We start from the raw sequence: 250,933 nt of genomic DNA, 5'->3' as shown, positions 1-250,933 counted from the left end.
ACTGGTAGGGCATTTTACGTCATCCTACACTCCCGAGAAGTGGGCGTGTCTAAATTAGCTCCCTTAAAATGCTCCTACTGAGGCGCCTTAGTGATTCTGAGTGATGATCTGACCGAATAACGAGGGAGTGTCCGACACCTCCTCAGCGCTGAAGCAGAGATGGGGACTCGACTCGGACTCGTTTCAAATGACTCAGACTCGACTCGTGACTCGCAAAAAATGACTCGTAGACAACAAAAGTCAGCAACATTAGTTACGTGTGATAATTATATATATATATGATCCGACATCATTCTGATTGTGTCATTTTCTGCTCTCTAATAATAATAATAATAATAATATTAACGCTCCGGCCGTCTTAACCCACAACACACACAATGTGTAAATGTTCCAGCCAGCTTCCGGCGTAGTGATGAAGCGCTCCCTACTCCCTCCTTTGGATTAGATTCTCACTTACAAGACGGTCTGACACACAATCAGCATTCCAGTTCATCCCAAATGTGTTCAATCTGGGCTCTGTTCAGGCTCATGAGCATGTGACACTGTCCACAATCAAGCAAGCTTCATCCTTTGCACCAGTTTGCGATGTGTGTGAACACCTGAACTTAATAATTAAGAGTGGCGTCCACGTACTTGTGGCCGTATCGTGCACTTTGTTACCCTGCAGCATTTCGAACTCTAAATAAATGCAGAAGCGAGTTTCAGAGAGCAAAGGCTGCTGGGAAATCCAGGGCAGAAAATAGTCTCACCACTTAAAGAGCGCGCCAGGAATAGAGCCGCATCTGCCGCGAGGAGAATAAAACTCCCGAATTCTGCCTCTGTAATCACGCTGCGCTCGCGTCCACATCCAGATCCGCCTGTCGCCACTTCTTAACCCCTAACGACCTTCTCGGGTCAGAGTCGGACACTCCAGCAGCCGTCAGCAACCGTCTCGGACTCGGGTCTCTTGCGCGGAGCCCTGACCTCAGCTTTGTATGACACTTTCGGGAGGAATTAGAACGTCAACCGTGAACCAACGTTATTAACGAATATCGGTGCAGAATCCTTACAGACACACTCGTGAAGGCTGTTGATTTAAAGCTTGCTTGAATGTAGACAGTGGGTCTGTCTGAAAACCTGGTGATCCGCCCTGCTCCCGACTACCTACCTGATCAGCGCTACTTACACCAATTACATCACCGCAGATTTAGCTTACTAAGCTAACACAGTTAGCCTCAGGCCGTTCAACCCGACGCTAGCACGCCAGCTAACGCCTCCCTCCATGTACCAAAAATGCTTAAACTGTTCCTGACGCCGACACTTATATAATTACACCTTTTACAAATTAAACATCAATGATAATTTATTTACTTATTTATCTGAAAAGAAAAGTCAAGTCACGAGTCAATATAATAAACACAAAACATAATGCAAGTGTAGCGTAGAAATTACTTTCCTCCTCATTGTGTAAATGAATGTAATTTCTGTAACAAGAAGGTTCCAGTTAAAAGCTTCAACTGATACGTTTTGTTTTCATTACAGAACAAAAGCGCTCGATAAATCACGGCACAGCGGCCAAAATCCCAAACACAGCAAAATCATAACCGCTGCTTACCTGAGCTTCTGTTCTTCCAGATGGCACATTATGAAAGCCTTCCCAGACTGTTGAAGGTTGCTGTAGCCATATTTATGCCCATGGTCCTAATGTCCCAACATATTTGCTCATCAGTGTAGATCGAAGACTTGGACTCCAGACCCCATTATCAGAAAAGTTGGGACGTTTGGGATGAATTGGAACTGGAGGAGGTCTGAACCATCCAATTACTTCTGAAAAATCCAGCTCCTCCGCCTCCAACCCTCCTTCGGGTAGCAGGTAGCAAAACCCAGAGGGCGCCCCCTAGTGTCTGCAGCAGACGAAATCGGCCACTAGTCTGCTGGGTGGGAAATGACGGGACTAAAATGATATAAAAGTGGGCGGGGTCTTTGATGCTGGGTACAGAAGTGGAGGAACGTGAACATCAGAGCGTGACTCTCCATGCGCAAGACCGACCTCATGCGCCGATCCATTAAAGTACGGGCGTGCATCGGACGGAGGGCGTGTCAGGAGAATACACCCTCCTCATACACCATCGGGGTCTCCAGCAAAAGAAGAGGAACTGGCTACGACTAAAGCTCAGTAACAGAAAGCTGCAGCTGGAAGCCGGAGGTGGTTCAGACGAGTATGTGGTTTAGGAACACGGTACGATTCGGAGTGTGTACACGGCCCTTCTAATTACACCCAGTGCTCACAGCTGCGTGGAAAAAAGCACATGAGGGTTCCGACTGTAAACGGACGTTGGCATCAATTCTTGTGAAAAAAAAAGCCTGCCCAGTAGAAGCTGGTACTGTAACGGGGTGGTAACGGGGTGGTAACGGGGCATCACACCAGCAGAAACAGGACCAGAACCCAAGTGCAAGATGTTTTAATCAAGGTAGAACGACACTGAGGGTAAAAAGCCACTGATGACGAGGGGCTAAAGAATGCTAACACTGCACACCAGCGGAGATCTGGACTGGCAAAGGAGCTGGAAAATGAGATAAACCAGGATATATAGAAAAACTTCCACCTGGAGCGAATTAACTTGACACGCCGATCATCTGCGCTTCCGTGCCCCCTCTGCTGACCAAAACTGGTGATGCAAAAGGACATGACTTTCCGGGAATGAGCAATCAGTACCACCTACCCCACCAACCGGCGTACCCTGTGTATAAAGTAAATTTACAGGTGAGGGAATCTGCGTCTGCTCTCCCGGGGCGGTGCTATCGTGATGGCCAAGATGCATCGACACCGGGGTGAGTTCCTAGAAGACTAAAGAATGTTGACATTGCACACCAGTGGAGATCTGGACTGGCAAAGGAGCTGGTCAAGTCGTGATATATAGTAAAACGTCCACCTGGAGCGAATTAACTTGAGACATCAATCATCTGCGCCTCCGTGCCCCCTCTGTCGGCCAAAACTGGTGACGCAGAAGGACATGTTACAGGTATTGGCGCATGAGGAACCAGGTGCATTAATGCCCATGAATTTGGACGGGTTATAACCTTCATATCTGGTCCTACAGGGTGCCCATCGGGGCAAAACAGACCCGAAGGGACCTGCAGGGGCTCTGATCTCCTAAAACGAATTACCTCCAGGTCCGTTGCCTCCATTCCTCCATCTATCCTCCCTCTCTCTCTCTCTCTCTCTCTCTCTCTCTCGTTGTAACGCAGTGGGTGGGAATTGAGTGCCAGGGGGGCTGGTCTGTTTGGGATTTGGTAGAAATGCCCTCTTCACGTGGTGCTGGGCTGCTGGTGCTCGAGACAATGAAGAAACATTGACGCTCAAACGCACCAGAGGAGTCCATCACATCATCACATCTGCACATCTTCACATCTGCACATCTGCACATCTTCACATCTGCACATCATCACATCTGCACGGTCGGTTCACAGGTGAGTGGGTTCATTTACTTTATTTACACTCCAAACGAAGAGATCAGGGCATCAGTCAGTGTGTTTATGCTCTCAGATTCTGATTTATTAAATATATAATCAAATATTAATTAATAAATAATTCATGATTTTAATATTTGATTCAGAATTTTCACTTTTGATCTGCTCGCTCTTTTCTAAACCAAACCTCCGTTAGTCTGATTAAAGTCTCTAATTTGCAACACCTTGGCGTTCCTGCGATCTGTGGTCAGGGCGTCGTGTTTATCGTCTCGGCAGGGGGGGGGTTTGGCTCTGGACAGGGCGTGTTTAGGTGTGTCCCGGCATCCTGGAGAAGCTCATTCCAAAACACAGATTTTATTCGAGGACTGTAATCGAGTAATCACAGAGCGGCTGATTCAAAGAGCGGCGGAGCGGAGAGGATGCCGACCTCGCCAGAGCAGGATTGGTACTGATCCAGGGCTCTAGTCCCAAATAATACGTTTTAATTAACGATGAACAGGCAAAAGTTAGAGAAAAATACCAGGAGGGAAGAGATCATGGTGAAGCAAGGGAAATAAACAGATCAGAGTTGTTTAGGACATGAAGAGCAACCACAAGAGGGAATAAAGAGGAGAAATGAGGAGAAAACAAGTTGTAAAAGAGAAAGAAATAATGTGGATGGAAGAAAAAGTAAAAGAAACGATGTGAGATTAAAGGAAAGGGAGAAAAAGCCCAACGTTCAGGCGGCAAACAAAAAGAAATTAATTATCAAGGGTGAGCGAATAGAGGTAATAGAGCAAGAAGGTCCTGGGTTCGATCCCCAGGTGGAGAGGTCTGGGTCCTTTCTGTGTGGAGTTTGCATGTTCTCCATGTGTCTGTGTGGGTTTCCTCCGGGCGCTCCGGAGCGCCCCCCTCCACGACCCTGATTAGGAACTGGGGAACCAGGAACACTTGGAGAAAGAAAAGGATAAACAGAGAGACTAAAGACATGAGAGAAAGAGAGAAAAAAAGCAAAACAAGGTAATAAGAGAAAGAGGATGGGAACAAGGTGGGAAACAAGGGTGGTTCTTTGGGTTGTGACCCTTGGGTGGGTTGCGAGCAAAAAAAAATGGGTCACAGAAAAAATACTAACTAACTAATAACTAATTTTAACAGGCACATCAACACAAAATGAACTTGTACACCAACGTCCTCTTGTGGAGGCTTTACAGTACGTAGTGTAAACCACAGTGGGACCAGATTGCCACTGTTTTTATTAATGAAGTATATTTACATTTGTAAGTAAAATGTATTTATATAGCACTTTTCACAGATAAGGATCACAAAGTGCTTTACATAAACATTGCAATACAAAATATATTCATTCATCTACATAATAAAACACAACATAAAATAAATTAAACAATAATAATAAAAAGTAAAAATAAAAAATAAAAAAAATAGAATACATTAAAAAATAAAAATAAAAGAAAAGAAATAATTCATTCAACATTATACAAATGCCTGCTTGAAAAGATAAGTCTTTAGTTGTTTTTTAAAAGAATCTACAGAATCTGCAGATCTTAAAAAGTTGGGTAGTGCATTCCATAACTTTGGAGTGTTGACCTCAAACGCACGATCCCCACTTTAAGCGGGGACAGACAGCAAGTTCAGCTTGCTAGACCTAAGAGAGCGCCCCGATATATATGGGTGGAGTAGCTCTGATATATACATCGGAGCCTGATCATGCAATGCTCTATAGGTAAAAGTCAAAATTTTAAACTGGATCCTATACTGCACAGGAAGCCAGTGTAGAGATCTTAACAGTGGGGTTGTGTGACACTGTCTATTTGAGCTCGTAAGTAATCTAGCAGCGGCATTCTGTAATGTCTGCAACCGATCACAAGCAGACATACTAAGAGCAGAAAACAGGGCATTGCAGTAGTCAATACGAGATGAAATAAAAGCATGTATAATCATCTCTAGGTCAGTATTTGAAAGTATAGATCTCAATTTGCTTATATTTCTTAAATGAAAAAAACAAGATCTAGTCAGCTGTTTAACATGTGTGTCAAATAACAAAGACTGATTAAAAACAACAACCAGATTTCTTAAATCTGAATGGACAGCAGAAAAGAGAGATCCAAGACAATTTTCAATCAAGAGGGTCACCTTATCAGGGGCAATAATCATGACCTCAGTCTTTTCTGCATTGAGCTGTAGAAAATTATTTGCTGTCCAGTCCCTAATAGCACCCACACAGTTCAAGAGTCTACTTATATTATGCAACTCATTAAGTTTAAATGAAAAATATAATTGGATATCATCAGCAAATAAGTGATAAGCAATATCAAAACTATTAATAATCTGTCCCAGAGGCAACATATACAAAGAAAATAACAGTGGATTTGATGATCCACAGTATCAAACGCAGAGCTAAGGTCAAGCAAAACCAAAACAGAACATTCACCTGCATCAGAAGACATTAACAAATCATTGGAAACCCTCAAAAGAGCGGTCTCTGTTGAGTGTCCCTTTCGAAATCCTGACTGATACTTATCAAAAATATTATATTTCTCCAGAAAAGCAGTGAGCTGGTTAGCTACCACTTTCTCTAAAATGTTTGATAAAAATGGGAGTTTAGATATAGGTCTAAAATTTTTAAGCTCTGCAGGATCTAAATTGGGTTTCTTCATTAATGGCTGAACAATAGCATGTTTAAAATAAGAAGGTACACACCCTGTTGCCAGTGAAGAATTGATTATATTTAACAATGCAGGGCCTATACTTGGTAAAACTCTTAAAAATAATGAAAAAGGCATCACATCTAAGGTGCTTGTTGATGGCTTTAATTTCCCAGCAACATCCAACAACTTATCTAAATCGATAGGTTGGAAAGAATCCAAAGCAGTAAACAGACCTGGAGGACCAATATTAGACAGATACGACCTCATCTGAATATTAGATCTAATAGCCATTACCCTATCAACAAAAAAAGAAAGAAATCTGTTGCAATCCTCAACAGACACACATGACAATGTTGTAACTGGTGGCAAAACAATGGTATTAATTGTATCAAACAAAATCTTAGAATTTCTCTTGGATGATAAAATTAGATTTGCAAAATAAGCAGAACGAGCATCTTTTACTAAATCATTAAAAGAAAGACGAAGATCTTTTAAGTAAAGGCGGTGTACTTCCAACCCAGTAGACTTCCATAATCGTTCATAACTTCGGCACTTCCGTCTTAAGGAGCGGACCTCATCAGTCATCCACGGAACACTGTTATGGATGGCTCTAGACCTGGCTTTTACCGGAGCTACTTTATCCAGTATTGAAGAACAATGTTTATTAAAAGACTGCATTAAAAACTCAGCATTACTGCAATCTATCTCGGAAATCACAACCATAATGAGTTAAAAATTGATCAATCGATTTCTAAGTTATAATGCGAGAATGTGTCATTGTTTTAGGACAAAAATGTTCAACATTTCCAGACAGGTTAAAAAAGACACATTTATGATCACTAATCAAAAGATCTTCACACCAGATATGATCAATATCTAACCCCAGAGAGAAAACAAGGTCTAAAGTATGACCACCTAAATGAGTGGGACCTGAAACAAACTGTTTAAAATGAAGAGACTCTGTAATATTAATAAATTCTGTAGCTACGCAATCTGAGGCATCAACAATATGCAGATTAAAATCTCCAACCAGTAGAACATTGTTCAGCTTAATAACAGAGGTTAAAAAATCAGTAAACTCAGATAAAAACTCACCAGCTGGACCAGGAGGTCGATATATTAAAGCACAGTAAAATGGCTTTAGCCCTCCAACTTTTATGAATTGCAGTTCAAAAGTAGTAAACTCTTCAATATTTACTAACTGACAATTATATTGATTTTTCCAAAACACAGCAAGACCTCCACCGCGACCAGACTCCCAATAAAAGAACAGTCCAGCGGGCAAAGTTCATTTAGGTGAACGAAATCCATATTTCGTTGCCAGGTTTCAGTTACAAACAAAAAGGCCAAATTGGTCCTAATAAACAAGTCATTTAAGACGTGAGCCTTATTCCCCACTGAGCGTGCATTAATTAAGCACATTTTCACAGGGGGAGCCAAAGAGGTTTCATTAGCTGAGGGAATCGGTCGAAGAGTATTGAAGTCCACTCCACGTTTTCTATCCCGCTCCGCATGTAGTGTTGCGTTGGAGCGCACAGCTGGCCAGATAGATGGAATCGCGCTGGGACTGGAGTCGGACTGGAAGTAAACAAACTTTCTCCGGGAGCTCCTATGAATGTAGCAGCGCCGGCGTAAAAGTCCAAGTTGTTTTATTACTGATAAACACGATAGAGTAGTGTAGTTGTTGAGTTTCCTCAGTTGATTGTCAGAATACCTTAACATCGTGCGCGTGTGGAGACCAGCTGTAGCTGCTACTCGTGGAAGCGGTGCACAGGACCAGACCAGAAAATTGAAGTCCAGGTAAAAAGTTCCTATTGTGAAACGCAGCGCCCGCATCTTTTAAAATGACCCAACACACTTCATAGTCACCTATCAACAGGAGCGGTAGTGATTACAGGAGTGTATATAAAGATGAAAATGAAAGGAAAACTCGATAAAAATACAAAGAATACAGTAAAATACGGTAAAATACGGTAATGGTAGCGGCAGCCAAAAGCGCCAGCGTCCACCGTCACCATGACAATTCCAGTTTGTGTTGCCTGGGTCACGGTACAAATTATGGACAAAATGTGGATCGCTTAAAAAAAGAGGTAATTTAGAGGTAGCTACTTGTCCTGTGGTTCAGTGGAGTCCTGGAGTTTTAGAGACTAATCTGTTCCGTTCGAGCCGATATAAATATTCTGGCTTTCATCCTGCAGCTACGATGTCGGTCCTCTTGGCGGCGCTGCTGCAGCTGGCGGCCCTTCAGCTGTCCTCCGCTCTCCCCTTCCAGCAGAGAGGGTTCTGGGATTTCGGGGAGGACATCGACGTCAGGGATCTGATGATGACGATGATGAAGGATCAGGAGGAAGGCTCGGCGTTCGAGGACGTTTATCCTCCGGAGACGCCCACGTGCCCGTTCGGGTGCACCTGTCACCAGAAGGTGGTGCAGTGCTCGGATCTCGGTCAGTGTTCCTACTCAACTTCGCGAATAATCGTCAGCGTGAGGTTTTATTATTGCTAGCAGTGTATCGTTACTTATTTTTATAGTTTTGGGAAGATAATTGATGTCTGAAGTGTCCTGACGGGAGTAAATAAGTGATGTTGAGCATCAAACTTATTAAAGCTTAGATTTAATAAAAAAAAACTGTAAATACGTACAAATATTATTATTTTTGGATGGTTCTGTTTATATTATCGACTTGTTTAGCTAAAACATGTCATTTAACTGGGCGACACTGTTTATTATAAGAAAGAAGTGATACGTAGCACATAGTAGTGATGTAGAACAGAGACTCTCAACTTCTTCATAAAGGTCCATGAGTTTATTTGATGGTACCATTTATTCATTAAGTGCTGACATTATACACTATATGTCCAAAAGTATCCGGACACCTTACAAAGACCGCGAGGGACACCCTGGTTTACAGCAGGGTTAAAGGTCCGGCACAGGGAACAGTCATACAGGAGAGAGGGGACAAAACCTTCCCCAAACTGTTGATAAATATTTGTAGGCATGTGATTCATTTTACATCATTGATTTTATACATCTGATAGTATTAATGTGTATTAGGAATATCTGAACATAATAAATAGGAGGGGTGTCCCAATATTTTTGGCTATATAATAATAATAATAATAGTAAAATATAATTTATACTACTACTAATAATAATAATTATAAATACTTAATAATTATATAAAAAACTTGAATTATTATTATATTTGTTTATTATTATTATTATATTTATTATTATTATATTTATTATTATTATTTTATTTATTACTATTATTATATTTATTACTATTATTATATTTATTATTATTATAATTACTACATTTCTTTATTATTATATTATTCATTAATATTATTATTATTATAATATTTTTATTATATTTCTTTATTATTATTATAATAGATTTTCTATTATATTTCTTTATTATATTACTATTATATTTATTATTATTATGGATTTTTTTTATTATATTTCTTTATTATTATTTTATTTATTACATTTATATATTAATCATTAATATTATTATTAATATTATTATAGATTATTTATTATCTTTCTTTATTATTATTATTATTATTGTTATTATTATTATTATTATTATTATTGCGTAATTAGATCCAGAGTTGTTTGGTGCAGCAGTTTGTTGTACTAGCCCACCACCACTGAGTTCTGGGTTCGAGCCTTGGCGGTGCTATCTACCGGCTGGCAAAGTCTTGGGGAAAGGGGGGTAGCCGAAAACCTGCAGAGGATTTGCACCCTGTCCTGTGTTTCCCGGTGAAACCAGGATAAAATAGTTGATGAAAACGTAACCCTGAGGACTGAGGTGCAGACCGAATTCCGTAATAATTCTCTTTTATGTGCTTTCCGGCAGCCAGGGGAGGAAATGGCACGAAGGGCGTGGCTTACACCAAAAGCACAGGCGAGTTTTAAATGCCTGTGGGATGAACACACGACAGATCGGAAGGTTTTTGGCCGCCACATCAAGGGTCAAGTGGTGACAGAGGGGTTAACATCCAGACGCCACACACAGGCGTTTAACCTCAGCGACCAGATGCTGTACAGTGTGTGTGTGTGTGTGTGTGTGTGTGTGTGTGTGTTCAGACACCTGAGCAGACGCTTATTTTATTACAGATGTCACTGTTTATGGTCTTATTACACACCACGGGGTGTGCCGTAAACACCGCCGTCCGTTTCATCATCAACCAGCAGCTCCAGAAATAGCTGCTGGAAAGGTTGGGAGCGCGCGTCCGTTTCTGATGTGCAGATGTTTACGGTTCGCAGCGTCTCTCTCTCTCTGGGTTTCAGCTCTGCTACGTGGAGCTCCGTTCGCCCGGCTTGGTCGTAATTATATAGAGCGCTCGGTGGGTGAAGCTAGCTCACACCAGCACACACACACACACACACACACACACACTCGGTAATTTACCCAAATCTTTCCCAAATTACTGCCTTCCAAAAAGTTTACAAGTGAAATAAAACAGGATGTTTTCTGAACCCGGTCCACCCAGTCGGCTTTATTAGACTTTATTTCCAGATGGGTTCGGACTGCGTTTACGGGATTCCACTGACCGACGTCTTTCGGTTTCGCCCCGCAGGTCTGATTTACGTGCCGCCCAACATTCCGCCCGACACCCTGCTGCTTGACCTGCAGTGCAACGGCATCACCGAGATCCGCGAGGGAGATTTTAAAGGCCTCACCAACCTCTACGTGAGATGCTTTCCTAAATTCCACACGTACAGACTGGTGCCAAAGAGGCAGAGACTCTTATTTAGTACAGACACCTATACCAGACGTCTGGGAATGAACACCAAGATCAAGATTAAGACTCTTAGTACAGACACCAAGACAAGGACTCAACAGACAGCTAGAGCAACACTTGGACTCCCAAACCAAGACACCAAGACCTGAACTAAGGCTCTTAGCACAGCCATCTAAACCAAAAGTCTGAGAATGAACATCCAGACCAAGAATTGGACTTTTAGTACAGACAGCAATACCAAGGATAAGTCTCGGACAAGAGTCATAATTTGGGCTTCCAAACCAAGACATGAAATAAGACCCTTAGTACAGACACCCAGACCAAGAGTAAGACTCTTACTACAAACACAAAGACAGGGACTAGAACATCACTAAGAGTCTTAGTTTGGACTCCCAAACCAAAACACCAAGACATGAACTGAGTCTTAGGACACCAAGACCAAGAAGATGACTTTCAGGACAGACACCAAGACCTACACTGAGACTCTTAGTACAGGCACCAATATAAGGACTCATCAGACAGCTAGAACAACACTGAGATTTTTAGCTTGGGCTTCCAAACCAAAAACGCCAAGACCTGAACTGACAGTCTTGGCGTACAGACACCAAGACCAAGAAGATGACTTTTTGGACAGACACCAAGACAAGGACTCTGTCAGCAGACAGCTATAACAACACTAAGAGTCTTAGTGTGGACTCTGAAACCAGGACACCAAGATAAGGACTCAACAGACAGCTAGAACAACACTGGGATTTTTAGTTTGGACTCCAAAACCAAGACACCAAAACCTTGATTGAGACTCTTAGTACAGAGTCAACAATGACAGCAACAATTGGATTTCCAAACCAAGGCACCAAGACCTGGACTGAGGCTCTTAATACAGACACCAAGGCCAAGAATAAGACCCTTAGTACAGACACCCAGACCAAAGATAAGACTCTTACAACTGACACCAAGACAAGGACTTACCAGACAGCTAGAACAACACTAAGAGTCTTAGTTTGGACTTTTGAACTGAGACTTGTAGTACAGACACCAAGACCTAGAAAAAGACTCTTAGTACAGACACTCAGACAAGGACTCAAAAGACAGCTAGAACAACACTTGGATTCTAGGTTTGGACTCCCAAACTAAAACACCAAGACCTGAACCGAGGCTCTTAGTACAGACTCCCAGACCAAGAATAAGACTCTTAGTATAGACACTAAGACAATGAATCAGAATCTTAGTTTGGACTCCCAAACCAAGACTCCAAGACCTGGACTTAGGCTCTTAGTACAGACACCCAGACTCCGAGTAAGACTCTGATCAGGACTCTGAGTAATTAAATTCATGTCAGCAACCCAAACCAAGACTCTGAGGGACGAGACCCAGACTAAACCTCTGATTTATCGGTGGCTAAAGTTGTAAAGTTGTGTGTGTGACTGTGTGTGTGTGTGTGTGTGTGTGTGTGTGTGTGTGTGTGTGTGTGCCCGCTCTCGTTCCAGGCTCTGATTTTGAGGAGTAACCTGATAACCCGTGTAAACCCTCGCGCGTTCCTCCCTCTGAAGCGGCTGCAGAAGCTTTACATCTCGCACAACTTACTCACCTCTGTTCCTCGCAACCTGCCGCCGTCCCTCGTGGAGATGCGTATCCACGACAACCGCATCCGCAGGGTGGCCGCGGGGACCTTCAACGGCCTGGGTAACATGCACGTCATCGGTGAGATATGACCAATTCCCAAAAAAAAAAGACACATAACGTGATGGAAAGTAGCTGTACAGTACACGTGTGTGTTGTAATGTTAATGTAATGATCGTCACCCTTTAAATGAGCCTTATACTGTATATATACACCCCTGAATCAGAAAAAGTTGGGACAGTATGTAATATGTTTTCTGGCCCTGGTTGGACCTTTTAAGCTCAGTCTGAATCATTATAATGAGTTGTGTTTTAAAAGGCCGTTCCTGAAACGTAATTTTAGCCTCCAGTCCTGATGAGTGTTTTGGGTCACGGACTGTTGGAACACCCAAAATGACGTCGAGTTTTAACCTCCCGACTATCTATCTATCTATCTATCTATCTATCTATCTATCTATCTATCTATCTATCTATCTATCTATCTATCTATCTATCTATCTATCTATCTATAATCTATCTATCTATCTATCTATCTATCTATCTATCTATCTATCTATCTATCTATAATCTATCTATCTATCTATCTATCTATCTATCTATCTATCTATCTATCTATCTATCTATCTATCTATCTATAATATATCTATCTATCTATCTATCTATCTATAAATCTATCTATAATCTATCTATCTATCTATCTATCTATCTATCTATCTATCTATCTATCTATCTATAATCTATCTATCTATCTATCTATCTATCTATCTATCTATCTATCTATCTATCTATCTATCTATCTATCTATAATCTATCTATCTATCTATCTATCTATCTATCTATCTATCTATAATCTATCTATCTATCTATCTATCTATCTATCTATCTATCTATCTATCTATCTATAATCTATCTATCTATCTATCTATCTATCTATCTATCTATCTATCTATCTATCTATCTATCTATAATCTATCTATCTATCTTATCTATCTATCTATCTATCTATCTATCTATCTATCTATCTATCTATCTATCTATCTATCATCTATCTGTTTGTATGTCTATCTCTCTATATGTCTGTCTGTCTATCCGTCTGTCTTTCTGTTTGTCTGTCTGTGTCTGTCTGTCTGTCTGTCTATCATCTATCTGTCTACCTATCTATCTATCTGTCTGTCTGTCTGTCTGTCGGTCTGTATATCTGTCTGTGTCTATCTATCTATCTGTCTGTCTGTCTATCTATCATCCATCTGTCTGTCTATCTATCTGTCTGTCTGTCTGTCTGTCTGTCTGTCTGTCTGTCGGTTTGTATATCTGTTTGTGTCTATCTATCTATCTATCTATCTATCTATCTATCTATCTATCTATCTATCTATCTATCTATCTATCTATCTATCCATCTGTCTGTCTATCATCTATCTGTCTGTCTGTCTGTCCGTCCGTCCGTCTGTCTATCTGTCTGTCTGTCTGTCTGTATATCTGTCTGTGTCTATCTATCTATCTGTCTGTCTATCATCTATCTGTCTATCTATCTGTCTTTCTGTCTATCTGTCTGTCTGTCTGTCTGTCTGTCTGTCTGTATATCTGTCTGTGTCTATCTATCTGTCTGTCTGTCTGTCTGTCTGTCTGTCATCTATCTGTCTGTCTGTTAGTCTGTATATCTGTCTGTGTCTGTCTGTCTGTCTGTCTGTCTGTCTGTGCCTATTTGTCTATCTATCTATCTATCTATCTATCTATCTATCTATCTATCTATCTATCTATCTATCTATCTATCTATCTATCTATCTATATGCCTGTCTGTCTATCTGTCTGTCTGTCTGCCTGTCTATTAATCTGTTTGTCTGTCAGTCTTGCAGCTTACGTGGTCCTTTTAAAGCACTGAGGGTGTGTTTGTATTCTGTGTGTGTGTGTGTGTGTAGAAATGGGCCGTAATCCCATCCACAACAGCGGATTTGAACCCGGAGCCTTTACGGGACTCAAACTGAACTACCTACGAATCTCTGAGGCGAGACTGACCGGTGTACCCAAAGGTAATCACAGACTTCTAATGAACACTGCGTGACTCTCCGTGCGTGATCCGGATCTCCGAATGAACCTGTCTGGTACTGCACACGTGTCAGAGGTCAGGAGTAGAGGTAAAATACCATTAGGGAATTGGATATGACTAGATTGGGAGGATAACCGAGTGGAAAACAGTGTAGGATCGCTGAAGTGTTTTGGCAGGTCAGTGGCATCTTGGATCGCATCCCACAGTGCGGGTTTGTGCTGGTTTTCAATCACACATGGCACAGCGCGGGCATCAACTTATACTGGGCACCGATCTAAAAATAACAGAGCAAGCGTGCACTTACAGATCCGAATAAACAACCAAGTCAAGGATAAAGTCAAGGTTTCTGCTACACTGTACAGCCAAAAGTATCCGGACGCCTGATCGTGAGCTGGTCGGACGTCCAGTTTAAAAAACAGAGAGAACGCTCGAACTGGCTGGGCGCTGATTGATCAGTCGGTGTTCCGGTTCATCCCAGAGCTGTTAAGTGGGGCTGAGGTCAAAGCTCTGTGCAAAGGTCCTTCCCTAAACTGTTGCTGCACAGTTTCTTCAGATCATTGATTTTTTACACCTGTTAGCAATCGCTGTGGGATGTGAGTGGTGGGTGATTCACACGGAGCATAGCGTGACCCTCTGTACACGATACGGCTCTGTGCTGGCCTGAGAGATGAATGCGCTGGTGTTTGGTGTTTTCAGATTTACCTGCAAGTCTTCATGAGCTTCATCTGGACCATAATGAGATTCAGGCCATCGAGCTGGAGGACCTGAGCCGGTACAAGCAGCTCCACAGGTCAGCGTGGACCACACACACACACACACACACACACACCACACACCACACACACACCACCATCACACCCTCATATTGTACCGGCACCACACAGGTCTGATGTCCCCTTTTTTTGGTGTCTGATTTTCTCCTTTTTTGGGGTCTGATGCCCTCATTTTGGGGGTCTGATGCCCTCCTTCCATTTTTGGGATCTGATGCTCTTCTTCCTTTTTTGGGGTCTGATGTCCTCCTTTTAGGGGTATGATGCCCTCCTTGCTTTTTTGGGGTCTGATGTTCTCCTTTCAGGGATCTGATGCCCTCCTTGCTTTTTTGGGGTCTGATGCCCTCCTTTTTTGGGGTCTGATGTCCTTCTTTTAGGGGTCTGATGCCCTCCTTCCTTTTTTGGGGTCTGATTTCTTCCTTTTGGGGTCTGATGCCCTCCTTCCTTTTTTGGGGGGTCTGATGCCCTCCTTCCTTTCTTTTTTGGGGTCTGGTGCTCTACTTTATGGGGTATAATGCACTTCTTGTTTGGGCTCTGATGCCCTCCTATCTTTTTTGGGGTCTGATGTTCTTCTTGTTGTGATCTGATGCCCTCCTTCCATTTTTGGGGTCTGATGTTCTCCTTTTCGGGGTATGATGCCCTCCTTTTTGAGGTTATGGAGGTGGCCACCCAACACCACACACACCACCATCATACACTCATACTGTACCAACACCACACACACTAGGTGTGGTCATTTACTGCCCTCTTGTGGCGAAACACTGAACTGCACTAACTCTCCCCTCTGTGTGATTAGACTGGGTTTGGGATTTAATCACATCCTCCACATCGAGCGCGGTGCCCTCTCATACCTGCCCAACCTGAGGGAGCTTCACCTGGACCACAACCGGCTCTCCGCCGTGCCCTCCGGCCTCGCCAACATGAAGTACCTACAGGTGAGTGTCATCGTGTCGGGTGTGACCGAGAGCTATCGACCGTCCTGACCGCGTGCTTCTTCCTCATACAGGTGGTCTATCTACACTCCAATAACATCACCTCAGTGGGGGTGAACGACTTCTGCCCGGTGGGTTTTGGCATGAAGAAGGTCTTCTACAACGGCATCAGTCTGTTCGGGAACCCCATTGAATTCTGGGAGATTCAACCGGCCACGTTCCGCTGCGTCAGCGACCACATGGCCGTCCAGCTAGGCAACCATAAGAAATAAACACGAGTGAACACACACATACACACACACACACACACACACACACACACATACACACACACACATAACTCTACACTAAACAGCCATAAGTATAGGGACACCCCTTGTAATATGTGTAATATCATTATTTTATATTAATGCCGTCCAGCTCGGCAACCATAAGAAATAAACGCAGAGCGAACACACACACACACACATACACACACATATAACTCCACACTAAACAGCCATAAGTATATGGACACCCCTTGTAATATGTGTAATATCATTATTTTATATTAATAATTAATGCTTTTATTTCATATTAGCTCACAGTGACTGGAGGAAACGTCAAGGCTTCCTCATTTTCCGTCTCTTCAGTGTTATTCCAGCTTCATTAAACCTTCTACACTAATTTAGGTGAGACCGAGCGCTTAAATAATAACGATAATAATATTAGGACCGTGGGCTGGATGTACAAAGGTGTTTTAAGTTGTTAAAGCTGTAGCTTATCATGCACATTGAAAAGTGGTGAAAGTAAAAAGTTAGAAAAAGAAGTGATTTTAGGTGAAATCACGGCTGATGGGACGAGTGAAAGTTGTAAAGAACTCAATTAACGAATCGTGAAAAGTAACGTTTATTTCTTTTGCTCTTATTTTTGTGTTCGCATGATCAAAATGAACAAGTTTAAAAATCATTTCTTCTTTTATTTTTGATCTTCTGAGCTGATGGATCAGATCAGGATGAAGCTTCATTATTTCCTGAATATTATTTTCCTTTAAAATGTTCTTGTACAGTCGACCCTTGACTTACGAATGTAATTGGTTCTGAAGTTCTGTTCTTAAGTCAAAATGTTCATTAGTTAAACCTATTTTTCCCATAAGAAATAATGTAAACAGAATTAATCTGTGCCAGACCTCCCAAACCCCCCCTTACCCCTAACCTCTCTGTCTTAAATGCTCTTTTTTGTTATAAATACACGTATATTTTCCCTTAATCTTAAATTATAGAATAGATAATACTGTAATAAACATTAATAAACAATAATACACAGTAGTACTGTGTATTCACATTTCAGTACAGTACGTGTGCTGTACCATACACCATAATACATTTCCTTCTTTTATATAAAATGTATCTACCAGAAACAACAATAACTTTCATATTTCTCTATTATTCAGTAGTGTTGTATTTTGTAGGTGTAATTGCACGAAAGAAAGAATACTTTACTCAGCCAAATTCCTTCTTCTCTCTTACTCACTGTCCCCTACTGGCAGGAGTAATTATACAACAACAAATTGTAATAGATTTGTTCATTTTCTCACCATTGCGCTTCCTCTGCACCTTTTTTGAGGCCATTTTAATATTGAATTTTACAAAATATAAAGAAAACACCGGAAAAACACAGTCCGCTGTTCGAATGTTTGCTCACTGTATATATATATATATAGAGAGAGAGAGAGAGACGGTCGGAGTCAGCTTGTTTGTGACGTCACGTGTTTCGCGAATTTTGGTTCGTAATCCGAAATTTGTTCGTACGTCAAGTTGAAAAAGATTGCTCGTAACCCAAAATGTTCATATGGTAAACGGTTCGTAACTCAAGGGTCGACTGTATTATTAATATATATTTTTTTCCGGTATAAATAATTTACTAATAAATATATATTATTCCAGCACTATTAATAAAAGTGGGACGCGTAGGGGTGATGGTTCGTGTATCGATATATGATTAACAGGCCGCTCAGGTGGTGCAGCGGTAAAACACGCTAGCACACTGGAGCTGGGATTTCGAATACATCGTAATACATCGTATCGAATCTCGGCTCTGCCATCCGGCCGGGCTGGGCGGCCGCATGGACAACGATTGGCCTGTTGTTCACAGAGTTGGATGGTGCAACTGGTGCAATTATGACCTCTGCTGGCTGATTGATGGCGTCTGCACAGAGAGAGGAATAATGCTGATCAGGGTGTGGCTCTCCGTACACAAGGCTGATCCGCATATCCGGCTACTGCTCACGTGTTGGAGGGGACTTGTGTCAGTCTCGCTCTCCTCAATCGTGACGGGGGTCAGCACCAGTAGAGAGCAAGCATAACGCAATTGGGTGAAAATTTAATGCGCTAATATCCTCCTATTTCTATCCGGGCTTGGGACCTGCACTAAGAGCGCACTGATAAGTGAAGCTCCCAATGGCTAGGCTGTTTTCATCTGCAACCCTGACCAGAATAAAGCTTGTTGATAAAATGTATAAATAAAGTACACGTATGTAAAGTTTGCTAACAGCTTTAAAGTGTAGCATGTGTTCAGCTTGCTGGCTTCAAGTATCATAAAAGATATCGAGTATTTTAGCTACAGGCAGATATCATTCTCTCTATTCTATTCTCTGTTCTCTCTCTCAATTTCTGTTTTATTTTATTACTTTATTTTATTTTTATTATTATTATTTTGTTTAGTTTGTTTTTTGCATTGTGCCACGTCCTCTCTCTGGTTATATATAGACCTTTGGGCTCTACATTTCTTTATAAAGTGCTAATTTTAACTACAAACAGGATAGATCATGTACTTTCTGTTGAATCTGTATTAAAGATACAAAGTCTATTAGTAGCATTAAAAAGTACTTATAATAAATTTTCTGATATCTGCAGATACTCTGTAAATAAACCAATAAAAAACATTAAAAAAAATGCTTAACTGTCTGGTTCATTTAATGGATTTTTTTAAATCAAAATAATGTGTGAAAGGTGGGATATTTAAATGATTATTACTTTATTCCCGCTAGATGGCTCCCAGCCAACCGAGGAGTTCAGAATCTCGGCGCTGGTGTGCTATCAGAATATCCCGCTGCGCCACCTGGGCGCCAAATCATTTTACTTTTGTGTGCCAACCCACTACTGCTGAGATCTGGGGATCCAGGGTTCGAATCTCAGCTGTGCTATCAGCCAGTCAGGTGTCTGGTATGAGGATTAGATCCGCTGCTGGTGGTGCGTTCGCAAAAGTAGAGACACACTATGCTCCATACGACCCCACATCTCTGTGCCGACATCCAGAGATCACACATCGCAGTGGGAACAAAAGTCAGGAGGAACCCCGTCCTACCATCCTCGTGACACACTCACACAAAGTCGTGGATCAAACCCAGATCCCAAGGACTCCTGTTGCTGTGTGCCACCTATACCACTTTCATACAGGAATCTACGTATATGTCTGAGAAGGGCAGTGATAACCCAAATTCCATCTCTCTGTACGTTCTCATGGGTTCCGTCGTACCTGAATGCCACACCCACAGTCCCCACCCACTCACACGTACAGGTGCTGATGTGATGTCTCTGGTCGGACCTGCTCGTCAGGCTCCTGTCACTTCACTCACTACTCTCACTCATCAGGTTAAAGACCACGATGGACTATAAAGAGCAGGTGAGTTCTTAAAGAATACGCATTTAAATACGGATTTATTTTAAAAAGTGCTAAATATTTATTTTATTTACAAATTAATACGTCAGTACACGAGCGGGTTAGAGAAGAGGCGTTCGATTCGGGTCCTGAGGGCCAAAGATTCGGGTAACGAGGATAACTGGGGTCTGACGCACACTTGTAAGGAGTGTGTAGCGTGTGGCGGTCTTGTAATCTTAATGATTAATAATCTGAATGATCATTAATTATGAGCACGTATTTATTTGTCCAGAAATATACAATCAGCTTTTATTTCTGATTCCTTTGCTGTTAATAATCGAGCCAACTATTTGTAGCTTAGCGGTTAAGGTACTGGACTAGTAATTAAAAGCTCGCTGGTTCAAACTCCACCACTGCCAGGTTGTCACTGTTTGGCCCTTGAGCAAGGCCCTTAACCCTCAATTGCTTAGACAGTATACAGTCACAATTAAATAAAAAATTTAAGGTTAATCTGCACTATGAGGCATCCTAGCAATCCTACGGCAATTCAGTTAGCACTAGTTGCTTAGTCAAGATGTCCAAGATGTGGAAGTGTAAAGCAGCTACAAACACGACTCGGGTCACTGAGTTTGGAAAACTAACAACCAATTCTGTGGACTTGGGGGGGTGGTCGGTGGTGGTAAACCAACAGTACCGGTACACAATTGAAAACTTCCTAAACTGTACTGTCAAAGTTCGCTATATAAATAGGGTTAGTTTGATCCATTAAACCGAGCCATTTAGCAGAAGCCTTTTTCCAAAGCGACTTACATTACAGTTACAGTACACAGTCTGAGCTACTGAGGGTTAAGGGCCTTGCTCAGGGGCCCAACAAGCAGCAACCTGGCAATGGTGGGACTTAAACCAGCGACCTTCTGATTACTAGTCCAGTACCTTAACCGCTAGGCTACAGCTTGCCCCAAATCATATACAGTAGTACGTTTATTTAAAGTGACACAGCACTGTGACAGTATATTGCCTAAGCAATTGAGGGTTAAGGGCCTTGCTCAAGGGCCCAACAGTAGCAATCTGGCCATGGTGGGGCTTAAACCAGGACAGCAGTGTGCCGGAAAACCAACAAATAAGCACCAGTTCTGCCAAATAAAAACAGCTGAAGATTAAAGCATCATGGTGTCATTATGGGAGCTTGTTGATGGCTACTAAAAGCAAAGCTTCCGAGAAGTATTGGGACACCTGACCATTAGCTTTATTAAAACAGAGAGACCTCTGTGTGATCTATTCAGCTAGAACAACACAAGACTTTGAAGTGGTTCTGTGTGTGGGGATTTGTGCCCATTCCTCAGTTGCCTCAGTAGATGTTCTCATGGGAGGTCAGGGCTCTGTGCAGGACGCTGGAGTTTCTTCACGTCTTTATAGAGCTCACTCATGCTAGAACAGAAACTTCCCTAAACTGTTGAGGCAGTTTCCCGGTGAGGAAGTTCCTTTATGTGATGGATTAATTTCACCTGTTAGCGAGTGTAGTGGCTGAAACACAGGAATTCAGGTGTAAATACTTTGTGCCCTGGTCATTGTTTTGGTGACGTTTAATCACTCATGCCGCCCGACTGGTTCCTAAACCTGCGCGTTCTGTTCAGGCTGCTGAGCTCGAAGCCTCCGCCCAGTTCGGAGATCTGATCGAGTTCTTGTATCCGATTGGTTACTCGCACTGGGGCGTGTACGACGGAGACGGGTATGTCATTCACTTCGCAGTCGCAGGTGAGTAAACACGGTTCAGTAGAATTATGTTCCAAAAGTACATGGACGCCAGAACATTACATCTGTACATATGACATGTATTGCTCCAAAGTCCGTTAGCTGTGTGCTCTACATCTCTGCATTGTGCATGGTAATCTTAGGCTTGTGTGCAGCTGCACAGCCATTAAAAAACAGCACAGGGCCTTCCCTAAACTGTTATGAAGTGATATGCAAACTTACAAGCACAGCATTTCCTTTATATGAGGGATCTTCAAAAAGTTTCCTCACTTTTATATTGTGGTTATAAGCAGTGAGGGTGGAGGGGGAGTAATCGCTCGTGTCTGTTCTGTTTGGTTCTGTTCTGTTTGTTTCTGTTTGGTTCTGTTCTGTTTGGTTCTGTTCTGTTCTGTTTGGTTTTGTTCTGTTTGTTTGGTTCTGTTCTGTTTGGTTTTGTTCTGTTTGTTTCTGTTCTTTTTGGTTCTGTTCTGTTTGGTTTTGTTCTGTTCAGTTCTGTTCTGTTTGGTTCTGTTCTGTTTATTTTTGTTCTGTTTGGTTCTGGTTTGTTTGTTTCTGTTATGTTCTGTTCTGTTTGGTTCTGTTCTGTTTGTTTTTGTTCTGTTTGGTTCTGGTTTGTTTGTTTCTGTTCTGTTCTGTTTGGTTCTGTTCTGTTCTGTTTGTTTTTGTTCTGTTCTGTTCGGTTCTGTTCTGTTCTGTAGTAATCAGTCGTGTCTGAGAGACTGAGAGACACTTATAGTCCTGATTTAGCTCCATCTGATTTATACCTGTTTGGACACTCAGAGAAGCTTTAAGGGGAAGAAGATTTTCATGTGATGATGATGTGAGAACAGTGGCAGAGTTAAAAAAAAAACTTTTTGAAGAACCCTTGTATGATTGATTTATTACACATATTAGCGACTGTTGTGGCTGAAACACAAATTCAATCATTAGAAAGGGCGTCCCAATACTTTTGGCCATTCGCCTGTGTGTACAGCATATGATGAAAGTCATTTTTCGTTCACCTTTTCCCTCAGATGAAACCAACCTGATGAACAGCTTTCGTAACTGCCTGCAGGCCATGTTCCCGGTTTGCGGAGACCTCCTGCTCGGAGAGACGTGCATCCGGCGTCAGCTCCTGACGGACGTCAACGTTCCCAAAGGGGCCCGCCTGTCCGTGAACAACACCTGCCACGGCCTGGAACCCTCCGAGCTGCTGGAGATCAAGAAGCGACGTGACGTTCTGCTGGACAGAGAGCTTCCGTACAAGATCTTCACGCTGAACTGCGAACACTTCGCTACGTACGTGCGCTACGGGAAATCCGTGTGTAACCAGGTGAGTCTGAGGACGTCCAGAGGCAGTCTCGCCAGGGAAGACTTGTGGGTAGCTCTGTCGGCTCACGGGGAGAAGGGCTTGGGGTTGATTCCCTAGGCCAGGCAGCCTTAAGATGTGCAGCCTCTAAAGATGTGCAGTCAGGCCAACGTGTGCTTGGTGATGGACTGGCGACCTGTCCGGGTGTTTTCTATCTTTCGTCCACCACTGTTGGTTCATACTAAGAACCAAAAGCCTTCAGTCTTCAGGCAAGCAAGACGCTGTTGGTGGTACATGGCTTGTCCCATCTGCTGTATAACCATTTGGCCCTTATCAAAGTCCCTTATGTATTTGTGTTGATCAGATCTGCTGAATGTGTACTACGGTATGAGGAACCTCCATCAGCCCGACATCTAATACATCACTGACACTCACATGCACCACTGTTACCAAAAAGGCATTGCTATGCCCATTTCAGGAACATAAACCTATTGATTTACACCATTAATGTATCTGTGTGTAGAAAGCAAGGCAAAAAAAACAGCGACTATTGAATATTTAGATGGCAGTGCATTAAAAAACAGCATGTTGCTGCATCCACGAACCCCTTAAGTATGACAAAATGTCCAAAATGATTAAAGTTAGAGCCTAATGAATCAGCTGTATGATGAATTGGATAGATGGGAGACACGCTATGCTCCATACAACCCCCATGTGCCAACATCCACACCACTCCTGGAGATCGCACATCACAGTGGGAACGGCAGTCAGGAGGAACCCCGTCCTACCTGTCCTCCCTCAGACACGACCAGTTGGACTCCAGTCCAAGCCGGTAGCACTGCTGGGGTTGGAACTCGTGCCAGCCTGGTGTGCCAGGGTGTTAGAAAGCTGTGCCGCCAAGATGAATACAATCTATGCAAGTGAAGATTAAGGACCTTGCTCAAGGGCCCAAAGTGGCAACTTGGTGGTACCTTCACCACTAAGCTTAAGCTGGTTCTAGGCTGGTTCTAAATCCATGTTTAATTTGTGTTTTCGCTCAACACAGATCCCAAAACGGGCCAAAAACAAAGAATGTGCGGAGGCGACCAAAGTGTTTGCAGACATCGTGTGGAAGGAGACATCGTGACCTGCAACGATCCTGATCAAATCGATGCACGTATCAATGCCGTCATTACATTTTTAATCTCGTTTTTGTACGTATGGTATTAGTCCGATTGTAATTTTTTCTGCTCTTACCCGTCTGATTCAGTTTCACTTATTAATACTGAGTCAGATGAGTCAGAACAGAGTAAAGAAAACACTTAATGCCCGACCCTACACTGGAATGTCTGAAAAAATAACAAAACATTTTTTTCTTTCCTGAAAAACAACATTCCTTAATTATTGTTTCACGCTATCTTTAGAAAGCTGTATTAGAAGGAAAAGGTGACTAATAAGAATGTAGAGATGGTCTAAACAAAATTATTTTAACATTTGCAATGTTGTGATGATTTAGCAATAAATTAGGATTATTTGGTGAAACCCCAGTATCATCCCAGGATGTTCTGCATTTCAGTTTGCACAACTTTGTAAAATGCTTATTACTGTTTTTTTATTAACAATATTAAATAAACCATTGTGCTTTTTAAAGGTGAAAGTATACTTTTGTTTTCAGTGTCAATAATTACAAATATATTAAACTAGTGTGTTACTATCGACCTTAGGTATATCATTTAGTGATCATTATCTCCAGTTAACTATATACACCGATCAGCCATAACATTAAAACCACCTCCTTGTTTCTACACTCACTGTCCATTTTATCAGCTCCACTTACCATATAGAAGCACTTTGTAGTTCTACAATTACTGACTGTAGTCCATCTGTTTCTCTACATACTTTTTAATCTGTTTTCACCCTGTTCTTCAAGTCTGTTTTTGGAGTTTTTAAACACCGTGTCCACTCACTGTCCACTCTATTAGACACTCCTACCTAGTCGGTCCACCTTGTAGATGTAAAGTCAGAGACGATCGCTGATCTATTGCTGCTGTTTGAGTCGCTCATCTTCTAGACCTTCATCAGTGGTCATAGGACGCTGCCCACGGGGCGCTGTCGGCTGGATGTTTTTGGTTGGTGGACTATTCTCAGTCCAGCAGTGACAGTGAGGTATTTAAAAACTCCAGCAGCGCTGCTGTGTCTGATCCACTCATACCAGCACAACACACACTAACACACCACCACCATGTCAGTGTCACTGCAGTGGTGAGAATCATCCACCACCTAAATAATACCTGCTCTGTGGGGGGTCCTGACCATTGAAGAACAGCAAGAAAAGGGTTAACAAAGCATGTAGAGAAGCAGATGGACTACAGTCAGTAATTGAAGAACTACAAAGTGCTTCTATATGTTAAGTGGAGCTGATAAATTTAGTGGTGATCAGTCAGCGAGGGAAAATCAGGGCAAAACTCGTGTAGTGTGAACCAGGCAGAATTTGCAGTAGTGAGCACTGTACTATTTTGACTAGCGCATCTTTAATCAAGTTGTTTTATTAGTGAACAAATTAAGTTACACTAACTACTTGCTAAACTTATATCTAAACAATCTATACTAATAATTATTTGCTTTAAATCAGTTTTTGTCACAATTATTTGATTATTTTGTGCTTGTAAACACACTTTGCGTCAATGGCCGCTTGTTCAATCCATCATCCCTGTAAAAGGTCCCGGATATTGGCAGCGTTTGGAAAAGCCCCGGATGTTCCCTGGACTCAGCAGACATGGAGATTTTATGTAGTTTGTGTAAAACGCTTAATTCACAAAAGCGGTGATTATAGATTTCACGTCTGCATAGTGTCCGTTAATAGAGAGCCAACTTGTGTCGTCGGATCGATCCTGAGCTGATTAATGAACTCCAATAGGTAAGAAGTTATGAGTATTTACTCGCGATATCGAGATGAATCACTGCTAGCGCCGTAGCCTAGCTTAATGCTAACTTCACTAGGAATGGGAGTCGATTCCAAAATGAGTCGATTCCTTAAATCTGTGCTTTAGTGTAATAGAGTCGACTCCTATGTGTTGGAGTCGATTCCACACTACGAATTTTGCTTGGCTCCGTCCAAATATTATAAACGTTTATAAACAACTTAAAATAAATAAATAATTGTAAGGTTTGAATGACACATAATTCAAAGAACCATAAGGATATGGACAGGGACAATTCAACAATATATAATAATAGTATACAACAAATAATAATATATTAATAACCTAAAGTAATAAAATGAACATAAAACAAATCTATTATTATTACTGTTACTACTGCTTCATCCAATAATGACTCTTCTTAGCAGCAGTCTAATTTCGCTAGCCCATCACAGATGAGATCTTGAGCTCTTGACCTCGAATCCCAAGCAGTGCTATCGACCCAGACAGGCCCCCCACACAGTAGTCTGTGCCTGAGGGAGGTGCTTGTGTACTTGTGTGCATATACTGTTGTTTAGTAATTATTATGGTGCCAATCTACTGCATTTTTTTTTTGGAATATCGGGTGTCCAGTCCACTTACTTTGGGCCACATAGTGTATATTGCAGTTAAACTGGTGTAGTAATATTTCTAAAACCCCTTTTATATAGACACATGGTATACACTACTGGGCCAAAACATTAAAACCACCCACCCAACATGCATGGCAGTGCCTATTTGGTAACAGATGAGGGTGAGAGACAGACCAAACGTTTAGCCAATGGCGGCTCCTCGTAGTTCTTGTGTTGAATGCCGCAGATCTGGGTGACTTTGATGAAGACCAAATCATTATGACAAGGAATGCTCACCCACCCCACATCGTACATAAGTTGAAGGATCTGTAGGTAATGTCCAGCTACTAGATCTCACAGGATAACCAGATTTATCCTGGTCAGGGTTGCGGTGGGGTTTGGTTCCACCGGGAAACACTAGGCACAATACATTGGACAGGGCGCCTGTGCATTGCAGGGCTTCGGCCACCCCATGACATACCCGGTCATGTTTTTGTAGGTGCCTGGCTGGTTGATAGCACCTCTGTGATTTGAACCCGGATCTCAGCAGGCGTAGGCAAGCATAATAGACTGCTTCACCACTCGTTACTGGAGCTGATATTAAGATATTGTATTCATAAAATTCAAAATTAACGACTGTATGCTGTTATGTTGCACAAATGTAGTATTAAAATCATAAAATTATAGTTGTTTTTAGTAATAAATTAAACTTTTGTGCTTGTGTAAGGGTTACAACAATCGTGACTGAAAACGTGTGCATTTGACTCTGAACCGACTCCTCTACCGTCACTCAGTAATATTAATCAGATTCGGAGTCGAATCCGACATTCCTGGAATTGACCGGCCCAGTGAACTGTCACTATGCATGTAGCGCATGCGCGTTGCAGCCAAACACCAGCAGGTTGATCATAGCATAGCATAGGTTAGCTTAGCATAGTTTAGCTTAGCTGTTACATTGGTTGTGTGTTAGTGTTACAGTCTTTTAGTTTGCGGATTTATTTTCTTGGTTTCAGTCACCGACAAAAATAGGCGATATTTATAACGGACCGGCGCTGTGTTATGTCGATTCTGATAGAATAAGTTGGCATTTGTTGGGATAAAAACATTAGCCAGTTAGCTCGGCCAGCTTTGTTTTACAGTACAAGCTATGAACACACACACATACAGTCACGTTTATTTTATAATTTAATATAGGAAAGTTTTGTCATGTCTAGATATGGATGATATAATGAGGCTCTATTGGCTGGCTTATAATAAAGGTAATTATTTTATTGCCTTACAGTTGGTTTAATAAAATACCTTTACAGTATTCGTACTAATTAGCTTGCTAGTACAATATCTATATGTTTATCTAGTGTATAAAAGCATATTTTTTATATATATTTTGCATTACATGACTGTCTGGAATGTATTTTATTGTGACACATGTTCTGAGCCATCATTAAAATGAAGAATCAGCTAAACAGTTATTTTTATTCATTAAATGTACATATGCTTGTTCTTGTTAAATGTATACATGTGTATAAATTCTTCCTATGTTGCTGATTGTGTAATTTTGTGTTATATGCTGCTGTCTTGGCCAGGGCTCACTTGTAAAAGAGATTTTTAATCATAATGTGACTTACCTGGTTAAATACATTTAATGAATGAATAATAAGGTTTGATCCAAAAAGCACTAATAATAATACAACTTAGAGTTCCAGTTGTGTTGTGTGGACCTGAGCTTGTAGATCATGGAAGATCTGGTAATGAAATGTGTGTAGAGATTTATCTCTATTATTGATGAGACCTGGAAATGTGAAGTCACACACTGCTGGCCGCCACATACCCAGGATCACCATGCCAATCGACTCCGTACTGACGCTGACCTGCTCCTGTACAGACGCTGACCGGCTACATTCTGCCGCTGACCGTCCCTGTACTGACACCAACCGGGTCCGAACTGATGCTGACGGAATCCGTACTGATGCTGACCGGCTCCGTACTGACATTGACCGCCCCCTGTACTGATACTGACCGTCTTCATACTGACGCTGACCGGCTCTGTACTGATACTGACTGTCTCTGTGCTGACCGGCTCTGTACTGATACTGACCGGCTCTGTACTGACGCTGACCGGCTCTGTACTGATACTGACTGTCTCTGTACTGATACTGACCGGCTCTGTACTGACGCTGACCGGCTCTGTACTGATACTGACTGTCTCTGTACTGATACTGACCGGCTCTGTACTGACGCTGACCGGCTCTGTACTGATACTGACCGTCTCCATACTGACGCTGACCGGCTCTGTACTGATACTGACCGTCTCCATACTGACGCTGACCGGCTCTGTACTGATACTGACTGTCTCTGTACTGATACTGACCGTCTCCATACTGACGCTGACCGGCTCTGTACTGGTACTGACTGTCTCTGTACTGGTACTGACTGTCTCTGTACTGGTACTGACCGGCTCTGTACTGGTACTGACTGTCTCTGTACTGACGCTGACCGGCTCTGTACTGGTACTGACTGTCTCTGTACTGACGCTGACCGGCTCTGTACTGATACTGACCGTCTCCATACTGACGCTGACCGGCTCTGTACTGATACTGACTGTCTCCATACTGACGCTGATCGGCTCTGTACACAGACCGTCTCCATACTGACGCTGACCGGCTCTGTACTGATACTGACCGGCTCTGTACTGACGCTGACCGGCTCTGTACTGATACTGACCGGCTCTGTACTGATACTGACCGTCTCCATACTGACGCTGACCGGCTCTGTACTGATACTGACCGTCTCCATACTGACGCTGACCGGCTCTGTACTGATACTGACCGTCTCCATACTGACGCTGACCGGCTCTGTACTGATACTGACCGTCTCCATACTGACGCTGACCGGCTCTGTACTGATACTGACCGTCTCCATACTGACGCTGACCGGCTCTGTACTGGTACTGACTGTCTCTGTACTGGTACTGACTGTCTCTGTACTGGTACTGACCGGCTCTGTACTGATACTGACCGTCTCCATACTGACGCTGACCGGCTCTGTACTGGTACTGACTGTCTCTGTACTGACGCTGACCGGCTCTGTACTGATACTGACCGTCTCCATACTGACGCTGACCGGCTCTGTACTGATACTGACCGTCTCCATACTGACGCTGACCGGCTCTGTACACAGACCGTCTCCATACTGACGCTGACCGGCTCTGTACTGATACTGACCGGCTCTGTACTGATGCTGACCGGCTCTGTACTGATACTGACCGGCTCTGTACTGATACTGACCGTCTCCATACTGACGCTGACCGGCTCTGTACTGATACTGACTGTCTCTGTACTGACGCTGACCGGCTCTGTACTGATACTGACTGTCTCTGTACTGATACTGACCGGCTCTGTACTGACGCTGTTCGTCTCCATACTGACGCTGACCGGCTCTGTACTGACGCTGGCCGTCTCTGTACTGATACTGACCGGCTCTGTACTGATGCTGACCGGCTCTGTACTGACGCTGACCGTCTCTGTACTGATACTGACTGTCTCTGTACTGATGCTGACCGGCTCTGTACTGATACTGACCGGCTCTGTACTGACGCTGTTCGTCTCTGTACTGATACTGACCGGCTCTGTACTGATGCTGACTGTCTCTGTACTGATGCTGACCGGCTCTGTACTGATACACACTGACCGGCTCTGTACTGATAATGACCGGCTCTGTACTGACGCTGTTCGTCTCTGTACTGACACTGACCGGCTCTGTACTGATACTGACCGGCTCTGTACTGATACTGACCGGCTCTGTACTGATACTGACCGGCTCTGTACTGATACTGACTGTCTCTGTACTGATACTGACCGGCTCTGTACTGACGCTGTTCGTCTCTGTACTGATACTGACCGGCTCTGTACTGATACTGACCGGCTCTGTACTGATACTGACCGGCTCTGTACTGATACTGACCGGCTCTGTACTGATACTGACTGTCTCTGTACTGATACTGACCGGCTCTGTACTGACGCTGTTCGTCTCTGTACTGACGCTGACCGGCTCTGTACTGATACTGACCGGCTCTGTACTGACGCTGTTCGTCTCTGTACTGATACTGACCGGCTCTGTACTGATGCTGACTGTCTCTGTACTGATGCTGACCGGCTCTGTACTGATACACACTGACCGGCTCTGTACTGATAATGACCGGCTCTGTACTGACGCTGTTCGTCTCTGTACTGACACTGACCGGCTCTGTACTGATACTGACCGGCTCTGTACTGATACTGACCGGCTCTGTACTGATACTGACCGGCTCTGTACTGATACTGACTGTCTCTGTACTGATACTGACCGGCTCTGTACTGACGCTGTTCGTCTCTGTACTGATACTGACCGGCTCTGTACTGATACTGACCGGCTCTGTACTGATACTGACCGGCTCTGTACTGATACTGACTGTCTCTGTACTGATACTGACCGGCTCTGTACTGACGCTGTTCGTCTCTGTACTGACGCTGACCGGCTCTGTACTGATACTGACCGGCTCTGTACTGATACTGACCGGCTCTGTACTGATGCTGACTGTCTCTGTACTGATGCTGACCGGCTCTGTACTGATGCTGACCGGCTCTGTACTGATACACACTGACCGGCTCTGTACTGATAATGACCGGCTCTGTACTGACGCTGTTCGTCTCTGTACTGACACTGACCGGCTCTGTACTGATACTGACCGGCTCTGTACTGATACTGACCGGCTCTGTACTGATACTGACTGTCTCTGTACTGATACTGACCGGCTCTGTACTGACACTGACCGGCTCTGTACTGACGCTGTTCGTCTCTGTACTGACGCTGACCGGCTCTGTACTGATACTGACCGGCTCTGTACTGATACTGACCGGCTCTGTACTGACGCTGTTCGTCTCTGTACTGATACTGACCGGCTCTGTACTGACACTGACCGGCTCTGTACTGACGCTGTTCGTCTCTGTACTGACGCTGACCGGCTCTGTACTGATACTGACCGGCTCTGTACTGATACTGACCGGCTCTGTACTGACGCTGTTCGTCTCTGTACTGATACTGACTGTCTCTGTACTGATGCTGACCGGCTCTGTACTGATACTGACCGGCTCTGTACTGATACTGACCGGCTCTGTACTGACGCTGTTCGTCTCTGTACTGATACTGACTGTCTCTGTACTGATGCTGACTGTCTCTGTACTGATGCTGACCGGCTCTGTACTGATACACACTGACCGGCTCTGTACTGATAATGACCGGCTCTGTACTGATAATGACCGGCTCTGTACTGACGCTGTTCGTCTCTGTACTGACACTGACCGGCTCTGTACTGATACTGACCGGCTCTGTACTGATACTGACCGGCTCTGTACTGATACTGACTGTCTCTGTACTGATACTGACCGGCTCTGTACTGACACTGACCGGCTCTGTACTGACGCTGTTCGTCTCTGTACTGACGCTGACCGGCTCTGTACTGATACTGACCGGCTCTGTACTGATACTGACCGGCTCTGTACTGACGCTGTTCGTCTCTGTACTGATACTGACTGTCTCTGTACTGACGCTGACCGGCTCTGTACTGATACTGACCAGCTCTATACTGATACTGACCAACTTCGCACTGACGCCTTATTGTCTGTGTTTTTACCGGCAGGGTAAAGCTGGAGGCGAGAGTCGGGCGCGGCGTCTTCACAACCCATTCCTGATTTCCAGCTTCACCTCACCGTGACAGGAAATCCCGCCATCCTGTCTCCACCAGCGTGGCGCAGAGTGATGACATCACAGCGGCGCAGACATGCCACCCACACCCCACAGATCTCATCCTGGAAGAATTCGAGCCCGCGCTCAGGCCCCTCGACCCCTCGCGCGGGGGGGCGCTCGGGGCACGCCTGGCCGGAGGAGGCGGTGGACAACGCGTACGGACTGTATCCGCTGCACCGCATGTTCGACATCGTGGGCGCGCACCTCACGCACCACGACGTGCGCGTCCTGTCCTTCCTGTTCGTGGACATCATCGACGAGTACGAGAGGGGCGGCATACGCAACGGGCGCGACTTCTTCCTGGCGCTGGAGAGACAGGGGCGCTGCAGCGAGACCAACTTCCGCTACATCCTGCAGCTGCTGCGCATCATCACCCGCCACGACCTGCTGCCTTACGTCACGCTGCGAAAACGACAGACAGGTGAGCTCAGAGGTCCAACAGTGGGGCTTGAACCAGCAACCTTATGATTGCCAGTGCCACTGAGCTACGATTTCCAAAATATTAAACATTTATGGCAATACAATACGAGTACTTGAGGGGTCTTGCTCAGAATTCATGGTGGTGGGTATTGAACCTACGACCTTCTGATGACCAGCGTCACTGAGCCCGGAACAGAAGAATCGGATTTTGATTCTGATTAAGGATCCGATTCATTTTATCTCTTTGATGTTTGTGTGATTGGCAGTGTGTCCGGACCCGGTGGATCAGTATTTAGAGGAGACGTCGGTGCGCTACATCATCCCCAGAGGAAGCAGGACGGACACCCTGCCCCTCACCCCCCACAGACGCCCAGGTATGTGTGTGTGTGTGTGTGTGCGTAATAAACCTCAGATAAAGTGACTACAAACACACACTGACAGATCTGTGTACGTCCACAGGACCAGCAGGACCCCAGCCGGTCATCTGCTGTCCCACGCCCGAGCCTCAGGTGTGTCCGCCCCGCCCCAAACCGGCCCCGCCCACTCCGAACAGGAAGAGGAAGAGAGCCCACAGTACAGCGGATTGTCGAGAGAAGCAGACGTGTGGTACGTACCATACCAAACCTACCATACTGTGATTTCTGATCGAATATTTATCAGAGTAAAATGGTTCCGCAACACCTATATTACTCTGGTGGAAAAAGTAATCGTCCCCTGGTTCCATATAAGGTATGGTTCCATATAAGTATTGGTTCCATATAAGAATTGGTTCCATATAAAGCATGGTTCCATATAAGGTATAGTTCCATAAAAGGTATGGTTTCTTATGAAGTATGTTTCCATATTAGATATGGTTCCATATTAGATATGGTTCCATATAAGGTATGTTTCCATAAAAGGTATGGTTTCATATAAAGTATGGTTCCATATAAAGTATGGTTCCATACAAGGTGTGGTTCCATTTAAGGTATGACTTCATTTAAGGTATGACTCCATACAAGGTATGACTCCATATAGGGTATGACTCCATATAAGGTATGGCTCCATATAAGGTATGGTTCCATACTAGGTATGACTCCATACAAGGTATGACTCCATACAAGGTATGACTCCATATAGGGTATGACTCCATATAGGGTATGGCTCCATATAAGGTATGGTTCCATACTAGGTATGACTCTATATAAGGTATGACTCCATACAAGGTATGACTCCATATAGGGTATGACTCCATATAAGGTATGGCTCCATATAAGGTATGGTTCCATACTAGGTATGACTCCATATAAGGTATGGTTCCATTCAAGGTATGGTTCCATACAGGGTATGACTCCATACAAGGTATGGTTCCATACAAGGTATGGTTCCATACAGGGTATGGTTCCATACAGGGTATGACTCCATACAGGGTATGACTCCATACAAGGTATGGTTCCATACAAGGTATGGTTCCATACAGGGTATGGTTCCATACAGGGTATGGTTCCATATGAGGTATGACTCCATATAAGGTATGGTTCCATAAAAGGTATGGTTCCATACAAGGTATGACTCCATACAAGGTATGACTCCATACAAGGTATGGTTCCATACAAGGTATGGTTCCATACAGGGTATGACTCCATACAGGGTATGGTTCCATACAGGGTATGGTTCCACACAAGGTATGACTCCATACAAGGTATGACTCCATACGAGGTATGGTTCCATATGAGGTATGACTCCATATAAGGTATGGTTCCATACAGGGTATGACTCCATACGAGGTATGACTCCATACGAGGTATGGTTCCATATGAGGTATGACTCCATATAAGGTATGGTTCCATACAGGGTATGACTCCATACGAGGTATGACTCCATACGAGGTATGGTTCCATACGAGGTATGGTTCCATATGAGGTATGGTTCCATATGAGGTATGGTTCCATACAAGGTATGACTCCATACAAGGTATGACTCCATACAGGGTATGACTCCATATAAGGTATGGAGGTACATTTCATTGTACCGTGACAATAAAGGTTTTTTTTCTTTTAATGATTGACCTCACAAAGGAATAAGTGAGCTTTGCACCTGTAGTACTAAGTTACTCTAGTTACGATGAAGTGACCCAGGAGCCCAACCCCCTGGGACATTAAGCCAATCATGTCTGTATGTAGATGCCTACCGGGTGATAGCACTGCTAGGGGTTTCAACCCTGGATCCCAGTGGTGGTGGGTTTGTGTGGTTGCTCCACCCGGGTTAACACGATTATATTAAATCTTAATTCTGATTGGTCAATACTGGCACTAGTTAGCTTAGCAAATGTTTCTTGTTAGCGTTCGATGGTGTTTAACCCCCCCTCCTCCTCCCCGTGTGTCCCAGACATCCGGCTGCGGGTGCGAGCGGAGTACTGCCAGCACGACTCGGCCCTGCAGGGAAACGTCTTCTCCAACCGGCAGGAGGTGCTGGAGCGCCAGTTCGAGCGCTTCAACCAGGCCAACACCATCCTGAAGTCGCGCGACCTCGGCTCCATCATCTGCGACATCAAGTTCTCCGAGCTGACCTACCTGGACGCCTTCTGGCGCGACTACATCAACGGCTCCCTGCTGGAGGCGCTGAAGGGCGTCTTCATCACCGACTCGCTCAAGCAGGCCGTGGGACACGAGGCCATCAAGCTGCTGGTCAACGTGGACGAGGAGGACTATCAGGCCGGACGCAGGAAGCTCCTCACCAACCTGATGAACAGCGGCGGCGGCACGACGGGAGGGGCGGGGTCCGGGGCGGGGTCGGCGAGCCAGGTGGCAGGGACAGGTGTAATACACTGATAGCGGTGGTGTGCTCGGGGTGTGGCTGCCGGGACCTGATGGACAGATTACCAGTTGGGGGGGTTGGATGGGGGGTGGGTAGTACAATGAAGTATTAAAGTAAGTTATTAGCAGGAATGGGCGCGGCGGTGAAAGCTTTGCTAGCAGTGCCAGCGTTTAAAGGAAGTGTTCGGCCACAAACAAAACGCACATGATGTTTTTCATACACTGTTTGTAGTTGTTCGGTCAGGACGTGCGTCTGAGCGATGATGCTAACGTAGCTAACACGGTTCAAACTCACGGGGTTCGAATCTCAGCCATCGGCCGTGTTTAAGGGAGGGACGGTCGAACGGCGTCTGTTCTCGCTGTGTGAGAGTGTGTGTGGTGGCGGGAGAAGGGGGAGGAGCCAACACTGGCAGGTGATAAGAAGCGGCAGCGACTAGTTACTTATTAATAATCAAGTTCCTTACTAAGATAGATGTGTAGCGCTGAAGTATCTTGGTCATTTTGTTTATCCTGGTCAGGGTCACGATGGGTCCAGCTTCCTCAGAATCACAGGGCAACCCCCTCAGATGTATAGCCAATCATGTCTGTGTGTAGACGCCCACCGCTTGATAGCACTGCTAGGGAATCGACCATCTCTCGTGCGGGTGCCTGGACCAGCCAGAGCAATGAGGAGTCTGTTCGACCGCTCCCTTCCTCAGACACAGCCCTCAGCCCTCGTGGGCGCCCACCTAGTCGTAACCCGATTATATGAAATCTTAATCCTGCCATCGTGCCAGCATCACCTAGCTCACTAGTTAGCTCAGCAAATGTTTTTTGTTAGGGCTGGATGGTATTTAACCCGCCCTCTTCCTGTCCATACAGCCTAGACATCTGGCTGCGGGTGCGAGTTACAGTCGGGAATTGGATCCAAATAAATAAATAAATAAGTAAATAAATGTAAAGGAGCCTGATTGAAACTACAAATCATTTCTAACTGCTAAGTAAGTCATGATTCATATCCATATAAGGTGTGGTTCCATACAAGGCATGGTTCCATATAAGGCGTGGTTCCATATATGGTGTGGTTCCATACAAGGTATGGTTCCATATATGGTGTGGTTCCATACAAAGTATGGATCCATATAAAGTAGGGTTCCATATAAGGCGTGGTTCCATATAAGGTATGGCTCCATATAAGGTATGGTTCCATACAAGGTATAGTTCCCTATAAGGTATGGTTCCATATAAGGTGTGGGTCCATATAAGGTGTGGTTCCATACAAGGCATGGTTCCATACAAGGTATGGTTCCATATAAGGCGTGGTTCCATATATGGTGTGGTTCCATACAAGGTATGGATCCATATAAAGTAGGGTTCCATATAAGGCGTGGTTCCATATAAGGTATGGCTCCATATAAGGTATGGTTCCATACAAGGTATAGTTCCCTATAAGGTATGGTTCCATATAAGGTGTGGGTCCATATAAGGCGTGGGTCCATATAAGGCGTAATTACATATAAGGCGTGGTTGCATATAAGGCATGGTTCCATATAAGGTATTGGTCCCTATAAGGTATAGTTCCCTATAAGGTATGGTTCCATATAAGGTGTGGGTCCATATAAGGCGTGGGTCCATATAAGGCGTGATTACATATAAGGCGTGGTTACATATAAGGCATGGTTCCATATAAGGTATTGGTCCCTATAAGGTATGGCTCCATACAAGGTATAGTTCCATACAAAGTATAGTTCCATATAAGGTATGAGACTACAAATCATTTCAAACCGCTAAGTAAGTGTCATGATTCAATATTTGGGTACGATATGTATTAGGCGCCGCACAAAAAGAAAGAGAGGTGCTGCTTCAGTCGAAAAGCTGAAGCGCTGTGTCTCAAACCACACGCTATCAGTCTAAATACAGACATAATCGGCTGTGTCTGAGGGAGGGAGGACGATGGCCGAGGCCCCGTGATGGATGGGCGTCCAGTGATTTTGGGGAAACCGGACACGCTGCCACCCCGAAACATGAAAATGTAATATGTTCAGCTAGCACAGCAGCGCTGAGATTCTGAACTCCTCAGCGCTGCCACCGGTCAGCTGGGTGCCATATAGCGGGCAGACATGGTTCTGCTAAGGTGGGATGACCGGACTATATGGGTGGGGTCTTCAAACGCTGTGTAAGGACCCCGTTTAGCAGATAGAGGTGAAAAGAAGGGGTCCGCTAGGGCTGCACGTGGGTCGGAGGAGGCGTGAGAAGCAATACACACACCTCAGCTGCAATCAGGGATCCCCAGGTGGGCGCCCACGAGGGCTGAGGGCTGTGTCTGAGGGAGGGGATGGTCGAACAGACTCCTAATGAGTGATGGTCGATTCACAGATAGTAGTGCAGCTCTGTGTGAGACGACGTCTCTGGTAGGTGAAAAGAAGCGGTGAGCGAACATCGTGTGCGTGGCTGAACCGTTCCGGATTCTGGCGCCCCCTTGTGGAAAACTTCCAGAACACAAGGAAGCTCGACCGAGTGCTTCGTGTTTCAAAACGGCTCTTAAAGACCAAACGGCGTCCCAGACCTTCCTCTTCATTACTGTTCTGCTTTACTACAGAAAGGACTAATCAGTTTAGGGAAGGACGCGTTCAACGACTGATTGTGAGAAGGATTCGTTTGTACGGTTTTCCTATCGGAATGAAACGACGTTACAAATCCGGGTATCTATTATATAGGCTGTATGTTCTGTCGGTCCTGCATGTCCACGACGCAGGCGTCCCCGCCAGAGAGGCGCGCGACGGTAATCGGTCGTACCGCACGCCCCGATATTGGAGACGATAAATTATTATATTGAATACGGTAAATGTTGGCAAATGCTCACGGAAGGTGAACGAGCCAAGCTCGGTGGTGTTACAATCCCCCCCCCCTCCGTTCTCAGATCAGCGACACAAACTTTATTATTATTATTATTTTTAATATGGAGTGTTTCACTTCCTGACGTTCATTCCAACACGTAGGAGGAATAAAGTGCTGCGTCGTTTAGAATTTCATTTCTAAGACTTTTGGTTTCCGTTTCCCGCAGCAGAGATTGTGTTTGTCGATGCGCCGACGTGCGGAATAGTGGACTGAATAATTCAGTGTACAAATAAATAAAACAGTTCAATAAAACCTGAGAACTTGAGTGTTTTTATTTTACATTTATTCTTTAATGTTCAATTTCGTTGCAGTTTGTACGAGGGATCTTTAAAAACACCCCATTATTTTACAGTAGACTATAATACAGCCGTACCTTGAAACTCGACGTTAGTTGGTTCTGGGAGTGGCGTCAAGTTTAAAAGACGTTGAGTTTCAAGGTATTTTCTCCCCATACGGATGTTTGTGAAACCTGTTAATGCGTCCATGGTCCGGTGGAGCTGCAGATATTTTAGTCCAATGTAAAATAATGAGGCTGTTTGACTCTTATACACTGAAAATAACACAAATATTATATAAACACACTGAAATACAATAAAAGCTGCACTTTAGCTTTACTTCTTTATTGTTTCATTATGCTTCTTAATCATGGAGATCTTGGAATACCGTATTCCGTAGCGAGTTCAGTTAGGATGCGTTCACACGTGTTGGGTTTGCGATTTTTGTGCGTGCCACGGCGCTCAAAGCGCAAAACGCTTCTCATGTGAATGCGCCCTAATGCTCACCCCTTTGTTTACATCGCTCACCCCTTTGTTTACATCGCTCACCACTTTGTTTACATCGCTCACCCCTTTGTTTACATCGCTCACCCCTTTGTTTACATCGCTCACCACTTTGTTTACATCGCTCACCCCTTTGTTTACATCGCTCACCCCTTTGTTTACATCGCTCACCACTTTGTTTACATCGCTCACCCCTTTGTTTACATCGCTCACCCCTTTGTTTACATCGCTCACCACTTTGTTTACATCGCTCACCCCTTTGTTTACATCGCTCACCCCTTTGTTTACATCGCTCACCACTTTGTTTACATCGCTCACCCCTTTGTTTACATCGCTCACCCCTTTGTTTACATCGCTCACCCCTTTGTTTACATCGCTCACCACTTTGTTTACATCGCTCACCCCTTTGTTTACATCGCTCACCCCTTTGTTTACATCGCTCACCCCTTTGTTTACATCGCTCACCCCTTTGTTTACATCGCTCACCACTTTGTTTACATCGCTCACCCCTTTGTTTACATCGCTCACCACTTTGTTTACATCGCTCACCCCTTTGTTTACATCGCTCACCCCTTTGTTTACATCGCTCACCACTTTGTTTACATCGCTCACCCCTTTGTTTACATCGCTCACCCCTTTGTTTACATCGCTCACCCCTTTGTTTACATCGCTCACCACTTTGTTTACATCGCTCACCCCTTTGTTTACATCGCTCACCCCTTTGTTTACATCGCTCACCCCTTTGTTTACATCGCTCACCACTTTGTTTACATCGCTCACCCCTTTGTTTACATCGCTCACCCCTTTGTTTACATCGCTCACCCCTTTGTGGTCTACGTGAGTCAAACAAGTTCTCACATGCACGTTGGTACCAGTGTATATGTAAGTCCACGGGACCATGGAACGCATTAACAGGTTTCCCAAACATCCTTATGGGAAAAAATACCTTGAAACTCAACATCTTTAAAACTCAACCCCACTCCCAGAACCGACTGAGGTCGAGTTTCAAGGTACCGCTGTATTAGGATTGTATTTTAATAGTACCTTTATGTCCCTAAATGATTGAAATTGTACAAATTAAAGTCCATGGTGATTCAACACTTGAACATGGTGTCACTCATGTTTTTTTTTTAAATATCAAGCCTTGTTTTGTACGACGGCGGATTAGTGCCACTGTAAAAAATATTTAGGTTTTAATTAGGAGAATAAAGTGGAAGTATTCTAGTTAAAGAGGCTCGTCAGTTCAGAGAAGCTCGGGTTTCAGTACCTGGATCGGCCTCCACTGTGCGTTACTGTGGTTATCCAGTAACCCGTGATTATTTTTGGGTGGTTGTTTGTATTGTTCGCTTCCATCCACATGACACGACGACTAAACCCGTCAATGCAACCATTTATAGCGATGCCGTACGGCTCTAGTTTATCGTAAGAGTCCATAAGGCTCGGTGGAAGTACCGGCGACGGCGCAGACGCCGAGTGCACCGGTGGCGACGTTCTTCTACATAAACAGTTTATTACAAAGCCGTTTCAGCGTCCTGATGCTAATAACACGCTGGTGCTGATGTGCAGGACATCGAGGATTTACCACATCATGAACATCCCTCATTTTAACACCAGGAGGTCACTGTGGCCAGAATATTTCCACTTCAATCTCCAAATCAAAACTTAAAAATACATATTTTTTGCCGTCGTACTTTTGTGGTTTTTAGTTGACATTAACTAGACAATTTTCAGCATCAGCAATCGGCAATCATACATCTGAATCAGTGTTTTTTATTTGCAGAAATCAGGAGTTTCCGAGGCATAAATGTCTCTTAAAGGTCTACGTTCATGTCTGACTTGATTAACAATGACAAAATGAAAAACTAACAACACAGAGTAACAACCCATAAATTTGGGAGTTGACTTCTTTTGGAACCACCACTCATTAGTTAACCAAAACCTGCTTGTTGTGACACAGTTGGCCAATGTCTTTTGAGAACATTGGTGTTTAAAGCAGTGAGATGTATAGATTTGCTTGTGAGAGGAATTAATCTCCAACAAAAAAACATCAGGACCATCGGGATGCTTCTCTGTTCGATCGATTGTAAAAGTGCTTATCACTTAATAACCTTCTGTCTTCATCCCTGGGATCTCTGAGCATCATCAATGAAGTTACATGAAGGTTTGTTGACGTTCCGACTCTTATTAACCCTCAACGTCGCTCGACTTTTCTTCCTTTTGTCAATAGACTGAAGAGAAACTTTAAGATGAGACCAAAAAGCACAAACAGGGATATAAACATGCCGAGCAACAGTGCTAACACGTCCACGCTGTGGTAAGCGTACCACGGCATCCTGTAGGACTCCGTACGCAAATGCGCCGCGCCCTTGTGCCTCATGACGAACTCCAGCCAGAAGATGGCGCTGTCCATCGGTTTCATTGGCGTGTCCCGATGGAGCTGGGATAATCTCTGGACGTTCCGCCTGTACTGTCGCGTGTCGTCCAGAATGTCCAGCAGGGCTCGGGTCAGGGCGTCCACGTCCAGCGCCGTGACGTCCAGAACTTTGGCCACGCCTCGTTCCTTCAAGCGCACCATGTTGTCGAACTGATCGAAGATCAGCGGGATCCCCAGCATCGGGACTCCGTGATAAACCGCCTCGTAGATGCCGTTGGTTCCTCCGTGCGTTATGAAAGCTCTGGTCTTCGGGTGGCCCAGGAGGTCGTTCTGTGGCAGCCAGTCTAAGATGAGAGTGTTGTTGCCCAGCGTGGACGGTTTGGTTCCTTTCTGTCGCCACACGACCTTCTGAGGCAGACGCGCAAACGCAGACGCGAAGACCTCGGACAGGTCGGGTCCCAAGCTTTCCAGGAGGGTTCCTGGATCACCGGGATGTACGAAAGAGGCGAGGGCACGATTGCTTGGTGTCCTTCGTTGCTCGTTATCCAGCGAACGTTGAAGACCATCGGTAGGCGCAGGTACGCCCCCAGGATGACCCCGCCTCCGAACCCGGGGTCAGTCAGGATCAGATCATATTCGGCCTCTCGAAGCTCCTCCAGCCGCCTCTCGTCCTTCAGGACGTTCCTCACCATCTCGGCGCTCATTTGGTGTTCCTCTGCCAGCAGATCGATCATTTCCTGTTGCAGAGCCACGAAGGAGAAGATAGATCCTCCACCCCTGCGGAGGTCCACGTTCCTCTTCAGAAAGGCCGCCATCAGGTCCGGTTTCTCCAGGTGACTGGACTGAGCGAGGTGCACGGTTAAAGACGTGTAGTGAGGAGCACGTTCTGGAATGTACCAGCTGCTGGAGGAGCGCACCACAGTCAGTTCGTGACCCCGGCGGTGGAGCTCACGCAGGACGGCGTCCATGTTCACCCAGTGGCTGCCGTCCACCGGATAGACCAGGATCTTCCCGGCACGGACGGCGCATGTCTGGATCCACAGGAGGGCGGGGATGAGGACGGCGCAGTGCAGGAGCGTCATCTGGAAATGGAGTTGGGGTGGACGTTAGTGACCGAATGTCCAAAGCAGACATGAATGAACTCTAGAGATCAGACCCACCGCGACCCTGACCAGTATAGAGCGGCGGTCTGGCTTGATTTCAATCATCGTGTAGCCTACCATCAAAGTCAGGTCAGTTTCTACAGGAATACTAAACAACTGCTGGTATGACTGAACACAATTTAAGGAGTTGAGAATTAGGGGCCTTGCTCAGGGGCCCAACAGTGACAACTTGGTGGTGATGGGGCTTCAACCAGCAACCTCAACCACTAACCCACCACTGCACCTCTTCCAGAGATTTCAGAGATGCTCATACAGTCTCTAAAGGTGTGTTGGGACTCCACCGAACCACAACGAGAGCAACAGTTTAGGGAAGGACCTTTCCTGTTCCAGCATGAGCGAGCTCTCTAAATATAGAGACATGAAGAAAAACTGCTGCACAGAGCTCTGGGATGAACCGGAACATCAACCGAGCGTCAGTGCCCAGTCGTACAAATACAAATACAGTCATATTTCAACTGAATGGCACAAATTCCCACACACAGACACACTTCAAAGTCTTGTGAGAAGCCTCTCAGAAGAGCGGCTGTTGTTCAGCTGTAGTTGGGACGTCCAACAAGCTCATAGTCAGGCGTCCAAATACTTTTGGCCATCTAGTATTTGTACTGATGGTCTCAGTGCGATATTAAAATCCCCTCACAATTATTCTGTCGTCCACACGTGGAGAGAGATTTACCTCGAGAACAGGAGCAGCTTTGTTTCATAAGCATGAGAGCTCATGACCTTCTACCTGAAGGCTGACACGCCACTTTAACACTAATAAATAATTAAATAAACTAATACGAAAGATTATTCATCTTGCTGAAGCTCTGTGGAAACTTTGTGGTTGGTGCCCATGTGTTGATATCAGGTTATAATGCTAACTGAAGCTCATACACTGTAGTTTAAACCCTCCAGCTTCTGATCGGAGGAGCTAAACCATCACGTGAAGGTTTAATTTTAATAAAAATACATTTTAATCTTATAAAATCATCAGAAGTGAACGAACGCACCTGTGTTTAGAAGCGAAGCTGAAACTGCACGTCACTCAGAGCTGGAGATCGTTCAGGCTCTCATGAAAAACAAAGAGAGAGAGAGAGAGAGAGTGTGTGTGTGTGTGTGAGTGTGTGTGTGTGTGAGTGTGTGTGTGTGTGTGTGTGTGTGTGTGTGTGTGATTATGCACTTGTTTGACCGTGAAAAGATAAACCCTGAACGTTGGCCACTTTGTACAGACTAACGTAATGGTACATGTGAAAGGGTGTGTGTGTGTGTGTGTGTGTGTGTGTGTGTGTATATCTGTGTGTGTGTGTGTGTGTGTGTATCTGTGTGTGTGTGTGTGTGTGTGTGTGTGTGAGTGTGAGGTTGCTAGTGTGTTTATGCACTTGTTTGACCCCTAAATGTTGTTTGTGTGTGTGTGAGAGAGAGAGAAAGAGAGAGAGAGTGTGTGTGTGTGTGTTTGCAACTGGTTTAGAAGAGTGTATTATGGAAGTGTGTGTGTCTGTGTGTGTGCATATGAGTGTGTGTGTGTGCGTCTGTGACTGGTTTAGAAGAGTGTATTATCGAAGTGTGTGTGTGTGTGTGTGTGTATGCATGTGTGTGACTGGTTTAGAAGAGTGTAGTATGAAAGTGTGTGTGCATATGAGTGTGTGTGTGTGTGGTGGTGGCACAGTATGTGTGTATCTTAATAGTGTGTGTGTGTGTGTGTGTTTGTGACTGGTTTACAAATACACATACTGGTGTATTATGGAAGTGTGTGTGCATATGAGTGTGCATATGAGTGTGTGTGAATGGTTTAGAAGAGTCTAGTATGAAAGTGTGTGTGTGTGTGGTGCTGGTACAGCATGTGTGTATCTTAATAGTGTGTGTGTGTGCGCGTGTACAACAAGAGAGGTTGGTAGTGTGTTTATGCACTTGTTTATTCTATGCTGAGTGTGAGTGTGTATGCACATATGAGTGTATGTGTGTGTGTTTGCAACTGTTTTAGAGGAGTGTATTATGGAAGTGTGTGTGGTGCTGGCACAGAATGTGTGTATCTTAATAGTGTGTGTGTGTGTGTGTGTAATAAGAGAGGTTGTTAGTGTGTTCAGGCACTTATTTGACCCCTTTGGGCACTTTTTACTGACTGTGTGTGTGTGTGTGTGTGTGTTTTTAATTAGTGTATCCGTTAACTGTGTCCATTCTAATGAATGACCCCAGTGTCGGCTCATATTTATAAAAAATCATAAAGGATTCTTAAACACAAGTGAAGAAAAAAAGGGAATTATAAATGTGCGCTGGACACCCAGACAAACCTGGAGAAGCAAATCCACCTCCTGCAGGTTTTACTTGAAAATAGGAGGAAATCGGAGTATTCAGATTCAGCGGTTCAGAGTCGAGTTAATTAAAGTGACTCATAAAACTTGTGAGTCGATTCCTAAAACAGATTCGACTCAAACATGCAATATTAAACATGATTACGGGTGTGGAGTTAAGAGTCCGTGTTCACCAAAATAGCTGGGTGCAGGGTGCAGGGGGCAGGGTGCAGGGGGCAGGGTGCAGGGTGCAGGGGGCACCTTGATGTGCCTTCATGTACCCTCCCCTCTTTTTGATGCTGTGATGTTCAAAAGATCGTTCCAAACGACCCTGTCCAGACGTGTTGGCCTATATGGACATGCAGCCATGTCATTAACATCATCATCATCATCATCATCACTATCTTAACCTGGCTTCGCCCTCAGACCCAACTGATCAGTGTCTCGGTGTAACTAGTCCATGTCCTCCCAGATCTTCTCATCTGGTGCTCACACCTTCCTCCAGTTCATCTCCGCCTCTCCGGTTCCTCACCCGGTTCCTCCGCCGGTTCCTCTGTCGCGCTGCTGGAGGATCTCACAGAGCTGCTGGGGTCTGATGGAGTAGCTGTTCGGTGTGAAGTCTCTGATCGAGAGTTTATTCTCGGTTTGTTTCTATTTCGTTTTATTTCGTTTTTATTTTGGGTGTAAAATGTCCTTGGAGCTGAAAGAGCGCTGGGTGAGTAACGAACACACACACACACACACACACACACACACACACACACACACACACACACACACTGCTCAACACTAACAAAAAACACTTAAATATTTAATACATGTAGTTTAAACTTAATAAAACAGTGCAGAGCTGCTAAATAACTGCTTATGTAATAAGAAATATATAAATAATTATTATTTAATGTGGAAATGATACGAATTTGACCTGCATGAGTGCAGAGTGACTCAACAAGTGCATCAAATTATGGATTATTTGTTATAACACCCATAATAACCAATAAAGCACCGAGTACTGATCAAATAATGATAAATGTAGATGTTAAATGTGGTTAATTGCATTGATCTAAAATATAATAATGAATATATATAATTATATATTATATTAAATATATAATTTTAATTAGATCCTAACAGTAAATCTAAATCAGCTGCTGGTGAGATGAAAGAGCTTTTATTTTTATACATTATTTAAATATTAAAAGTGCAGTTTTTCACTCTGTGCACTCAGATGAAGGTGAACTGGTGCATTAGTGAAGGTTACTGGGAAAAACCAGCCAGTTAATAAAATGTTCAGGTTGAGTTTGTTCGCTCCACAGCCGCCCCCCTTCACCGGACTCGCTGTGCGCATTTAGAAGCATTTAGTTCCCTTTATATGATTGATTTATTACACCTGTTAGCAACTGGTGAGGCTGAAACATACACACCGATCAGCCATAACATTAAAACCACCTCCTTGTTTCTACACTCACTGTCCATTTTATCAGTTCTTTGTAGTTCTACAATTACTGCCTGTAGTCTATTTGTTTCTCTGCATGCTTTGCATGAGCGATCGTCTCTGACTTTACATCTACAAGGTGGACCGACTAGGTAGGAGTGTCTAATAGAGTGGACAGTGAGTGGACACGGTATTTAAAAACTCCAGCAGCGCTGCTGTGTCTGATCCACTCATACCAGCACAACACACACTAACACACCACCACCATGTCAGTGTCACTGCAGTGCTGAGAATCATCCACCACCTAAATAATACCTGCTCTGTGGGGGTAGAACAGGGTGAAAGGGGGTAACAAAGCATGTAGAGAAACAGATAGACTACAGTCAGTAATTGTAGAACTACAAAGTGCTTCTATATGGTAAGTGGAGCTGATAAAATGGACAGTGAGTGTAGAAACAAGGAGGTGGTTTTAATGTTATGGCTGATCGGTGTATATTTAATAATTAGAAGGGGTGTCCCGATACTTTTGTCCATATAGTGTATCTAGAAACTACCAAGGGAACATCAGTGAAGCTAAAGGAGCCAAAAAAACAGCCAACAATAAGGAATTTATTATTCACGGCACACCTTAAATAAAAGTGTTTTCTGCTTTAGACTCAACACGACTGTCGACTGAGCGCCATCAGACGCGTCCGGTCCTTCAGCCGCCACCACTAACAAACCTGAGGAGAAATGAATGGGTACGATGGCTTCCTTTTTCCATGTTGTCCCTTCTTAGTTTATCGTTTATCGTACGTAAACATACAGAAGAACCGACTGTTTTTTCTTGTAAAATGATGAACCAGAGCTAGAGGTCTGAAGATCTGAATAAAAAACTGAGGAAGTAGACTAGTACACGCCCGATCGTCCTAATAGGGAGGAACGATGGTGGAAATGTCGAACAGCGCTGTGGTGTTTCACACTAAGAGGCAAAGGATGGACAGCAGGGCACACGTGGGGGATTTCGCCGTGTCTTTGGAGGAACTGACGGACCTCATGGAGCTCAGAGGGGCGGAGGCGCTTCAGAAGATTCAGGAGAGCTTCGGTGACACCGAGGGGCTGTGTCACAGACTCAAGACGTCGCCGACCGATGGTAAGATGACATATAGATCGATTTCCTCTGTGTTTTAATTATTTTTTGGTTTGTTTTGGTTCACAAGGTCAGTAAGTATGGACGGAAACTTCTAGATTAAAAAGATCTCGGACTCTTGGATCCTAAAGTCATGATCACACCAGAACCGTCCATTACCAATGAGTGTGAAGTTCCCAAGATCACAAAGCATTGGAAACCGGAACGTTAATTAGCGTCCTAAAATTAATCAATCAGGGCAGAATTAAGTCCTTAACGATTGTATACATTGGGCGTCTACACAGACATAATTGGCTACACCATATGAACAAAAGTATTGGGACGCCCTCTCTAATTACTGAATTCATGTGTTTTAGTCACAACAGTTGCCAACAGGTGTAATAAATCAGTGATATAAAGGAAATTACATTCCTTTAATTTAGCAGCAACAGTTTAGGGAAGGCCCTTTCCTGTTCCAGCATGAGCAAGCTCTATAAATATAAAGACATGAAGAGAAGCTCAATTTAAAAACCAAGAAACTCCAGTGTCCTGCACAGAGCCCTGACCTCAGCACCACTCAAGAGCTCTGGAATGAACCGGAACATCGACTGAGAATCAGTGCCCGGCCATACAAACACAGTCATCTAATGACTGAATGGGCACAAATTCCCACAGTCTTGTGAGAAGACTGTTCTTTTAAAAGAGCGGTCACACTGTTTCACTACTTGTTACTGAAATGGGACGTCCGACAAGCTCATGGTCAGGTGCCCGGGCACTGATGTTGGTCAAGATGAAGAAAGCCTGAGTTGATGTTCAAGAGGCACAGTCATGCTGGAAGAGGAAAGGGCCTTCCCTAAAGTCAGAAGCATATAGTTTCCATCTATAATGACTGATTTATTACACCTGTTGTGGCTGATTTTAATATGAATTTAATATTTAGAAGGGGCGTCCCAATACTTTTGTCTATGTAGTGTAGGTGCTTAAATGGGTTCAGACCCAGTGATCATTTTCCATCAAACTGATCAGGTGACCCATCACAGCAGCTGTAAACTGATTGGCACTGACCCCTCCCTTTAAGGGGACGAGTAGACCCATACCAGTTTTGGTTCTCCACTAAACCATTGTTTCCAGTTCCATGTTTAAACTGGAACCTGATTGAGCTCATGTCCTGATTACTGGGTGATGAGGGATGCAGGCTGTCGTCCCCGTTTCCCCAAGTTCCTCATTTAGTCCGACATCACCGCATCGATAAACGGATCTGACCAGCATCTCAGTGCGGATCAGATTCACATCTGGACATGAGACTGTGTGTGTGTGTGTGTGTGTGTGTGTGTGTGTGTGTGTGTGTGTGTGTGCGTTTTCAAGTGCTCTGAGTGGGGCAGTGGTACAGTGGGTAGAGCTTTGGACCATCAGTTGAAAGGTTGAGAGTTTGAATCCCAACTCTGACACTGAAACGCAGACACTGTTGGGCCCTTGAGCAAGGCCCTTAACCCTGTCTGCTTCAGGGGCGGCATACAATGACCCTGCGCGCTGACCCCTGGCTTTCAAATAAGCAGGGGTCAAAGACGTCGTCATCCAGCGGGTCCATCCTGTACGAGCTACACGTGCAGAGCAACTAAGTGGTGGTAGCTCAGTGGTTAAGGTACTAAACTAGTAATCAGAGGGTTTCCAGTTCAAGCCCCACTTTTGCCAAGTTGCCGCTGTTGGGCCCCTGAGCAAGGCCCTTAAACCACAGGTGCCTATATTGTATTCAGTCGATTTGGATAAACTGAAAAGAAGCCCCTTTTTCTCCCAATTTAATCATAGCCTGTTCCCGATGGTGTACGTGGAGGGTATATTCTCCTGACACGCCCTCCCTCAGACACAGTGGAATAACTAATAATTAAATAATTAAATAATTAAATATATATATATATATATATATACACCGATCAACCATAACATTAAAACCACCTCCTTGTTTCTACACTCACTGTCCATTTTATCAGCTCCACTTACCATATAGAAGCACTTTGTAGTTCTACAATTACTGACTGTAGTCCATCTGTTCCTCTGCGTGCTTTGTTACCCCCTTTCACCCTGTTCTTCAATGGTCAGGACCCCCACAGGACCCCCACAGAGCAGGTATTATTTAGGTGGTGGATGATTCTCAGCACTGCAGTGACACTGACATGGTGGTGGTGTGTTAGTGTGTGTTGTGCTGGTATGAGTGGATCAGACACAGCAGCGCTGCTGGAGTTTTTAAACACCGTGTCCACTCACTGTCCACTCTATTAGACACTCCTACCTAGTCGGTCCACCTTGTAGATGTAAAGTCAGAGACGATCGCTCATCTATTGCTGCTGTTTGAGTCGGTCGTCTTCTAGACCTTCATCAGTGGTCACAGGACGCTGCCCACCGGGCGCTGTTGGCTGAATATTTTTGGTTGGTGGACTATTCCCAGTCCAGCAGTGACAGTGAGGTGTTTACAAAACTCCAGCAGTGCTGCTGTGTCTGATCCATAAATAATACCTGCTCTGTGGTGGTCCTGTGGGGGTCCTGACCATTGAAGAACAGCATGAAAAGGAGTAACAAAGCATGTAGAGAAACAGATGGACTAAGTGATGCTTTGAAAATAACTGTGATATAAATATTATATTCTGCATGTGGTTGAAGTTCTCTCTCTCACACCACATCAGCAGAACGTTTCTCATGTTCATGTTCACGATCACGTGGACTCTTGTGTTTGGGATGAATGAATAATGAAGGAGAACGAGCGAGTGCATAATTAATTCAGGCTAATCACATGTAGCGCATGTACACGCCGGACGTGAAGTGCTAATCGCTCTGTGTGTGATTACACCGCCTGCGTCGGCGCTCCGGTCTGTACGTTATCAGAACGGCCTGTACTGGACGTACATTAGTGACGGGTCATTGTTCTTCGGCTCCTTCACAAGCTAGTGATCCAGCGCTATTCGGAATGTCCTTCCAACCACGTGTCCTGAACGATCTGCGCTGGACTCGTTCACCCACGGACCCTCCTGCACCCTGGATGCTTGTTGACCAAGCGGAGATCCTCCACCCGTCTTTAATCACGATATGGTTTTAAATCACATCATTATTCGCCCTAAATGACCAATGTCCCAACTTTTTTGGAACATGTTTCAAGCCTGAAATGCAGGAATGAATGTTTATTAAGTCAAACCAGACAGAACATGAACCGTTTAGCTTCATCCTGTCTGCAATCAAATAAAAGTCAAAGCAAATCTAATAAACTGGGATTTATCTTACCGTCCCAACTCTTCCTGATTTTGGGGGTCGTATGTACGCAGAGGGAGCGAGTGCGGGGGGATGAAAGAGAGCATGAGAAAGGTTAAAGCTATTTAGAGGGAGAGAGATGAGAAAGCATGGAGTGAGTGAGTGAGGATGAAAGGATGAGGAGGATGAAAGAGGATGAATTCATGAATAGAGAATAAGAGGGTGAGGAGGGTGGCGAGGGTACGAGGGTGAGGAGGGTACGAGGGTGAGGAGGGTGAGGAGGGTGAGGAGGGCGGGAGCGGCGCTTTGTTAAGAGAAACAAACACTCACGTATCTCTCGTTTCTCTCTCCTCACCTCTCTCACTCTTTATCTTCCTGTTTAATGGTACCCCGGTGCTTCTGGATCCTGGATTCTGATTGGTCAGAGAGTTTAGATGAATTTACTATACTGGTACAGTTAGAACCTCTAATACAGAATAAACCACAGTGATGATGATGATGATGATGATGATGATGATGATGATGATGATGATTTTGTTCTTTATGGTGTTAATTTACTTTTTTCTTTATCTCTGTCAGTTCAGCCATCAGCTCCACGCCTGGTACCGTTCTTAACTTAACAGTGGAGCAATAAAAGGTTCAAAAAGTAAAATAAAGAAAAACAGGGTTAGAGTTGACAAACAACAAATATAATAATAATAACAATAACAATAAAAAACAAAATAAATAATAATAATAAACAATAAACAATAAATAATAATAAACAAATAATAATACCAACAACAACAAGAACAATAAAATAAAATAGTAAATAACAATAAAAAAATAAAAAAAAAATAATAATAATAAAATAATAAAAATACTACTACTAATTATAATAATAAATAATTAATAATACCAACAACAACACTAACAATAATAATATTCAATAATAATAAATAATAAAATAATAATAATAATAAATAATAAAATAATAATAATAATAATAAATAAAATAATAATAATAATAATAGTAATAATAACAATAATAATATATAATAATAACAATAATAATAATAATAATAATAAATAATACAATTATAATAATAATAAACAATAAAATAATAATATATAATAATAATTAATAAAATAATAATAAAAATAAAATAAAAAATAATAATAATATAATAACAACAACAACAATAATAAAAAATAAAAATAGTAATAATAAAAATACTACTACTAATTATAATAATAAATAATTAATAATACCCACAACAACAAAAATAAAATAATAATAATAAATAAAATAATAATAAATAATAATAATAAAAATAATAATAATTATTATAATAATAATAATTAATAATTAATAATACCAACAACAACAATGATAATAATTTCATTATTTACTATAATTAATTATTTATCTAGTATCTAATCTAATCCCGTAATGCTTTATGTGTTACACAGTGATGCCACGCCCATCTTTATAACTGTTTAGTCGATCGCTCCTGCAGGAAGGTGAATTCGAGTGGTTCTAACCCTTCTAACTAAACACTCGCAGGTTTGTGGGACATCCCCGCTGACCTGGAGAGAAGGCGACAGATTTTTGGACAGAACTTCATCCCCCCAAAGAAGCCGAAGACTTTTCTACAGTTAGTGTGGGAGGCGCTGCAGGACGTGACCCTCATCATCCTGGAGATCGCTGCCATCATCTCACTGGGCCTGACGTTCTACAGGTCACCTGATGGGAACAGTGAAGGTAAAGATGGACTGACGGGGTTTATAATATTATATAAATAAATCCGAGTGAACGTTAGTGAGAGCTTTGGTGTCCGGCCGCAGGCTGCAGCAGCGTCTCGGCGGCGGTGGAGGACGAGGGCGAGGCGGAGGCCGGGTGGATCGAGGGCGCGGCGATCCTCCTCTCGGTCCTGTGCGTGGTGCTGGTGACGGCGTTTAACGACTGGAGTAAAGAGAAGCAGTTCCGCGGCCTCCAGAGCCGCATCGAGCAGGAGCAGAGGTTCAGTGTTGTGAGGAACGGGGTCGTCGTCCAAATCCCCGTGGCAGAGATGGTGGTTGGGGACGTGGCCCAGGTCAAATACGGTGTGTAGTGATGCTGTAATACACAGAACACCAAGGTCATATGCTTACTTACAGCGGTAGGGGGTCAGTATGAATGCCGGAATGATCCGGAAGCTCCTTTTTATTTTAGTTGGTTCCTCTTAGGGTCGTTCTTGTGATTTTAAGGGAGTTTTTTCTGCCTGTGTTGCCCTCGGCTGCTTAACAGTTCCCCTGTTCCCCTGCCCCGCCCAAAACTAGCTGCAGACTATCACTCATCCCATCAGACACACACACTCAATCGCTAAACGCTTCTTTTCTTCTTTTCACCTGCCAGAGACGGACTCTATTTTATATTTTCTCCCTTGTTCGCCCAGTTTAGTCATAGCCAGTTCCACTTCCTCTGCTGGAAACCCTGATGGTGTACGTGGAGGGTATATTCTCCTGACACGCCCTCCCTTCGACCTCTTCTTATTCGCCCATACTTCGGTGGATTGAATGCGCTGATCTCTACGTTCCTCCACTTCTGTACAGGCACCTCAGGCTACTAACCAGGGTCCTTACACAGCCTCGAAGACCCCGCCCACTTTATCTTTTTAGTCCCGTCTTTTCCCACACAGCAGACTAGTAGTCGATTGTGCCATGCTGGGGGCACTAGGTGGCGCCCAGCCGACCGGTAGCAGAGCTGAGATACAAACTCAGAGAGCTCAGAATCCCAGCGCTGGTGCACTATTCATCCATCTCTCGTGCAGATGCCTCGACCAGCCAGCAGAGGCCGCAACTGCAGCAGCACTGATGAACCAGTGTGACCTTCTCGTCACACAGCCAGATGTTTTGTGTGCACTTTTATAAGTTTCTTTTGTAGTTTTTTCGGCGTTTTAGGGATTTAAAAGCTTTATTTTTAGATGGTAGAGGAGCTCGTGTTTGTTAAGCATTAGCACAAGGAGGAAACTGACACGCCTAACAAATCCTAATGACATAATAATGACCTGAAGATTGAATTACGCCGGAAAGCTGAGAGGATTACGGTTCGGTTCTGGGGTTTTGGTCATGATTAAAATAAAGCAGTATGTTCTGTGTGTGTGTGTGTGTTTGTGTGTGTGTGTGTGTGTTTGTGTGTGTGTTTGTGTGTGTGTGTGTGTGTGTTCAGGCGACCTTCTCCCGGCTGACGGAGTTCTGATTCAGGGAAACGACCTGAAGATCGACGAGAGCTCCCTCACCGGAGAATCCGATCACGTCCGCAAATCCGTGGACAGAGATCCGATGTTGCTGTCAGGTGTGTAACGGAGGCTTCATGTACACGCCCGTATACGACCAAAAGTATCCGGACACCTTACAATCAGCTCCGTTCCAAAAGTGTGGGCATTAATGTGGTAGCACCATTATCTTCGTTTTTAAGGCAGTGGCACCTTTACTCTTTTGGGAAGGCATTTCGAATGATTTTGGAGTGTGCCTGTGGGGGTTTATGCCTTGTTGAACAAGAAGGCCTTGCTTAGCCTCACAGTCAACGTTCCGAATCATCCCAGTGATGTTCAGCAGTATAGTATACTGTATAGTTTCTCCACACCAAACTTCCCAAACCCAACCACGTCTTGACCCAGTCATACTGAAGGAAGAGATGCGGCCTTCCCCAAACTGTTGCCACATACAGTATTTGGAGGCATTTCTAGTGCACCAGTGCTGGGATTCTGATCTCCCCGAGTTCGAATCTTGGCTCTGCTACCGGTCGGCTGGGCACCCCCTAGTGTCTGCAGGAGACAAATTCGACGACTAGTCTGCTGGGTGGGAAAAGACGGGATTAAAAAAGGTGGGTGGGGTCTTTGACGCCGTGTATGGACCCTAGTTAGTAGCCCGTGGAGAAACGTGGAGATCAGTGTGTGACTCCCTGTGCCTTGCGCTGATCCACCGAAGTACAGGCGAATAAGCAGCGGCCGGTGGAGTACAGGCGTCGGAGGGTGCGCATGTTGGCCGAATATACCATCCTCGTACACCATCAGGGCCCCCGCAGAGGAAGACTGATCAGCTGTGATGAATTAGGAGATTTATTAATTGATTGATGATTGATTAATGATTGATATTTGTGTATCTTATGGCAGCATCAGGTCACGTTCCGTCTCAGGACCAACACTCGCTTCGTTCTCTCTGATTCATGAGACTAATAAAGATCTAATTTAATTTCTGCCGGCTTTCTGTTTCCTGGAAGAGAAACCATTACGAATATTAGGACCATTAGAGGAAACGATCTGCCTGTTTAATCACCACGACACAACACCAGGCGACATCCTGTTTACTGCCATAACAGAGCTGCTACCAGGTTCCGTCCCAGTGTTCCCAGTCTCCTGCCTGTCTAAGACGGGGGTATCACTGGGGGCCAGATTGAAACACAGCAGTATTCTATTTTTTGGACTCTGGAATAAAAGAATAGACCTAATTGTTTACTATTATTTATTTTATTGATTAATGATCTATCTTTTTAGAAAACATTATTACACTCCGTCATTACAGCTACTGTTTCCTGACAAATTAAACATACCCACGTCCCTCTAATTGAGTAAAATTCTTTATTTAGAGATGCATTAATGTAGGTGTAACATCGTTAAAGCGATCAGGAGCGTTTTAAACTGGTTTTATTTATGTATTAGCGACACCCAGTGTTCAAATCAGGAATGTTTTTTTTACAATCTTTGATCCTTAATAGCGACTAACTTTCATTCAATTACTAAACTACCTCAAGCACCGTTTCAGTAATGGTAACAGGCCCTAGTTTGGACACCCTTAATCTGAGATGACCATTTTTTTTTCAGGCACGCATGTAATGGAAGGCTCGGGAAAAATGGTGGTGACCGCGGTCGGCATCAACTCTCAAACCGGGATCATCTTCACCCTGCTGGGAGCCGGAGAGATAGAGGAGGAGAAAAAGGAAAACGTGACGGGTAAGAACATCTCAGAACATCTCACAATGTTTCACAGCATCTCAGAACATCTGTCAATGTCCCACAATGTCCCACAACATCTCACATCTCACAACATCTCAAAATGTTTCACAGCATCTCAGAACATCTGTCAATGTCCCACAATGTCCCACAATGTCCCACAACATCTCACATCATTTCACATCTCACATCTCACAATGTCCCACAAAATCTCACATCATCTCACATCTCACAATGTCCCACAACATCTCAGAACATCTCAGAACATCTGTCAATGTCCCACAACATCTCAGAACATCTCAGAACATCTGTCAATGTCCCACAACATCTCACATCATCTCACATCTCACAACATCTCACAATGTCCCACAACATCTCACGTCATCTCACATCTCACAATGTTTCACAGCATCTCAGAACATCTCAGAACATCTGTCAATGTCCCACAATGTCTCACATCATCTTACATCATCTCACAACATATCGCAACTTCTCACAATGTCCTATGTTTCACATAATCTCACATCTCACAATGTTTTACAATGTTTAACATCATCTCACGTCTCAGAACATCTCAGAACATCTCACAACGTTTCACAATATCTCACAATGGTTTACATCTTAGAACATCTCACAACGTTTTACAATATCTCACAATGGTTTACATCTCAGAACATCTCAGAACATCTCACAATGTCTCACAATGTCTCACAACGTTTCACAACTTACAACAATTCACATCTCACAACGTCTCACATCATCTCACAACGTCTCTTGACCTCTGAGTTCTGCGTGACGTTGATGTTCTGTTGTTTTCGTTTTGCACGCCGTGTTTCCCGCCCTCGTCCATCGTCCTGCTCGCTGACCGCAGCAGAGATCAGCAGCGGCTCGGCGGTCCAGTTCTCAGATGTTTCTACCAAAACCTGCAGCGCTGTTAACGGTACGTACGGGATATCAGCGAGGGATTTGATCAGCTGTAGTTGTTAGAATAATGTCTGCTGCTCTCAGCCAATGAGAACGCTCGGAATCGTTACTGCTGTATTTCATTATATTTTTATTCACTGCAGGGAAACAAGAAAGCGTCCTGGAGAGCAACCAGAGCAAAGGTAGCTTTTATTATTTATTACAGTTCATTGTAAACTATATGGTCAAAAGTATTTGGACACCTGTTAGCGTGTCCTCAGTCTAAGCTCTACTTTCCGTGCCCTCTTTGTCCTGTAAACAGTGAGGCAGGAGGACGACGCCCTGGTGATGGAGCTCCAGCCTCTGAGGGGTTCAGATGGTGAGGAGGTGGAGGAGAAAGAGGCCAAGAAACCCAGTGCCCCCAAAAAGGAAAAATCCGTCCTTCAGGGGAAACTCACCAAACTGGCCGTGCAGATCGGAAAAGCTGGTGAGAATATATAATATATAAATTAGTTTATATAAATATATATATTAATGACTTACCTCGAGAAGGTGCTTCACCCAGGCTGAGCTTCAGCCATTGCGCTTCATTGCTGGTAGTGGGGGGCTGAGTTGGGTTCATCCAGCCACTGTTGAGCCCTTGAGCACCCCTCCTCAAAGGTGCCGAACGATGGCTTCAATCCCAGCTTCCAAAAATCTGATGATAAAGGTGTTCCATCTACCAAATGGGCGTCGGTCGACTGGGCGTCTGCATGGACACGATTGGCTAATGTGCACTTACCAGTGCGCTCTCAGTGCAGGTCCCAAGCCTGGACAGAAATAGGAGGGTTGTGCCAGGAGGTACATCCAGTGTAAAGACGATGGGTTTGCTTTCCAACCTTGACAAAGACACCACTGTTCCATGTATGTTGGATATATTTTTATGGGCACAGAAAAGTCAAGAGCTGCAATAGTGGTACTCATGAGGGGTAAGGGGGCCAAAAAAGGTGCTGGTTGCTGGTTTCCAGCTGTGCCAGCTACCCAATCCACCACTGAGCTACAACCCAAAAAACAAGAAAGCTGCTGCTCCACCACTGGACACAACTCAAGTCCAGGATGGAACTCTAGTGACCGCTAAATACAGGAACGCCAGCAAGAAAACACAAGAAAGTCTGAGCCGAGTGCACCAGCTAAGCTCACAGAAATCAGAATAAAGGAACGCCGGCCACAGAACCACACAAACACACACAGGAAGTCAGGAAAGCACAAAACGATGAGCCACACCCAGGTGAAATGAGTAACGCCTGATGAGGTGCAGAGAGTGCTTTTGAAGCACTGTTTAAAGAACACATACTGTGGTTTGGAGCTGTAATTGATCCTGTTCTCTCTTTCTCTCTGCAGGTTTGGTGATGTCGGCGATCACCGTGATCATTCTGATGCTTTACTTCGTGATCAAGACGTTTATAATTCAGAAGCGGCCCTGGCTCACCGAGTGCACGCCCATATACGTCCAGTACTTTGTGAAGTTCTTCATTATTGGGGTGACGGTGCTGGTCGTGGCCGTGCCCGAGGGTCTGCCGCTCGCCGTCACCATCTCTCTGGCTTATTCAGTCAAGGTGAGACTAAATTATAATGAAATTAATTAAATCTGAGTTATAAATCTGAAATCCTATAATAATATTATAATAATAATATTTCATACAGTCGTAACCAAATGTTTGTCTTATTTATTTTATCTTTGGGACAGTGGTAGCCTAGTGGGTAGAACTTTGGACTATCAACTGGAAGATTGGCGGTTCAAATCCAGGCTCTGCTATGCAGCCACTGTTGGGTCCTTGAGTAAGGCCCTTAACCCTGTCTGCTCCAGGGGCGCCGTACGATGGCTGACCCTGCGCTCTGACCCCAGCTTCCAAACAAGCTGGGATAATTTCATTGTACTGTACACGTGTATCTGTATATATGATAAATAAAGTATATCTTCTATCTTCTTTCCGGTAGAAAATGATGAAGGACAATAATCTGGTGCGGCACCTGGACGCGTGCGAGACGATGGGCAACGCCACAGCGATCTGCTCAGATAAAACCGGCACGCTGACCACCAACCGCATGACGGCGGTGCAGATTTATGTCGGAGATCAACACTTCAACGAAATCCCAACACCGCAACGCATCAACCCACAGACGCTGGAGCTGCTCACCAACGGCATCGCCGTCAACAGCGCCTACACCTCCAAGATAACGGTGCACACAGTCGGCTAGAGTTATACAAACCAAACACTCAATCAGTCAACATACTCTTTTATTTACTTGGGGTTTTTTTCATCTCTTGTTTTAATGTGTTTTGATTTTATTGTTTATTATTGGAAGTGGAAGGTTGAGGTGGGTCCCAGAGAGGTTGTGAGGTTAGTGCATGGTTGGTGCAAGACAGAGGTTAGGTTAAGAGCTCAGTTCACACAGTGGTGGTGCAGTTTGGGTTTGGTGTGAGGTTATCTCATGAGGTTGAATCTGTGTGTGTGTGTGTGTGTGTGTAGGCAGCGGAGAAGGAGGGAGCTCTACCCAAGCAGGTGGGGAATAAGACCGAGTGCGCCCTGCTGGGACTGGTTCTGGACCTGAGGTGTGATTACGAGAGCATACGAGAGCAGATACCCGAGGAGAAGCTCTATAAGGTTTACACCTTCAACTCCGTCCGCAAGTCCATGAGCACCGTCGTCCAGCTACCGGACGGGAGCTTCCGCATCTACAGCAAAGGAGCCGCGGAGATCCTGCTCAAAAAGTGTGTGTGTGTGTGTGTGTGTGTGTAAACATCTGTGTGTAAATGTCTGCTGACTGAAATCAATCTGAATAATCTAATTCTAGCCTTGACTAAGTCTAACTCCAGTTCCAGATAACCCTGACTATATTAAACCAGACTTAATCCCAGTTAAACCAGTGTTAATCCCGACTAAATGAGCTTCATCCTTAAATAAACGGAACCTGAACAGGCCGTGTTTGCTTCTGTGTTTTTAGATGTTCGTCCCTTTTATCCCGTGATGGTTCGGCTCACCCGTTCCGAGCTCGTGATTGTGATGAGCTGGTGAGGAAGGTGATTGAACCCATGGCGAGCGACGGCCTCCGTACGATCTGCGTGGCGTATCGGAACCTCCCCAGTGATCCTCAGCCGGACTGGGACGACGAAGCTGAAACCATTAACGACCTCACCTGCATCGCCGTGGTGGGGATCGAGGATCCGGTCCGACCAGAGGTGAATAAATCTCTCTAACGGCATGAAGTCCCACCCTGCTCGTTCGAAGGACGTTACTAAACTTCTGATAGTTTATAGTTTTATGAAACGACTCTTAGATGTATTGAGTAGAGAGATGAGTTATTAAAGTTAATTCTTTATTATCTAGTTTTAATAAGAGGAAAATGATTTATTATCGGCTGGTGGGGCTTTAGGATGTTAAGAGATGAATTATTGTCATGGGTTTAACTTCTACATCTACATAAAACTTGGTCATCCTGTCAATGTGTGTATTTAAATAAATAAACCAATAATAATAATAATAATAATAATAATAATAATAATATAAATAATAATAATAATAATAATAATTAAAATAATAACAATATCATAATAATCATAACCATAATAATCTCAATAATAATAATAATAATAATAATCTCAATAATAATAATAATATAAAAAAATAGTAATAATAATATAAAACAATAGTAATAATAATAATAATATCAATAATAATAATAATATAAAAAAATAGTAGTAATAATAATAATATTAAAAATAATAATGATAATATTAATAATTTTTGATTATAATATATTTAGAATATTAATAATATTTATAATAACAATAATAATAAAGTACAATGAAATTCTTTTTGTGTGTATCCCTTGTATCGCTTGTTTGGAAGTTGGGGTCAGAGCGCAGGGTCAGCCATTGTATGGCGGCCCTGGAGTCGAGAGGGTTTAAGGCCTTGCTCAGGGGCCCAACAGAGCCAGGATTGGAACCCACAACCTTTCCACTAATTAGGCTCCACTGTACCACAAAATAAATTCTATTACCCAGTGCGGGAAACGAGCCGGCACAGACTAGCGATCCACGGACTGAGCTAAACCGAGAGCGTGTTGGATACCCGACCAGCCGATAGCACAGCTGAGATTCGAACCCGGGGACAATTATAAATTGTAAATCATGATGTATTAATATAGAGTTTTTACTCAGTCATGAATCGTAGACCTGCTGAACGTCGGCCGACCGTCACGTAGCTTATCTCTTATCATCCAATCAGGTTCCAGATGCTATCAGGAAGTGCCAGAGGGCGGGAATTACGGTGCGAATGGTGACGGGCGACAACATCAACACGGCACGCGCCATCGCTGCCAAGTGTGGCATCATTAACACCGGGGACGACTTCCTGTGTATGGAGGGGAAAGACTTCAACCGGCGAATCAGGAACGAGAAGGGAGAGGTGCGTGTTACTCTGTCACTGAGCAACCCTGCTGGGTCAAAAATATATAGACAGCAGTTTAAGTGATTCATTAGGTGGTGTGGAAGGTCCTTAAATGTTATTTAATGTGACGTCCTAATTCCTCATGACTGATTTTTATAGCAGCGGATGCAGCGACGAGGTAGAATCAGAACTCCAACTGGTCATGACGGGATTGGGTAATAAAAGGCGGGAAGATGTTTAATAAACGATGTTTTGTTTACAGGTGGAGCAGGAGCGCATTGATAAGATTTGGCCCAAACTCAGAGTGCTGGCACGCTCATCTCCAACAGACAAACACACTCTGGTGAAAGGTAAACACACACACACACATCAAGTGCTGCCATCCATTCATCCATTCATTCAGTGTCTGTTTTACACCGCTTTATCCTGGTCAGGGTCGCGGTGGGTCCAATTCACTGGGTGAAAAGTAGGAAACACCCAGGACAGGTCACCAGTTCATCACAGGGCAAACACACACACACACACACACACATTAACCTGACTGCATGTCTTTGTACTTTGTAACTCCACACAGAAAGGACCCGGACCGCCCCGCCTGGGAATCGAACCCTTGCCGCTCTTTTAGAGATATTACACGACTAAACACTAAATATAAAACAGTTTGGGAGCAGTTAATCAGTTATTTGGAATATCTGTGTGTGTGTGTGTGTGTGTGTGTGTGTGCGTGTGTGTGTGTAGGTATCATAGACAGCACTATAGGAGAACAGAGGCAGGTGGTGGCAGTAACGGGCGACGGTACGAACGATGGACCTGCGCTGAAGAAAGCGGATGTGGGCTTCGCCATGGTGAGTTCATCATATAATAACAATAATAATAATAATTATAATAATAATAACAACAACAACAACAACAACAACAATAATAATAATAATTAATAATAATAACAATAATGATGAAAATATTAATAACATCAATAATAATAATAATAATAGTAATACCAATAATAATATTATTATTAATAATAATAATATTAATAATAATAATAATAACAATAATGATAAAAATAGTAATAATATCAATAATAATAATAATGATAATAATGATAGTAATGATAATAATAATAATGATTAAAATAATAATAATATGGTGAGTTTATCACAACCAGAGCAAATATTTACTCTAAATCTAAAGTCTGGTCCCAGTTTAATGTGTGTGTGTGTGTGTGTGTGTGTGTGTGTGCTGGTGTTAGGGAATCGCAGGGACGGACGTGGCAAAGGAGGCGTCTGACATCATCCTGACGGACGATAACTTCAGCAGCATCGTGAAGGCGGTGATGTGGGGACGCAACGTTTACGACAGCATCTCCAAATTCCTGCAGTTCCAACTCACGGTCAACGTGGTGGCTGTTATAGTGGCTTTTACCGGGGCGTGTATTACACAGGTACACACACACACACTTTAATCTGGTTTAACATGGTGTCTGACCCCTGGTACTGACAGGGGCCACTTTTTGAGGTGAGGTGTAAAATGTGGTACTGTCAGCCTGTCAGGTTAATTGGTGCTAATCTGATCATAGACCCAGTTTTTTGGTGACCTTGATGACCACCTTGGTCAGTATTTTTGGGGGAAAACACAGATGCACCCTCTACCCAACCTGTGCTCAACAGATATTAGAAAATAATTGAGTTTGCCAGGAGTAACGATCAAAGAATCAACCATAGTACATCTGAGGGAAACAACTCCACAAGCTACTCAGTCCACCAGTGAGCTACAACCTGTGTGATCACCAAAACAGATGGTGGCAAAGAACACTGAAGCTCAAGAGCTAGAGGGAGAAGACGGGCGGGTAGTCGGGCACTGAGTGGACTCAGCCCAGTGTTGAGTCCCAGAGCGTTGACCCCAGGTGCAGAAAATGCCTTCAAGTGAATTTTGACCCAGTGTGTGTGTATGTGTGTGTGTGTGTGTGTGTGTGTGTGTGTGTAGGATTCTCCTCTGAAGGCGGTGCAGATGCTGTGGGTCAATCTGATCATGGATACCTTCGCGTCGTTGGCTCTCGCCACCGAACCCCCCACAGAGTCCCTGCTGCTCCGGAAACCGTACGGACGGAACAAGCCCCTGATCTCCAGGACCATGATGAAGAACATCCTGGGACACGGGGTGTATCAGCTCGTCATCATCTTCACGCTTCTGTTCGTCGGTGTGTTATTGATTGTCCTGTATTAGCCGGGACATTCCAAATGTTGTCATCCCCCCCCCCTTGACCCTGTATATTAACTGATTGGGACCCCTAGGACCCCTGATTGGGACCCTGACTGATTTTAGATGGATGGGCTCGGTGCTCTGTGAAGGTTCTAAGTCATTAGGACGGTCTACAGAGGTAACACAGGTACCTCCATGTGACAAGGAAGCATTAGTTGGCCTGGTGATCCAGGGAAAGTTCCTTCGTGTAGGTTCCTTGAAGGTTCTTTGAAGGTTCCTTCAATCTTTTATGGTCTCACCAAGAAAATAATGTTTAAAAAATGATTTCTTTGCATTTCTTAGTTTCTTGGGACTATAAAACAACAAATATTAATATTTTGTAATGAACCTCTATCAAACATTTGAGATGATCACAAAAATGATGATTCTTCAGCTGTTCAAATATCCACCAATATTTATGAGTTTAACACGTCAACCAAGGAGTAGATGTGGCCCAGACAAGATTATTTAAGACAATTAAAGGGTTCATCCATTCCTTGAAGGTTCCTTGATCCATGGTGTGTACCCTGAATGCCAAGGTGCATCTAACAGAGGTTGCAGATGCTGGAACAAACCCATAAGGAATTTTTGGCATGTGGTTGTTTTGATAATGGTATAATTTGGACAAGAAGAACGTGTATAAGACCTTAGAAACATTACAGTGTTCCTCAACAGTAGTTTAGAAGTTCTAAGATGCTCCCTAACTAAATAACACACCTGCTTCCCTCCCCTCAGGCGAGAAGATATTCGACATCGATAACGGACGTTACTCTCCCCTCCACGCTCACCCGTCTGAACATTACACCATCATCTTCAACACCTTCGTCCTCATGCAGCTCTTCAACGAGATCAACGCCCGGAAAATCCACGGCGAGAGGAACGTCTTCGACGGCATCTTGGCCAATCCCATCTTCTGCTCCATCGTGATCGGGACCTTCGCCATACAGGTGAAGTTTAAGTTCATTTTAATACACATTAAAAACCCTTCGGATGCCCGGAGTTTCTCCTGGTGGTAGATGGGATTACTGTAGTGTGAAAAAGTAAGTGCCCCCTGGTGGTTGCATATTCATCACACTACTGCTGAGATTTGAGGATCCAGGGTTCGAATCTCAGCAGTGATATCAGCCGGTCGGACCAATGTCCAAAACATTGGGAGGTGGACTTGTCAGTGGGCTCACAACGCCAACCCCAAGCCCAGAAGGGTGGCATCAGGAAGGGCATCTGTTCCAAGTCTGGTATGAGGACCAGATCTGCACTGGCAGCCAAAAGTAAATAATTAAGAGTCATTCAAAAATCACTGTTTACGTTCATCTATACATGAACGTAGATTACGGGAAGAAACCTTGAGAGGAACCAGACCCTGCTGAGTCTGGTTCCTCTCAAGGTTTCTTCCTGTCATTTTAAGGGAGTTTTTCCTTGCCACTGTCGCCCTCGGCTTGCTCAGTAGGGGCTTTTGGTCTGTTGGTCCTGGATTCTGTAAAGTTGCTTTGAGGCGATGTTTATTGTAAAATGCGCTGTATAAATAAATTTGACTTGACTTGATGTATAAGTACAGGATGGTATATAACGTCTGTGAACGTTTGTGTAGATCCTGATCGTGCAGTTCGGAGGGAAGCCGTTTAGCTGCGCGCCACTGAATCTGGCGCAGTGGCTCTGGTGCCTGTTTATAGGGGTTGGAGAGCTGATCTGGGGTCAGGTAGGAAAGACTTCTACTGCATTCTCACCACGTTTACCAAACCCTAAAGCATTTGCACATGTGACCAGTAACTGCTCTGTGTAACCCCAGCCCTGAGATACTCTATATGGTCAGAAGTATTTGGACGCCTGTCAGATATCTCATTCCAAAACACATGCTGTAAAAATAGAGTGACGTCCTTGTGATCTTCTGAGAAGGCTTCTCCCAAGACGTATGTCTGTGTATGGGAATTTGGGGCATTGATGTTGATGTTCTGTGCAGGCCACGTGAGTTTCTTTAACCCGAGATTAAACAGCACAGGGGCGTAGTCCAGTACCTTAACCACTAGGCTACAGCTTAATGACTGTTGTGGCTGAAACACATGATTTCAGTAATAGAAGGGGTGTCTAAATACTTTTGTCCATATATTGTGGTGTATTAAAGCGGCGGTCCCCTACCTTTTTTGCACCATGGACCGGTTTCATATAAGATATAATTTCACGGACCTGCAGGAGCGGGAGGATTTAAAACAGAATAACAATACTGCTCACAAATGAGCTTTTTTTGCTGCATGGAGACGCTGCTCCCACCTAGTGGTGATGGGAGACAATAACACCTAAAGCATGTTGGAAATAAAAGCAGTGTTTTCATTGCTGATGTAGTGATCTCTAATTATTTATTCTTTCTGTGCTGCCTGGTAATAAATGACCCACAGACTGGTACCGGTCCATGACCCGGTGGTTGGGGACCACTGTATTAAAGTGAAGAACCCAGTCGCAGGGGTTCTAATCAAGGCTGAACAAAAATGAGGCTGAAAAATAATAACTATATATATAACGATGGTAATAAAACATATAAAATACACAAAACCAAATCAAATCAAAGCTGCAGCCCCAGTTTAACCAAATTATTTATTGTTTGCTGTGTCCTTTCTCTTAAACAAACAAGATTTATCGTGATGTGGATTTAATTTGTGTCTGGTGTGACCGCTGCCCACAATTATGCAATATTAACGATCCTCAATCGTGACCGAGCTTCGTTTATTATTCACAGGTGGTCGCCTCCGTGCCGACCAATCAGCTGAAGTTCCTAAAAGGGGCGGAGCTCGGCCTGGAGGCCGATGACATCACCGACGATGATCTGGCGGAGGACGAGGACGAGATCGATCACGCCGAGCGGGAGCTCAAACGAGGGCAGATACTTTGGTTCAGGGGGCTGAACCGCATTCAGACTCAGGTAAGGGTTACAGGTCTGACCCAGGGACACGCCCGGCGTTAGGTTTGGGTGTCAGTCTTGATGCATGATGTTAATGCAGGTACATTGTAGTGTGTGTTGTCCTGTTGTGAAGGTAGCAGGTGCAGTGTTGTTGGGATTTTTACACACCTTATTATGAATGCTGGGAGGACAATAGCGCCCCGACTACACACACTGTGTCTCTACATGTCCATCTACAGCCAGCGCTACCGGGTTTAAACAGTATTAAAGAACCCCAACAACACTGCTGCACCTGCTACACCCATACCCGAAAACACAGAGTCACAGAGAATGATTCCTACTTAAACGAATGGCTTTAATTAATTGATGGATGGGATAAAAAGGGGTTCAGGACAACCAGAGGGTTACAGTCAATACCTGTATAACCACAAGGTGCATCTATATGGTGGGTATAGCTCATAAAATGGCTAATAAATGTACAGGAATAATAAAGAGGAGTGACAGGGGCAGTAAAATACGAGCAGGACCACCGCGCCAACGACTAGCGGAGCCCGTACCCAGCGTGGGTCCATAACAGGACGATCTTATACATTACTACGTTTACACCACCGGTACGAGCAGCAGGAACTTCACTTCAGTCGGCTGTCTGAGACGATGCTGAAACGTAACGCGTGTTGTTCTGTGTGTCTCCTGCAGATGGAGGTAGTGAGCACGTTCAAGCGCAGCGGCTCGTTCCAAGGCCCCGTTCGTCGCCGCTCCTCCGTCCTCAGCCAGCTCCACGATGCGACCAACACGCACTTTCACGCGGGTCTGTCGGCGGGAAACGAGCTCCAGGTCCCCGCTAACGGCCAGGACACGCACACACACTTTTACATACACACGTAAATACTGACCGTCCCGCTCACTGACCATCACAAACGACCAAAATTTAGCTTTTATTTTTAAGCTGTAAGCCAATAATACACAGATTAATTAATTTAACATGTTCTTTCTTCTTTTGTGGTAGTTACATTCAACTTAATTGACTTCTTACTACTAAATTCATTTCTGAAGACCCACAGCTCTGGTCCTGACCTGCAGTCTGGCACCGTTTGATTATTTCCAGGGTTTTCAGGGTTAGTAGGTGTGATAGAGCAAGAAAACTGTAAAACTCAGCTGGATTTTGGTCCCGATTCTGCATCCCTGACTTTAAGTGGTTGTAGAAAACCAAATTTTGGGTTTATTTTCTCTTTTTCTAGATCTCATGAGTTCATGAATCTGTTCGTTCTGTGTCTGTTAATGTCCTGCAATTTTATTTCAGCTGCACTGAGAGTGAATATTGCTTAAATGGATATTTATAACGTGACTATGAATAAACTCAGCGTTAATCAGCGTAGATCTGTGTTCCCTATACACCCTATATCCTGATCCCCTATATGTTCCATCTGATCAGTGTTCCCCAGTCGTACCACCATCCACTGTTACTGCAGCGCTGATCTGTTGCTGTTTCAGGCAGATAGATATAGTATGTAGACATTGGGGTCTGTCTGAAAACCAAGTGATCTCTTTACACAGACACATTTCCCATCATGCTACACTCCTGAGAAGAGGGCATGTCTAAATTCCTAGATCCCTTAAAATGCTCCTACTGAGGCGCCTTAATTCTGAGTGATGATCTGACTGAATAACAAGGGAGCGTCCGAAGATCAATCCCAGCATTCAGTGCGGCACGACTTTTCTCACAAAAAACTACAAACATGGCGGACGAATCAATGCGGAGCAACCAACGGAGTTCTTTTCAAATGTAAATAAATTCTCATTGATGTTTAATCTGTATAAAGGTGTAATTATACAAGTGTCGATTATTTGTAAACTGGGGCGTCAGGGGCAGTTTAAGCGTTTTCGGTACACAGAGGGAGACGGTTTGAAGGTCCTGAGGCTAACTGCGTTAGCTTAGTAAGCTAAAACTGTGTTGACGTAATCAGCGTAATCTCTGTATAAGTAGAGTGTCTAAATAATCTGATTACAAGCTCTAGGTTGCATTAAAATCCTCTCTACTGAGGCAGCTGATCAGGTAGGCAGCAGGAAGCAAGGCAGGTCACTAGGTTTCAGACAGACCCCATAGTATGCTGGCATCATGCACCAGCAGAAAACCGGACTGGACCGAGTTTGGTATCATGGTTTTAAAGAAAAAGGCAGATTTTCCAACAAAGGAGCCGGCAAATATGCAGGTGACTGTCAGTTAGAAGAAACCGACACGTGAATCATCTGTGCCTCCGTGCCCCCTCTGTCGGCCAGATATGGAGAGGCAGAAGGACACGATTCTGTAATCGAGTCCCTCAGCCGATCTCAACTGTAGGTGGGCTCGTTATAATCAGTAGATGCTGTTATTCAGGTCGTTATATTACAAATATTTATAAACAAGAAAACTTCTGTAGTACAATGTAATAACATATGAAATAATTTATGATAATATAATATGATAATATTTTTGGCCATTATAGAACTTTCCACACCATTAAATGAACATTATTAGCTGCTGTTTGTATGTTTTTTGTGTTTAATGATTTACTTACAGAAAGAAACAACAACAGAAATCATTAAAATACCACGACTTACGTGTTCCTGACTAGTTTATGTATTTTTTACTTTTAATTTGCTAGCATCGGTGTGTTTGTGCACGTATTAGGAATATTAAGATGCTTCATGTAACGGGTTGATTGGTGAACTGACTGTGGCACTTAAATAACTTTAATCTGAGTGATTATGCTGTAATGTTGTTGTTAATAGAAACGTGTTCGCTGGCTGGTTTTTATAGATAGTTTGTGTTTATATTTTTTGTGCTGCTTGGAACGTTCCGTATCACGATTATCTGTGTTCATGATGATTTAAGATCAAATACATTTCATAGGATAAAATATCTGGTGTGTTTATTGTTTATTATTCTGTTTGGTCAGCGTGAGTACGTTTCACAGACGTGGATTGAGCCTCACCATTAAGAACTGGTTTCCTGATCGAAATGAAGAGTTCCTCTGGTGTTACCACTCATACTTCTGTCAAACCTCTGGTCTCTAGATTCTTTCAGACTAATCCAAGTCTGGGAAACAGGTTCTCATAGTCCAGTATAATGGATAAGCATATCAGCGGGACCAAGGTAATTCCAGGTTTAGCAGGTGGTTTTATTACCGTCCAAATCAGCCATCAGCTCGTCTCGGTTCATTTTATATCACATGTATCCGTAATAAATAGTTTCTAAACAGAAACCAAGCGTACGGTTTGGAGGAGTCGCATTACTGTTGTCTTGGTGTTGAGCTTCATCTTGGTGTAGAGCTCTTGGTGTAGAGCTTCATCTACATCCTCTGGACATCAGAGGAAGGAAAAAGCTTATTAAAAGAGGACAATCTTATTGATGGGGCAATTAAAATAACCCCTACAGGTACGGCATGTTGCGTATAAGTGTAGTAATGTAATGGTGTGTGAAGAAAGCATCAGGGTTTGTAAAGAAACAAATCCACACAATGTTTTTATTAATAATAACACTCCAGGGCAGATGTAACGTCTTTATTAGTAATATATACATCATATACACATGTACAGTACAATCTAATGTTTCTTCTACATATTCCACTTGTAAAGTGGGGTCAGAGCGCAGGGTCAGCCATTGTACACGGCCCCTGGAGCTGAGAGGGTGAAGGGCCCAACGTAGCACTTTTGGACCAAAAGAACTCTGATTCTTGAACCAGAACTGGTGCAGTCGTAGCCCAGCGGTTAAGGTACGGTGGAGTAGTAATCGTAAGGTCACTGTTGGGCTCTTGAGCAAGGTCCTCAACCCTCAAAGGCTGGACGGCAGAATAGGGATTTGAACCCACAACATTCTGATCAATGCCGCAAAGCTCTACCGACTACACCCACTAGGCCACCACTGTCCTTCCAACAATCAGGTAAGAGCGCGAACGCCGTCCCCGCTATCAGAATTCTGCAGTCGAGATTTGTACAACCGGAGTGCAGTGGCTGAGCCTGGCCGTGGCTGAACCACCTTCCCACCCCTGGCAGGTAATACAGTCACTAAGAAGGTTTTTTATTACAGACCTTCCCCCTATTCGAGTCTCACAATCTGACTAGGGTTCAAGTAAGTGATAACCGGTGATAAATCATGAACTGATCAAACCGTAGACCAATACTCATAATATATTTGTATATGAAAATGCTTCACCAAGCCTATTTTTGGACCTGGATTTCTGTAAAGGGGCTTTGAGGCGACGTTTATTCTAAAAAGCGCTTTCATGATTATCTGTTCTCTCCGACTGGATAACAAACTCAGGACGATGCAGGGTGACACCGCCACAGCCTCCGGGATCATAATCGTAAGGGGGTTACCCCAAGGACACGCACGGTCTTTCTCTGTTTTGACCCTCACTCATCTTATCCACGTGTAAATTCATGCGTTAAAGAGAAGCGACTTCCTATTCCGAAGGATCTCATCCTAAAAACTTGTCGTTTAGGTTCCCAACAGGGGCAACTTGGTGGTACTCCTCCCAACAGGGGCAACTTGGTGGTAAACGTTCCTCCCTCTAGTACCTTTCCTGAGCCACCGCTGTTATCACCGCCTAATGCTAAATAAAATAATGCCTGCGGAACTCTAGCTGATGGTTCCGACCTCGCAGTTGTGCGTCTTGAACGTCCTCCGGTGAGTGAAGTTGCGTTGGCACCGCGGGCAGTGATACGGCTTCTCTCCGGTGTGGATACGCTCGTGTATCTTGAGGGAACTCAAATGAGTAAAATTCCTCCCGCACAGCGAGCAGTAGTACAGCTTCTTCCCGGTGTGAACGCGCTGGTGCTGTCGGAGACTGCTGCTCTGCGTGAACCTCTCCCCGCACTGCGCGCACTGATACGGCTTCTCTCCGGTGTGAATGTACTGATGCTCCTTCAGATAGTTCTGTTTGGTGAAACTCTTGCCGCACTGTGAGCAGTGGTACGGCTTCTCCCCCGTGTGAATGCGCTGGTGCGTGATGAGATTGCTGTGCTGAGTGAAGCTCTTCCCACACTGCGAGCAGCGATAGGGCCTTACGCCGGTGTGAATGCGCAGGTGCTCCTGAAGGTGACTCTGGTTGGTGAAACCCTTGCCACACTGCGTGCACCGGTACGGCTTCTCTCCCGTGTGAATGCGCTGGTGTATCCTGAGGTTGCTGTGCTGAGTGAAACCCTTGCCGCAGTGAGAGCAACGGTAGTGCTTCTCTTCCGTGTGAATGCGCTGGTGTCTGTGTAGAGTACTCAGATGGGTGAAACTCTTCCCGCAGTGCGCGCACCGGTGAGGCTTTTCCCCGGTGTGAATGCGCTGGTGCGCTTTAAGGTTGCTGTGCTGAGCGAAGCTCTTGCCGCAGTCCGTGCAGTGAAAGGGCCTCTCTCCTGTGTGAATGCGCTGGTGGAGCTGGTAATGACTCCTGTTGGTGAAGCTTCGACCACAGTGCGAGCACTCGTACTTCTCTCCGGCGTGAACCTGCTGGATTTGGGTACCGGCGCTCATCTGTTGGCTAGACGAGCTGCTTTTGGTCATCGGAGGCTCATGTTTGATCTCTCCAGACCTCAGGAGTCTCTCGTATTCGCCGTAGTGGCGTCTCCTGAGGTGCTTGTGGAAGAAGATCTGAGACGTGTAGGAAAGGGAACACATGGAGCAGGAGAACACCTGGAACTTCATTCCTAGAGCAAAAAAATGGTATTTTAAATGAAGTCAAACTGATAAATCCACTAAAATCCTTTTGTGTGCAGTAAATGTTAATAATCGGAGCCTTTATTCCCCCAGTTGTAACTTCCTACACCTCTGCAGACCCCCATCCTGACCTAGGAGGGATCTTACAGAGAGTAACGCACTGCTATCTGTGTATCATCCATCCCTTGTGCAGGAGCCTCGACCAGCCAGTGGGGGTCACAATTGCAGCAGCACTGGGGAACCCGTTTAACCCGCTCTCCCACAGACACAGCCGATCGGGGGCTGAGATTCGACCTCCAGGGCTTCAGCGGTGGTGGGCTAGCGCCACCCAAGCGCCTGTGTTCTCAGACACCTCCTCCATAAAGGGACCCTCCATATATATATGCCTGGAGCCTATCCCAGCTTTTCAATGGACGCAGGGCACCCAGTAACACCCTGGACCAATTAACCTGACTGCACGTCTTTGGACTGTGGGAGGAAACCGGAGCTCCAGGAGGAAACCCACGCAGACACGGGGAGAACATGCAAACGCCACACAGAAAGTACCCAGACCGTCCTGCCTAGGGATCGGACCCAGGACGTTCTTGCTGTGAGGCGACAGTGCTGCCCACTAAGCCACTGTGCTGCCCCATATATATACAGTGTATCACAGAAGTGAGTACACCCCTCACATTTCTGCAAATATTTCATTATATCTTTTCATGGGACAACACTATAGACATGAAACTTGGATATAACTTAGAGTAGTCAGTGTACAGCTTGTATAGCAGTGTAGATTTACTGTCTTCTGAAAATAACTCAACACACAGTCATTAATGTCTAAATAGCTGCAACATAAGTGAGTACACCCCACAGTGAACATGTCCAAATTGTGCCCAAATGTGTCGTTGTCCCTCCCTGGTGTCATGTGTCAAGGTCCCAGGTGTAAATGGGGAGCAGGGCTGTTAAATTTGGTGTTTTGGGTACAATTCTCTCATACTGGCCACTGGATATTCAACATGGCACCTCATGGCAAAGAACTCTCTGAGGATGTGAGAAATAGAATTGTTGCTCTCCACAAAGATGGCCTGGGCTATAAGAAGATTGCTAACACCCTGAAACTGAGCTACAGCATGGTGGCCAAGGTCATACAGCGGTTTTCCAGGACAGGTTCCACTCGGAACAGGCTTCGCCAGGGTCGACCAAAGAAGTTGAGTCCACGTGTTCGGCGTCATATCCAGAGGTTGGCTTTAAAAAATAGACACATGAGTGCTGCCAGCATTGCTGCAGAGGTTGAAGACGTGGGAGGTCAGCCTGTCAGTGCTCAGACCATACGCCGCACACTGCATCAACTCGGTCTGCATGGTCGTCATCCCAGAAGGAAGCTGACGCACAAGAAAGCCCGCAAACAGTTTGCTGAAGACAAGCAGTCCAAGAACATGGATTACTGGAATGCCCTGTGGTCTGACGAGACCAAGATAAACTTGTTTGGCTCAGATGGTGTCCAGCATGTGTGGCGGCGCCCTGGTGAGAAGTACCAAGACAACTGTATCTTGCCTACAGTCAAGCATGGTGGTGGTAGCATCATGGTCTTGGGCTGCATGAGTGTTGCTGGCACTGGGGAGCTGCAGTTCATTGAGGGAAACATGAATTCCAACATGTACTGTGACATTCTGAAACAGAGCATGATCCCCTCCCTTCGAAAACTGGGCCTCATGGCAGTTTTCCAACAGGATAACGACCCCAAACACAACCTCCAAGATGACAACTGCCTTGCTGAGGAAGCTGAAGGTAAAGGTGATGGACTAAACCCAATTGAGCACCTGTGGCGCATCCTCAAGTGGAAGGTGGAGGAGTTCAAGGTGTCTAACATCCACCAGCTCCGTGATGTCATCATGGAGGAGTGGAAGAGGATTCCAGTAGCAACCTGTGCAGCTCTGGTGAATTCCATGCCCAGGAGGGTTAAGGCAGTGCTGGATAATAATGGTGGTCACACAAAATATTGACACTTTGGGCACAATTTGGCCATGTTCACTGTGGGGTGTACTCACTTATGTTGCCAGCCATTTAGACATTAATGGCTGTGTGTTGAGTTATTTTCAGAAGACAGCAAATCTACACTGCTATACAAGCTGTACACTGACTACTCTAAGTTATATCCAAGTTTCATGTCTGTAGTGTTGTCCCATGAAAAGATATAATAAAATATTTGCAGAAATGTGAGGGGTGTACTCACTTTTGTGATACACTGTATATATATATATACTGTATATATATATATATATATATTCTATACATACTAGAACAGAACGCCTGTATTTGTCATATATACATAAACATGTGTTCAGTACAATGAAATTCTTTCTTCACATATACCAGCTTGTTTGAAAGCTGGGGTCAGGGCGCATGGTCAGCCATTGCACGGCGCCCATGGAGCAGACAGGGTTAAGGGCCTTGCTCAAGGGCCCAACAGTGACTGCATGGCAAAGCTGGGATTTGAACTCTCAACCTTTCAGTTGACCCATTAGGCTACAACTGTCCCTTTTTTTGTTATATTTTTGAACATTCATATATTAGGACGTAACCTTTTCCTGGGCACTTGTTGCTCCAGATGTGGTTGAATGTGATGCCGAGGTCTCTGGCGTACTCCTCCTCGTACCACACCAGGAGCTCCTGTCTGGGTTCGATGGCTCGACAAGAACGGTAGAGGATCCCCCCCTGATACTGGAACGCCACCAAATTATTTTCTTCGTCATTACAAGCACAATTTACGTACCTGAGGAAATCAGAGCAAAGATAAACAACAAGGGGCTTAAGAGTAAAAGGAAGAAGAGACTGAGCAGATTAGGTTCCTCACCTCATCCAGTTAGAGCGCATCTCATCCTTGCTATCGATGTATTCCTCACACTGTCCAGGCTTGTAAATCTGTAAGAAATACATTTATTTAATTCATCCAGGTTCATCCAGGTTCCCAAAGCACACTACACTGTGTTCCAAATTATTATGCAAAAAGTGTTTAGGAGTGATAAGGTAAGAATTTTTTTGTTTGTCAGTTAAACTCATTGATGGTGATGTGTGTCAGGGCTCTTTATATCACTGAAAGCAATTGCAGACACCTGTGCTAATTAGTTTGGCAGGTGTGTCCAATTAAAGGCAAGACTACTTAAGAAGGCTGTCCCACATTATTAAGCAGCCTACATTTTCAGCCAAAATGGGAAAGAAAAAGGATGTGTCGACTGCTGAGAAGCAACAAATTGTGGAGTGTTTAGGTCAAGGCATGACTACAATCAACATTGCCAAGACACTTCATCGTGATCATCGCACAATCAAGAAGTATGTAGCTGATTCAGAGCACACACGTGTGCGTGCTGATAAGGGAAAATTGAGGACTCTTTCCAACAGGCAATTACGTCAGGTTAAAGAGCAGCTGCAAAAATGCCTTGTCATAGCAGCAGACAAGTTTTTGAAACTGCTGGTGCCTCCAACGTCCCCCGAACAACAAGATGCAGGGTCCTTCAGAGGTTTGCAGCTGTGCGTAAGCCATCCTGTCGACCTCCTCTATCCACTGCACACAAGCAGAAACGGCTCCAGTGGGCCAAACAATACATGAAGACTGACTTCAAAACTGTTTTGTTCACCGATGAGTGCCGTGCAACGCTCGATGGTCCAGATGGATGGAGTGGAGGATGGCTGGTTGATGGACACCCCATGCAAACAAGGCTACGGCACCAACAAGGAGGAGGTGGAGTAATGTTTTGGGCTGGAATCATGGGGAGAGAGATTGTCAGCCCCTTTAGGATCCCTGAAGGGGTAAAGATGACCTCCATAATGTATGTGGAGTTTCTCAAACAGCACTTCCTGCCATGGTTCAAGAAGAAGAACCGTGCATTCCGCAGCAAGATCATTTTCATGCATGATAATGCACCGTCTCATGCTGCAAAGAACACATCTGCATCTCTGGCTGCTATGGGTATAAAAGGGGACAAACTTATGGTGTGGCCCCCATGCTCCCCTGACCTCAACCCCATTGAGAACCTCTGGAGCATCATCAAAAGGAGTGTCTATGATGGCGGGAGGCAGTTCACATCTAAGCAACAGCTCTGGGAGGGTATTCTGTCCTCATGCAAAACAATTGAAGCAGATACCATCCAAAACCTGACAAATTCAATGGACGAGAGAGTTCAGAAGCTCCTTTCGAACAAGGGGTCCTATGTGCAAATGTAACATCACCTAGAATAAAGTTTTGACTTGAAAACTGTTTGATTTCAGTTTGTAATAACCTGCTAATGCTTATAATTTCACAAATGACCATTTTTTTGTTCTTTATAAAAATGAAAAGGTTGAAAACTGCTGTGCATAATAATTTGGAACATGCATTTTGAGTGTTTTATTTTTTTTAAAATATACTGTTATCATTGGCAGTTTGTTCAAAAACCTTTCAATTGTACTCTAATAGTTGATGACTGGAACATTACAATGACTGCAATTCATATAGGTAATTTTGGAAAATCTGAGAAAATATTATTTGCATAATAATTTGGAACACAGTGTAGTCTCTTGCATTTCTGAACCCCTGATTGCAATACCAGAATTAATATTACGTTTACAGCAGCCTGACTTGGCCCTGTACCACTTTTCCACCCAAAAGAATCTTGTTAATGTACCTCATATCTTTGTACAGCTACCTGAGTGCCTGGATGAAAACAGATTAATGGTGGTTGTACATGTATTGCTGAGTTTTCCTTCTTTCCGAGCCTCACTGTCGTCTAAGAAAAGGTTTACGAACATTAAGAACGCTGCTAACTTCCATGCTGTCACATGGGAGCCATCACACGCCTAAAATAAAGTAACTTGCGGGACTTATTGTACTTTAGCGGCTGCTTTTCTGTTCTGGCCGTCTTGTATGCTTGCTCAGTGGTCGTCATCTTCCCCGATTCCCCGAGCCTGATGCGTCTTTATTCCTCTTTCTTCAGCGTCCAGGCTTCACATCCTTCACAAGTGGTTACTAGTCAGACTAAGGTTTTCATCAATCGTGGCATGGTTCGTTCCCACTAACCGCTGTCCATCCCATGCAGGATCAGTGTAGTGCTTCCAGTTTAGTGTTCGCAAAGGAAACCTGCACAGACGCTCGCAGAACTTCGTCAGTTGAGGCTGGTCAATCGGGTTTCAATCAGAAAACTTAAATTCTGTGTTGATTTTTTATGCTTAGGGTCATTAAATTGATTAAAAATTAATCTATGTCCTGAAGCATCCATATTTTAAGTAAATATATCCTAAAACACAGCATAAAGTATAATGATATCAATTAACTAGGTGATATTTTACCTGATCTGCACTATGTGTTGATAGATTTTGGTTTTCCCAATACAATTAATAAAACATCTATAAGAAATTACATTCACTAATTTGCTTTACATTAACTGTTATTAATCATTTCATAATTCTCTCTTAAGAAACTCACTCACCACCCAGGAGTAACCACTGTTCATGGCTTCCTCTCCCTCGACCGGGTCTCCCTGATAGGGTCCGAAGTGTGCGCCAACTGGTATAGCCTCCCCCGTATTAAACACACCCAGGCCTGCATCGGGAATACTGGACTCCCGAACCTCTAGACCAGGTGGAAGGGTTCGTCTGGCCCGGTCAGGATCTCCAATAGGGACAGGAGTATCAGGGATGAAGAGAGGTGGACCGTGAACCTCACACTGGTTAATGAAGAAGGATTTGCAGACCTCACAAACTGAAGAAGAAGGAAATGATGCTCCAATTAATGACATTTAGTGCACAAGAGAAGTAAACAGTTTATTGGGTCTTGTTGCCTTACAGAGGTAGTCTTCATCCTCAGGTTCTTCCTTTTTTATTGTTATCTTCAGGATTTCTTCGTTCTGTTGATCCACAGGATTGATGGCTCCCACAGCGCTGGACGTCCCTGCACCTAAGGTTAACAATTCAAATTTAAAATTCTAATCTTGAGTAAATACATTGAAAAGAATCCTAGACGTTTCATCCTTACAGATGTAGGCTTCATCTTCAGCGTCCTCATTTTTTACAGTTATCTTCTGGACTTCTTCGTTCTGTCGATCCACAGTATTGACGTCACCAACGGGGATAGACGTCTCTCCACTCGACATGGCCTCTGTATTCACATGCGTGCAAAGCTGATGAGCAAAAATCATCCTTATTTAGCATTAATCATTTGCATTAATATGTATTTAACCCCAACAGACTAAAACAGCTTCAGTTTCCACATGATTTTACCTGTGGGAATTTGTGCCCATTTAGTCAACAGTGCATCAGTGAGATTAGGAACCGATGACCAACTAATTTATTCCAAAGGTGATGGGGTGAAGATAAAATAGGTACTTAAAGGACATTAAAACTTATATATCTTATTATCTTTATATAGCTTATTATCATGAAACCACTTTTTATTTTTTTATTTGGTTTAATGTTACCAGCTAGATTAATTCTGATGTCTGGAGCAGGTAGGTTTAACATGATATAATGCAGATTAAATAATTACACTACTTTAATTTATAATATTTAATATAGTCCAGTATTAATTCAGTAATAACCAACTACAAACAGTAATGCTAACGTTGTATGCGGTTCAATCCTAAATAACACTTTCCTGTATACATAGTGCACTAGATGTGATGTACAAGCCATTGTTTTATACACTACATAGTGCACCTCGGTAGGCCGTAAGGAGTATTTTGGGATTAAACAGTTGTCAAATAGCCTAGCAGCTGAGCTAGCAAGTTTCAGTTCAACTCACCTTACAGCGGAACGGAATGAATCACCTCAAATCACACTCACAAACTAACCAGATTTTATTTTAAATAGAATTGTAGTTATATTTCTTCTCAGTCATATTTACATGTAATAATTAGCTTATTTTTGTTTATCAAAGCAACAACCGACATTCCATTTTACCTCAGAATGAGTTTCAACCGAAATCTTTCAAAATAAAAGCAACATATTTTCAGTAATTAAATAATAAAAAACGAATTAAAACAGTTTTCTGTCATTAAATAAAACAAACAAATCAAACACAAGTGAATATTTGTAAAATACATTCTAACAGCAATTGTAAATTTACCCCATGTCACTCAGCGTCCTGCATTATTATTATTATTATTATTATTACTACGTTATAACAGTATTAGTATTAGTTTTTTTATTTGTGTTTGACTTAAGTTTTATTTCTATTATAATTCATGTATTTATTTATTTCTTTAGATAGACTCACTACATAGTTCTAGTTGTACTTTGTCTTGTTTAACCATGAACAATCTTTATTTGAACCTTTTGGATTGAAAGGTCAGTTAAGGTACTGGACTAGCAATCGGAAAGTTGCCGGTTAAAGCCCCACCACCGCCAAGTTGCCACTGTTGGGCCCCTGAGCAAGGCCCTTAATCCTCAATTGCTCAAAATCCTGTTCAGTCATAACTGTAAGTCACTTTGGAAAAGATTGTCTGCTAAATGCTGAAAATGTAAATGTAATGTAAGTGATTGATTGATTACTGATCCCCCGAATGGAAATTGCACTCTTACAGCAGCAAGTAACAATCACAAGGATCACACAAAAAACACGTCAGTGTAGTGCAAGGCAGTAAAATGAAATGTAAATTAAAATGTAATGCAAAAATAAGATATAAAAATCTAAATATAAAATATAAAAAATAGAACATATAATGAAGAACAAAAAACTAAAGTGGTAAGCCTAAAAGGTGCTGTTTATAGACATTATGTGTGCAAATAAAACAGTACCAAGTGTAAATGTGCATAGCAATCATTTTTTGTATTTATTTTACCATTACTACTAGTTTTACCTCTACTTTTAGGAATTTCTTATCATCTTTTATGCCTCACACCCTGGATACGAACTTTTTAACCTCCTACCCTCTGGCAGGCACTACAGAGACCTACACACAAAACCAAACAGACACAGTAACAGTTTCTTCCTAATGCGATCAAACTTATTAATAACAAAATAAACTGTTGTTTACATGCCACACAGCATTTTACACATACTGTATAATACTGTCATTTCATTTTAATCTGTACTATTTATCTTATGCTATTTTTATATTTTCTGTATATATGCAAAATTCTGCCTAGCATGTTAAATCTGTACATTATCTACATATAGTTTGGTCTGTATTTTGTATTGTTTGTTTATTGTGGAGAGAGAACAAAAACAAACTCCTTGTGCATGTAAACATACTTTGCGAATAAAGCTGATTCTGATTTAGGGCTTTTTATCTTTAAAAGCTTGACTGCAGTATACAGGTGCCTTTAAACAGAAGATGAACTTTTCTTTGTTTACACAACTCTTAAGTGTGGGTGCTGCACAGAGATGAGGTCCTGGGAACCTGGATTTGAACCCGTCACTGTGTGGTAAGGGTTTTCTCCAGGTACTTCAGTTTCCTCTGAATGTGTGAGTAGGTGAATAAATGACTGTGTAAAGGATCCATACCCTGACCACGTAAACTTTCCACCCTGACCCTGATCAGGATGAAGAAGTTATTGATGATGAATGAATATTTTCTCCTCGTGTTTCCACTCCAGCACAGCTGATGGCGGAAATGCACAGCAAAGTTGTATTGCAAACCACTAATACACAATGAAGAAGACGAGGCGTCGGTGTCGAGTTTATCTGTGAGTGTAGATTTGATGCTCTGTAAATGTAAATATGTTTACCAAAATATGTTATTATTACAGCTAGATGTGATGGAGGGAAAATAAAACCTCTGTGTTATGTGATTATTTAAAGCGATGCGGTCCATTCTGATTAAGGTGTGTTTCAACTCAAGGTTTTTCGAATAACTGTTGATGGTTCGGTTTCAAATAGCTCCATGCATTTTATAGAGGTGCACTATATAGTGTGTACAGCAAAGGCGTGTACACTCTATCTAGTGCACTTTGTTTATATAAAACAGTTAATTGAGACTCGGCCTTAGTTAAACGGTTCTGTGTGTTGATTGTGTGGCACATCTGAGGGCTTAAACCACGCGTATGGATTTGTGTGTTATTGAGTTAACTTCAAGATTAATTCTAGTTTAAAAGTATAATAAAGAATTATTTATATGTATATCCATCATTTTAAGTACAATGACAACTTGCTTCTTTCTGAAATATTGAACTGGGGTTTAATGTGGGGTCATACGAGCTATAAACCTATTAAAACATGAATAAAATGGTCAGATAACTTTATTTAAAGTAATGACACTTAAATATAAAAATATTTTGGGTAATAATCCTGATGTCAACTCAAACCAGCTGGAATTTGCAATGTTTTATTTGCACTAAACAGTAAAACGATCCTTAACTGTAGTACAGGAAAAGTGATTAGATGATTGGATTAAAGAACTAAAGATTAAATTTACTTAAAAAAATAAAACATTTATGTGTAAAATACAAGTAAAAACCCTGAGATATATGTCGTTTATACAGTGAGTATGACAACTGACTAAAGTGGCGACATTTAAAATCCCTGGGTTCACTTACTAATCACTTACTGTGTATTCTGGATCGGATGTCAATTCATCACAATGGCATTACAAATCAGTGTCTTAAATCTCTTCCTTTCTTCTTTCAATGAAATTATCTGGTTCTAATTAATGTGGAGGCTTCAGACCTTTAGCTCCAACATCAATGAAACCTCTTTGAAGACTCTTTGAATGCTTGGTTATAATCATTCATACTGTATAACATCATTGTTCCCAGAATCACGACCTACTGGACCTTTAACAATGGAATCAGCAGTAGCTGGACCAGTCGCTTCCCTAAAGCCTCCGCACGATCCTGCCTCTGCTTACCCACAGGTAAAAATCACATATCAAACGTGTAAGTTGATAAAATATGCAGAATAAGTGCCCTGATTAGTAGGACAGTGTGCGATTTGGGACACAACACCCTAATGTTTGTCTACTCAGCTTGCAGCGAGAAAACAGGAAAAATAAGTTGTTTAATAATAACATATGTATAACATACTTATCATTATCACATTACTTTTAAAAATGCGAAGATGCCAAATATATTTAGGCATGAGTGAAGTGCAAATATCCCAAAAATCATTCTAGTACTGTACAGTTTGTTACTGTACAACTAACAAACACACATATTTCAGATTGCAGCTTGGATTTGTTGAGGTGGTCCTGAATTCAACTGGTTTTTCTGGTGCAAAGTGGCATCCGTCACCATTTCTGCTTAATAACATGCTTTACAAACCCCCTCCCCTTCAGTGTTAGTTGCTTAGGAGCTTTATTTTTATGGTTTGATTATAAAATTCATTTTTAGGTACGGTTTCAGTAGCATGTCGTAAACTCCAGATGCTTATTTTTGTAGTTAGAGTTAGAGATGTGTGAGTAAAGAACCTGATGTTTAAAATCTGTGTTTATGTTTTATGGTTCTTTGCTCATCAGCTTTGCGAGGGTATGAAGACAGAAACAGGTTCAGGTGGAGGAACGACCGGCTCTGTGGATCAACAAAACAAAGGATTCCAGAAGATAACGATAAAAAAAGAAGAAGAACCCAAAGATGAAGACGTCCTCTGTAAGATTACAGAGTCCTAATTATCATTCAGCAACCATCAGTCCACCAATACTGACAGATTGTGTTTTGTACCTTATATTTTTACTTGAGATGAAATTTGAATTAAATTGACTAAACTTAATTTCAGGTGCAGAAACATCCAGCCTGGTGAAACACGTCCCCGCTGTGGATCCACATGGTGATGAAATCCTGAAGATAACTATAAAAGAGGAAGAAGAGGAAGATACAGACCACCTCAGCAAGGGCAAGTTAGAGTTCAGTTTATTTTGTATATAAGGTTATTTGGGAAATCCATCATATCCCTAATGTAATACACTTAAACAGGCCATGATCTAAACTACTTCTTACATTGATATGAAGCAAAACAAATGCCCTGCTCACATAAAAGACTTTCTCAATTGTTGCAGTCACAAGTACCTGCTAGTCCAGAGCACTTCAGTTCTCTAGGTTGAGGACATTAAACTAGATAAACACCAACCTGGAACTGAACATTCCAATCCAAGTCAACCGACGGCGTCTCCTTTAGATTTTGACTGATTGTCGACCCAAGTCGACACTACCATACTTGCTGTGTGCAGGACCTCAGTCGTATCTGGTCCAGTCACTGGTTGGCGGAGTCTTAAAAAATGCCGTCAGAGGCCGAAAGTTTTCCACGACCCAAATCATCAAAAGTTTGGTGATACTTAAAACTGGCACAAAACTAAAAGCTGGTTTGTTCACTGCAAAGCTTTGATGGTACCAAAGCAGCACCAGCGCCATGTTGCACATCTATATTGTTTCATTAAGCTTCTTAATCGTGGAGATCTTGGAATAGCGTATTTCTTGGCGAGTTCAGTTAGAAAAGCGCAAAAAGCTTCTCGTTTGAATGAGCCTTAACACTCACCACTGTGTTTACATGGTTTAGAATGTGAAGTAAGTGTTGAGTGAATGTGCAGGTTAGAATCTGGGCTCATTCTGTCATTACTGTACGTTGGACTTAATGAGACGTGGCTACATCTAACTATTTTATTTCTGCTGTAAGTTTAGCCACTTTGCTTTGTGTACAGAACACCATAAACACGTGCTGCACTCTGTTTAATATGGAGCACTTGAGAATGTGATATTATGAACATAAACCCTGTTTACATTTAGTTCTGTGTTAGATTATTATGATGTACAGTTTGTTGTTAAAATAAAAGAAGCTTAAATGAGATTCTGAATTACATTTGTTGGAGGAAAATTAATCGTTTAGATTAATAGACTAATCGGTAAAATAGGTATAGATTAATCAATAGAAAAATAGTTGTTAGTGGCTCTAGTTTATGCAGGATTTTACAGTGTATTGTAAGACAATCATACGTCTTTTAAGCTTTGAGCCTTGAGTTTGGCACGTGCTGTAGATAATAGAAAATATATACTGTATATAACCCTACAAAAGTAAACAGTTTGATTTTATTCAGTGTTTTTCCTTTTGTTCTTCAGAATTAAGCATCTTCTCCTGCTCCCTGTGCTCACGGTCCTACACATCTCAGATTTACCTTCACAAACACCTCAGAAGTTGCCACGATAGTGAACATGAGAGAGAACTCATACATGGTCTCACACATGGTCTCACACGTGGTCCCTATAGCTCTCTCCAGAACAGCACCTCTAGTGGAGAAAAGAGAAAGGGAATTCACCAGTGCTCTGAGTGTGGGAAGAGTTTTATCAACCAAAGTCTACTGAAAACACACCAGCGCATTCACACGGGAGAGAAACCGTATCACTGCTCACACTGCGGGAAGAGTTTCGCTCAACAGAGCAATCTTCAACAGCACCAGCGCATTCACACGGGAGAGAAGCCTTATCGCTGCCCGCAGTGCGGCAAAAGCTTCACCCAACAGATCAATCTTCAGCGGCACCAGAGCATTCACTCGGGAGAGAGGACGTTTCACTGCGTGCAGTGCGAGAAGAGCTTCACTCAAAAGCACGCTCTCCAGCGGCACCAGCGCATTCACACCGGCGAGAAGCCGTACCTCTGCTCGCAGTGCGGTAAGAGCTTCATGCAGCCGTCTCACCTCCAGCAGCACCAGCACACTCACACAGGAGAGAAGCCGTATCACTGCGCACAGTGCGGGAAGAGTTTCACGCAGCTGTGTAATCTCCAAGAACACCAGCACGTTCACACGGGAGAAAAGCCGTATCAGTGCCCGCAGTGCGGGAGGAGTTTTTCTCAGAAGCGTGCGCTACAACAGCACCGGCGCGTTCACACGGGAGAGAAGCCGCATCGCTGCCTGCTGTGTGGGAAGAGTTTCACACGACCGGGTCACCTCCAACAGCACCAGCACATTCACACAGGAGAGAAACGGTACCAGTGCTCTGAGTGCGGGCGGAGTTTCATGAGGCAAAGTCACCTTCAACAGCATGAGTTCGTTCACACAGGGGGGAGGCCTTTCTTCTGCTCACAGTGTGGGAAGACTTTTACTCAGAAGCGTGCCCTCCAAAGACACCAGCGCATTCATACGGGAGAAGCAGCCACAGTGCCGCTAGTGCTAACAGTGTAGGAAATGGTAGGAAATGAACTAATCAAACTTGCTGTTAAAGCCACATATCTAGCACCTTCATATTAGTTACCATGTTAAAGATCCTGAACCCTTGGTTCTTGTGCAGGTCTGGAAAATAAGTCGCCCTCTTGGTACTCATTCTGTTGCCCGACTCTTAATAGACTTCGCTTGCTCTAAGGTCTGCATTCAGCCACGTTACTCTTTATTTAGTTGAAGCTTTTTGTGGATTCAGAACCCCGAGCTGCAGAACCAGCACACGTGAAGTAAATCCAGTTAAACACAGATACATGTGGAGCTTTTAGACTGGATTTGATGGTTATTTCACACAGATGTTTGTTCATGTCGTGGAACTTTAATGATCTTTTATCGCTCGAGTCGAGCGCTGAGCAAATCGGCTATTTGCGTCGAGGGTCGCGGTGAGAGCGAAGCGCAAAACGCTTCTCATCTCAATGAACTACAGAAAACAACAACTGTGACAAACACGTCTACGTCTGCTTATCACCGACAGCTGATCCATGCTTTTTACATAAGAACGAACATCTGTAACAACAGCACAAATCCCCACAGGTAATCTACACTCTCCACCATCACATCACTACTCTTTACTTTTGTTATGTAACGCCCACCGTTGATGACGCAGGCCTGGTTCCCAAAAACTGGTGGTAACGCGGGTCGGTTCTCTACAAAACACCAAGGCTTTCAAATTGTTTCGTGATTAAGGTGTAGAAAGGCAGGTAAACCTCATATGTGAGGCTCAGATCAGTGTGCTGCTCCTCATGAGTGTTTATGTGACATATTATTGGTTTGAGATTGTTCTCTAATCGTAAATAAAATATTTTTATTAGTTAACATGTCTCCTGTCCTGCCAATTACATTATTACATTATTTATATTTATATACACTCTTTCACAACTAGATACATGTCTAATTTTTAAATCAGGAAAACCACAGTTGCAAAACTGCAGATCTTGTGGGGTGTTCCCGGTCTGCATTGGTCAGTATCTATCAAAAGTGGTCCAATGATAGAACAGTGGAACTGGCAGCAGGGTCATGGGCGGCCAAGGCTCACTGATGCATGTGGGGAGAAAAAGGCTGGACAGACGAGCTACTGTAGCTCAAACTGCTTAAGTTCATGCTGGTTCTGATAGAAAGGTGTCAGAATACACAGATCATCACAGTTGCAGGGCTGTTTTGGCAGCAAAAGGGGGACCAACACAATAGTAGAAAGGTGGTCATAATGTTATGCCTCATCGGTGTACATTACTAACCAAACAATGGTAGTTACATGCTGCATTTTTATTAAACTTACATTATGAAGTCAACAGCTTTGGAAATGATTCCGCATCTAACGTATACCCGCATCTTGGGCAAAGGATACAAAAAGCTTTCAGTTAAAGTTCTTCTGTGGGACCAGATTAGATGGACTAGCCTTCAATCCCCATGTACATCAGTGAACCTTTGGTGCTCATGACCCTGTCGTCGATTCGCTTGTTGTCTTGAACCAATACTGGTAGGTTATAAATATGGATGCAAATTTCTTTGATAACATTAACCAATCATCATTAGTCAATAGCTAACTAGTAACCGACAAGCATATAGTGTCCCATCAAAGTATAAAACACATGACATAGTGTCTTATAAACAAGTCTTAATGCTTTATTTAATGGAAAGAGTGAAATGTGGTGAAAGTGTCAGTAATGTAAAACATAAACATTTAGAATATAGATGTTACACAAGAAAAGAAATAAAGATGCAGTCGGTGTATTAATGCTCTTCCTGACATTATTAGTGTAGTTATTACAGTAACTGATGTAATACATGTTCAGATTTGTACCATTATTCTGGAACATGGAGCAAAATATCCACAGTTCATGTAAACTGTCCTGAAAAATAAGGTCAGATGAAGACAAAGATTAACAGTTAGACAGTTAACTGGATTGGAGAATTTATTAGCACGATTGAGGGTTCTTACAGCAGTGTGTTTGCAGAAGAACAGAACTGTGGGCCTCCCTTTATACTGCTCTAGTCACATTATTTTCAGCACATTTATAGTTTCAGCGCTTCCTCTAAAGCTTGGCTGTAAGCCGTTCTGTGGTAACTGTTGTTCCTTATCTGCTTACAACATCCTGCAACGACTTAAGACAGACGTGTTGCTCATCTCTGTACTTTCCACTCCAGCCGTGCTTGCTCAAGAACCAATACGACTATGAGGATTTTATGCACAAGCAGCATAATACTAATATTCAAATTACACCCACCATGCATAACATTATGACCACAGGTGATGGGAGAAGATAGCAAGCCGGCGGATGCAGTGTGATGCTTTGCCACGAGGCAAAAATGCTTCAGGAACGATTTGAGGAGCACAACGACGAGTTTGTGGTGTCGACTCGGCCTCCAAATTTCCCAGATCCAGTTTGTGTCTGTGGGACGTGCTGGACAAACAAGTCCGATCCATGGAGGCCTAAAGGATCTGCTGGTGACATCTTGGTGCCAGATACCACAGCACACCTTCAGGGGTCTAGTAAAGTCCATGCCTCGACGGGTCAGGGCTGTTTTGGCAGCAAAAGCGGGACCAACACAATATTAGGAAGGTGGTCATAATGTTATGCCTGATCGGTGTATACTGAGCATAAAATCTAACCCTTCCATTTCAAAACAAATAAGGATACATAAAGATCCATTAGTGATTTGATTCAAAATAAGCATCAGCTGTTGGAAATGACGAGTCTACCTGGTGTCTACCATTAACCTGAACAACGACTTATTTGTCGTTATTGGTGAACCAGTTAATCATTAACATCCCTTAAACAAACCACTGCATGCTGGGAAGCCCACAAGATGCTCTGAGATGCTGTTGGAGATGTTCTGACCCAGTCGTCCAGCCACTACAACCTGACCCTTGTCAAAGTCGCTCAGATCCTTAAGCTTTCCCATTTTTCCTGCTTTCAAACATCAAGAACTGACAGTTCATGTGCTGCCTAATATATCTTACCAGTTGGCTCTGTTAGGACAACTGTGTGTCTTATATGTAGTGGAATGACCGAAGCTGCGTCCACACTTTGAGCAATAATATGGCTTCTCTCCGGTGTGGATGCGCTGGTGACGTTTGAGATTACTCAAGTGAGTGAAACTCTTGTCACAGTAAGAACAGTGATAGGGCTTCTCGCCCGTGTGAGTGCGTTGGTGTTTTTGGAGAGCACTTTGTTGGCTAAAGCTCTTTCCGCACTGTGAGCAATGGAATGGCTTTTCTCCTGTGTGAATGCGCTGGTGGGTCTGGAGAGAGCTCTGCGTCGTGAACCTCTTCCCACAAAGTAAACAGTCAAAGAGCTTTTCTCCTGTGTGGATGCGCTGGTGTGTCTGGAGATTGCTCAGCTGGGTAAAACTTTTTCCACACACTGAGCAGTGATATGGTTTCTCTCCTGTATGAATGCGCTGGTGTCGCTGAAGAGCACCGTGTTGCGTAAAACTCTTCTCGCACAGCGAGCAGCGATACGGTTTCTCTCCGGTGTGAATGCGCTGGTGTCCTTGGAGATCACTCTGGTTGGTAAAACTCTTCCCACAGTGTGAGCAGGGATAGGGCTTTTCTCCCGTGTGAACGCGCTGGTGTCTTTGAAGATGAGTACTCTGAATAAAACTCTTTCCACATGTTAAGCAGTGATAGGGCTTCTCGCCTGTGTGTATGCTCTGGTGTCGACGAAGTGTCATCTGATGGGTAAAACGTTTTCCACACTGCGAGCAGCGATATGGTTTCTCGCCCGTGTGAATGCGCTGGTGAGTCCTGAGATTGCTGTGGTAGGTGAAAGTCTTGCCACAGTCTATGCAGTGGTAAATTCCTTTCTTCATTCGTTTGTAGTGGACAGAAGTAACTTGCTGACTGCTTGAGCTTCTTGGCAGCTTTGGGTCCTCATGGTCGAGCTCTTCTGAGGTTTGCAGTATCCCGTATTCGTCCCTGTGGCATCTCATTGTGTGTTTGCGAAGGTACATTTCTGATGTGTAGGAAAGTGGGCACAGCGGGCAGGAAAATACTTCTAAGAGGCGGTCATTCCCTCCTAGAGCAGAAAAAGAAAATTAGATTCATGAAAATGTGGTTATGTAGCGCCCCGATGTCCACAAACGTTAATCTTTTATTGTTGTAAAAATATAACTTCAGGTTTTGTGAGTTTTGGACTCTTAACTCTTGACTCTTTTTGACTGAGTTTTTTTAACCAGAACTTAGGTGGAGTAACACCAAGTACAAATCACATACAAGACACCCAGTTATCCTCTCAGATTCTTGAAAGCTACAAGGAGTGGAATCAAATATAAATCTAAGCCTAGGTATAGAAGAAAGTCCATGATGGTAGCCAGGGAAGAAATGTTCAAGATCAAGACCAAGACATCATGACCCATGGTTAGCTAGTGGATGTTCATCCTTAGCAAATCGATGCACTTCTGTCCCGTGTGAATGCGCTAATGTGTTTTGAGGTTACTCTGTTGATTAACTCTCAACACTGTAAACACTGATGTATTATTGTAGGTGTAGTTTTAAGATTTAATAAAATGCTTCCCATGGACATTCTAGTGTGCATTCAACTACTTGAGCTTGGTGTTGGCTTAATATTTATCATCATAGTTTCTTCTTTTGTTTGTAAAGGTAAATTTGAGACTTTTAGGAAAGAGGACATCGTGAGCAAGAAAACACCTCTAACCTGTCCTCCTTTCCTCAAGCAGACCCAGTTAGAACTGGTTAGAACTATTAGAACTGGTGTCCTAATACAATCCTACTCCCAGAGACTATCAAAGCTTAAAGTACAAGGGATAATGTCAAACAATATGACTTGCCTTGGCTTGATCTCATTACTCATGAAATTAGATCAAGAACCAGGCGCTCAGGTGGCGCAGCGGTCTAATGCACAAGCTCACCACTGCTGAGACACAAGTTTGTTATTGACAGCCAGGCACCTACACAGACATGGTTGGCTGTCAGTCAGAAGGAACGGTTGAAGGGATTCCTTATTGCTGCCTGGCTGGACGAAAACGCCTGCACAGGGATGGTGAATAACAGAAGGGGAATGGATAACTCTGTACAAAAACTCATCTCTGACGGATGAAAAGAAGAGGTTGTCAACTGAACACATGGGCAACTAGATTAAGAAAAATGCAGAAATAGAATGTAAAAAATCAAGCTGCACATCGCAGGGATATAATGGAAAAACATCCTTGATAAAGTAGTACCCAGTACCAGCTTCGGGTAGAGTAAAAAAATATTGAAGCCTGTTGGTAGTTGGTAAAATATATTTTTTAATTTCCATACTTGTGCAGAGCAAAATGAATACTGAATGCCACAAAGGTCACAAGGAATAGAACTGCACCTCATTACAAGGGTCACATTTAATTTGCAGATGCAGAATGTCCATGAGTGTAACAATGTAAGCTCCATATCCATAAATGCACATTTTGTCATGGGTAGGTAAGTAAATAAGTCACATGGGATATATCATGTTGTAGACTTTTATTACACCTAAATACATCAACAATACATAATGCCTAAAACTGCTGAACAGGTAAACACAAGTACAACAACCTTCCTGGAAGAGTAAAAAGGCACTGCGACCTAGTAATAGCTGAAGGAAAAAGCATTTGAGATGATGTCTTTTAGCATGTATGATATTCTCTTTTCTGGATATGGAAATGAGGATGTAGCATGATTAAATATCTTGATGAACGTTTGTATTGGGATACCTCATCTAAACCTGCTTGCTTGTTTTTCTGTTCACTTGAACAGTCAGGCATAAGAAACTTGTTTTTTTTACATATTGACACAGATGTTACTTATCAGTTGTTCTTCACACAGTATTTTATTTGGACTTGTTTGTGAGTCAGATTAGGGCTTCCGGGAAAACATCTATGTTCGTATAACCCTTCCCAGAATAATGGTTTAGGAACAGAGCCATATTTCCAAATCAGGGAGAGGTGTCTGCATCTGGGGGTGGGGTGACCGGCCAGCAAATTTACTGAAAAGCTCAATTATTGCTCATATTTCTTAAACTAAAACTTGATCACACAAATGTAATTCTTGAAAAAGACTATGAGACCACACCATGCTGAAGATCACAAAATAACACGACAGCATCAACACACATATCTCACGAGTCTACAAAGAAAGGCCCAATATCTGACATCAACTGTACTGGAGCTTTTAGTAGGCTGTCTAGGGTAAAACAGAAAATGTGCTGAACTCCAGATTCATTATAACAGTTTAATAATTCATTGCTTGTCCATGAGGACGAAGACCAAAATACATAAGACAGTATAGACGTGATGTTACCTTAAACACATTTGTCACCACATTCATGTGTCTTAAATGTTCTTGAATGAGTGAAGCGGTGTCCACACTGTGAGCAGTGATACGGCTTCTCTCCTGTGTGAATGCGCTGATGTATCTTAAGATTACTCAGCTGAGTAAAACTCCTCCCGCAGTGTGAGCACGGATACGGCTTCTCTCCCGTGTGAACGCGCTGGTGTATGTGGAGAGTACTTTGTTTTGTGAAGCTCTTCCCACACTGCAAACAGTGATGTATCTTTTCTCCCGTGTGAGTAAGCTGGTGTGTTTGTAGAGTACAATTGTGAGTGAAGCTTTTCCCACACTGCATGCACCGGTAGAGCTTCTCTCCTGTGTGAATGCGCTGGTGCATTTTAAGATTGCCCTGCTGAGTGAAACTCTTCCCACACTGCGAGCACTGATACGGTTTCTCTCCTGTGTGAACGCGCTGGTGTCGTTGAAGCGTAGTCTGGTCGGTAAAACTCTTCCCACACTGTGAGCACCGATACGGCTTCTCTCCTGTGTGAATGCGCTGGTGTCGCTGAAAACTAATTTGCTGAGTGAAACTCTTGCCACATTGTAAGCAGTGATACGGCTTCTCTCCTCTGTGAATGCGCTGGTGTCGCTGGAAACTGATCTGGTGAGCAAAACTCTTCCCGCATTGTAAGCAGTGATACGGCTTCTCTCCTGTGTGAACGCGCTGGTGTGTTTTAAGATTACTCTGGTGAGCAAAGCTCTTCCCACAGTCTGCGCAGTGGTAAAGTCCTTTCATTTGTTTGTAAACGTCATCGCTGCGAGGAGTATCTGAGCTTCTAGTCGGCTTAGGCTTCTCAAATCTAACGTCTTGTGATTTTTGCAGCTTCTCGTGATCATCGTAGTGGCATCTCCTCATGTGTTTGTGAAGGTAAATTTGAGATGAATAGTTAAGTAGGCACACGGAGCAGGAGAAAACTTGTACACGAGTGTCATTCATTCCTGAATCGGAGAAAAAAAAAAAAAAAAAAGCGAAATTCAAATCAGGTTCTGTGAATTTCGGGTGCCCAAAGACATCCGTAAGCTCAATCACATCAACTTTGTTCAAAGCTCTGACAAGACCTGATTATTAGAGCTAGTTCTACTTGTAATGTATGTTCCATTCCATTCCTACTGAGTGCCAAAGTAAAACAGAGCACTCATCTATGGATACAGATTGGCGCTCATATACACCCGAGCAGGCATAACATTCTGAGCACTGACAGGTGAAGTGAATAACACTGATCATCTCTTCATCCTGGCACCTGTTAGTGGGGGGATATATGAGGCAGCAAGTGAACATTTTATCCTCAACGTTGATGTTAGAAGCAGGAAAATGGGCGAGCGTGAGGATCTGAGCCAGTTTGACGAGGGCCAAATTGTGATGGCTAGACGAGTGGGTCAGAGCATCTCCAAAACTGCAGCTCTTGTGGTTCAAGTGGTCCAAGGAAGGAAAAGTGGTTTGGTGGTGGAGATCCATAGATAGTCTGGGGGTCTGGGCAGTCCGGTGCTCTCATGCTGTCTCTGCGTGTTGTCTTTTGGCTGCGCCTGGTTTCTGACCCCTAGTTTGGGGGTTCTAAGTCATAGAAACTTGTGGTGATAAGGGATGTTGGGTTGCCGTCGTTCTGCCTCTCTTGTCAGAGCACTCAGGTTTGATGACCGTGGGGAGCACCCACGTGCTGATGTCCTGTGAAAGCCTTCATGACCTTGTTACCTGCTCGCTCTCCCTTTTAGTTATGCTGTAATAATTAGGGGTGCCGGAGTCTCATGCTATTTATTATTTGTTGTTTTACCTCGAGGTGGTTCTGACGGAAACCTGTTTTACCCACCCGAGGTCAAAGACCGCAAGTCGAGGCTGCTGCTGGTGTGACTTTCAAAACTATGTCCCTACACACGTCTCAGAAATAATTAAAGCAAAAAATACATGTCTTATTTAATTTAAATGTAAATAAGAGCTTACAGATGAATGAGATTAATGTTTTTAAGTTCCTGCTCTGATAGCCAGTGGAAGGCAGTGAAGGAGCCTACGTACCTGACAATACAAAATAGTATAAAACTAATTTAAAGTTTTAAGACGTCTTCCATGTTATTAAACATGCCACAAGTCGGTTCACAATGTCTATTTCAGAAGCTTTAAGGTTCACATTTTCCTTGCTTCCATGTCAAACCCAATCAGCAAGTAACGGGGTGAAGAGAAATGCCAAATCCGACCCTATAAAACATCCAAAATCAATGTCAAGATCATACACACAAAACAACACAAGAAGGTTTGTACTTAACCCTTTGTGGAGCACTTTTTGTTCCACATGTGGTCGAACGTCATGCTGAGATCTCTGGCATACTCCTCCTCATACCACACCAGCAGCTCCTGTCCTGGTCCTATGGGTCGACAGGAACGGTAGTAAATCCCCCCACGATACTGGAACGCTAGCAGATTCTGCTCATCATCGTTGCGAGCACAGTTCACATACCTGAGAATTAAACGTACAGTAAAATCGCTGATTATAAACAAAGAGCCCAGAGCCGACAAAACGTGGTGCATTTCTTACCTCATCCAGTTTGCATTTATCTTTCTCTGAGCATCGATGTATTCTTCATTCTGTCCACGTTTGCATATCTGCAGAAAACATTGTGTTTATAGTTTGCACAGGAGCTGTGAGAACAAGAATAGTGTTCCATGCAGATACTTGAAAGTTATGAAGGCAAATTTGATGTTCTACCCAGATTAGCATATTTAGAGGTGTCCGAAAACCCTGCGTGATGGACTGAAGATTTGCCCATTAAACATTACTCCATCAGTAGTGTCCCATATTTAATTCAATGTATTATAATATAATTTATATGCAAATTACATGTACAGATAAAGACAATTCCGTCATATTTACTGTTCATAATAAATGTATGTTGATATTAAAGAAACTCACTCACCACCCAGGAGTAACCACTGTTCATGGCTTCCTCTCGCTCGACCGGGTCTCCCTGATAGGGTCCGAAGTGTGCCCCAACTGGTATAGCCTCCCCCGTATTAAACACACCCAGGCCTGCATCGGGAATACTGGACTCCCGAACCTCTAGACCAGGTGGAAGGGTTCGTCTGGCTCTGTCAGGACCTCCCATGGGAACGGGGGTATCGGGAATGAAGAGAGCTGGACCGTGAACCTCACACTGGTCGATGTAGAAGCATTTGCAGACCTCACAGACTGAAGGGAAAGTAACGATGCCCGAATTAAGAACATCAAATGATATGTATTATCTAGTCAATAAGAACTTTTACTTCAGGATTTAACAGTAAAATTACTGCTATATAAATCACAGCCAAGCAATTTTAGTACGCTAAGTTACGCTGATGTTCTACTTTTTAAATTGGATTTATTTAGAAATTGAGGATATTAATGAAAGTAGATGCATTTGAAATATCTGGACTCTAAAATGTACTGCTGTCTTACAGAGGCAGTCTTCATCCTCATCTTCCTCTTTTACAGTTATTTTCAAGATTTCTTCATTTGGTTCATCCACTGCGACGTGTCTCACAGAGCCGGACGTTCCTGCACCTGAATTTAAGTAAAAAGTAAGTAAAAGAGTTGTTGAGCCTGTTGTACGACTGTCCAGTTACCAATGATCCTTAATTACAATAAAAAATGACAAAATTATAAATGATCGTTATTTATCAGCAGACTGAACTCCAACCTGCCCAGTAATCTTACAGAGATAATCTTCATCATCATCATCATCTTCAGGTTCTTCTTTTATAATTATCTTAGATCCTTCCTCTTCATCCTTTGGGTTGATGTTCCCCACAGAGCCGGACGTCTCTTCACCCGTCTCTGCCGAACAAGGCTCCATCTTCACATCCTCAAGCTGACAAACAAAGTACAGTATATTAATATTTATATAGTATATAATAATAGCTAAATGTGAACCATTATGTCTAACAGCAGAGAAAGCTTCCTAAATAATCTTAAAATCTGATGACTTTTCCCAGAGTGACCAATTATGATGAAGAAAGAATTTCAGCTCGTTTAGATGCATGTTAGAAGCAGCCAGTCAGGGTGTGACGTCTCATTTCTAAACCCCACTGATATTACTGCATAAGGGACTGTATACTGTATAAGGACTGTATGTCCTTCTAGACCTGGATCCGGGCATCAGTGAGCTCCTGTACGGTCTGTGACGCAACCTGGTGGCATCGGATGCACTGTTACATAAAGTCCTAGAGGTTCTCAATTGGATTCGGGTCTGGGGAACGTGAGGGCCAGTCAATGGCATCAATGCCTTCATCGTCCAGGACTCTCTGGCCACATGAGGCCGGGCATTGTTCTACACCAGATGGAACCCAGGGCCCACTGCACCCATGTAAGGTCTGTTTGGACTGGGTTGATGCCCTTCTACGGCCCTGTCCTGCTCTCCTCATGTAACAGCCTGTGTCCTGGTATCTTCTCCTTGCGACAGCACTTATGGATGGAGCTGGACTACCTGTGCAACCTGAAAGGGCTGCAGGTACAGCTTCATGCTACCAGTAGTGACAAGGACACCAGCAAAACGCATCAGTCAGGATGGATAAGTAGAGAGAAATTATCTGTGGCCACTACCTGCAATACCATTTCCTTTTTGGTGGTTGTCTTGCTGTTGCCTCTCTGGTGCACCTGTTGTCACTTTCATTTGCACCAAAGCAGGTGAACTTGATTCATAATCGCTTCTGTTTCCTAACTAGGCAGATTGATCAGTGAAATCTTTAATTTACAGCTTTATTACATCACAGATATAAATGAGTATCGACTTTATTAATATTAGTTTTCTTTTTTGTCAAATTAATATGTAAAGTGTACAAAATGTAAGTCACTATTCATTAATGAACGCATATAACGGTAGCTGTATAAATATTTAGGTACTTAATTATTAATTACGGTTACAAATGTACCTTTTTTACGGAGCCCCTTAGGGGTCACTAAGGAAAAAAATATATATGAAGAGCGTAATCCGTACCCTCGGTTTAGTAAACCGTACCCTCGGTTTAGTAATCCGTACCCTCGGTTTAGTAAACCGTACCCTCGGTTTAGTAATCCGTACCCTCGGTTTAGTAAACCGTACCCTCGGTTTAGTAATCCGTACCCTCGGTTTAGTAAACCGTACCCTCGGTTTAGTAAACCGTACCCTCGGTTTAGTAAACCGTACCCTCGGTTTAGTAAACCGTACCCTCGGTTTAGTAATCCGTACCCTCGGTTTAGTAAACCGTACCCTCGGTTTAGTAATCCGTACCCTCGGTTTAGTAAACCGTACCCTCGGTTTAGTAAACCGTACCCTCGGTTTAGTAATCCGTACCCTCGGTTTAGTAAACCGTACCCTCGGTTTAGTAATCCGTACCCTCGGTTTAGTAAACCGTACCCTCGGTTTAGTAAACCGTACGCACGGATTGTCTGCGCTACAAGTTTTATTGTGCGCCCACACCCCGTTTTACGGTAATACAGTTGCGAAGCATTGAAGAGGATAAAGCATCTTTTTGCAGCTTAATATACTATATATTAGATATAATAACACACACACACACACATTATATATATATATATATATATATATATATATATATACAGTATATGTGTGTGTGTGTGTGAGTGTGTGTGTGTTATTATATCTAATATATAGTATATTAAGCTGCAAAAAGATGCTTTATCCTCTTCAATGCTTCGCAACTATATATATACTGTATATATATATATATATATATATATATAGGCAACAAAAGCACATAACATGGTAAAATTATGCAAATGTATAATTTTAAAATTCCATTAAAACAAGTGGAATTCTTACAGACCAATTTGAAAGGTCTAAAATAAGCAAATCAAATTATTATCAAAGTACTCCACTTTTTTCTTTAAGAGCATTAACTCTTTTATTAATGGAATACATTTCAGACATCTTTACTGTAGTAATCTGGGGTGATGGGATAGCAAACTTATTAAAAAGTCAAATCAATAACAATAAATAAACAATAAATAAATAAATAAATAAATAACACTAGTACTTATCTTGTGATTTTGAGACTATTTTACCCTAGGAATTTAGAATAATAGGATTGCAAACCAACGTAAAGTAAAATGCAAATCAAATTATTATCAAATCACCCCATCAGACTCTTAAAGAATACTCCTACTTCTACTTACTGACTTTATGAGTCTCAGACATTTATACTGTACATTTCACTTTACGTTAGTTTGCAATCCTATTATTCTAAATTCCTAAGGTAAAATACTCTCAAATCACAAGCTGAGTACTCGTGTTATTTATGATTGTGGGGTGGCATTTGATAAGATTTTGATTTGACTTTTTAATAAGTTTGCTATCCCATCACCCCAGCTGTAAAAAGATGCTTTATTCTCTTCAATGCTTCGCAACTGTATTACCGTAAAACGGGGTGTGGGCGCACAGTAAAATTTGTAGCGCAGACAATCCGTGCGTACGGTTTACTAAACCGAGGGTACGGATTTTGTCTTCACATATTTTTTTTCCTTAGTGACCCCTAAGGGGCTCCGTACTTTTTAAAACATTTGAGTCAAAACAAATAAATAAGCTCGCTAGTACTGAGTGTAAATAAATCACAAAATACATATTTACCGGCTGTATTCCAAATGCCTCCAGACACAAACAGAGTGCACTACATAAAGTACAGACGCCATTACGTTGTGCACTAAATAGTGCACATCAGTAGGTCACGAGGAGCGATTTGGAATTAAACCGCTGACAGTTATCTGAGCAGCTCAGCTAGCAAGCAAGCTTCAGTTCTACTCACCTTACAGCAGAACGGAGTGAATCACCTGAAAAACTCAATCAATCACCAGATGTTATCTCGAACCTCATCACATTTTACCACAATAATAAACCCTCAGATCTGTTTTATTTATAAATGATCTACCACAATAACCTAAACCGGCTAACGTTATTCTCTTTGTTATTGATATTTAATGGCGGTCGTTGCTCTGCTTTGTGGTGAGTTTACCGCCACCGAATGTTCTGGAGTGAGAAGGCAATCAATCAACAAATAGAAGGTCCTTAGTTCGAATCCCCTAAGTGGAGTTTGCATGTTCTCCTCGTGTCTGTGTGGGTTTCCTCCGGGGCTCCGGTTTCCTCCCACAGTCCAAAGACGTGGTGAACTGGAGACACAAACTCGACCATGAAGGTGTTTGATATTGAACTCAAACTGATTAATCATGTAACCTGTAACTGTCTGTCCTGTCATCAACAAGCTTCATTAGCAGGAGTGTTTATGGTCCGTGATATGACCAAAAGTATGTGGACACCTCACCATGAACTTGTTGGGAGTCCCATCCCAGCGAACAAAATTACTTTCTGGGAACGTTCCCCAAACGTTCCATCTTAGTGTGGGAACGTTGCATTGGCATTAATATTCTCAAGACATTTAATACAAGTTAAAGAACAAACCCAAAAACATTTTTAAATGTTACTTTAACATACGTTTAACATAACTACAGATAATGTTAATCCAAGACAATGTTAATCCCTCTGTCTCTGTGATATATTGGATGAAGGAGATTGCAAGCAGAGAGAGAATCCATTTAACTTTACGGTTACTGTATATATCACCAAATACAATTTTAATATACTACAGTCCTGAACCCCCCAACCCCCTCAGACATTACCATTCATTCAAAAAAATATCTGAATCACTCTGATAACATTTGCTATGATGGTCTAATTCAAACAATTCATGTGATAATACTGACATAAACTGAGGCAAAATCAATGCAAACATATTTATTTAAAAAAAAATTTAATCATCATCAATCAAATTTAATTGAATGAACGAAAAATGAAAAAAGAACAATCCCTCAATCTTTCTATCCCTTATAAACTGAGGTAAAATCAGTTAGAATATATTGTATTTATTATATGTTATTATTATTATAATCAAGCAATTCATTTAAATTAATCAATGGAAAATGGAAATATATATATATATATATATATACAGGGGTTGGACAAAATAACTGAAACACCTGGTTTTAGACCACAATAATTTATTAGTATGGTGTAGGGCCTCCTTTTGCGGCCAATACAGCGTCAATTCGTCTTGGAAATGACATATACAAGTCCTGCACAGTGGTCAGAGGGATTTTAAGCCATTCTTCTTGCAGGATAGTGGCCAGGTCACTACGTGATGCTGGTGGAGGAAAACGTTTCCTGACTCGCTTCTCCAAAACACCCCAAAGTGGCTCAATAATATTTAGATCTGGTGACTGTGCAGGCCATGGGAGATGTTCAACTTCACTTTCATGTTCATCAAACCAATCTTTCACCAGTCTTGCTGTGTGTATTGGTGCATTGTCATCCTGATACACGGCACCGCCATTGGATGCACATGGTCCTCCAGAATGGTTCGGTAGTCCTTGGCAGTGACGCGCCCATCTAGCACAAGTATCGGGCCAAGGGAATGCCATGATATGGCAGCCCAAACCATCACTGATCCACCCCCATGCTTCACTCTGGGCATGCAACAGTCTGGGTGGTACGCTTCTTTGGGGCTTCTCCACACCGTAACTCTCCCGGATGTGGGGAAAACAGTAAAGGTGGACTCATCAGAGAACAATACATGTTTCACATTGTCCACAGCCCAAGATTTGCGCTCCTTGCACCATTGAAACCGACGTTTGCCATTGGCACGAGTGACCAAAGGTTTGGCTATAGCAGCCCGGCCGTGTATATTGACCCTGTGAGCTCCCGACGGACAGTTCTGGTGGAAACAGGAGAGTTAAGGTGCACATTTAATTCTGCCGTGATTTGGGCAGCCGTGGTTTTATGTTTTTTGGATACAATCCGGGTTAGCACCCGAACATCCCTTTCAGACAGCTTCCTCTTGCGTCCACAGTTAATCCTGTCGGATGGGGTTTGTCCTTCTTGGTGGTATGCTGACATTACCCTGGATACCGTGGCTCTTGATACATCACAAAGACTTGCTGTCTTGGTCACAGATGCGCCAGCAAGACGTGCACCAACAATTTGTCCTCTTTTGAACTCTGGTATGTCACCCATAATGTTGTGTGCATTGCAATATTTTGAGCAAAACTGTGCTCTTACCCTGCTAATTGAACCTTCACACTCTGCTCTTACTGGTGCAATGTGCAATTAATGAAGATTGGCCACCAGACTGGTCCAATTTAGCCATGAAACCTCCCTCACTAAAATGACAGGTGTTTCAGTTATTTTGTCCAACCCCTGTATATATACATATATAAATTCTAGTATAAATGAATAAATGAAAAATGGGGAAAAAATAATAAAGTTAGGTAGTAGTTCAGGGCGTCTCTGCAAAGTAAACAAAAGTATTTTTTTAAGTATTTCTGCATATTTATCAGTACATGTAAAACATTTTACACTGTAACCAAGTCATTCTGGGCAGCTAAAATACGAAGCTTCCTTAACGTTATGTTGCAGTCTTTAATTTAATTTAAGTCTTCAATGTGCAAGAGGCGTCTGTGGCTCTGTAGCTTTTGAAGTTATCAATATGCTGAATACTTTAAATGCTATTGAAGTTATGAATAAAAATCAGTTTTTTATTATGTAATAAAGGGTAAAAGTGTCAGTATAAGAGTTGTAGTATGTAATGTGGGTTACACTTGATAAAATACAGTACAACTTGTTTTAGAGCAATTTGAAGAATATTTGAAAAGCTATTGAAGTTATTAATAAGCTGAATACTTTAAATGCTATTTAAGTTATGAATAAAAATCTGTTTTTTGTTATGTAATAATAATATAATTTGGTATTTATTAACTGAGGTAAAATTTTTAGCATTAGGTATTTATTATCCAAGGTAAATTTTTCTTTAAGTTACTTTGGTCATTTTTGTCAGAATTTAGTAGATAGTTACTGGGGTAAAAATGTTATTAACATTTGATAGCTTATGAAATCTGAGGTAAAATTTAGTTTGGTATTCATTAACTGAGGTGATTTTTTTGTCAAGTTACTGAGGTGATTTTTGTTAGCACTTTGTAGCTAGTTTGTGAAGTGAATTTTTGTTAGCATTTGGTAGCTGTTAACTGAGGTAAATTCTGTCCGCATCTGGTTACTAGTTATTTTAATAAATATATATTTTTTATTTAGTAGCCAGTATTTGGTAGCTTGTTACTGGGGTCAAATTTATGATTATTGATAAACTCGAGTCTTAGATGATATTTTGTTAGAATTTGGTATCTATTAACTGAGGTAAATTTTTGTTAGCATTAAGTAGATGGTATTGAAATTTACTAAGTAGAATTGACCAAAAAACCCCAGAAATCCATAGCTCTACAAGCCTTCTATTTTATATCTTCTATTTTCTTGATTCCATCGAGCACCGTAACCATTAACATCACCAATTTCTGTTTAATATTTTATCCTTTTAAGCGAGTTTTGGTATGAATATTAAATACTAGACGAATTTGAGGCGTTTTGGCCCTTTTGGCGTTCCAATATCCACAGACTTCAGACGTCAATACGACGTCAGGAAAGGAAGTGTTTAGTGCATTTATCACGTTATTCTTCATATAAAGCGGTATGTTTCTTATTAAGTAAAATGTATAAATGTAAATATATAGTAAAATTGTCTAATAACAGATAAGAGTTTAAATATTGTGCGAATGTGGTTATAATTGTTGTGTAAGTCAAAGTAAAGCAGTGTACATGTTTATTAGCTGAGCTAACTAGCCTTATTCATATGATCTGTTACTTAACGTGTATTTTAAATTATTTAAAGTATTCCAGCCACGTTTTGTCGATTTTGTGCATTATGTATTTTGTTTAGAATATTATACAATTCAACACTGATGCTTATTTCTAAATAAAATGGTAAGAGTGTTGGAGCAGTGTGCGGAACACCGTGACCTTAGCTTTATTACCATGTTAGTAATACGTTTTAATTTACAGATTATTTTAACTCACATATTGTTTATTTGCCATATTTTTTATATGGGGGAAAAAATAACAAAATGTGCCATGTGTAAAGAATTATAGCTAATGTCAAATTTTCAGTATGGTCAATTCTATTATTATGTTTATTTTTGTATCTGGTAGGTTAAATGATAGTTTATTAAACGAATTGTAAGGAGGGTTGGGATGTATTTAGACAAAACACATGTTGGTAATAATAGTTAGGTTTAAACGCCTTAAGATCTAATTTGTCCTGGCTTATTATTTATATAGCTTATATAGCAGCGCTGCTGTGTCTGATCCACTCATACTAGCACAACACACACTAACACACCACCACCATGTCAGTGTCACTGCAGTGCTGAGAATCATCCACCACCTAAATAATACCTGCTCTGTGGTGGTCCTGTGGGGGTCCTGACCATTGAAGAACAGGGTGAAAGGGGGTAACAAAGCATGTAGAGAAACAGATGGACTACAGTCAGTAAACACGCTAATGCAGAACATTAAGAAAAGTTTACTGTTATTTTTCCCATTTTTTAATAGGTTACCAATCTAACCACCGATTAAGAATGGCTGCGTATCCGAAAGTTCACAACCCGTTTGCCGATGATGATGTGGAGGAAGTTCCTCAGACGAAAAGAGGCTTTAACTTCGATGACGATGATGAGGATGAATGCACAAATCCGGCGGAGTTGCGCCAGAGACGGCTGGAGCAGCAGGTGATGCGGACGGCTCAGTCTGCCGTGGATAGCAGCAGTCGCTCCCTAGGCATGATCTACGAGTCGGAGAAAGTCGGGACTGAGGCGGCACAGGTACGAGGATTTAAATCAGCAAACAACAGAAGGACATTTCATTTCCTGTTAATCCTAAATGAAAAGGAACGTATCAAATAGCTGACAAATCTGCCTGTCATTATTTATATCATTTTTCAAAAAAAAAAAAAAAAATAGATTACATGTTTGGAGCCAATGATCTCCCCGTTTCTATCATTTGTCTCTACAGCTTGTTCCATTTCTGCTTTAAGACCCAATCAACTTGACATCACAGAGCAACAAAGCTCACAATTTATCTGGTAGTTTGATAACTTAGGGTTTTCTCTCCTGTGTGTTGTAATAATATTTTGCTAATATTTTCCTATGTTTGCTTGCATGGTGTGCATTTTTCTTTAAAAATTGTGCAAGAAATTTGCCCCCTACACAATTCATTGTGCCATCTTGTGGCTCAGTGGGTAGCACTGTCGCCTAACAGCCAGAAGGTTCTTGGTTCAAGCTCCGGTTTCCTCCCACAGTCCGATACGAGATTGTCCATGACTGTGTTTGATATTAAAACTTGTGAAATGATGAACCTTGGGTAATGAGTGACTACCGTTCCTGTCATGAATGTAACCAAAGTGTAAAACATGACGTTAAAATCCTAATAAACGAACAAAACAAGATGTGTTTATTTCAGTCTATTAGGACTCCAAGTAGAGTCGTCGAACATAGAGTTGTGCCAGAAGCTTAAAACCAAATTCCTAAACATTAGATGTGCTTTAGGTAAATTCTGACATATTTCCAAAAGTAAGCTGCTATAAACAGTAATAATAGCAATAATTGTCGTCCTTCTCCATGGTAACAGGAGCTGGTCCGTCAGGGCGAGGTCTTAAAGAGGGCAGAACGGATGGTCGATAATATGGAGCAGGACATGAAGACAAGCCAGAAACACATAAACACCATCAAGAGTGTCTGGGGTGGTTTGGTCACCTACTTCAAAGGCAAACCGGAGCCCAAGCCGGTACAAAAGGAACAACCTCCGACAACCTACGAGGCAAACAGCAGGTACAAAAGCACCACCCATGATTTCGGTCCAGTTAAAAATGTGTTAATGAATTAAATACCAGTAGGGATGACAGTAACCATAATAGACATCATTAAGACATCACAAGAGCTGCAGTTTTGGAAATGCTCTGACCCAGGGCGCTTTCTCATCATTCATTCAGTCATTTACATTTACAGCATTTAGCTGACGCTTTTTATCCAAAGCGACTTACAGAACAGTGACCGTATCTTGTCTAAGCAACTGAGGGTTAAGAGCCACAGTGGCAACCTGGCATTGGTGGGGCTTGAACCAGCAACCTTTGGATTACTAGTCCCAGTACCTTAACCGCTAGGCCACAACTGTCAGTCAGATTCATATTTCACTCAGAATTAAGGCGCCTCAGTAGGAGCATTTTAAGGGCTGTAAGAATTTAGACACGCCCTCTTCTCGGGAGTGTAGGATGACGTGAAATGCGTCTGTGCAGAGAGAGAGAGCGAGGGTTTCTCACAGACTCACATAAAGCAATCGATATGTAAATGTACATGAGCATCACATACTGATTATACGTTTTATTAACTGTTAGGTTACAAAATGCCCTGACGGACAGCAAAGTGCATGAGGATAAATACGAGAGCAGTCATCCCAGTCTGAGGAAGCTGGACACGACTGGTAAGCACAAGACGCCTCATGATGTGTTTATTATCATAGAAAACTTCACGTGTAATAATGTTTACGTGATGTGTCTGGTCGATTAGACTTCGCAGACTCTACTTCATACGAAAATGAACCGTCTTATCAGAGTGGATCCAAGAACAAACACTTAAAAGCTGCTCATCAACAACTGGACAGCAACCTGGGTGAGAGAGGAATTTATACACTACATGGCCTAAAGTATTTGGACACCTAGACCAGGGTGTTTAGTAAAAAGAAATGAGAGAAAAATAGTAATAATTAAATCAACAAATTTAAACAGGCACAAAGACAAAATAAATGTGTACATGATCGCCCTCTTTTGGAGGCCTTACGTGTTACATCTTGTAAACCAGCCGTCTCCAACCGGCGGGGTCGACGAGGGGGATTTAAAATGGAATAACAGAACTACTCACAAATGATGGTAAATCAGTGTGAACCCTGAGCTTGTTTTATCCCAATGAGACGCTCCCACCTAGTGGTGATGGGAGACAATAACACCTGAAGTGTGTTGGGAATGGAAGCCGTGTTTGATTGCTGTAATTATTTATTCTATCTGTGCGGCCTGGTAATGAATGCCGCACGGACCGGTACCGGTGGCCCGGTGGCCGGGGACCACTGTTGTAAACCACAGTGGGACCAGATCGCCACCGTTTTTATTAATAAAGTATATTTCGTTTTGATTCATTGCTTGTGTTGCCTGAGATGGCCTCTCACTAGACCAATCAGCCATAACATTAAAACCACCTCCTTGTTTCTACACTCACTGTCCATGTTATCAGCTCCACTTACCATATAGGAGCACTTTGTAGTTCTACAATTACTGATGGTCAGGACCACCACAGGACCCCCACAGAGCAGGTATTATTTAGGTGGTGGATGATTCTCAGCACTGCAGTGACACTGACATGGTGGTGGTGTGTTAGTGTGTGTTGTGCTGGTATGAGTGGATCAGACACAGCAGCACAACACCTCACTGTCAATGCTGGACTGAGAATAGTCCACCGACCAAAAACGTCCAGCCAACAGCGCCCCGTGGGCGGCGTCCTGTGACCACTGATGAAGGTCTAGAAGACGAGCGACTCAAACAGCAGCAATAGATGAGCGATCGTCTCTGACTTTACATCTACAAGGTGGACCGACTAGGTAGGAGCGTCTAATAGAGTGGACAGTGAGTGGACAGTGAGTGGACACGGTGTCTGATCCACTCATACCAGCACAACACACACTAACACACCACCACCATGTCAGTGTCACTGCAGTGCTGAGAATCATCCACCACCTAAATAATAGCTGCTCTGTGGGGGTCCTGTGGGGGTCCTGACCATTGAAGAACAGCATGAAAGGGGGTAACAAAGCATGTAGAGAAACAGATGGACTACAGTCAGTAATTGTAGAACTACAAAGTGCTTCTATATGGTAAGTGGAGCTGAGGTCAGGGCTCTGTGCAGGACACTGGAGTTTCTCTAAACTGAGATTTCCTTTACATGATTGATTTATTACATGTAGCAGCACTTACTGTGGCTTAAACGCATGAACTAAGAAGTCTGTAGTGGCGTCGCAATACTTTTGTCCGGTAACTGTCATTAAATGATTTAGGAATTAAAAGTGTCGTGTTTGCACCCCGTGTAGACGAGATGTCGATGGGTCTGAGTCGTCTGAAGAATCTGGGACTCGGGCTGCAAGCGGAGATCGACGACCAGGACGTCTCGCTGGACTCCCTGCTTAATAAAGTGGACTCTATGGATGGAAAGATAAGCTCCACCAACCGCCAGCTCAAAAACCTGAAATGAGCTGAGGGTCAGGAGCGCTGTGTGATCGAGAATTCGTAATTATTATTGTGTATTCAAAGCCTTGTTTGTTTGTTGCCTTGTTAACCTTGCTGGTCACTGTCCACTACCGGCCAGGAGACTTGCAAGAGGGACTAAATGACCGTACAGACCCTCCTCGCTGACGACTGTGCGGACTTACGACAGCAGCACGGCGTCTCCGCGGCGAGCATCGCATCTCTCATCCTTCTTTCTTTACATTTTTAGCATTTAGCAGACGCCTCATCCAAAGCGCCTTACAGTACTGTCAATTGAGGGTTAAGGGCCTCACTCAAGGGCCCAAGAGCAGCAATCTGCCAGTGGTATTCACTACACTACCGTTTCTCTATAAATGTGTACTTTATTATGCAATAAATTTCCTTTTTGAGCTTTTCTTTACTGAGATTAGATAAAACAATGACGTAAAAAGCTGCGTCATGCACATTAGAGCTGATTTCCTCTGGACAGTACGCTCATCACTCCCCAAACCATTAAAACAAGTCTCAGTACTACGGAACCCCGGGTAAACACGCCTTGGGACGCCTTAGTGTCCCAACTTTTGTGGAGTGTAATGCAGGCATCAAATTGTGAACATGTTTATATTTAAAAAACTACAATGAAGTTGATTTGTGAAAACATTATAAATATTTTCTTTCTACTTTTATCAATGAAATAAAGATTCTAAAGTATGAGCACATCACAGATTTCTTGAGTATTGGTGGTGCTGGAATCAGTAGGAAAGAGATCATTTAGAACCTGTAGAAGGGCATCGGTTCATCGTCAAACTCACTGATATTGATACTGAAATGGATGGAATGCTGTTCCTGTTCGTACTTCTTTTTATTTTATTTTCATCTACCTCTCAAGATCTGGGCAGCGATCCATCGCAGAGCTTCGACTATTACTTACCCTGGACGTACCAGGACACACCCCGGGCTGGATTCCAAAGCGTCACAGAATTTCAATTGCAACGTTTGTGTTGAGTCGAACTAGCACTATTTTAGTGGGCACAGAGAAGTCACCTGCTGCAGTCTAGGGCTGCCAGGATTGGTCAGTATTTTAAAACGGTGTTTATTAATGATCCTTTTTAATTTCTACAGCGTCTCCGTTCGTCTAAGCGTTCGTATGATTCCCTCAGCACTACTCGCTGTGTGCAGGACCTCAGTCGTATCTGCTCCGGTCACTGGTTGGCGGAGTCTTAAAAAACACCGTCTGCAGCAGATCAGAGGACGATTGTAGAGCTTTCAAATAAAAGCTCCAAGTTTTCCACGACCCAAATCATCCAAAGTTCGGTGATACTTAGAACTGGTACAGAACTAAAAGCTGGTTTGTTCACTGTGTAAAGCTTTGATGGTACCACAGCAGCACCAGCGCCGTGTCGCACGTCTATATCGTTTCATTAAGCTTCTTAATCGTGGAGATCTTGGAATAGCGTATTTCTTAGCGAGTTCAGTCAGACCGCCGCGCACTTCGCTGAGTCGGGCTCAAAGCGCAAAAAGCTTCTCATGTGAATGCGCCGTAACACCCTAACATTTACCACTTTGTTTACGTCGCTTAGAATGTGAAGTAAGTGTTGAGTGAATGTGGAGGTTAGAATCTGGGCTCATTCTGTCGTTACTGTACGCTGGACTTAATGAGACGCGGCTACATCTAACTACTTTATTTCTGCTTTAAGTTGAAGCACTTTGCTTTGTGTACAGAACATAAACACGTGCTGCACTGTGTTTAATATGGAGCACTTGTGAATGTGATCATATGGACATAAACCCTGTTTACATTTAGTTCTGGGTTAGATTATTATGTGTTATATTTTTATTATTATATATAATCGTTTAGATATAGATTAATCGATAGAAAAATAGTCGTTAGTGGCGGCCCTACTGCAATCAAATTAAAAGGCCTTGTGACAGATGAGTGAAGCTGGTGTGTTGAGGCAGAATATTGTCAGAAAAAAATGCTATAATGTGTTTTGACTCCATTTTTGAGTCTTGCACTCTCACACACTATAATATTTGTATTTTTAATAACGAAATGTATTTTATATGCTTGCTCATTCTTCATCACATCATATGATCACACACGATCATTATAAGCACAGCGGTGATCGATTACTGATTATTCATGTTACCATGTTATCATGTGTGTTTGGGTAGAATTAACTCTTGGATGGATCCGTTACTCGTCCCATGAAGATCAGGCAGTCCGTGCGGTGTTCGTAGATCAGAAACAGGAAGGGCCGCTCCACGACGAAGCGCGTCTGTGCCGACAGGGGCATGAAACCCACGTGGGTAACGGCTGCTGCCTCGGTGCCCTCCTCGTTCACCGTGATGCTGCTCTGGTGCTTGAACTGAGAAGGTAAAGGAAGCAGGTTCACGTCATGGTTACTGTCACTGCCGGGAATTTAAAACACAACATGACGTTTATAATAAATACAGAATTAGCCTGAAGAAAAGCATGATGGGATTTACAAAAACCAGCGATCTTCAAAAAGTTTCCTCACTTTTATATTAGAAGCGGTGAGGGAGGAGGAGGAATCGGGCGTGTCTGAGAGACGCTTATAGTCCTGATTTAGCTCCATCTGATCACCTGTCTGGTTCTGTTTGGTTCTGTTCTGTTTGGTTCTGTTTTGTTCTGCTCTGGTTCTGTTCTGTTTGGTTTTGTTTTGTTTTGTTTTGTTCTGTTTTGTTTTGTTTTGTTCTGTTCTGTTCTGTTCTGTTAGGTTTTGTTCTGTTCTGTTTTGTTCTGCTCTGTTTGGTTCTGTTCTGTTTGGTTTTGTTTTGTTCTGTTTAGTTCGGTTCTGATCTGTTTGGTTTTGTTCTGTTTTGTTCTGTTCTGTTCTGTTCGGTTCTGTTCTGTTTGGTTTTGTTCTGTTTGGTTCTGTTCTTTTTGGTTTCGTTTTGTTCTGTTTAGTTCGGTTCTGATCTGTTTGGTTTTGTTCTGTTTTGTTCTGTTCTGTTTGGTTCTGTTCTGTTTGGTTCTGTTCTGTTAGGTTTTGTTCTGTTTGGTTCTGTTCTGCTCTGTTTGGTTCTGTTCTGTTTGGTTTTGTTCTGTTTGGTTCTGTTTGGTTCTGCTCTGTTTGGTTCTGTTCTGTTTGGTTCTGTTCTGTTTGGTTTTGTTCTGTTCAGTTCGGTTCTGATCTGTTTGGTTTTGTTCTGTTTAGTTCTGTTCTGTTCGGTTCTGTTCTGTTAGGTTTTGTTCTGTTTGGTTCTGTTCTGTTCTGCTCTGTTAGGTTTTGTTCTGTTCGGTTTGGTTTTGTTCTGTTTGGTTCTGTTCTGTTTGGTTTTGTTCTGTTTGGTTCTGTTCTGTTTTGTTCTGTTTGGTTCTGTTCTGTTCTGTAGTAATCGTTCATGTCTGAGAGACGCTTATAGTCCAGATTTAGCTCCATCTGATCTCCAGCTTTTTGGTTCTGCTCTGTTCTGTTTGGTTCTGTTCTGTTCTGTTCTGTAGTAATCGGTCATGTCACATCTTACCCAGTTGATGGCGACCTTCTCCGAGGTCATGGGAGAGAAGTCTGCCTTTTCAGTGAACAGGTCAGTCAGGCCCAGCTCCTTCATGTGCTTGACCAGGTCATAGTTCTGCTCCAGCTTAAACCGAGGAAACACCACCTCACGGGTTCTACCAGTAAAAAAGCATCGGGAAGACTCTCAACCTTCTGTGTAAGACTTAAAATTAAATTATTATTTTGCATACTGATGGCGGCTTCGGGGATGCCGTACCTGTTGGTCATGTTGTTGAGCCACTTGTTAACGACGGTGGGTGAGATCTCCTGTTCGAGGACTCTCATCCCAGAGAGCTTCTGAGGAACGGCGATGAGCATGCCTATGTTACCTTTGTACGGCAGCTGTAGGATGTCGCAGTGCAGCTCGTGGTCAGTGGCCGCCAGGTAGTTACCCTTATTCTGCATCATGGGCACACGGACGGTGTGCTTCTCGTTTACCCGAAAGTTCCGGTAGTGGGTGAGCTCCTCGGAGAACTTCTGCTCCCACGTCCCTGCCAGAGATATTAGGATTTAGATCTCTAGTTTAGCAACAACTCCGACCATGTGGTTCCAGCTCCGCATCAGTCAGTGAGTTGGTACAAGCCACGCTACTGGAAACAGTGGTACCAGAGTTCCAGGGGTTCAAATCCCAGGTTGGGCTCACAAATACAGAAGGCACGTGGTGTTACATGAACCTAGTCATTGGGGGACACATACAGTATCAGCGCACCCTTATTACCAGTCCCAAGCCTGGATAAACAGAAGAGACATCCAGTGACCCACTGTGGTGACTCCAGGTCCGGTTCAGGTCTTGCCACAGATGTTTGATAAGGTACTTTGGACTTTGGCTGGGTCATTAGGACATTCCAAGACTTCCAGGATATTCCAAGCCTGGATAAACAGAAGGGTTGTGTCAGGAGACACCCGATGACCCGCTGTGGTGACCCCTACTGGGAGCAGCCGAAAGCAACTGTTCATGTATTCATTCATTCACTTCTAGCCACTTAAGTATGAGCCGCCCATTTCAGGTCCTACACAGCAGACACAGCAGCGCTGCTGGAGTTTTTAAATACTGTGTCCACTCACTGTCCACTCTATTAGACACTCCTACCTAGTCGGTCCACCTTGTAGATGTAAAGTCAGAGACGATCGCTCATCTATTGCTGCTGTTTGAGTCGCTCATCTTCTAGACCTTCATCAGTGGTCACAGGACGCTGCCCACGGGGCGCTGTTGGCTGGACATTTTTGGTTGGTGGACGATTCTCAGTCCAGCAGTGACAGTGAGGTGTTTAAAAACTCCAGCAGCGCTGCTGTGTCTGATCCACTCATACCAGCACAACACACACTGAGAATGATCCACCACCTAAATAATAGCTGCTCTGTGGGGGTCCTGTGGGGGTCCTGACCATTGAAGAACAGCATGAAAGGGGGTAACAAAGTATGTACTACAGATGGACTACAGTCAGTAATTGTAGAACTACAAAGTGCTTCTATATGGTAAGTGGAGCTGATCAAATGGACAGTGAGTGTAGAAACAAGGAGGTGGATTTAATGTTATGGCTGGTCTTGTGGAACTTGTGCTCCCTACAGGTTGTACTTGAGCTTTTCTTACCTTTAAAGTAGAGATAATTCAGCAGCATGATCACTGTGTTGGCATCGACACTCTTGATAGTTTCCTTAATGAGTCCTTTCGTGATCTTCTGAATTCGCTGTCTGGCTTTCACGAGGAACGCCGGGTCTGTAAAATCCACAGACTGAGGTTCAGCGAAGTAGTACGTCTTGGCCTGGCTGCGGAAGTCGTCTTTTATGGCGACGCTCTTCTTCACGTAGAGATCGTTGACGGAGCGCAGGGTGTAGCCGAAGTTTCGCCTGAAGAGCCTGTGCGTCAGCTTGCGGAACAGCTTGTGGACGGTGGAATCGTTGTAGTGGTTGCTCGCGTTGACGAACTCGGAGAACCCCAGAGCTTTATAGAGCTGCGCGTGCGGGGTAGGACCGACGCCGAGCGCCATCATTCCCATGGCTATGGAGATTCCGGCGGGCGCCAGGAGGATGTTATGCGTCTGGTTGACGTGGTTGCGGAGACTTCGGTAGAGCCGGAATCCGAAGTCTGAGCCGACCACGTTGATACGCTGCAGGCGCGTCCGGCCATGGAAGAGCTGCAAGAGACGCGCCTGACGCGTTTTAGGGTCGGACGGCTCCGAGACGAGATCGAGGTGCGGATCGGGTGCGGCGATTTCATCTATGGCGTCGCCTTCGGAGTAGTCGTCTCTATCTTCAGCCAAGATCTTATCAAAGTCGATGTAGTCCTCCTCCTCCAAGCCGTCCAGGGGCAGATCTTTAGTCACAGTGTTGTCTCGATAATAGTCTGAGGGTTCGCTCTTCGTCTTCAGGTTCGGACCTTGAGGAATTCCTCGTGGATCCACAGCCGTTGTATCGTTCTTCTCAGGAACGCTAAAATGCAAACTAATGTCCTTTAATCCACCCAAAGCCGGAGCGGCTAGAATCAGAACTGCTGCCGTGACCGAGAGAAGCCACATCCTTGGATAGTGCTGAATAATAGTAATAATAAAAAACCTTATTAGTCATATTTTACAGCTTAAACTCGTTTAAATAATGATCGTTTAAATAATCGTGTTGTACATACCTGCTCTCAGTTTCTAAGATTCGTCGGAACGTATGCACTGTTTGTTTGTGACCAAATCCTCACACTGGACTTTGATGTTGGCTTGCACTGATCAAACAGCGTCCAGTTCAAAGAGTATCTTTACTGTGTTCGCTCTTATCTCTGGTGTCGTACTTATTTTTTGGTCAGCTGTGTAGTTAACACGTTGTTTACTCACAATAAAGATGCAGAAAAGGTTTTTAAATGTTTGGTTTCACTGTTTGTAGTGGTGTTGTAATGGGAAGATACCTTCTGTGGCCACTTTATTGGTGTTTGGACATCTGACCATGAGCTTGTTGGACAAAACAAATGGAATTAAGTGACCTTTGTGTGATGTTTTCAGCTTGAACAACAGGCGCTGTCCTGAGAAGGTGTCTCTGCAGCAGACTGGGTCAGGGATAAAGTCTGGCGATGCTCTTGAGGTAAAAAGAAGCTGTTTTAATGAAATAAATAGAGCCCAAGGTGACGCCAAAGCTTCTAACCTTTGCTGAAGGTGTGCTGTGGTATCTGGCACCAGGATGTCAGCAGCAGATCCTTTAACTCCTGTAAGTTGTGAGGTTGAGCCTCCATGGATCAGACTTGTTTGTTCAGCACGGCCCACAGATGCTGGATTGGATTGAGATCTGGGAATTTGGAGGCCAAGTCAACACCTCAACCTGGTTGTTGTGCTCCTCAAACCGTTCCTGAAGCATTTTTGCTTTGTGGCAGAGAAGAGGCCACAGCCATCAGGGAAGCGTCTCCATGAGAGGGTGAACATGGTCTGTAACGATGCTTAGGTAGGAGCTACGTGTCAAATTAACGTCCACGTGGATGGCAGGACCCGAGGTTTCCCAGCAGAACGTCGCCCAAAGCATCACACCGCCTCCGCCGGCTCGCCTTCTTCCCATAGTGCATCCTGGTGCCGTGTGTTCCCCAGGTAAGCGACGCACACGCACCCGGCCGTGATTCATCAGACCAGACCGCCTTCTTCCATTACTCCGTGGTCCAGTTCCGATGCTCACGTGCCCGTTGTTGGGGGTCAGCATGGGCACCCTGACTGGTCTGCGGCTATGCAGCCCCATATACAACCAACTGTGATGCTCCATGTATTCTGACACCTTTCAACCAGAACCAGCATGAACTTCTTCAGCAGTTTGAGCTACAGTAGCTCGTCTGTTGGATCAGACCACACGGTCCAGCCTTCGCTCCTAACTAATGTCCTTTAATCCACCCAAAGCCGGAGCGGCTAGAATCAGAACTGCTGCCGTGACCGAGAGAAGCCACATCCTAACGTGCATCAGTGAGCCTTGGCCGCCCATGACCCTGTCGCCGGTTTACCACTGTTCCTTCCTCGGACCACTTTTGATAGATACTGACCACTGCAGATCGGGACACACCCCACAAGAGCTGCAGTTTTGGAGATGCTCTGACCCAGTCGTCTAGCCGTCACAATTTGGCCCTCGTCAAACTCGCTCAGATCCTCACGCTCGCCATTTTTCCTGCTTCTAACATCAACTCTGAGGATAAAATGTTCACTTGCTGCCTAATAAACCCCCCTCCCCCCTAACAGGTGCTGTGATGAAGAGATGATCAGTGTTATTCACTTCACCTGTCAGTGCTCAGAGTGTTATGCCTGCTCGGTGTATATATATATAGACAGAGAGATAGAGAGTTTTTTAAACAAAACTTGTATTTGACAAAGTGATATCAATAGATTTCAAAAGAAAAATGCTTCATGTTAACATTATGGGGGATCAAGTGACTGATAGGAAAAACTTTCAATTATATCAACAACACAACAAGGAAAAAAAGTCAAGAAGTCCCAATACTTTATAAAAAATATACAGTATAAACCAAATAATGTGATAAGTGCAAAATTGGAGTTTGTCTTTACACTATTTTTCCATTCGTGCAGGACCAAAAGCATTCACAAATCATTACTGCCTGCTTTTATTTACATTTTTATCTCTACTGTCCCAACTTTTCTTGGAATTGCACTTGTAGTAGGTTTATAAATGAAAACATAACATGGATATTATTGGATGGATGACTGCTGATCTCTCCTAAGGCAGGGTTCCTGACTGAGTCTCTTTCTGCTGTAACTTCAGGATCAGCTCCAGTAGGTTCATCTGCATCGTCACTTCCTGTGATAGATAATAAAAGATGCACAATATTAGAAATAATTATCAATAAAAAGTGGAACAATGAAAGGAAAAGTGCTGTGTGTGTGTGTGTGTGTGTATGCACCTGTGGGATGTTGGTAACGTAGAACCCGGGGACACCAGCTTTCTCCAGCGTGGTCTGTTGGTCCAGGACCTTCTGATCCATCTCGGCTACAATCTTCTCATCCATCATCCGCTGCTCGTCTTTCACCCGCTGCTCCAGAGCCTGAGAGGAGAACAGAACAGCCGAGCACAGTAAGCACTTGTGTAATTCCTGTTTGGACACCCGACCATGTGCTTGCTGGACATTCCGTTTCAAAACAATAGGCCATAATATACAGTAGAGCATTTCCAACCTCTCGCTGTTATGTTTCCAACACTCCCACCTAGTGGTGATGGGAGACAATAACACCCGAAGTGTGATGGAAATGGAAGCGGTGTTTTCATTGCTGTTATTCTTTCTGTGCAACCCGGTGATAAATGACACATGGACCGGTTTCAGACAACTGATGTTTCAGACAACTGATACCAATGGATGTGGCTAAAAACAGGGTGGGGCATCAGTAAAACAAGCTAGCCCAGACACAGACTCATGACTGGCTCTGGGTCTGTAGGGGAAGTGACCATGTCTGAACATGTCCCTTTTAGTCATGCTGTAATAATTAGGGGTGTCGGAGTCTAAAGCTACTCTCTGCAAAGCTGATATTTAGAGGTTAACGACTGCACGTCAAGACTGTCGTGCCAACAATGCTGCTCATGCTAGATGTGACGGAGTGATTGTGTTTGTATGATTGGTGTAAATCCTATTTATTTAAAGTATCCTCCAGGCCTCCCAAAGAGGATGGGGGTCCCTGCTGAGTCTGGTTCCTCTCAAGGTTTCTTCCTGTTATTTTAAGGGAGTTTTTCCTGCCACTGTCGCCCTCGGCTTGCTCAACAGATTCTGTAAAGTTGCTTTGAGACGATGTCTACTGTAAAAAGCGCTATATAAATACATTTGATTAGACTCAAACAGGGTTTCTCATCACTGGTGCGAGTGCGACCTCTGCTGACCGGTCATGGCACCTGAATGGAGGCGGGTGTTAATGGATGGAAGTGTGTGGCTCTCTGCCGCGCCGCCCCTGGCTGGTGAAAAGAAATGATAGCAAGGACGAGTTCCAATTAGCCACGACTAAACTAGGATGCATGTGCTCTGAAGAACATGTTCCTGTATTTGGATTCATTTATATGTCCCTCAGTTCTTAAAAATCTCTAAATCTGATGGGTTTTGTATAGAATTAAGTGTTATAACTTATTTTTGGGAGAAAAAATTACATAGATATATGATTTGTACTAAATTATACCCGCCACCATCACCAGAAAGTCCTAATTCTGGCACAATTTCAAAATGTGCACTTATTTAAACAAATGGACACAGAAATTTACATCTTTAAAATTTTGCCAGTGGTAGGTTCGCATGTAGAGAACCCAGATGTGATTAATGTATCCACACAGTCTACAAATGAGGCAATTCCTAGTGTACATCACCTTCACTTCTTTATTATCTGCCATAATGAGAAGCATGAGGACCATGGTACAATCATACCTCAGTTTCTGATCGCTGGTTGGCTTTAAGCACGGTCAGATTGTGCTGGTTGCAGTTCTGCAGAGCCTGTTGGTGTTTCCTCGTCAGCTCATGCTTCAGAACTGGGGAGGAAAAAGGAAAAATAAGCATTTTATTGCAATATTTATTTATTTATTTATTAGGATTTTAACGTCATGTTTTACACTTTACGTTGGTTACATTCATGACAGGGCAGGTAGTTACTGCTTACACAAGATTCATGGACAATTTTGTATCTCTAATTTGCACACCTTTGGACTGTGGGAGGAAACCGGAGCTCCCGGAGGAAACCCACACAGACACGGGGAGAACATGCAAACTCCACACAGAAAGGACCCGTGTACGAGCACCACCTAGGGATCGAACCCAGGACCTTCTTGCTGTGAGGTGCAATAATGTAACCAAATAATCAATAAAGCAAACAAACCCACTTCTGTGCTCGCTGTGTAACTTCTGCCGTTGGTTGTAGAGGTTTTTCTCAGTCAGATGTTGGATATCCAGCAGACCCTGGACGATCTCGTACACGGTGCCGTCGATCAGCGTCTGGGCCAAATCGCTCAGTGTGGTGTACGCCAATCTCTGCTGAAACCAGCTATAAAGGGGGAAAAGATGTAAACAAAACGTGTTAAACCACTTCAGGATTAAAATCCTCCAACATTTCTGCTCACGTCGCTGTAGATAATCAACTGCTACCTTGGTAAGTCTTTGGCCAGGGTTTGAAGTTCAGCCAGGAGGTAATAATGCCTCTCCTGATGTTTGGTGGCGTCGGACTCCACATATAAACCAGAATATTTCTCCATATCCAGTGAGGCTGTTTTCTCACACCTGCACTGCACATGCGCGTTGTGTACCTCGTAAATTCTACATGTACTGTATCATTAGTAAACAAATACGCCGCGCATAAAGTCAATACATTTGACCAAAATTCATTATAGAATAAACGTGTTGATATATTTACACGTATATCGATATATCTTCTATCATCTTGTAACCATTATAACGATGAAAAGTCTCTGTTTTGTTATTTATTCGTCTTACTCTCTTCTAGTTCTTTGTCTGCTCTTATGGCGGTTGGCAAACCGTTTGATTGTGCATTACCGCCACCTACTGGATTTGACATAGTGGCGCGCTGAGATTGGATAGTGATTTTATTAATTAATTCATTTATTCATTCATCCTTATCCTGGTCAGGGTCGCGGTGGCCCACTTTCACCAGGCGAAAGGCAGGAAACTCAATTATTTACATGATTATGATTTATATTTTACGTATTTACATATTTAAGTCAAGTCAAGTCAACTTTATTTATATAGCGCTTTTTACAATAGACATTGTCTCAAAGCAACTTTGAGCGACAGTGGCAGGAAAAACTCCCTTAAAATTACAGGAAGAAACCTTGAGAGGAACCAGACTCAGCAGGAACCTCCATCCTTCTTGGGTGGTCTGGAGGATAATTAAAAAAAAATAGGATTTACACAAATCATACACACACAAATTAAAATGAATTAAAAGTTATAACTAGCAAAAATAATTGGAGTTATTATTCAGTACAGTTTGTGATAAAGTCTGTAGTGAGTTCTTGGTGCAAACACGCCAGGTTTCCGTCACATCTGGCAGGAGCAGCATTGTTGGCACGGCAGTCTTGACTTCATTCCTTAACCTCGGGTGGGTAAACAGGTTTCCATCAGAACCACCTCGGGGTAAGACAACAGAAAATGTAGTTAAAAATGTAAAATGTGAATTAAGTAAAATATCAGTTTTGCAGAGAGCAGCTTTAGACTCCGCCCACTAATTATTACAGCATAACTAAAAGGGAGAGCGAGCAGGTAACAAGGTCATGAAGGCTTTCACAGGGCATCAGCGCCCACCTCCCCACCGTCATCAAACCTGAGTGATCGGACAAGAGAGGCAGAATGACAGAAACCCAACATCCCTGATCACCACAAGTTTCTATCACCAAGAACCCCTCAGCTCTGCTCCTTTGTCTATATTCGGGGTGGACAGCTCCGGCCCATTACATTTAAAAATACATTCTTACATTATAATGTTTATTTCGATGGCAAGCTGAATAATCACAAATGAAATCAGTTAGAAGGTAGTTTTTTGGTCTCAGAAATATATACAGTTTTTTATATGGATGCTTTTACACATGTTCACTCACTCACTTATCAAGTCAGGATCGTGGGGGGTGCTGGAGCCTATCCCGGCTTTTCAACGGGCGCAAGGCACACAGTAACACCCTGGACGGGGCGCCAGTACATTGCAGGGCAGACATACACACACACACACACACACACACACACACACACACATTCACCTATAGGGTAATTCAGTGTCTCCAATTAATCTGACTACACGTCTTTGGACTGTGGGAGGAAACTGGAGGAAACCCACACAGACACGGGGAGAACATGCAAACTCCACACAGAAAGGACTTGAACTGCCACACCTGGGAATTGAACCCAGGACCTTCTTGCTGTGAGGCGACAGTGCTACCCACTGAGCCACCGTGCCGCCCCTTTTACACATGTTTATTATTCTAAGTATTTTAAAAGTAAAAGTGTGTGTGTATGTATGTGTGTGTGTGTGTGTGTGTGTATATACTGTATATATATATATACAGTATATATATATATATTTATATGGATATGTGTGTATGTATGTATATGTACAGTGTATCACAAAAGTGAGTACACCCCTCACATTTCTGCAGATATTTAAGTATATCTTTTCATGGGACAACACTGACAAAATGACACTTTGACACAATGAAAAGTAGTCTGTGTGCAGCTTATATAACAGTGTAAATTTACTCTTCCCTCAAAATAACTCAATATACAGCCATTAATGTCTAAACCACCGGCAACAAAAGTGAGTACACCCCTAAGAGACTACACCCCTAAATGTCCAAATTGAGCACTGCTTGTCATTTTCCCTCCAAAATGTCATGTGATTTGTTAGTGTTACTAGGTCTCAGGTGTGCATAGGGAGCAGGTGTGTTCAATTTAGTAGTACAGCTCTCACACTCTCTCATACTGGTCACTGAAAGTTCCAACATGGCACCTCATGGCAAAGAACTCTCTGAGGATCTTAAAAGACGAATTGTTGCGCTACATGAAGATGGCCAAGGCTACAAGAAGATTGCCAACACCCTGAAACTGAGCTGCAGCACAGTGGCCAAGATTATCCAGCGTTTTAAAAGAGCAGGGTCCACTCAGAACAGACCTCGCGTTGGTCGTCCAAAGAAGCTGAGTGCACGTGCTCAGCGTCACATCCAACTGCTGTCTTTGAAAGATAGGTGCAGGAGTGCTGTCAGCATTGCTGCAGAGATTGAAAAGGCGGGGGGTCAGCCTGTCAGTGCTCAGACCATATGCCGCACACTACATCAAATTGGTCTGCATGGCTGTCACCCCAGAAGGAAGCCTCTTCTGAAGTCTCTACACAAGAAAGCCTGCAAACAGTTTGCTGAAGACATGTCAACAAAGGACATGGATTACTGGAACCATGTCCTATGGTCTGATGAGACCAAGATTAATTTGTTTGGTTCAGATGGTCTCAAGCATGTGTGGCGGCAATCAGGTGAGGAGTACAAAGATAAGTGCGTCATGCCTACAGTCAAGCATGGTGGTGGGAATGCCATGGTCTGGGGCTGCATGAGTGCAGCAGGTGTTGGGGAGTTACATTTCATTGAGGGACACATGAACTCCAATATGTACTGTGAAATACTGAAGCAGAGCATGATCCCCTCCCTCCGGAAACTGGGTCGCAGGGCAGTGTTCCAGCATGATAATGACCCCAAACACACCTCTAAGACGACCACTGCTTTACTGAAGAGGCTGAGGGTAAAGGTGATGGACTGGCCAAGCATGTCTCCAGACCTAAACCCAATAGAACATCTTTGGGGCATCCTCAAGCGGAAGGTGGAGGAGCGCAAAGTCTCGAATATCCGCCAGCTCCGTGATGTCGTCATGGAGGAGTGGAAAAGCATTCCAGTGGCAACCTGTGAAGCTCTGGTAAACTCCATGCCCAGGAGAGTTAAGGCAGTTCTGGGAAATAAAGGTGGCCACACAAAATATTGACACTTCAGGAACTTTCACTAAGGGGTGTACTCACTTTTGTTGCCGGTGGTTTAGACATTAATGGCTGTATATTGAGTTATTTTGAGGGAAGAATAAATTTACACTGTTATATAAGCTGCACACAGACTACTTTTCATTGTGTCAAAGTGTCATTTTGTCAGTGTTGTCCCATGAAAAGATATACTTAAATATCTGCAGAAATGTGAGGGGTGTACTCACTTTTGTGATACACTGTATGTGTATATATGTGTGTGTATGTGTGTATGTGTATATGTATATGTATATGTGTGTATGTATATGTATATATGTGTGTGTGTATGTGTGTGTGTGTGTGCGCGCTACTACTAGGAAATGTACACTGTGTGTACATTCCTGAGCGTTCAGCGTTATGACCGTAATGATGTAAATAAATGCGCATTGCTCTTTTCTCAGTGACTTGTTTGTCTGGCTTGCGGACTTATTAAATGTATATGTATAGTTTCTGTGTGGCGTGTGTGTGTGTGTGTGTGTGTGTATGTGTGTGTGTTTACATTCTTCCACAGCGCTACCAGTACAAAACTTAAACTGGATATAAATCGCGGATCGTTCAGCAGTAATGACCGCAGTGACCGTAATGATTGTAGTAAACGCGCACAGCGCTTTCCTCAGTGACCTGTCTGACTGGCCGGTTGACTTATTAACTGTCTAGTTTCTGGGCGGTAGGTGACAGGCCACCTTCTTCTGAGAAATAACCAGCCTGTCAGCTACCAAAACATTTAAAACAGAAGCAGAACAACTGTTCTAAGGTAAGAGAATGTGTTTATTTGTTTTAATTAGTGCTGCTTTGTTTTACTTTCGGTCATTCTGACACTATCACACACTTAATCATACAAAACCTTAATGTCAGTTCATTATTACTAATGTATAGAATAACCATGTGTGTTTCTGAAACCTTATTCTACCTAAAATAATTAGTAGACGTTTACTTTTGACATAATTGATTTTTTAAAAACAAATTTTAACATCTAATGTGTGTTGTTTATGTTTTAACATTGTAATAAGTGGTGACGTCGTAATGAACACATCAGGACTAACTTAGGACTAACTTATATATATATATATATATATATATATATATATATATATATATATATATATATATATATATATATATATAGCTTTAACCCTTGTGTTGTATTAAGGGTAGACAATGGCCCACCAATATGATTATCAGCAGTTACGATTCTGTCTATCTTATTTCAACCTGAACTTTGACTTTTCCTAGACTTTCCTATAAGTTCGGGTTTTAATAATTAATTAAGCTGCATTATTTTGAGGGGTTTAGTGAAGGCAGGTCATTTTTGACACCTAGGACAAGGGGAGTAAACAGAATGTTGACTACACGAGGGTGAATGGATTATAGTAGAGGAATTTTCAGAGGTGTGAATAGAGAAGGAAATCCTTCTGTTTATTTAAGGTATGAAGAGTGAAAGGTGCATTTTTTGGTGTGAAAGCCGTGAACCCATCGTTCACCTTTTATTTTCAGTTTTATTTTGGATGCCTTACTTTCTAAACTATTACAAAAGAAGCTTCATGTTTATTTATTTTGCCTTCAGCGCTAAAGAAGATCATAAAGAATTTTTGGACTTTGTACTTTCATAGCTGAAGATATGAACGGGCGTGTCAGTGACTGCTCACTTAACCTGTCTGCATTGGGTTTTGTTCTGCTGGTATTGTAGAAGAATGCTTGTTTGTGCTGAATTGAATGTATAATTTTTGAAAAACTTCACGGTCTGATGATTTTCAGCCTGTTGTGAGGACCGTAATGCATCTTACTCGAAAATGTCACGACTGCTTTTATGAGATGGTCATAAAAGAGTTCTGATCATGTTTGTTCAGTCTCTCCCCGTCAAAATTGATAAATTAGGTTGTTTTCCAAGTGTTAATTGCTTCCTATATCAAACACACGTTTTGTGTTTAATTGGCTTAACTTCATCATACAACCCCAAACAGTTCAGACCTTGTATTATTGGGACGGTGAGAGCTTTGGCTGTCAACCGGAAGATATCTTTACTGTGTAGCCACTGTTGGACCCTTGAGCGAGACCCTTAACCCTGTCTGCTTTGGGGCACTGTACGATGGCTAACCCTGCGATCTGACCCTCAAAACAAGCTGGGATATGTGGGAAAGAATTTCATTGTACCGTAAATGTGTATATATATATACAGTGTATCACAAAAGTGAGTACACCCCTCACATTTCTGCAGATATTTAAGTATATCTTTTCATGGGACAACACTGACAAAATGACACTTTGACACAATGAAAAGTAGTCTGTGTGCAGCTTATATAACAGTGTAAATTTATTCTTCCCTCAAAATAACTCAATATACAGCCATTAATGTCCAAACCACCGGCAACAAAAGTGAGTACACCCCTAAGAGACTACACCCCTAAATGTCCAAATTGAGCACTGCTTGTCATTTTCCCTCCAAAATTTCATGTGACTCGTTAGTGTTACTAGGTCTCAGGTGTGCATAGGGAGCAGGTGTGTTCAATTTAGTAGTACAGCTCTCACACTCTCTCATACTGGTCACTGAAAGTTCCAACATGGCACCTCATGGCAAAGAACTCTCTGAGGATCTTAAAAGACGAATTGTTGCGCTACATGAAGATGGCCAAGGCTACAAGAAGATTGCCAACACCCTGAAACTGAGCTGCAGCACAGTGGCCAAGATCATCCAGCGTTTTAAAAGAGCAGGGTCCACTCAGAACAGACCTTGCGTTGGTCGTCCAAAGAAGCTGAGTGCACGTGCTCAGCGTCACATCCAACTGCTGTCTTTGAAAGATAGGTGCAGGAGTGCTGTCAGCATTGCTGCAGAGATTGAAAAGGTGGGGGGTCAGCCTGTCAGTGCTCAGACCATACGCCGCACACTACATCAAATTGGTCTGCATGGCCGTCACCCCAGAAGGAAGCCTCTTCTGAAGTCTCTACACAAGAAAGCCCGCAAACAGTTTGCTGAAGACATGTCAACAAAGGACATGGATTACTGGAACCATGTCCTATGGTCTGATGAGACCAAGATTAATTTGTTTGGTTCAGATGGTCTCAAGCATGTGTGGCGGCAATCAGGTGAGGAGTACAAAGATAAGTGTGTCATGCCTACAGTCAAGCATGGTGGTGGGAATGCCATGGTCTGGGGCTGCATGAGTGCAGCAGGTGTTGGGGAGTTACATTTCATTGAGGGACACATGAACTCCAATATGTTCTGTGAAATACTGAAGCAGAGCATGATCCCCTCCCTCCGGAAACTGGGTCGCAGGGCAGTGTTCCAGCATGATAATGACCCCAAACACACCTCTAAGACGACCACTGCTTTATTGAAGAGGCTGAGGGTAAAGGTGATGGACTGGCCAAGCATGTCTCCAGACCTAAACCCAATAGAACATCTTTGGGGCATCCTCAAGCGGAAGGTGGAGGAGCGCAAAGTCTCGAATATCCGCCAGCTCCGTGATGTCGTCATGGAGGAGTGGAAAAGCATTCCAGTGGCAACCTGTGAAGCTCTGGTAAACTCCATGCCCACGAGAGTTCTGGGAAATAATGGTGGCCACACAAAATATTGACACTTCAGGAACTTTCACTAAGGGGTGTACTCACTTTTGTGATACACTATATATATACAGTATATATATATACACACAGATCAGGCATAACATTCTGAGCACTGACAGGTGAAGTGAATAACACTGATTATCTCTTCATCACGGCACCTGTTAGGGGGGGGGGGGTATATTAGGCAGCGAGTGAACATTTTATCCTCAAAGTTGATGTTAGAAGCAGGAAAAATGATCAAGCGTGAGGATCTGAGCGAGTTTGACGAGAGACAAATTGTGACGGCTAGACGACTGGGTCAGAGCATCTCCAAGACTGCAGCTCTTGTGAGGTGTTCCTTGTCTGCAGTGGTCAGTATCTATCAGGAACAGTGGTAAACCGGCGACAGGGTCATGGGCGGCCAAGGCTCATTGATGCACGTGGGGAGCGAAGGTCAAACTGCTGAAGAAGTTCATGCTGATTCTGATAGAAAGGTGTCAGAATACACAGTGCCTCAGAGTTTGTTGCGTATGGGGCTGCAAAAGGGGGACCAACACAATATTAGCAAGGTGGTCATAATGTTATGCCTGATCTGTGTATGCTAGTACCTTCACCTGTGATCTGTGCTGTTTCTCTGTCATCTTCTAAACCCAGAATGAGACTAAATTTGGAATTTTTGAGCATCGCTGAGAACTCGCCGAGCTCTTTTAAATCGCCTGTTTGATGTGGTTGATTACGCTCACATTGTCTAGTCAGAATGGCACGCCATAATCACAGCCGTTAAAGACAACAAAGCCAAACCCTGATTTAGGAGCAAATATATTGAAAGGAAGTCTGTAGGCCTTGTTTATAGAGGAACTATTTTGTGTTATGAAGCAAATGTAAAGATTATTTAGTTTATTAGCTCTAGAATACCAAGTGTACGTGATAAACGCTTGAAAATCAGACACACAGTTGTGGCTTTACCAAATACAGTAATAAAGATATTAAATGCTGAACTGATAAGGCGCCTCTATAACGCCTCTATAAGGCGTTCTATGCATCCTGTGAAGCTGTGTGATAGATTATTTACATTTATATTTACATCAACATTTGCATTTACATTTGTGGCATTGTGGCATTTATCCAAAGTGACTCACACTTATAGCTAATGACAGTCAAGCACCTGAGGGTTAAGGATGGTGCTTAGTGGTGGGTTTTGATCCAGCACCCTTCTGATAAGCCATACCTACCTTATAGATATATTTAAGGCTATACAATTACCGACTGTAGCATATACTGTATGTTGCTCTGTATCGCGCACTGTATGTAGCATATACTGTATATAACTAATGACAGTCAAGCAAGTGAGGGTTAAGGATGGTGCTCAGTGGTGGGTCTTGAACCGGCGCCCTTCTGATTGCTAGTCCAGTACGTTAACCACTGTGCTACCGTTAATTAATCTGATGGATCACTTTATTAGGAACACCCATTGGGTATATACATTCACTGATACTGATATAAGCCATACCTACCTTATAGATACATTTAAGAGTATACAATTACCGACTGTATCATATACTGTATGTTGCTCTGTAAAGAACATACCACTGACCTGATGTTATTTGGGTGGGTGGTGGAACATTCTCAACACCGCAACACACACCACCACGTCGTAACCATGTTCGTATCACTGCAGTGAAATTTAGTGTTTTAATATATAAACTTTTCTATTTATTAAATTAACGATGTGGTAAATATCTACATCTGTAACGCTGTTCTCTTTATCAACACCTTTTCTTACAGGTATATTTGGAGAGGTGACAGATAACCATGCTGAGGAGCAGCTCAGGAATTAAACTCTGCTTGGTTGTTTTATACGCTGCTTCGTTTGATCACAGTTATGTTGGTGAGTGATGCTTTTTAACGTCATTCTTTTCGAGGTCGAATCTCAGCTCTGCTATCAGCCGGCCGGGCACCTTTAAGAGCACTTATTGGCTCATAACTACTGCAGTCTTCCCCTCTGAACGTCTTCTCCCTCTGATCTTTAGCGGGCATACAGGTGACCTCCACAGGACCCCAGACTGTGAAGATGTCCCGGGGAGAGCATGTGGTACTGGGATGTACGTACAGCGAGAGTCCGTCTGACACCGGACAGCTGGACGTGGAGTGGTCCATCGTCAGTCCCGACATGACGCAGAAAGACCAGCTGGTAAAAGCATTCGGTTCAAAATGAGCCGACTGGTCCATCATAAATCCTTATCCCAAAACCCCACCCCCCATCCAAAAATAAAGAAATAAAATAAGTTTATGGGCTTGTTAAAATATACTGACTAAAAATATTTTGTCTTAATTAAATAATGTATTAAATTAAATATTATATATATTTATTAATTATATATACACATAATATTTAATATTAGACCAAATATTTAATATTATTTCTTAATTAAATAATAATAACAATAATAATAATAATAAGCATTTGAATCAAAATGTATTTAATTAAATAGTAAATAATTAATTAATATATTTAATATTTATATATAAATATAAAAAAGACAAAAGTGTTTTTGATAGAAGACAAAATATTTAATGTTTTGTGCTAAATAAATAATGTTTTTAATTAAATAGTTAATAAGTATTTAAATGTAAAATATTGAATATTTATATAAATATAAAAAATTTAAATATAATAGAACACTTAATTTAATAATTTCTATTTAATATTTTGCCTTAATTAAATAGTGTAACTAATTAAATAATAAATAAATATTTAATATATTCAATATTTATACATAAATATAGACAGAAATATTTTTTATAAAAGACAAAATATTTAATGTTTTCTCTTAATTAAATAATGTTTTTAATTAAATAAATATTAAGTATTTATGTGTTAATGAATATTTATAAATAAATATAAAAAAGACAAAATATTTTTGATAGAAGACTTAATTTATTATATAATATATTTATAATATTATAATTTATAATATTAATTATTATATAAATATTTAATATATTTAATATTTTGTCTTAATTAAATAATGTATTTAATTTAATATCAAATAAATATTTAATATATTTAATATTTATGTATAAATATAAAAAAGACAAAAATACTTTTGAAAGAAAACAAAAAATTTTTATTTGAATATCTGCTAGTATTCTGTATAAATCAGGCCTATAGAGATACAAAAATAAACAAATCTCATAATTCTAGTCCTTAATAATATACAGAGCTGTGAAAAAGTATTCGCCCCCTCCTGATTTATTGCTAATTTGTCACATTTAAATGTTTCGTATAGTCCAACTAATTTTAATATAAGATAAAAATGACGAGTGAACAGAAAGCTTATAAATGATCCTTTCATCATCAGGAACGTCCATCCTCCAGTATTCTAATACTGATTGGTTTTGAAACAGGACATCTGACAAGCTCACAGTTGGCTATTTTAATTCTCCTGCATAATGACCCTACTTTATTTCCTCTCTGTTCCAGATTTTATACTATACTGAAGGGAAGGAGTTTAGCTTGGGCGACCCCAATCTGATGAAACGCTTCAAGTTCATTACTGACCCGAGCCGAGGAGACGCCACCGTCAACCTGACCTCCCTGGGGGTCTCAGACACGGCCACGTACCAGTGCAAAGTGAAGAAACCGCCCGGGACAGACTCGCGGAAGATCACGCTGGTGGTCCTGGGTAAGGACCGCGACATACACACACGTCTGTACATCCTCCACACACTCGGGTCACCACACCAGTTTCTGTCGTACCGGTTTCTCATCACCACGCCCTTTTGAACCCACGCCTTCCCTCTAAAACAATAAAAACAGTCTGTGAGAGAGCGGAGGTGGAGGGTGGAGCCCTAACAGGTTTTGTTTTTGTGTACCAGCCCAGATTAGTCGCACCTCATTTCACTCAAGACCAGACGAAACTATTGGGACACCAGTTCTAATCTTTAACTTTATGCTTTTAAACCAGGAGTGTTGCTAAGAGGTGAAATAAATCAGTTATATATATATAATCATATATACTGATCAGCCATAACATTAAAACCACCTCCTTGTTTCTGCACTCACTGTCCATTTTATCAGCTCCACTTACCATATAGAAGCACTTTGTAGTTCTACAATTACTGACTGTAGTCCATCTGTTTCTCTGCGTGCTTTGTTACCCCCCCCCCCCCCCCACACACACACACTTTCATGCTGTTCTTCAATGGTCAGGACCCCCACAGAGCAGGTATTATTTAGGTGGTGGATGATTCTCAGCACTGCAGTGACACTGACATGGTGCTGGTGTGTTAGTGTGTGTTGTGCTGGTATGAGTGGATCAGACACAGCAGCGCTGCTGGAGTTTTTAAACACCGTGTCCACTCACTGTCCACTCTATTAGACACTCCTACCTAGTTGGTCCACCTTGTAGATGTAAAGTCAGAGACGATCGCTCATCTATTGCTGCTGTTTGAGTCGCTCATCTTCTAGACCTTCATCAGTGCTCACAGGACGCTGCCCACGGGGCGCTGTTGGCTGGATATTTTTGGTTGGTGGATGATTCTCAGTCCAGCAGTGACAGTGAGGTGTTTAAACACTCCAGCAGCGCTGCTGTGTCTGATCCACTCATACCAGCACAACACACACTAACACAGGGGTTTTCAACCTTTTTAGGCATGCGCCCCCCTTCGTGTGCCGAGCACGACTTGCGCCCCCAAACCCCCCCCCCCCTCACACCACGCCCCCCCTCCCCTTGGTGGAACAGTACTCGGTTACGTGTACCAAGCGCTACTTCCGCCACACCCCCCTCCCCTGGATAAGGCACGGCTCGAGCACAGATGCCAAGCACGAATTTCGCCACGCGCCCCTCCCCTTAGTGGACCACGGCTCAATCGCGGATGCCTGCCGCGTCCTCCGCCAGTCTCGTGTGCCCCCCAACCCCCCCCGGACAGCCGCCCGCGCCCCCTCGGGCAAGTACCCCCCCACAGGTTGAAGACCCCTGCACTAACACACCACCACCATGTCAGTGTCACTGCAGTGTTGAGAATGATCCACCACCTAAATAATACCTGCTCTGTGGGGGTCCTGACCATTGAAGAACAGGGTGAAAGGGGGGTAACAAAGCATGCAGAGAAACAGATGGACTACAGTCAGTAATTGTAGAACTACAAAGTGCTTCTATATGGTAAGTGGAGCTGATGAGTGTAGAAACAAGGAGGTGGTTTTAACGTTAAGGAAATAATGTGCTTCTCTAGCTAGATTTTCAGCAACTCTTCCACAGTCCTACCATGACTAGGACTGGAAAAGCTCAGTTTAAGAACTCAGCAGCTCTGGAATGAATCGGAACTTCAACAGAGCGTCAGTGCCCAGCCATACAAATACAAATACGATGGGCACAAATTCCCATACACAGACACCCTTCAAAGTCCTTCTCAGAAGATCACACAGAGGTGTCAGAAAGCTCATGCCCAGGCGTCCAAATACTTTTGCCTCTACAGTGTAATAATATGATGATGTGTTGGAACTTTTAGCTCTCTGATGAATTTGTACCCTGTGTTCAGTGCGCCCGTCTGTACCTAAATGTTGGGCGGACTCCAGCGAGGAGATCGGAGGACGTGTGTCATTAAAGTGCAAATCCTCCGACGGAACCACTCCTTTAACCTACAAGTGGACGAGAGAGAATGGCGGCTCGTTACCGCCCACCGCCGTCCAGAGTAAGTAAACAAAACAACCAGTAAATAAAGTTTTATAATGTATGCTAGCCCACTGCTAAGATCTGGAGATCCAGGGTTTGAATCTCAGCGGTGCTATCGGCCAGTCGGGCGAGGGTGGGTGACCGAACAGCCTAGCCGTTGAGAGGTGCACTTGTCGGTGCAGGTCACAAGCCTGGATAGAAACATGAGTGTTGCGTCAGGAAGGGCATCTGGCGTAAAAACTGTGTCCAGTTACAATCGTGACTGATTACAAGTTGAGCAATCGAGGGTTAAGGGCCTTGCTCAGGGGGCCCAACAGTGGAAGAATATTATTTTTTGTGTGTTTAATCTACTTTAACAGAACTATCATATTTAGTTTTTTTTTTAAATAATGAATTTAATTAAATATTAAATAAGTATTTATGATGTTTAATATTAAATATACATATAAAAAAAACAAAAATAATCTTTCCTAATTAAATAATTAATTTAATTAAATATTAAATAAGTATTTATGATATTTAATATTTATATATAAATATAAAAAAGACAAAAGTATTTTGTCCTAATAAAATAATGTATTTAATTAAATATTAAATGAGTATTTATGATATTAAATATAAATATAAAAGACAAAAATAACTTGTCCTAATTAAATAATTAATTTAATTAAATATTAAATGAATATTTATTATATTTAATATTTATGTATTCATGTGAGTCTGATATGAGGAGTCGAAAGAATAAATATTAATTCTTCACAAAACATTATTTATATATTTTTTTGTGTATAAATATAAAAAATAAAAATAAAAACAGAAAAAAAATTGATAGACATTTTTTGTTTGGAGTGATTTTATAGCTTTTTTAATTTTCTTTGGCATCCACAAAACAAATGCATATATTCACACACACACACACACACACACACACACACACACACACACACACACCTGATCATTACATCACATATGTGACAATTAACTTACTTTGCTTAACCGGTTATTTATCAGGTTAAGTGAAATCTTGGCTGCTCCCGTATCTAGGCGTCGCCACAGCAGATCTGGTCCTCATATCAGACTCGGTACGGTTTTTACGCCAGTTTACCTTCCTGACACAACCCTCCTATTTCTATCCAGGCTTGTGACCTGTACTGAGAGCGCACTGATAAGTCCTTCTCAGACATGAGCCGATCATTTCCATGTAGACGCCCGACCGGAACCCAGGATTCTCAGACGTCAGCGGTAGTGAGCTAGCGTCCTGTGTCCTGTGCCGCCCTGGCGCCCTCATGCGACTGCTTATATCTGTTGTTTATGTGTTTGTAGATCCTCTGACCGGAGAGCTGCTGATATCGAACCACACCCAGAGCTACGCCGGCAGCTACATCTGTGAAGTCAGTAACGAAGTGGGGGCGGAGAAGTGCAGCTACACGTTAAAAGCGTACAACCGTAAGTCTCTATTTTCTAGTTTCTATGTTTGGAAACGTTAGGGGGGATCTGTGGGCGTGGCAAAGTGATGTGATTTTATCAGATGGTAACGGGAGCTGTGTCCCAAATCGCACACTGCTGTAATAACTAACACGTCTAGTGCACTTTGAATGGTTTAGTTCCACACCATGCAGCATGTCATGTCTTGTGGTCTAAAGTAAAAATACAAATATTATTTTAGTTTTTTTTTCTTATAAAAACTGCTTGTAAAGTTTTGTTTTTAACACACTGTTTGTATTCTCTCCGTCTCAGCGGTGAACCGGGCGGGTGTGATCGCCGGCTCTGTGATCGGTGCCCTGCTGCTGCTGCTTCTCCTCCTGCTGCTGCTCTGGCTCTGCTGCTGCTGCTACCAGAAACGCCGATACGAGAAAGAAACCGCCAACGAGATCAAGTGAGACACGCTCACGGTTAAAATACCTCTCGGTGATCGTATTATTCGGGCTGTGGTTGCGTTTCTTGATGCAGCGGCGGACTAGGTTGAGTTACAGCGATTTTCCGAAGTAAAATCATTCCGCGTCCATTAGGCAGCGTTCATCATGGTAGCATGACGGTTTCTCACACCAACTCGATGATCACACGCAATCAGAAGCGGGTTTACGCCCTAAAAGCCTAAAATGTTTCATCTGTAAAAATGTTTATTTATTTATTTATTTTGTGTGTGTGTGTGTGTGTGTGTGTGTGTGTGTGTGTGTGTGTGATAACACGCCTTTGTAATGCTGTAAGAGTTCGTGACTAATTGTTTAAAAATAAAAACAAAACAAAGCAAAGGAACTCGTTTAGCTCGTTTGGTTGGATGCTGAGGAATCACTTGGCAGATTTATGGTTGATAAAATTATAATAATCTGCGGGGAATGCCTGGAGTCGCCTTATATTCATACACACCTCTACAGTACTGTGAAATCTGAGCCGAGAGGGTCAAGGGCCTTTCCCAAGGGCCCGACGGCTGGGATTTAATCTCACAACCTTCTGATTAATAGCCCAAAGCTCCACCCACTTGACTTCCACTTATAATTACTACATTTATTTACATTATAAAACCATTCATGATTTTAATCTGTTTAATTGTTAATGGTCAGATGTATCTGGACACGCCTTCTAATCATTAAGTTTATGTGTATAATAGGCTTTCAACTTTGTAGCAACAGTTTAGGGAAGGTCCCCATGGTTTGCTGGGTTTCGGGAAACCTCAACCCTTTAAGAAGCTGGCGCCCAGGTGGCACAGCGGGATTTTCAGCTAGCACACCAGCGCCGAGATTCTGAACTCCTCGGTGTTGCCTCCTGTCGGCTGGGCGCCATCTAGCGGGCATAATCAGCAATGCCTGCAGCAGACCCCGATTGGCAGATAGAGAGGCGTCTGTGCTGAAGGCCCTGTGCTATTTGAGGCACAAATATGGGCACAAACTCTTACAGACTTAGTACAAAATGTAGTCAAACGTCTTCTAGAAAATAGAGGGCGACCTTACAGAAATGCGCATAGTTTTAAAATAGGATGTCCACATACTTTTGGCAGTACACTGTACAGAAGTGATGGAAATATGTTTCCAATACAACAGGCGTCCGGTACGTGCGATTAATAACCTGTAACGTTTTTCAGGGAGGACGCCGCAGCCCCGGAGAGTCGCCCACCGAGCAGGTTATCCAGCATCCGCTCCATCATGGGGTACCGCACACATCAGGGTCTGGTCTACTCCTCCACGAGACACAGCCGGCCGGGCAGGGGCGATCTGAGCCCCAAAAACAGCGTCAATCAAAGCCGACCGGTGTCGCAGAGCAGACCGGGATACGACAGCAGATACGACAGCAGATACGGATTCGCCGTGTAAGATACTGTTCAGGGTTTAATCCAGGGCTCGTGTGTGTGTCGCTTAGGGAGGATTAAATTCTGCTCTGCTCGGTGTGTAAATATTCAAATACGTAATGAGAAAAATATTTAAAGAGAATTTAGCAACGTTTTTATTTTTCGATATATTTGTTTATTTTTTGTGTATTTTTTGAGAAATTTAGGGTTTAAATGTTTACAGGGGGGCGTCAAAATTAATAATGCATTTTTATTACATGTGTAAACAGTTTATTACATTTATTTTTACACTCTTATATGTATTTTTCCATAATAAAGATCGTGTAGGTAAACATCATTGTGGGATTGTGTTTGGTGTAATCGATATCATTGTGTTTCCTCGAATTATCTGAATCTTTTAATAATAGTACGAGGGATCTTCAAAAAGTTTCCTCACTTTTATATTTAGGTTATAAGCGGTGAGGGAGGAGGAGGAATCGGGCGTGTCTGAGAGACGCTTATAGTCCTGATTTATCTCCATCTGATCTCCACCTTTTTGGTTCTGTTCTGTTTGGTTTGGTTCTGTTTGGTTCTGTTCTGTTTGGTTCTGTTCTGTTTGGTTCTGTTCTGTTTGGTTTTGTTCTGTTTGGTTCTGTTCTGTTTGGTTTTGTTCTTTTCTGTTCTGTTCTGTTTGGTTCTGTTCTGTTTGGTTTTGTTCTGTTCTGTTCTGTTTTGTTCTGTTTGGTTCTGTTCTGTTTGGTTCTGTTCTGTTTGGTTTTGTTCTGTTCTGTTCTGTTTTGTTCTGTTTGGTTCTGTTCTGTTTGGTTCTGTTCTGTTTGGTTCTGTTCTGTTTGGTTTTGTTCTGCTCTGTTCTGTTTTGTTCTGTTTGGTTCTGTTCTGTTTGGTTCTGTTCTGTTTGGTTTTGTTCTTTTCTGTTCTGTTCTGTTTGGTTCTGTTCTGTTTGGTTTTGTTCTGTTCTGTTCTGTTCTGTTCTGTTTTGTTCTGTTTGGTTCTGTTCTGTTTTGTTCTGTTTGGTTCTGTTGTGTTTGGTTCTGTTTTGTTCTGTTCTGTTCTGTTCTGTTCTGTTTGGTTTTGTTCTGTTTGGTTCTGTTCTGTTTGGTTCTGTTCTGTTTGGTTTTGTTCTGTTTGGTTCTGTTCTGTTTGGTTTTGTTCTGTTCTGTTCTGTTTTGTTCTGTTTGGTTCTGTTCTGTTTTGTTCTGTTTGGTTCTGTTCTGTTTGGTTCTGTTTTGTTCTGTTTGGTTCTGTTCTGTTTGGTTCTGTTTGGTTCTGTTCTGTTTTGTTCAGTTCTGTTTTGTTTCGTTCAGTTCTGTTCTGTTTTGTTCTGTTCTGTTCTGTTTGGTTCTGTTCTGTTCTTTTCTGTTTGGTTCTGTTTTGTTCTGTTCTGTTCTGTTCTGTTCTGTTCGGTTTTGTTCAGTTCTGTTTGCTTCTGTTCTGTTCTGTTTGGTTCTGTTCTGTTTTGTTCAGTTCTGTTTGCTTCTGTTCTGTTCTGTTTGGTTCTGTTCTGTTCTGTTTGTTTCTGTTCTTATAGTCCTGATTTAGCTCCATCTGATTTCCACCTTTTTTGTCACTGAAAGAAGCTTTAGATCAGGGGTGTTAAACTAATTTTCACCGAGGGCCACGTCTGCATTATTGTAACGTATCCATCCTGCTGTGATTGCAGTCGCCTTTAAAGTCTTGGGCAATTTGTTGTTTTTCTTGGAAGATAATTTCTGTGTTTGGTGTCGAAATGTCAAATTTATTCTGTATATTTATAACGTATATCTACATTTATATTGTCCTCCTTTATCACAGACACGCCTCATAACACAAGAGACAAACCGGTTTCTCTTCCTGAAGCACAAACTTTAATTCACTTTCACATCTTTCATTAAATTTCCTCCTTCTGCTTCAATTTTCTGTTCTTGTACATTTTGGGATTATTTATAAATATTTCTCAACATCATCTAGTGGTGGGAAGCGATCACTGTAGGTCACAAAAACGGCATGCATTGTGCTTAAAGGTGCAGGTGTCCGATTAAATTATAATTACGAATAGTGGTCTCTGTAACTACAACTCCAACCATCACAACAATCATACATCTTTTAAGCTCTCGCGGGCCACATAAAATGATGTGACCTTGAGTTTGACACCCCTGCTTTAAGGGAAGAAGATTTTCATGTGATGAACATGCGGCGATGATTAGTGGCTATGAGCTCAACCAAAACCATTTTTTGTTGATGGCATTAAAAAGTTGGTACCACGCTGGAAAAATGCATCGGAAGGCGACGGTGTGGAAATTTTTACAATTCTTAATAGAGTTTAAAAAGTGTGGAAACTTTTTGAAGAACCCTCAAATTTAGGCGGCACGGTGGGTACACAAAGCTTTAATGTTCTCAACTGTTTATGATGTTGTATATGTAAAGAATGTTTTTTTAACTTTGCATATCACTTTAAGTAAATAGAATAAAGTACGTACAAATGCTTTGTATATTATATATTTTAAAGATTTATTTAGCAGTTTTCTGACTTAATATTTACATTTCCGGCATTTAGCAGATGCTTTTCCTTACTCTAGTACAAATAAACAAGAGTCTAAAACACAAACCTGCTGAAACCCTGGTAGAACCTAAACACAGGTAAACGTGTAACACGTGAAGTTCTTAGTAAAGCCGTGATGAATCGGAGAAGTTCGTTCCACCACTTAGATGCCGGTACAGAGAAGAACCTTGATTCTCGTCTTCCTCGAGTTCTGATTAGTGGATCAAGACCAGGGAGACTAGTGGCTTGAGGGATGTGAGGTACAGAACGGGGGTGATGAGTCCTCTCTGGTCCATTTTTGGACATCAGTGTTCTGGATTGAATGGGAGCAGCTACAGGAAGCAAGTGGGGTGATGCGACAGTGTTTGGGTTGGTTGAAAACCAGAATTAGGATTGCAGAGGATCAATAGTGGACATGGGGGCACTTGCCAGAAGGGAGTTGCAGTAGTCCAGCCTTGAGATGACCAGTGAATGGACAAGGCTCTCACAGAGACGTCACGTTAGGTACATGAGAGGAGAAGGACGGCTGGGGTATCCAGGACATCACCAAGGTTTCAAACAACCAGAATCATGCAGCGTCAATTAAATGGTCCCATAACCCGCTGGAGGGATTGTGTCTCCTGGCTGACTAGGGAGAGACAGAGATGTCCACCGTGACTCTGAATTAATAAGCGGAAAAGATGATGATAATGATGAGAAACAAGGGTAAACATATAAACTGAAGCTCAGTGCTTGGGAGCAGCGTGTCCAGCATTGGCGGTGTTTGGAGCGTGAGCAGGAGTCTTACTTTCTGGTATTTTTAAAGAGTTCAGACAGAAATATTCATCAGAGAAGAGGTTATACACGTGAATAAACTCCTTCCAGAAGCTCTTCTTTCCGTAGACGAGAATAAACCCGCTGACCGTGGTGTAAAGCGTGGTGAAGAGGACCGACAGCCCCATGGTGTTCTCATGTTTCAGGATCACGGTGGACTGCGTGAAGAGATCCACCACCAGAAAACAAAGGAAGACGGCCACCAGGGTGAGGTTCATCCTGATCACCCTCATCTGGGTGCCCAGCTTGGGAGTGTGGGCGCCGTTGGAGCTTTCCTTCATGTGCTGGAGATGGATGGCCAGATGGTACGAGATGGAGATGCTGCATTTGATCATCACCACCCCGGGAACGATGTCTGCGCTGATGATCAGATAGATGACGTAGCCCAGTCCGGAGGAATCCGCCGGCGTGATGGAACCGCAGTCGGTCGTCCCCGAGGTGCTGTTTTGATGCTTCACGACGGTTAGCAGAGGCAGGCAGTTGGCGAAGCTGAACAGATAAATGACGAGGACCACGGTGAGGACGTGCTTCAGGATGACATCCTGGGCGTGCGTGTAGCAGTGGACGGGCTGGATCACCAGCTTGGTGCTGAAGAAGAAGGTGAGGAAGGCCGTCATCCACATTATGCAGAACTTCAGCGAGTAGATCAGCACCAGCAGGATGGACTCCACCGTCTCGTACGTGCAGCTCACGTCCACCTGAACTATGGTCATCCACAGGTACGAGATGACCTGGTGGCCGATGCTGGCAAACGATATGCCCGTCATTATCGTGTCGCCCGGGCATAAGTGCAGGTGGTTTTTTCTAGCATTGCGCTGGTTCACCAAGAGGATAAAGACGTTAAAGAAGATCGTCAGGACGGCTAAGAAGCCGGTTAAAAGCCAGATCACTATCTGGTCCACAATGCTCAGCATGATTAGTGACTGTGTAGGAACCTGCCACAAAAAAAGATGCTTTTAATCATTTTTAAATGCTAAATTATTAAACAAACGACATCTGACATATTTTTCCTAGTGTTTATCTATTAATAAAGAATTTTTACTTATTAAAAGGACCACATTACCTTGATTGTCTTGACGTCCTCTTGTAGTTAATTCTCACCGCTCAGCTTTACGCTCAAGAAAAAACCAGAACAGATCCTTCCATTCCTCAGTGTGCATAATATCAACAATTCTAAACATATTCTGTAGTATTACGTAACGCAACGCTAATCCTGGACGTCCTACGATCCATTTGCACCCGTAATCAAAACTGTTTTGGCATTTATACCAGCGCTGGGTTGTTTTAATGCACCATAGGCACCGGCACGTTTGCATTGGTCGGTCAGCTTAACCACGTCCATCCAGACTTTGCGGTAGGGAAATTCGGCTGATATTCAAATACGTGTTCTTAGGGATCTTTACAAAACACACACACACACACACACACCAGGGACGTGCGGTCAGTGGAGGCAGGTGAGGCTCTTCCTTACCTGTCATCATGACAAGTAAAAAACTGAAGTTTATAAAACGGATAGTTCCGGTCCTAAAATCTGATTGGCTGAGCCGCATTCGAAGCCGTTGTAAAATCCCAGATAAACGCACACCTATGACCACCTGACATAATTCCATATTAATACGCCAATGAAAAGAAAAAGTGAATGTTATGTTGGCCCTCATGTTGCCTAGCAACACTGTTAACGCCCTACCTGGGGTCACGGAAGAATGGTTTTTGTAAGTGTTTTTGTAAATAAATACATTTATAAATTGAACATTGTTGTATTTTATTATATTTTATGTTGACCGCCGTTTTATAAAAGCAATAAGCCACTCGAGACCGTGCGTTACTGCTATGGTTTTAACAACCTTCAAACAACCTTCCCCGTGATAAAATCACAGTAACGCACGGTCTCTCATGGCTTATTGCTTTAATATATTATAATCAAATAAAATAACAATAATATTTGTCCGCTGATCTGCGCTATACATGTCATTTCTGTTAGATTCCTCACAGACTGGATCGAGCGTGTGTAATGGGTACGTACGTCTCTGTACGTCACCGATATAGCGTTCGTAAACACTTTTATTATACATCCTAGGTTTCCATAATCTAGGTCAGAGCTTATTCAAGCAACTTACATTTTGTCTGTGACTTTTACCGTGACCCAGGCAACACAAACGACACATAAAAACAAAACACAAAACGTAATATATTTCATTAATAAAAATACAGGTAATCTGGTCCCACTGTGGTTTACAAGATTTACAAGATGTAACATAAAGCCTCCACAAGGGGGCGTACGAGTACACTTATTTCGTGTTCATGTCTTTGGTAAGCCTATCCCAGCTTTTCAATGGGTGCAAGGCACACAGTAACACCCTGAATGGGGTGCCAGTCCATCGCAGGACACACACACACACTCACCCATTCACCTATAGGGCAATTCAGTGTCTCCAATTAACCTGACTGCATGTTTTTGGACTGTAGGAGGAAACCGGAGCTCCCAGAGGAAACCCACACAGACACGGGGAGAACATGCAAACTCCACACAGAAAGTACCCAGACCACCCGGCCTGGGGATCAAATCTAGGACCTTCTTGCTGTGAGGCGACAGTGCATTATTCAATCATTATTTTTCTCTGCCACCCATTTTTTTGGCTCATGTTTCACCCAAGGGTCTTGACTCTCGTCTAGGTGATGTATTTCATGTACGTTTAACATATTTAATCTTGCTGATCTGATGTAAAACTGCACTAAAAATGCTCAAGGTGAGGCAGCCAGTACCTCTGCCTCACTGAAGGGGGCGTACATGAGCCCGTCTGTAGTGCATGAGTATGAATTGTTGACCTGCAATAAATTTAATGTTCTTTCTTGGCTGAATATGAACCTCAACTATATGTGTGTGTGTGTGTAAATAACAATAACAAATTGTAAATTTAAGCTGCTGTATTAAATTCTTATATTTATTAATCTGGCTCTGAAAGAGTCAGTGCTTCACAAGCCTCGAACCTCACCTCACATCTGACACACACCTAACATAAAAATGGGGACTATATGACTCTATACTACCTTTGGGGACACGACTTTTCAGAGGACCTTCCAGGACCTGATGGTTCCATTAGTGACGTGTTGTACCTCACAGTTTGGGTTTTGCTTTATAAAAGTAAAGTATGCATAATGTTTTTCTTTTTATGTTATGGTGGGTTTTGGCAATTTACTGTTTTTTATTTGGTGTTACGCTGCTGTGAAATGTGGAGGCAGGATAATAGAACCATGGTTACTGTTCAAGCTACTTCATCACTGGCAGCTTGTTAACAGCGGTCCATGTTCTGTTAGTCTGAAACACAACCTGCAGACAGATAAAACGTCTTTCCCAACAGGCACTTAGCGAGTCCTTATAAATTTCATGAGGCGTCTTTCGGACGCTTTTACCTCCTCTGCATCCCGTCCGTCTCTCTGACATTGCTGAACGTAAACCGTAAAGATTTTACAGCAGATCCAAGTGAAAACAATGAAGACATTTTGATCTGGTTACCGTTCTGTTTCTGTAATTTTTAAAGGAGCTGAGATAATATTGAGGATCAGTATGAAACGCTTTTCCTCCTCTTCACTACTGGATGATAGTCATGATGGGATGATGCCAGTTACTGTTGGATTGGGTGGTGAAAAAAAACAGGACTGCTTGTTCACCACCCAAACGACTGGGACCCAAGCGCAGCTTTTTAAAGGAACGCCAACCACAATATTAGCACGACCATGGATCGAACCAGCAGAGTAGAGTGTTGTAGACTAATGCCCCACTCACTGTGCTACACCACTGGGTGTTTGACACAGAACAGAAATGAACTAAGTCTCTTTATTCGAGATCACGATCAGCCTCGGCAGCACTGATCGGTTTGTGAATAGAAGGAAGTAATTGTAGACACAAATGGAATGGTTTTCCAGGAGCAACTGTAGAACACGTCTGACGTCCGGGTTCTTGCTCTCAAGATGTCATCTAGATTTAGGAACGCACAGTGTACCTCATTTATGAACCACTGGAAGATGGTCGGGGCATCCAAAAACCCGAAATACATTACCCGGTATTCGTGGCAAGAAGCGGTAAGAAAAGCCGTCTTTTATCTGCCCCCTGTCTGATTCTGGCCAAGTTGTAGGCACTTGCAGGTCCAGTTTGGTGAATACTTGTCACTCAAACCCAGAAGGGAAGGATTTAGTGGTCAAAGTAGGGGCACAGGGACCTGTCATTTTCGGCAACCAAAAGAATCCAGAGTGGACGAAGTGGAGGCAAGTCAGCACAATGCTTTTTGACAAGAAGATACCAAACTACCTCAAGATGAAGGTCTACCAGACCATTGTTCACCCAGTGACGCTCTATGGGTTAGGTGCTGTACAGTATGGAGGTGAAGATGCTCCGCCGGTCCCTGTGGAGTCACAGTTTGACCATGTGGAACGTCAGGAATGTGGACAGAGAAGATGTGGTAAGCTCGGCTCGCATTGTACTTGACATGGTCGAACCGTGACTCTTCAGGGACTAAAAGAGCATCTTTATCTCCACCCTGTGCAGCATCTGATCCAGAGCACCACTGGTAGACCTTCATCTTGAGGTAGTTTGGTATTTTCTTGTCGTAAAGCTTGGTGCTGACTCCACTTCGTCCACATTGCTGATGATGCTCCCCTATGACCCTGGTGGAAAGCGGCCTCAAAGACGACCAGAGAAACATTAAAATGTTTTTTTGTCTTTTTTATGATGCTGTTTTGTCATCCTGGCCAGTTTCCTTTACACACACAGGCCGAGTGTTAGCATCGGTTTGGTTATAGTCAAAATAAACGCGAGTCAAATTTGTGGTCGTACCGCTGCTTTGTCTGCCCTGCATCTTTCCTCTTCATTTGACTGAAAAACCACGGGCCAATAAGATGAGGATCTCGTCGTAATCTTGCTTTAATTAAATTGTTATAATCTTCTAATTACGGTTTTCTTTATTTCCCTACAATAATTTATTTATTGTCTGTTTTAGCGCTGCGTCGTCCGATTCAGGGTGCGGCCGGTACGTCAAGGGCATTTTTATTAGCTCTGGTAAACGTTCCTGCTGCGAGGCCACATTTCAGTGTCAGATTTAATATTTATAACTTTAATATTAAATAAATCATTTTAATTATTTCATATTAAAAACCACAGTTAGTCTTTAAGGTTCGAACCCAGAAAACATCACACCTACTGTCACCAAGACCCAGAGCACAGCAGATAACTGAGCATGTGCAGAGGAGGGGTGAGAGTTCTATGGGGAGAGGGTGCTGAGGATGATGTGATGGAGACGAATGATCGGCTGTTGAGACCACTAACGGGAGCAGCTGAAAGTAGAATAGGAAGAACCTGACTGCTTCAGCCACTAGTGATCTGAAGGTTGCCAGTTCAAGTCCCACCACCATAGTTGCCATTGTTGGGTCCCTGAAAACGCCGTTAACCCTCAATTGCTTGAATTGTATATTTTTTTTGCTTGAATTGTAAATTTGTAGTGTAGTGGTAACTTAGTTGTTAAGGTATTGACACTAATAATGACAAGGTTGTCGGTTCAAGTCCCACCACCACCAAGTTGCCACTGTTGGGTCCCTGAAAACGGCCCTTAAGCCTCAGTTGCTTGAATTGTAATTTAATTTGTAGGGAAGTGGTAGCTCAGTTGTCAAGGTATTGGACTAGTAATCAGAAGGTTGCTAGTTCAAGTCCCCTCACCACAGTTGATACTGTTAACCCTCAGTTGCTTGAATTGTAATCAGAAGGTCTCTGCTTCAAGCCCTGTGGCTACCAAGTTGCCACTTTCGGGCCCCTGAACAAGGCACTTAACCCTCTTTTAGCTTGAATTATAATTTAATTTGTAGGGCAGTGGTTCAGCGATTAAGGACCCAAACTAATAATCAGAAGGTTGTCGGTTCAAGTCCCACCACCACCACCACAGTTGCCACCTTTAACCCTCAACTGCTTGAATTGTAATTTAATTTATAAAACTGGTCTGGACTAGTAAGGTACAGAACTAGTAATCAGAAGGTTGCTTGATTAAGCCCTGCCGCCTCCAAGTCACCGCTTAACCCGCTTAAGTGCTTAAATTGTATTCAGTCATGATTGTAAGTCGCTGGGGTACCAGCATCGTCACTCTCTCCATGAACAGGGCGGTAACAGTTTGAAATGCTGGGCGGAGAACAAATACACATACTGGACGCTGTTAGTTTGGTCTCAGCCCACAGCGGATCATTAATTTATAGATATTTATGTCAACAAAAAGCTAAACAAATCAAATTTTTTATACACCAGAGCTGCAGATCGTTCCCTCAAGACTCCGGTTCTGTTTTCTTTGACGTTACGGGACAAACGTTTAGTGCTTTAATCCAGGCACATCATCAGCGCATGTGTATTGATCACGGAGGTGAGATGCTTGGCGTTATCTGTTATTAATCCTGCTGTGTTTCCTCCAGCACTTACTGCACAGGGTTCCAGTTCCAGGCGTCTGCAGGTAATGGCTAAAGTCTCCATGAATATTAGATCTGCTTCCTCCTTTAAAACAATCTACAGCCGTAGCTCTTTATGTTTTTAAGACCCCCCGTGTGTGTGTGTGTGCAGGGTATGTCGCTCTCGTAGGGATTCGATACGCCAGCCGGGTGTTTCCTACCTCTCGCCACTTAAGAAAGCCGATCGTCCGCTCCCTGGCATCAGCATGGCGGGGAACATCGTGGTCGGGATGCTTTATAACTTACTGCTACCGCTGCTTCTACTAACAGGTACGTGGGATTAAACTTTTACCTCCTGATATTATGTTTTTGTGAAGTGCAAGAGTACAAAAAGGTTAAAAAAAAATAGTTTTAATAAGAATAAAATGTTAAAAAAAAAAGTGAAATAGATTAAAATAGATTTATAATAGTATTAATTTCCTTTTCATTTTTAGATACAATATTTGTGCACATTAATGCTGCTATTATTATTTACAACCCAACATATAATATCAATAATTGTGATTTTTTTAAAAACAATTATATATAAGTAACAATGTATATACATATATATAAGTAAATAAATTACTAAATATATATATATACATGTATATATATATATATATAAGTTAATAAAAAGAATATATGTATATAAGAAATAATATATATATATATAAAGTAAATAAAAAAGAAAATAAATAAACAATATCATTATAATAATTTATTATTAAAGATCTACTATATTTAAAATTTATATTTTCAAATGTAATGACATAAAAGCTGTTATTACAGATATTTAATTACAGATGTTTCAGATTTGTGAGTAAACGAACTGGAAAATGAATGTATGATTAAATATAAAAAAAAATTTCCTCCCACAGCGATAGCATTTCGCTATAATGGACTCTCCGTGGTGTATCTGCTCTTCCTGCTGTCCATACCTCTCCTACCGAGCCCGTCTCTGAGCACCATGAAGGGTGAGTCTGCACGAAGTTAAATGAAATGATTTATTAATGATTTAAAATAAATATAAATGTTAAATAATCTCCTGTATCATGAACAGCACAAATAAAAACACTGATATTATTTTAGGTTTATGTTGAATCTTCTGCATCATTCCTACAAATCTGTGGCTTTAACATTATAAAGAATTAAATCTAAATAAAAATACACTTTATAAAAGTATTTGGACGCCTGATTGTGAGCTTTTCAGACACTATTAGAACAGAGCGACCTCTTTGTGATCCACTGATGAAGCTTCTCTCAAGCTTTGAGGTGTGTCTGTGTGTGGGAATTTGTGCCTGTTTAGCTGGGTGCTGTCATTGATGTTAAATAAAAAAAATAAAAAAAAATTAAAAAAAAAAAAGCACATGATCTCCTTTATATGATTGATTTATTACAGCTGTTAGCAACTGTTGTGGCTGAATTCAAAGATTAGAAAAAGCTTATAAATTAATAAGTAAATAAATAAATAAGTAAATAAGTAAATCAATAAGTAAATAAATGAATAAATAAATGAACAAATAAATAAGTAAATAAATAAATAAGAAAATAAATGAATAAATAAATAAGTAAATAATTAAGAAAATAAATGAATAAATAAATAAGTAAGTAAATAAATAAATAAGTAAATCAATAAGTAAATAATGAATGAATAAATAAGTAAATAATTAAGAAAATAAATGAATAAATAAATAAGTAAATAAATAAATAAGTAAATAAGTAAATAAATAAATAAATAAGTAAATAAATAAATAAATAAGTACATAATTAAGAAAACAAATAAGTAAATAAATAAGTAACAAATAAGTCAGTAATGAATAAATAAATAAGTAAATAAATGACTAAAAAAATAGGTAAATAAATAAATAAATAAGTAAATCAATAAGTAAATTAATGAATAAATAAATGAACAAATAAATAAGTAAATAAATAAATCATTAAGCAAATAAATAAATAAGTAACTAAATAAGTAAATAAATTAATAAATAAATAAGTAAATAAATGAATGAATAAATAAGTAAATAAATAAATAGGTGCTCATTTATAACTAAAGGTAGACAACAAAAAGGTCAAAGTTTACACAGGGGCACAGAGATGGCACCACCCCTCTATAACCACCCTGCCCAGCTAATGAGGGACAAGTTTGACCCAAGGCCATAATCACAATATATATTAGGGGGCCACGCCCCTCTCCCCAATATTTAGATATGCTCAAAATGAAATCCCCCCACCAATTTACTGATGTTATAAATAATTATAAATGAACAAATTACAATAACAAGCTATAAGTAATGTTAAGAACTGTCAGTGTTCCCATCAGTTATTGGTTAAGCCTCGCCCCCCACCCCATCCTGGTACATTTGTCCCCCTTCCTTAATGTTCACTTCATAGTAACTTTACTGCATTTCACTGCCGACTTTGATGTAATCATTAAAGTTGAAAGGCGGTTAAACCCGTATTATCAGTGGGTTTTCAGTTTGTTGTATCTGAGAGGTTTGATGGATCCGCCCGTCCCTCCGCCCAGGCGTTCCGGCCGCTGTATTTAAGACTGTGCAGTTTGTAGTACGTGCTTGAGTAATAGGGAAGTCATTTTCCGGCCCGATCGATACGTGGCATTAAATTAAAGAAGCGCCCTTTGCTTCCGAGGTACTTTGTAAAGATGGACGTCCATCGCGGGCTCATCAATTTTGCATAACGGTGTAATTACAGGAGGATTTTAGAGCTGCGGCGTCAGCGTTTTCCCCCCCGCTGTCGTCAGTGTTTGTTTTTTATCTCTTAATAAGTTTCAGTTTTAAAATCTTATATTGTTTTTTAATGAGCACTTATTTACATCTTCAGCATTTAGCGGACGCTTTCATTTAAAGTGACTTAGAGTACTGTGGCAGTAAATTGTCTAAGCAATTGAGGGTTAAGGGCCTTGCTCAGGGGCCCAACAGTGTCAGCCTGACATCAGTGTTGGGGCTTGAACCAGCAACCTTTCGATGACCAGTCCTGTATTTCAACCTTTGGGCTACAGCTGTGTAAAATAAGTTTTTTTTTTTGCTGTTGGTACTTGTGGGCGGCACGTGGGTCGGTGGGCAGCACTGTCGCCTCACGGCAAGAAGGTCCTGGGTTCGATTCCCAGCTGGAGCAATCAGGGTCCTTTCTGTGTGGACTTTGCATGTTCTCCTCGTGTCTGCATGGGTTTCCTCCAGGCGCTCTGGTTTCCTCCTACAGTCCAAAGACGTGCAGTGTGTTTGTCCAGGGTGTTTCCTGCTTTTAACCCAGTGAATCAGACCCACTGGGACCCTGACCGGGGTAGAACAGTGGTGAAACAGACAATGAATGAATGAATGTTGGTACCTGTTAGAGCAGGAGTGGCTCAGTGGTTAAAGTACAGGACTAGTAACTGGAAGGACAATGGTTCAAGACCCACATCTGCCAGGTTGTCAGTGTTGGGCCCTTGAGCGAGGCCCTCAACCCTCAATTGTAAGTCGCTTTAGATAAAGGCGTCTGCTAAAAATGTAATGTAAGGTTGTGTTTAAGGTTTTAGGGAGGGTTTAAACATGAACGATCTTAAAAACTCCACAGAAATTCAACTTTTATTTTAGTTTTTTTTTTCCTTTTCTAACCCGTCACCTCATACATCAAGTTTTAAATCGTTTTTTGGACTTTATCAGCTCTTTTTCTGCAGCTCTTGCAAATCCTGACCACTAAAATCAGAAACGATGGTCAGACGATACAGAACCAGACGATCTTTAACTCTCCGTGTTTGGAGAACAAACGTTTCCAGCATGATATGAGTTCAATTCTCTGCGCCACAGAGCCGTAACAGAAATAAAGTTGTTGTTTTATTTTGTGAGGCGAGCGCTCGTTTAACATCGATAAAATCCCGAGGCGTTTTTTTCCCCGGGTCTTCAGCAGATGTGATGATCAATATGACAGAAATGAGGTGAAGCTTTTAAGGAAAATCCACTTATCGGAAACACGTCTGCTGTTTCAGCTAATGCGGCGGCCGAGACGAGGCGGCGTTCTGCTCGACACACGAAAACAACAAACAAAACAAAACGCTCGTGTGTGTGATCACAGCCGCCCCTCAGCCACCCCTCAGCCACCCCTCAGCCGGCCCTTGATGTGTGTGGCGCGGTGGCAAGAAGAAGGACCTGGGTTCGATCCCCAGGTGGGGCGTTCCGGGTTCTGTCTTATATCTGTAGTCACAGTCGCCCCTCGGTTATGTTTAAATCGGGTTATCTGTTAACGTATACAATATATAATGTCACGCCCATTACGGCTCTGTGATCAATCTGGTTGCTAGTCATTGATGTGTGAGGCTCGGTGGGTAGCACTGGCACTTCACAGCAAGAAGCGCCTGGATTCGATTCCCCAGGGTCCTTTCTATGTGGAGTTTGCATGTTCTCCCTCTGGGTGCTCCGGTTTCCTCCCACAAGTCCAAAAATGTGCAGTCAGGACAAGTGAAGGGACTAAAATGACCATCCTGTGATGGACTTGTGACCTGTACAGGGTGTTTCCTGCCTTCCGCCCAGTGAATCAGACCCACTGCGACCCGGACCAGGATAGACTGATTACTAGTCCAGTACCTTAATTGCTGAACATAAGAGAAAGAAGGGAACCAATACTTCGACCACGTGTGTATGTGATTATACGTGATTAAACGCTGGGTACGATCTCAATCTCAATATTCACGGTGGTCCAGTGGGTGGCGCTGTCTCCTCACAGCAAGAAGGTCCTGGGTTCGATTCCCTAGGGTCCTTTCTGTGTGGAGTTTGCATGTTCTCCTTCTAGGTTCTCCGGTTTCCTCACACAAGTCCAAAAACGTGCAGTCAGGACAAGTGAAGGGACTAAAATGAGCATCCTGTGATGGACTGGCGACCTGTCCGGGGTGTTTCCTGCCTTCCGCCCAGCAGTGAATCGGCCCCACCGCGACCCTGACCAGGATAAAGCGTCGGTAAACAGACAGTGAATGAACTGTTCTCTTTCTGGTCATCTTATTATTCATGATTTATCGGCTCTGAGGATTTGGGTCTTTTTTTCTCTGAGTCTCAGCATCCATTAGCTCCATACGTGACTAATCCTGGCTGGATTCAGTCTCGTCCTAAATGGACATTAGGGCCATAATTTAATCTAATGATGTAAAATATCCTACCTAACACCGTTTATGATGGTAGCCGTCTCTCCAGATCCATCTTCCATACACTTAAAAGGGTCAAAACTACTAAAAAAAATTATAAAAACGCTCGAGATTAGCAGCTAAAAACGCAGATTCATCAATCACAGACGTGATCGAAATATCGCTTCCCTTCAGTGTTCCTCACAGGAAACTCATTTGCTCTTATGTTCAGCAAATAAGATACTGGACTAGTGCTCAGTCTGTTTTACGGCCTGTTTTTCTCACCGTTTTATCCTGGTCAGGGTCGCGGTGGGCCTGATGAACTGAGCGAAACGCAGGAAGCACCCCGGACAGGTCGGCAGTCCATCGCAGGATGAACACCTATTATTAATTATCCTGACTGTGTGTATTAGGATTGTGGGAGGACACAGGACATGGACACAGGGAGAACATGCAAACTCCACACAGAAAGGACCCTAGGGAATCGAACCCAGGACCTTCTTGCTGTGAGGAAACAGCGCCACCCACTGGACCACCGTGTAAATTGAGATTGAGATCGTACACAGTGTTTAATCACATACAGACGTGGTCGAAGTATTGGTTCCCTTCTTTCTCTTATGTTCAGCAATTAAGGTACTGGACTAGTAATCAGTTTATCCTGGTCAGGGTCGCGGTGGGTCTGATTCATCGAGCGAAACGCAGGAAGCACCCCGGACAGGTCTACAGTACATCACAGGATGAACACCTATCATTAATTATCCTGACTGCGTGTATTAGGACTGTGTGTGGAAACCGAAGCACCCAGAGAAAACCCACAGGGACACAGGGAGAACATGCAAACTCCACACAGAAAGAAGGACCCTGGGGAATTTCCTTTAATAAAACGAAGCATTAAATCTCTGCCAAAACATTAACAGTTATAAATCCCTCTTTTATTTTAGGAAGAGGGGGAAGAGGGTTAAATATTCCCGAATTTAAATGTAGAATTATAATGAAATAAACGTATTAAATTATCAGTAGAGTTAGAAGTTGAAGTCTGTGCTGTTATTTTATTTATTAAACCGCTGATTCAGCTGAACTCGCTGCTCCTCTCATCACTTCTGTACAGCCATAAAATCTCAACCACATCCTGGTGATCACAAAGTCTGTAAGTGTTAGAACATATTTACCAGAAACCTGGAACATAAAGCTCTGTACACACACACACACACACACACGCACACGCACACACACACACACACACGCACACACACACACACACGTCTCACCGTGACACGAATCTGATCATCAGCATCAGTAATTTTATGTGTGCATGATATATCAATACATTAGGATTCAATTCATTTATTCATTGTCTAGTTTTTCTTCCGTTTTATCCTGGTCAGGGTCGCCTAACCTGGCTGCACGTCTTTGTACTGTAAGAGGACACAGGAGCCCCAGAAAAAACCCACACAGACACGAGGAGAACATGCAAACTCCACACAGAAAGTACTCATATCGTTACAGCTGGGAATCGAACCCAGGGCCTTCTCGTTACCCACCGAGCCACTGTCATTAACAATGTTAATTAGAGGAGGGTTAAATGCAGAAATATAAAAAGGAGATAAAGAAGATCAATAAGTGCTCATTTTACACCATGTTTGCATTTGTGTAAATTAATAATTTATAAATAAATTCTATAATGTAATTCTGGATTCTATACATATTTCTATATCATTATTTTTTCTTGTGTGTGTGTGTGTGTGTTTGTTTGTGTGCATGTGTGTTTTGTGTGTGCATATATGTGTGTTTGTGTACATATGTGTGTGTGCTTATGTGTGTGTGATCATGTACATATGTGTGTATATATGTGTATTTGTGTGTGTGTGTGCACATGTACATATGTGTGTATGTGTTTGTGTGTCTGTGTTTGTGCATGTGTGTGTATTTGTGTGTGTGTGTGCACATGTACATATGTGTGTATGTGTTTGTGTGTCTGTGTTTGTGCATGTGTGTGTATTTGTGTGTGTGTGTGCACATGTACATATGTGTGTATGTGTTTGTGTGTCTGTGTTTGTGCATGTGTGTGTATTTGTGTGTGTGTGTGTGCACATGTACATATGTGTGTATGTGTTTGTGTGTCTGTGTTTGTGCATGTGTTTGTATTTGTGTGTGTGTGTGTGTGCACATGTACATATGTGTGTATGTGTTTGTGTGTCTGTGTTTGTGCATGTGTGTGTATTTGTGTGTGTGTGTGCACATGTACATATGTGTGTGTATATGTTTGTGTATATATATGTGTGTGTACATGTGTGTGTGTGTACATATATGTGATTGTGTACATATATGTGTGTGTGCACGTGTGTGTGTGTCTACATATGTGTTTGCGTGTGTGTGTATGTATGTGCATATGTGTGTGTTTGTGTGCCTGTCTGTATGTAATTTTGTGTACATGTATGTAATTTTGTGTACATGTGTGTTTGTGCGTGTGTGTGTGTGTGTGTGTGTGTGTGCTCTTTAGAAAGGACTGGTCTGTTCTTCCTGACCGTTTGCTCCACCAGTGTGACCTTCCTGGCTCTGCAGTGTGGGATCCAGATCACCTACGCCTACGTTACTAAAGACAGTAAGATCAATAATCTTCTCTTCTGTTTTATTTTAATTATTATTTATTTTATTTTAGTCTATCGTCCGGCTGAGCGTCTACACAGACGACTGGTCGTGTCTGAGGGGGAGATGGTCGATGCACTGCGATGATCTGGTGCCCTGTCCAGATTATTATTATTATTATTATAATAAGAGCAGTGTTTCCCGGGTCATAACACACACCAGAATAAAATAATAAATATAAAGCAGATTGACTGTTTTAACTTGAGTTCTTTCTGTTGTTTTAGTGAATGAACCGCTGCAGACGTTTCTGTATCATCTTGGTATCGTCAGGTATTTTATAGAGAAGAATTAGAAAAAAAAACACAATCTAAAAGCTACAATATAAAACCACTTATTTATTTATTTATTTCATTTTTATCCACAGGTTTAGTGATATAGACGCCGGGAACATCGTTCGGCATTTGCTGCCGGACTTTGGCATGTTCGTGTCGTCGCTCTTCATCCGGAATTTGTGTAACAAGCTGCTGCAGCCGCCAGAGAATAATAAAGAGTCCAGCGTTCAGCTCTCTGAGACCGAGGTGAGGTACAAAACCCAGAATATTCCACCTGTCTGAGAGGCTTCTCACAAGACTTTGAAGTGTGTGTGGGTGTGTGTGGGAATTTGTGCCCATGACAGCATTTGTATGGCTGGGTGCTGATGCTTGGTTGTTGTTCCGGTTCATTCCAGAGTTCTGGGAGTCTGAGCAGGCTGAGCTTTTCCTCTCGTCTTTATAGAAAAGGACCTTCCCTAAACTGTTGATGCATATAAGTTTATATAGTTATATAGTAGAAGGGGCATCCCAATACTTTTAACGTTATGAAGCACACAGATAAAACTGGTTGGTCTGTGGATTGGTGTTCTGGTTGCGGTGTTGACCGTGGCACGGTTCCTGGTGCCAGACGGGCTGGTTTTAGTTGGTACTGAACTGTGGGGACTTTAACAGCTAATGGTTTTTACACACAATGAAAAACAAACAAAAATCATCCAGTGAGTGGATGTTTACATGGAGATCAGTATAGCGCATGAAGAGTCAAACACCGATCTCCATTATACTTTGTCTCACTGTGCAGAACCATCGATCAGCCAACAGAGGTCATAACTGCAGCAGTTATGAGGGATCCTTACACCCCTCCTTTCCCAAGCCAATCATGTCGGTATAAGTGCCACGCCCATTTTATTTTTTATGGATGTTTGTCATGAATTATGAATAAAATGTAATTAATTTTGTTTGATTAAATTCTGTATTTTATTTATTGTTGAAATAAATATATACAATTTTTAGAAAAAATGACCTACAGCCCCTTTATCACATGTGACTTCATCACATGATTTTTTTTGTCCTCCAGGACGGTGAGACGTCTGAATCCGAGTCCGAGGAGGACAGCGACGCCTCGTCCGCCCTGAGCTCTGAGGAGACCAAGCTGCCCCCCTCTGGTCCTCCTCAGTTCGTGCAGAAGCTGATTGTGTTTGCAGCTGGACTGAGGCTGCTGCTGTCCACCATCATGAACACGGCGGGGAGAGTGGTGGTGACCGTCCTGCTGGGACTGGCAGGTATTCAGCACCAACACACCCCGATATTTATTTATGATTTATGATTGCAGCCTTCATGTCATCTGGTTCTGTTTATAGTACAGAATAATAATAATAATAATAATAATAACAACAATAATAATAATATTAATAACATAATAATATTAATATTAAAAACAATAATAATGATAATAATAAATAATAATAATAATAATAATATTAATAATAATAATAACAATAATAATAATAATATTAATAATAATAAAAAATAATAATACAATTATTAATAACAATAATACAATAATTATAATAATAAAATAATAAAATAATATGAATAATATTGTTAATAAAATATTCATAATAATATTAATAACACTATTCATAATAATAATAATATAATATTATTAATAATAATAGTAATAGTAATAAAATATTAATAATAGTGATAAATAATAATAATAAAATAATATTAATAATAATAATACTATTAATAATAATAGAAACAATAATAATGAAATTGTAAAAATAAGTTATAAAATAGTAATAAAATTAGTAATATAATAAGATCAATAATAATAAAACAATAATAAGGATAATAATATACTAATAACAATAACACTAATAAATGAAAAAAAAAGAATAATAGTATAGTAATTAAAATAGTAATATAATAATAATATCACTAAAAATAATAATAATAAAGTGCAGATGTACCTTATAATATTTGGCTCCCGTCTCCTCTCCCTCTCTCTGTTCTGTATTTACAGGTATAGCTCTACCTTCCCTGACCTCAGCGCTGTATTTCGGGACCTTCCTGAGCCTCGTGTGGTGTTGGGTGTTGGGTCACTCCATCAGTCTGCTGCACTTCAGCACCTTGTGTATGTTGATGACCATATTCAGTGCTGGACACATCGTGGTCCTGTACCTCTATCAGCTGCCCCTGTTCCAGATCATCGTGCCTCCTCAGGACGTTTATGTGAGGTACTGTGAGGTACATATATAACATAACTGTGAGGATTTAATGATGTCTGAATGGTACTGCGGTGTGGTTTTTTCCAGGCTGTTTGGAATGACCGCCTTCATTCACACGAACTCGTCCCGACCGTACAGTCTGGGTCTGCAGGCGGACATCAGCTGGCCCGTAATAATCAACCCACTGGTGTTACTGGTGCTCTACTACACACTGGTGGCTCTTCTGCAGAAATGGGCCCCGCTGGTTACAGAGGTGCTTTATTTTAATTATATGAAAATAAAAAAGAACTACAAAGGGTGACGGGGAGGATAAACAATGCTCGACTGTTTACAGATGCTCCGCAAAGCTGCCTCCTAGGGCACAGGTAGCCGCTTTGCTAAGAAAACAGCATAAATAGCGTTAAGTGCTGAGCGAAGCGCCGACTTGCACCCTAAAGAACAGCTTTAAGTAGTTTTAAACCAGGAACCGCGCCACGGTCAAAGCCGCAACCAGAACACTAATCCACAGACCAAACAGTTTCATCTCTATGTGCTTCATACACTATAAGGACCATGTTCAGGTCGTGGCTCATTGGTTTGTGCTCAATTTTGTGGTTGAACTGTCAGTCAGATCAATTTAAACATTTGCAAATAATTAAAGTATTTCACCATCTACTCAACATAATATCACGTAAAGATTCAGACAATACAGAAAAATCTTAGTCCTTGTCATAAATAAAGCCATGTGAGCTCAGGGGTACTTTGGAAAACCATTGTCAGTCGACACAGTCCACCGCTGCACCTAAAATGCTGAGTTTTTACACTAATACACCGTGGTACAGTTTTTTGCTCCTGGTTATGTTCTTAAAAAGACGCCCCGACCTGCTTACAGGAGTGTTTACGCCATTACTGTAGATTTTAAACTGTATTCTGTTTGCCTGTAAGGAAATGAGGAAACAGAACCAGAGTCCGGGAGGAGATTCAGAACTTTACGTTAGTTTCTCAAAGATAGTGGACGGTGATCTCTTCTCAACAGGAACATCAGAGGTGAGGTACCACACACACACACACACACACACACACACACCGGTTCTATCATCCGGTCGGTCGTCTGCTAAGGTTGTTGTGGTCGAAACATGTGATGGGGGGGTTCCTTCAGAGAGGGTGTGAGATCTGGACCAGATCCGCTGTGGTGATGCCTAAATAAATTGCTGTTGTGTTTCAGGATGTCATGTTATTAAACGGTACCTGGGAGAACCACAATCCCGGGCTGGACTCTCAGTCTGATGGTGGCTGCCCACAATGCCTTGCTGTACCGGCGTACACCGATCCTAACGAGTCTCACCGATCCGGTACTGAAACACTCCCTATAATTAATGATTACAGTCATGAATGAAATAACTGAATTAGATTAAATGCACCAGTGTGTGTGTGTGTGTGTGTGTGTGTGTGTTATACTCAGAGGATGTGGATGAACAGGAAGTGAGCTGTAACACTGAAGACCTCGGGGCCGATGCTGAACCCGGCGCATTCACACTCCTCTGTCTGGCCATCATGAAGCACAGCTACATCAGTGCTCTCATCATCATGATGGTAACTTACGCTAACGCGCTAGTGCTGAGCACCGGGGATCCAGGGTTTGAATCTCAGTGGTGCTATCGGCCGGTCGGGCGTTCCGCATGAATGCGATTGGCTAATGTCCCAAACAGCCCAGTCGTTTAGAGGTGCGCTCTCAGTGCAGGTCCCAAGCCCGGATAGGAATAGGAGGGTTGTGTCAGGAAGGGACGACGTAATATACAATATACACCCTGAATGCTCAAAAGTATTTGGACGCCTGACTGTGAGCTTGTTGGACGTCCCATTAAAAAAACTAATGCTAATAAATTAGAGTGACCTCTGTGTGACCTTTTCAGCTAGAACAGCAGCCGCTCATCTTAGAAGCTTCTCACGAATCTTTGGAGTGTGTCTGTGGGGATTTGACCCGTTCAAAAATGGCAGCATTTGTATGGCTGTGTTTGTGTGTGTTCATCTGTGTGTGTGTGTTTGTGTCTGTCTGTGTGAGTGTGTGTGTGCATGTTCATGTGTGTGTTTGTGTGTCTGTTGTGTGTGTGTTCATGTGTGTGTTTGTGTGTGTTCATCTGTGTTTGTGTGAGTCTGTTAATGTGTATGTTTATGTGTGTTCATCTGTGTGTGTGTGTGTTTGTTCATGTGTGTGTGTGTGTGAGTGTTCATGTGTGTGTGTATATATATAAATATATTATTATAAACTCTGTTTGATGTTGTGTCTCTATATTTTGGGGACAGGTGTGTGTGTGTGTGTGTGTGTTTGTGTTTGTGTATATATATATGTATAGTTATTAATATAAACTCTGTTTGTTTGATGTTGCGTTTCCTCTCCCGTCTCTATATTTTTGGGACAGGTGTGTGTGTAAATGTTCATGTGTGTGTGTGTGTGTGTGTGTGTGTGTGTGTATGTGTATATAAATATATTATTATAAACTCTGTTTGATGTTGTGTCTATAATTTTGGGACAGGTGTGTGTGTGTGTGTGTGTGTGTGTGTATGTGTATATAAATATATTATTATAAACTCTGTTTGATGTCGTGTCTATATTTTTGGGACAGGTGTGTGTGTGTGTGTGTATAACTATATTAATATAAACTGATGTATATTTATACGTCTGTATATTTTTGGGACAGGTGTGGAGCATCACCTATAACTCCTGGCTGACGTTTGCGTTGCTGGTGTGGTCGTGTCTGATCTGGATGTCGCGGCGGCGGCGTGAGTACACCATGATGAGCGCCCCGTTCCTCTCCGTGTACTGCACCCTGCTGCTGGTGGTGGGGTATCTCAGCACCCTCCGTCTCCGCCGTGACGAGCTCTTCCCCACGTTCCCTGCGGCCGTGCTGGTGGATTTCGACCTGTACGGGTATCACACGCCCTGCCTGCACCTAGGGGCCAAGGTACGAAATCACAGACCTGAAAACAAAAGTAAATGGACACACAGAAAACACCACAGATTCTTTTTACTGCCTTTTACCAGGCGTCCCAACTTTTCTGGAACTGAGGTTCATGTTTTTATAAGAGTGACGTCGCCGGTTTTGTAGATCTGCTCTGTTCTGTGTTGTAAATGTTTTACACCTTCAGTTTCTGGATGTTTTGTGTTTGTATCTGTGTGTGTGTGTGTGTGTGTGTGTGTGTGTGTGTGTTCATTTGTATGTTGTGTGTTGTAGATGTTTTATACCTTCAGTTTCTGGATGTTTTGTGTTTGTTTTGTATCTGTGTGTGTGTGTGTGTGTGTTCATGTGTGTTTGTGTCCTGTGTTGTAGATGTTTTACACCTTTAGTTTCTGGATGTTACAACGACAGCAACTGATTGAGAAGCAGGAGAAACAGAATCAGGAGAAGATGGACGAGAGTCTTTACAGTCTGCAGGACGTCAGCGACACGTTAAGTACGAGTTCAGTGCTCGGTTACGACTGTACAAATAAATTATCTTACAATTCTGTGTGAAAATCAAACTGATATAATTTTCTGTTACTTAAATAATTAAATAAATATTTTTTTGTTGCTTAAATAATTAAATATATAATTTTATATTACTTAAATAATTAAATAAATAATGTCTATTGCCTAAATAATTAAATAAGTATTTTTGTTGCTTAAATAATTAAATAAATTATTTTCTGTTGCTTAAATAATTAAATAAATAATGTCTATTGCCTAAATAATTAAATAAGTATTTTTGTTGCCTAAATAATTAAATAAATTATTTTCTGTTGCTTAAATAATTAAATATATAATTTTCTGTTGCTTAAATAATTAAATAGCAATTTTCTGTTGCTTAAATAATTAAATAATAATTTTTTGTTGCTTAAATAATTAAATAATAATTTTTTGTTGCTTAAATAATTCAATTAATAATTTTTTATTACTTAAATAATTACATATATAATTTTCTATTGCTTAAGTAATTAAATAGTAATTTTCTATTGCTTAAATAATTAAATAAATAATTTTCTGTTGCTTAAATAATTAAATAAATAATTTTCTGTTGCTTAAATAATTAAATATATAATTTTCTGTTGCTTAAATCTTGTTGTCTCTGGGGTTTAAAGAGACTTAAATTTGCTTCTATGACTTACACATTTCATGTGTTCCTGTGCTTGTGTGTTGTGTGTGTGTGTGTGTGTGTGTGTGTGTATATATATATATATATAGATGAGGACTCTTCCTCCTCTCTGGTGTCTGTACTGGGATCGTTTATTAAATCCGTGTTGGTGAAGTACTGGATCTTCTGCTGCTGCTCCATGTTCTTCGTTATTAGTTTTTCTGGGAAGGTGGTCGTCTACAAAATCCTCTACATTTGTCTGTTCCTCTTCTGCACCGTCCTCTACCAGGTGAGCAGGACCAGGGAGCAGGGGGTAAAGGACGTCGGGTTAAATTATTTATTATTTTGTTATTATTGTTTTTCTTTTTGTAGAGCATAGTTTGGCCAGCAGGTGGAGTACGGAGGCTGAGTTGTCTACTGATCTTTACACCGTTGCCTTGTATCCCTCTGTCGACTGGACCTCCGGCTGAACTCTGTGTGTCTCTCTCTCTCCGTTAGGTGGAGTACGACCTCTGGCGACGTGTTCTGAAATATTTCTGGGCGGTGGTGGTCGGTTACTCCATGCTGGTTTTGATTCTCATCTACATGTACCAGTTCAAGACCGTCTCGGGTCTATTTCGGCAAATCATAGGCATGTCGGAGGAGGGGTGAGTGTGGTATCCAGATACACCATAAATACAGATATACCGTAGTTACAGCTGGTTACCGGGCGGTTACCGGGCGATTACCAGGCGGTTACCGATGTTTGATGTGGTTTTTAACCCGACAGGCTGCGTGATCTGGGTCTGGAGCAGTTCGACACGGTGGAGCTGTTTGCTCAGATTTTACTGCCGGCCGCTTTCCTCCTGGCGTGTATCCTACAGTTACATTACTTCAACAGCGACTTCCTGTCTCTCACCGACCTGCAGAACGTACCTGTGCACAAGGGGCCTTCCAGGTAGCGCCGACCCCGCCTTCTAAACCAGATATTACACCAATATTTAGTTAAGATTCCATGGGTCTGTCTAAAAACCTAGTGAGCTCCCTACTACCTACCTGATCAGCTGCCTCAGTAAAGAGGATTTTAATTAGACCTGGAGCTCATAAGGCAGATTATTTAGACGAATTAAGGCGCCTCAGTAGTTCACTTTTCACATTAGTATGAGTGGATCAGACACAGCAGCACTGCTGGAGTTTTTAAACACCTCACTGTCACTGCTGGACTGAGAATCATCCACCGACCAAAAACATCAAGCCAACAGCACCCCGTGGGCAGCGTCCTGTGACCACTGATGAAGGTCTAGAAGATGATCGACTCAAACAGCAGCAATAGATGAGCGATCGTCTCTGACTTTACATCTACAAGGTGGACCAACTAGGTAGGAGTGTCTAATAGACTGGACAGTGAGTGGACACGGCTGTCCACTCATACCAGCACAACACACACTAACACACCACCACCATGTCAGTGTCACTGCAGTGCTGAGAATCATCCACCACCTAAATAATACCTGCTCTGTGGGGGTCCTGACCATTGAAGAATAGCATGAAAGGGGGTAACAAAGTATGTAGAGAAACAGATGGACTTCAGTCAGTAATTGTAGAACTACAAAGTGCTTCTATATGGTAAGTGGAGCTGATAAAATGGACAGTGTGTGTATAAACAAGGAGGTGGTTTTAATGTTATGGCTGATCGGTGTATATATCATATTAGATCAGATATTAATACCAGCTTTTGTGTTTTGATTCAGCAGAATATTTTAAATAATAAAACAAATCAAAATGTCATGGACAAAAACAAAGGGACCCTTAATCTCATTTTAGATGCAATCGGTAAAAAATTAACGATTTCTGTGACTCTGAATGAGACGTCTGGACCTGTCAGCAGGTAGGTTGGCCCACTCTAGCGGTCTCAGGGAGACGTGGACTGACACAAGGCTTCATTATTCTGATTTTCTGGAGTATAACGCATCTGAATTAGTGGCTGTTAAGGTACTGGACAAGTACACTGCCAGGTTTTTACTGTTGGGCCCTTGAGCGAGGCCCTTAACATTGAGTTGCTTAGATTGTAAACTGTGACGGTACTGTAGGTCTGCTAACAGAACAACATCCATCCTGTAATTTTCCTCTCCTCTCGTACCGTGTAGAGAAGAAGAGCTGAGAGAGGCGCTGAAGATGATGTCAGACACGTGAGTGAACAGTTTATGTTCTAGTCCCACGTACGGGTGATATCTGGTATCTGATCTCTAAACGCTCGTCCAGCTAAGCTCCATCATTACTCCCATCATCCATCAGCTCCACCGGGCCTTCCCTAAACTGTTCTGTACTGACTGGAATAATCAATTGTTCTGTTTGGTTCTGTTCTTTTTGGTTCTGTTTGTTTTTGGTTCTGTTCTGTTTGGTTCTGTTTGTTTTTGGTTCTGTTCTTTTTGGTTCTGTTTGTTTTTGGTTCTGTTCTTTTTGGTTCTGTTTGTTTTTGGTTCTGTTCTTTTTGGTTCTGTTTGTTTTTGGTTCTGTTTGTTTTTGGTTCTGTCTGTTTTTGGTTCTGTTCTTTTTGGTTCTGTTTGTTTATGGTTCTCTTTGTTTTTGGTTCTGTTTGTTTTGGTTCTGTTTGTTTATGGTTCTCTTTGTTTTTGGTTCTGTTTGTTTTTGGTTCTGTTCTTTTTGGTTCTGTTTGTTTTTGGTTCTCTTTGTTTTTGGTTCTGTTTGTTTTTGGTTCTGTCTGTTTTTGGTTATGTTCTGTTTGGTTCTGTTTGTTTTTGGCTCTGTTCTGTTTGGTTCTGTTTGTTTTTGGTTCTGTTCTTTTTGGTTCTGTTTGTTTTTGGTTCTGTTCTTTTTGGTTCTGTTTGTTTTTGGTTCTGTTTGTTTTTGGTTCTGTTTGTTTTTGGTTCTGTCTGTTTTTGGTTATGTTCTGTTTGGTTCTGTTTGTTTTTGGTTCTGTTCTGTTTGGTTCTGTTTGTTTTTGGTTCTGTTCTTTTTGGTTCTGTTTGTTTTTGGTTCTGTTCTTTTTGGTTCTGTTTGTTTTTGGTTCTGTTCTTTTTGGTTCTGTTTGTTTTTGGTTCTGTTTGTTTTTGGTTCTGTTTGTTTTTGGTTCTGTCTGTTTTTGGTTCTGTTCTGTTTGGTTCTGTTTGTTTTTGGTTCAGTTCTGTTTGTTTCTGTTCTGTAGTAATCGCTTGTGTCTGAGAGACGCTTATAGTCCTGATTTAGCTCCATCTGATTTTCAGCACAGAGATGGATCCAGCACAGTTCCCGTCCCCTCTCTAACAGTCCCATGTTCACTCCTCATTCTGTGTCTGTTGCACCGTGTCACTTAAAACTTTTATTATTTTATTATTATTTTATTCTTTTACCATTTATTGTATTTCAGGATTAAAGAGAACATCGAGAAGCTTCAGCAGAAGTAAGAAACGCCGCTCATCATTTTCCTCCTTTATTTTCCAGCTGGAATGTTTATCCTGTAATAAAAATGAATGTTCTTCTTTTCTCTGACAGGCTGATGAAGGACCGACTGGGCACAGAGGAGCCGCCGACCTCCGGCTCGAAGGAGAGCGTCTTATTAAACTCGGAACAGGACGGGAAGGAACGGGAACACCGGGGACAGGAACATGGGGAACAGGAACAAGACGAGGAGAAGGATGGAGATGAAGAACCTGAGAGAGATAAACCAGGAGGAAACGAGGAGGAGGAGGAACCAGGAGAGGAGACAGAAGATCAGGGTAGAGCTTCAGTTAGGATGATTTGTACTCGTGCTTCTGTGTGATGATTTTATTTCACAGTGTGAATGATTAATGAAGCATTTTATATTAAATCAGAAACTTTTAAAGTTCAGGGCGCCACCTAGAGGAGGTGCTGAGCTATTGCGGGGGGCTCAAGGTGGGTAGCACTGCCGCCTCACAGCAGGAAGGTTCTGGGTTTGATTTTTAGCTGGAGCGGGATGAACTGGTGATACAACACGGTCCTAGTGTGTGTGTGTGTGTGCAAGTGTGTATGTATGAGTGTATGTGAATGTTTGTGAGTGTGTGTTTGCCCAGTGAACTGCACCCCCCATGACCCTGACCAGGATAAAACAGTGGTAAAAACAGGCAGTGAATGAACATTCATGTTACTGATGATGATGATGGTGTGTGTGTGTGTGTGTTGTTGTTGTATGTGTGTGTTGTGTGTGTGTGTGTGTGTTGTTGTATGTGTGTGTGTGTATGTGTGTGTTTTGTTGTATGTGTGTGTGTGTTTTGTTGTATGTGTGTGTTGTGTGTGTGTGTGTGTGTATGTGTGTGTTTTGTTGTTGTACGTGTGTGTGTGTGTGTATGTGTGTGTGTTGTAGAAGCAGAAGAAAACAGATGGATGATGTTGGTGGATCAGATCACTGAGCTCCTCCTGCAGGTCCTGATGTTGGTCGGTAAAGCTCAGGAGCTCAGCTGGCGGCTCCTCGAGCTCCACAGCCTCAAATTCGTTGCTGCGGGCATCGTCTGGGTCAGTCTGAAAGAGGTCAGGGGCGCAGAACACACACACACTTACACACACACACAAGTCAGGCTGCCATACCTCTGACACATCTATAGTAGCTGACCGCTTCTTTTCACCTGCATGAGGCGGTTTCACACAGGGATCAGTATCGTGTACAGAGAGTCACACACTGATCACAATTATTCAGTCACTGTGCAGCACCTCGACCAGCCAATTGCAGAGCTCAGATTCTAACTCGAGAGATAGCATGTGACATTCGAATGAGTTACTGGTCATCCTGGTCAATGGAGAGTCGTGTATATATAAACACATGAATGTATATAAACATGAGGATGTGTATTTTTTATATAGGCGTATGTACAGTGTATCACAAAAGTGAGTACACCCCTCACATTTCTGCAGATATTTAAGTATATCTTTTCATGGGACAACACTGACAAAATGACACTTTGACACAATGAAAAGTAGTCTGTGTGCAGCTTATATAACAGTGTAAATTTATTCTTCCCTCAAAATAACTCAATATACAGCTATTAATGTCTAAACCACCGGCAACAAAAGTGAGTACACCCCTTAGTGAAAGTTCCTGAAGTGTCAATATTTTGTGTGGCCACCATTATTTCCCAGAACTGCCTTAACTCTCCTGGGCATGGAGTTTACCAGAGCTTCACAGGTTGCCACTGGAATGCTTTTCCACTCCTCCATGACGACATCACGGAGCTGGCGGATATTCGAGACTTTGCGCTCCTCCACCTTCCGCTTGAGGATGCCCCAAAGATGTTCTATTGGGTTTAGATCTGGAGACATGCTTGGCCAGTCCATCACCTTTACCCTCAGCCTCTTCAATAAAGCAGTGGTCGTCTTAGAGGTGTGTTTGGGGTCATTATCATGCTGGAACACTGCCCTCCGACCCAGTTTCCGGAGGGAGGGGATCATGCTCTGCTTCAGTATTTCACAGTACATATTGGAGTTCATGTGTCCCTCAATGAAATGTAGCTCCCCAACACCTGCTGCACTCATGCAGCCCCAGACCATGGCATTCCCACCACCATGCTTGACTGTAGGCATGACACACTTATCTTTGTACTCCTCACCTGATTGCCGCCACACATGCTTGAGAACATCTGAACCAAACAAATTAATATTGGTCTCATCAGACCATAGGACATGGTTCCAGTAATCCATGTCCTTTGTTGACATGTCTTCAGCAAACTGTTTGCGGGCTTTCTTTTGTAGAGACTTCAGAAGAGGCTTCCTTCTGGGGTGACAGCCATGCAGACCAATTTGATGTAGTGTGCGGCGTATGGTCTGAGCACTGATAGGCTGACCCCCCACCTTTTCAATCTCTGCAGCAATGCTGACAGCACTCCTGCGCCTATCTTTCAAAGACAGCAGTTGGATGTGACGCTGAGCACGTGCACTCAGCTTCTTTGGACGACCAACGCGAGGTCTGTTCTGAGTGGACCCTGCTCTTTTAAAACGCTGGATGATCTTGGCCACTGTGCTGCAGCTCAGTTTCAGGGTGTTGGCAATCTTCTTGTAGCCTTGGCCATCTTCATGTAGCGCAACAATTCGTCTTTTAAGATCCTCAGAGAGTTCTTTGCCATGAGGTGCCATGTTGGAACTTTCAGTGACCAGTATGAGAGAGTGTGAGAGCTGTACTACTAAATTGAACACACCTGCCCCCTATGCACACCCGAGACCTAGTAACACTAGCGAGTCACATGACATTTTGGAGGGAAAATTACAAGCAGTGCTCAATTTGGACATTTAGGGGTGTAGTCTCTTAGGGGTGTACTCACTTTTGTTGCCGGTGGTTTAGACATTAATGGCTGTATATTGAGTTATTTTGAGGGAAGAATAAATTTACACTGTTATATAAGCTGCACACAGACTACTTTTCATTGTGTCAAAGTGTCATTTTGTCAGTGTTGTCCCATGAAAAGATATACTTAAATATCTGCAGAAATGTGAGGGGTGTACTCACTTTTGTGATACACTGTATATGAATAAAGGCGTATGTATAAAGACAAATGTATATAAATAAGGGCGTATATATGAACACAAATGTATATATACATAAGGGTGTATATATATGGACACATAAATATATATGAGTGCGTATATGTGAACACATAAATGTATATATATATACATATATATATACTGTATATGAGGGTGTGTAGTGCCATATATAGGTATATATGTATATAAATAAGAGTGTAAATATAAACACATAAATGTATATAAATAAGAGAGTATATATGAACACATGACAAATATAAATGCCCATGGTTTTGGAACGTGGTGTCCAACAAGATGATTGTATATATAGATGTTATATACGATGCTTAAAATTTATTTGGTTTTTTTAGGTCTCTTTGATGAATCTGGTGTTTCTGGTGTTGTGGACGTTCGCCGTGCCGTACCCGAAGCTGCAGCCCGTGGGCGCCACCGTGTCGTCGGTCTGGGCCGGGGTGATGGTGGTGTGTAAGATGATGTACCAGCTCAAGTTCATCAAGCCGCCTCAGTTTTCGCTGAACTGCACCGCCGTGAGTAATCGAGGAATGCTAACTAACGCTAATGCTAATGCTAATGTTAATGACCCATGAAGGTGAATTGTTTTTGTTGTTTTCAGGATCTGCTGAGTTCTAACCAGAGCCAGTACAGCGTGAACGTTCCTCAGCTCCTGCAGAGGTCGCTGTTGTACGTGGAGCCGGTGGATCCGTCCCTGTGGGTCGGAGCTCTTAGGAAGTGTGGGGATTCCATCCTGCCCTGCCTTCAGGTGGGTACGGAGACGGGCGGTGTCTGTAGGACCAGGTAAAGACGGTATTTACGGAAACATCAGCATTTAATCTAATAATCAAATTATTCGAATTGAAATATTAGACCAGCAGGGCTTTCGGGCGGCACAGACACAAAGCAGGCTAGTCCAGTACTGCTGAGATCCAGGGTTCGATTCTCAGTGGTGCTATCGCCCGCTTGTGGAAAGGATAGAAGGATAGAAGTCTGGTATGAGGAGCGGATCCACTGTGGTGCCCCCTAGATGGGTACTGGATACCGAATGGGTGGGCTGTTATGTCTCTACTGGACCGGCAGTGAGGCATGAGGAAATGGGGGGGATTCACTCTCTGAGTTTTGAATCTCATACTGAATCTCATCCAGGCAAGCCGTAGCCTAGTGGTTAAGGCACAGGACTAATAATCCAAAGGTTGCTAGTTCAAGCCCCACCACTGCTAGGTTGCTGCTGTTGGGCCCTTGAGCAAGGCCCTTAACCCTCAGTTGCTCAGACTGTAGTGTAAGTCGCTTTGGATAAAGGCGTCTGCTAAATGCTGAAAATGTAAATGTAAATGTAAATCTCTGCGCCCCCTAGTGCCGGCAGCAGACAAAATCGGGCACCAGTCTGCTGGTCGGAAAAAGACGGGACTAAAAAAAAAAGTGGGCGGGGTCTTTGGTGCTGTGTAAGATCAGCGTGTGACTCTCCATGCACGAGACCATCCTCACGCCGGGGGTCGGTGGAGCGAGCACACATCAGAGGAGAATATACCCTCCTCGTACGCCTTGTACGTCTCCAGCAGAGGAAAAGGAACCGGCTATGACTGAATTTGGAGAAAAATATAATATAATATTAGTTGGTTATAATAATGTGTCTTTATTGGTTTTACAGAATCATCTCTTTATTCTGGGACTCCTGGTGTTTCACGTCACCGTTCACCGCCACCAGCGCTTTATCTCCCTCCACCTCAACCTGGAACCCTCTCCTAAAGGGACTATTTTTCAGGGCGTGACGTGGCAGCACCTGGACGTCGGCATCCTGCCCTGCCTCAAATATTTCTGCAACTATTTATTTTACAAGTTTGGCCTGGAGGTATGGAAATGTTCCCGACTCTCTGTGGCGTGACGGCGTGGTCGTGGTTCTGATGCGTAACCCGCGTGTGTTTGTGCCAGATCTGCTTCGTGGTGGCGGTGAACGTGATTGGTCAGCGGATGGATTTCTTCGCGCTCCTGCACTCCTTCGCTCTCGTGGTGGTGTTGGCGCGCCGGCGCAGGAAGGCCGTGGGCGAGATCTGGCCGCGGTACTGCTGCTTCACCGCCGTGCTGATGGTGGTTCAGTACCTGATCTGTATCGGCGTTCCTCCTGCCTTCTGCGCTGGTAAATCACAATACCATCAAAAGTATCGGGACGCCCCTTATAATCACTGAATTTATCTGTTTCAGGCACAACAATCACTAACAGGTTTAATAAATCAGTGAGATAAAGAAAATTCTAAGCCTCCAGCTTGGCAGCAACAGTTTAGGGAAGGTCCTTTCCTGTTCAGGTCTCGTTATATTCAAAAATAAATGACAGCATTGAATTATGATTATAAATATAATAATGAAAATGAATCTGATGTGTTTCAGATTATCCGTGGAGAAAATCGTCCAAGCCTCTGACGTCCAATCAGATTAAGTGGTTGTACCTGCCGGACTTCGCCATGCAGCCCAACTCCACCTTCATCTTCTGTGAGTTTTATGGATTTCTTTATTTTTATTATTATTATTAATAATAATAATATTTATTATCATTATTATTATTATTATCATTTTTTATTATTATTATCATTATTAATATTATTATTATTGTTATTATTATTATTATTTATCATTATTAATATTATTGTTATTATTATTAATTATTAATGTTATCATTATTATTTATTATTATAAATATTATTGTTATTACTATTGGTTATGAATGTTATCATTATTATTATTGTTGTTATTATTAATAATTATCATTATTAATATTATTATTATTTATCATTATTATTATTAATTATTATTAATATTATTATCATCAATTATTATTACTATTAGTTATTATTATTAATATTATTATTATGAAAAATGTGTACATTTATTTTTTATTTTTTATTTTTTTTATTTTTTTTGTGATCTCTTTTTAATCTGTAACCAATCTTTGGCAGTACGATTGTTAAAGCAATAAAGCTACTAATTTAAATCATTTTATAGCATTTTTATTTATAATTATTTTGTTATTATCTGTGTGTGTAACATTTTAACCTGCGTGTGATTCTCTGAGTTTTGCTTCTCAGTAAATAAAGTGATTTTTGTAATATCAGTTAACAGAGTTAAAAACACTTCTGTGAATGATTTACACACTAGCATACACGTCTGTAGCGCTGTAACCCCTCGTCCCCCCACAGACGACTTCCTGCTGCTGTTGGTGGCGTCTCTGCAGTGGCGGGTGTTTGAGGATGAGAACAAGGCCGCGGTGAGGCTGGTGGCCGGAGAGAACGTAGAGATCAGTAAGAGTCTGGATCCTCGCTCGCTTAGCCATTACACCGCCGTGGCTAACTTCCTGCACTGTCGGTACGTGTGTGTCTTGTCGTGGACTGTCGACCTGTCCGGGGTGTTTCCTGTGTTTCGCTCAGTGAATGGGACCCACTGCGACCCTGACCAGGATAGACATGTAATAATATTTCCGTGTGTGTGTTTTTCAGGTCGTATCTGGACATGGTGAAGATCTTTATCTTCGGTTATTTCTTCTGGCTGGTTCTCTGCCTGGTGTTCATCACTGGCACCACTCGTATAAACATCTTCTGCCTGGGTTACCTGGTGGCGTGTTTTTACTTCATGCTCTTCGGCGACACCGTCCTGCTGCAGCCGGTACGCTACGTGCTGCGGTTATGGGACTGTCTGATCGCCTACACCTGTGTGGTCATCTGCTTCAAAAACCTGATTTCGGTGAGTACAGGTACAGATGCAATATCACACTGATTTATCCTGTAGATGAACAAGGAGCGTGCAGCTAAAACAGTGAACAATTCTCAACCTTAAGTGAGATTTAAACCATTAACCCTAATTCACCCCCCATACCCCCATACCCCACCTATACCCCACCTTTACTTCCATGCCTTACCTATACCCCATATATACCCCCATACCTTACCTATACCCCCCATACCCCACCTATACCCCACCCATAACCCCCCTATCCCACCTTTACCCTCCTATGTGTGTGTGTGTGTGTGTGTGTGTTTTGTGTGTAGCTGGGATCTTGTGCTTACCTGGACAGTCTGATGAAGAAGGGCTGCTGGCTCATTCAGGCATTTAGCATGTTCTGCACTATTAAAGGTTATGACGTGCGTAAGTACATAAAATATTAATTATTATTACTATTATTAATATTATTATTATTAAAATAATTATTATAATTATTATTATAATAATTATTATTAATTAAAATTAGTAATATAATTTAAATTAGTAATTTTATTATTATTATTATCATTTTTATTATTATTTATATTATTGTTTTTATTTAATTATCATAATTATTATAATAATTATTATAATAATAATAATTATTATTATTATTTATATTATTATTATTATTTATTTTTTAAATATCATTATTAATGTTAATATTATTAGAATTATGTGTTATTATTGGTAATGCTGGTATTATTAATATTATTATTATTAATGTTGTAATTATTATTATGATTGTTTTTATTGATATTATTATTATTGTTATTTAATTATCATAATTATTATTATTGTTATTATTATTATTGTTGTTGTTATCATTATTATTATTATTGTTGTTATTATTATTTTTACTATTATTATTATTATTATTATCATTATTATTATTATTATTATTTCACTCTGCAAAAAGCACCCAGGACAGATTGAACAATGAATTGATAAATGAATGAATAATAATAATAATAGAATACATGTGGATATGTTAAAATTTTCAGTGCCCTTTTAAATACACACCTATTGTTTATATATATTTAAAGCTAAAACTAACGATGAGTGTGAGCTGCCGGTGGGCGAGGCCGGGATCGTTTGGGACGCCGTTTGTTTTACGGTGTTATTGGCTCAGAGGAGGATTTTCCTCAGTTATTACTTCCTGTACGTCGTGTCTGACCTGAAAGCCTCCAAGATCCTCGCCTCCAGGTAAATAAAAACAAACACGCATGTTTATTAAATCCTTTATCATCGCAGTGATAAACCCTAAATCCGGGCGTGGCCCCTTGGTGCTTTACAGGGGGGCCGAGCTGTTTGAAGCCAAAGTGAAGAAACGTGTGGCGGCCAGACTGGAACTGGAGAAGAAATCTGTGGAGCTACTGAAGAAACAGTCAGTTTTAATTCATCTGTGCTTTTAATTTTTTTTTTTTTTAATTGAACGTTTTTAATATTCATTTATTTTACTGCAGGATGGAAAAAATCAAATCAAAACAGAAAAATCCAGCAGCTCAGGAGACAACGCCACGCCCGGTCGAGGCTGCAGCCAAGAGGGAGCCAGAAATAAATGGTAACAGATTTAATCATCATCATTATTATTATTAGTGTAAATAAATAAAGCTAAAAATATTATATATATGTATATTATTAATAACAGACCTCTGCTGTAAAGGCTGGGGGTGGTACGGTGGCTCAGTGGGTAGCACTGTCACCTCACTAAACACGAGTCTTTAGGCTAGAGTCTAAGTCAAGTCAACTCATGAGTCTTTAAGCTAGAGTCTAAGTTAAGTTACAAATCTTTAGGCTGTAGAGTCCAAGTCAGGTCATGAGTCTTTAGGCTAGAGTCCAAGTCAAGTAAAGTTGAGTCATGAGTCTTTAGGCTAGAGTCTAAGTCAAGTCAGGTCATGAGTCTAGACTAAAGTCTAAGTACAGTTGAGTCATGAGTACTTAGGCTATAGAGTCCCAGTCAAGCTAATAAGCTTTAAACGTATATTGTGTCCACTAGAGGGTGATAAATCTCAGTGGTGGAAACCGTGGGCCTCCTCCCGCTCTGGTGAGTACAACACCGTCCCGGTTGCTCTTAATCACTGTTTATGCTTAAATGAATAAATTACTAATACATGCAGTAGGAAGGGCATGGGTTCGATTCCTTTCTGTGTGCAGTTTGCATGTTCTCTTTGTGTCTGTGTGGGTTTCCTCCAGGTGCTCCGGTTTCCTCCGAAAGTCCAAAAACTTTCAGTCGGATTAACTGGAGTTAAGTGTGTTTGTGTGTGTGTGTGTGTTGTAATGGACTGGTGACCTGTCAGGAGGGGTGTCCTACCTTTCGCCCCAGTGAATCAGCCCCACTGTGACCCTGACCAGGATAAAGCAGACAGTGAATGAATGAACAGTCAAGCATTTAAACCTGCGCTGCACTTAAACATAAATGCTTTTACAATGCTGATGAACGTGTGTGTGTGTTTGTGTGTGTGTGTGTGTGTTTGTGTGTGTGTGTGTGTGTGTGTGTGTGTGTAGTCTGGGACTCCTGTGGGTATCGCCTCTTTGAAAGTGACAGTGAGGAAGAGGAGGGTGAGCCCGAGGAAAAAACGGTGGAAAATCTGCCTCCGAAGAGAAAATCTGCCTTCCAGGTTAGAAACACGTAATGATTAACTATCATACAACACGGGCACGGGTACGGGTACGAGTACGGGTACGAGTACCGGTGTGTTTTATCAATGGACGTTTCTCCTGTTCTTACACAGTTAGCGTACGAGGCCTGGGTGTCCGGCTCCAAGGCGACTCTGAGGACCCACGAGAGGAACGAACTTCAGCTGAGGAGGGAAGAGAAGAGAGTCATGATGGAGCTGCACGATGAGCAAAGTAATGTGTTTTATTTATATAGAATCTGTCACGAGTCAAGTCACAAGTCTTTAGACTAGAGTCTAAGTCATGTCAAGTCACGAGTCTTTAGACTAGAGTCAGAATCAAGTCACGAGTCTTTAGACTAGAGTCAGAATCAAGTCACGAGTCTTTAGACTAGAGTCTAAGTCAGGTCGCGAGTCTTTAGACTACAGTCTAAGTCAAGTCACGAGTCTTTAGACTAGAGTCAGAATTAAGTCATAAGTCTTTAGACTAGAGTCAGAATCAAGTCACAAGTCTTTAAGCTAGAGTCCAAGTCAAGTCACAAGTTTTTAGGCTAGAGTCTAAGTCATGTCATAAGCCTTTAGGCTGGAATCTAAGTCAAGTCAGGTCACGAGTCTTTAGACTAGAGTCTAAGTCATGCCAAGTCACTAGTCTTTAGCCTAGAGTCAGAATCAAGTCACGAGTCTTTAGACTAGAGTCTAAGTGAAGTAAAGTCGAGTCAATATTCTTTAGGCGAGAGTCCAAGTCAAGTCACGAGTCTTTAGGTGAAAGTCCAGGTCAAGTCTTCACTCAAACGATTTAAATTTATGACTGAATACAATTTGGGGAATTGACTGTCTCGTTCAGGGGCCCAACAGTGGCACCTGGTTGTTAGACGAGCTTGAACTGGCTACTACTAGTCCAAGCTACTAGTCCTAAAGCTAATCAGACGTTTTGTTCAGGTACAGAAAGCTGTGAGAACATCGAGGATGAAACTGACCGGGCCGGTCCTGACCCCGAGGAGGAACAGAAAGGTAACAGACGCTAACATGCTAAACTTGTCTTCTGTATTTAAATATGATTCTTATAACTGTAGTTTTTAATGTTCCCACAGCGTCCATCCCTGAGAGGATCATTGACCTCCTGAGGTTCAGCGTGGTCTTCCTCGGCTCCCTCATGGACGACATCACCTCGGGTCTGAACTCGTTCTGTAAGGACAATCTGGACATCTCCAAGGTCCTACGTCTGGAGAGAGCTCTTCTGGGTCAGCAACAGAACAAGGTAACACGAGAGCTTTACGTTACTCAGAGGGTTCAGTCCAGAATCAGGGTCAGACCATAATCAGGGTCAGATCCTGTCTCGCAAGAAATGTATTAATTTACTGTATTAAATCTGAGTGAATGACTCTGTTTTCAGGGCAGGACCGTGTCTCACGACAGCATCCATCAGTTTTATCAGAACTGTCTGATCAGACAGAGCACAGAGACGCTGCTGGATAAAGAGATCTTCACCCCCGACGATTCTCCACCACCGTCACCGTCCGTCCATCTGAGCTTTCAACAGTTACAGAGGTCCAACTCCAAACACACCTGGGATACCAGTCCATCCAGGTCCTGATCTCCTAAAACTTTATACACAGATCAGCCATAGCATTAAAACCACCTCCTTGTTTCTACACTCATCAGCTCCACTCACCATATAGAAGCACTTTGTAGTTCTACAATTACTGACTGTAGTCCATCTGTTTCTCTACATGCTTTGTTACCTCCTTTCACCCTGTTCTTCAATGGTCAGGACCCCCACAGGACCACCACAGAGCAGGTATTATTTAGGTGGTGGATGATTCTCAGCACTGCAGTGACACTGACATGGTGGTGGTGTGTTAGTGTGTGTTGTGCTGGTATGAGTGGATCAGACACAGCAGTGCTGCTGGAGTTTTTAAACACCTCATTGTCACTGCTGGACCGAGAATAGTCCACCGACCAAAAATATTCAGCCGACAGCGCCCCGTGGGCAGCGTCCTGTGACCACTGATGAAGGTCTAGAAGATGAGCGACTCAAACAGCAGCAATAGATGAGCGATCGTCTCTGACTTTACATCTACAAAGTGGACCGACTAGGTAGAAGTGTCTAATAGAGTGGACAGTGAGTGGACACGATGTTTAAAAAGCACTGCAGTGCTGAGAATCATCCACCACCTAAATAATACCTGCTCTGGGGTGGTCCTGTGGGGGTCCTGACCATTGAAGAACAGCATGAAAGGGGGTAACAAAGCACGCAGAGAAACAGATGGACTACAGTCAGTAATTGTAGAACTACAAAGTGCTTCTATATGGTAAGTGGAGCTGATAAAATGGACAGTGAGGTGGTTTTAATGTTTTGGCTGATCAGTGTGTATAGACACAATAATTCTAATATACATACGTATATAATTCACTGGTGTGTGTGTGTTTCTTCTTTCAGTTGTCAGACTGATGAAACCGTCCTAATGTCACGGCAGGCGACTCTCGACGAGCTCGAGAACGATAACGAACCTGAAACTGAACCCCCGTCTCAACTCTCTGCTGAACAGCAATGCCCGACGCTCCGCAAATCAGCCAACGTGGATGAGATCCTGTTCGATCGAGAGTAAGAAACACTAATGTCTAAAATGTAATAATATGATGATTTTATTTAATTTACTGTTACATAGAATATAAATCAACAATTCCATTTTTGTGCAGACATGGTACAGACGTCTGTTTTATTGTTTTGCTGATGAATGCTGACATCAATGTGAAAAAATAATTTTTTATCCTTTAATTTATCCTTAAACAGGATGTGAAAAACAAAAAACCTGAACCCGCCAGCTACTCAGTCCACCATCATGTCACATTCAATCAGTGTTCTGACTAAACTCTCAATTTCCAAGTCAAGACTCCATTTACTAACTCCATCTTGTCCAGGACTCAGACCTAAGCTGAGTTGTTAGCATGCTAACACAGTGTCGTCCACACTGCCAATGAATGCAAAGGAGACTGGGGAGTGGAGTTTCCAAAGAACTACATTTGTGCCATCCAGCGCGTCCTTTGTCAGGGTCAAAGACAGAGGAGCTGGTGGATCCTCCTAAGGATACTGACTGGGGTCTAGTTTTTTTGGACTAAGCCAGGTACACCAACAATGAGAAACAAGATGTTTAGCCAAGGGGACACCACAGTGGCCTCCTGTTCTGTGAACAAAGGTGCACTCTAGGTGTTGGCATTCCATCACTGAATGAACTACAATTCCCAGGAGCTGCAGCGCTGATTATACTGTAGATTAACACGTAGCATCTGCAATCAGATCTATTTAAGGAAACCCGAGCATTGCTCAGTGCAGAGTCAAACTCGGTCAGTAAGGTAGTTGCTCGGTGTCCGTTCGCTCCTGTTCCACGTCAGGGAACCACCATCTTGACCAAACGAAATGATTCTGTCACTGTATTAAACTTGTGAGTCGACATTGTGAGTTTGTTTTCTTTTTTTATAGCTTAGCTTAAGGAGAGAAGCGTTCGGGGCCTCGGCTGCATGTCAGCTCATTGGTGGAGCGAGTAGCTGGCTGCCCTGGTTTCACCTAGTGCCCTGTCCCTCGACTTGCTATTTATTCCAAGGAACAAAAGTAATTCACTTGTGTGTGTGTGTGTGTTTCTCCTGTTCAGTTGTCAGACTGATGAAACGGCTCTAATGTCACGACAGGCGACTAACGGCGATGACGAACCTCGTGTAGAGTCGCCTGAAACTGAACCCCAGTCTCAACTCTCTGCTGAGTGGAGACGCCCGACGCTACGCAAATCAGCCAACGTGGACGAGATCCTGTTTGATCGAGAGGGATTCGTGCACGAGTAAGAAGCAATAACGTTAAAAATAACGTTATTTATAGAATAAAATTTGTCATTGGTCTTGCTGATAAATGCTGGTTCAAATACGCAATGTCCTCTGATAATTCCAGAAACGCTTATTAACCTTTATTTATTATTTGTTTAATAGAATTAGACTGATTTTTAGATGTGGTGTATATTGACTATACATTCCTCTCTAGTCATGAAGATCCATCTGCAGTAAAGTTACAAGAAGTGGAAGCTCACAAAACTGAAGGAACAGCAGATAAAGAAACGGACGAGGACGATGTAGAAGAAAGTAACGAGGAGGAAGGAACCATTACGGCTGAGGAGCGAGAGGATAAACAGTCCGAAAAGAAATACGAGAGGCTCAGGTCATCGTCCGTGAACTCTCTGGCGCTGGAGGTGAGAAGTGAGGATGATGAGGACGATCCGGAACCTTGTACCCTCACTCAGGAGACCCGGGCCCTCACGGCCAGCGAACTGCTGCTGAACAAGTAAGGAACGCGTTCTACCTTCACTGACTGTTTTCTAAGCCACACCCACTATACAGAAGTACCCCGTATACAAGCCTGACTGTAGCCAACATGTTGCTCTGTGCCCCATTTATTAGTCAAACGAGACCCCCATGTGACCCCCACAGACCAGGTGATGATGGGTGGTGCACAGTTCTCAGCACTGCAATGACACTCACATGGTGTCAAACCCTAACACTAAACCCTAACCTTAAACCCTACCCTTATACCCTAATTCTTAACCCTAAACCCTAACCTTAAACCCTACCCCTAACTCCTAACCCTAACCCAACACCCTAACCCTAAACCCTAACTTGAAACCCTAATCCTTAATCCTAAACTTAAACCCTACCCCTATACCCTAACCCTAATCCTATACCTTTATCCTAAACCCTAACTATAACCCCATTCCTAAACCCTAACCCTATTCCTAAACCCTAAACCTTAACCTTAAACCCCAACTCAAAGCCCTAACCCTAAATCCTAAGCCAAAACCCTAAAAATAAAAATCCCTAACCCTAATATCTAACCCTAACCTTAATCCAACCATAACCCTAAACCTTACCAGTAAACCTAACCCTAACCTTAAACCCTAACCCTAACCTTAACCCTATGCCCTAACCCAAAACCCTTACCCCTAATCCTAACCTTAATCCCTAACCCAACAAGCAGAGGAAGAAATGTAATGGACATTGAGATGGGGTCATAACCTGTAGAATTGCATACATTAATATACAAATACAATATAAAATTTTCCTTAACTAGAAAGAAAAGATAATAATTCTTAATCGGTAATATCCGAAGAAAAGAAAAATACTTACCTCTTAAGAGGGACCAGTTTTATTAAAAGATTTCTCCTGATCAGTGAGCCAGTGCCCATGAAAAGCCAAAGGCTGAATATAAATCTAATATTTCCCTAACCTAACCCCTAATTCTAACCTAACCCCTAATCCATAACCATAACCCTTATCACTAAGCCTAACCCTAACTTTAAACTCTAACCCTAAACCCTAATCTAAGACAGAACAGGTCAATATAAATGCACAGTGTTGTTGTCCCAGCAAACTCATGGTCAGGCGTCCCGATACTTTTGTCCATGTAGCTCATGGTGTTGGCATGGTTGTGTGTGTTGTTCTGGTATGAGTGCATTAGGTGCAGCAGTGTTGTTAGGATTACCAGTGTTTTAAATTTCTGGCCACTTTATTGGCAACCCAAACCTCTTTTAGATCACAGGATGTTGTTGGCATTTAAAAACGTCCCAACAACACTGCTGCACCTGCTACACTCAGACCAGCACCACACACAATCATGTCATTTCACTTCAGTATCACTGCAGTGCTCAGAACGGTCCAACCCTAATAACATCTGGTCTGTAGGGGTCATACAGGGGTCCCTTTTTCATTGATAGATGGGGTGACAAAGTGCACAGAGAAAACAGATGTGTTACCGTCAGTAATTGTAAACCCACAAAGTACATCTGCATGGTATACAGTGATTAATGAAAGTATGAACCAGACAGGTGTACCTAATAAAGTGCACAGTGATGTAAACGTGACGCTCCTCCGCCCCCTGACAGCATGTTCCAGATCCCTGAGATCGAGGAGTCGGATAAGTTCTACCACTCGCTGCCGCGCCTCCTGCAGCTGATCTTCGCCCTCTATAACACCATGGTGTCCCAGTCCGAGATGCTCTGCTACTTCGTCATCATCCTCAACCACATGGTGTCGGCCTCCCTGCTCACGCTCTTCCTCCCCATCCTCATCTTCCTCTGGGCCATGATGTCCGTCCCTCGGCCCACCAAGCGCTTCTGGATGACGGCCATCATCTACACCGAGGTGGGTGCAGAGCCGCGGTGACCTGGTGGACATCATCTCTTCTCTTCTAACATCAGCACCTGACCTCATGGATTCTGATGGCTGAACAGGCACAAATTCCCACATACATGTTCTACAAAGTCTTGCAGAAAAAGACTGAACGATATTAAAGCAGCAAAGCAACCCTAATCCTACCACTAAACCCCAACCTAAAACCCTAACCCTAATTTTAAACCCTAGCCCCTACCACTAATCTCTAACCCTAAACCAAAACCCTAATTTCTAATCCTAACCTAAAACCCTAACTCTAAACCTAAACCCTAACTTTACACCGTGAACCTAAACCTTAACAATAATCCTAACCCTTACCACTAACCTTAAATCCAAACCCTAACCTTTAATCTTCTATCTCTATCTTAATCCTAAACCCTATTCCTAAACCCTAACTCTTAACCTTAAACCCCAACTCGAAACCCTAACCCCAAATCCTAACTTTAAACCCTAACCCTAACAAAAAATCCCTAACCCTAATATCTAACCCTAACCTTAATCCTACCACTAAACCCTAATCCTAACCTAAAACCCTAAACCCTAACCTAAAACCCTAAACCCTAACCTAAAACCCTAAACCCTAACCTAGAACCCTAACTCTAAACCTAAACCCTAACTTTACACCCTGACCCTAAACCTTAATAATAATCCTAACCCTCACCACAAACCTTAAATCCAAACCCTAAACCCTACCCCTAATCCCTAACCCTGAACCAAAACTCTAATTCCTAATCCTAACCCCTAACCTAAAACCCTAACTTTAAACCCTGACCCCTAATCCTACACCTATACCCTAACCCTAATCCTATACCCTAATCTTAAACCCCAACTTCAAACCCAATTCCTAAACCATAACCCTAAAAAATCCCTAACCCTAATATCCAACCCTAACCTTACCAGTAAACCTAACCCTAACCCTTAACCTTAAACCCTAACCCCTAATCCTAACCTAAAGTCCTAACCCTAAACCCTAACCCTAACCACTAAGCCTAACTCTAACCTTAAACCCTGGCCCTAACCTAAACCCTAACTCTAAACCCCAACCTTAAACTGTAACCCTAAACCCTAATCTAAGACAGAACAGGTCAATATAAATGCACCGTGTTGTTGTCCCTCATGGTCAGGCGTCCCAATACTTTTGTCTCATGTAGCTCATGACTGTAAGGGTTCAGGTCTGTGTTCCCTGTGTTCAGACGACGGTGGTGGTGAAGTACTTCTTTCAGTTCGGGTTCTTTCCCTGGACCACCTCAGTGTATCGGGGCATCAACGCCGACCTGCCGTTTGCTCTGCCCAACATCGTGGGGGTGGAGAAGAAGGACGGGTACGTTCTGTTCGACCTCATCCAGCTGCTGGCACTGTTCTTCCATCGCTCCATCCTCAAGGTATCGGAACAATAAACACGGGCCCAAAATTAAGGGGTTTGTGTATTTAAAAATAAGTCAGATTAATAAAAGTTATATATTTATTTATTTTTTCTTTCGGAACCCATTATTTTTATGCAAAGTGCGCCCCCCAGTGGCCAGGCTGTTTTAGCCACCCTCCCTCGAACATTAGCCAAGTCTATAATATGATGTTTTTCTTTAATGTACTGTTATATAGAGCAGAAACCCTAACCCTAACCTTGATCCCTAACCTTCAACCCTTAACCTTAAACTCTAACTCCTAATCCTAACCCTAAACTTTAACATCTAACCCTAAACTTTGACATTAAAGCCTAACCCTAACCCCAAACCCTGGCCTTTAGGCCTAACCCTAACCCCAAACCTTAACCCTACCCCATACACTAAACCCAAACCCTGGCCTTAAGCCTAACCCCAAACCTCAAGCTTAAGCCCTACCGCATACCCTAAACCCCAAACCCTGGCCTTAAAGCCTAACCCTAACCCCAAACCCTGGCCTTTAGGCCTAACCCTAACCCCAAACATTAACCATACCCCATACCCTAACGCTGAACCCTAACCTTGAAGCCTAACCCCAAACCTTAACCCTACCCCATACCCTAACCCCAAACTTTGGCCTTAAAGCCTAACCCCAAACCTCAAGCTTAAGCCCTACCCCAAACCCTAAACCCCAATTCTAAATTTAAATTCTAATTTTAAATCCTAACTTTAATCCTAAACCTTAATCCTAAACCCTAACCTTAAACCCTAACCTAAGGCAGATGTCAATATAAATGCACATGGTGGTGTTGTTGTCCCAGCAAGCTCGTGGTCAGGTGTCCCAATACTTTTGTCCATATAGCGTCAAAATTCACAACAGAATGATCTAGAACACGGGCGTCCAAACTACGGCCCGTTACCATTTTTGTGTGTGTTTGTGCTGGCAGTGTCACGGCCTCTGGGACAACAAGGAGGTGGAGATGCCCGACTTCTTAAAGAAGCTGAAGAAGAAAGCCGAGAAGAGCAAGACGAGCGCGGCGGCGAGGGGAGGAGGAGGAGGAGGAGGACCTAAAAGGAGACGCCTCCCGTTCCTGCCTCTTCAGGGCTCTTCTGGTAGCCTGCACTGGAGGCACAAACGGGACGAGAGCGCCGAGGGATACGGTGTGTGTGTGTGTGTGTGTGTGTGTGTGTGTTAGAAATAACCACCTGACCTCATGATACTCACATGAGTAAATATTAATAACCTTGTTTATTTATTTAATAATATTTGATTTATTTCCAGCAGACGTTGAGAAGTTAAAGAAACGTTCACAGAAAAAGAAGCGGCGCACCAGAGCACCACTGTCCCTGAAAGAGAGGATCAGACAGGTGGTGCGAGAGAAGATGCTGAAAGCTAAAGCTGCTATAATAGAAGTGTAAGTACAACAGCAAGAAGGTCATGGGTTCTAATCTTGGGACAGGCTGTCTTTCTGTGTGGAGTTTGCATGTTCTCCCTGTGACAGACAGACAGACAGACAGACAGACAGACAGACAGACAGACAGATAAATAGACAGTTAAGTATATAGACAGACAGAGATATACAGTAGATACACAGACACAGATAGATAATAAAGGCAGGCTGAGACAGACAGATATATAGACAGACAGACAGTTGAGTATACAGACAGACAGAGAGATAGACAGACACAGTTAGATATATAGATAGACAGACCGACAGGTATATAGATAGACAGACAGATAGTTAGATATATAAATAGGCAGACAGATAGATATATAGATAGACAGACAGACAGAAGGTTAGATAGATAGATAGATAGATAGATAGACAGACAGACAGACAGATAGTTGGACAGTTAAGTATATAGACAGACAGAGAAATAGATACACAAACACAGACAGACAAATATATAGACAGATATATATATATATTTACATTTACATTTTCAGCATTTAGCAGACGCTTTAATCCAAAGCGACTTACACAATGACTTTCCCAATGAGCAATTGAGGATTAAGGGCCTTGCTCAGGGACCCAACAGTGGCAACTTGGTGGTGGCGGGACTTGAACCGGCAACCTTCTGTTTACTAGTCCAGTACCTTAACCACTGAGCTATCACTGGCCCTATATATATATACAGTGTATCACAAAAGTGAGTACAAAAGTGAGCACCCCTCACATTTCTGCAAATATTTTATTATATCTTTTCATGGGACAACACTATAGACATGAAACTTGGATATAACTTAGAGTAGTCAGTGTACAGCTTGTATAGCAGTGTAGATTTACTGTCTTCTGAAAATAACTCAACACACAGCCATTAATGTCTAAATAGCTGCAACATAAGTGAGTACACCCCACAGTGAACATGTCCAAATTGTGCCCAAAGTGTCAATATTTTGTGTGACCACCATTATTATCCAGCACTGCCTTAACCCTCCTGGGCATGGAATTCACCAGAGCTGCACAGGTTGCTACTGGAATCCTCTTCCACTCCTCCATGATGACATCACGGAGCTGGTGGATGTTAGACACCTTGAACTCCTCCACCTTCCACTTGAGGATGCGCCACAGGTGCTCAATTGGGTTTAGTCCATCACCTTTACCTTCAGCTTCCTCAGCAAGGCAGTTGTCATCTTGGAGGTTGTGTTTGGGGTCGTTATCCTGTTGGAAAACTGCCATGAGGCCCAGTTTTCGAAGGGAGGGGATCATGCTCTGTTTCAGAATGTCACAGTACATGTTGGAATTCATGTTTCCCTCAATGAACTGCAGCTCCCCAGTGCCAGCAACACTCATGCAGCCCAAGACCATGATGCTACCACCACCATGCTTGACTGTAGGCAAGATACAGTTGTCTTGGTACTTCTCACCAGGGCGCCGCCACACATGCTGGACACCATCTGAGCCAAACGAGTTTATCTTGGTCTCGTCAGACCACAGGGCATTCCAGTAATCCATGTTCTTGGACTGCTTGTCTTCAGCAAACTGTTTGTTGGCTTTCTTGTGCGTCAGCTTCCTTCTGGGATGACGACCATGCAGACCGAGTTGATGCAGTGTGCGGCGTATGGTCTGAGCACTGACAGGCTGACCTCCCACATCTTCAACCTCTGCAGCAATGCTGGCAGCACTCATGTGTCTATTTTTTAAAGCCGACCTCTGGATATGACGCCGAACACGTGGACTCGACTTCTTTGGTCGACCCTGGCGAAGCCTGTTCCGAGTGGAACCTGTCCTGGAAAACCACTGTATGACCTTGGCCACCATGCTGTAGCTCAGTTTCAGGGTGTTAGCAATCTTCTTATAGCCCAGGCCATCTTTGTGGAGAGCAACAATTCTATTTCTCACATCCTCAGAGAGTTCTTTGCCATGAGGTGCCATGTTGAATATCCAGTGGCCAGTATGAGAGAATTGTACCCAAAACACCAAATTTAACAGCCCTGCTCCCCATTTACACCTGGGACCTTGACACATGACACCAGGGAGGGACAACGACACATTTGGGCACAATTTGGACATGTTCACTGTGGGGTGTACTCACTTATGTTGCAGCTATTTAGACATTAATGGCTGTGTGTTGAGTTATTTTCAGAAGACAGTAAATCTACACTGCTATACAAGCTGTACACTGACTACTCTAAGTTATATCCAAGTTTCATGTCTATAGTGTTGTCCCATGAAAAGATATAATGAAATATTTGCAGAAATGTGAGGGGTGTACTTACTTTTGTGATACACTGTATATATACTGTATATAACTGTGATGGACTGGCGACCTGTCTGGGGTGTTTCCTATCTTTTGCCTGATAAATCAGACCCACCGTGACCCTCATGTTTCTGTAATAAATGAAGCCGTGTGGTTTCTCAGGAGTATTTCAGAAAACCGCCGTAATTCAACACAGTCCGCCGCTGCACACGTTCATCTGTTCTTTATATATCTATTTTTATTTTTATCAGTTTTACATGTTATATTCATCGTGCGTCTTCTTCTGTTCCTCTCCAGAGCTTTACACATATATTTACCCATCAGGCAGTTCTTTTATGACATCATCCACCCCGAGTACAGTCCGGTGTGTGACGTCTACGCCCTGATGTTCTTGGTGGACGTGATAAACTTCATCATCATTATTTTTGGGTACTGGGCTTTCGGGGTGAGCAGATTCACGGCTGTAGCTGCTGGGTTTTATTTTAATGTGATATATTTCCATTAAAATTAAAGACACGTCCTGTTTTTATCTCTCCAGAAACACAGCGCTGCAGCGGACATCACCGAGTCCTTATCAGAAGATCAGGTTCCCGAGGCGTTCCTCGTCATGCTCCTCATCCAGTTCGGCACCATGGTGGTGGACCGAGCTCTTTACCTGCGCAAGACCCTGCTGGGGAAGTGTGTTTTCCAGGTCGTCCTGGTCTTCGGGATCCACTTTTGGATGTTCTTCATACTACCGGGGGTCACCGAGAGGTCAGAACTCATTACTGTTACACAGGAGTCATACAGGTGACCTTTTGTGATAGTATTTGGACGCCAGACCTTTAGATGATCTATTCAGCTAGAACTACAGCCGCTCTTCTGAGAAGCTTCTCACAAGACTTTGGAGTATTTCTGTCTAGAGGAATTTGTGTCTGTTCGGTCAAAAGAACATTCTGATATTGGTCAAGGAGGCCTCCTACATAATCATCCATAGGTCACTGTTGCTGGCCCATACTGTTTTATTTATATACTATATATACATAGATAGATAGACATAGATATAGATATATAGATAGTTTATTTAACCAAAAGAAAATTATTGTTTTTCATTATTATTATTTTAATGTATTTATTTGTTTCTTTCCTTATTTATTTTTATATTGTATTTATTTTATTTTAATTAATTTTTTATATTATATATATATATATTTTTTTATATTGTATTTATTTTATTTTAATTTTTTCATATTGTATTCATTTTATTTTTATTTTTTTATTGTATTTATTTTATTTTTCCTATTGTTTTGAATTTATTTTAAAGGATTTTTAAAATTATTGTTACTTAATTTTTTTATGTGTATAATTTATTTATAATTTAATTTTAATTCATTTTAATTTTATTTTTTAATAAATCTGTAATTTATTTGTATTTCTGTGAAACTTTTATTGGACAAATAAAGATAAATTTCTTAACTGTATTTTCTCTCTGTTTATTTATTTATTTAGCTTGTTCTCTGTCTGTCTCTCTTTAGGAGGTTTAACCAGAACCAGGTTGCTCAGCTCTGGTATTTTGTGAAGTGCATCTACTTCGGTTTGTCGGCGTATCAGATCAAGTGTGGCTACCCGAACCGAGTGCTGGGAAACTTTCTCACCAAGAACTACAATTACATCAACCTGTTCCTGTTCCAGGGGTGAGAGAGAGACGTTTATTCTGAGTTCATCACTCTTATTGTAACACCTTTTATTAGATTCTGTCTCTGTTCTGTCTCTGTTCTTATCAGTTTCCGGATGGTTCCGTTCCTGACGGAGCTTCGGGCCGTGATGGACTGGGTTTGGACCGATACGACTCTCAGCCTGTCCAGCTGGATCTGTGTGGAGGACATTTACGCCAACATCTTCATCCTCCGGTGCTGGAGAGAGTCTGAGAAGGTAAAGTAAAGTGTTATAACCATCAAATACCAGGTATCATAACCGTACAATCACCATAAAATCATTCATAAACAACTAAGCTAAACTAAAGTAGAGGAAATGCTATTCTCTATTCTAATGTTATAAATATCTGTGTATTATTTATTTCTGTTCCCGAACTCTGTGTGTAGAAATATCCTCACGCTCTGGGGCAGAAGAAGAGCATGCTGGTTAAATACGGGATGGGCGGCGTCATTATTTTCTTCCTCATTTGTATCGTCTGGTTCCCGCTGCTCTTCATGTCGCTCGTCAAATCGGTGGCCGGAGTCACGAACCAGCCGCTGGACGTTTCCATCCAGCTGAGCATCGCAGGATACGAGGTGGGTGATTTTATTACGACCTCATCTCTCTCGGTTTTAATGTTTCGTACGTGTGACGATAAATAAATAAAGTCACTATGTTTGTGTTTCTGTGCTTCCTCAGCCGTTGTTCACCATGAGCGCTCAGGAACAAAATCTGGTCCCGTATTCTAAGGCTTCGTTCCAGAAGATGACGAAAGTTTACGCCACTCACCCGGTAACCCGGCGTTCTGTTACTAATAAACCTCTAACAGCCCTGATTAGGGCGTCCTTATGTCCAGTCCTTACGTCCAGTCCTTACGTATTTGACACAGACACGGTCTGATGTTCCTTCATTTTGGGGTCTGATGTTCCTACTTTTTGGGGTCTGATGTTCTCCTTTTTGGGGTCTGATGTTCTCCTTTTTGGGGTCTGTGGTTCCTCCTTTTTGGGGTTTGATGTTCCTCCTTTTTGGGGTCTGTGGTTCCTCCTTTTTGGGGTCTGAGGTTCCTCCTTTTTGGGGTCTGTGGTTCCTCCTTTTTGGGGTCTGAGGTTCCTCCTTTTTGGGGTCTGAGGTTCCTCCTTTTTGGGGTCTGATGTTCCTCTTTTTTGGGGTTTGATGTTCCTCCTTTTTGGGGTCTGTGGTTCCTCCTTTTTGGGATCTGATGTTCTCCTTTTTGGGGTCTGATGTCCTTCATTTTGAGGTCTGATGTTCCTACTTTTTGGGGTCTGATGTTCCTCCTTTTTGGGGTCTGATGTTCTCCTTTTTGGGGTCTGTGGTTCCTCCTTTTTGGGGTCTGATGTTCTCCTTTTTGGGGTCTGATGTTCCTCCTTTTTGGGGTCTGATGTTCTCCTTTTTGGGGTCTGTGGTTCCTCCTTTTTGGGGTCTATGTTCTCCTTTTTGGGGTCTGTGGTTCCTCCTTTTTGGGGTCTGATGTTCTCCTTTTTGGGGTCTGATGTTCCTCCTTTTTGGGGTCTGTGGTTCCTCCTTTTTGGGGTCTGTGGTTCCTCTTTTTGGGGTCTGATGTTCCTCCTTTTTGGGGTCTGATGTTTCTCCTTTTTGGGGTCTGATGTTCCTCCTTTTTGGGGTCTGATGTTCCTCTTTTTTGGGGTTTGATGTTCCTCCTTTTTGGGGTCTGATGTTCCTCCTTTTTGGGGTCTGTGGTTCCTCTTTTTGGGGTCTGATGTTCCTCCTTTTTGGGGTATGATGTTTCTTCTTTTTGGGGTCTGATGTTCCTCCTTTTTGGGGTCTGATGTTCCTCTTTTTTGGGGTTTGATGTTCCTCCTTTTTGGGGTCTGATGTTCCTCCTTTTTGGGGTCTGTGGTTCCTCTTTTTGGGGTCTGATGTTCTCCTTTTTGGGGTCTGTGGTTCCTCCTTTTTGGGGTCTGTGGTTCCTCCTTTTTGGGGTTTGATGTTCCTCCTTTTTGGGGTCTGATGTTCCTCCTTTATTATTGTTGTTCCAGGCAGCGATGCAGTTTATCGTGAACTACATGGCGGAGGACGTCGTCATAGCGAAGGTGAAAAGTGACGCCAGTCTGCTGTGGACCATCAGTCCTGCCAGCCGAGAGGCCATGATCCACGAACTCAGCAATTCATCTCACATCTACATCAGTGTACAGTGGAGATTACTGAGGTACTCACACACACACACACACACACACACACACACACACCATACACACTCACACACACCATACACACACACACACACACATCTACATCAGTGTACAGTGGAGATTACTGAGGTACTCACACACACACACACACACACACACACACCATACACACTCACACACACCATACACACACACACACACATCTACATCAGTGTACAGTGGAGATTACTGAGGTACACACACACACACACATACATGTAGAAGGACTTTAAAATCTCCAGTGATCCTGACTGCCTGTCTTGGACTGTGGAAGAAACCGGAGCGCCCGGAGGAAACCCCGTGCTGCCCACATGAACTTAACGTCTCGCGCGCGCGCGTGTGTGTGTGTGTGTGCAGAAACACGTCTCTGGTGATGAACGCTGAGGCGGTGGGTGAACACACCATCAAGTATGAAGATAAAGAACTAAAGAATAATCTGGTACAGATGCTGAAGGGGACTCAGAGCAAACCGGTGTAAGTACACACACACACACACACACACACTCACGTTCTCTTACACAAATATCCCCGTGTTTATGTCGTTTATATGGTACATTTTAAAGGAAAATATTAAGTATAAAATACTATTTTTAGATCGTACTGTTTGTATATTAATCGCATCATATTTTACTCATTGTTTTGGTAAACTTATATATTATATATCTACTGTACAATTAATATGATTATTATATCTATATACATCTAAGCATATATAAGTACAGATAAGCATGTACCATATAAAATAGTAACAATAATAAAATAAATAAATATAATTAATAAGGTCAGTGTGCAGTCAGAGGTGTTGATGCTCTAGTTCAGAGTGAGTTCAGTATATAATTTTATATACAGTGTAATAATAATGACTCTGATAAATAACTCTAATTTCTTAATGAATCTTTATAATTTTGTGCAGCATCATTGAAAATCTGTTGCCTAAATATATCAGAGGATCTTCAGGACCGGAGTCTAAAATGGCTCATCGACTGATCGTGGGTAAGTTCCAATATATCGTTTCACATTGTAACCTTTGATAATCAGCGATATAAAATGATAACGATATAATCTGAGCTTTTCAGTTATTATACATGACGTACGTGTGACATTTGCACTCACTTACATACAGTCCCTTACTGGTGTCTCGCCTCTGATAACTGGTTAATAATTTGTAACTGGTTATTGATTTATTATCATTTATTACCAGAATATCAGCGATAAGAAAAAAAAAAAAATCAATATAATAAAGAAGATGAACCCGGAAAACCATGAACAGAGTCAAATACAAAACCATAACATTTTAATATTAAATAAAATCAGTGCCGATTATGGACGATAGTTCTTCAGAAAATCACACTTTAGTAATAAAAATAACTGAACTCTTAACTTTTTAAAGAATTAATTCATAACAAGCTGAAATATTTGTATATATTTTGTTTGATTGTACTGTAGGGATTTGTGAGTAAAACAATAAACAATAAAATCATTTGTTAATAAAACATCCATAATTGTGTAGTAGCTTTTAGTAATGCAGTAATATAATCATTTATTATTATTAAATAAAAGTAACGGTGGCTCGGTGGGTAGCGCTGTCGCCTCACAGCAAGAAGGTTCTGGGTTCGATCTCCAGGCGGGGTGGTGTGGGTCCTTTCTGTGTGGAGTTTGCATGTTCTCCCCATGTCTGTGTGGGTTTCCTCCCACAGTCCAAAAACATGCAGTCAGGTGAATGGGTGTGTGTGTGTGTGTGTGTGTGTGTGTGTGTCCTGCGATGGACTGGTTCCCAGTCCAGGGTGTTACTATGTGCCTTGCGCCCATTGAAAAGTTGAGATAGGCTCCAGCACCCCCCTGACCCTATCTGGATAAGCGGATAAAAAAATGAATGAATGAATGAATGAATGAATGAATGAATGAATGAATGAATGAATGAAAGGAATTAAAACAAAGTGCAAACATTTAATAGTTTACCTGCTTTTGGCTTCTTGATGTCCAACCAATTTTATTAATAACATAGATGTTTTTTTTAAATCTATAGAATATAAATAAATGTATTTGACCGTGATGCATGTGTGAGTCAATAAAACATCTATAATAATATTTAAGTATGATTATGGATTTATGAAATTAAATAAAAGTGGCCACAGTAATGCGGCGATCGGCTGGTGCAGCAGTACAGTACGTTAGCTCGCTGTGCTATCGGTCAGTCGGGCATCTGCATGTAAGACGAGGTGGCCGAAACTAGTGAGACCAGCCGTTGGGAACTGGACTTGCCAGCAGGTCTTAAGCCCGGATAGAAATAGAAATAAGAGGGTTGTGTCAGAAATGGCGTCGGGTATCGGGATCAGATCAGAGGAAACGGGACACTGACCGGCGCCCGGGTACGGCGGCGTGTTTCTGACCCGAGGCTACATGCTGTAATGAAGCGTTCATGTTTTTCAGAGCACTCCCGTCACCCTGACGATCATCATCTGACGTTTTTCCGGCCGCTGTCCATCAAACTGCAGCAGGCCAACGAGAGCGCGGAGGGATCAGGGTCCCAGTGGTGGGTGGTGGAGGAGTGTGCGCCAGGCCCTCCACCAATCAGATGCCAGAACATCGAATTAATGGTTTTTAACGACAAAGTGAGTCCGTCCAGCCTCGGCTTCTTAGCTGGATACGGGTGAGACGCGTCTGCTTATTATTTTCATACATGATTTATTTTCAATTTAAACATCATATACCTTGGAAAAATGAATGAGCTGGTTGCACCAATATCTGATTGTAGGTTCATTTAGCTAAGCGTAAATTTAAGACCTTCCTGTTTACACTGGTAGTGATTCTGGACCCGTGCCGTGATGGTCAGAAAAAATTTCAGTTCTTTATGAAGCCTGAGGTGATTTGAAGAAAAAAAGGCCACTGGTCTGCTGGGAGGGAAAAGACGGGACTAAAAAAAGTGGGCGGGGTCTTCGAGGCTGTGTAAGGACCCTGGTTAGTAGCCCGAGGCGCCTGTACAGAAGTGGAGATCAGCTCTCCGTGAGCGAGACCGACCCACTGAAGTACGGGGGGATAAGAAGGGGTCGGTGGAGCTTGCACGTGTCGGAGGGAGGGCGTGTCAGGAGAATATACCTCCTCATACACCATCGCGGTCTCCAGCAGAGGAGGAGGAACTGGCTACGACTAAACTTGGAGAAAATGCAGAAACAATATAGTAAAAAATACAGACCAAGGCTGATGAGGATGTCAGCTCTGCTATTGGCCGACCGGGTGCATATATGGACGATGATTGGCTTGGAGGGTGGAAAGGTCGAAGAGATTCATCCTGCTCAACTGCTGTGATTACGACCTCTGCTGGCTGATCGATGCATCGATGTGTTGCACATAGACGGGACATAACGGAGATCAGTGCGTGACTCTCCGTACGCGATACGGATCTCCGTATGAATCCGTCTGGAAGGAAAATTGTGGGAAAATGTATTTTTTAGGACGTTTACATGACGGTATGAGCTGAACGATGATGTAAACCAGGGGTGTCCAAACTTTTGTTGTTGGGGGGGCTGCATTTAGGAGAAAAATGCAAAGACGGGTCACAGACTCATGCAATAAAATAAGTAAAATATGATAGGCCTACTCGATTACTAAAAAGAGATTATTACACTCTGTTGTTTCCTGACAAATTAAACATACCCACTTCCTTCTGAAATCAGTGAAAAAGGGACATTAATGCAGGTGTAACGTCGTTACCTTTTTGATTTAAGAGGAAAGGAGATGTGGAGCATTTTAGATCGGTTATATGTGATAGCGACACCCAGTGTTTAAACTCAGAATTACTTCTTTTTTTTAGACCTTAGACCTGTGGGCCAACGGACCGTAGTTTGCACTCACCTGATGTAAATGGAATAGTAATGGACGTTTCTTGGTTTTGCAGCATCGTGGGTCTGTACATGTCGGTGGTTCTGGTCATCGGTAAGTTCGTGCGCGAGTTCTTCAACGGGATCTCTCGCTCCATCATGTTCGAGGAGCTGCCGGACGTGGACCGCGTGCTGAAGCTCTGCACCGACATCTTTGTGGTGCGAGAGACCGGCGAGATGGAGCTGGAGGAGCAGCTGTTCGAGAAGCTCATCTTCTTATACCGCTCGCCAGAGACCATGATCAAGATGACCCGCGAGAAGAAAAACGACTGAGGCTCACGGCTGGGTGTTTTATATCGTACTGGACGTGTGGGGGTTTTTACTGACGTGAGCTGGAACGACTCGAGAGTGAATCGTTTCTGACTTTAATGGTGGAGCTGAAAGTACAGAAGAGGCCAAAAACTTCAACAACAAAAGAGGGCATCAGTGAGCCTACCACTTACTTACGGTCCAGGGATCTGTCTGAAAACCTACTGATGTCTCTACACAGAAGCATTTTACATCATCCTACACTCCCGAGAAGAGGGCGTGTCTAAATCTCCCTTAAAATGCTCCTACTGAGGCGCCTTAATTCTGAGTGATGATCTGACTGAATAACGTCGGAGCGTCCACCCACCAGGCTGTATTATATTTACATTTTGCTATATAAGCATGAATTACGTAAACGTTCACATTTCTTACACCCTGTGTACCGTATTTATCGTATCGCTGGTCCTAAAACCAGTCAAAACCCTACACACCCTACACAGATTTAACCAACTAAAGAAGAGACATTTAATCCAACACACAGAGACATTAAGATCAAAACAATAATAAAATATGAAAACATAATCCAGGTTTACTTTTTTAATTAGAATTAATTAGAAAGGAACAAAATATACAGTCAGACCGACTGATTAACATTTCTGTAATAATAATAATAATAATAATGATAATAATAATAAACCCAGGCTGCACTGTATTTTATTTACGCTCAGTACACAGATAATAATTCATTATATTCTGATTAAACTTTGGGATTTGAAGATTTTTCCAGACAGAAATACAGTTTGTGCTCGGTAAGGTGGGAGTTTGTCTCACTGCATGTCGTCGGGGCCACCAACGTCCGCTGCAATCATTAAAAACCCCTGAGAATAAAACAAGAGGGAATTATTTAATAATGTAAATATATAAAAAAGATTTATACATTCTGTATGTCTGTGGATTTATTACATTTCAGAGACAAAACATAATACAGATATTATTATTATTACATTTATTATTATTATATTTATTGTTATTAATTAATATCTAATTTAACCTCTAAACTCTAATAAGGAGCAGGGTTCCACCGTCTGTGAACTTTATCATGTTCTCCTGTGGCTGGGTGGGTTTCATCTTACCACTCAAAAACATGCAGAAGGTGGATTGACTGGTAACAGTAATGTACAGCTGCTGTATTAATGATCAGTATTTATGGTTGTGTTTGTGTAAATCTGTGTATCATCATTCATGTTCTTATTAAAGTTTTTATGTGTTTTAATAACCTCGTTCTCTCATAACTCACATGATACACTAAACACGATTTAAACCCCAGACTGATTCGGGTGGTCAGGGTCTACCTTCATCCAGCCCCCAGTAAAGTGTAAAATACTGAAACAGTTTGTAGTTAAAATCATTTTTGTTCCTCCAGATTTTTACGTCACTATAAACTCACATTTTCAACAGTCAGCACTGAATTCTGGAGACTGAACCCCCTCACGCTGGGTATCGGAACACCGTCCTTCAGCTCGTCTACAACATAAAACCATCATTTATTATTATTTATTAATATTTACAGGTTATCAGTCGTATCAGCAAACTCTATTGATTAATATTCATGTGATACGTTTCATGTTATTACTTAAACTTCATCTTTATAATCTTATTCTTAATCATATAATCTTAATCCTCATAATCTTAATCCTAATATTTATCATCTTAATCTTTATCATTTTAATCTTTATATCTTAATCTTTAGAATCTTAATCCTAATCTTTAGAATCTTAATCCTAATCTTTAGAATTCTAATCTTATTTGTTATAATCTTAATATTTATTATCTTATTCCTAATATTTATCATCTTAATATTTAGAATCTTAATCTTCATCATTTTTATAATCCTAATCTTTATAATCTTAATCCTAATCTTTATAATCTCTATAATCTTGATAATCTTAATCTTTATAATCCTAATCGTTATAAACTTAAATGTAATAATCTTAATCTTACTGTTGATCTTTGGAAGAAGAAACTTGCTCAGGATTAATTTGGCTGCGTTATTGATCGGTGAGATCTGAGAATAAAAACGAGAGCAGATTTAATCATGTGGGATCGTTTATTTCTTTATTAATATAAATACTGAGTGTTTTTGTGAACTTACTGGAAAGTCGCCGATCTGGGTGGAATCGAGTCTGATGGTGAAACTTCAGGCATCCAAGAATGTAAAGATTATTAGATTAAATATGTCAGTATTTTAGTATTTTAGTTACACACACACTGATTTATATGATTTAATAACAGAGTCGACGTACTTTGTCATCTCCACAGAACCCATCAGTAACTGCTGTTTAATAAAAGCTTTAGCACTGAGTGAGGCGTCCTTCAAAATAAAACATCATCATCATCATCATCATCACTGTCATTATTATTCAAATACAGAATAAAACTCACCAGATCCAGTCTGAACAGAGGAATCAGGCCGTGTTTGTTTTGTACCACGTAGAATTTGGCGGTGGTGAATAACTGAACATCGATCAGTGTGTTATTGAAGGAGACGAGCGGCGGCTCACGGGCATACAGCACAATCTCCATTAGCATGTTGGGATAGAGCTTCGGGAGCTACAGGACAAAATAAAAATCATTACATACATTCATATCATTATTATTATTATTATTATTATTATTATTACAGAACAAGTACGTCAGTACAAACCTGAGGAATCAAAAATCCAAACTGACTGGTGTTCAGGTGAAGTGGAGAGGACTTCGGGATCTGTAAATCACACGTGAACATGATCTGGATTATAAAGTGTTGAACCACTCAAGAATATTTGCTTCCTTTGCTTCTGTATTTATCTGGTCAGATACAGTCGGTACAGTTTTTACACTGGATTCCCTGTCTGACACAACCCTCCTATTTATATCCGGGCTTGGGACCTGCACTAAGAGCGCACTGACGAGTGCACCTTCCAACACTTGGGCTGTTTTTACCACCTCCTAAACGTTACCCAATTACGTCCATGCACCACTGATTTTTTATTATTTTAATTTGTAAAGATCATTGTGTGTTTCCCACTATACTGGCTCAAAAGTATGTGGACACCTGACCATGTGATTTTACGTGCAATAAATTCCACAATTACAGTGATTACTATGTAGTTGCCCTCCCATTTGCAGCTATCAACACCAGACAGAAACTAAAACCGTATAAAAATCTCTTGGCTTAGAACACGTGGAAACTCTGAGAGCCCTAACAGAAGAGTAGAAATCAGAAGGAAAACTATTTTAATATAAATTATCGTTTATTTGCGGTTTCCATAATATTAGGAACAGTTATGACGTATGGAGCGGATTGAAAAAGGCTCAGAATACTTCGTTCGGTACGAAACTCAGCTATGCCATCCGGCTGGGCTAGGCGACTACGTGAACAACGGTTAGCTTGTTGTTCATACAGGGTGGGAGCCGGATAGAGACCCTCAGCTGGCTGATTGATGGCGCCTGCACAGAGTCGAGGAATAACATGCTGATCAGGGTGTGTCTCTCCGTACACAAAGCTGATCCGCACATGAACTCGTGCAGGTGAAAAGATGCAGTCGGTACTGCACACGTGAGCTGTTAAAGAGGCTCAGGGACCCCAAACAGAACATGAGGGTTAAATAAAGGTTCGGGGGCGCTCAGGTGGCGCAGCGGTAAAATAAGCTAGCACACCAGAGCTGACATTTCGAACTCGTTGGTATGAAACTCAGCTCTGCCGAGCGCCTACTTGAACAACGATTGGTGGGAAGCCGGACCAGGGTTCCTCATAACTGGTGCAATTACAACCTCTGCTGGCTGATTGATTGCATCTGGCGTCTGATGGAGTCGAGGAATAATACATTGATCAGGGTGTGGCTCTCCGTACACAAAGCTGATCCGCATATGAACTCGTAAATGATACACTTTGTTGCATTCTAAGTTTTAAGGCCAGTTTTTAAGTTTTACCTAAAGTTTCGTCAGCTAACTAACAACTGGTTTTACACAGAAGCGTGTTTGGTCGAGGTTCTCACCATGTCCTCTGTGATGTTTATCTGTAAAGCTCCCGCGCTGAGATACGCGAACGCCGCCGAATTCACCAGGAACTCGGACACGCCGACGGTCAGCATGTAGGATTCCCGCCATGAGAGCTCAAAATGGTTGGGAGGAAACGGCGGCTCAGAGGGGGAGCGGACGCTGTAAAACTCACCCTGTTAGGACCAAAAACACAGAACACACACACACACACACACGTTTCATTAATCCATTCACAGCCATGATGAGAGGCGCCTCAGCACTGTGGTAAAGTTTAACATCGACGTTTGTTTGACAATCGGCATCCCGGGCTAGAATTAACACTTAATACTTCCTCATACTTACTGATTCTTACACAGATGAAAGTCTGCAACACACTACTATTAGAATTTTATGTTAAATTTAAGATTTATTCTATTTATTTACAGAAAAAGTTCGAATGAAACGGCTAATTGAGCTCCTACTGAAGCTAACAGAAAAAAACGTAGAAATGAGCGTCTCTTATAATTTGATGTATTTATACACCCTTATTAATGTCCCCCTCCTACTACAAACCTTATTTGTTTACATAATGTTTCTACAGAGGTTCATCTTCCACCTCCCTTTGTCTATTAATGTTTATTTATTTATTAGGATTTGAAGGTGATGTTTTACACTCTTATTCTATTAATGACAGGACAGGTAGTTACAAATTACCCATGATTCATACAATGTTGTATTTCCAATTCGTCTCACTGTCAAAGGATACCCACACAGACATGAGGAGAACATGCAAACCCTACACAGAAACGACCCGGACTGATCCGTCTGGGAATTAAACCCAGGACCTTCATGCTGTGAATCCGAAAATCCAAAAAGCATTCCACACTGCAGAATGTCCCCAGATCCCAGAGGTTCTCTGTTTACATTTCTGTATCTCCTGCCAATCATTGTCTGTGCAGCAGCCCGGCCGGTCGTCACCAGATTTGATGTTGAATAAAAGCGTGATATGAAGCAGGTTTGGGTTCGGATGCTGCTCATACCTTTACGAATAATTCTAATCCAGTGTTTTTCAAAATGGGCTCGTCTGTCAGAGAAACGTTCATGTAGACGAAAGGATCCACTTGCAGAGCGTCTGTAAAATCAAAGAAAAAAGTCTTTAAAGGGTTAAAATACATAAATAAATCTGATTCTTTTAAACTCACTTGTTATACAATAGAAATGGAGAAACTAAAATGCCTACTTTATCAGATCTTTGTTTATTTCACATGGTTAGAGGTTTTTTGGCCAAAAGAAAATCAGTTTCTGGGTGTACAGTTAATTAAAGCAGATTTTTCCAGTGTGTAGAGCTCTGAGCTAGAACTGTTGGACCCTTGAGCAGGGCCCTCTCACTTCCAGGGGACGCCTTACAATGGCAGACCCATTATTGATTAATGATTATTATTATTATTATTATTACTGTTACTATTTAATGATTCATTTTATTATTATTATTATTATTATTATTATTATTAGATTATATGTTACTATTACTATTATCAGTGTTATTATTATTATTATCCGTATTATTATTATCATTATTATTATTATTATTAATAATACCAGACATTGTTGCTAGGTGACTGTCGAGCTCCTCAACTCCTTTAATAAAAGCTGGACAGATCTGTAGAACAGGAAATAAATAAGAGCTTTCAGGTGTTTTATTTTGAATACATTTAATTAATACTATAAAATTATTATTATTATTATTATAAGTTATTATGTTTTTACCTTCACACGGATCTCAGTCATGACGTACCCACGGAACCAACTCACCAACTCGTTAATGATGAAACTAGATAATAAATATTACAGAACAAACACTCATTTGATTTTAATCTTTGATAAACGTCACCATCACTGAGAGCAGAATCTGAACCTGGATCAGGCAGAAGTGATTCCAGTTCAGAAACGTTTGGTGGTTTCATCACTTTGAGGTTTAAGTAACCAGCTAAAACCAGTTCACCCAGTTTCACACATTTGAGAGGTGAGTTTAGACGACTCATATAACTGTTACTGTTTTAAAGTCCCTAAATAATAAATAAATACATGCATAAATAATAATGTACAATTTGCACATTGTTCAGTGTTATTATAGTTTTGCATTTCCTGTTCATTAACCTTTACTATAACCAGATACTGACCTACAACCTATAACCAGATACTGACCTATAACCTATAACAAGATACTGACCTATAACCAGATACTAACCTGTAATGTATAACCAGATACTAACTTACAGCCTATAACCAGATACTAACCTGTAATGTATAACCAGATACTGACCCATAACCTATGACTGGATACTGACCTATAACCAGATACTGATCTATAACCTATAACCAGATATTGACCTATAATCTATAACCAGATACTAACCAAATACTGACCTATAACCACCTATAACCAGACACTGAGCTATAACCTATAACCAGATACTGACCTATAATCTATAACCAAATACTTACCTATAACCAGATACTACTGTACATACAGCCTATAACCAGATACTGATCTATCACCTACTATAACCTATAACTATATTAAATAATAATAATAAAATTGGGTTTTACATATTTACATACAATAATGTTCAAAAGTATTTGGACACCCATTCTAGCAACAGTTTGGGGAAGGCCGCTCCCCTGTGCTCTAGTATGATTGTTCCTCTGTGCACAAAAGCATAAATTCCCACAGGCATGCTCGTAAATCCTGCAGAAAGTCTTCCCAGAAAGCTACCGTATTAATATCGTATTAATGCCCACTGATTTTGGAATGAAGTGTGCAGCGAGGTGATTGTAAGGTGTCCGGATACTTTTGGCCATATGGTGTATATAAGATTGTGTTTATGTGTGTATAAACGAACCTGGCGCCTCCGTGGAAGTTCAGCTGCACATCTTCCACCCCGGCGGAACAGATGAGGGTGGAGACGGAGAGGCGGCGCTCATCACTCCCCACCTGCAGCACTGTGCTGAGATCAGCGTTAAACACCGCCAGCTCGAACCAGCCGCCGTCGTGACTGCACGTGAGCGTATAGAACAGAAACCATCGTGTTATAGAGTATACGACAGGAAAATAACAGCTGGGGACCCTGATGGCGTACGAGGAGGGAATATTCTCCTGACACGCCCTCCCTCAGACCCCTTTTTATTCCTGAATCCCAGTGCCTATATATTTTATACTAGAAAATATACAAAGCTTTGATTGTCCAGGATCCTTTCTGTGTGGAGTTTGCATGTTCTCCCCATGTATGTGTGGGTTTCCTCCGGGTGCTCCGGTTTCCTCCCACACTCCAAAGACATGCAGTCAGACTAACTGGAGCTACAAAAATGATGCCCTGTGATGGACTGGCGACCTGTCCGGTGTGTTTCCCACCTCTCACCCATTGAATCAGACCCACTGTGACCCTGACCAGGATGAAGACTGAATATATGAATGAATGAATGAATGTAGCTTACATGATGCCGAAGCGTGTATTCCAAGAGCCGTTGATCGCCATGGAGAGGCCGTTGACTTTCAGAGACACGCCCGTCCCCTCCGAAAAGGCTACAGCGGGTTCCGGCAAATCACAGCGGACGATGGACATGCTGGGGAAGATGAACAGTTTTAGTTGGTTGGTCATTAGTTGTACATACTACAACTCTTATACTAACACTTTTAACCTTTATTACATAATAAAACCAGATTTTTATTCATAACTTCAATAACTTTCAAAGTATTCGTCATATTGCTCTAAAACAAGTGTAACCCACATTACGTACTACAACTCTTATACTAACACTTTTACCCTTTAGTATTGTACACCATGCACACATGCCTGTTTATATGTATAATGTAGTATTGCACACCTTACACACATGCCTACATTATACATATAAACAGGCATGTGTGCATGGTGTGCAATGCTAAAGGGTGACAGTGTCAGTATAAGAATTGTAGTATGTAATGTGGGTTACACTTGATAATGTACAACTTGTTTTAGAGCAATATCCTGAATACTTTAAAAGCTATTGAAGTTATGAATAAAAATCGTACAGACTATGTAAAACTATGTAATAAAGGGTGACAGTGTCAGTATAGCAGGTGTATTTTGTCTTCTGGCTTACATGTAATGAAGTAGAACTTGTTGAGCACTCTGAAGAATTGGTTAGAAGGTTGTTTATTATTAAATTTTGTCAGCTTAATAAGGCAGATCCGAATATGCGAATATAAAACCAACTTTACCGCGGTGTTGATACTCACTCATGCAGCTCGTACTCGACCGATCCGACCAGGATGTCCACACGTCCACTCACATCCGGGATCTTAACGCTGCCCAGTTCATTCTGTAACCAGTCCATCGCCCAGTGACTCACTAAACACGTGCAGAAATAAACACGTGAGGGTCATCAGTGGTCCGAGCTTCTGTTTGTAATTTTAATCTGGTACAAATTTACATCTGCAGCCTATAGCCAACACTTTTATACAATATGACTGGATCATTTAAGCAATCGAGGGTTAAGAGCCTTGCTCAGGGGCCCAACAGGGGCAATTTGAAGCGGCAACCTTCAGATCCCGAATGAATGAATAAATGCAGTTGTAATAGTTTGATTAAAACGTGTGTTTTTGGACTTGTGTAAGAAAACCGGAGCACCCGGAGGAAACCCACACAGACAGGACCAGGACCGTCCACCTGGGAATCGAACCCAGGACCTTCTTGCAGTGAGGCGACAGTGCTACCCACGAGCCACCCTTAATAAACACATGAACTGATTTAAAGCTGTGAGAATGATAAAGGTACAAGGGATGGACCGCGCCTCACCTTTCTGCAGCCCCTTTTGGGACAGAACGGCTTGTAACGAGGGTTCGTCTGCACCTCCGTACGTCCAGGTCAGGAAGAGGAGAACCAGCGAAAACCTTCTCATCTTCACCTCAGGTTCACCTCACGTCACTCTCGATGTGGAAATAATCAAACGGTTTCTGTTAGACACTTTAGCCATAAAAATGGGTCATAGAGAAAAATAATAATTAAATTAAACTGGTACACGAACGCCCTTTTGTGGAGGCTTTACGTTGCATCTTGTAAACCACAGTAGGACCAGATTGCCACTATTTTAACTTTAATTTTAATTTTATTTTATTCATGGTAAAACTCATGAACAAAATGCAGGTCGCTTGAAAAACCCTGGAATAGGCATTATGCCCGTTTATACAATTCCAAATCAGAAAAAGTTGGGACAGTTCCTTACATTTACTTTGACATTTATTTGATGGCAGACAGGATGAACCTGAGATATTTCATGATTTATCTGCTCAACTTCATTTCATTTATTAAAAAACATCCATTCCTGCATTTCAGGCCTGCAAGACATTCCAAAAAAAGTTGGGACGGGGCAAGTTAGGGCTAGTAATGAGGTGAAAAAGCTAAATAATGAGGTGGTGTGAACAGGTGATTGTAATCATGGTTTGGTACAAAAACAGCATGAGGAAAGTCTTCGATAATCAGATGATCAGAGGATCCAGTTTGTCCACAAATGTGTGAGAAAATGATCGAAATGTTTAAAAACAATGAACCTCAAAGAAAGATTGGAAGGGATTTGCATGTTCTCCCTCTACAGTGCAGAATATCATTAAACCGTTAAAGGAATCAGGAGGAATTTCAGTGCGTAAAGGCCGAGGGTGCGAGCTTAATCAAAATAAAGAATAAATGTTTAAGTGTAAATACTCACATATTTAGAACAGGATATTTCAGCTCCTGTGATTTCTCTTTCTCGTCTGTCGCTGTTTTAACGTTTTAATTCTAAATAATAAAATACAGAAGCGACAGGTTCTGACCCACAGACAAAACTTCTCTGTCAGGGACATGTACGAGCACAAAAACCTTGTGCACCAGCGCATTCTTACTTCCTTATTCTAATAAAACTGATCTGAAACCCAGATGATCAGACCTAAAGTGGTGATACTGAAGGAACAGTAAATATAGAAAGAGGAAGTTTATAAAGTGACATTTATTTTACTGATTTACATGAGCAGTGAGGTGAGACGAGTGCTGCACAGCTTCTAGTGGTTATTTAATACACATTCAGTACCTAAACCCACCTCAGATTCACACAGATTGGGATTAGAGTTATATACAACGAACAAATGTAAGCAGAAATAGAAACTGCGTGGAGAAAAGTATTGGGACAGCCCTTAAAATGATTAAATTCGTGAGTTTCAGCTACAACAGTTGCTATCAGGTGTAATAATTTATTTAAATAAAGGAAATCATGTGCTTATGATTTTAAGGGAAGGCTCTTCCCTGTTCCAGCAAAGCGAGCTCTATAAAAACATGAAGAAAAACTTCATCAACCTTACAAATGCTGCCATCTTTTGACTGAATAGGGCACAAATTCCCACAGAATCAAAGCTCCTCCTTCTTCTTTTTTCCCTTTTTCAGGGGTCGCCACAGCGAGTCATCCTCATGATCGCTCATTGATTTGGCACAATTCTTCCTGACACAACCCTCCCTAATTTATCCGGGCTTGGGACCGGCACTACAATGCACTAGTGCATCTAGCGGCTAGGTATCTATAGGACAATTCAGTGTTTCCAATTAACCTGGTGGCATGTTTTTGGACTGTGGGAGGAAACCGGAGTACCCGGAGGAAACCCACGTGGACACGGGGAGAACATGCAAACTCCGCACAGAAAGGACCTGGACCGCCCCACCTGGGGATTGAACCCAGGACCTTCTTGTTGTGAGGCGACAGTGCTACCCACTAAGCCACCGTGCCGCCACCCACAGAATCAAAGCTAATCTGAGTAAATAATTATGTCTTGATTCTGTATATGAAGATGGTCTGAGGTGGCGAGATTATATAATAGGGGTGTGTGTGTGTGGGGGGGGGGGGGGGGGTGGGCATGTACATCAAACATACTAAAATAAGCCCTAAATGATTTATAATGGTAAACAAATCAATAATGAACAATTAATCAGTGCTGCCGTGATGACTGTACGTGAGCGTCTCTCAGCGTGAGCGTCTAAAATACGTTCTGGACCTCTAGGAGTTTTTAAAAGGTCCAATAAGGTGGAGAACCTGGAGGAAGATTCTCCGTATTCCTCCCGTACGCCTGAGTCTCATGAGCTCCAGGACCTTCAGGCCTCCACCAGTTCCAGTGAGAAACCATTTCAGCTTTATAAAGAAGTTCACCAGTAAGAGTTTCAGCAGAGAGGAGGAGGAGAGAGCAGGTCCAGTCAGTGAGATTAGGGTCAAGGGTTTCTGCACCGATGAGAAGGTTGAAGGTCCGAGCAGCGAGTATAGAGTTAAGGGTTCCAGGATTGAGGGGAGGGTAAAGAGCTCCTGCACCGAAGAGAACAAAAAGGGTCCAAGCAGTAAATTAGGGAAGGGTTTTGACATTGAGAGGAAGGTTGTAGGTCCCAGCATCGAGGGGAACATCACGGGTCCGATTAGTGAAGATAGGATTAAGGGTCCTGGGATGAAGAAGAAGTTGAAGAGGTCCTACACCGACGAGACCAGGGAGATCTTCTCATCTGAAGAGTTTAAAGATCTCTTCATGTTCTTTAATCAGAAGGAATCTTCTACAAATGAAGATCTGGTGAGAACGGTGGTGACAGAACCCGTCATCATAGTAAAACGGAGCAGCAGCTTCAATCCCTGGACTGACTTTGTGTTGGCTGCTCTCTTCCTCCTCATCCTCCATGTATTACTCTTTGTTGTAGCTTTTTTTTATTGTGTAAGTGGAGTAAATAAATAAATAAATGTGTAAATAAAAGTAAATAGAAGAAATGAATAAACACACACACACACACACACACACACACAAATACACACACACACATGGAGAAGATTTTTATAGCCTTTAATAAACATGTATGTGCAACAAACTACAGAGACGTAAACACACCCTCCTGGAACAGAACCGAAAACATGGAGAACATTCCAAACTCCAACTCCAAACAACAGCAACAACAAACACACTCGAGTTCCAGTGGCTCCATCGTTATACGTGAACAGTTCGGGTGATGTGATTGGTTACAGCAGGGATTCTGTATCTACACGAAAAAGTTGGGACGGTGCAGAAAATATTCTGACATTCTGACTTTTATTTGATTGCATTTGATCCGTTCCAAAAAATGTTGGGACAGGGACAATTTAGGTGCTAGAAAGGGGTGCTAAACGAACGACGCCCTCTCCAGGGACGTCCACACGTTCTTCAACAAGATGATGCACATTTCTATGGAAGAACAGGGTACGGGTGCTGGACCGGCCTGCCTGCAGTCCTGACCTGTCCCCATTAGAGGGCGTGTTGACAATTTTGAACCTGAGGATGTGTTTGCTGGAAGAACGGGACAAAATAACAGAAACACTAAATCGCTCTGGGTCCTCGGTGCCGAAACGTCTCGGGAGAGAGGCGGTAAATGCTTTACCCTCCCAACTTTTTTTTTTTATGTTTGGAATGGATGTTTATTAACAAACGAAATGAAGTCGAAATAAATGTAAGAAACTTAAATGCATGTTTGTTTTATTTCAATTTTCAATACCATCCCAACTTTTTCTGATTTGGGGTTGTAGCGCTAACTGTAAGATATCCACACTTCAAAATGCTAATTTCTAATGCTAAAAGAGAGCAGGTGATAGTCAGACAGACACGACAGACTCACGCAGCCTTAAAACATCGGCTCAGCGGACGACGCGCTACGTGCACGCCCGGGCGTACGCGGGGTTAGCCGACCCTGCGCTTCTCCTGGAAGTGCCGAATCGAGCGTGCGGCGTAGCACTCGTACGTGACGAAAAAACTAAACAAACTAAACAGAAATGCCGAAGCTCCTGCCTTTCTCTCATCCTGATTGGTCGATCAGGTTTTCCCGAGGAGACAGAGACGGACAGATCACAGCTCACCATCCAGTCTGTTCAAATTAGCAGATACGACTAGCTAATAAATATCATTTAATATACAATTTATTTTAGATTATATATATTTATATATGATGTGTCAGGATGTTGTTTTCCCTCATGATCCTCCCTAAACGTGATATGACGACTAGACTAGACTAGATGGAATCTACAGCTAGACGTGATTTCATATTGATGTCGGGATACCTGGAGGTAGTCAGTGCATCAAATATACACACCAACACAACTGCACCTGCTGTTTCCTGTAAATAAGACGCCGTTTATGGACATGGATCAGCAAAATTCTTTAGAATAAAAGGAGTCCTTTAGTTTCCTCGATTCTCTACTGGACTGGTGAATAAATGAGCGCTTTAGACGTTGGGGGAGCGTTTAGACGTTGGGGGAGCATTTAGACGTGGGGGGGGGGGTGTTCAGACGTTGGGGGAGAACGTTTTAGGCGTTGGCGGGCCCGAGCGGATCTATTGGTACGAGTTCCTAGTCGTGGAAACGTGAGTGGAACATGCAGCCCGGCTGTGAAACATACAAGAGAAAGAAACTACGAGTGAAGCCGTCCGGCCGCCGCGCGGTCAGGAACCACAGACTAATATACAGTATAAGACAGGATAGATAGAGCCGGGGAGTCTGGGTAGTGGAGTTCTACGTTCCGCAGGTAGTGAGTGAGCAAAAGGAGCTGACGGCATGCAGGGTCGTACTGCAGGAGACAAGAAGAGACAGAAGAAGAAGAAGTGTCAGTCAGGTATCATACAGAGATTTAAGAGTCATTTATCGCTCAGGGGTCGCAGTGGTGCAGTACACTATACCATTACTGCCAGGGTCAGAACCTCAGCAGTGCCATCGGCCGGTCAGGACACCGCAGCAACTTGATACATGACCAGCTATATTGTCTAATGTCCAGGGGCGGGTTTAAGGGAATGGCCGAAACAGCCGAGCCACCGGGAGGCGCTGTTGTCAATGTGCTCTCAGCATCGGTCGCAAGGAGGGTTGCAGCGAGAACCACCAATGACTTATAATTGCGACTGAACACAATACAAGCACGTAAACACCTGAAGGGCCTTGCTCAGGGGCCCAACAGTGGCTATTTATACTCAGTCCTGTTGTTTTCTTTGGCATCCAGTCTGCTTTCCACAGTGGTCTGGGATCCAGCTCTCCTCCCTTCCCATGTCCCCTGTGCTCCACTTCCTCCCCTCCCTTGTCCTCTCCTTCCTTCCCTCCCATGTCCCCTGTGCTCCTCTTCCTCCCCTCCCTTGTCCTTTCCTTCCTTCCCATGTCCCCTGTGCTCCTCTTCCTCCTCTCCCTTGTCCTCTCCTTCCTTCCCATGTCCCCTGTGCTCCTCTTCCTCCTCTCCCTTGTCCTCTCCTTCCTTCCCATGTCCCCTGTGCTCCTCTTCCTCCCCTCCCTTGTCCTCTCCTCCCTTCCCATGTCCCCTGTGCTCCTCTTCCTCCTCTCCCTTGTCCTCTCCTTCCTTCCAATGTCCCCTGTGCTCCTCTTCCTCCCCTCCCTTGTCCTCTCCTTCCTTCCCATGTCCCCTGTGCTCCTCTTCCTCCTCTCCCTTGTCCTCTCCTTCCTTCCAATGTCCCCTGTGCTCCTCTTCCTCCCCTCCCTTGTCCTCTCCTTCCTTCCCATGTCCCCTGTGCTCCTCTTCCTCCTCTCCCTTGTCCTCTCCTCCTTTTCCATGTCCCCTGTGCTCCTCTTCCTTCTCTCCCTTGTCCTCTCCTTCCTTCCCATGTCCCCTGTGCTCCTCTTCCTCCTCTCCCTTGTCCTCTCCTTCCTTCCAATGTCCCCTGTGCTCCTCTTCCTCCCCTCCCTTGTCCTCTCCTTCCTTCCCATGTCCCCTGTGCTCCTCTTCCTCCTCTCCCTTGTCCTCTCCTCCTTTTCCATGTCCCCTGTGCTCCTCTTCCTTCTCTCCCTTGTCCTCTCCTTCCTTCCCATGTCCCCTGTGCTCCTCTTCCTCCCCTCCCTTGTCCTCTCCTTCCTTCCCATGTCCCCTGTGCTCCTCTTCCTTCTCTCCCTTGTCCTCTCCTTCCTTCCCATGTCCCCTGTCCTCCTCTTCCTCCCCTCCCTTGTCCTCTCCTTCCTTCCCATGTCCCCTGTGCTCCTCTTCCTCCTCTCCCTTGTCCTCTCCTTCTTTCCCATGTCCCCTGTGCTCCTCTTCCTCCTCTCCCTTGTCCTCTCCTTCCTTCCCATGTCCCCTGTGCTCCTCTTCCTCCCCTCCCTTGTCCTCTCCTTCCTTCCCATGTCCCCTGTGCTCCTCTTCCTCCCCTTCCTTGTCCTCTCCTTCCTTCCCATGTCCCCTGTCCTCCTCTTCCTCCCCTCCCTTGTCCTCTCCTCCCTTCCCATGTCCCCTGTCATCCTTTTTTCCTCCTCTCTCTTGTCCTCTCCTTCCTTCCCATGTCCCCTGTGCTCCTCTTCCTCCCCTCCCTTGTCCTCTCCTTCCTTCCCATGTCCCCTGTGCTCCTCTTCCTCCTCTCCCTTGTCCTCTCCTTCCTTCCCATGTCCCCTGTCCTCCTCTTCCTCCTCTCCCTTGTCCTCTACTTCCTTCCCATGTCCCCTGTGCTCCTCTTCCTCCTCTCCCTTGTCCTCTCCTTCCTTCCCATGTCCCCTGTGCTCCTCTTCCTCCCCTCCCTTGTCCTCTCCTTCTTTCCCATGTCCCCTGTGCTCCTCTTCCTCCCCTCCCTTGTCCTCTCCTTCCTTCCCATGTCCCCTGTGCTCCTCTTCCTCCCCTCCCTTGTCCTCTCCTTCTTTCCCATGTCCCCTGTGCTCCTCTTCCTCCCCTCCCTTGTCCTCTCCTTCCTTCCCATGTCCCCTGTGCTCCTCTTCCTCCTCTCCCTTGTCCTCTCCTCCTTTTCCATGTCCCCTGTCCTCCTTTTCCCTCCTCTCCCTTGTGCTCTCCTCCCTTCCCATGTCCCCTGTGCTCCTCTTCCTCCTCTCCCTTGTCCTCTCCTTCTTTCCCATGTCCCCTGTGCTCCTCTTCCTCCCCTCCCTTGTCCTCTCCTTCCTTCCCATGTCCCCTGTGCTCCTCTTCCTCCTCTCCCTTGTCCTCTCCTCCCTTCCCATGTCCCCTGTCATCCTTTTTTCCTCCTCTCTCTTGTCCTCTCCTTCCTTCCCATGTCCCCTGTGCTCCTCTTCCTCCCCTCCCTTGTCCTCTCCTTCCTTCCCATGTCCCCTGTGCTCCTCTTCCTCCTCTCCCTTGTCCTCTCCTCCTTTTCCATGTCCCCTGTCCTCCTTTTCCCTCCTCTCCCTTGTGCTCTCCTCCCTTCCCATGTCCTCATCCTCCTCTTTCCTCCTCTCCCTTGTCCTCCCCTCCTTTCCCATGTCCTCGTCCTCCTCTTTCTTCCTTTCCCTTGTCCTCTCCTCCCTTCCCATGTCCTCATCCCCCTCTTTCCTCCCCTCCCATGTCCCCTCCCTTGTCCTCTCCCTCATCCTTTCCTCACCTTTCTTGTCCCCACCTCCCCAGGTCGAGATGTCAGCACTGGTGCCAGCCTGTATTCGTTTTTTTTATTATTATTTTAAATGAAATAATTAAACTCTGTGCTTCTTCTGCCAGTATTTGTTATTTTACAGAATCATCATCATTTTACTTTTAAGTATTAAAACAACAACAAACACAGGATTTATCATAAACAAGCGTGTGGACGTACCTATATAAAGAGATTAACTAGCGGCGGTCTCTGGACACATGACGTAGTGTCTGGATGGATCCACCATACTGCTGCAGTGAACGTCGCTTCTGTAACGTCACCACAGCACAGGTTAGCGTGAACACTTAGCTAGTAAACACATTATAAACACTGCAGTAAACAAATACCTGTTATCGTTAATGTCCGTACTGTTCCCTAAAACCATAAGAACAGACGTTAGCAGCCAGAAAACACAAAGTGAGACACACAAACACGATTATTCAGACGTACGAACCATTCTCCACATCCAGAGGGTAAGAGCTGAGAACGTCTACAGATCTCACAGTGCTGTAACCAACTCTACAAAATATACAGAAATAAATAAACCGTCACACGTAATCACACGTAAATACAAACAAAGTAAAGACGCAGGATTTAACATTCACTAAATGACGTGATCAGTGAGAAGAGATTAATAATAATAATACAATAAAGACGTTAAGATAGACAACAGAGGAGACAACGGGAGAGAAGAGGACAGGGGAGGAGAAGACAGGGGAGGAGAGGACAGAGAAAAAGAGGCAAGGACAGGAGAGCGAAGGGGAGGAGAACACAAGACAGGTCAGGGACACATGAGGGGAGGACAGGACAGGGGACATGGGAGGGAAAAAGAAGGCAGAACAGGGGAAAAGGAGAGGACAAGTAAGGCAAGAAGAGGCAAGGACAGAGGAGGAAAAGACAGGGCAGGGGAAGGGAGGGGAGGTGAGGACAAGGGAGGGGAGGACAGGACAGATGAAGACAAATGAGAGGACAGGAAAAAAGAGGCAAGGACAGGAGAGAGAAAAGGAGGAGAACACAGGACAGGTCAGGGACACATGAGGGGAGGACAGGACAGGGGACATGGGAGGGAAAAAGAAGGCAGAACAGGGGAAAAGGAGAGGACAAGTAAGGCAAGGAGAGGCAAGGACAGAGGAGGAAAAGACAGGGCAGGGGAAGGGAGGGGAGGTGAGGACAAGGGAGGGGAGGACAGGACAGATGAAGACAAATGAGAGGACAGGAAAAAAGAGGCAAGGACAGGAGAGAGAAAAGGAGGAGAACACAGGACAGGTCAGGGACACATGAGGGGAGGACAGGACTGGGGACATGGGAGGGGAAAAGAAGACAGGACAGTGGAGGAGAGAAGAGGAGAAAACGGGAGGATAAGACAGGGAATGAAAGGCGAGGACAGGAGGAAGGAGGAGAGGTGAGGACAGAAGAGAGGACAGGACAAAAGAGGAAAGGAGATTGACAAGAGGACAGATAAGGAGAGGTGAGGACAGGAGTGGACAGATGAGGAGTGGACGGATGATAAGAGAACAAGAAGACAGTGAGGAGAGGACAGAGGAGGAGAGGACAGGATGGGAAGGACAGGGGACATAAAAAAAGAGGACAGGAGGTGTAAGAACTCACACGTTGGGCCTCTGAGGGACGCTCTTCTCCTCCTTCTGGAAGAGAACGTTACTGAACGATGTTACCGGCTCGCTGGCGGACAGAGACAGGGAGGCGCTGGGAGACGTGGCGCCGCCGTAGTGCCCCGCCCTCACCGGCTTCGCTACGGGAACGCAAACACACACAAGCGTCACATTCATTCATTCATTCACCGGATCATTAGGACGGGTGTCCCAATACTTTTGACCAAAAACCTTTTGTCATTATACGGCGATCTTTACCGATCTGAGCGGCTTTGGAGCGGCGCTGCGTGCCGCGCAGGCGCATGACGTCGCGGATGCGCTCCACCTCCTGCTGGTAGCGGCGGCGGTCGTTGATGGCGCCCTGCTTGGCATCCTTCAGTGCCGTCTCAAGAGACCGAACGCGATCAGCCGTAGAGCGAAGACGCTTCTCCAACTTCGGAAGCTCACAGCGCAGATCTGCATTATCACGTACCAGCTGGGTCAGGAGAGGAGAGAGGGAGAGGGTGAGTGAACGTCAAGTGATCATTCATTCATTCATTCACTCACTCAGTCATTCATTTATTCATTCACGCATTCATTTATTTATTCACTCATTCATTCATTCACTCATTCATTTACTCATTCATTCATTTATTCATTCACTCATTCATTCATTCATTCCCTCAGTCATTTATTCACTCATTCATTTATTAATTCACTCATTAATTCACTCATTAATTCACTCAGTCATTCACTCATTCATTCATTCACTCATTCATTCATTTATTCATTCACTCATTCATTCATTCATTCATTCATTCATTCACTCAGTCATTTATTCACTCATTCATTTATTCATTCACTCATTCATTCATTCAGTCATTTATTCACTCATTCATTCATTCATTCACTCAGTCATTTATTCACTCATTCATTTATTAATTCACTCATTCACTCATTCATTCACTCAGTCATTTATTCATTCATTCATTCACTCAATCATTTATTCACTCATTCATTTATTCATTCACTCATTCATTCATTCACTCATTCAGTCATTTATTCACTCATTCATTTATTCATTCACTCATTCGTTCATTTACTCACTCAATCATTTATTCACTTATTCATTTATTCATTCACTCATTCATTCATTCACTCAGGCATTCACTCAGTCATTTATTCACTCATTCATTTATTCATTCACTCATTCATTCATTCATTCACTCAGTCATTCACTCAATCATTTATTCACTCATTAATTTATTCATTCACTCATTCATTCATTCATTCACTCACTCATTCACTCAGTCATTTATTCACTCATTAATTTATTCATTCACTCATTAATTCACTCAGTCATTCACTCATTCATTCACTCATTCATTCATTCATGCACTCAGTCATTTATTGTCTGTTTTATCACCACTCCAAACTCCACACAAAAAGGACCCGAACCGCTCCAGCTGGGAACTGAACCAAGGACCTTCTCGCTGTGAGGAGACAATACCCACCCAACTAGCATTCAGGAATCCCAAAGGGGTTTAATGGAGTTGAGGTCACAGACCCCACAGAACCCTCGTCTTTATGGACTCATCAGTTTGGTACCGGTGCTTCCCTCACCTGTTTGTGAACCTTTGTAAGCTGGTCCAGGTTGTTCTCAAGAAAGGAAATCTTCTGTTTCTGGGTGTTACACCCCCCACTATCATCAGGTCCAATTTCTGAACTCTGAGTGAACGAAAACCACAAAGCAAACAAAAATATTATCAACTGGGACCAGACAGACGGAGCAGACTGTGTCTAGACGATATAATGCTGATGCGACGGTGCTCACTTTTTTAACTCGCGACGTGAGGTCTTGAACGAACAGCTTGCGCAGGTTGTGGAGGGTCTGGAGCTCACGGGCCTGAGAGCAAAAACACCCAAATAATAATTCAATTTTAAAAAAGGGTAGCTGGGGTGAAGGGTAGCCAATCTAACTAACTAACTAACTAACTAAATAACTAACTAACTAAATAAATAAATAAACATGGACTTACGACGGTCTCCTCCAGACCCTTGAGGTCTTGTTTCGACTGCTCGTGCCTCTCCTGCTGAAATCTGTATCACAGAAAATACAGACTCGTATCATACATACATGTTATACAGCACACACACACACACACACACACACACACACACCCGGTGGTAAACTACGGCCAAAAGTATTTGGACACCTGAACATGAGTTGTCTGGACACCCTATTCTAAAAACGAGCTTTATGAGAAGCTTCTCAGAAGACATTGAAGTGTCCGTGTGTGGGAATTTGTGCCCGTTCGGTCAAAAGATGACAGCGTTTGTCTTTGAATGGCCGGGCACTGATGCTTAGTAGGTGTTCCGGTTCATTCCAGGTTCATTTAGGAACAGGACAGGACCTTCCCTAAGCTGTTGCAGCAAAGCTGGAAGCATGTCATTTCCCTTATACACCGATCAGCCATAACATTAAAACCACCTCCTTGTTTCTACACTCACTGTCCATTTAATCAGCTCCACTTACCATATAGAAGCACTTTGTAGTTCTACAATTACTGACTGTAGTCCATCTGTTTCTCTGCGTGCTTTGTTAGCCCCCTTTCATGCTGTTCTTCAATGGTCAGGAGAGACAGAGCAGGTATTATTTGGGTGGTGGATCATTCTCAGCACTGCAGTGACACTGACATGGTGGTGGTGTGTTAGTGTGTGTTGTGCTGGTATGAGTGGATCAGACACAGCAGCGCTGCTGGAGTTTTTAAACACCGTGTCCACTCACTGTCCACTCTATTAGACACTCCTACCTAGTCGGTCCACCTTGTAGATGTAAAGTCAGAGACGAGCGCTCATCTATTGCTGCTGTTTGAGTCGCTCATCTTCTAGACCTTCATCAGTGGTCACAGGACGCTGTTGGCTGGATATTTTTGGTTGGTGGACGATTCTCAGTCCAGCAGTGACAGCGCTGCTGTGTCTGATCCACTCATACCAGCACAACACACACTAACACACCACCACCATGTCAGTGTCACTGCAGTGCTGAGAATGATCCACCACCTAAATAATACCTGCTCTGTGGGGGTACTGTGAAAGGAGCTAACAAAGCATGCAGAGAAACAGATGGACTACAGTCAGTAATTGTAGAACTACAAAGTGCTTCTATATGGTAAAATGGACAGTGAGTGTAGAAACAAGGAGGTTTTAATGTTATGGCTGATCAGTGTATTATTAATTTATTAGCACCTGTTGTGGCTGGAACACACAAATTAAACAATTAGTAGGGGTGTCTCGATACTTTTGACTGTATAGTGCATTACAGACTACATGATCGCATACAGCCAGTCACTTATTCTAAAAACGTTTATGTTTAGCTGAAACGTACGACAGCTGCTCCAGTCGAGCGCTCTTGGTGTCCTCCTGGATCTTGAGGTTGCTGAAGTCCGATCGCACGTGGGCCAGCTCCAGCTGCAGAGCCTGGTTCTTACTGCAGGGAGCAGAGAAGTGCATCAATTATTATTATTCAATTCTCTTCACCTGATGTTCCTTCCAATCTAGCCGTGTCCAATCATCTCTCCTGCTGCAGTCCTGCATTCCTGACCGAGCAGGCCGTACCTAACACGCCCCCTCCGACACCGGTGCATTAGCCGACCGCTTCTTTCCACCTGCACCAGGCGGGTTCATAAGGGGATCAGTATCGCGTACGGAGAGTCACGCACTGCTCTCTGTTATTCCTCCCCGTCTCTGTGCAGCTCCTTCGACCAGCCAGCAGAGGTCGTAACTGCAGCGGTCATGAGGAATCTCCCCTTTCATCCCACCCTCTTTTGTGTAACAGAGCTGAGATTCGAACCAGTAAGCTTAATGGAGAAAATGCACAAATAAAATAGTACAAAATAATTGGGACACTGACTCTGTGAACTCGTCGATGAGGCGCTGCTTCTCGTTAATCTCGTCCCGCAGGTGGCTGAGCTGAGCGTGCCGAGGTTCACGATGGCCTGAGGCTCGCTGCACCGCCTTCTACAATTAAAAATAATAATAACAAAACAATACATGAGTTATAAGCGAAAATACGACAGTGGTGAAGCTCTGAAAATAATATTTAGTAAATAATATAATCAGTTATATTTTATCTACTTATAATTGGACAATTAAACCCAATATAATAAATAAATCCTTAATACCAGCCTATTAAATTTGTGTTGGAACGTTGCTCGGTGGTCCAGCTATACATTTCAAAGGTCAAAGCGATTCAATTCAATCAGAATCCAGTTTCAAATGAGGGTTCAACTGATCGATCACATCGTCTCTCTAAATGGGCTCTCTTTATGATCTGCAATACTATCTGAACCTGTGTGGTGATGCTCGGTTCTATTTCTAGGGCTGAACTACTGGCTTAATTTTTGTCCCTGATGGAATAACCCCCGGGATGGACGGATGAAACCATTCGCAGGTTATTCCAGGACAAACCGACAGATAAAAGTAAAATAAACGATTACCTTCACGTCCAGATCTTCCGTCTTTGGCTTTTCGGCGGCGTCCTGCTCTGCAGAGCTTTCTGTTAGAGCAGAATTTAAGAAGAACAGCAGAACGTCTTTATTTATCTTTATTTATAATATATTTTATCGTTTGCTTGGACGCCGGGGTCAGAGCACGGGGTCAGACGTTGTACGACACCACTGGAGCTGAGATTCCAACCCAAAGCTCCACCCACTGATCACCCGCCGTCCCTCTGATGTCCGTCTAAACACTTTTATGCACCGATATGTGTGTAGTAGGATTCAGGACTGATTTTAAGGCGTCACTGCTGCCACCATTACACCTGGCTGAACTTTTGCTTGCTGGGATTCCTCTGAAAGCCCCGAGGTTTGTTAACCTGATGCTTTTGGAAACATCGAGGTCTTTAAGGACATTATGGAACAACCTGCCCTCCCAGATCAGGGCTGCACGATCACCTGGTGTTTTTAGGTCAAGGCTGAAGACGTTTTTTTTTTTTTTGAAACTCACATTTTTATTGAACTTTTTACTTACATACAGTGTATCACAAAAGTGAGTACACCCCTCACATTTCTGCAGATATTTAAGTATATCTTTTCATGGGACAACACTGACAAAATGACACTTTGACACAATGAAAAGTAGTCTGTGTGCAGCTTATATAACAGTGTACATTTATTCTTCCCTCAAAATAACTCAATATACAGCCATTAATGTCTAAACCACCGGCAACAAAAGTGAGTACACCCCTAAGAGACTACACCCCTAAATGTCCAAATTGAGCACTGCTTGTCATTTTCCCTCCAAAATGTCATGTGATTTGTTAGTGTTACTAGGTCTCAGGTGTTCATAGGGAGCAGGTGTGTTCAATTTAGTAGTACAGCTCTCACACTCTCTCATACTGGTCACTGAAAGTTCCAACATGGCACCTCATGGCAAAGAACTCTCTGAGGATCTTAAAAGACGAATTGTTGCGCTACATGAAGATGGCCAAGTCTACAAGAAGATTGCCAACACCCTGAAACTGAGCTGCAGCACAGTGGCCAAGATCATCCAGCGTTTTAAAAGAGCAGGGTCCACTCAGAACAGACCTCGCGTTGGTCGTCCAAAGAAGCTGAGTGCACGTGCTCAGCGTCACATCCAACTGCTGTCTTTGAAAGATAGGCGCAGGAGTGCTGTCAGCATTGCTGCAGAGATTGAAAAGGCGGGGGGTCAGCCTGTCAGTGCTCAAACCATACGCCGCACACTACATCAAATTGGTCTGCATGGCTGTCACCCCAGAAGGAAGCCTCTTCTGAAGTCTCTACACAAGAAAGCCCGCAAACAGTTTGCTGAAGACATGTCAACAAAGGACATGGATTACTGGAACCATGTCCTATGGTCTGATGAGACCAAGATTAATTTGTTTGGTTCAGATGGTCTCAAGCATGTGTGGCGGCAATCAGGTGAGGAGTACAAAGATAAGTGTGTCATGCCTACAGTCAAGCATGGTGGTGGGAATGCCATGGTCTGGGGCTTCATGAGTGCAGCAGGTGTTGGGGAGTTACATTTCATTGAGGGACACATGAACTCCAATATGTTCTGTGAAATACTGAAGCAGAGCATGATCCCCTCCCTCCGGAAACTGGGTCGCAGGGCAGTGTTCCAGCATGATAATGACCCCAAACACACCTCTAAGACGACCACTGCTTTATTGAAGAGGCTGAGGGTAAAGGTGATGGACTGGCCAAGCATGTCTCCAGACCTAAACCCAATAGAACATCTTTGGGGCATCCTCAAGCGGAAGGTGGAGGAGTGCAAAGTCTCGAATATCCGCCAGCTCCGTGATGTCGTCATGGAGGAGTGGAAAAGCATTCCAGTGGCAACCTGTGAAGCTCTGGTAAACTCCATGCCCAGGAGAGTTAAGGCAGTTCTGGGAAATAATGGTGGCCACACAAAATATTGACACTTCAGGAACTTTCACTAAGGGGTGTACTCACTTTTGTTGCCGGTGGTTTAGACATTAATGGCTGTATATTGAGTTATTTTGAGGGAAGAATAAATTTACACTGTTATTTAAGCTGCACACAGACTACTTTTCATTGTGTCAAAGTGTCATTTTGTCAGTGTTGTCCCATGAAAAGATATACTTAAATATCTGCAGAAATGTGAGGGGTGTACTCACTTCTGTGATACACTGTACATATACACTTAAAGAAAATGTATGTGGCAAACAGAAATTAAAAAACAAAAACATATCAGATATGGTTACAGGTATCATTTATCAAAATACAAATACATAGAGGTAAATCAGTCAATCCTTAAGCATCATTCACTGTGTCATGTGTCCATTTTTCCCATTTACTCACAAAGACATTTTCTCTTAGTCTAAGCCGATAGGTCATTTTCTCCATAGTATAGACCTCTCTTATGATCTTTAGCCACTGGGCTATAGTGGGAGGTTCAGTTTTACACCAGTTTCTTGTTATTGCTTTTTTACATGTGATCAATAATATTTTGGTTAAGTATCTATCTTTTTCTGAGACATAATCGTTTAAATTTCCAAGATACATAACTTTACATTCCTTGGGTATTACATATCCTAGAATGTCTTTCAACATGTTATTTACATTTCCCCAGAATGTGCTAAGTTTATGGCATTTCCAAAATATGTGTGCATGGTTTGCTTCTCTCTCTCCGCATAAGCGCCAACATGTATGTTGTGAACCAGTTTGTTTACTCTTTAATTTAGGTGTGATAAAGTAACGGGTCAGGTTTTTCCATCCAAATTCCCTCCATGTTCTCGAGTTTGTAGTTGTGTGTTGTGTCTCACACATATCGTGCCATTCATCTAGAGTAATGTTAATGTTCAATTCCCTCTCCCACTTCTCCTTTATGTACAGAGTAGAGGCAGCTTCTGAGTGTCCTAGACTTCGGTACAGCACTGAGACTGCCTTGAGTTTAGTTCCACTGTATGTCCTGGTCATCACATCAATTATATCATTCAAGGTTTTCCCTATTTGTATTTCCTTAGTAAAATAATCCCTTAGCTGCAGGTATCTAAAGTGATCTCCATTTTCCAATCCATACCGTGTTTTTAATTCCTGAAAGTTCTTTACATTCCCATTCTCTATCAAAGTGCACATAGCTGTAAGCCCTTTTCTACCCCAATTTCTAAAGTTGTGATCATTCAAGCCTGGCTTAAATCGATCATCATATGCAAACCAACTCAACAATTTTAAATCTTTTTCTAATTTGTGGTGTTTGACAAGATCAAACCAGATATTCAATGTGTGCAAAGTTATTGGATCAATCGTGTCTTGTAGTGACATCTTTAGTTTAACGTTGCCAATCAGTACCTGAATTGGAATGTCTGTCACCACTCTCTCAATATCTTTCCACTTTGCACTATAGTCCTCATCACACCACTTGACTATTGGTCTGAGCTGTGCTGCATGATAATAGTCTTTTAAATTAGGGAGTGCCATACCTCCTTTGTCCTTTTCTAAGTGTAGTGTACAATATCTTATTCGTGGTTTTTTCCCATCCCATATGAATCTAGAAATCATTTTATCCCATGTTTTGAACTTTTCTTGTGGAATCCTAATAGGCAATGACTGGAAAAAATATAGTAGTCTAGGGAAGATGTTCATTTTAATTACTTCAATTCTTGAGCTAAAATCTAGTGGTAGGGTCGACCATCTCTCTATATCTTTACTAATCTGGAGATGGATTTGATCATAATTTGCTTTATAGAGGTGAGCTAATTGTTTTGTCAGGGTCACACCAAGATATTTAATAGTTTTTGATTGCCATTTTAATTTATAAGTTTTCATGATTTGAGTGGATGGAGTATAATAAAAGGTCAAAATCTGTGTCTTATTCTCATTTATTTTGTATCCTGAGTGTTCACTGAATTTATTTATAAGATACATCAGCTGAGTAAAAGTTGTATTGGGGCTGTCCAGGTATATCATGATATCATCCGCAAATAGGCTTATTATATGTTCTTGTCCATTAATATTAATTCCTTTTATTTCCCCACTTTGTCTGATCGCCTGTGCCAGTGGCTCAATGTATATGGCAAAGAGGAGCGGGGACAGGCAGCATCCCTGCCGCGTCCCTCTTCCCAACGTTATTCTCTCCGTTAGGCTCCCACTAACTTTTATTCTGGCAGTAGGATTTTGATAGATAGTTCTAATACAATTAATTGAGTCTTTATCGAATCCAAATCGTTCTAGTACTAAATACAAGGCTGAAGACGTTTTTAATATGTGTTATGGTTTAGGAATGTAACGTTTATGGTTTCATGGTGTTGTAGGATTTATTTGTATCCTCGACGGTCTGTAGAGCACTTCGTTCAACCACGTCAACACTGAACCCAAAGCTAAAACTCAACACATTTAACCCTGTACTCTGAACCCTGAAAAATTGTTTACGTGACCTTCTATCAAATACAAGACTTTGCACATTTGAGTTTTGTTTTGTATCATATTTGATACATCAGGCTTTTTATTTCTTGTTCGCAGCATTTGTTGTTCATGTTATAAGGTAAGGTGCTATATGTCACGTATGCAGCCTGTATGTGCTCCTAAGCGCCACACCCCTCTTTCCGTGAGCACTGTGTGTTCAGCCAACGCCCCTTTTGTGATTGGGCTCTAGTTAATGATCCACAGGTGCCTCTTGTTTAGCTGAGGACATTTAAGGAGGCCTGTGGATCAGTCAGACGGAGACTGTTTGATGTGACTCTGTCCCGTTGGTTTGACCTGCTTCCAGTAGCACCAACTGGAACTATAAACATGTCTCTGGCTTTGTTAATATTTATTATTTCTTTTGATGAGCTTTCTCTCTGCGTATCAGAGTTTGCATTTCTCCATGCAGCGGCGGAGTGCGTTAAGTGACAATGGGTTTTGCGAAGCCGCCCTTCCAGACACAAGGGTTCACTGATGTGTCGATTTGCCATCACATAACACAACACACCTTTAGGAAGGCAGGCGCAGCTCCACCATGAGGCCAAACAAGGTCACTGCATTAAAGCTACAGTACTATTATTATTATTATTATTACAGGTGTGCCTTACCTGGGTTCTGTAAGAGTGACAACTCTTCGCTCAAAGCATCATAGCTGTCCTCCAGCTGCCTCTTCTTCTGCTCCACGTTCTGCATGTACTCCGTAAGAGACCTGATCTTCGCCTCATGCTAAACACACAGAGACGCTCGTCATTCGACTTCATCCTCCTCCTCTTATTACACGACAGGGAACACACCGTGGGTCTGTGTGAAAACCTGGTGACCCTAGAGATCAGTGGGGTTTTCAGACGGACCCTTGATGTCTTTACCTCTTATACGTACCTGCGAGATGAGGAGGTGGCAGGAGGAGAGTTCGCGGCCCGTCTCCTCCATCTTGCGGTGACACTCCAGCTGCATGATCTCCAGCTGCCGGCAGCGCTTCACCATGGACTTCACCTCCGACTTTATTTTGCTGATGTAGAGCCGGGCCACCGTGAACTCCTCCTCTATCGCCCCGCTGATCTCCACCGGCTAAAACGGACGAACGGGCGGAGTCAGTTAACCCAAAGCTTAAACTCAAAACATTTAACCCTGTAAAGCTCGAATCACCAAATAATTGAATAAGACTTTGTATATATGTGCTTTGTTTTGTATCATATTTGATACATCAGGTTTTTTTATTTATTCTTCGCAGCATTTTTTTTTCATACAAAAATGTACAGAACATAATTTTAAACATTTAACAACCCTTAAACACTGAATTTCCTTTAGTTTTTTTATTTAGGTAACTTAAAACTTATAAAACAAGAACTCAATTATTACCTCTCAATTAAATAAAAGGTCTCTGGTACATGCAGTACATGAATAACCAGCCAGGGGGCAGAAGACACGTATCTAATTGTACACCAGGTTTTCCAGGAAAACAATATACACACAGACGATGTACAGGTCTCTAAAACTCATGTATCAAATATGATACGCTTGGCATTATAGAGTTAAAATACACTTTTTTTTTTACCAGTTTGAGTTCTCCGTTGCCGACGATGGAGCTGAACTCGCTCAGGTCCCTCATGAGCCCGTTCAGCACCTCCGCGATGCGCTTCCTCTGCTGTGAGCTCACTTCCTGCATCTGAGCCAGCTCCGCCTCCAGTTCAATCAGACTCGCCTGTGAGTGGTCCCGAAGAAAACGTACAATCACTGACTGACCGAGGTTCACCGTTAATGCTGTTCGGATGTGCCAGTGTGTGCCGACTTACCATCTTCTGGCCGAGCTGCTCTGCCAGCTGCTTGTTGTGGAGGCTCTTCTCCTCCACCTCCTGGCTCTTCTGGTCGTAGTTGACGGCGAGCTCCTCCAGCGCCTGCAGCACCTCCCTTACCTCCGCCTTGGCGCTGTCGCTCTCCATCTGCAGGCGACCCAGCTCGCACTGCACCTTGTCGCTGTCGCCGCGGGTCGACGCCAGCAGCTACGACACAAGACACAAGGGTGTTAGCGTGCACGCTACGTGGGCCGGCCTCTAATGGGACCCACCGAAACCCTGACCAGGATAAAATGACGATAAAACAGACAGTGAATGGACGCGTGCAGGATTTATTCATTTATTCATTCATGGTCTGTTTTACTACCATACTAAGTTTAGCAGCTCTTTAATTAATTTAATCTGACTGCACGTCTTAAGACACGGGGAGAACATGCAAACTACACAAAAAGGACCCAGGGATTCGAACCCAAGTCCTTCTTACTACCCCCTGCACCAGCTGTAAGAATTACATGACTGAAGAAGAGCCAAGTATTTTAATTTTACTCTTCATTTCAGGTTCTTTCCCCCAATTTTCCTCCCAATTTAGTCATATCCAGTTCCCCCTCTACTGCTGCAGACCTCCACTCTTGATCCGACCGCTTCTTTTCACCTGCACCGGACAGGTTCATATAATACGGAGATCCGTATCGTGCACGGAGAGTCACGCACTGATCTCCGTTATCCCCCGTCTCACTGTGCAGTGCAGCACCATCGATCAGCCAGCAGAGGGCGTAAGTGCAGCAGTTATCCAACTGAGTAATTCAACTGTCTGTGAGGATTCGAACCCGCAGCGCCACCTACGGTTTAAATGAAAGCTACAGAAGTGTAATAACGATGAGATTGAAGCGCAGTACCTCATCCTGCGACAGCATTTGCTGCTTCAGCTTCTCAACCAGCTGACACTGCAGATTAATCTCGTCGTCCTAACACACACACACACACACACACACACACACACGGAGACGATAAGTAAAGCTAAACAGACCAGCACGAAGCTAAACGTTCATTATTTAGCGTTTATTAGACACGGATGACGAGTGAACCTTGTCGTCCAGCTGACGGTACAGCTTCCTGATCTCCTCCTCGTACTTCTGCCGCTCCTCCTCGGAGATGCGCACCACGATGGAGGACGACTCCAGGTTCTTCTCCTTCTCCTTCTCCTTCTCGGCCTGTTTCTCCGTCTCCCTCTCGTTGTCCAGAGTCTCGTCGTGGGTCTCCAGCTTGGTCACGTCGGTGGAGGTCTGTTCCATCTCGGGCACTTCCTCTCCTGAGGGTGGCACATCAGAGAGTAAACAAATGAGCCCGTGCGAGCCTCGCGCCAGGGTGCTGAGAGGACATGAAGGCGAGAAGGGTCTGTGTTCGACTCCCCAGGGTCCTTTCTGCGTGGAGATCAGCGTGGGTTTCCTCCGGATGCTCCGGTTTCCTCCCACAGTCCTAAACATTCAGTCAGGCTAAGTGTGTGTGTGTCCTGTGATGAACTGGCGACCTGTCCGGGGTGTTTCCCACCTTCCTCCCAGAACCTGACCCACTGCAACCCTGACCAGAATAAAGCGGCAGTAAAACAATGAATGAAACATCACTGAAGTGCCTCTAATGTGTGTGTTTTTGGCGTCGCCACGGCGTATCTGTTCCTCGTACCAGACAGTTTTTTTGCCGGACGCCCTTCCTGACACCACCGTCCTATTTCTATCCCTGCTTGACAAGTCAGAGATGTTCACAAGTCACAAAATACAAGTCACGAGTCTTTATGCTAGAGTCGGAGTCAAGTCACGAGTCTTTATGCTAGAGTCGGAGTCAAGTCACAAGTCTTTAGGCTAAAGTCAGAATCAAGTCAGGAGTCTTTAGGCTAGAGTCCGAGTCGAGTCATGAGTCTTTAGGCTAGAGTCGGAGTCAAGTCACGAGTCAATATAATAAACACAAAACATATATTGTAAATGTAACGTAGAAATAAATAAATAATCTTTAAATTCAGATAAAAACAACAACAGATTAGCGAGTGTATTTAGCCGTTTTACTTCGTGCCTTTACTTTCCTCCTCATTGTGTAAATGAATGTAATTTCTGTAACAAGAAGGGTCCAGTTAAAAGCTTCAACTGATACGTTTTGTTTTCATTACAGAACAAAAGCGCTCGATAAATCACGGCACAGCGGCCAAAATCCCAAACACAGCAAAAACAATCATAACCGCTGCTTACCTGAGCTTCTGTTCTTCCAGATGCTATTACATTTATAAGCGTGCGTCCCATTAGGAACAGAATCCGTTATTTTGTAAATGTGCTTATAATTAAAAACCTCCAAACTTTTCCCGGTCGTGAAGTTAAACAGGAAGTCGTTAGAAAGCCGATCGAGCGTTTCATTACCACGTCATCTGTGTGACGCAAACTGAATAAATGCAAATAACAGCATTTCTTACTAACAATTACAATCAGAAGCTCTGAATGGTTCAGAAAGCGTCTTTCAATCATTAGCACCGATTCTGTAGGAGCGTTCCATTCACCCCGGCTGTTCCTGTGAAGTGCACTACGTAGGGTATTCCACCATTTTAAGTAGGGAGCGACGCTTCATCACTACGCCGGAAGCTGGCTGGAACATTTAGCCATTGTGTGTGTTGCGGGTTAAGACGGCCGGAGCGTTATTATTATTATTATTATTATTATTATTATTAGAGAGCAGAAAATTACACGATCAGAATGATGTCGGATCATATATATATATACTGTATATATATAATTATCACAGGTAACTAATGTTAACACATGCTGACGCTAGAGACTCTTGTTGTTCACGAGTCCCCATCTCTGTGACAGGTGCACCTCCTAACGGCTGGGCTGTTTCAGCCACCTCCTCCAGAAATCATCCAATCATGTCCATGCGGACACCAGTCCGGCTGATAGCACCGCTGAGATTCGTATTCGTGCACTAATGTATTGGTAGTAAAATAAAGAAACCGTAACGTCGGTCCTCACCGTTGCGCCAGCGCTTCAGCTCGGCCTCCAGTCTCTGGACGGTGTCCTTCAGGGTCTTGTTCTTCTCCTTCTCCTTCTCGTACTTCCTCTTCCACTGCTCGGCCGTCAGCTCCAGGTTGATGGACGCCGTGTTCTTGATCGTCTTGGCGCTGAACGACGGACAGACAGCGAGAATTTCATTTAATCAAATATACAAAGCTCATTTCCAGGAAAAATTGGGACAATCTGAATTATTGTCAGCGTTTACACTGGCGAACTTAATTCTATTTGTTTAATAGAAACAATATTAGAAATCGATGCCTGCACAGCACTAAAAAAGTTGGGACGGGGGCGTGTTTACCCCATGTTAATGGTTTAAATGTGTGGGGAACTGAGGACACTAATCGTTGCAGGTTTGCGAGTGGACGGAGCTGCTCGACAGTCCGTGCTCGCCGTCGTCTGATTCTCCTCTTCATGATGCGCCGTACGTTTTTAATAGCAGACAGATCTGGACTGCAGGCAGGCCGGTCAAGCACTCGCACTCTATCATGCAGAGTTTCAGGGACGAGTCTCTCCAAAATCCCAAAATATGCCTCGATGTCAACGGTACCTCGACATATATGTAGATCACCCATGCCCAGAGTCTGGATGGTCTTTATCGTCTTTTTGCTGTCCTTCGGTCCATCTCGGACGACTTCAGGCCCAGAGAACTCGCCGCTCTTTCTGTGCAAAACGAATATACGACTTTTTCTTTGAATAACACAGTTTAGGTTGCATTACTTGATGCAGTGGCTCACTGGGTTCAGTGATAAGGATTTTCCGAAATCCTCCAAAGCTCAAGGTAGCAGGACGGTTTCTCAAACAATACCTCCTGAGGGCTCGATGATCACGCACATTCAGCAGCATTTTCCAACCGAGACCTCCCCGACTCCCTGAATCTGTTGATAATATTATGCACTGTAGACCGCAACCAAACCCCGCTGAGCCTTTAATGGACGCCTCTTCTATACCCACCTGTTCACCTGTGGAACGTTTTAACATTCCCAAAAGGTTTTAACATTGTATCGTTACCGTTGTCCAAACATGAGCGTGGACTTGGTCTCGGCCTCGTTGTAACTGGACGGAGAGCAGCAGATGAACATGGTGGTCCTGCAGTTACCCCCCAGAGAGTCCTGCAGGATTCGGGTCATCTTGCTGTCCCGGTACGGCACGTGGGTCTTCTGCTCGTACACACCAACATACACAGAAGAGCATTTAATAACAAACACACACACACACACACACACAATATTAAAACCACCTCCTTGTTTCTACACTCGCTGTCCATTTTATCAGCTCCACTTACCATATAGAAGCACTTTGTAGTTCTACAATTACTGCCTGTAGTCCATCTGATTCTCTACATGCTTTGTTACCCCCTTTTATGCTGTTCTTCAATGGTCAGGACCCCCACAGGACCCCCACAGAGCAGGTATTATTTAGGTGGTGGATCATTCTCAGCACTGTAGTGACACTGACATGGTGGTGGTGTGTTAGTGTGTGTTGTGCTGGTATGAGTGGATTTTAAATACCGTGTCCACTCTATTAGACACTCCTACCTAGTCGGTCCACCTTGTAGATGTAAAGTCAGAGACGATCGCTCATCTATTGCTGCTGTTTGAGTCGGTCATCTTCTAGACCTTCATCAGTGGTCACAGGACGCTGCCCACGGGGCGCTGTTGGCTGGATATTTTTGGTTGGTGGACGATTCTCAGTCCAGCAGTGACAGTGAGGTGTTTAAAAACTCCAGCAGCACTGCTGTGTCTGATCCACTCATACCAGCACAACACACACTAACACACCAGCACCATGTCAGTGTCACTGCAGTGCTGAGAATCATCCACCACCCAAATAATACCTGCTCTGTGGTGGTCCTGTGGGGGTCCTGGCCATTGAAGAACAGGGTGAAAGGAGCTAACAAAGCATGTAGAGAAACAGATGGACTACAGTCAGTAATTGTAGAACTACAAAGTGCTTCTATATGGTAAGTGGAGCTCATGAGTGTAGAAACAAGGAGGTGGTTTTAATGTTATGGCTGATTGGTGTATGTATATATATATATATTTATGTTTAGGTTATTATCAGATGTGGCCCCTCACCGTCCCCTCAGCAAGAGCGGATATGACGTTGCCAAGGGAGGACAAGGACTTGTTGATGTTTTTAGCCTCGTCCAGGACGGCTCCAGCCGCGCCCGTCTTGCTGACCTAACACAGAGAAATCAAAGACTTCAGTCCTTATACTAACGGCACTATACTGTATTTATTTTATTATTTATTTAATATACTTTCAGTTCCATTCATTACTGGACAGATAGTAAAACTTCAGTTTAAACACCGACACGGTGGGCATGGGTTCGATTCCCCAGGGTCTTTTACATATACATTTACATTTTCAGCATTTAGCAGACGCTTTTATCCAAAGTGACTTACAGTGGTGTGACAGTTACGGTCTGAGCAACTGAGGGTTAAGGGCCTTGCTCAAGGGCCCAACAGTAGCAACCTGGCAGTGGTGGGGCTTGAACTAGTGACCTTCTGATTACTAGTACCTTATCTGTCTAGAGTTTGCATGTTCTCCCTGTGTCCATGTGGGTTTCCTCCGGGTGCTCCGGTTTCCTCCAACAGTCCAAAGACGTACGTGTGTGTGTGTGTGTGTGTGTGTGTGAGACGACCTGAGAATCAGACCCACCGCGACCCTGACCAGGATGAAGCGGTGCAAAAACAGACACCCGAACAACTTGGAATAAATCGGAAAGTCAACCGTGAGCCAGGCATCCTCGTGCCTGATCTGAAGCTCTTTGGATCGATTCCCACAGACACACTCCATCAGAGTGGAATGGAACGCCTTCCCGGAGGAGTGGAGGTTGTTAGAGCTGCAAAGAGTATAAAACATGGACCCACCTTCTCACTGCCGGCCAGATCCACCAGGTAGAGCTTTCCACACAGTTTCTGCTCCGTCTCCACGTGCTCCTGTTTGATGTTGATCAGGAAGATGCTGTGACTGCGAGAGCTGTGCTCATTCATGTCTGGATAAAAGAGGACGGAGAAGGACTGAATGATAGACCTTTTTTTTACAATTTTATTTCTGCATTTTCTCCCTTTTTCTCCCAATTTAGTCATAGCCAGTTAGTCTTTCTCTGCTGGAGACCCTCATGGCGTACGAGGAGGGTATTTTCTCCTGTCCGTGCGCTGATCTCTACGTTCCTCCACTTCAGTACAGGGTCCTTACACGGCCTCAAAGACCCCGCCTACTTTTTAGTCCCGTCTTTTCCCACCCAGCAGACTAGTGGCCGATTTAGCCTGCTGCAGACAATAGGGGGCGCCCAGTCGACCGGCAACAGAGCTGAGATCCCAGTGCTGGTGTAACCTGTTCTTCCACCTATTGGGGACCCTTAAGAATGAAGTGTATCGTAATAGCGGCGCTTCGGAAAACAGTTGAAACGGCTCGCCAGCAATTCCACTGGACCTTCAACCAACGTTACTCAAGAAGTGTCTGACTTATATTCACCCCTTGATGTCTGTATACATTTAGTATCACATTTAGTGTGTCTACATGTTTTTGTCGTCTTTAGAACTCTTAAACTCTTTAAAAAGCAGCGAGGTGACGATTGGACTCACTGGTGACGGCGACGTGACGGTTGGACTTTCCCTCATCGATCACGTCCATCCATTCCTCCGGACTGGACACGAAACGCTCAGTGCAGCCCTGAAAGAGACGAGAGGTCAGAAACGCTCAGATCCAAACGTTCAGATACGATACAGACGTGATGAGGGACACGACGTACCTTCACGTAGGGAACGCGGTTCTTATCCTCATGTACGGATAAATTAGTCTTGGTGACTAAACACAAGAGAGAAGCAAAGATGTAAATATGTAACATTTATTTATATAAATACATTCTGTTTGTACAACGGCGTTTAAAAGCCACTGTTAAAAAAACTGGTGTTGATTTTAATAATAAAGTCAAAATATTATGGACGAGCTTTATCCTCAACGTCCCTCATTTTAACATCAGGCTGGAAGTTTTTATAGCCAGAATATTTCCACTTTATTCTTAAATTATTTCCACTTCATTCTCAAAATTATTTTTATTTTATTCTTTAAATCATTTACACTTTATTCTCTAAATTATTTCCACTTTATTCTTAAATTATTTCCACTTTATTCTCTAAATTATTTCCATTTTATTCTTTAAATTATTTCCACTTCATTCTCTAAATTATTTTCATTTTATTTTTTAAATTATTTCCAATTTTTCCTCTAAATTATTTCCACTTCATTCCTGAAATTATTTCCACTTCATTCCTGAAATTATTTCCACTTTATTCTTGAATTATTTCCACTTTATTCTCTAAATTATTTTCACTTTATTCTCTAAATTATTTTCACTTTATTCTCTAAATTATTTTCACTTCATTTCTAATACACAGTTGTATTTCTGTTCTAGAATTTATCGTGAGAAACATCAGAAAGGAAACGAACCATCCAGTAGATCCCTGATTTTCTCCATGTAGATCTCGAAGTAGGAGACCTGAAACATACAGTGGGGTGTCGGGGGAGATTACTGGGGCTCACAGGGACGACAAAGCAAAGTGTTTAATACACTGAAGATCTGATATATAGGATATTTATTACTGGGTGCTGTTGGTCGGCAAATGTTTACCATCGTATGTCATTACGTATATCAACATGTGATATAAAATATTGGCACACTTAATAAAAATGAGTAGAAGAGAAAACGGGAAAATTAACGCACCTCAAAATAAACTAAAATGATTTGATGGGTACAGAATACAGAAAACATGTGGGGTAAAACCGAGAGTCCTCAAGAGACATTATACAGCCAAAATACAGACATTATATAGCCAAAAGTAAAACCATGTAATGTGCAGGAGTAAGGGGGGTAAGCCGAGCCGGAGGGTTCTGATAGTTCCTGATCTGTGAATGGCTGGAGTTGCCGGTCGTAACGTGACATAGGAACAGAAAAGAGGAACCAGTAATAGGACCAGAGAACACAAAACACCAGCCAAGAGCATAAACCATGAACCCTAATCAGGAACGCTTTGTAAGAGTAGAGCATGACGACACTCAGCCAGGAACTCCTGGAATCCAAGGAGTTGGTGAGGAACAGGTGAATACAGCAAACAGGTAACAAATCAGAACCAAGAGGTGGAGACAGAGCCGTGAGAGCTAATTCTAACTAGCTTTGTAAGCCGTCTTTACCAAGAGTGCCAGTAACTGTTGACCTGCCTGCGTTCGTGTTCGTGTTTACCTTGATGTGGAACTCCAGGTTTTCATCCATGGAGAAAATGTGGTTGAAAATGTCCTCTGCGATGCGGGGGATGATTCCCATCTGCTGACGGTCGTGCAGGTTACCCTGTTACACCAAACCGGGGCAATATTTTAGTGTTCAACTAAGTAGTAGTAGTAGTATTTTAAAGGTAGTAGTATTCCTACGTTAACCAAATACATACTTGCATACACACAATCACCTATCTGAGCTAAAGTATTCACACCCCACCAAATACACACCTGCATACACTCAATCACCTATTTTAAGCGTTTAGTGTTTAAACACCCACCAAATACACTCTTGCATACACATAATCACCTATCTGAGCTAAAGTATACTCATAATCACTTATCTGAGTAGTATTCCCACCATAACCAAATACACACTTGCATACTCATAATCACCTATTTAATAGTATTCCCACCCTAACCAAATACATACTTACATACACATAATCACCTATTTATTTGTACTGTTAAGAGATTCAGATGGACTCTTACCTCCATGGTGTGGGTCTTTCCGGAGGACGTCTGCCCATAAGCAAAGATGGTGCCATTGTACCCACCCAACACATCTGCTCGAGCACACACACACACACACACACACACACAGATCAGCATGAACAATAACAAAAGATCTGTACCAACAATACGAGTTTATAAAATTGAATTTGCCACATAATACAGTGACTTCAACATAATGTCATCAACAGTAAGGTCATGATTAAACCAAACTCCGTCATGATGAAGTCACGGTTATCCGAGAGAAAAATCCATCTCACTGATTATTGAGTCAGAGCTTGTTTGTGTTCATGCAATATGAGTGTAGATGAAAAATGCCAGCTTCCCACTGACCCTTGACGATCTGCTTGGCACAGGTGTTGTACACTTGCTCCTGAGTGGTGTTGGTGGGGAAAACCCGATCGAATGCAAAGGACCTCCCCTGAAAACACAAGAAAACAGGCTGATTACAAACGTGACCCTCAAACGGAGGACGAAATGCTAAACAGAACTACATTACAGACCCTCCACCCTACCTAACAGTGGACCTGAGGTTATTTTTTAGTGTAATTATCCTTCTTTTTACACCAAACCACCCTTGATTGTTCATTTGTTTTTGTATCTGACCCTAGAACAAGGTTCCAAAGTCCTGGTAGTGTTTAAAAAATTATAAAGTAAGTATGTTTGTGGTTAATGCTTTTGGCTTCTAGTTTTGGAAACTTGGTTACCAACAGTGATCCTTGGGGATTTTTTGCCACTCAACCATCCTCCACACTGTAAAAGATACATGAATCAGCTTAGCCACTGGGGGGCGCACTTGTCAGGTCCGCTGTGGTGACTCCTTATATGTACTAAAGCAGCCAAATAAAGAAATTAATACTAAATAAAATAAGCCTCAGTAGCTTAAAAAGCCCAGTTGTTTTTGCTGAATGCAGGTCAAGGCTCCACCACTAGAGGGCGTTTCATGGCCCAGATGTGGTCCGTGATCCAGTGGTTAAGCAGCCCTTGTGTAATTTAAGAGAATGATGCATGCTGGGGTGGTTTTGTGTCATGCTTAAGTCCAATACTGCAAATCAATGCAGAGCTTTAGTGTCTGATTAACTGATCAATCAATATGATGGAACATTTGTGTCCTGTGGCTAAATCCCAGTAGCAAACACACCAAATACATACTTGCATACACACAATCACCTATCTGAGCAAAAGTGTTCAAACACACACCCTGTGCCTGCTTGCATACACACAATCACCTATCTAAGCAGATGTCTTCACACCCCACCAAATACATACTTGCATACACACAATCACCTAAGCAAAATGATTCACTGGATGTTTTCATGAGTTTTAAAATAATATAAAAGTCTTGTTTGTGAGCCGCACAGAAAAATCTCCGTACATCCAGGAACTCACCAGATCTGGGCTACGTCTCATTCCTGCTTCTACAAATCAATACAGGAACAAAGACCTCATCTCATTTCACAGAAACGCCAAACGTTCAGGACAGTGCTTTTTAATTCTGCTTTTAAACATGCTTAGGTAACTTTAATGAACAGTATTATTGTTCTTTTTACTTTATTACCTATAAAAACAACAACAACAATTATAGCAATTATATATTTTTAGTATAATCTTCATTATTTTGATTAATATGCCAAGGACACGGAACGTTCTCCATTTTAAACCATGTTTACCTTTAAGGTTATACTGTAACCCTAAAGGATTATCATATTTACCTTCATCATCATTATTAATATTCATACTACACCCAGAACAATGAATCTGCACTTCAGAATTTAACATGTTTTGATAGATTTGACTTATTTACCATGTTTTAACTATTATAATTCTTAGCAGTAGTATTATTAGTAGAAGTAGTAGTGTTAATAGTAGTAATATTGAGATTAGGGATATTAGAATAGGTAATAATAGCAATATTAGTAGTAAAATTAACACTAGTAACAGCAGTAGTAGTATTAGTAGAAATAGTAGTGTTAATAGTAGTAATATCAAGGTCCAGGCTAGTAGTAATATTGAAATTAGGGATATTAGAATAGATAATAATGGCAATATTAGTAGTAGAATTAATACTAGTAATAGCAGTCGTAATATTAGTAGAAGTAGTAGTGTTAATAGTACTATTAATGGTAGTAGTATTGAGATTAGGAATATTAGAATTGGTAATAATAGCAATATTAGTAGTACAATTAATACTAGTACTAGCAGTAGAAATAATGTAAGTAGTAGTAATAGTATTAAAATTAGTATTAACAATATTAGTAGAAAGAGTACTATTAACAGTAGTAGGAATAGCAGTAGAAGCATTAAGACTAGTAGTATTAGTAATCAGTTGCATTAGTATTCGTTGTAGTAGTAATAATAGTAATATTATATAGACTAGGAATATCAGTATTGGTAATAATAGCAATATAATAGTAGTATTAATATTGTTAGTCGTAGTGGTATTGATAGTAGTAGTAGTATTAAGATTAGTGGTAGTAGTACCAGTAAGAATGGTAGTATTAGTAGTAAACAGTGAATTGCGGTTCTAACCTATAAGCAATGACCAGGCCCACCACCGCATAATGAGCTTTTAAACCCACCTACTGCAGAAGGATTCAAATATTGTTATAATGTTGTTCCACACATTAAACACAGTTCAGTTTGGTGATAAACAGATTAATTCTAGCAGCAGAGGAAATAAAAACTGGATTCATGTTCACTGCGTCATCTGGTCCATCAGATGATAAACAGCAGCATCAAGCATCCCAATACACATCATCATTATAAAAGCATTAAATATACAATAATAACAACTTTTAAGAGCTAAATCAGGTATTAAACTTATAGATCTAAACATAATAAAGAAATAAAAGCATCAATACCCCGACAGTGACGGTATCGTCCCCTTGGAACACTGGGAGAAATTTGTCTCCCCGCAGAATCTCGGCCTGGTTGAGAGGACGGAATCGACACAGGACCTTGATGTTACACTCAGCGACAGCGTCGGTCATCCTGGAAAAAACTGCACCGGACAATAAAGCCGAAACAAAGAAGGATTAAATTGAACTAAACCGAGAGTTAAACCGGCGTCCTTCCCTTCAATCCCCGAGGCTTTAAAAATCCGGAACGTCGCAGGAACCTCCGGGCCAGTGATGAGAGAAACACGGGCTGATTTAGGGACAGAATTTCCTCTCTGAACTAAAATCTCGTCTCTTTATGTTTGTATTTCTGCTGCTGATGTTGCTGATGTTGTTGCTGTTGTTGTTTTAGGCCGGGGGCCTGTGTGAGATGGCGGCCGGAGGATGCTGTGAAGGATGCTGAGCTGTGGTGATGCGGAGGCCAGGGTGCGGTCTGCAGCGCTTATAGCACAACCCAGGGTTGCCAGGTTGGGAAGAAATAACCACATCAGCACCAATCCTTCTGTGAAAGATCTCTTAATGAGATTAAACCAATAAAACACATGTTAGGACCTTCTCTACTAATCCTAATTCCAAATATTAAATATCAGAATATATGTAGAGGGGCATGTTGGCGTAGTGGCCAATGCTGTTGCCTCAAAGCAAAAGAGCCTGGGTTCCATTCGCCAGCCAGGTAGCCTAGTCCTTTCTTCCTGTGTCCATGTGGGTTTCCTCTGGGCACTCCAGTCTCCTCCAACAAGTCCAAAGATATGCAGTAAGACCAATTGGAGCTATTGTCCTTAGTTTGTGTGTGTGTGTTTGCCCTGTGGTGGACTGCCAACCTGTCCGGGGTGTTTCCTGCCCTTTGGTGTTCAAATCTCAGTGGTGCTATCAGCCGGGCGAACGTCTACTCAGACATCTTATCAGCTATTTATTTATCTAGCAAAACACCTTTATTCATTTATCTTTCATCTTACCACCGCGTTATCCTCCGATTCATCGCCAATCCTTAATAGGGCACACACTGCCACGTTTGAGTAGCTCCATCTAGCCTGTCTGCATGACAGACACAGATACACAGACACTGGGAGAACATGCCAACTCTACATAGAAAGGACCCTGGGAAATCAGGCACCCTTCAGCCCCTTTTGTGCATACATGTTTATGTTTTTTACATGTTTAATAAGCTAGTAAAATGATTTAACAGCTACATCTGATGCATTGGGAAATGTTTGTATTTATTTATTTATTTATTTAATTAATTAATTAATATAAGAACCCTGGTCAGAATTACACAGTAGAGCTTAACTGGTGTGGTGGTAAAAAATACCAATTTGGCAACCTCGTTACACAGGCACGGCCACGCAGCTCCACGACAATGACAAAGCAAACATCTCCTTCCTCAGCACAACCCCGGTTCCCTAAATCCACCCCCTACCCCCTACGACCTACCCCACCACACACACACACACACTCATCCTTGCTGAATGAATACATACCGTGTTACAGTGTTTATGCGCAGGGAACATGGCGATGTTGGAGCTAAAAATTCAGCATGAAGCGTTCTGTGAAAAACTCAGGCCAAAAGTATTTGGACACCTGACCATGAGCTTGCCAAACATTCCATTAAAAAACAAACTGTATTAAAACAGAGCGACCCAAGTGTGATCTTTTCAGCTAGAACAACAGACGCCCTTCTGAGATGCTTCTCACAAGACTTCTCACAAGTGTGTCTGTGGGAATTTGTGCCCATAACATCAAAAGATAACAGTGTTCATATGGCTGGGCACTGATGCTCAGTTGGTGTTCCGGTTCTTCATGTCTTTATAGAGCTCACTCATGCTGGAACAGGGAAGGACCTTCCCTGAACTGTTGCTGCGAAGCTGGAAACATTTCCCTGATATCACTGATTTATTACACCTGTCAGTGATTGTTGTGACTGAAACACATGAATTCAGAAAACCTTTCTTTTTTTCCGGAATGCAGACAGACTCACTGGAGCAGGAGCTGACCTTTAACATGGCAACATGACAAGATCGTGCCGGTTCCTCCTGTACAACATCAGGAAGATTCGGCCATTTCTCTCCAGAGAAGCTACTCAGATTCTGGTCCAATCACTTGTAATCTCACGGTTGGACGACTGCAACTCCCTCCTGGCAGGAGCTCCCATGTCCACTATTAAACCCTTGCAGCTCATTCAAAATGCAGCTGCCTGTCTAGTTTTTAACCAACCTAAACACTGCCACATCACCACCCCACTGCTGCCACATAATCACCCCACTGCTGCCACATCATCACCCCACTGCTGCGTTCTCTTCACTGGCTTTCTGTAGCTGCACGTATTCAGTTTAAAACACTGATGCTCGCCTACAAAGCCAAAAATGGAGCAGCCCCAAGCTACCCTCGCGGTCTAATCAAACCCCGCTCTGTACCACGCAACCTCCGAGCCACTAGTCTCGCTCGACTTGATCCTCCACCCAGGACTAAAGGAAGACAAGCATCAAGGCTCTTGTGGAAGTGGTGGAATGAACTTCCTCTGTCTGTCCGAACATCTGAGTCTCTTACTGTCTTTAAAAAACGATTAAAAACCTTCATCACCTTTTTACTAAGCACTTAAGCTGACTTGTATTTATTTACTAAAAATTTTTCCATTTCCTTAAAAAAAAAAAAACACAAAACACTGCTTCTAACAGGTTTCAGCAGATTTGTGTTCTTCGACTGTTGTTTACTAAAACTTGAGAAATGAAATGTTTACTATGGAAGCTCTGGATAAGAGCGTCTGCTAAATGCAGAAAATGTAAATGTAAATGTAAACATGGCAATGACCCCAAGCATACAGTCAAAACAACACCGAAGTGGATTTACGGCAAGTCTCTGAATGATGACTGGCTCGGACAAAGCACAGACTCCATCATCACCATCGAACCTGTCAGAACTTGAGAGGATCTGGCAAAAACAATGGGATAAACCGCCCAAATCTGGGCGTGTGAAGCTTGCCAAAGGGTCTGAATACTTTTGTAAATATATCATTTCATTACTACGGGTGATTAGGAGTAGATTGATAAGTAAACATGACAGTTACATCCATTCAGAATCAGGTCAGACTCGAGTCCCATTGCTGGCTTGGTGTGTGTGTGTGTGTGTGTGTGTGTGTGTGTGTGTTTGAAATGTTATATCATATGACCCGAGTTCATTTGAAGCATCCACCTGTCTCAACTCCTCAAAATGACACACACACACACACACACACTATATATATATATATATGTACACGCCAATTATAGCATTCAGGAGAATGACGGCGGTATTTAGTTCACATGTACAGTATCAGTCCAGTCAAACACGCACCGCAGAACCTACCTGGACCTAAAAATATTGGCACTATCATTTTATACTGGTGTTTTGGGCCCACGTGTATAACTTTTCCGATCTGCCGGGTGGCTTTTAGATCCAAAACGATCAGCAGGTGAGTATGTGTGTGTGTGTGTCTTATGTGTGTATTAAATAATACTGACAAATAATAAATGACAGGTTTATTTGTTAAATATTGTAAACATGTTTTAAAATGTACTACGTCTGCTGCTACTGGGCAAAATAATCCAGGAATAGCAGCTGTGTGTGTGTGTGTGTGTGTGTGTGTCCATGTGTAAAGATTAAACGCTATAACAGTTTTTTTTAAATGCTCCTCTCTGGTACCCTATAGAGTACCCCATTTTGGGCTCCTCTGACTGCTGTTTAAAAAGCCAGGAAGGACCAAAAACTTTTACCTCCTACGATACATAAGGACCAGTCTTGAAACATGTGATAGACTACGTGGCCAAAAGTATGTGGACACCCATTCTAAATAAATCATTATGCCACTTTACCCAGATCCACTGCTTATGTACGACAGTACAGGTTTGGACGCCTGGCCGTGAGCCTGTCGGACGTCCCATTTTAAAAACAAATGCTATTAATACAGAGTTGGCCTCTGAGAAGCTTCACACAAGACTTTGACACATGTCTGTGTATGGGAATTTGTGCCCATTCAGTTTGCAATTTGCAATTTGTGCCCGTGTTTGTATGACGTTGATGTTCTGGTTCATTCCAGAATGGTTGGTTGAGTGGTGCTGAGGTCAGGTCTCTGTGCAGGACGCTGGAGATCCTTTAAACCGAGCTCCTGTTTGTCCAAAACTGAGTGTCCCTCTGCAGAAGAGAGATAATAAGAACGCTGATCTCCACTAATACAGTATAGACAACAGCAGATCTAATGAACCAACCACTGGTCTGAAATGGGCCGCATGTTAAGATGTTAGGGTTATTGGTCTGCTGTTGATTCCTTTGCTCCAAATAATGAAAGAGTCCAAGAGTTTTACGCCACTTTAGCCACTTTTGTGCACTAGAATTTGGTGTGGAGAAACCAAACACCAGGATGAATTGGTACACTGACTGAGCCACGTCTTGTTGCCCAAAACTATTGGTTTATTAAATTATGTTTATATTTCCCCAGGGCGTGATCACTACGAAGCAAAGGCAGACCGGTACACCGCACAATGGCGCAGTATGACCAGTGAGTATTTATTCTTGCTCGCCATCTTGTAGCCAGTGTTTCCAGCTGGGCACAGGAAGGACTGCAACCCTGATCACTGTAAAGAACACTGTAGCAGATCACCTGAGTACAGTGAACATTATAAAACACAGAACCACAGCTGATGTCCTCGTTTTTGGGGTCTGATGTTCCTCCTTTTTGGGGTCTGATGTCCTTCTTTTGTGGGGTCTGATGTTCTCCTTTTTGGGGTCTGATGTCCTACTTTTGGGGGGTCTGATGTTCCTCCTTTTTGGGGTCTGATGTTCTCCTTTTTGGGGTCTGATGTTCTCCTATTCGGGGTCTGATGTCCTTCTTTTTGGGGTCTGATGTTCTCCTTTTCAGGGTCTGATGTCTTTCTTTTTGGGGTCTGATGTTCTCCTTTTTTGAGATCTGATGTTCTCCTTTTGGGGTCTGATGTTCTCCTTTTTGGGGTCTGATGTTCCTCCTTTTTGGGGTCTGATGTTCTACTTTTTCGGGGTCTGATGTTCTCCTTTTTTGAGGTCTGATGTTCTTTTTTGGGGTCTGATGTTCTCCTTTTCGGGGTCTGATGTTCTCCTTTTTTGGGGTCTGATGTTCTACTTTTTTGGGGTCTGATGTTCTTTTTTGGGGTCTGATGTTCTCCTTTTCGGGGTCTGATGTTCTCCTTTTCGGGGTCAGATGTTCTCCTTATTAGGGTCTGATGTTCTTCCTTTTGGGGTCTAATGTTCTCCTTTTTGGGGTCTGATGTTCTCCTTTTCGGGGTCAAATGTTCTCCTTATTAGGGTCTGATGTTCTTCTTTTTGGGGTCTGATGTTCTCCTTTTTGGGATCTGATGTTCTTCTTTTTGGTCTCTGAAGGCCTTCTTTTGTGGTCTGATGTTCTTCTTTTTGGGGGTTATGGAAATGGTCACCTTAGCCCTGAATGACCTTTACAGAGACAGTGTTCACTTGTTATGCACTGTTTTCTGCCTTTTAATCATTACACCTGTATTCTATTCTCTTATATTTTAGTTAAAATATTTGATTATATTATTTAAATGCGTCGCAATAATGTAAACATACCGGTCATGCTAATATGCTAACGGTGTTTGAATTAAAACGGAATGAACGTGTTACTGCGACTTTAACGCCCTCTAGCGAGCGCTGTGAGTATAACGTGAAAACAGTGAAATAGGAAGAGAGGCAGCAGCAACTTCTCTTCAGGGTTCCAGGACGAACAAACACGAGGAAACTTCTGCCACTGTGTAGCTGAGAGACTTTAATAACAGTTTATTACCGTCTACACTCACATTACTGACCAAATTACTGACCCCGGAGCTTAAATCAAGCTACAGACGCTGTTGTAAAACTAAACTGGGAGCTAACAACACGTGCGCATGCTCATTAGTGACTGCTACATGAGCCGAAGAAACATGACTGTGTGTGTGTGTGTGTGTGTGTGGAGGAGTAATCAAAGCAAATGCTGCTTTAATGCTATGAAATTTCCATAAATAAATGTATATTAAGACATCAGTAATACACAAGTCAGTGAAAGTGCTTTACAGAGCGTGTGTGTGTAACATTCTAGACTTGAGGACAAGGATTCTCTGGACATCCATGATAATCCACCGGTTCCAGAAAATGTGGTCAGAGAGGACGATCACACGGTACGTCTCACAAAAATATCACATTCAGTAACACACACTATATGGACAAAAGTATTGGGACGCCCCTTCACGTGTGCCAGCCACATAAATGAAATTATATGCTTACAACTTTGCATTAACAGTTAAGGGAAGGCTCTATCCTGTTCCAGCGTGACTTCCAGCATGACAGCATATCCAGGGTCCTGCATAGAGCCCTGACCTCAGCCCCACTCAACAGCTCTGGAATGAACTGGAACACCGACTGATCAGTCAGCGCCCAGCCATACAAATATTGTCATTTTTTGGACTGAATGGGCACAAATTCCCACACACAAACACACTCCAAGCTGTAGTCTTGTGAGAAGCCTTTGCAGAAGGCTAAATAAAATAAAGATAAATAAAAAGATCACTCAGAGGGTCGCTCTATTTTAACAGCGTTTGTTTTTGAAATGCCAGCGAAGCACAAGCTGCCCGTTTAAGGTCCCGTCGCGGCATCTCGATGGGATTCGAGTCAGGATTTTGACTCGGACGCTCCAGAACTTCCGTTTTGTTTCCTTGAGCCGTTCAGAGGCGGATCGTCGTCTTGTCGCTTGAGCTTTAGGTCACGAACTGACGTGTGGACAGTCTCCTTCGGGTTCATGCTTAAAAACTCTCCAACTGTGTGTTTCATTGCCGTCATTACTGTCACGGGTGGCACAACCAGCTACCAGGTTTGAAGAGGGGCGATTATTCTTTCACACTGTAGTTTGAGGATCTGAAAGGTTTAAATGTACTTTTTTCCACGTTTATCAGTCGTGTTTATTTCCTCCGTGTTTGTGGGTCTCTGTGTTTCAGGTATATTTCGTGTACGATGAAGAAGTGGAGGAAGAGGAGGCTCCACCTCCACCCACTCCTGAGACCGTGGTCATGGTGAACGACAGGCCGCATAAATTCAAGGACCACTACTGCAAAACGCCCAAGTTCTGCGACGTCTGCGCTCGGATGATTGTCCGTGAGTTCTTATATGGTTTAATTTGCCAGGACAGAAGGATAAATGCAGATATTTAGTATTAAAATGATGTGTGTAGATAAAGGAGGAATAAGGAACTAGACCATGATCTTGGTTATAAACCTTATATACCCGTGTAGTTCTATTGTCAACCTGCTTTTCCAGTCTAGGTCGTTAGCACTGCTAAAATTTGGCATAGACACTAAAACAGAGTTAGACTTCAGGGGAAAGACAGGAGCTGGTTTGCCACTTAGCGCCAGCCACTCAATCCACCAGTGAGTAACAACCTAACCTCTCGAAAAATAAACAGAGACATAAAAAATACAATAATACTGTTAGTAACAGCCACTACTGGACAGCAGTTTAAAGGTTAATCCGCGCCTGCGCGCCCCCTGCTGGCCGACATGAACCTAAACGCAACATGAAGAGAAATAAAATCACTTTAACTTGTTTTATCTTGTTTCTCAGTCAATAACAAATTCGCCCTGCGCTGCAAGAACTGCAAGACCAACATCCATCATGCGTGCCAGTCCTACGTGGAGTTCCAGAGATGCTTCGGCAAAATAGTGAGATTATAAATCTGTAAACATGTACAGTACCGCGTTTTACACCTGAACCTGTTCACTGTGTTTATTTACACTCTCGATTCTTCCTCAGCCTCCAGGTTTCAGACGAGCGTACAGCTCCCCGCTGTACGATCAGGAAATAAACAACCCCGGTGAGTGTCCTAAAGTTAAAGGAGTCTGTACTGTAAGTATTGGGACAGGGCTGTAATCAGAGGCGCCGATTTTATTTAAAAAGTCGTCAAAGGATACAAGAAGCAGAGATGTTCACAAGTCACAAAATACGAATCCGAGTCAAGTTACGAGTCAATATAATAAACACAAAACATATATTGTAAATGTAGCGTAGAAATAAAGAAATAATCTGTAAGTTCAGATAAAAAACAATAACAGATTAGCGAGTGTATTTAGCCGTTTTACTTCGTGCCTTTACTTTCCTCCTCATTGTGTAAATGAATGTAATTTCTGTAACAAGAAGGTTCCAGTTAAAAGCTTCAAGTGAGATTCGAGTCCAAAGGAGGGAGTAGGGAGCGACGCTTCATCACTACGCCGGAAGCTGGCTGGAACATTTACACATTGTGTGTGTTGTGGGTTAAGATGGCCGGAGCGTTATTATTATTATTATTATTATTATTATTATTATTATTATTATTATTAGAGAACAGAAAATGACACGATCAGAGTGATGTCGGATCATATATATATATATAATATAACACGTAACTAATGTTGCTGTCACGAGTCGGCTCCTGATCACCCTGCAGTAATACCGTGTTTGGGTGTTGGTGTGTTGGTGTGTAGGGCAGCAGAATCGTTCTGACCCGGTGTTTGAAACTCTGCGGAGTGGTGTGATCATGGCTAATAAAGAGAGGAAGAAAAGATCCGAAGATAAAAAGAACGTGAGTTTTATTTTATAAACATATAACAGTGGGTCACATGTTCTAAAGGAGGTGGAGATACGGTAGAATTATTTATAAATACTCAGTTTTAATGCGTTTTCCCCCTTTCATCCCAATCTAGTCGTATCCAGTTCCCTCGGTCATATCTTTTTAGTCCACCAGTCCTGACCGAAAAGGGCCGTACCTAACACACACCCCCTCTGATACGTGTGCAGGTGCCAACCGCTTCTTTTCACCTGCAAGAGGTGGGTTCACACAGGGATCAGTATCGTGTACATAGAGTCACGCACTGATCTCCGTTATCCCCCGTCTCTGTGGGCCAGACATTAGCCAATCATGTCTGTGTGGAGGCGCCCGGGCGGCCGGTAGCAGAGCTAAGAATTGAACTGCCCAGTGGCATGGCTTATGGACATTATTCTGTAAATCATCCCCCCCCCCACCACACACACACATGCCAATCTCCATCAATTTATACATAATTAATACATTTCGTTTATTTATTAGATGCATTTCCTTGCAGATTCCTTAATGAAATATATATAAACACAATAACATTGAACATTTTTTCTCAAGATGGTGATGATGATGATGGAAGAGGAAGAAGCTCAGCAGCCCAAAGAGGGTGAAGAAGGAGGAGAAGGTAAAAAAATAACTGGATTTTTGGGTATCAAGCAATGCAATTATGCTCTTCTTATGACCAGTAACAGTCCATTGTTGCAGTATTCTTGGGATATTGGAATATAACTACTGGGACTCATGCCCTAAATATATCTACACATTCTAAATAGTAACTGATGATGTTTTAATACTTTAAGTGTAAATTAATATTTTTCTCTGAGTGATTGGAGCTTATTACTGAGTCGTGTTGCTCGTGTTGATGCAGGAAAGCAGGACGCAGATAAGAAGGATACAGACGACAAAGTAAGACGTGAGATCTCGATTTCAGTTCTTTTCAATAATATTGTGGTCACAGTAGCATTAAACATTGTGGTTATATGTCGTTAATAAAGTCGTATTACTGACCGGGTGTTTGTTTCCTTGAAGAATAAAAAGCAGCAGCAGACGTTTAGTCAGACTCACTACTACCTGGCTCTGTACCGCTTCAAAGCCATCGAAAAGGACGACCTGGACTTCCAGTATGAGCTTTTAGTTTTATTATATTATAAATAACATTAAAACCACCTCCTTGTTTCTGCACTCACTGTCAATTACTGACTGTAGTCCATATGTTTCTCTGCATGCTTTGTTAGCTCCTTTCATGCTGTTCTTCAATGGTCAGCAGGTATTATTTAGGTGGTGGATGATTCTCAGCACTGCAGTGACACTGACATGGTGCTGGTGTGTTAGTGTGTGTTGTGCTGGTGCTGATGGAGGTTTTAAACACCTCGCTGTCACTGCTGGACTGAGAATAGTCCACCAACCAAAAATATCCAGCCAACAGCGCAACTGTGACCACTGATGAAGATCTAGAAGATGACCGACTCAAACAGCAGCAATAGATGAGCGATCGTCTCTGACTTTACATCTACAAGGTGGACCGACTAGGTAGGAGAGTCTAATAGAGTGGACAGTGAGTGGACACGGCTGTATCTGATCCACTCATACCAGCACAACACACACTAACACACCACCACCATGTCAGTGTCACTGCAGTGCTGAGAATCATCCACCACCTAAATAATACCTGCTCTGTGGTGGTCCTGTGGGGGGTCCTGACCATTGAAGAACAGCTTAAAAGCGGGTAACAAAGCATGTAGAGAAACAGATGGACTACAGTCAGTAATTGTAGAACTACAAAGTGCTTTTATATGGTAAGTGGAGCTGATAAAATGGACAGTGAGTGTAGAAACAAGGAGGGCTGTAATAAAGATTTTATTCTCTAATTCCTGGAAGGATCAGCTTTTCCTCTCTGTGTGTTTCAGTCCCGGCGATCGTATCACAGTCATCGACGACTCTAATGAAGAATGGTGGCGGGTGAGTGTTTTTAGCAACGTCACGACTCCCAGGTAACGTTCTGCATCTGGACGTTCACACACACGTGTGTGTTGCAGGGTAAGATCGGGGAGAAAACCGGTTACCTGCCCATGACGTACATCATCCGAGTGCGAGCGGGGGAGAGAGTGTACAAGGTGATGCGCTCCTTCGTGGGGAACCGAGAGATGGGCCAGATCACGCTGAAGAAAGACCAGGTGTGTGTGTGTGTGTGTGTGTGTGGCATTAACAAAAATATACCTGGAACCTCGATTTAACGGACTACAAGGGGGGTCTGTAAAATGAAGAGTAGGCGAGAACAGAGCGAGCCTCCCGACAAAATAAACCTATCACTCATGTAAACAGAGAGACGTGCGCCGCCTAGCGGACAATTACTGAACTACTGGTCTCGGACCGGATGTTTGGTTTTCCAGATTTTGTCCGTTAAATCGAGGTTCCTCTGTATAATATTATAATCATGAATTCTGAACAGTCCTGTGTTTGTATTATACACTGTTTGGTCACCAGTATGGCGAACTGGTTCTCGGTGACAAATCTAATTGTCCGGTTCCATGTGCTTTACGCTGTGCCACCCCGCGCCAACCCCATGCCCAAAAATTCTGTATATGTGTAATAAACATACGCCGCTTATTCCTGATTGAATTGAATGATATATACTTTGATAAGATGCACTAATTAGGTGATTGATGAGCTCTTGACCTTAGATCTTAAATGTTCTCCATTCAGCGACCTTAACCATAACATTACACAGACCTCCCAATCTGTTGTATTAATTAGTAGGGTCAGACCCCCTAACCCCGACTCTACCCATAATTCGAACCCTGGTCCAGCATGATATCCAGAGCCTTCAGGTCTTGTATGAACGTTCTTCTCAAGGTGAGCCCGTGGCGTCCTCTTGAACAGAAAGCGCCAGAAGCCGGTTCCTGGCCACCTTCGATAATCGAAAATCGGGCGTGGCCGGCGAATGGAAGAATAATCGCAGGCTGAGGATGTGTAGTTTTTTTGGAAGGACCTTCAAGTTGGTAGTTCAGTCGTGGTGACCTGATGATTATCTTCAGTAATCGCTTAATCCTGATCAGGGTGATGAAGTGTGAGTCTGTGTACACACACACTAACACACACGTTCTCAGGGCTTTTCCTGTGTGTGTGTGTGTGTGTGTGTGTGTTTGTGTGTTATCTAGATCGTGGTGAAGAAAGGAGAAGAAGTGAACGGTTATCTGAAGGTCAGTACAGGCCGTAAACTGGGATTCTTCCCTGCTGACCTGCTGCAGGAGATCTGAACCTCACCGCTGCACCTTCTGTACTGAACTGTAAACGAAGCAGGTCTGGTTACCTGAGATAGAATCATTAATAAAACTGAGAGATGATAAAGTGCCTACATGCTTATTACTGGAGAAACACTCAACACACAGCATCTATCACACACACACACACACACACACACACGTTCATTCTGACTTCTTTCATTCATTCATTGTCTGTTTTACCATTAATTTATCCTGGTCAGGGTTGCGGTGTTATATTGGGTGGAAAGATAGGAAACACTTCAGACAGGTCACCACACACACACACACACACACACACACACAAACAGTACAGAACAAAACCAAAAAGGTGGAAATCAGATGGAGCTAAATCCGGACTATAAGCGTCTCTCAGACACGAGTGATTACTACAGAACAGAACCAAATAGAACAGAACCAAATAGAACAGAACAGAACCAAAAAGGTAGAAATCAGATGGAGCTAAATCAGGACTACAAGCGTCTCTTAGACATGAGCGATTACTACAGAACAGAACAGAACCAAACAGAGCAGAACCAAAAATATGGAAATCAGATGGACCTAAATCCAGACTATAAGCGTCTCTCAGACACAAGCGATTACTCCTCCACCCTTATAACCACAATATACAAGTGAGGAAACTTACATTAAAAGAAGTGTGATTGCTGACTAAGACTCAGGTTTTATTTATTATTATTATTATTATTATTATTATTATTATATGTAAACCAGCTGATCCTGTAGTGTCTGCTTGTTTTGTTCACATCTGATTATTCTTACAGATCCTGTGGGGCTGGGAATGACAGTGTAAACAGTGTGTGCAGTTTGCACGTTTCCTGTGAGACTTTGGGGCTGTTTAGAGGCAGAAAAACAGTCCGGAGCTCCTGCAGGGAAAGTAAATAAATATAAAAGATTGAAGAGAAATAAATGATAGATGTTTTAAACTTCGTGTGAAATGAACGTGTGTGAGACAGTAAAAGCTCATTGTGCAGGATCTTCACACTGCTGACGGAAAATAAACAGTCGTCCCCGTCTCCACTCCACCCGTATTACTTTCTCATGACCCCATGAGCGTCCGGTGGAAATCCAGGGGGGCCGAGGAACGCCTTCAGCAGGACTTTCATCTCTGAACTGGGTTTACTTTGATTTCTCTAGATAAACACGATGGACGGGACGTTTTCTTCCCTTCTTTCTGTATTTTTCTCTCTCTGGCTGTGCAGTTTGAAACAAGACTGCAAAGATTTATCATAAAAACAATAATAATAACGATATATATTTATTTCTGAGCTCTTTATACAGCAGTAGTTCTAAGCGTTTGATTAAAGAATGAATGAATAAATGAACACACTGGATCAGCATGGTGCTGCCGCCTGTTTTTGAAGCTTGTCGTGCTGTTTTGGGAAGCCTGTGTTTGTTACCATGGAGGATTTAACCACATCCACAAAAACACCATCAGTTGTGAAGTCAAACAGGAAGTCGTTAGAAAGCCGATCGAGCGTTTCATTACCACGTCATCTGTGTGACGCAAACTGAATAAATGCAAATAACAGCATTTCTTACTAACAATTACAATCAGAAGCTCTGATTGGTTCAGAAAGCGGCTCTTACAATCAAGTCGAGTCTCAGCCATTTGAAACGAGTCCGAGTCGAGTCTGAAGTCGCTGTGTGTGCTCGAGTCCCCGTCTCTGTTCTGTAGCGGTGTTACTGTGAGGACCGGTCTCATGTTGTCTAAAAGCTACTTAACTTTAAAAGCGCATAAAAGCACTAAACCGTCCTCACTGTGTTTAATTAAAGTCTTTATTTACTCATTTTCTCTGGATGAAGTTACAGCTACGAGCGATTACTCCTGTCTGGTGTGTGGACGGTGACGACTTTCCATTGTGGCACGAATACAGCACTGCTTGGGACTGAAATACGACCAATGTACTGTACTGCGGTTTGGCGCAATCAAATCCACTAGAGCTTCGAGGCGACGCATTTCTGCCTGAATCTTAATCCATTCTGACACAAATTCAGCATTTCTATGTTTTAAATGCAAAGCTACAGGGATTGTTTGTCTGGTAAGAGGTCGAGCAGCATTAAATCAGTGCAACTGATGTTTTGCTTTTTATTTTGACACGTTTACCGCATGTTACTGTGAAAAAGCATTGATGTGTGTGTTTCATTTCAATTCCTCTCCATATTATCCTGCTGAAATATCAAAGATCCAGCATTTTAACGTCCCGACAATAAAGCTTCCATTCACCCGAACACCGGAACAGCCTGAAATTACCACTTCACCCCTGTGCCAGTTTTACACAAAGCTGCTCTACATAAAAGAATAATGAAGCCTTATGAAGCCGCAGCCTGAGTGTCGCTCTGTGCCCACGATCACGTACCTCCCGTGTCTGGCACCGCCGCCCCTTTGTCCTGTTCTTCATCTCATCAGCACTAATAAGGGAGAAAATTCCACCTGCCCGTCATCACACGGCTGCTCAGAGATCTTATCTGGGTACCAGGTCTGTCCTCTGAGGGGGTAAACAAGATGTAATTCATTTACGCCGTGTGCTGTTTTAAGTCTGTTTCCAAAAAAGTTGGGACACTTTCACTAAAAACGCAATAAAAACTGAAATCTGTGATGTGTTCATTCACTGGAGTCTTTATTTAACAGATAAAAGAAAAGATTCAACAAACACATTTAGAATTTGATGCCTGCAACAGATTCCAAAAAAAGTAGGGACGGGGATGTGTTTAATGCTGATTCTCTGATTCTCCTCTTCATGATGCGCTGGGTGTTTTCAACAGGAGACAGATCTGGACTGCAGGCAGGTCGGTCAAGCACACGCACTCTGTGTCTACGAATCCTGCTGAATGAGACGCATCCAAAATGCCAATAAACAGCTCCACATGAATGGTACCTTCACATATATCCAGATCAGTTGGTGTTTTGGTTAATCCCAGGGCTGTTCTGATGTCAGGGTCTCTAAGCAGGACGCTGGAGTTTCACCAGAGCTTTGTGCACAGGGGCTTCCTAAAAAGCCTTCCCTAAACTGTTGCTGCAATGTCATTTCCCTCATATAAAATGTATTGCACCTGTTAGCGAATGTTGTGGCTTAAACACATGAATTCACTCATTTAAAGGTGTGTCCCGATACATTTAAACATCATATTTTACATGATTAGACTGAATGTAGAAATGAACATTCCCCCCCCCCCCCCCCCACACACACACAGGAGGTATTAACATGCTCATTTACACTCATATTTAAGATCAAATAAAATATCACTCGCTACGTCTATAAAGTTCACTTTCAGTTTTGCTAGTTAGAATAATAAAGCACATTTATTGGTACCAAAATGTTTTTTGGGTAGTTTTAGAAATCCGGACCTTCTTTCTTCAGGTTCTCGTAGTCTGTGTTGATCGCCACAAACTAAGAAACAGAAGAATAAAGATAATGTTTTTTTTTTAAATGTAAAAAAACGAATAGTTTATACTATAAAAGTAATACATTGAAGAGAAGTGAGTTATTAGATAAGAATTACTTAACAGTAACAACAATTAAAACATCAACAATCTGCAAATAACCTTAATAAAATAATAATGTCTAATGAATATTTATTCTTATTCTTTTTTTTTTTTCTTTTTTTCCCACTTTTTTCCCCCAATTTTCCCCCAATCTAGTCGTATCCATTTACCCTGATTGCGTCCTCTATACTGATTCGACCCTTCACCGCTATGATTCGACTTTTTACCCTCTAACCCTGAACAACAGCCAATCGTTGTTCATGCTGCCGCCCAGCCCAGTCGGAAGGCTGAGCTGAGATTTGATACGATGTATTCGAGACCCCAACTCTGGTGTGCTAGCGTACTTTACCTCTGCGCCATTAGAGCGGCTATTTATTCTTATTCTTATAGCTATTATTATTGTTTATAAAAAGAAGAAGAATGCTAATAATGCTAATAATAATAATGCTAATAATAATAATAATAATAATAATAATAATAATAATGATAATAAAATAATAATAATGATAATAATGATAATAATAACAAAAAGATTAATAATAATAATTATGATATGATAACAACAATAACAATAAGAAGAATAAAAAGAAGAATGATAATAATAATAATAATAATAATAATATTAGAAAAGAGAATAATATATAAATTAAAATAACAATTATAATAATAACAATAACAGTAAGAAGAAGAATAAAAAGAAGAATGATAATAATAACAATGGTAATGTAAGGAATAATAATAATAATAATAATAATGTAAAAATGGTAATAATAACAATGATATTAATAATAATAACATTAACAAGAAGATTAATAATAATAATGATAAAATAATAATAACAAAAATATTTAATCATAATAACAATCATAATAAAAGTAATAATAATATAATTAATATTACTGTTGTTGTTATTCTTCCAGCTAATTATAATAATGTATTATTAATACTAAAATGGTAAGAAATCGTTATATGTGACATATGTATTTTTAAAAAATCACATTTAATAAACAACTTTAACATCTTTTAACTGAGTTCCTGTTAGACAGACACACCTTATACTGGTAGCTCGGGCTGAGCTGGTTCCAGGGTTCAGGGTTGCTGGTTTTGTTCCATCTAGTGATGAAAAAAGAGTCTCTTTATACCAAAGAACACAAATACAGAGTGTTTGTGTAGTGATAGAATGCAGCATGTGGCCCTTACGTGACATGAGGGCCCCTGGCTAAACGAACCAGATAAAAAGCTGCTCCTCCAAATCCTAAACATATGAAGAAGAACTGTGGAATAAGCTGAGCGAGAAAGAAAAAACATCATTTAACTCATTATACTTACTAATTTAGCATTTATTAACTTTACATGAATTATTTTAGGTGAATCTGTGTGAATCAGAAAGACTTTATGTTACATTTGTGCAATATTGTGTATAAAAGCAGACTTTAGTGAACTGAGCTTATTATGGAGCAATAAAAGACTTTTATTCAGTTATATGAAACTCAATAGGAACAATAATAATAACAGAAAAAAATTATATAGAAATGATAACAATAGTGATTATAATAATAATAACAAAAAAGATATATTAATAACAATAATACTGTACATAATAAATCAGTAATAGATTACAGTAATATTATTAAATACACATACACAAATAATACATTCTGTTAATCCTTTTAAACTTTAATGGAAGCACAAACAATGTAATGCTTTTAAAGTTTTTAAACTGCAATAAATCACTATAAACAGTATTCTTATGACCCCAAACTATAGTATAAATACAACTTTGGCAATAACTTACAAATAAACAAATACTCAGCAGTAATTTAGCGTTTATAAGCGTTTATTAATGTATTGGTTCTTTTATGGTTGCAGTACTACGGTCTCTGTAGGAAGAAGAATCTGTGATTAGTTTTTATTCTCCTGAGAAACGTGTAAAGAACCGAGCTTTAATGTTTCCTCTGTCATAACCAGCCTGATTTTACCGTGTAAACACAAACACACGTAGAATCTGATTCCTGTAACACGAATCTGTTTAATAAATGTGAGAATAAATTCAGCAGACTTACTCCAGGATGTTTCCTGACATGATCCCGCAAGATTCTGAGCATCTCTGAACAACTGGAGCAGAGCAGATCACTGAAAAGAACTGAAAAGAACCGAAGAACCACTGAAAAGAACCGAAGAACCACTGAAAAGAACTGAAGAGAGAAAGAACTGAAGGAAGAAAGTGAGACAGGGTGAGAGAGGACGTTTATAAAGGAGAGAGAGAGAGAGAGAGAGAGAGAGAGAGAGAGCAACTTTAACTCCCTCCCACCCACACGCAATATAACACATGTACATATAATATATACAGTATATAGCCTATATATATAAAATAAAACTCGATATATCAGTTTTCATTCTACATATATCAGTGTTTGCTATATATTTCCTGTTTGGCTTGCCATAATATAATATATGTGCAAACTGTATATGAAACTGTTATAAACTGGAACTATTTCATATATTGACATATGACAGTATGTGTGACCTATAGACATATGAATGCGTATGTATGTGTAGGTATATTGGGTACAACATATAACACCATATAAAAATTCATCCTATAGATATATTTAATATATATATACATACACACGCTTGGGTATTTCATATATGTTATAAACTTATCTACATATATTACATATATCCAGAGGATACATGTATGTTTTAATCATATATCACCTTACAGGTTACATACTGTATGTAGAAAAACCATTACTGATATGAGGGCAGACTGTATGTCATATATTAAATTTGCGTGTGGGCAGACACCGAACTGCCCCACCCACTGTGGGAGCACAGAGAGAGCTGCACACCAGCAGCAAGACACACACACACACACACACCTTGTTATTATTATTATTATTTGATTTTTATTATTATTATTATTATTATTATTATTATTATTATTATATTTTATTATTATTATTATTATTATTATTATTGTAGTATTGTTATTATTATTATTTAATTATTATTATTATTATTATTATATTTTATTTTTATTATTATTATTATTATTATTATTATATTTTTTTATTATCATTGTTGTTGTTGTTATTGTTATTATATTCATTTTTATTTTATTTTTAATTATTATTATTATTATTATTATTATTATTATTTTATTGTTATTATTATTGTTGTTGTTATTATTTTTTAAATTATTATTATTATTGTTCTTATTATTATTGTCGGTGTTGTTGTTGTTTATTAAATCTGTAAGCAAGCTTTGGCAATGTACATATTTGTCTTGCCAGTAAAGCTACCTTTATATTAGATTAAATTTAATTGAATTAAACTGAATTGAATTGAACTGAAGGGGTTCTGGTATCACCTCGTCCAATCAGACCCAGAATCCCTCCAGCACAAAGCCTTTCATTACAAACAAATCCTCCCCACCACAAAGCCTTAACCAAATTCCCTCCACCACAGAGCTTTCCATTAGAACCAAATTAACTACAACCACCGATCTGTCTGCACTCCAAGAAATAAAACAACAAGAGCAGTTATGTTCACTAATATCAAATACATGAAAATGAGACAAACCTAAACCCAGTACAGAACAAGTGAGTATAACCCGGCTACTGGAGTTTTTAAACACCTCACTGTCACTGCTGGACTAAGAATAGTCCACCAACCAAAAATATCCAGCCGACAGCGCCCCGTGTGCAGCGTCCTGCGTCCACTGATGAAGGTCTAGAAGATGAGCGACTCAAACAGCAGCAATAGATGAGCGATCGTCTCTGACTTTACATCTACAAGGTGGACCGACTAGGTAGGAGTGTCTAATAGAGTGGACAGTGAGTGGACACGGTACTTAAAAACTCCAGTAGCGCTGCTGTGTCTGATCCACTCATACCAGCACAACACACACTAACACACCACCACCATGTCAGTGTCACTGCAGTGCTGAGAATGATCCACCACCTAAATAATACCTGCTCTGTGTATTGATTGTAGTGACCATTGAAGAACAGGGTGAAAGGGGGCTAACAAAGCATGTAGAGAAACAGATGGACTACAGTCAGTAATTGTAGAACTACAAAGTACTTCTATATGGTAAGTTGCGCTGATAAAATGGACAATGAGTGTAGAAACAAGGAGGTGGTTATTATTATTATTATTATTATTATTATTATTATTATATATGATCTGATTGTTTTCTTTAATTCTTCATGATTTTATTGATTTCCATGCTGTGCTGTAATAATTCCTCAGTATAAACTGTCCCGCTTTGGGACCCTGGGTCTCCCCGCCATGCCATCGAAGCCTCCTTAATTAGCATATGAAAGGAGAGGGGGGTTGGACCCTAAAATTCTGGACACACTTGAGACTCAGTACCAGGGAAACTGGCCACTTCAGGTCACTACAGAGCCAAAAGCTGAATGCTGAAGAGAGGCTTCCTTTATTCTTGTTTTTCCACCGAGTCTGAGCCAGTGCAGGTGTTCTGGAACGACATACCGTCAAAAGTATTGGGACGGGTGAAATAAATCAAATTTGCTTCCAACAGTTTAGGGAAGGCCCTCTCCTGTTCCAGCGTGACTGTGCTCTATAAAGACATGAGGAAACTCCAGTGTCCTGCAGAGATCCCTGACCTCAGCCCCACTCAACAGCTCTGGGATTAATTGGAACACCATCAGTGCCCAGCTGTACACATAAATGCTCTTTTGACTGAATGGGCACAAATTCCCATACACAGACACACTTATAGCTGACAAGATCACATAAAAGTTACTCTATTTTAATAGCACTTGGTTTTCAAACAGGACGTCCGTTCATAATCAGGTGTCCAAATACTTTTGGCCATATAGCGTGTATATTTGCGTGTTTAAATTGCCCGTAAAATATTTATTTGGTACTAAGAGCACCAATGACATTTTAGATACTGGCTATCCAACCAGTTTAACCAGCTAATGACTGATTCACTCACTAAACCACTCATCCTAATCAGGATAAGTGGAGGGGTCCTAAAGCCTATCCCAGCTCTCAGTGGGCGCAAGGGACACAGAAACACCCTGGATGGGGCAGGCAAACACACAAACAGGGAGAACATGCAAACTCCACACAGAAAAGACCCGGAACGGTCCATTTGGAAAAAATCAAACCCAGGAGCTTCTTGCTTTGTAGAGACAGTGCTACCCACCAAGCCACTGTGCCACCTTAAGTCTGATTCAACTTGGTGAAAATGCATTCATGTCCAGCACCGGGAGCACAAGGAGGTGCTGGAGCCTATCCCAGCTTTTCAATGGGTGCAGGGCACACAGTAACACCCTGGATTGTGTCCTAGCCTCACACGTCACAGTAAGGCAATCTGATCTTTTTTCATTCAGGCTGCAAACAAAAGCGACAAAGATTAACAAGAAGCCTCTGAGCTGGTTCACATGCCTGTTTTCTAAAGAAAAGCCGCTTAATGTTTACTGCTACAAAAGAGCCAAACACTCGACCTGAACAATCCTTTAATACTCCAGACCAGGAGGAATCCTACAGAGAGCTGGAGAGCAGGATTATGTTCTACTGACAAGCGTTCAGGTTCTGAAGTGGTCAGACTCGGATTGAGAAACAGACATCACAGCTAGAAAATAATAACCATAATAAACAGAAACCAGAATTACATCATCTGTGTTATCAAAAGCACTGCAGCTGATTTTAAAGGTGAGTTTTAAAGGTAAGGAGACCAGAGCACCAAGCTTGCAGTCTCACTGCCCCCTAATGTTGAAGCACCCACAATGCAACAGAAGGTTTTACTGACCCACAACATGAGATCAGCTCATAATAAGCAGCGATTTCTGTCGTGCGGTGGTGTACAGCACAGTCCTGGACTTTGGGATTTGTGTGTCTGTAGTGCAGCTACTGTAAATAATCCTGTATTTAAATTCTTAATTATTATTAACAATCAAATAAAAAGTCGTTTATTATTATTATTAGTAGTAGTAGTAATATTATTATTATTGTT

General features: G+C 42.5%; 16 protein-coding genes across 21 annotated transcripts; 8 read left to right on the top strand and 8 right to left on the bottom strand.

The window, feature by feature from the left end:
* Window positions 1–7,826: 7,826 nt before the first annotated feature.
* Window positions 7,827–19,121, top strand: bgna (biglycan a). The gene is made up of 8 exons (XM_062999545.1): window positions 7,827–7,895; window positions 8,294–8,539; window positions 10,686–10,798; window positions 12,338–12,551; window positions 14,386–14,496; window positions 15,210–15,303; window positions 16,080–16,218; window positions 16,290–19,121. Exons 2-8 carry the CDS (start codon window positions 8,299–8,301, stop codon window positions 16,485–16,487), a joined length of 1,110 nt encoding a protein of 369 aa, XP_062855615.1. The 5' UTR covers window positions 7,827–7,895; window positions 8,294–8,298; the 3' UTR covers window positions 16,488–19,121.
* A 739-nt stretch (window positions 19,122–19,860) lies between these two features.
* Window positions 19,861–24,020, top strand: LOC134318592 (phospholipase A and acyltransferase 4-like). Its single transcript, XM_062999593.1, has 4 exons — window positions 19,861–19,878; window positions 21,489–21,609; window positions 22,620–22,918; window positions 23,940–24,020. The coding sequence occupies exons 1-4, from the start codon at window positions 19,861–19,863 to the stop codon at window positions 24,018–24,020; spliced, it is 519 nt and encodes a 172-aa protein (XP_062855663.1).
* Window positions 24,021–27,321: 3,301 nt separating this feature from the next.
* dedd (death effector domain containing) lies at window positions 27,322–35,416 on the top strand. The gene is made up of 5 exons (XM_062998208.1): window positions 27,322–27,664; window positions 32,080–32,607; window positions 32,873–32,980; window positions 33,066–33,212; window positions 34,974–35,416. The coding sequence occupies exons 2-5, from the start codon at window positions 32,199–32,201 to the stop codon at window positions 35,414–35,416; spliced, it is 1,107 nt and encodes a 368-aa protein (XP_062854278.1). The 5' UTR covers window positions 27,322–27,664; window positions 32,080–32,198.
* A 3,116-nt stretch (window positions 35,417–38,532) lies between these two features.
* Window positions 38,533–43,631, bottom strand: ugt5e1 (UDP glucuronosyltransferase 5 family, polypeptide E1). The gene is given in 3 exon segments (XM_062999599.1): window positions 38,533–41,917; window positions 41,920–42,513; window positions 43,584–43,631. Coding segments are annotated over 2 exon segments (1,263 nt in total). The 5' UTR covers window positions 43,584–43,631; the 3' UTR covers window positions 38,533–41,248.
* Window positions 43,632–46,775: 3,144 nt separating this feature from the next.
* atp2b3a (ATPase plasma membrane Ca2+ transporting 3a) lies at window positions 46,776–68,966 on the top strand. Of its 3 annotated transcripts, none has more exons than XM_062999450.1 (22): window positions 46,776–47,036; window positions 47,212–47,428; window positions 52,188–52,385; window positions 52,469–52,726; window positions 53,832–53,957; window positions 55,486–55,614; window positions 56,486–56,554; window positions 56,682–56,720; window positions 56,840–57,004; window positions 57,898–58,112; window positions 58,495–58,737; window positions 59,028–59,269; window positions 59,503–59,737; window positions 60,786–60,965; window positions 61,210–61,297; window positions 61,686–61,792; window positions 62,197–62,388; window positions 62,931–63,144; window positions 63,921–64,132; window positions 64,774–64,881; window positions 65,914–66,096; window positions 66,772–68,966. In XM_062999450.1, exons 2-22 carry the CDS (start codon window positions 47,221–47,223, stop codon window positions 66,958–66,960), a joined length of 3,600 nt encoding a protein of 1,199 aa, XP_062855520.1. In that variant the 5' UTR covers window positions 46,776–47,036; window positions 47,212–47,220; the 3' UTR covers window positions 66,961–68,966. The 3 variants fall into 3 exon arrangements, with proteins under 3 accessions (XP_062855520.1, XP_062855521.1, XP_062855518.1); XM_062999451.1 differs by having other exon boundaries at window positions 47,142–47,428; window positions 56,489–56,554; XM_062999448.1 differs by having other exon boundaries at window positions 47,142–47,428.
* Window positions 68,967–69,601: 635 nt separating this feature from the next.
* LOC134317507 (uncharacterized) lies at window positions 69,602–95,802 on the bottom strand. Its single transcript, XM_062998207.1, has 18 exons — window positions 95,725–95,802; window positions 94,840–94,993; window positions 94,582–94,686; window positions 94,064–94,335; window positions 93,685–93,752; window positions 93,416–93,606; window positions 87,815–88,871; window positions 86,654–86,702; window positions 84,586–84,669; window positions 84,050–84,501; window positions 83,815–83,926; window positions 81,262–81,297; window positions 77,751–77,895; window positions 77,562–77,672; window positions 77,206–77,477; window positions 74,598–74,665; window positions 74,326–74,516; window positions 69,602–71,751 (listed from the first exon to the last, which is right to left on the bottom strand). The coding sequence occupies exons 1-18, from the start codon at window positions 95,734–95,736 to the stop codon at window positions 70,694–70,696; spliced, it is 4,437 nt and encodes a 1,478-aa protein (XP_062854277.1). The 5' UTR covers window positions 95,737–95,802; the 3' UTR covers window positions 69,602–70,693.
* Window positions 94,976–107,057, top strand: snap29 (synaptosome associated protein 29). Of its 2 annotated transcripts, none has more exons than XM_062999576.1 (6): window positions 94,976–95,005; window positions 102,602–102,870; window positions 103,676–103,875; window positions 104,439–104,524; window positions 104,611–104,712; window positions 106,178–107,057. In XM_062999576.1, exons 2-6 carry the CDS (start codon window positions 102,628–102,630, stop codon window positions 106,336–106,338), a joined length of 792 nt encoding a protein of 263 aa, XP_062855646.1. In that variant the 5' UTR covers window positions 94,976–95,005; window positions 102,602–102,627; the 3' UTR covers window positions 106,339–107,057. The 2 variants fall into 2 exon arrangements, with proteins under 2 accessions (XP_062855646.1, XP_062855645.1); XM_062999575.1 differs by lacking the exon at window positions 94,976–95,005 and adding an exon at window positions 101,604–101,681.
* Window positions 107,058–108,359: 1,302 nt separating this feature from the next.
* On the bottom strand, window positions 108,360–112,563 carry serpind1 (serpin peptidase inhibitor, clade D (heparin cofactor), member 1). The gene is made up of 5 exons (XM_062999515.1): window positions 112,476–112,563; window positions 111,444–112,380; window positions 110,070–110,343; window positions 109,824–109,968; window positions 108,360–108,700 (listed from the first exon to the last, which is right to left on the bottom strand). The coding sequence occupies exons 2-5, from the start codon at window positions 112,366–112,368 to the stop codon at window positions 108,509–108,511; spliced, it is 1,536 nt and encodes a 511-aa protein (XP_062855585.1). The 5' UTR covers window positions 112,369–112,380; window positions 112,476–112,563; the 3' UTR covers window positions 108,360–108,508.
* Window positions 112,564–114,160: 1,597 nt separating this feature from the next.
* dgcr6 (DiGeorge syndrome critical region gene 6) lies at window positions 114,161–117,174 on the bottom strand. Its single transcript, XM_062999586.1, has 5 exons — window positions 116,928–117,174; window positions 116,666–116,826; window positions 116,217–116,317; window positions 114,720–114,860; window positions 114,161–114,616 (listed from the first exon to the last, which is right to left on the bottom strand). The coding sequence occupies exons 1-5, from the start codon at window positions 117,032–117,034 to the stop codon at window positions 114,536–114,538; spliced, it is 591 nt and encodes a 196-aa protein (XP_062855656.1). The 5' UTR covers window positions 117,035–117,174; the 3' UTR covers window positions 114,161–114,535.
* A 3,360-nt stretch (window positions 117,175–120,534) lies between these two features.
* vsig8b (V-set and immunoglobulin domain containing 8b) lies at window positions 120,535–133,177 on the top strand. Of its 2 annotated transcripts, XM_062999548.1 has the most exons (8): window positions 120,535–121,096; window positions 125,668–125,770; window positions 125,913–126,073; window positions 127,367–127,568; window positions 129,424–129,576; window positions 130,881–131,003; window positions 131,295–131,433; window positions 132,637–133,177. In XM_062999548.1, the coding sequence occupies exons 2-8, from the start codon at window positions 125,695–125,697 to the stop codon at window positions 132,863–132,865; spliced, it is 1,083 nt and encodes a 360-aa protein (XP_062855618.1). In that variant the 5' UTR covers window positions 120,535–121,096; window positions 125,668–125,694; the 3' UTR covers window positions 132,866–133,177. The 2 variants fall into 2 exon arrangements, with proteins under 2 accessions (XP_062855618.1, XP_062855617.1); XM_062999547.1 differs by lacking the exon at window positions 120,535–121,096 and having other exon boundaries at window positions 124,578–125,770.
* A 2,906-nt stretch (window positions 133,178–136,083) lies between these two features.
* Window positions 136,084–137,085, bottom strand: LOC134317506 (taste receptor type 2 member 39). Its single transcript, XM_062998206.1, has one exon. The coding sequence runs from the start codon at window positions 137,083–137,085 to the stop codon at window positions 136,084–136,086; it is 1,002 nt and encodes a 333-aa protein (XP_062854276.1).
* Window positions 137,086–140,544: 3,459 nt separating this feature from the next.
* si:dkey-11f4.7 (piezo-type mechanosensitive ion channel component 2) lies at window positions 140,545–189,107 on the top strand. The gene is made up of 55 exons (XM_062998205.1): window positions 140,545–140,628; window positions 142,616–142,653; window positions 142,761–142,918; window positions 143,509–143,604; window positions 150,238–150,339; window positions 150,608–150,653; window positions 150,748–150,901; window positions 151,710–151,914; window positions 152,661–152,874; window positions 152,953–153,118; window positions 153,790–153,891; window positions 154,070–154,196; window positions 154,307–154,437; window positions 155,544–155,807; window positions 156,174–156,315; window positions 157,065–157,243; window positions 157,453–157,601; window positions 157,724–157,891; window positions 159,081–159,122; window positions 160,301–160,333; window positions 160,426–160,649; window positions 161,255–161,418; window positions 163,773–163,949; window positions 164,036–164,182; window positions 165,065–165,265; window positions 165,346–165,550; window positions 165,799–165,900; window positions 166,605–166,770; window positions 166,902–167,145; window positions 167,451–167,547; window positions 168,210–168,369; window positions 168,461–168,550; window positions 168,630–168,727; window positions 169,672–169,784; window positions 169,899–170,016; window positions 170,721–170,792; window positions 170,873–171,039; window positions 171,175–171,368; window positions 173,432–173,614; window positions 173,812–174,108; window positions 175,703–175,961; window positions 177,185–177,373; window positions 178,318–178,531; window positions 178,656–178,785; window positions 181,370–181,517; window positions 181,611–181,825; window positions 182,587–182,745; window positions 182,836–182,983; window positions 183,154–183,342; window positions 183,446–183,538; window positions 184,765–184,934; window positions 185,314–185,430; window positions 185,870–185,949; window positions 187,387–187,606; window positions 188,852–189,107. The coding sequence occupies exons 1-55, from the start codon at window positions 140,545–140,547 to the stop codon at window positions 189,105–189,107; spliced, it is 8,406 nt and encodes a 2,801-aa protein (XP_062854275.1).
* A 622-nt stretch (window positions 189,108–189,729) lies between these two features.
* On the bottom strand, window positions 189,730–198,894 carry bpifcl (BPI fold containing family C, like). The gene is made up of 16 exons (XM_062999517.1): window positions 198,849–198,894; window positions 197,942–198,070; window positions 197,383–197,494; window positions 196,599–196,727; window positions 196,007–196,159; window positions 194,871–194,934; window positions 194,703–194,763; window positions 194,144–194,235; window positions 193,121–193,297; window positions 191,788–191,847; window positions 191,526–191,693; window positions 191,387–191,454; window positions 191,236–191,278; window positions 191,085–191,148; window positions 190,531–190,607; window positions 189,730–189,961 (listed from the first exon to the last, which is right to left on the bottom strand). The coding sequence occupies exons 2-16, from the start codon at window positions 198,042–198,044 to the stop codon at window positions 189,911–189,913; spliced, it is 1,422 nt and encodes a 473-aa protein (XP_062855587.1). The 5' UTR covers window positions 198,045–198,070; window positions 198,849–198,894; the 3' UTR covers window positions 189,730–189,910.
* A 2,072-nt stretch (window positions 198,895–200,966) lies between these two features.
* Window positions 200,967–229,969, bottom strand: kif5aa (kinesin family member 5A, a). The gene is made up of 29 exons (XM_062999455.1): window positions 229,524–229,969; window positions 226,996–227,083; window positions 226,642–226,715; window positions 226,121–226,225; window positions 225,331–225,379; window positions 224,633–224,688; window positions 224,466–224,553; window positions 223,749–223,873; window positions 222,951–223,055; window positions 221,884–222,032; window positions 220,834–220,982; window positions 218,911–219,134; window positions 218,722–218,790; window positions 217,826–218,032; window positions 217,588–217,734; window positions 216,912–217,100; window positions 216,641–216,758; window positions 211,584–211,642; window positions 210,998–211,104; window positions 210,473–210,574; window positions 209,124–209,184; window positions 208,919–208,990; window positions 208,708–208,812; window positions 207,364–207,580; window positions 207,104–207,245; window positions 205,950–206,014; window positions 205,843–205,870; window positions 205,676–205,764; window positions 200,967–202,728 (listed from the first exon to the last, which is right to left on the bottom strand). Exons 1-28 carry the CDS (start codon window positions 229,650–229,652, stop codon window positions 205,689–205,691), a joined length of 3,105 nt encoding a protein of 1,034 aa, XP_062855525.1. The 5' UTR covers window positions 229,653–229,969; the 3' UTR covers window positions 200,967–202,728; window positions 205,676–205,688.
* Window positions 229,970–232,861: 2,892 nt separating this feature from the next.
* stac3 (SH3 and cysteine rich domain 3) lies at window positions 232,862–241,521 on the top strand. Of its 2 annotated transcripts, XM_062999562.1 has the most exons (13): window positions 232,862–233,004; window positions 234,028–234,087; window positions 235,651–235,729; window positions 236,543–236,699; window positions 237,165–237,262; window positions 237,354–237,414; window positions 238,061–238,158; window positions 238,732–238,798; window positions 239,042–239,079; window positions 239,203–239,294; window positions 240,081–240,132; window positions 240,210–240,347; window positions 241,332–241,521. In XM_062999562.1, the coding sequence occupies exons 2-13, from the start codon at window positions 234,071–234,073 to the stop codon at window positions 241,428–241,430; spliced, it is 996 nt and encodes a 331-aa protein (XP_062855632.1). In that variant the 5' UTR covers window positions 232,862–233,004; window positions 234,028–234,070; the 3' UTR covers window positions 241,431–241,521. The 2 variants fall into 2 exon arrangements, with proteins under 2 accessions (XP_062855632.1, XP_062855633.1); XM_062999563.1 differs by lacking the exons at window positions 232,862–233,004; window positions 234,028–234,087; window positions 235,651–235,729; ... (1 more) ...; window positions 237,165–237,262; window positions 237,354–237,414 and adding an exon at window positions 237,798–237,837.
* A 2,530-nt stretch (window positions 241,522–244,051) lies between these two features.
* On the bottom strand, window positions 244,052–247,142 carry ndufa4l2a (NDUFA4 mitochondrial complex associated like 2a). Its single transcript, XM_062999596.1, has 4 exons — window positions 247,002–247,142; window positions 246,139–246,224; window positions 245,991–246,051; window positions 244,052–244,843 (listed from the first exon to the last, which is right to left on the bottom strand). The coding sequence occupies exons 1-4, from the start codon at window positions 247,041–247,043 to the stop codon at window positions 244,787–244,789; spliced, it is 246 nt and encodes an 81-aa protein (XP_062855666.1). The 5' UTR covers window positions 247,044–247,142; the 3' UTR covers window positions 244,052–244,786.
* Between the last annotated feature and the right edge of the window lie 3,791 nt (window positions 247,143–250,933).

The sequence above is a fragment of the Trichomycterus rosablanca genome, chromosome 7 (assembly GCF_030014385.1).
Source record: "Trichomycterus rosablanca isolate fTriRos1 chromosome 7, fTriRos1.hap1, whole genome shotgun sequence".
In the NCBI taxonomy this organism is placed as follows: domain Eukaryota; kingdom Metazoa; phylum Chordata; class Actinopteri; order Siluriformes; family Trichomycteridae; genus Trichomycterus; species Trichomycterus rosablanca.
The sequence above is the reverse complement of the archived record's forward strand: the minus strand, read 5'-3'. Positions and strand labels throughout refer to the sequence as shown.

Bases quoted from the DNA above. Each gene is read 5' to 3' on its own strand.
- bgna (XM_062999545.1), top strand. From the start codon at position 8,299: ATGTCGGTCCTCTTGGCGGCGCTGCTGCAGCTGGCGGCCCTTCAGCTG. The intron at 10,799-12,337 runs GTGAGATGCTTT...CTCTCGTTCCAG, and splicing joins AAGGCCTCACCAACCTCTAC to GCTCTGATTTTGAGGAGTAA. The intron at 12,552-14,385 runs GTGAGATATGAC...GTGTGTGTGTAG, and splicing joins GGGTAACATGCACGTCATCG to AAATGGGCCGTAATCCCATC.
- LOC134318592 (XM_062999593.1), top strand. The intron at 21,610-22,619 runs GTGAGTAAACAC...CTTTTCCCTCAG, and splicing joins CATTCACTTCGCAGTCGCAG to ATGAAACCAACCTGATGAAC. The intron at 22,919-23,939 runs GTGAGTCTGAGG...CGCTCAACACAG, and splicing joins GGAAATCCGTGTGTAACCAG to ATCCCAAAACGGGCCAAAAA.
- dedd (XM_062998208.1), top strand. From the start codon at position 32,199: ATGACATCACAGCGGCGCAGACATGCCACCCACACCCCACAGATCTCA. The intron at 32,608-32,872 runs GTGAGCTCAGAG...TGTGATTGGCAG, and splicing joins GCTGCGAAAACGACAGACAG to TGTGTCCGGACCCGGTGGAT. The intron at 32,981-33,065 runs GTATGTGTGTGT...GTACGTCCACAG, and splicing joins CACCCCCCACAGACGCCCAG to GACCAGCAGGACCCCAGCCG.
- atp2b3a (XM_062999450.1), top strand. From the start codon at position 47,221: ATGGTGGAAATGTCGAACAGCGCTGTGGTGTTTCACACTAAGAGGCAA. The intron at 58,113-58,494 runs GTGAGACTAAAT...TCTTTCCGGTAG, and splicing joins CTCTGGCTTATTCAGTCAAG to AAAATGATGAAGGACAATAA. The intron at 59,270-59,502 runs GTGTGTGTGTGT...CTGTGTTTTTAG, and splicing joins GCGGAGATCCTGCTCAAAAA to ATGTTCGTCCCTTTTATCCC.
- LOC134317507 (XM_062998207.1), bottom strand. The intron at 94,336-94,581 runs GTAAGACAGCAG...CTTTCCCTTCAG, and splicing joins TGAGGATGAAGACTGCCTCT to TCTGTGAGGTCTGCAAATGC. The intron at 77,478-77,561 runs GTAAGGCAACAA...CTTCTTCTTCAG, and splicing joins TGAGGATGAAGACTACCTCT to TTTGTGAGGTCTGCAAATCC.
- snap29 (XM_062999576.1), top strand. From the start codon at position 102,628: ATGGCTGCGTATCCGAAAGTTCACAACCCGTTTGCCGATGATGATGTG. The intron at 103,876-104,438 runs GTACAAAAGCAC...ATTAACTGTTAG, and splicing joins ACCTACGAGGCAAACAGCAG to GTTACAAAATGCCCTGACGG. The intron at 104,525-104,610 runs GTAAGCACAAGA...CTGGTCGATTAG, and splicing joins GAGGAAGCTGGACACGACTG to ACTTCGCAGACTCTACTTCA.
- serpind1 (XM_062999515.1), bottom strand. From the start codon at position 112,368: ATGTGGCTTCTCTCGGTCACGGCAGCAGTTCTGATTCTAGCCGCTCCG. The intron at 109,969-110,069 runs GTACGGCATCCC...TTTTACTGGTAG, and splicing joins CTCAACAACATGACCAACAG to AACCCGTGAGGTGGTGTTTC. The intron at 108,701-109,823 runs GTAAGATGTGAC...TTACCTTCTCAG, and splicing joins AGAAGGTCGCCATCAACTGG to TTCAAGCACCAGAGCAGCAT.
- dgcr6 (XM_062999586.1), bottom strand. From the start codon at position 117,034: ATGGAGAAATATTCTGGTTTATATGTGGAGTCCGACGCCACCAAACAT. The intron at 116,318-116,665 runs GTGGGTTTGTTT...TTTCCTCCCCAG, and splicing joins GTTACACAGCGAGCACAGAA to TTCTGAAGCATGAGCTGACG. The intron at 114,617-114,719 runs GTGCATACACAC...TATCTATCACAG, and splicing joins ACGTTACCAACATCCCACAG to GAAGTGACGATGCAGATGAA.
- vsig8b (XM_062999548.1), top strand. From the start codon at position 125,695: ATGCTGAGGAGCAGCTCAGGAATTAAACTCTGCTTGGTTGTTTTATAC. The intron at 131,004-131,294 runs GTAAGTCTCTAT...TCTCCGTCTCAG, and splicing joins CACGTTAAAAGCGTACAACC to CGGTGAACCGGGCGGGTGTG. The intron at 131,434-132,636 runs GTGAGACACGCT...AACGTTTTTCAG, and splicing joins GAAACCGCCAACGAGATCAA to GGAGGACGCCGCAGCCCCGG.
- LOC134317506 (XM_062998206.1), bottom strand. From the start codon at position 137,085: ATGCTGAGCATTGTGGACCAGATAGTGATCTGGCTTTTAACCGGCTTC.
- si:dkey-11f4.7 (XM_062998205.1), top strand. From the start codon at position 140,545: ATGGAGGTGAAGATGCTCCGCCGGTCCCTGTGGAGTCACAGTTTGACC. The intron at 160,334-160,425 runs GTAAGAAACGCC...TTTCTCTGACAG, and splicing joins ATCGAGAAGCTTCAGCAGAA to GCTGATGAAGGACCGACTGG. The intron at 168,551-168,629 runs GTCAGTTTTAAT...ATTTTACTGCAG, and splicing joins GTGGAGCTACTGAAGAAACA to GATGGAAAAAATCAAATCAA.
- bpifcl (XM_062999517.1), bottom strand. From the start codon at position 198,044: ATGAGAAGGTTTTCGCTGGTTCTCCTCTTCCTGACCTGGACGTACGGA. The intron at 193,298-194,143 runs GTATGAGCAGCA...TGGTCCTAACAG, and splicing joins GATTAGAATTATTCGTAAAG to GGTGAGTTTTACAGCGTCCG. The intron at 190,608-191,084 runs GTAAGATTAAGA...TTTATGTTGTAG, and splicing joins TCTTCTTCCAAAGATCAACA to ACGAGCTGAAGGACGGTGTT.
- kif5aa (XM_062999455.1), bottom strand. From the start codon at position 229,652: ATGACCGACGCTGTCGCTGAGTGTAACATCAAGGTCCTGTGTCGATTC. The intron at 211,105-211,583 runs GTAATCGTTTAT...TTTTAATTGTAG, and splicing joins CGGAAGATCTGGACGTGAAG to AAGGCGGTGCAGCGAGCCTC. The intron at 206,015-207,103 runs GTGAGTTCTTAC...TATATTTTGTAG, and splicing joins GTCCCTCAGAGGCCCAACGT to AGTTGGTTACAGCACTGTGA.
- stac3 (XM_062999562.1), top strand. The intron at 237,415-238,060 runs GTGAGTGTCCTA...GTTGGTGTGTAG, and splicing joins TCAGGAAATAAACAACCCCG to GGCAGCAGAATCGTTCTGAC. The intron at 238,159-238,731 runs GTGAGTTTTATT...TTTTTTCTCAAG, and splicing joins GATCCGAAGATAAAAAGAAC to ATGGTGATGATGATGATGGA.
- ndufa4l2a (XM_062999596.1), bottom strand. From the start codon at position 247,043: ATGCTCAGAATCTTGCGGGATCATGTCAGGAAACATCCTGGA. The intron at 246,225-247,001 runs GTAAGTCTGCTG...TTTCTCGCTCAG, and splicing joins ATGTCAGGAAACATCCTGGA to CTTATTCCACAGTTCTTCTT. The intron at 244,844-245,990 runs GTGTGTCTGTCT...TCTGTTTCTTAG, and splicing joins GCCCGAGCTACCAGTATAAG to TTTGTGGCGATCAACACAGA.